Source organism: Chiloscyllium punctatum, chromosome 8 (genome assembly GCF_047496795.1).
Source record: "Chiloscyllium punctatum isolate Juve2018m chromosome 8, sChiPun1.3, whole genome shotgun sequence".
In the NCBI taxonomy this organism is placed as follows: Eukaryota; Metazoa; Chordata; class Chondrichthyes; order Orectolobiformes; family Hemiscylliidae; genus Chiloscyllium; species Chiloscyllium punctatum.
The window spans coordinates 106,126,461-106,341,137 of record NC_092746.1 but is presented as its reverse complement, the minus strand read 5'-3'; the positions used below and the strand labels follow the sequence as shown (position 1 = coordinate 106,341,137).

Sequence of the window (214,677 nt, the reverse complement as noted above, 5' to 3'; positions counted from 1 at the left end):
GAGGGAACATCTTATGAGAGGAGGTTGAGTAGGATGGGTCTGGACTCATTCAGAGCTTAGAAGAAGGAGAGGCAATCTTATTGAAACACGCAAGATTCTTAGCCTGTTGCTTAGACCACACAAGCAGACCTGACAGAATAGATCCAGAAAGGTTGAAAGGTTGCTTCCTCTTCTCAGAAAGTCAAGGACTAGAAGGCATAACTTTAGAGCAATGGGATGCTCATGTATGACAGAGATGAGTAGGATTTTTTTCTCTCAGACGGATGTGAATCTTGGATTCTGTACTGCAGAGAGCTATCATGGCTGCATTATTAAAGATATTCAAGGCTGAGATAGACAGATTTCTAATTAGTAAGGAAATCAATGGTTATGGGAATAAGGCAGGAAAGTGGAGTTCAAGATTATGCCCAACTTCTAATCCTACATTTTATGGTCTTAAAACTGGAGGTGAAATAATTCAAAATGCTGCGTGATTGGGATCTGTACTGTTTCAATTGAGTTCTTCAAAACAGTTAGCTACATCTCAAAATATTGAATGTATGCACACTAATAAACCATTACTTCCTTCAATTAATCACACCATAATTTTGGTTATCATATACAAGTTGTAACATTTTATCAATAGAGATAAAAGCAGAACATATTTTTCTTTACATTAATCGACTAGTCTTAATGAAAGTATTGACACACTACCACAGCTAAGCCTGATCTTACCTCCCTAATACCTGAACACACATTTCCATTGGAGTGAACTACTAAATTATATAATGTTGCAATTTGTTTTTTCCCCTTTATAGCTCACTTGGGTTAAATCAAATATAGAAGAAATGCATTAGCTGACACTAAATAGATCACCATAAACTAGAGTTCAAATTGTGAACTTGACTCAGTAAGCCATTATTGTTTCTTGAAAAGATTAAAAATAAATTGAATCATAGTGAAGAACATTGTCTCATTCAGATGGCATCTGCCCAAAGGCAATTACATAATGAATGTTGTAACAGTGGATATTTTAGTAAAGGAATTATATTTTACAATATTCTTGCTAAAATTATAAACTTCCTAATCAATGTTCTCAAGTTACAAAAAAACCTCTGCATGTGGTTCTGTTCATATTTATACAATCATAATTGAAGGACTTGATTCATTTAACAACTAGGCTGACAAAACAAAAAAATAATTGGCGCAGTTATGCACACCTTACTGTGAAATGTAATCAGAAAAAGCTCCTTTCAGATAAAAGGGGATACCAACCAGCTATCCAAACCAAATACATCTGTCATGACAATTTAAAGATCAACTGACAAGTTTCCCTCTTAGATGGTAGAAGTGTTTCCCGCATGTACATCTGATCTACAAACACTGTAAAATGTAACAAAAAGCTACAAAACTCATGGATTCTTTCAACTCTACCATAGCTTGATTTCAATCAAGAAACCCTGCTGAGGGTGTTTTTGGTTTGGGGCATGTAAAGTTACCTTTCTGCATCCTCACGCCACTGTTACTCATAATACAGAGGGAAAGGTGCATGCTTGCCTGCATATCCTTCAAACGACTGAGGCCCTTAAGCCAATTAATGGCCACTTAAAGACTTCAATCTACCTCCATTGCCATAATACACTGGTAGTGAACACTTTTGCTGAAAACTGCATAGCGTTCATTTCCTTTTGAACATCTTCTCAAGTAATGGTCATGCCTCAATGCAGCAAGACCTAAACAACATTCAGCCTTGTGTTGATAAATAGTAATTACATTTAAGCCACATACATGTCAGATAATGACCATTATCAACAGCATCTAAATACCTCCATGACTTCAGTAAGATCAACATCACTGAGACCATTATGAAAAATATCCCAGAAGTCACTACCGACCAGAAAACTAACTTCGGCTACAAGTGCAAATCAGAAATTGAGAATTCTATAGCAAGTAACCCATTTCCTGTGTGCTCATCACCTTTAAGGTGCAAGTCAGTGGGGTGATGAAATTCTCTCCACTTGCCTGGATGAGTGTAACCTTTAAAACATTTGACAAACTCAACATCATCCAGGATAAAGCATCCTGCTTGTTTAGAACCCCATTCACATTTACTCCGTTCACCATTGGTGCACAATGGAAGCAGTAAGTACAAGATGCGGAGGCTTTTTAAACAGCATTTTACAAACCCACTAGCTTTATAATCTAGAACAAGGGTAACAAGTGCATGGAAATACCAGTACCTGCATCATGCTGCACACCAAATTCAAAATATATTGCTACTCCTTCATCGCATGTCGACATTCTTGAACTCCTCAATAACACTGTGGATGTATTTCATCTACTGACTGCGGGGGGACAAAGAAGGGGACTAGGATCTGGCAGCACCTAGGAGATTTTTGATTTATTAGCTGGGCTACCAAACAACCTTCTGTCATTGTCAAAGGTCATAGCAAACTCTTGCTTCAACTTAGCAGAGGACATCACACAGAGTATACCATTTATACTCCATCTCCTTGAAGCACTGCAATTGCATCCTCAATAGCAACAAGCCTTTGTGTGGACAAGTCACCTAACACCTGGCTTCCCTGTGAGGATGTAACAAAACTTGATGTCAAATCCAAAACCTCACGCCTTCAAAAATATACTTTCAGACATTTTGCAATAGAAGCATTTCTCAAAGTTCACCTTATCCACAGGTTATAATCTGATCCCTTTAATAATGTTAGTGCTACATCAGTTTGGCAGCTATACACTTGATCTTTGATTGGTATTTATTAAAGAAATTTGCATGGTCAGAATTAGAAATTGAATGTTACAACATCAATTGGGATAACGCAGAGTCAGCTGCTTCTGGTGCATGTGGAGAATGATTATCTGAGTACATTTCTCAGCATAGGGTGATGTTCCAGAAATGGTTGGCAGCACAACACACATCCCAAGCAGGTAACCAGCGTCTGTGGACGCACTGCAGATATCAATTTTCCATTCAAGCACTGAAGGGTACAATGTCTAACTAAATTCAGCCTAATGTTACTCAGTACATATCAATTGCTTGGTTCAAGAATCTTTTAAACTAGAAGATGCTTGCCAAGTCCCAAAAGTATTTTGTGTAAATGCTTCATGATTTCCATAGGTTTTTGAACATTCCACCAATTATCCATTTCATATATCTCTTCAACTCAGTTCCATCTGTCTGCCTTCCAAAGGAAGACGATTGCTTTCTGTTCCTTGCAACAGCAAATGATTAAACTATTGATGCTGATTTCTGTGTGCTATTGTGATTGATAACTGCATAACTGAGTGAAAAGTAAAAATTGTATAATTGTATCATGCACAATTTTCTGCATTAGCTCTGTAGATGATTATTTACAGGTCAATAGACAATAGGTACAGGAGTCGGCCATTCTGCCCATTTGAGCCTGCACCACCATTCATTATGATCATGGCTGATCATCCTCAATCAGTATCCTGTTCCTGCCTTATCTTCATAACCCTTGATTCCACTATCCTTGAGAGCTCTATCCAACTCTTTCTTAAACAAATCCAGAGACTGGGCCTCCACTGCCTTCTGGGGCAGAGCATTCCACACACCCACCACTCTCTGGGTGAAGAAGTTTCTCCTCATCTCTGTCCTAAATGGCCTACCCCTTATTTTTAAGCTGTGTCCTCTGGTTCGAGACTCACCCATCAGTGGAAACATGTTTCCTGCCTCCAGAGTGTCTAATCCTTTAATAATCTTATATGTCTCAATCAGATCCCCTCTCAGTCTTCTAAACTCAAGGGTATACAAGCCCAGTTGCTCCAATCTTTTAACATAAGATAGTCCTGCCATTCCAGGAATTGACCTCGTGAACCTACGCTGCACTCCCTCAAGTTTGGAGGAGGAGTGCAAGATGGGTTTTTCAGGCAGAGGGTGGTGAGTGCCTGAGGTGTGCTGCAGGAGGGGGTGGTGGAGGCAGACACAACGGCAGCATTTGACAAGCACCTGGACGATAACATGAATAGCAATGGAATAGCATATAGAACAGAGAACAATACAGCGTAGAACAGGCCCTTCGGCCCTCGATGTTGCACCGACCTGTGAACTATTCTCAGCTCGTCCCCCTACACTATCCAAAATCATCCATGTGCTTATCTAAGGATTGTTTAAATCTCCCTAATGTGGCTGAGTTGACTACATTAGCAGGTAGGGCATTCCACGCCTTTACCACTCTCTTTACCGTAAAGAAATAGAAGGATACAGATCCTGTGAGTGAAGACAGTTTTAGTATGAAAGGGCAAAAGGTGTCATTGCAGGATTGGAGGGCCGAAGGACTTGTTCCTGTGCTGCATTGTTCTTTAAAAAGTGCAGACTTAGACATATATGTGGACCTAACATATTGGTGGGGTTGGAAAATTTTCTGTGGGTAAAACTTAAAAGAATCCAAGGCACACTGAGGAAATAAATATTCTTGCAGACTTTGTAAAGAAAGAGACGCATTTTGATTTGCATTGTTTACATCTTTGGCCATGCCTCAGAGTTCGATATGTGAAAAAGTTATTTTTATTAAATGGATTGGTTGACCAATTATTCCGCAATCAAACCAGATTAAAACATTCTGTGGGAAATGGAATTTAGTTTTCTATTCCAACGGCATCAACCTGTCTCGGGAAACTAAGATCTGTGTTCCGGGCATATGTCACTTCTGATTATAACCACTGAGACAGTGTATAAAGGCTGAGTTAGCAGTTGCCATTGATGAATAGCAGTAGACTGAGACTGATTGATCCTTTTTGTTTCTGGAACATTCTCTGTTCTGCTCATTGGTCATTTCTTTGTTCATCTGCTTTTACCATGACCTTCCTGACTATTCTCCAAGGACCATGAATTAACTTCAATCCCAGTCAACTTTAGGCCTTAACTTGCTTCAAATAATTCACCTTCTAACACAGAGTCATACAGTTATACAGCACAGAAACAGACCCTTCGGTCAATCTCATCTGCACCGATCAGACAATGAAATCTAACCTAGTCCCATTTGCCAGCATTTGGTCGATATCCCTCTAAACCCTTTCTATTCATATACAAATCTAGATGCCTTTTAAATGTTGTAATTGTACCAGCCTCCACCACTGCCTTTGGTATCTCATTCCATACAGACACCATTCTCTGTGTGATAACGTTACCCCTCAGCTCCCTTTTAAATCTTTCCCCTCTCACCTCTATTGCCCTCTAGTTTACACACCAGGCACCCTCACCATCTGTTCCCCTTGCTCTCATTTCCCCTCTGTCTACAACATAAAAATCAGCATTTTCCAGCCCCTTTCAATTCTGAACAAGAATTAGATCAGATTCCAGACATTAACTGTTTCTATCTCCATACAACTTTCCTGATCTTCTGACTTCCTCCAGCATACACTGGATGGACTACATTACACATCCTACCTTTCGAGTCCTGCACTTGTGCAGTGAGGGCTAGCAGCTTTGAGTCAGACAGGTTTGGTCTTCACAGACCTTATAGGACAATGCGCACTTGCTCTGCGGCGGGTGATGGCGAACAGCCAAGAGTTTGAATGTGAGCATGCAGGAGCCACTTAACAGTGGTCACGAGGTGCAGTTGGAATTGGGGGCATGCACCTGTAAATATCAAGCTCGTGAGGAGGAGGCTGGGTTTATAGACCAATAGACCCATCAATTGAGTAGTATAGATGGTATATACTACTGCTAATGTGCTTCAGTGATAAACAACCTGAATAATGTTTATGTACATGATGCCAATCAAGCAATATGCCTTGTTCAGGATAGTGTCATGTTTCTTGAGTATTTTTGGAGCTGCACTCATCCAGGCAAATAGAGAGTCAAGAGAGTTACTTGCTGCAAAATTCCTAGCCTCTGACCTGCTCTTGTAGCCACAGTATTTACATGCCTAGTCTTAGCGAATTTTGAGAAGATTTGTAGCTCAGGTTGAGGTTTTGGATGTAGGTTTGCTCACTGAGCTGGAAGGTTCATTTCCAGACGTTTCATTACCCTACTAGGTAACATCTTCAGTGGGCCTCAGGTGAAGCAATGCTGAAAATTCCTGCTTTCTATTTATATGTTTGGGGTTCTTTGGGTTGGTGATGCCATTTCTTGTGGTGATGTTATTTCCTGTGGTGAAATCACTTCCTGTTCCTTTTTTCAGGGGGTGGTAGATGGGGTCTAACTTGATGTGTTTGTTGATAGAGTTCCGGTTAGAATGCCATGCTTCTAGGAATTCTCATGCGTGGCTTTGTTTGTCTTGTCTGAGGATGGATGTGTTGTCCCAGTTGAAGTGGTGTCCTTCCTCATCCATACGTGAGGATACTAGTGAGAGTGGGTCATGTCTTTTTGTGGCTAGTTGGTGTTCATGTATCCTGGTGGCTAGTTTTCTGAACTAGCCTCATTCCTAATGAAGGGCATTTGCCCGAAACGTCAATTCTCCAGCTCCTCGAAAGCTGCCTGATCTGCTGTGCTTTTCCAGCACCACACTTTTGACTCTGATCTCCAGCATCTGCAGTCCTCACTTTTACCTAGTTCAGTTTTTGGTCAATGCTAGCCTCCAGGATATACGTAGAGGGGGAATTCAGTGATGGCAGTGCTTTTGATTACCAAGGGTTGGTTAGATTTTCTCTTGTTGGGATGGTCATTACCTGCCACTTGTGTAGCACAAATGTTACTTGCCACTTAACGGCCAAGCCTAGACATTGTTAAGCCTAGACATTGCTTTTGGGCGTGGACTGTTTCAGTTTTTGATGAGTCACAAATAGTGCTAAACATTGTGCAACCATCAGCACACATCCTCACCTCTGACCTTCTGGTGGAGGGAGGTTCATTAATGAAGCTACTGAAGATGTTGGATCTAGGACACTCCATGAGAAACTCCTGCAGCGATGTCCTAGAGATGAAATTACTAACCACCACCGACCACAGGTATAACTGCAACCAGTGAGGAGATTTTCCTGACTCCCATTGACTGAGTGTGGCAAAACTACAGTTAAGTGTCACTTTGGTGTCAACGGATTTTGAAATGCAGTTTGAGAAGATACCACACATTAGGCTACTTAATAAGAGCCACTGATGTTGGAAGTAGTATATTAGCATGACTAGAGCATTGACTCATGAAAAGAAGACAGGTAGATAGGATAAGTGGGTGGGGTGAGCATTTTCATGGTGGCCAACTGTAACTAGTGGTGTGCCACAGGGATCAGTGCAATTATTTGACTTGGATAAGAAAAGTGAATGTACTGTAGCCATGTTGACAAAACAATAGGTGGGAAGGCAAGTGGTGAAGAGTCTGCCAAGGGATATATAAGGGAATGCAGTATAAAAGGGTGATCACTAGTCAGACCAAAGCTGGAATATTGTGAACAGTTTATGCCCTTAGCTAAAGAAAATATATTGGCATGAGAGAGTCCAGAGAGGTTCACTAGGCTGGCATCGGGGATGGAGGGACTGTCTTATGTGGAGAGGCTGAGGTGATTATTTGTTTGAATTTTAAAAAATGAGAAGCGACCTCATAGAAATAAAGGTGATTTTGAAGACTTGACAGGATAGATGCAGAAAGGTTGTTTCCTCTTGTGGAAGAGTCTCGGACCAGAGATCATAATCTCAGAATAAGGGGTCACAAGTTTAAGACACAGATGAGGAGGAATTTCTTCTCTCAACGGATTGTGAACCTGTGGAATTCTTTATTATGGAGGCTGTTGAGGCTGAGTCATTAAGCATATTCAAGGCAGATTCTTAAATCAGTGAGGGAATCAAGGGTCATGGGAAAAAAGCAGGAAAGTGGAGTTGAGGTTTATAAGATCAGCTGTGATTTCATTGAATGACGGACCAGACTTGATGAATTGAAAGGTCTACTCTGGTCCTTTGTCTTATGGTCTGTTAATGGCCTCAAGAGTGAGATTGTCAATGTTGATGGACTTTAAAATGCACAGGGAGCATGTACGTAAAACTAAATTTGAAAACTTTTGATGGAAGAATCCACCAGAGGGCACCAAATATAAGATAATCTTATCCCATAAAAAATTAAATAGAAAACTTTAAATTTTTATGTCAGAATTTTCTTTTTAACATCCAGCTACCAATCCCTGTTTTATCTAGGATCAACCCATCTGTGTAATTGCAATGTTCTGATCTTAATATAACACCCCAAGAGAATGTTGACGATGCCAAACAAGTAACATTGGATGAGCTTTTCCTTTTGTTCAAAGGTTCCTGTCCTCAGCAAGGACATGAAATGCATCCTTTCATACAACTTTGAAACTTTTTGATAGTATTATATAAATGTAATTTAATGTAAAGTCACCACAGACCCAGGGCTGTTCTCTCATTAGAGCTATGACTGGTGGTGGCTTAACCTGAGGGTCTTTGTGCCTCAGGAGAGAGGCAAGATTGAGAAGGTGGAACCTTTATGGTGATCTCAGTCAATGCGAGAAATGAAGTCACGCTGTTGGTGTCATTCTGCATCACTAACTAGTTGTCCAAGCAACTGAGCTAACCAATGGTCAAAGGTAAAGTTGCCATAGTTGCAGAGGACCAGACAACTGCTCTCTCATTACAGAGAGAGAGGACTGGGGGATCCAAGATGGCGGCGATCTGAGAGAGTCACGTTGCAGAGCTCTGCAGCACAGCACAAGTGGGACGAACTTTTAACCTGCCCATCCCGGACCATCACGATATCCTGGGACTCTAGAAAGAATGTGGAGTCCCAGGAAACTGTGAAAAATTAACTTACCTGTGTTTCTTGCTGTCAAGAGGTGCCAAAGAAGAGAGGAGGAGCGTCCGAGGCCGGGCCCACGGCCCAGCCTGCAGGATCCTTGGACACAATTACTTCTCAGTTCCTGGTGAACGAACGCGCGAAATCTCACAAGATGCTGGGTAAACAGATAAGGGAGAAGTTGGCCCAAATTTCTATCATGCTGCAGTAGCCTGGAAAAGAGGACCGATGAGGTTGAGCATAGAGTCACAGTGGTGGAAGCTAATGCCAGCTCCTCTAAGGATAGGATCCAAGCCCTGGAGACGCAGGTCCATACTCTGCGCGATCAAGTGGATGATCTTGAGAACAGGGGCAGAAGAAAAAATATTTGGATCATTGGTCTGCCTAAGGGTAAGGAAGGTGAGCGGCCTGCACAACTTATTGAGGACTGGCTGCCAAAATTCCTCAGCTTGGAGGCTGGCATGAGAGGCTTGAAGATCGAGAGGGCACACCGGGTCACGGTCCGGAGATCAGGTTTGGGTCAATGTCTTTGTCCTCTCCTGGTGCGGTTTCATCACTATAGAGATAAGGAGAGAATTGTGGAAGCTTCCAGAATCCAAGGGAAGGATCCAAAGGCCCTAATTTACAAGGCCTCTAAGATCATGTTTTTCCAGGGCTTCTCAGCAGCGATGATCCAGAAAAGAAAATCTTATGATGGCGTCAAGAGAAGACTGAGAGCGCTTGGGATCCAGTACTCTCTGAGGTATCCGGTGGTGCTTTAGATCACCTTAGATGGATCCGTACATCTCTTTGACATGTCGGAGAAGGCAAGAGACTGTGGACAAATTAACCGAATCTGAACAATAGTATGTATAAATAGTAGTGCTGTTTCGATATGTCTTTGTTGCTTTTAAAAAAAAGAGAAAGTCCAGTTGGAGCTTTCTTTTCCTTTTTTTTGTATTGGTAATAATTTGGTTTAAACTATGTTTGGTGGCGGTTGAGATGTGTACTTTCAATTTCTAAATTAGGTTAAACCAAAGGATGGGTGGGGTATTTATCCCTTCTATTTCTTTTCGTTTCTATATTCATATTGCCATTTTATGGTGCATTTACTTTCTTTTCTGCTTGTGTTTGAGGTGCAGCTCTAGCTAGGAGGAGGTTAAATGGTTGGGATGGCTAGATGCCTACCTATGGGCAGTTTGGGATGGGTAGTTGCCCTCTTTGGGCAGGGGGTAAGTTCCCCTATTCAGCACCATTGGCGCTTTATGTGTTGGTTTGTTTTTTTGGTTTTTGTTGTTTTTTAATCTTTGATAATTTTATAGGTTTGTTAAATGTAGTGGTTTTAGTTTATGTAGTCTTTATGTATGATGGAGTAATGCTGGAAAAGCACAGCAGGTCAGGCAGCATCCAAGGAGCAGGAAAATTGACGTTTCGGGCAAAAGAATTCCTGATGAAGGACTTTTGCCCGAAACATCGATTTTCCTGCTCCGCGGACGCTGCCTGACCTGCTGTGCTTTTCCAGCACTACTCCATCAAACATAAAGATTACTTAAACTAAAACCACTACATTTAACAAACCTACAAAACTATCAAAGATTAAAAAGAACAGAAACCAAAAAAAAAACAACAAATAAAGGCTTTTGTCTGAAACATCAATTTTACTGCTCCTTGGATGCTGCCTGACCTGCTGTGCTTTTCCAGTACTATTCTAATCTTGACTCTAATCTCCAGCATCTGCAGTACCCACTTTTTGCCTTTATAGTTGATGGATCATGTGACATTAAGGCTCAGTGATTTGTGGTTCAAGTTCCTCCTCTATGGAATTTGAATGGCAATGCAGAAGGTTATGGTGAATAATTTGATTAAATGGCGTACCTGGAATATCAAGGGAAGTCACTCACCGATTAAGAGGAAGAAGCTACTTTTGAGTCTTAGAAAGGAGGTGGATATTGCTTTGTTACAGGAGACACACTTGGATGATAGGGAGCATTTGAAACTACAGCAGAATGGCTTTGATTGGGTTTACTTTTCCTCAATCAATACCAGAAATAGGGGAGTGGCTATATTGGTGAGGAGTTATCTCCCATTTAAGTTACTAGAGTGTGTTAATGACACACACGGGAGGTTTGTAATTCTTAAAGCCTTGATAAATGGGGAAGAGTATGGTGTTTTAAATGTTTATTGCTCTGCAGCTCATCCCTCAAATGTTTGGTACATGCGTTTTCTAAACTGATCAGTCTCGAGTCACGGCATATCATTATAAGGAGACATTTCAACTGTCTCATGGATCCCACAGTAGACAGCTTGCCCAAAGGCCCCTCAATACACTTTACACAAACTAAGCAACTAGTGGATCTGTGTGGAGTTAGGGTTGGTGGACGTCTGGAGCCATCTCCATCCTATAGGCAGGGATTTTACATTTTTTCCAATCCACAAATATATCGCACCAGGATTGATTTTTTTCTGACCCCTGTGACAACACTGAGACTTGGTGGCATCTTGTGTGATTGGTAATATTACAATCTCTGATCACACTCTAGTGTACCTGTTGGTTAAGATTAAGGATGTTACAGGGGTTCGAGGCACTGGTGAATGGATCCCTTTATCCTCAAGGATAACAAGTTTGTGGAATAATTTTCCAGAGAATTTCAGGCATTCCTAGACATTAACTTAGGCTTGGTTAGTAGTCCAGCTGTCCTTTGGGAAACTGCTAAAGCCTATGCTGGGGGTTAATTATTTCTTACTCTGTCAGAAGGAAGTGGCAGAAGGGTGAGCAGCAACGTCTCCTCAAGGCACGGTGGAAGGCAGCCGAGAAGGCTACTGTGACAGGCCCTCGTTGGTCAAACAACAGAGGATCACAGCGTTGCGAGCTGCACTGAATTCCGTGCTCACGCAGATGGCAAAGAAGGAGCTTACCTTTACAAAGCAAAGATTATATGGTTAAAAATCACACAACACCAGGTTATAACCAGGTGTGATTTTTAACTTTGTACACCCCAGTCCAATACCGGCATCTCCAAATCATAAAGATTATATGAGCATGGTGACAGGCCAGGCAAATAGTTAGCATATCTCACCAGGAAAAGGAGCTCCCCACAAGCCATTACCGAAATTAGGAAAGGGTCTGGGAACTTAACATGTGACTCCGAAAAGATTAATGTGGCATTCCAGATATTTTACTCTAAGTTATACCAATCTGAAGGTTGTGAGGAGGGACGGGCCAAAATGGAGTCTTTTTTTAAAGACATGGAGCTCCCGGACATGACCCCCGAACAAGAGTCCTTTTTCAATGCCCCCTTATCAGAGCAAGAGGTGAAGAAGCTGTGTGCAGCTTCAGAGTGGAAAGGCACCCAATCCTGATGGACATCCCAGCGAATTCTATAAGAAATTTAGAAGCATACTGTCAGGCTCGAAGTTCAATACATTTACTGACTCATACAGCCATGATTGTCTCCTGCCATCTCTGAGAGAGGCCAATATTTCACTTATTCTTAAAAAAGGGAAGGTCCCGGAGGACTGTGCTTTGTACAGGCCCATTTCACTTCTAAATGAGGACTTTAAAATCCTCTCTAAGACTCTTGTGTTAAGGCTAGAGACTATGTTACCCACTATTGTTAAAGAGGATCAGATAAGCTTCATAAAGGACTGCAGATCCTCCAATAATGTTAAGAGACTGCTTAATTTAATTCAAGCATGTCATCTTTTAGATTTTTTAGATTAGATTTTTTTTTAGATTACTTACAGTGTGGAAACAGGCCCTTCGGCCCAACAAGTCCACACCGCCCCGCCGAAGCGTAACCCACCTATACCCCTACATCTACATTTACCCCTTACCTAACACTATGGGCAATTTAGCATGGCCAATTCACCTGGCCTGCACATCTTTTGGACTGTGGGAGGAAACCGGAGCACCCGGAGGAAACCCACGCAGACACGGGGAGAACGTGCAAACTCCACACAGTCAGTCGCCTGAGGCGGGAATTGAACCCGGGTCTCAGGCGCTGTGAGGCAGCAGTGCTAACCACTGTGCCACCGTGCCGCCCACAATCTAATCGAATCTAATCGAATCTAATGTCAACAACAGTCAATATAGGGATTGATGATTTCTCTAGATGCAGAGAAGGCATTTGACTGAGTTGAGTGGCTGTACCTTTACTATACTCTGGTGCAGTTTGGTTTGCGTGAAATCTTTATAAGATAGGTAAAGGTTATCTACGGTGGCCCTCTCACTGCGGCCAATGGGGTACAATCAAGTAATTTTAACATTTTTAGGGGTAGCCGGCAGGGCTGTCCCCTTTTGCTATTGCTTTTTACATTGGTGATTGAACATTGGTGGAGGCCATTTGTAGAGATCCTAATAGATCAGCTCCAGAAGTGCGGTCAAAATTACATAAGATTTCGTTGTATGCGGACGATGTCCTAATGTTTTTAATCAAATCCAGCTGTTTCAGTGCCTCATCTGATAAAATGCATCTGCACATTTGGCACCTTTTTCGGGGTATAAGAGTAATTTTGCTAAATCAAAGGCTATGCCTATGGGTGGTCTTACGAAAAGTCTTGAGGGCGAATATCGATTCCCATTTAAGTGGTCACAGGCGGGTTTTGTGTATTTGGGCATATTCATTACTCCAGTTTTGAATCGGCTGTTCAAAGCTAATGTTGTTCAATTATTTGACAAAATCAAACAAGGCCTTCAAAGATGGGAGGCGCTTCCGGTCTAGTGGTTGGAGCAGATAGTGCTTATTAAGTTGAATATTCTCCCCTGGTTGCTATACCCTATTCGGATGTTCCTCCTGATTTTTAATAAGCAAATATTCAGGAGACAGAGTGGCTTGTTCAGCTCCTTTATTTGGCATCATAAGCAGCCCCTCATTAAATTAGCTAAACTGCAACTACCTCACAGATTGGGGGAGTGAACCTCCAGAAATTAAAAGCTACCAACTAAGCTCGCTTTTATCCTATGTGGGTGATTGGCTTTGTGGGGACTCTCTCTCAATATGGTTAGATATTTAAGCCTCCGAGGCAGGGTGTCCCCATACTAGCTTACTGTTTTTGGACAAAACGAGGACAGTTAGGAAATATTGCCATAACCCAATCGTTATCAATACTGTTAAAGCATGGAGGGCAATTTGGCAGAGGGAAGGCAATATTGGCAAAACATTCTCTTTTACACCTTTAGTGGGTACGCTGGGTTTTCAACCAGGGATGACAGATTCAGGATTCATACATTGGGCAGCTAGGGGTGTGTCTTGCATGGGTGATCTATTTGAGGGGAGCCACAATGATGTCCTTTCATCAGTTAGCACAGAAATACGAGTTATCTAACAGGGACTTATTTCGTTATTTTCAAGTTAGGTATTTTATTCAAATAAAGACTACACTTTTGACTGATCCCTACAAATCCAGCATAGAAAGGAGGGTGCTCAGTGATAAGAGTACATTTTCTGTCAGCACTTCATATCATCAACCAGGGGGTGCCCGCTCAGAAGAGTTCGATTGACTCTGAAGGGTGTGGGAGAGAGAGCTAGGTGTTGAAGTCTCCTCAGAGACATGGGAAGATATTTGGGAAAACGCAAGAAAGCAGCCATCTTGTGTGTCCGTGTGCCTAGTGTCACCCTGCCCCGTGCCATCTCCCACTTCAACTGTTTATCTCCAGTTGCCCAGAGGGCAGTTAAGAGTCAACGATATTACTGTGGGTCTGCAGTCACATGCAGTCTAGAGCAGGAGTAAGGATGACAGATTTTGTTCCCTAAAGGACATTAGTGAACTAGACAGATTTTTTCAACAACTGACAATGGTTTCATTGTCATCATTAGATCCTTAATTCCAGATTCTTCACTGAATTCTCTGAGTAAAGAAACTACTGCTGACATCTGTCCTATATCTATCACTCCTCAATTTAAAGCTATGTCCCCTTGTGCTAGTCATCGCCATCCGAGGAAAAAGGCTCTCACTGTCCAACCTATCTAACCCTCTGATTATCTTATATGTCTCAATTAAATCACCTCTCAACCTTCTTCTGACAATAACAGCCTCAAGTCCCTCAGCCTTTCCTCGTAAGACCTTCCCTCTATATCAGGCAACATCCTAGTAAATCTCCTCTGACCTCTTTCCAAAGCTTCCAAATCCTTCCTATAATGCAGTGACCAGAACTGTACTCAATATTCCAAATGTGGCTGCATCAGAGTTTTGGACAGCTGCAGCATGACCTCATGGTTCCGAAACTCAATCCCTCTACCAATAAAAGCTAACACACTGTATGCCTTCTTAACAACCCTATCAACCTGGGTGCCAACTTCCAAGGATCTATATACCTAGACACCAAGATCTCCCTGCTCAACCACACTACAAAGGATCTTACCATTAGCCCAGTGATCTGCATTTCTGTTACTCCTTCCAAAGTGAATCACCTCACACTTTTCCACATTAAACTTCATTTGCCACCTCTCAGCCCAGCTTATTTATATCCCTCTGTAACCTACAACATCCTTCGTCACTATCCACAATCCTACCAACCTCAGTATCATCCACAAATTTACTAACCCATCCTTCTACGCCCTCATCCAGGTCATTCATAGAAATGATAAATAACAGTTGACCCAAAACAGATCCTTGTGGTACACCACTAGTAACTGAACTCCAGAATGAACATTTCCCATCAACCACCACCCTCTGTCTTCTTTCAGCTAGTCAATTTCTGATCCAAGCCACTAAATCGCCCTCAATCCCACGCCTCTGTATTTTGTGCAATAGCCTACCGTAGGAAAACTTATTAAATGCTTTACTGAAATCCATATACACCACATCAACCGCTTTATCCTTATTCACCTGTTTGGTCACCTTCTCAAAGAACTCAATAAGGTTTGTGAAGCATGACATACCGTCCACAAAACCGTGTTGACTCGAATCAACTTAATCCCTAACCCTATCTCTTATAACCCTTTCCAACACTTGTCCCACAACTGAAGTAAGGTTCACAGATCTACAATTTCCAGGGTTGTCTCTACCCCCCTCTCGAACAAGGGAACAACATTTGCTATCCTCCCGTCTTCTGGCACTATTCCTGTCTTTGATATTAATGGTCCATGACAATATCACTAGGCCATCAAATCCCATTGTCTCCCCATTTAACCATTTTTTTAGTTATCCCCTTCCTAGAATCCTTCTTCCTCACTGGGATATGTCTTTGCTGTGATCCATAAACTAGTTTTACTAAATGTATGCCATTATTCCTCAACTGTCAACTCTGCCTCTGAAACAGGCTGTGTGTAATGCACAGTAGGTTCCCCCTTGCGCCTGGAGCATCTTAGAAGAAATTCATTCTCTTTAGGCTGCAAAGGCATCAAGGTGGCGATATCTGCCATATCCATGTCAGATTCTGAGGTATCTTCAAAGCTTGATTGACAAGGAGAACCCAGGGGTTCCAGACAGTTGGAAAGTAATTGAGGAGCCAGCCATGTTTTGCTCCTGCACTATTTGCAGCTTTCATACAATCCATGTGCTTATTCAGGACGATTACACCTACTCGATTTTCATCATTACTAAATCTAATCATGTCTCTTACCCATTCAGGGCCATTCCCATGGTTCCTATACCAAGCCTTGTCCCCTGAAGTAAACAGTCTCTCTTGCTTAATGGAGCCTTGTGTCTGGCACTGGTATACCTGACGCCATTTCACCCTCCTCCCCAGGTCCGAAAGATCAGATTTAACCTGGTACTGAGTCTTCTCCCCATTAGCAACTCTGCTGGAACTATCCCTGTAGTTGCATGAGGGGTGGACCTTTCATCAAATAGGAATTGGAACAGCTTGGCATCTAGTGAAGCTTTAGGCTGTTTCTTTTAACTAAAACAGAAACATTCTGATGAAGAGTCACTGGTCCCAAAACTTTACCTCTGATTTAAGTCCACAGATGCTGCTAAACATGCTGAGCTTTTGCAGCAATTTCTGTTTTTGTTTCTGATTTCTAGCATCTGCAGTTTTTTTGTCTGTTTCTTTAAGCCTGCCTTCAAAGTTTGTATTGCTCTTTCTGCTAGACCATTGAATGATGCATGGTATGGAGCTGTCTTTAAATGGTGAATACCATTTGACTTTACAAAATACTCAGATTCCTTTCTGGTAAATGATGGCCCATTATCTGTGACCAACATTCCCTGAGTCTGTGTATTGCAAAAAATGCATGCATTTTCTGTCATTGTCCCTGTGTTTGATGAATGAACTCTATACATGTCTAGGCACTTTAAGTAGGCATCTACACTGAATAAGAACATTGAGCACATGAAAGGACCTGCAGAGTTGACGTGTACCCCGTGTCCAGGGTTTACTTGGCCATTGCCACAAATGTGGGGGAGCTGCTGGTGGTAATTTTTGTCTTTGGTGGCACTCTGGGCACTGCCCTAGCAATGCAGCTATGTCTGCATTCAATCCTGGCCACCAAACATACCGTCTCACCAACGTGTTCACTTGGAAACCCCTGGATGACTCATTGGAGTTCAGCCAGTATCTGGCGATGACCTTTGCTTGGAACAATCACATTTGCTAACCATCACTACCAGTTATTTTAGTTTTGCCAGGACCAGATCTTTCTGCATCCAAAGTCTGATAATGTCAATTATGACTAGAAGCATGTGCAGAAAATTTAAAACCATTATGGGCTCTTCCAATGGTGGTACCACCAGCAGTGTAACTGTCAGTGTGAGGCGGCTCAATGTATCTGCATTTGCAACTTGACCTCCCGGATGGTGTTCCAACTTGTAATTATTGCAATTACTTGTAATTATTATTAGAGCCCACAGCTGAATTTGGCTTGAAGCTGTGGGTGGCACTGCCTTGTCCTTTTTAAGTAAACCTAGCAAGAGTTTGTGATCCTTTATTATCACAAATTTATGTCCCTAAAGATAATGGTGGAACATCCTGACTCCAGATATGAGCAGCAAACCTTCCCTCTCTCTCCCAGGGCGTATTTACACTCTGCATTAGCCAAAGAATGCATATACTATTGGGCATTCCTCTCCATTGGGCTACCTATGAGATAATACTAACCCGATGCTGTATAGGGAGGCATCGCATGTCAATTCCTGATCTCGCTTGGGATCATAGTGTGTCAGCACCTTAAAGGATGATAGCTGTTTCTTCACCTCCCTGAAAGCTATGGCTTGGCTACACAACCATTTCCAATACTGACCCTTTTTTAAGAGTTGATGCAAAGATGCCAGGATGGAGGTCAGGTTATGTATGAACTTTCTATAATAATCCATCAGCTCAAGGAAAGACCTAAGCTCTGGTACTGATAGAGAGCTGGGGCAACTTTGATCGCCCTCATTTTATCTTCCAATGGCTGTAACCCAGTTTTGTCGACTCTGTAACCCGAGCAAGTCACATGGAGTGCCTGAAACACACATTTTTCCCTTCTAAGGTGTACGCCTGCCTGGGAGAAACATGGACTATATCAAAGTTCTCTTAGCATTTCTTATTGGTCCTCCCTGTGATTAACATGTCATCTAGTTAAAGGGTGACCTGGGGCAGTACTTGGAAAATGTTTTCCATTGTCCGCTGAAAAAGTGCACAGGCTGATGACATTCCAAATGAACATAGAACACTACAGCGCAGTACAGGCCCTTGGCCTTCGATATTGTGCCAACCTGCGAAATTAATCTGATGCCCATCTAACCAACACCGTTCCATTATTATCAATATGTATGTCCAAAGCCTATTTAAATGCCCTTAATGTTGGCGGGTCTACTACTGTTGCAGGCAGGGTGTTCCACGCCGATACTACTGTGAGTAAAGAAAGTACCCCTGATATCTGTCCTAAATCTATCACCCCTCAATTTAAAGTTATGGCCCCTTGTGTTAGCCTTCACCATCCAAGGAAAAAGGCTCTCACTGTCCACCCTATCTAACCCTCTGATTATCTTACATGTCTTGATTAAGTCACCTCCCAACCTTCTTCAACAAAAACAACCTCAGTTCCCTCAGCCTTTCCTCGTAAGACCTTCCTTCCATACCAGGCAACATCCCAGTAAATCTCCTCTGAACCCTTTCCAAAGCTTCCACATCCTTCCTATAACGTGGTGACTAGAACTGCATGCAATACTCCACGTGAGGCCTTACCAGTGTCTTGTATGACCTCGTGGCTCTGAAATGCAATTCCCCTACCAATAAACGCCAACACACCATATGCCTTCTTGATAACCCTATCAATCTGGGTGGTAGCTTTCAGGGATTTATGCACCTGGACACAGAGATCTCTCCGCTAATCTACACGGCCAAAAATTTTACCATTAGCCCAGTACTCTGCATTCCTCTTACTTCTTCCAAAGTGAACTACTTCACACTTTTCTGCATTAAGTTCTATTTGCCACTTCTCAGCCCAGCACTGCATTTCATCCACGTCCCTCTGTAACCCACAACATCCTTCAGCACTATCCACAACTCTGCCTACCTCAGTGTCATCTGCAAATTTACTAACTGATCCTTCTACACCCACCTCCAGATCATTTATAAAAATGACAAACAGCAATGGCTCCAAAACAGATCCTTGTGGCACACCATTGGTAACTGAGCTCCAGGATGAACATTTGCCATCAACCATCACCCTCTGTCTTCTTTCAGCTCGCCAATTTCTGACCCAAACCGCTAAATCACCTTCAATCCCAAAACTCCTTATTTGTTGCAATAGCCTATCGTGTGGAACCTTATCAAACACCTTACTGAAGTCCATATACACACATCAACCACCTTACCTTCATCCACCTGTTTTGTTACCTTCTCGAAGAACTCAATAAGGTTAGTGTTGACTATCCCTAATAAATTATTCCTTTCCAGATGATTATAATTCCTATCTCTTCTAACCTTTTCCAACATCCTACTCACAGCTGAAGTAAGGCTCACTGGCCTCTAACTACTAAGGTTATCCCGACTCCCCTTCTTAAACAAGGGAACAACATTTGCTATCCTCTAGTCTTCTGGCACTAATCCTGTCGACAATGATGACATAAAGATAGAAGCCAAAGGCTCTGGAATCTCCTCCCTGCTTCCCAAAGAATCTGAGGATAAATCCCATCCCGCCCAGGGATCTTATCTATTTTCTTTGTCAACCTCAATCCCATCTAATCTTGCAGTATATATCTCTGTGTTCTCACTGACATTGCCCTTTTCCAATATGAATACTGAAGCAAAGTATTCATTAAACGCTTCCCCTATGTCCTCAGATTCCACACACAACTTTCCTCTACTATCTTTGATTGCTTTTAACCTTACATTCGTCATCCTTTTATTCCTGATATACCTACAGAAGGCCTTAAGGTTTTCCTTGATCCTATCCACTAACAGCTTCTCATGTCCCCTCTTGGCTTTTCTTACCCCTCTCTTTAGGTCTTTTTAGCCAACTTATAACTCTCAAGCCCCCTAACTGAGCCTTCATGCCTCATCCTCACATAAGCCTCTTGATAAGAACTTCTTTAGTAATCCATGCATCCCTCTCTTGATAACTACCTCCCTTCCTGATAGGTATACTTATCAAGGATCTACTGTAGCTGTTCCTTGAATAAGCTTTACATTTCAAGAGTGTCCATCCCCTGCAGTTTCCTTCCCCATCCTCTGCATCCTAAATCTGGCCCAATCGCATCATAGTTGCATTTCTCCCAGTTATACCTCTTTCCCTGCGATATATACCTATCCCTGCCCATTGCTATTGTAAACATAACCAAATTATGCTCACTATCGCTAAAGTGCTCACCTATCCCCAAATCTAACACCTGGATTAGTTCATTCCCGAGCACCAAATCCAATATGACATCGCCCCTTGTTGGCCTGTCTACATACTGTGTCAGAAAACCCTCCTGCACACATTGAACAAAACCTGACCCATCTAAACTACTTTAACTTCCCCAATATTGACTGGGAATACAAGTTAAAGTCTCCCATAACAACTACCCTGTTACTCTCGCTCCTTTCAAGAATCATCTTCGCTATCCTTTTCTCTATATCTTTGGACCAATTCGGAGGCCTATAGAAAACTCCCAACAGGCTGACCTCTCCTTTCCTGTTTCTAACCTCAGCCCAAACTACCTCAGTGGATTAGTCCTCACATGTCAGCTTAGCTGCTATAATACTACCCTTGATTAACAATGCCACACCCCCACCTCTTTTACCATCTTCTCTGTTCTTGCTGAAACAACCAGAATCTGCAACGACCATTCCTGTCCCTCCTCTAACCATGTCTCTGAAATGGCCACAACATTGAAATCCCAGGTACCAAACCCATGCTGCAAGTTCACCCACCTTATTCCAGATGCTCCTGGCATTGAAGTACACACATTTCAAACCAACATCCTGGTTGCCAGTGCCCTCTTGTAAACCTATCCTTGACCTCACTACCCTCAACCTCCTGTACACTGGAACTACAAGTCAGGTTCCCATCCTCCAACTGCATTAGTTTAAACATTCCCCCCGCCACCCGAAGATTATTAGCAAACATCCCCCCCAGGATATTGATACCCCTTTGGTTCAGGTGAAGACCATCCTGTTTGTAGAGGTCTCACCTTCCCCAGAAAGAGCTCTAATTATTCAAGAATCCAAAACCCTCCCTCCTGCACCATCCCTACAGCCACATGTTCAGCTTTGCTCTCTCCCTGTTCCTCACCACTAGCACGCGGCTCGGGCAACAAACCAGAGCTAACAACTCTGTTTGTTCTAGCTCTAAGCTTCTAACCTAGCTCCCTAAATTTCTGCCTTAGATCCCACCTTTCTTCCTATCTATGTCGTTGGTGCCTATGTGGACCACGACTTGGGGATGCTCCCCCTCTCCCCTCAAGGATCCCGAAAACACGATCAGAGACATCATGAACCCTGGCATCTGGGAGCAACACACCAATCGTGATTCTCTCTTGTTCCCACAAAACTTCCTATCTGTCCCCCTAACTATGCAGTCTCCAATGACTAAAGATCTGCTCCTCTTCCCCCTTCCCCTCTGAGCAACAGGAACAAACTCTTTGCCAGAGATCTGTGCCCCATTGCTTACCCCTGTTTCCCCAGCCCCCCCAACAAAATCCAAAATGGTATTCTTGTTGTTAAGGGGAACCACCACAGGAGATCCCTGCCCTACCTGACAGTAAACCATCTAGCTTCTTCATGTGGATGTGGAGTAACTACCTCCCTGAAGCCCCTCTCAATAACCCCATCCGCCTCCTGAATGATCTGAAGTTCATCCAGCTCCAGTTCCCTAACATGGTTCTTGAGGAGCTGAAGTTCCCACAAATGAAGTCAGCAATGACACTATAGGTGATCTTGACCTCCCATATATTGCAGGAGGAATACTGCCCTAACCTCCATTCCAGCTATTCTAAATTCCCAAATAGACGGCGGAAAAAAAAAGAAACACAAAGAAAACACTTGTCACCTTACCAAACAACACACAGAACTTTGTTTTTTTGGTTAGAGGAGGATGGGTGGGAGACACTACCAGAGTAGTGTTTCAGGTATAGCAACTGTCCAAATATGTGACCTTGTGACCTCTCTGACTGCATCCAGGACCTAAGAAAAACTGGAACTAAAAGAAATTTAAACCGTATACTCACATATCCCGACAGGCTCTCCTGTTCCCTGGAGACCTTGTGACCTCTCCAACTGCATCCAGAAACTGAAGAAAAACCAGACTAAAAGAAGTTCAAACCGTATACTCACATATCCCGATAGGCTCCGCTGGTCCCTGGAGACCTCGTGACCTCTCCGACTGCATCCAGGAACTGAAGAAATACCAGAACCAAAAATTTAAACCGTATACTAACATATCCTGACAGGCTCCACTGCTACCTGGACACCTCGTGACCTCTGCGACTGCATCTAGGAACTGAAGAAAAACCGAAACTAAAAGAATTTAAATCGTATACTCACGTATCCGAATAGGCTCTGCTGCTCCCTGGAGATCTCATGACCTGACTGCATCCAGGAAATGGCAGTCTTGTATATTGGTACAAACTGTTATGGGCATTAATTGTAGCATACCTCTGGAAATCCTCATCTAACTGCAATTACAAGTAGTCACGGTTCATGTTCAACTGTGTAAAGCTTTGCATATATATCCTTTATGCGAGGGACTGGGTACTTATCTGGAACTGAAGTTGTACCCTTTATCCAAAGATGTGCAGGTCAGGTGAATTGGCCATGCTAAATTGCCCGTAGTGTTAGGTAAAAAGGGGTACATGTAGGGGTATGGGTGGGTTGCGCTTCGGCGGGTTGGTGTGGACTTGTTGGGCCGAAGGGCCTGTTTCCACACTGTAAGTGATCTAATCTGTAAAAGTTCCCTGCTGTAGGTTCTCAATCTAGCAAAGATCTTGCACAAACTTAAGAGTTAGAGATCAGAATGTATGTTAAAGATTAATTCTGAGATCACTGAAATGGTCACACTTGTATCGACCTCCATTAGAACTGGATGACCATTTAGCCTGATGTTCATTTTGATTTGTTCCGATTTGATGCTACTAAATGATTTAACTGTTTCAAACCACATGTAGGTGGATTCTCCAGGGTGTACACTCTCTTGGATACTGGGCTATGAGTTGACTTATTCCATTATGGTCTAGTGAGACTCTTTCGCTGTCTTGAGTCTGCATACTGGCAGCACCTTGGCAGCTTATACTGGCAGCTTATAGGTCCAGATCCTGGAGAAAATTTTAATCATTTGGTCAAAGTTTGGCTTTGTTTTGCAGTTTTGTTGTGGGCTGACCTAGAGTCCCTCAATTCGGGATATGTCCTGACTGAGGCTATGCAATTGCCTTCACTCAAGTGGTGTTCCCCAAGCTCAGTTGGACTGGCAAGGGTGTCTACTTCCATTGGAATATACTGCAACTTATATGGTCCACTTGCCACGTTTTCCAATGGTAAAGCCAGTTGTAGTGCCTGTTTGAAGTCCAGTTGGACTTCAGCTAGGAAGGACTTTTGCACTATCACATCATTAATCCCGCATACCAAATGGTCTCTCTGCATTTCATTAAATGTTAAACCAAAGTCACATGCCTCTGGTAGTCATCTTAACCTAGTCAAAACTCCTGATACAGATTCCCCTGGTTCTCAAATTGCTGAGTAAAACTGATAGCATCTCAGAATTAGAGAAGGCTTGGGGTTATAGCATTCCTTAACTAAATGTGTCAACTCTTAAAAGGTTGCTACCTTTGGGAAAGTTCGGCTCCTATTAACTGAAAAAGCTGCAGGTCCACAAGCTGTCAGAACTGCTCGTTGCTTTTCATCTGCCGTGATGTAATTTGCCAGGAAAAAATTTTCCCACAAACTGGGCCCAGTCTTCGAGAGCAAGGTCGAACGTGTCAAACTTTCCAAATAAGAGCATAATGCCAGAATTGTCAAAGACGACTGTTGTAACTGAATTTCTTCATGTGCTTTTCTCTCATTGCCACTGAAATAACTCCACAGAAGCCAGCATCCCCTCACCAAGTCTCCCTTTATTTGCACATGAAAACAGTTGTTATGGGTATGTTTGCTGAGCTGGGAATTTGGTTCGCAGCTGTTTTGGCCCCTTTCTAGGTGACATCGTCAGTGCTGTGAGGCCTTCTGTGAAGCGCTGCCAGACTATGTCAGTTGGAATTTATTTGGTTTTGCTCCCACTGCTTCCAGTTGTTCGTTACATGCCAAGACCCAACACACTAGCCACTCTACTTTATAAAAAAGACGTCTCGGAACTGACAGCCAGACTCCTCCAGTCACTTGGATTTATGGCAGCACATAAACTGACAGCCACGCTCAGACAACAACTCACCAGAACAAAACACCCAATACCCATCATGTGCAGGTCAAACGTGGTGTACAAGATTCCATGCAGAGATTGAATGAAATGTTATAGATAAACAGGCATACAATTAGCGATCCGCATCCATTTACGTCAATTAACCATTAAATACCACGTCCAGCTTTCCTTCGTATCTATATACTTAGAGGACAAGAACCACAAATTTGACTGGGGCAACACAACAATAACAGGACAAGCCAAACAGAGAACAGCCAGAGAATTCCTAGAAGCTTGGCACTCATTCACAGACTCCATCAATAAACACATTAAGTTAGACCCAATACACCGCCCAGTGCAACGCACAACTGGAATCGCAACCGGAAACAGCAGGAATGAAACCAAATAAATTCCAACCGACACAGTACAGCAGCTCTTCACAGCAGACTCCATAACACTGAGGATGTCACCTAGAAATGGATGAAATGTCTGCAAACCAAATTCCCAGCTCGGCAAACATACCCACAACAACTGCAACTGGCACCCGAGTCACAAATCTTCAGACAAACCTTACACATGGAAAAGTCCTTGACAGTGATCCACCTCCCTCAGAGCCAGCTCTCAGAGTGGACCGAACCTCTGACATTCTTGTTTATATCTGTCAGCCAGGAGTTCCTGATTAACAACCCCAATCAGGGAACTCATATTCTTCACCTGACGAAGGAGCAGCACTCCAAAAGCTTGCGATTTCAAATAAACCTGTTGGACTATAACCTGGTTCCTAAGACGTCTGACTTTGTCCACCCCAGTCCAACACCAGCACCTCCACATCATGCCAAACAGTGGAAGCAGCATACAAAAGATTTAACTAAGTGATCCCGTAACTAACAAATGAGACCTAAGTTTTACAGTAATCCCATGTCCTGTCATTGGCCAATCAGTTAAGAAGAGGTGGTTCCACAAATAGATCCATTCATGGAGAAGCCCGGTGCATTTGGACAAGAGACAAGACAGAAGCATTTGCACCCACCTTTCATCAGAAACACCAAGTGAATTATACACGTTAGTCTTCTCCTGGGACACCCAACATTACATTCAGTCTTCAGACAATTTGGTTCACTTAACATGTTAACAAAAAACATGTGAAGGCACTGGATACTCCAAATGTAATAAGCCTTGATACTGGCCTCTTGTGGTGTAGTGGTAGTGTTCCTACCCCTGGACTGAGAGGCCTGAATTCAAGTCCCACCTGCTCCAGGGGTGCATAATAACATTTCTGAACAGTTTGATTAGAAAACAGGTTAAAATCAATGAGCCCTGACAACATTCCATCAATAGTAATAAAGATTTGGGTCCAGAATTAGCTATACTCCTAACCAAGCTTGTACAGCTACAAAACTGAGATTTACCCAGCAGGATAGCTGTGGTTCTTGGAAGTCAGTTATGTCATTCTCAGGACATTACTACATGAGTTCCTCAGGGTAGAATGCAATTGGTCAGTTGCTTTATCAATGACTTTCCCTCCTGCATAAAGTCAGAAGTGGAGTTGCTTGCTGATGATTGCACAATATTCAGTATCATTTGCAACTCCTTAGATATGACAGGAGTCAGTGTTCATATGCACATAGACCTGGGTATTATCTCGATTTTGGGTGATAACTGAAAAGTAACATGCACAGGCAATGGCCATCTCCAACAAGAAAGAATCTTATCAGTGCTTCTTGACATTCAGTGGGATTACTATCACTGATTTCTCCAATATCAACATCTTGAGACTTATAATTGACCAGAAACCAATCCGAATCAGTTACATTAATATTCTGGCTACAAAAACAGGTCAGATTCTTACAATTCTGCAGCAAGTGATTCACCTCCTAACTTTCCAAATCCAATCTATCACATACAACGTATAAGTCAGGAGTGTGATGAAGTGCTTCCCACGTGCCTGGATGAGTACAGCTCCACAACACTCAAGAAGCTTAACACCACCCAGGACAAAGTAATCTGTTGGTATGATACCAATCCACCACCTTGGCACAGTGGTAGCAACATGTGCCATTTGCAAGATGTGCAGCAGTAACTTACACGACTCCCTCAACAGCATCTTCTAAACTGGTGATCTCCAATATCTAGAAGGACAAGTCAACAGATATACAAAAGTGTCATTACCCAAATGTTTCGTTCAAAGCTACACACCATCATAACTTGGAACTATAATTGCTGGTCCTTTACTACCATTAGATCAAAATCTAAGAAGTGGCATTCTGCTGGTACCTTAAGGTCAACATCAGTTCAAGGAAGGGGCTCACCACCATCTTCTCAAGGGTAACTAGGAATGAACAATAAAATACTGGTCAAGTAAACAAGACCTACATCCCACGACTGAGTATAAAATATTTGACAAAAAGTTGGGAATTTCAACTCAGAGGAGATTTACCAGTTGCCTGGACTGGTGGGCATGTCTTACGAAGAAAGGTTGAGGGAGCAAGGTCTTTTCTCATTGGAGCGAAGAAGGGTGAGAGGTGATTTGACAGATGTGTACAAGGTGTTTAGAGGAGTAGATAGAGTGGATAACCAGAGACTCTTTCCCGTGGCGGAAATGTTGTCAGAAGGGGGCGTAATTTTAAGGTAATTGGAGGAAGGTTTACAGGAAATGAGGCAGGTTCTTTACACAGAGAGTATTGGGTGTGTGGAATGCTCTGCTGGCAGTGGTAGTAGAGTCAGATACATTAGGGACATTTAAGTGACTCTTGCATAGGCACATGGCAGATAGTACAATGAAGGGTATGTAGGTTTCATCTGCAACCCTTTCATCTGCAAATTACTGACCCAGATCTACAGTGAATACAACATACTCCAAGAGGAATATACTTCCCTCTTTGAAGGAATAAAATGGATTAAAAATCAATGCAGTCATTTGCAGAGCAAGAATGAAACATAATATAGATAAGTGAAATCTACAGTGCAGTTGTAGAATGGTTACAGAACAGAAGTAACTTATTTAGCTTGTCATGTTTGCACCACCTCTTGGAGAAAGTGAGGACTGCAGATGCTGGAGATCAGAGTCGAGAGTGTGGTGCTGGAAAAGCACAGCAGATCAGGTAGCATCTGAGGAGCAGGAGAATTGACGTTTTGGGCATAAGCCCTTCATCAGAAAATGCATCACCTCTTTTCAGGAGCAATTCATGGAGTGCCACTCCTCAGCCTTCAAGATGTGGCCCTGCACAACTTTCCTTTTCAATAATAACCCAACTGATTTTTGAATGCCATTAGCAAACTCTCAGGGAGTGCATTTAAATCCTGACCCTTTGTTGCGTGCACATTTCCCACCTCCATCACTTTTTCTTCGTTTCTCAAATACCTTTAAAAGGTCTGCCTTCATAAGCTTAGAACATAGAACACAGAACAATACAGCACAGTACAGGCCCTTTGACCCTCGATGTTATGCCGGCCTTTTATCCTACTCTAAGATCGAACTAACCTACATACGCTTCATTGTACTATCTTCCATGTGCCTATGCAAGAGTCGCTTAAATGTCTCTAATGTATCTGACTCTACTACCACTGCCAGCAGAGCATTCCACACACCCACCACTCTCTGTGTAAATAACCTGCCTCATTTCCTCTAAACTTTCCTCCAATTACCTTAAAATTATGTCCCCTTGTGATAAACATTTCCGCCAGGGAAAGTGTCTCTGGCTATCCATTCTATCTACTCCTCTAAACATCTTGTACACATCTATCAAATCACCTCTCATCCTTCTTCGCTCCAATGAGAAAAGACCTTGCTCCCTCAACCTTTCTTCGTAAGACATGCCCACCATTCCAGGTAACAACCTGGTAAATCTCCTCTGCAACCTCTCTGAAGGTTCCACATCTTTCCTATAATGGGGTGACCAGAAGTGAACACAATATTCCAAGTATGGTCTAAACAGGGCTCTATACAGCTGCAGCATAACCTCGCGGCTCTTAAACTCAATCCCTCTGCTAATGAAACACACCACATGCCTTCTTAATAACCCTATCAAATTGGGTGGCAACTTTGAGGGGATCTATGGACATGGACCCCAACATCCCTCTGTTCCTCCACACTGGCAAGAATCCTGCCGTTAACTCTGTATTCTACATTCAAATTCAACTTTGCAATGTGAATGACTTCTCACTTTTTCAGGTTGAACTCCATCTGCTACTTATTGGCTAAGGGATTGGTGTGGGAAAGAGAGATTCCACTTCATGGGGCATTGGCATCAGTTTTGGAACAGGGGGGATCTGTACCGTTGGGACGGTCTCCACCTGAACCGATCAGGTACCAATGTTCTAGCGAAGAGGATAAGTAGGGTGGTCAGTAGGACTTTAAACTTCTGAGTTGGGGGGAAGGGAAAGTGAAAGCGACAGGGAGTATGGCGTTAAATGGAAAGATAAGCAGCAGGATAGCATGTGTCCAAGCGGATTTAAAATTGAGGCAGACTGGGAATGCAGAAAAAAGCAAGGATAACTTAGGACATCATATGACTTCCAATATCTCTAATGATAAAGTTAGCATTAAGGCACTTTACCTGAATGCTCGTAGCATTCATAACAAAGCAGATGAACTAATGGCACAGATCATAGTGAATGATTATGATGTGGTAGGCATCACAGAGACTTGGTTACAGGGGGGTCAGGACTGGCAGTTAAACCTCCAAGGATTTTCAACTTATCAAAAAGACAGGGAGGTCGGCAGAGGGGGTGGGATTGCCTTGTTAGTTAAGGACAAAATTAAATCTATGGCACTGAATGACATAGCGTCAGATGATGTGGAGTCTGTGTGGGTGGAATTGAGGAACCACAAAGGCAAAAAAACCATAATTGAAGTTGTGTACAGACCTCCTAACAGTGGTCAGGACCAGGCATGTACCAGGAAATAGAGAAGGCATGTCAGAAAGGCAAGGTCACAGTGATCATGGGAGACTTCAATATGCAGGTGGACTGGGTAAATAATGTTGCCAGTGGATCCAAAGAAAGGGAATTCATGGAATGCTTACAGGATGGCTTTTTGGAACAGCTTGTCATGGAGCCCACAAGGGAGCAGGCTATTCTGGACCTAGTGCTTTGCAATGAACCAGACTTTATAAAAGATCTTAAAGTAAGGGAACCCTTAGGAAGCAGCAATCATAATATGGTACAGTTCAGTCTGGAATTTGAAAGAGAGAAGGCAAAATCGGATGTAATGGTGTTACAGTTAAATAAAGGTAATTATGAGGGCATGAGAGAGGAACTGACAAAAATAGACTGGAAGCAGAGGCTTGCGGGGAAGACAGTAGAGCAAAAATGGCAGGGGTTTGTGGGTATAATTGAGGACACTGTACAGAGGTTCATCCCCAAGAAAAGAAAAATTATCCAGGGAGGGATTAGACAGCCATGGCTGACAAAGGAAGTCAGGAAATGTATTCAAGAAAAAGAGAGATCCTATGAAGTGGCCAAGAGCAGTGGGAAATCAGAAGATTGGGAAGGCTACAAAAACAAACAGAGGATAACAAAGAGAATAATAAGAAAGTAGAGGATCAAATATGAAGGTAGGCTAGCCAGTAATACTAGAAATGATAGTAAAAGTTTCTTTCAATACATAAGAAACAAACGACAGGCAAAAGTAGACATTGGGCCACTTCAAACTGATACTAGAAGCCTCGTGATGGGAGATAAAGAAATAGCAGGAGAACTTAACAAGTACTTTGCATCAGTTTTCACAGTGGAAGATATGAGTAATATCCCAACAATTAAAGGGAGTCAGGGGGCTGAGTTGAGTATGGTTGCCATTACAAAAGAGATAGTGCTAGAAAAGCTAAAAAGTCTTAAAATTGATAAATCTCCTGGCCCCGATGGGATACATCCTAGAGTTCTGAGAGAGGTGGCTGAGGAAATAGCGGAGGCATTGGTTGAAATCTTTCAAGAGTCACTGGAGTCAGGGAAAGTCCCGGATGATTGGAAGATCGCTGTTGTAACCCCATTGTTCAAGAAAGGATCAAGACAAAAGATGGAAAATTATAGGCCAATTAGCCTAACCTCGGTTGTTGGTAAAATTGTAGAATCCATCATTAAGGATGAGGTTTCTAAATTCTTAGAGCAGAGTCTGATTAGAACTAGTCAACATGGATTTAGTAAGGGGAGGTCATGCCTGACAAACTGTTGGTATTCTTTGAAGAGGTGACAAGTAGGTTAGACCAGGGAAACCCAGTGAACGTGGTCTATCTAGACTTCCAAAAGGCCTTTGATAAGATGCCCCATGGGAGTTTGTTGAGCAAGGTGAGGGCCCATGGTGTTTGAGGTGAGCTACTGGGATGGATTGAGGATTGGCTGTCTGACAGAAGGCAGAGAGTTGGGATAAAATGTTCTTTTTCAGAATGGCAGCCGGTGACGAGCGGTGTCCCGCAGGGTTCAGTGTTGGAGCCACAGCTGTTCGCATTATATATTAATGATCTGGATGAAGGGACTGGGGGCATTCTAGCGAAGTTTGCAGATGATACGAAGTTAGGTGGACAGGCAGGTAGTACTGAGGAAGTGGGGAGGCTGCAGTTTGGGAGAGTGGTCCAGGAAATGGCTGATGGAATTCAACGTGAACAAATGCGAGGTCTTGCACTTTGGCAAAAAGAATAAAAGCACAGACTACTTTCTAAATGGTGAGGAAATTCGTAAAGCCAAAGTACAAAGGGATCTGGGAGTGCTAGTCGAGGATTCTCTAACGGTCAACATGCAGGTTGAGTCTGTGATTAAGAAAGCGAATGCAATATTGTCACTTATCTCAAGAGGGTTGGAATATAAAAGCACTGTTGTGCTATTGAGACTTTATAAAGCTCTGGTTAGGCCCCATTTGGAGTACTGTGTCTAGTTTTGGTCCCCACACCTCAGGAAGGACATACTGGCACTGGAGCATGTCCAGCGGAGATTCACACGGATGATCCCTGGAATGGTAGGTCTAACATATGAGGAACGGCTGAGGATCCTAGGATTGTATTCATTGGAGTTTAGAAGATTAAGGGGAGACTTAATAGAGACGTACAAGATAATACATGGCTTGGAAAGGGTGGACGCTAGGAAATTGTTTCCGTTAGGTGAGGAGACTAGGACCCGTGGACACAGCCTTAGAATTAGAGGGGGTAAATTCAGAACAGAAATGCAGAGACATTTCTTCAGCCAGAGAGTGGTGGGCCTGTGGAATTTATTTCCGCAGAGTGCAGTGGAGGTCGGGACGCTAAATGTCTTCAAGGCAGAGATTGATAGATTCTTGTTGTCTCGAGGAATTAAGGGCTATGGGGAGAATGCGGGTAAGTGGAGTTGAAATGCCCATCAGCCATGATTGAATGGGCTCAATGGGCCGAATGGCCTTACTTCCACTCCTATGTCTTATGGTTTTATGGTCTTATTGGCCAGGTTCTGCATCCTGTGAATGTCCCGATGCAACCTACAACAGCACCCCACATGACCCACAACTACCAACCTTCGTGTCACTGGCAAATGTACTAATCTACCCTTCCACTTTCTCATCTAAATCATTTATAAAAATCACAAATAGCAGAGATCCCAGAACCAATCCCTGCTGAACACACTGGTCACCGAACTCCAGGCTGAATACTTTCTGCTTACAATCACCTTCTATGGGCCAGAAAATTCCATATCCAGACAGCCAGATTTCACTGTATCCTATGCTTCCTCACTTTCTGAATGAGCCTACCATGGAGAACCTTATCAAATGCCTTGCTAAAATCCACATACAGTACATTTACTACTCGTCCTTCATCAACATATTTTGTCACATCCTCCAAGAATTCAATAAGTTTGGTGAGGCATGACCTGCCCCTCACAAAGCTTTGCTGACTATCTCTAATCAAACTATGGTTTCCAAGTAATCATAAATCCGGTCTCCCAGAATCCTCTCCAATACTAACTCACTAACCTTATTGAGTTCTTCGAGAAGGTGACAAAATAGATGGATGAAGGTAAAGCAGTTGGTGTGGTATATATGGATTTCAGCAAGACGTTTGATAAGGTTCCACATATGACAATAGACAATAGATGCAGGAGTAGGCCATTCAGCCCTTCGAGCCTGCACCGCCATTCAATATGATCATGGCTGATCATTCCCAATCAGTATCCTGTTCCAGCCTTATCTCCATAACCCTTGATTCCACTATCTTTAAGAGCTCTATCCAATTCTTTCTTAAATGAATCCAGAGACTGGGCCACCACTGCCCTCTGGGGCAGAGCATTCCACACAGCCACCACTCTCTGGGTGAAGTAGTTTCTCCTCATCTCTGTCCTAAATGGTCTACCCCATACTTTTAAGTTGTGTCCTCTGGTTCGGCACTCCCCCATCAGCGGAAATATGTTTCCTCCTGCCAGAGTGTCCAATCCTTTCATAATCCTATACGTTTCAATCAGATCCCCTCTCAGTCTTCTAAACTCAAGGGTATACATGCCCAGTCGCTTCAGTCTTTCCGTGTAAGGCAATCCTGCCATTCCAGGAATTGACCTCGTGAACCTACGCTGCACTCCCTCAATAGCCAGAATGTCTTTCCTCAAATTTGGAGACCAGAACTGTACACAGTACTCCAGGTGTGGTCTCACCAGGGCCCTGTACAGCTGCAGAAGCACCTCTTTGCTTCTATACTCAATTCCTCTTGTTATGAAGGCCAGCATGCTATTAACCTTCTTCACGACCTGCTGTACCTGCATTGCTTGCCTTCATTGACTGGTGGACAAGAACACCCAGATCTCTCTGAACAGCCCCTTTACCTAATTTGATACCATTGAGGTAGTAATCTGCCTTCCTGTTCTTGCCACCAAAGTGGATAACCAGACATTTATCCACATTAAACTGCATCTGCCATGCATCTGCCCACTCACTTAACTTGTCCAGGTCACCCTGTAATCTCCTAACATCCTCATCACATTTCACCCTACCACCCAGCTTTGTATCATCAGCAAATTTGCTAATGTTATTGCTGATACCATCTTCTATATCATTTACATATATTGTAAAAAGCTGCGGTCCCAGCACGGATCCCTGCGGTACCCCACTGGTCACTGCCTGCCATTCCGAAATGGAGCCGTTAATCACTACCCTTTGTTTCCTATTAGCCAACGAATTCTCTATCCAATCTAGTACTTTGCCCCCAATACCGTGCGCCCTAATTTTACTCACTAACCTCTTGTGTGGGACTTTATCAAAAGCTTTCTGAAAGTCCAGGTACACTACATCCACTGGATCTCCCTCGTCCATCTTCCGAGTTACATCCTCAAAAAATTCAAGAAGATTAGTCAAGCATGATTTCCCCTTCATAAATCCATGCTGACTCTGTCCTATCCTGTTACTATTATCCAGATGTGTCGTAATTTCATCCTTTATAATAGACTCCAGCATCTTTCCCACCACTGAGGTCAGACTAACTGGTCTATAATTTCCTGCTTTCTCCCGCCCACCCTTCTTAAAAAGTGGCACAACATTAGCCGCCCTCCAATCCTCAGGAACCGACCCCGATTCTATTGAACTCTGGAAAATAATCACCAGCGCATCCACGATTTCCCGAGCCACCTCCTTCAGTACCCTGGGATGCAGGCCATCAGGTCTCGGAGACTTATCAACCTTCAGACCTAACAGTCTCTCCAACACCAAATCCTGGCAACTATAAATTCCCTTAAGTTCAGGTCCTTCAGCCACTGTTACCTCAGGGAGATTGCTTGTGTCTTCCCCAGTGAACACAGATCTGAAGTACCCATTTAATTCCTCTACCATTTCTTTGTTCCCAGTAATATATTCCCCTGTTTCTGTCTTCAAGGGCCCAATTTTTGTCCTAACCATTTTTTTGCCTTGGACATACCTAAAAAAGCTTTTACTATCCTCCTTTATATTCTTGGCCAGTTTACCTTCGTACCTCATTTTTTCTCTGCATATTTCCTTCTTACTAATCCTCTGTTGTTCTTTAAAAGCTTCCTAGTCCTCAGTTTTCCCACTTATCTTTGCTAAGTTATACTTTTTCTCTTTTAACTTTATATGTTTATAGAACAATAGAACAATAGAACAATACAGCACAGAACAGGCCCTTCGGCCCACGATGTTGTGCCGAACTTCTATCCTAGATTAAGCACCCATCCATGTACCTATCCAAATGCCGCTTAAAGGTCGCCAATGAATCTGACTCTACCACTCCCACGGGCAGCGCATTCCATGCCCCCACCACTCTCTGGGTGAAGAACCCACCCCTGACATCTCCCCTATACCTTCCACCCTTCACCTTAAATTTATGTCCCCTTGTAACACTCTGTTGTACCCGGGGAAAAAGTTTCTGACTGTCTACTCTATCTATTCCTCTGATCATCTTATAAACCTCTATCAAGTCACCCCTCATCCTTCGCCGTTCCAACGAGAAAAGGCCGAGAACTCTCAACCTATCCTCGTACGACCTACACTCCATTCCAGGCAACATTCTGGTAAATCTTCTCTGCACCCTCTCCAAAGCTTCCACATCTTTCCTAAAGTGAGGCGACCAGAACTGCACACAGTACTCCAAATGTGGCCTAACCAAAGTCCTGTACAGCTGCAACATCACCTCACGACTCTTGAATTCAATCCCTCTGCTAATGAACGATAATACTCCATAGGCCTTCTTACAAACTCTATCCACCTGAGTGGCAACCTTCAAAGATCTATGTACATAGACCCCAAGATCCCTCTGTTCCTCCACCTGACCAAGAACCCTACCATTAACCCTGTATTCCGCATTCTTATTTGTTCTTCCAAAATGGACAACTTCACACTTGGCAGGGTTGAACTCCATCTGCCACTCCTCAGCCCAGCTCTGCATCATATCTAAGTCCCTCTGCAGCCGACAACAGCCCTCCTCACTGTCCACAACTCCACCTATCTTCGTATCATCTGCAAATTTACTGACCCACCCTTCGACTCCCTCATCTAAGTCATTAATAAAAATTACAAACAGCAGAGGACCCAGAACTGATCCCTGCGGAACTCCACTTGTAACTGGACTCCATGCTGAATATTTACCATCTACTACCACTCTCTGACTTCGACCGGTTAGCCAGTTTTCTATCCAATTGGCCAAATTTCCCTCTATCCCATGCCTCCTGACTTTCCGCATAAGCCTACCATGGGGAACCTTATCAAATGCCTTACTAAAATCCATGTACACTACATCCACTGCTCTACCCTCATCCACATGCTTGGTCACCTCCTCGAAGAATTCAATAAGACTTGTAAGGCAAGACCTACCCTTCACAAATCCGTGCTGGCTGTCCCTAATCAAGCAGTGCCGTTCCAGATACTCGTAAATCCTATCCCTCAGTACCCTTTCCATTACTTTGCCTACCACAGAAGTAAGACTAACTGGCCTGTAATTCCCGGGGTTATCCCTATTCCCTTTTTTGAACAGGGGCACAACATTCGCTACTCTCCAGTCCCCTGGTACCACCCCCGTTGCCAGTGAAGACGAGAAGATCATTGCCAACGGTACTGCAATTTCCTCTCTTGCTTCCCACATAATCCTAGGATATATCCCGTCAGGCCCGGGGGACTTGTCTATCCTCAAGTTGTTCAAAATGTCCAACACATCTTCCTTCCTAACAGATATCTCTTCTAGCTTATCAGTCCGTTTCACACTCTCCTCTTCAACAATACAGTCCCTCTCGTTCGTAAATACTGAAGAGAAGTACTTGTTCAAGACCTCTCCTATCTCTTCCGACTCAATACACAGTCTCCCACCACTGTCCTTGATCGGACCTACCCTCGTTCTCGTCATTCTCAGGTTTCTCACATACGCATAGAATGCCTTGGGGTTATCCTTGATCCTATCCGCCAGGGATTTTTCATGCCCTCTCTTAGCTCTCCTAATCCCTTTCTTCAGGTCCCTTCTGGCTATCCTGTATCCCTCCACTGCTCTGTCTGAACCTTGTTTCCTCAACCTTATGTAAGCCTCCTTCTTCCTCTTTACTAGACATTCAACCTCCCTCGTCAACCAAGGCTCCCTCACACGACCATTTCTTTCCTGCCTGATCGGTACATACATATCAAGGACACGTCGTATCTGCTCCTTGAAAAAGTCCCACATTTCCACCACATCCTTCCCTGACAGCCTATGCTCCCAACGTATGCTCCTCAAATCCTGTCTTACAGCATCGTAATTTCCCTTCCCCCAATTGTAAAAACTTCCTTGTTGTGTGCACCTATCTCTCTCCATAACCAAGGTGAAAGTCCAGAATTGTGGTCGCCATCACCAAAATGTTCACCCACTAACAAGCCCACCACTTGTCCCGGTTCGTTACCGAGTACCAAATCCAATATGGCCTCCCCTCTGGTTGGACAATCTACATACTGCGTTAGAAAAGCTTCCTGGACACACTGCACAAACACCGCCCCATCCAATCTACTTGATCTAAAGAGCTTCCAATCAATATTTGGGAAGTTGAAGTCGCCCATGACTACGACCCTGTGGCTTCTGCACCTTTCCAAAATCTGTTTCCCAATCTGTTTCTCCACATCTCTGCTGCTATTGGGGGGCCTATAATAAACACCCAACAAGGTGACTGCACCTTTCCTATTTCTGACTTCAGCCCATACTACCTCCAGAGGCAGATCTCCCTCAAACTTCCTTTCTGCAGCCGTTATACCATTTCTAATTAGCAATGCCACCCCCCCTCCTTTTTTACCACCCTCCCTAATCTTACTGAAACATCTGTACCCAGGAACCTCCAACAGCCATTCCTGTCCCTCATCTATCCATGTTTCCGTGATGGCTACAACATCGTAGTCCCAGGTACCGATCCATGCCTTAAGTTCACCCACCTTATTTCTGATACTCCTTGCATTGAAGTATACGCACTTGAGCCCATCTCTGTGTCCGTAAGTAGTCCCGGTCAGTGCTACCTTCTCCACAGCCTCCCTACAGTCTTGGACTTCCTGACACACAGCTAGCTTACTTGCTGGACTACAAGTCCGGATCCCATCCCCCTGCCAAATTAGTTTAAACCCCCCCGAAGAGTGCTAGCAAACCTACCCCCCAGGATATTGGTGCCCTTCTGGTTCAGGTGCAACCCGTCCTGTTTATACAGGTCCCACCTTCCCCAGAATGCAGTCCAATTGTCCAAATATCTGAAGCCCTCCCTCCTACACCATCCTTGCAGCCACGTGTTCAACTGCACTCTCTCCCTATTCTTTGCCTCTCTGTCACGTGGCACCGGCAACAACCCAGAGATGACGACTCTGTCTGTCCTAGCTTTTAGCTTCCAGCCTAACTCCTTGAGCTCTTGAATGACCTCCCCACCCCTCTTCCTACCTATGTCGTTGGTGCCAATGTGTACCACGACTTCTGGCTGCACACCCTCCCCCTTAAGGATTCTGAAGACACGGTCCGAGACGTCTCGGACCCTAGCACCCGGGAGGCAACAAACCATCCGAGAGTCTCGCCCATGTCCACAGAACCGCCTGTCCGTCCCTCTAACTAGAGAGTCCCCTATAACTAGCGCTCTCTTCTTCTCCCCCTTTCCCTTCTGAATCTCAGAGCCACAGACCCCTTCACTGCAGCTTACACCTGCAAGGCTGTCCCCCCCAACAGTTTCCAAAGCTGCATACTTATTTTTTAGGGGAACGACTACAGGGGAACCCTGCACTGCCTGCTTCTTCCCCTTCCCACCTCTAACTGTTACCCAGCTACCTCTGTTCTCTGGCGTAACTATGTCCCTGTAGCTTCTATCGATCACCCTCTCAGCCTCTCGAATAATCCTCAGCTCATCCAGTTCCAGTTCCAGTTCCCTAACTCGTTCGGTGAGGATCAGGATCTGACTGCATTTCCTGCACACGAAGTCGGCAGGAGTATCGGTGGTCACCCCTAGCTCAAACATCCTGCAGGAGGAACATTCCACCGCCTGCGCTGCCATGACTGTACACTGTCTCCAAAAACAAGAACACTGAGTCACTTACCTGTGGACTTTAAAGTTAGGTTAGAGGAGGAGGGTGGGAGGGAGGCCCTACAAAAGTAGGACCTGGGGTTTAGAACACACCCACTCAAATACTAATCACTTACCTTCCCGCCCAGCTATGCGCTCCAACCTCACTTCCGCTGCCCGCTACAGGTAAGTAATTTTGAAACAAACTGTCTTACCTTAGCTGTAGTCTCCCGGGTTCGTTTTTCCTCGGCCGCTGCTCCCACTCAAATGACCCTCCCACTCAAATGACCCTCTTTACTTCCCTCGTCAGCCACGGCCGCCCATGTCTCCTCCTGGGATCTTTCTTCCTTTTAGGAATGAACTGATCCTGCAACTTCTGCATTATACATAGAAATATCCGCCATTGTTCCTCCACGGTCTTCCCTGTTAAGGTATTGCACCATTGAACTTTGGCCAGTTGCTCCCTCATAGCTCCATATTTCCCTTTATTCAACTGAAATATTGTCACTTCCGATTGTACCCACTCCCTCTCAAATTGCAGATTGAAGCTTATTGTATTATGGTTACTACTTCCCAATGGCTCCTTCACTTCGAGGTCACTGACCAATTCTGGTTTGTTACACAATACCAGATCCAGAATCGCCTTATCCCTGGTCGGCTCCAGCACCAGCTGCTCTAAAAATCCATCTCTGAGGCACTCCACAAAGTCTCTTTCTTGAGGCCCGATACCGTCCTGATTCTCCCAGTCTACCTGCATGTTAAAATCCCCCATAACAACTGTAGTAACATCTTTGCGACAAGCCAATTTCAGCTCCCGATTCAACTTACATCCGACATCCAGACTACTGTTTGGGGGCCTGTAGATGACTCCCATGAGGGTCTTTTTACCCTTAGTGTTTCGAAGCTCTATCCACACTGACTCTACATCCCCTGACTCTAGGTCCCCCCGCGCAAGGGACTGAATATCCTCCTTTACCAACAAGGCCACCCCACCCCCCCTGTCAGTCTGTCCTTACGATAGCACGTGTAGCCTTGAATATTCATTTCCCAGGCCCTGGTAGGCTATTGCACAAAATACAATTTTGGGATTGAAGGTGATTTTGTGGATTGGATCAGAAGTTGGCTAACTGAAAGACAGAAGATGGTGGTTGATGGGAAATGTTCATCCAGGAGCTCAGTTACCAGCAGTGTGCCGCGAGGATCTGTTTTGGAACCACTGCAGTTGTCATTTGTATAAATGATCTGGATGTGGATGTAGAAGGATGGGTTAGTAAATTGCAGATGACACTAAGTAGGCAGAGTTATGGATAGTGTTGAAGGATATTGTGGGTTACAGAGGGACATAGATAAGATGCAGAGCTAGACTGAGAAGTGGCAAATGGAGTTTAATGCAGAAAAGAGTGAGGTATTTCACTTCGGAAGAAACAAAGTACTGGTCTAATGATAAACTTCTTGGCAGTGTAGATAAACAGAGAGATCTCGGTGTCCAGATGCATAAATCCCTTAAAGTTACCATCCAGGTTGATAGGGTTGTCAAGAAGGCATATGGTGTGTTGGCATTTATTGGTAGGTGGATTGAGTTTTGGAGCCACAAGGTCATGCTTCAGCTGGACAAGACATTAATACATCCTCCTTCCTAACATCAACCTGTTCTAGCATATCAGTCTGTTCCATGCTGTCATCAGAAACATCAAGGTCCCTCTCAGTAATGAATGCTGAAGCAAAGTATTCATTCAAGACCTCCCTTTCTTCCTCCGATCTTAGGCGCAAGTTCCCTCCACTATCCCTGATCGGCTCTAACCTCACTCTGGCCATCCTCTTGTTCATCACATAAGATTAGACTAGATTAGATTCCCTATAGCATGGAAACAGGCCCATTGGCCCAACAAGTCCACACCAACCCTCCGAAAAGTAACCCACTCAGTCCCATTTCCCTCTGACTAATGCACCTAATACTACGGGCAATTCAGCATGGCCAATTCACCTGACTGGCACATCTTAGGACTGTGGGAGGAAACCGGAGCACCTGAAGGAAACCCACGCAGACACAGGGAGAATGTGCAAACTTCACACAGACAGTCACCCAAGGCTGGAATTGAACCTGAGACCGTGGTGCTGTGAGGCAGCAGAGCTAACCACTGAGCCATCGTGCCGCTCATTTAGTTTAGAATGCCAGAGGGTTTTCCTTAATCCTATATGCAAAAGCTTTTTCATGTCCCCTTCTAGCTTCCTAAGTCCATTCTTCAGTTCCTCCCTGGCTACCTTGTAACCCTCTAAAGCCCTGTCTGATCCTTGCCTCCTCAACCTTAAGTAAGCTTCCTTCTTCCTCTTGACTAGATGTTCTACATCCCTTGTCACCCAAAGTTCTTTCAACCTACCATCCCTTCCTTGCCTCAATGGGACAAACCTGTCCAGCACTATCAGAAAGTGCTTCCTAAACAATCTTTGCATATCTGACATGCTTTTCCCTGAGAACATCTGTTCCCAATTTAGATGTCCCAGTTCCTGCCTAATAGCATTGTAATTCCCCCCCTCCGATTAAATACTCTCCCATACCATTTGCTCCTCTCCCTCTCCATGAGTATAGTAATGGTCAGAGAGTTATGATCACTATTACCGAAATGCTCTAACAATTAGAAATCTGACAGCCAGCATGGCTTGTTGCCAAGCACCAAATCCAATATGGCCTCCCTTCCAGTCGGCTTGTCTACGTATTGCATTAGGAACCCTTCCTGGAACACACCTGACAAAAAGTACTCCATCCAAACTATTTGAACTAAGTAGGTTCCAATCAATATTAGGGAAGTTAAAGTCACCCATGACAACCCGATTACCTCAGCACCTTTGCAAAATCTGACTCCCAAACTCTCTTCTGTGTCTCTTGCTGTTAGGGGGCCTGTAGAAAACTCTCAATAAAGTGATTCCTTATTTATTATTTCTGACTTCCACTCATACTGACTCTGTAGACAAACTCTCCTCAATGACCCCCCTTTCTGCAGTTGTTACACTATTAGTAATGCCACTGCCCACCTCTTTTATCTACGTGCTCCCCCCGCCCCCCCCCCGCTAATTCCTTTTGAGACATCTAAATTCTGGAATATCCAACAACCATTCCTACTCCTTTGATATCCAAGTCTCTGTAATGGCCACATCATACTTCCAAATAGTCATGCATGGCCTGATTTTGTCACCCTTATTCCTGATACTTCTTACTCCACAACCACCTGATGAAGGAGCAGCGCTCCGAAAGCTAGTGCTTCCAATTAAACCTGTTCGACTATAACCTGGTGTTGTGTGATTTTTAACTTAGCATTAAAATAGATACACTTCAAGCCATCAAACTGGCTGCACGTTTACCCTGCCAAGGACTTATCTCACCTCACAGACTCTCTGCACACTTTATCTAGCTTTTCACTATCTATTCCATCATCTGATCTGTAGCTCAAGTTTCAAACACCCGTCAATCTAGTTTAAACCCTCCCAAAGAACTCTAGCAAACCTCCGGCCCAGGATATTGGTACCCCTGCCAGCCCCCCCAGTTCAGGTGCAACCCATTCTTCTTGTACAGGTCCCACTTTTCCCAAAAGGTATCCCAATGATCTGTGTAACTGAAGCCCTCCCTCCTACACCAGCCCAGCAGTCACATGTTCATCTGCACTCTCTCTCTATTCCTAGCCTCACTAGCACGTGGCAACTATAGTAATCCTGAGACTACTACTCTGCTTGTCCTGCCTTCTAGCTTCCAACCTAACTCCCTATATTGTCTTTTCAGGTCCTCCTCCCTGTCCCTAACTATGTCATTGGTACCGATGTGTACCATGACTTCTGGCTGCTCTCCCTCCCCCTTAAGAATCCTGTCTTCTTCCTAAATAATGTGTAAGGTTGCTCCTTTTGACAAAGCTACTTGTTTTGCCCTAATGGAGGAGCGGCACCCTGAAAGCTAGTGCTCCAAATAAACCTGTTGGACAATAGCCTGGTGTTGTGTGATTTTTTTTATAGGTGTATATTTATTGAAAAAAGAAAATTTTAAAACATTTTTTACAAAGTTTGGGAGAAGATTTGTAGCTCGGGTGCTCGTTGTTGTGGTTCTGTTTGCCGAGCTGGGAATTTGTCTTGCAAACGTTTTGTCCCCTGTCTAGGTGACATCCTCAGTGCTTGGGAGCCTCCTGTGAAGCGCTTCTGTGCTGTTTCCTTCGACATTTATAGTGGCCTGTCTCTGCCGCTTCCGGTTGTCAGTTCCAGCTGTGCGCTGTAGTGGCCGGTATATTGGGTCCAGGTCGATGTGTTTGTTGATAGAGTCTGTGGATGAGTGCCATGCCTCTAGGAATTCCTTGGCTGTTCTCTGTTTGGCTTGCCCTATAATGGTAGTGTTGTCCCAGTCGAATTCATGTTGCTTGTCATCTGTGTGTGTGGCTACTAAGGATAGCTGGTCGTGTCGTTTCGTGGCTAGTTGGTGTTCATGGATACGGATCGTTAGCTGGACATGCCGCAACCCAAAGGACTAGCCACACTACCATACATCAGGAGCACTTCCAAACTGACAGCCAGACTACTGCGACCACTAGGACTCATAACAGCACACAAACCAACAGGCACTCTCAGACAACAACTCACCAGGACGAAGGACCTGATACCCAGCATGAGCAAAACCAATGTGGTGTACAAAATCCCATGCAAGGACTGCACAAAACACTACATAGGACAAACAGGAAGACAGCTAACGATCCGTATCCATGAACACCAACTAGCCACGAAACGACACGACCAGCTAGCCTTAGTAGCCACACACACAGATGACAAGCAACATGAATTCGACTGGGACAACACTACCATTATAGGGCAAGCCAAACAGAGAACAGCCAAGGAATTCCTAGAGGCATGGCACTCATCCACAGACTCTATCAACAAACACATCGACCTGGACCCAATATACCGGCCACTACAGCGCACAGCTGGAACTGACAACCGGAAGCGGCAGAGACAGGCCACTATAAATGCCGGAGGAAACAGCACAGAAGCGCTTCACAGGAGGCTCCCAAGCACTGAGGATGTCACCTAGACAGGGGACAAAACGTTTGCAAGACAAATTCCCAGCTCAGCGAACAGAACCACAACATTTTTTTACAAAATTACACAAGTAAAACAAACAAGTATAAACACCAATATAATATTAAATAAATAAGAAAAGAAATAAATAATAACCGAAACATAAACGAAAGAAAAAACCCAACTAACTACTCATCTATCCTACAAACAACCAAACATAAAATAGGATATCATACATTATAGCCATAATCAACAGAATAATTAAATAACTAAGTACATGCTCAAAATATATTTACATCAAGTCATAATAAAACCCGAATATATATGGGATTCCTCCTCCCAGGGGTCCCCGGACCAGACAGAGCCATTACCACAGCTGGACAAAAGCCCTGGACAATATGGCCGAAATATCTGTGTTGATATAGTTCAAAAAGGGCCACCATATTTTATAGAGTAATTCAGTATTTTGGTGCACCATATTTGTGAGGAAGTCAAGAGGAATATATTCCATGATTAACCTGTACCAGTTCGAAAGTCCTGAAGGGCCTTCAGCTGTCCAATTTACTAAAATATTTTTCCTTGCACAAAAGAAGAGAATGGAAAATAGTTTCCTCCCGTGCACGTCCAGGGAGGGAAATTCTGAAAAGCCCAAGAATAGAGACACTGGATCCAATCTAATCTCCATACCCAAGATCTCTGTCAAGGCATTTGCTATTCTGTCCCAATACCTGTAGATCTTATAGCATATCCATAGACAATGTGTAAGAGTGCCAACTTGTATTTTGCATTTAGGACACACTGGGGATGCGCCTACCTTAAATTTTGCGAGTCGTTCAGGTGCTATATGAGCCATGTGGAGTATCTTTAATTGAATAGCTTGAGTTCTATTACAAATAGAAATCTTTCTGGCATTTTCCCAAATGTTCTTCCACATTTCTGAAGAGATTTCTAAACCCAATTCTTGGTTCCATGTTTTAAATAATTGTTCCACGTCTTTCGATACCTCATTATATAATGGGTGATAAAGGGTACTGACCGAGGGCGGCCCCATCGGCCATAATACTCTTCTCTCCATACCTGACTTGAAAGGATTGCCTATCAGTGTGGTCTTCTTCTGTATATAATCTCGTACTTGGAAATACTGAAAAAGGCCCCTGTTAGGCAGTCCAAACTTCTGGTGCAACTGCTCAAAAGACATCATAACCTCCCCATTGAACAGGTCGCCCAAGCAAGAGATACGTCTGGACTTCCAAGTTTTAAATGTAGCATCCGTCAGTCCTGGCTGAAATGCCGATGCTCCCACTATAGGAGTATAAGGGAGGTTTTTTGCAGGTTACCCTCATCTTGTTGCATTATCCTCCAGGCTTTAATTGTATTTAATACAATAGGGTTTTTGCAATAGTCCATAATAGTTTTCATCTTATCCATAAATAAAAGATTGATGAGGGGACACTTTGCTTGGGAGGATCTCAATATCTAACCAAATAGATTGTGGGTCACAAGAGACCCAATCAGCTACATAAGATAATAAAGAGCTCAACTGATACCTCCTAAAGACTGGAAAGTCCAGTCCTCCAAACCATCATCTCCCAGACCATCCATAACCTCATCACCTCAGGGGATCTCCCATCCACCGCCTCCAACCTCATAGTCCCACAACCCCGCACCGCCCGTTTCTACCTCCTGCCCAAAATCCACAAACCTGACTGCCCCGGCCAACCCATTGTCTCAGCCTGCTCCTGCCCCACCGAACTCATCTCTGCATACCTCGACATGGTCCTGTCCCCCTTACTCCAAGAACTCCCCACCTACGTTCGGGACACCACCCACACCCTCCACCTCCTCCATGATTTTCGCTTCCCCGGTCCCCAACGCCTTATCATCACCATGGACATCCAGTCCCTGTACGCCTCCATCCCCCATCATGAAGGACTCAAAGCCCTCCGCTTCTTCCTGTCCCGCTGTACCAATCAGTACCCTTCAACTGACACCCTCCTTCGACTGACTGAACTGGTCCTCACCCTGAACAACTTCTCTTTCCAATCCTCCCACTTCCTCCAAACCAAAGGAGTAGCCATGGGCACCCGCATGGGCCCCAGCTATGCCTGCCTCTTCGTAGGACATGTGGAACAGTCCATCTTCCGTAGCTACACTGGCACCACCCCCCACTTTTTCCTCCGCTACATCGATGACTGTATCGGTGCTGCCTCGTGCTCCCACGAGAAGGTTGAACAGTTCATCTACTTTACCAACACCTTCCACCCCGACCTCAAATTCACCTGGACCGTCTCAGACTCCTCCCTCCTCTTCCTAGACCTTTCCATTTCTATCTCGGGCGACCGAATCAACACGGACATTTACTATAAACCAACTGACTCCCACAGCTACCTAGACTACACCTCCTCCCACCCTTCCCCTGTAAAAACACGGTTCCAATACTGTACAACCCAGATGGCCTCCTTCTTCAAAGACTGTAATTTCCCCCCAGACGTGGTCGACGATGCCCTCCACCGCATCTCCTCCACTTCCCGCTCCTCCAGCCTTGAGCCCCGCCCCTCCAGCCGCCACCAGGACAGAACCCTACTGGTCCTCACCTACCACCCCACCAACCTCCATGTACAGCGTATCATCCGCCGTCATTTCCGCCACCTCCAAACGGACCCCACCACCAGGGATATATTTCCCTCCCCTCCCCTATCAGTGTTCCGAAAAGACCACTCCCTCCGTGACTCCCTCGTCAGGTCCACACCACCCACCAACCCAACCTCCACTCCCGGCACCTTCCCCTGCAACCGTAAGAAATGCAAACCTTGCACCCACACCTCCCCCCTTACTTCCCTCCAAGGCCCCAAGAGATACTTCCATATCCGCCACAAATTCACCTGCACCTCCACACACATCATTTATTGCATCCGCTGCACCCAATGTGGCCTCCTCTATATTGGGGAGACAGGCTGCCTACTTGCGGAATGTTTCAGAGAACATCTCTGGGACACCTGGACCAACCAACCCAACCACCCCGTGGCTCAACACTTCAATTCCCCCTCCCACTCCACCAAGGACATACAGGTCCTTGGACTCCTCCATCGCCAGACCATAGCAACACGACGGTTGGAGGAAGAGCGCCTCATCTTCCGCCTAGGAACCCTCCAACCACAAGGCATATCCTCAGATTTCTCCAGTTTCCTCATTTCCCGTCCCCCCACCTTGTCTCAGTCAAATCCCTCGAACTCAGCACCGCCTTCCTAACCTGCAATCTTCTTCCTGACCGCCCCCACCCCACTCTGGTCTATCACCCTCACCTTGACCTCCTTCCACCTATCGCATTTCCAATGCCCCTCCCCCAAGTACCTCCTCCCTACCTTTTATCTTAGCCTGCTGGACACACTTTCCTCATTCCTGAAGAAGGCTTATGCCCAAAACATCGATTCTCCTGTTCCTTGGATGCTGGCTGACCTGCTGTGCTTTTCCAGCAACACATTTTCAGCTCTGATCTCCAGCATCTGCAGTCCTCACTTTCTCCTCAAAGTCCAGTCCTCCCCTTGCCTGTGGAAGCTGCAGCTTTTCTAATTTGATAAGGGACTGTCTATGATTCCAGATAAAGGAACCAAGCCAGCCGTGGAGCTTACGCAACGCCAGTCTTGGCAACATCAGAGGGAGCATTCTCATAGGATATAGAAGACGAGGTAGAATATTCATTTTAACTAGGGCTACTCTGCCTAACCAGGATATTGGGAGATCTCCCCAGTGTTGAAGGTCCTGCCTTATTTTCTCTAATAGGTGCACAAAGTTGACTTTATACAGCTGACCAAATATTGGGGTGATAAAAATACCTAAGTATAGAAAACCTTCCAGTGACCACCGAAAAGGAAAGCAAGATCCGTCCGGTAAGTTGGATATACTGGCGAGACCACCCATGGCCTCAGATTTCATAAAATTTATTTTATAGCCTGAGAACGTACTAAATAGATTGACCACTTGAATTAGGTGGGGCACGGATAGCGAATGATCACTTAAGAAGAGGACATCATCTGCATAGACAGTAATTTTATGTTTACCCGAACCAACCCTCGGAGCCGCTATGTTAGGGTCAGTTACTATAGCTTCCGCTAGTGGTTCGATTACTGGCGCGAATAATAATGGTGAGAGAGGACATCCCTGACGACAGTCCCTACCAACACTGAAGCTATCTGAACCTAAACCATTGGTGATCACAGCTGCTTTGGGGTATTGTATAATACTGAGACCCATTTAGAAAATACCTCTCCGACACCGAACCTTTCCAGAGTTTAAAAATCATATGGCCGTTCTACCCGATCAAATGCCTTCATTGCGTCCAAGGAGACAACTAACCCCGGTATTCTTCTCTGTTGACAGGCTTGTATCATGTTTAAGACCCTTCCAATGTTATTAGTTGATCTGCTGCCCTTAATAAACCCCATCTGGTCCTCTTTTATGATGCATGGTAAGACCCTCTTCAATTTTAATGCTAACATTTTAGAAAGAATTTTAAAATCCACATTTAGCAAGGATATTGGTCTATATGATGAACAATCTTCTGGGGCCTTTGCTTTTTTATGGATGAGAGATATTTGCTTCTCTCAACGAAGGCGGGAGGCAGTCCTGACTATGTGAGTAATTATACATATTTATGAGTGGCCCAGCCAGTTCCCCTATAAATTCTTTATAAAGCTCAACCTGGAATCCGTCTGGTCCAGACGCTTTGCCACTCTTAAGCTGTCTAATTGCATTGAGTACTTCCTGGGTTGTCAGGGGGACATTCAAGATTGACACCTGCTCCGAGGTTAAGCCCGAAAAGGCCCAAGATTTTAAAGAAGTACTCCATTTTCTCAGTTCTATCCTCACAGTCCTGCGATTTATACAGTTCAAAACAGAACTTTCTAAAAGCTGTATTCATCTTTTTACGATCACAAGTCAAAGTACCAGCACTTTCTCTAATGGACGCAATAGCTTGAAGAACCTTTTTTTTCTGAGCAAGGTATGCTAGGTATCTGCCAGGCTTGTCGCTATATTCATATAATCTCTGCTTTGCAAAAAATATTTCCCTCTTTGCTGTTTGGGTAAGTGCAGTATTCAAGGCTGTCCTAAGGGCTGTGATCCTTCGTTGCTTAGTAATAGAGGGCCTATCAACAGACGCTGTCTGAGCTGCCTTCAAGCGAGCCTCGAGCAGGTGCTGTTGTTCTCCCTTTTGTCTTTTCTGGGTCGCAGAATATGAGATGACCAAACCTCGTGCATAAGCCTTAATGGTCTTCCACATCGTCGACGGGTTACTGGCCGTACCTGAAATAATTTCCAAAAAGGTTTTGAACTCCTGAGAAAAATATTTTATAAATTTGCTATCCTTCAATAAGAAAGAATCAATACACCAATGTCGGGGGGCCTATCCCATCATCCCTAGTCTTGACTTCCATATATATTGCGGCATGATCAGGAATAGCTATATTACCTATTTTACAAGACAATATGGAATTCAAAAGGGTCGAGGGAGCAAAGAACATATCAATTCTGGTATGGCACTTGTGTGGGTTCGAGTAGAAAGTAAAGTCTCTACCCTGTGGGTGAAGGCACCTCCACACATCTACTAGCCCTAGCTCCTTATTCAGATCTGCCAGTTGTCTAGATCTAAGAGATATACCCATAGTCCTCTTAGGTATCCTATCTGTCTCTGGATCCATAATACAGTTAAAATCTCCTCCTATCACTGTATGGCGGACCCCAAAAGCCATCAACTTAGAGAATGCTTCCGTTACAAATTTAAAGGGGTGCGCCGGAGGGCAATAAAGATTCAAAATTTCATCTTCCTCTCCATATATTAGGGCTTTGATCAGTATAAACCATCCAGACTCATCTTTTATCTGGCTTAACATTTGGAAAGGAAGATTCTTCCGAATGCAAATGACTACTCTCCTACTTTTTGAACTAAAAGATGAGAAAAAAGCCTGATCAAACCCACCCTGTTGTAGCTTTAAGTGCCCTTTGTCAAGTAGATGTGTCTTCTGTAAGAGAGCTATGACAACCCTTTCTTTTTTGAGACTTGATAATACCTTTTTCCATCCAGGTGCACCACCTAAGTGAATGGCTAGCCATGATCATCCAGGCAAGCCCAAAACCCCCCAGGAGGAAGAACCCCACCCAAAATACATTGAATAAAGACCATAGAAAATTCACAAATGAAAAAATTCTTTAAAACATTTACACCAACACAATTAAAAAGATTCCTAAGTAATAAAAAATGCAAAACATATTTGAAGGGAGACTTTCCCCCTTGCTCCCAGGGGTCATGACTACCTGTCAATAACCCTAACATGACCTCTCCTAACTAGGTCCCTGTCCTCGGCCCAGTCATTATAAATGGAGTAGACAAATTCAAGTATTCTATAAAACCAAACTTAAAAGTGAGTGACCCACACCAACACCTAGGTGTGTTTAGCAAGCATAATGCAAAATATAAATATAAAAAACTACGAAGTTACAATCCCAGCAAGTACTTGGTAACTAAGTAAAATGACAAAAGAAGAAAACCCCGCTCTAATGAAAGGTAAAACAAAAGAACCCCCCCCCCCCCCCCCCACACACAAATCGAATAAGCCACACAATGTGTAAAAAAGAAACCAAAGAGAGAGTAAAGAACAAGCGCCCCCCCCCCCCAGGGAAAGATAATGGAAAAGAGGTGAAGAAGGAAAAAGGGTAAACGTGGGGAGGCAAAATAAAATCATTATTCATACGGTTTAAGTCCCACAGACTATTTAAGAGAGTACAAGAATTCTTTTGCTTTTTCTGGTGATCCAAAGTTATATACGGAACCTTTGTGGCTGAAGCGCAGCATTGCCGGGTAATGCATGGAGTATTGAATATTTAGGTCTCTTAGATGCTTCTTCGCCTCATCGAATGCCTTCCTGTTGCTGACCAGGCTGCAGAGAAGTCCTGAAATAACATTATCCTGGAACCCTTGTGCATCATGGCCTGGGGATCTTTCCCCAGGACTCTGGAAGCTTCCAGGGACATTTCTTTTCTCTATAATGTTGGAGTCGGAATAGAACCTGGCGGGGGCGCTGGTCCGACCCAGGCCTGCATACAGCAACCCAGTGGGCCCACTCCACCCTCACCTGGCTTGATCCCGAGTCCAACTTTAATATTTGTGGGAGCCATCACTCCAGCAAGTCTACAAGCTGGCCTTCCTCTTCCCATTCGGCCCAGTAACCGAATATTTTTTCGACGGCCCCGATTGTCGAGGCCGTTGATGTGCTCCTCCAAGGTCCGGATTCACTGCTCAAGAGCCCGGACCTGACCCACGGATGACTCGGCAGCAGTGTCCGAGGCCACGGCCCATTGCTCCACCCCTCTGACGCGCTGTTCGAGTTTTTCGATTTCTCGGTCATGCTTCTGCAGCATGACTGAGAACGACTCCCACCTGGACCTGGACTCCTCAATAAAGGCGTCAATCTTCTCTTGAAGTTTGTTGATGCAGGACATCAGACTCCCCTCTGCAGGTAAGTCCCCCGAAGTGGCCACAGGCGTCTCTGCTGCTGCAGGAGGGATCCCTGCCTGTTGTGAACTGTGAGAACTTTTGCCCTTAGTCATTTTAAAACAACACCAAACTGTCCAAGTTTGATGTAAAATGACTAACTATGCTGGGAAAAAGCTATCTTAAATGATTTAAAGGGTGTGGTGAAGGCAGGTGCCCCACTTTGCCAGTCTTAGGCAGAGCACTACAGACTCAGATTTGCTGGGTTGCTGCCATCTTGAATCTCCCATTATGTGATTTTTAATTTTGTTTTATCATATCTCAACAATACTCAAATCAAGAACACAAGAACAAGGAGTAGCCATTTGCACATTTTTTTGCTGTCTGATAAGATTAAGCTGATGTGACTGTGGGGCTCAATTCCACTCTCCTTAGTGCCCAATCCCCATTAACCATTTCATCCCTCCTATCAAATACTCATCTAACTCTGTCTTGAACAAATTCAGCAACCACTGATTCTGGGGGAAGTAGACTCCACAGCTTATTGTCTCAGTTTTAAATGGGTCATCTCATATTTTTAAACCAAGGTCTGCACCATTCAAGATTGCTCTTGGAGGAAACATCCTCTCAGCATCCACTGTGTCAAGTACTGTCAGTCTTATAAGTTTCATTCTTCTAAATTCTATTAAGTATTTGCTTAACATTTCCTCATCTCCAACAAAAATGGGATTATTGTGAAAAGTAAGGCTGATTGTGCATGATTGTGTCTAAAGAGGGTGTCACAGTGTAATGTCCCACTTCTGGACCAGACAGCCCAGGTGCGAATTCGAGCAGTATCAAAGGTGTAAAAAATAAAAGCTTTGACAAATGGTCAATTAGACTCAAAACATCAGCTCTTTTCTCTCTTTACAGATGCTGCCAGACCTGCTGACATTTTGCAGCATTTTCTCTTTTAGTATCAAAGGTGAGTTCTAACCTGTACTATCATAAGACCTTAAGTCTTAGGAACAGGAGTTCCTCAAGCCTGTTCCACCATTCAATATAAGCATGGCTGGTCAGACATTCTTCATGTTCACTTTCCTGCCTTGTCCGCACAACCCTTAATTCCATGATTAACTAAGAATATTACTTTAGCCTTAAATGTACACATGGACTCTGCCCCCACAAGTCTCTGAGGCAAAGAGTCCACAACCCTCATATCAGTCTTAAATTGGGGTCCCTCTAACCTGAAGCTATGCTCTTCGTTCCTAAACCCTCCCATGAGGGGGAACAACCTCTCAGCATACAACCCTGTCAAGTTCCTCAAGAGTCCCATATGTTTCATTGAGATCACCTCTCACTCTTCAAAACTCCACTGTTTGGGTATTCCCTACTTGTGTTATTTACGAGTAGGTCAGCTTCTTATCACCACGTGATGCCTGGCCACTGGTCACTCGCTATTTTCCAGAAATTTCTGATGTGACGTCACAGGACAGCTGCCGCGCGACGTCACAGTGACGTAATAACTGTCAGACGGAAGTGACGAAACGGCGTTTTTTCTTCCCCCGTCTCATTCGGCGGCCGGTGGATGTTTCTAGACCAGGAGTTGGCGGTGAGTGGGTAAGGCCGGGCTGCAGTTGACTGGAGCGGGCACACGGATCCGGGAGGTGAGAAGGAAGGCGGCGGCGTGACCTCCCACCGCATAACCGGTTGCGGGTGTCGTCGACTCGCATTCATGGTGGACGAGGGCAAAGCGGCCGATCTGAGGCGACGGAGGGGAAGGAACAAAGTTGGGGGGAGGAAGAGGGAGAAAACAAAATGGGGGAAGCGCCACCACTGTGTTTCGGTTTATGTAAATGCAGCGAACGAGGGCCTGTCAGCAGTGGTGGAGTAAAGCTAATTTCATTTGAGGAATCGGGTTGTGAGGGAGACAGGGTACTGACCGATTAAAGACAGCTTTTATTCATCCCTAACACCCCCCCCCCCCCCCCAACTCTCCTGCGCGAATTCTCCCAACCCATTCCCCCCAACGTCGTCGCTTCCCCCCCGCTCCCGCTGCTTTCTCCCTCCCCCCACTCCAGTCATCCTCCCCGTCACCCGCTGCCAGTCCTTTGTAAACATCGCTGTGCTCCGGTCGCGGTAACCTGAAGGTCTTTAGCCCCAAGCGATCTGAAATTTATTAGTGCGACAAAATCGGCCTCATTCGGAGAGCGATATGACCGTTCGGGACCCCTCGCTCTAATGTAGTAGACTTGGTGGCATTCCGGTCTCCAGTCTTTCCCATACTGTGATTGCCGACGGTATTCCAGCGTTTGCTGCTGTTTCGATACGTTTTATTTAAATTAGGTGTTTGCTACTGTCGAAACATTTCCTGGCTACCTTTGTGCTCGCTGCAGATCATCGAATAACTCTTCGCTGTTCGTTGCTCTTTCCTACCCCGAAATGCGAAATTTATCGAGTGGAACTGATTAATTCTCTCTCCCTCCGTCGTGTCGAGGTTTCATCAGGGACATCCTGTCCACTTTGATAATGCGTTAATTTTATGGTGTCGAGTGAGTGTGTTGCAGTTCCTGGCAGTTGGGCTAGGAAATGAGCTTTTAACAATAAATTTCCCATCCGAAGGTGCTTTGTAAGAGTCTCGAGCAACTTTTGACAATGAATCATGAGTTATCAGGGCAGGTGACCAAAAGGTGAGATTTTATCGATCATCTTAGAGGGGGGAAAAAGTAGGTGCTGCAAATAAATTAGCATTTGGAGCTTCAGATTCTGGAACTTCATGATACTGAATAATTTGGAAATCATAGGTTTGTTTGAGTAGCTTTATTAATAATTCACAGATTGGCAGTGAAAATGTTAACTTATGCACTGAAACTTATTTTTACTTGTACATGATCAATTTATTCAACTTAAGTAGGGAACCTGAATCATAAAATTCCCTACAGTGTGGAAATGGGCTATTCACCCTATTGAGTCCACACTGACGCTCCGGAGTGCATCCCGTCCAGACCCACCCCCTGGTGTGTAAGATCTAGTAGTTTAATACTAGATCTTAGAATTTCTTCCTTTTTTTTTATTTTTCTCAAGACTTCTTGTTTTGAAGCAAAAGTCAATGGAATGTTGGCCTTTATTTAAGGGGTGGTGTATAAAAATTCTGCTAAAAAGGTACAGGCCCCAAGTCAGACCACACTTGGAATACTGTGAACAGTTTAGATTCCCTCATTTAATGAACTTGCATTGAAGGCAGTCTAGAGAAGATTCACTGGTCTGATTCTGGGGGTGGAGGGGTAATATTTCAAAAGGTGGAGTTTGTATTCCTGGAGTTTGGAAGATTGATAAATGGTTTTGTTGAAACATACAAGATAAGGTAGTTGTGAAAAGGTTTTTCTTCCCTGATGGAGATTTCAAACCAAAGGGCATAATGTCAGAATAAGGGATCATACACTAGCACAGAAACTCCTCTTCTGTCTTCTGAGGGTAGTGAATCTGTGGAGCTCTTTATTGCAGAGGGCTGTAGAGACTGGGCCATAAGTATATTTGAGTGAACTTTTAAAGGAATCCAGTAAAAGAATAGAGGGGTGTTGGGGGGAATACAGGAAAGTGGACTTGAGGGTTATCTGGGTAAAAACAATGACTGCAGATGCTGAAAACCAAATACTGGATTAGTGGTGCTGGAAGAGCACAGCAGTTCAGGCAGCATCCAACGAGCAGCGAAATTGACATTTCGGGCACCTGATGAAGGGCTTTTGCCCGAATCGTCGATTTCGCTGCTCGTTGGATGCTGCCTGAACTGCTGTGCTTTTCTAGTACCACTAATCCAGTTGAGGGTTATCTGGTCAGCAATGATCTAATTGGTGGTATAGACTCTAATACCTAGTGTTTGTGCGTTATGCTCTTGTCTGTTCAATATATGGTTAGTGGTATGTCTGGAGTTGCCTTTATGTAAAGGTCTGTTCATTTTAATAAAAGCAAATGTGCTGGAAGCACTTATCTGGCAGTGTACATGGACAGAAGTTAATGTTTCAGGTCTGTGACCTTTCATCAGGGCATCCTGTTCACTTTGTTCAATGGTGTTTAATTTTTTCCTGACACCGTTTCAAGTTCTTAACTTAAGTGTTATCTTTTGAGAGTGGAGAGGAACAGATTTGAAAACCTAGGCAGTTTGTAGTTGCGGGAGGTTGGGAAGGCAGCTAATCCATTGAATTATTTTTTGACTGCTTTTGAAATTGCGTTTGGTCTCGGAGGTCAACTTAATCATGATTAAGCCTACCTACCTTGTTGTACAAATGTGATCCCTGCTTTAGTGAGTTGGCCTTCATCGCACACACTACTGGAGTGTCCCATAAGGCCATTGTCTGGCAAATGAGTTACCTCTGTGATTTTTGGACAAGATTTGTCGCTTGGATTGTGGGTCAGGTTGTAAGTTTGCTTGCTGAGCTGGTAGATTTGTTCTCTGCTTCATTGGAAGCTCATTGATGTTACCTAGTGTGATGATGAAACGTCTGAACAAATCTACCAGCTCAGCCAGTAAACTTGCAACCTGATTTACCTCTATACATTCAGCCTAGCCCCAGACAATGTTGTGATTTTGTCTATGCAAGCAGAATCTATATTGGGGAGAGATTTATGTTTAGGATCTAAGTTGAAAGGTAATTTGATAAACAACGTGGAATAGAAGAACTAGGAGTGGGAGTAGGCAATTCAGCCCCTTGAGCCGACTGTGCCATTTAATGATTATGACTGATCTCATTTTGGCTTCAGCCCCTCTTTCCTGTCTGCACTCCATATTCATTTAAGACATTAGTAATTAATAATCCACTCTGGTAGCGAACTCCACAAATTCACAACCTTTGTGGAAGTAATTCTACATCATTTTTGGTTCAAATCTGCCTGTTAGCATATACAACCAAAGTGAATAGAAGAAGAATAGGCTCTTCAGCCCTTAAGCTTGTTATGCCATTCAATAGGATTAAATAACTGATTCTAACCTTTCTCTGGTTCCCTTTATTCCCCTACTGATTCTGAACCTGGAACTCTGATCCCCACAGCTCTCTGTGGTAAGGAATGCCAAAGACACCCAGCCCTCATTTCAGTCTTAAATTGATGACTTTTTGTGGTCCTAGACTCCCTCAAAAGGAAGTATCCTGTTAACATTTATACTATCAAGCCCCTTAAGAATCTTTTATTTCAACAAGACCACCTCATTCTTTTAATCTCTTGTGAGTAGAGCCCCAACCTGTTGAGCTTTTGCTCAGAAGACAGTCTCTTCATACTGAGGGTCAATCTTGTGAACCCTTTCTCAACTGTCTCCAATAAAATGATACCTTTCTTAAATAAAGGGATCAAAAAACTTCTCCAGTACTCTAGATGTACTCCCCAGCACCTTGCACAGAAACTGTAACACTACTCCCCGCATCTGATCCCTTTGAAATAAAGGCCAACTTCCATTGCCATTTCCGATTCCCTGGTGTGCTACCCCTCTTTTGTGCATAAATACCCCCCCCCGAGCGTTTTCCCACATTGTACTCCATCTTTCTGAAAACTTACATGGAGAATGAAGACCTGTTTTTCCACTTATTTATGTTTTGTCTGCAAATTTGACTATAGTAAATTCACTTTTTTCTCCAAGTCTTTCATATATATTGTAAAAATCGTCAGTGTCTCTTCCCCCTCCATGTGTTGCATCTGAAAGGCTAAGAGCATTGTGGAAGACCCTGCACACCCCTCACCAAACTCTATTCCCTCCTGCCATCTGGCAAAAGATACTGGAGCATTTGGTTTGTCATGGCCAGATTGTGCAACAGTTTCTTCCCCCAAGCCTGGATTAGTGGTGCTGGAAGAGCACAGCAGTTCAGGCAGCATCCAAGGAGCTTCGAAATTGACGTTTCGGGCAAAAGCCCTTCAGGAATAAAGGCAGTGAGCCTGAAGCGTGGAGAGATAAGCTAGAGGAGGGTTGGGGTGGGGTGAAAGTAGCACAGAGTACAATGGGTGAGTGAGGAAGGGGATGAAGATGATAGGTCAGGGTGGAGTGGATAGGTGGAAAAGGAGATAGGCAGGTAGGACAAGTCATGGGGACAGTGCTGAGCTGGAAGTGTGGAACTAGGGTGAGGTGGGGGAAGGGGAAATGAGGAAACTGTTGAAATCCACATTGATGCCCTGGGGTTGAAGTGTTCCGAGGCGGAAGATGAGGCGTTCTTCCTCCAGGCATCTGGTGGTGAGGGAGCGGAGGTGAAGGAGGCCCACGACCTCCATGTCCTCGGCAGAGTGGGAGGGGAAGTTGAAATGTTGGGCCACGGGGCGGTGTGGTTGATTGGTGTGGGTGTCCCGGAGATGTTCCCTAAAGCGCTCTGCTAGGAGGCGCCCAGTCTCCTCAATGTAGAGGAGACCGCATCGGGAGCAACGGATACAATAAAAATTATTAGTGGATGTGCAAGTAAAACTTTGGATGTGGAAGGCTCCTTTAGGGCCTTGGATAGATGTGAGGGAGGAGGTGTGGGCGCAGGTTTTACAGTTCCTGCGGTGGCAGGGGAAAGTGCCAGGAGACTGTGTGATTGGACTCTTTTTTTTCATCTGAAATTTTTTGCACGACTTTGAATTCCTGCTAGAATAATGTCTAATTATCATTTTTATTAGAGTGTAGTTTGCATATATTGCACTTCTGTGCAGTTTATGAAGCCTTTTGTATGAATGTGCTGTCCAAGTCACATCTAGTTCCTCTAGGAACGCTGTCTCATTTTTTACTTTATCATTTGTATATGGTAGAAAAGACTAAAAATCTATTCTGCTAGGACCGCAACAGTTTAGAGTACTGATTCCTATGGAGTCCAACTGGTCACAGGTTGCCAACTTGAAAAAGAATCCCTTGTCCCCACTCAACCACCAGTAGTAAATTGGAACTGAATGTGATATTGTTAAGCACTAACCGAATCCTGTACACTTATAATTGGTAAGTTTTATCTTGCAAATTCTTCTACATGAACAACCCATTTGCTCTAGATACTGCTTTATGGCATAGCTTGTGAATCTATAGGGGAATGTGTACTTGTATATGCAATCTTATTTGTGAATAAATATAAATGTTGAATAGTATAATAATATGAAACATTCTTCATTCTCCATGTACTTAAATGTTATTTGCTCGTCGCAAGTCCAGTACCAGTGCTTCTAGATTTGTCTAGTGTGCTTTACCAATATTGACAGTCTTCACAATATATTGGCATCATCTGCAATTTCTCCAAACACCCATATCTAGATCATTTCAGAACATTTAGTGCGTACTTGTTCTTAAACAAGCATAAGTGAAAAATTTTCAAGAGCATCTCATCTACCGCCAGATGCAAGTAGAAGTTTAATTCCACTTTTGCAGCACCACTGTCCCCATTCTATTTTCCACAGTCTGAGACGAGAATGTGACATTCTCCAAACCACAGAATTTGAATCTCCTGCTTTTGAGTGTCTCAGGAGTTTTTGTTATAAACTTTTAAATTAATTAACCATGTTCCCTTAGACAAATCCAAGTGGTCAGTAAATGGGCTACGGAATTAAAATATCTTCTGAAGGGTTAATGTTGAAAGATGATAAAATACTTGCAGCTAAGTACGTCAACAGAACAAAACTCCCTTGCATCAGTTTTCAAACTCCAATTTCTGTCTCAAGGTATGCAATTTTTTCTTGCTCAACACATTATACATTGAGTAGGTATGACCCTGAAGCATTTTTTACCTTAAATAAAATGCAAAAGCTGAGTAACTTGCGAAGAAATTTCTATTATTCACTGCTGTAGTAGCTGATCAACTGTGTTCTTGGTTTTATCTCTGATTTATGCAAAATAACTGGCGGAATAGGGTGGTGAGTATGGTGAGGCCTATCTTGATGCAATCATCCTGTTTTATTTTTCATGCTTTTCACCAGTGGCCATTGAAGATCATAATCACGCACCCAGCCTTGTTCACATCAAAGCTTGCCACCGTAATATTCAGCCACTGATCTTGCCAAACAAGATTGATGTTGGGGAATGTTGCTCAAGAAATCAGTGAACACCTGACTGATTCAGCTTGTTGCATGTTCAAAAAATCTCCGTGGTGAAAACTGGGCACTAGCATCTTGTGACACTCCATGAACACTGGCTGCATGCACCATGTTTACAGATATTGTTATCCAAAGTGCCAGCCTCTAAGAATCCACATGACACATATCTGATTCACTTTCAAGTCACTTTGTCACGCACCCAGCTCATGGACGAGATGAGGCTGCATCTCTGGGTCTTTGCTTGCTGTCGTAGTACTCGGTAATATCAAAGGTTGGGTGACAGTGAGCAGAGATGTTGCAGGCAATAATGAGAATATTAGAGCCAGAGTCTTGGTGAGAGGTGTGTAGAGCAAGCTGTCTTTGCAGATGGCTGAGACTGTTTTAGCCCAAGTGGCATCTAATCTCCTCCACCTCATATATCAAAATGATCCTTCCATACCTGGGGTCAGAATAGCCAATCTTGTCTAGACTACCTCCAGTGCAAGGGCACCTTTCCTCAGGGGCCTGAAACTCTTATTATTCAGTTGTGATCTGACTGGTCTTACTTAACTTTAGCAAAACCTTTTTGCTTTTGGGAGAAGAAAAGGCCAACTTTGCTTGACTCTTGAGTGGAATTTGGAGTTGCATTGTTAGTTCCTTCCTTCATAGTATTAATTGGCTTTGCATAAAACTAATGCAAAAAGACTGTCTGAAATAAAATAATGTTATGGTGCAGCTCCTTTAACAAGGTAACATTGACATTTTTTGAGGTGGTAAAAGATAAACTCCAAGAAGTTAAAGGGTTTTAGGGCCAATTTGATTATAGCTTAACAGGTACTGCCTCAGGAAAAAGGCTTGCAAGTTTTTATAAAAATTAAGCAATAAAAGGGGAGTGGCTAGTTCTCCACTCACTTGCTCTAGTTTGGTTTGGTCTAGTTTTTCTCTGAAAGCACTCGAGACAGTAGTGTTCTGAAGCTGCTTGACCCAAAGAAGCAGGTCTATGCTGGTACTCTAACATCTCTCCTGTAAGACCCTGTGTTTTAGTTTTCTCTCTTGTGCTAAGGGATGTTGATGGGAATTGTTTCAAGTATTTTGAACAGCATAGTTAAGTTGGGATCATCTGGGTTGTGGGACAGGTTGTTATTCTGTATTCTAGTCTCTTCTGTTGCTGTTTCATTTGCTAATATTGTAAATAAATCCTGTTTTGTTTAAAAAATAAGTGGTTTGACCAGCAGCGCATCTCCTGGAATATCCATTGTATACTTTCTTAAAACAACTACCAAAGTTAGGGTCTAGGCTAATGTCTTAATATTTTGAGGGGACCTGGTCTGGTCCACAACGCTGTCCTGATAATTGAAATCACCTTCACATAAAATGGAAGAGTGAAAGAACTTTTGAATAATAACTGACCTTGTGATTGTATCGGGCAGCTAAAGCTTGCTTTTGCGTGCCAGTGTGACAACAAAAAAGTCAGTGTTTTCTTCCGTTTGTGTATCAAAATGGCATTTTGAATTTAAGGGGTATAAGGGAACAAGCTAACCAAAAGAGCTTAAAGGGGTTGGTGGAAGTTTCGACATTTTAAATGTTGAGGTTAAGGTGCACTGTTTAGTGAATAGTGTCGAAATGGCTGGTCTCATTCCATTCTTTTAGCAAATAAAGATGTACAAATGCCAGTAATAGGAAATAGTGTTTAAAATTGTCCCATTGGTTTTGATATTCAGATGAACTAAGTTAATATTTGGAAAAGATTGAAAGATGTTGTAATGATTTTAAGGTTCAGTTTGTGTATGGAGCTGCAAACGGTTGGGAATAACGACCAATGAATTGTATCACTTGTTTTGAGCAAACTGGCTTTGATATCACTTGCTGTTTTAACTGGGACTTGGGCTACTTTCCAAACCATAACCCCCAAGGAATGAAACAGGATACTGAGTCTGTGTTGAATGCATCTATAAAAAGAAATACTGTGCAGAATAAATTCAGAATGGTGCACTTGGTCAGAGCCTGTCCATCCTTTCGTTCAGTTGATTTTTGGCTTCATTTAAGAATCTTGCAAACCTAAGATTGAAACCATACTTTGACTTGGGTAAAATTTAGAGCCCTGCATCTGAGATGGTCAGTATTTGGGGTGAAGTAAAAAATTGTTCTGATTCGGGATAGTCAAAGTGGCTTTGTGCGTGGGAAATCATGTCTCTCAAACTTGAGTTTTTTGATGAAGTAACAAAGAAGATTGAGGGCAGAGCAGTAGATGTGATCTATATGGACTTCAGTAAGGCCTTTCGACAAGGTTCCCCATGGGAGACTGATTAGCATGGTTAGATCTCATGGAATACAAGGAGAACTAGCCATTTGGATGCAGAACTGGCTTAAAGGTAGAAGACAGAGGGTGGGGTGGAGGGTTGTTTTTCAGACTGGAGACCTGTGACCAGTGGAGTGCCACAAGGATCGGTGCTGGGCCCTCTACTTTTTGTTATTTACATAAATGATTTGGAAGCGAGCATAAGAGGTACAGTTAGTAAGTTTGCAGATGACACCAAAATTGGAGGTGTAGTGGGCAGCTAAGAGGGTTACCTCAGATTTCAACAGGATCTGGACCAGATGGGCCAATGGGCTGAGAAGTGGCAGATGGAGTTTAATTCAGATTAATGCAAGGTGCTGCATTTTGGAAAAGTAAATGTTAGCAGGACTTGTACATTTAATGGTAAGGTCCTAGGGAGTGTTGCTGAACAAAGAGACCTTGGAGTGCAGGTTCATAGCTCCTTGAAAGTGGAGTCGCGGGTAGATAGGATAGTGAAGAAGGCATTTGGTATGCTTTCCTTTATTGGTCAGAGTATTGAGTATAGGAGTTGGGAGATCATGTTGCAGGTGTACAGGACATTGGCTAGGCCACCATTGGAATATTGTGTGCAATTCTGGTCTCCTCCCTATCGGAAAGATGTTGTGAAACATGAAAGGGTTCAGAAAAGATTTACAAGGATGTTGCCAGGGTTGGAGGATCTGAGCTATGGGGAGAGGCTGAAAAGGCTGGGACTGCTTTCCCTGGAGCATCGAAGGCTGAGGGATGACCTTGTAGAGGTTTACAAAATTGAGGGGCATGGATGGAATAAATAGGCAAAGTCTTTTCCCTGGGGTTGGGGAGTCCAGAACTAGAGGGCAAAGGTTTAGGGTGAGGGGGGAAATATGAGAGACCTATGGGGCGACTTTTCCACGCAGAGGGTGGTACATGTATGGAATTAGCTGCCAGAGGATGTGGTGGAGGCTGGTACAGTTGCAACACTTGAGGCATTTGGATGGGTATATGAATAGGAAGAGTTTGGAGGGATATGGGCCGGGTGCTGGCAGGTGGGACTAGATTGGGTTGGGATATCTGGTCGGCATGGACGGGTTTGACCGAAGGGTCTGTTCCCATGCTGTACGTCCCAATGACTCTATTTAAGTTTGTGATATTTCTTAATTTATCATGTTCAAGTTTAGTTTCATACTTTAAAAATGTGAGCCACTTAAAATTTCTGTATCAGAATGATTTAAAATTGGAGTCTTTTGCCTTTAAGATGCAGGAGCAGGGCGGCACGGTGGCACAGTGGTTAGCACTGCTGCCTCACAGCGCCAGAGACCTGGGTTCAATTCCCACCTCAGGCGACTGTCTGTGTGGAGTTTGCACATTCTCCCCGTGTCTGCGTGGGTTTCCTCCGGGTGCTCCGGTTTCCTCCCACAGTCCAAAGATGTGCAGGTCAGGTGAATTGGCCAATCTAAATTGCCCGTAGTGTTACGTAAGGGGTAAATGTAGGGGTATGGGTGGGTTGTGCTTCGGCGGGGCGGTGTGGACTTGTTGGGCCGAAGGGCCTGTTTCCACACTGTAAGTAATCTAATCTAATCTAATCTAATCTAAACCAAATGTTTGGGAGCCAGCTATCTGATGATTTTTTTCTTTGAATTTGGTCTTCAGATATTTCTTCCTTCAACATCCTTGTTGACTTGTCTGGTTTTCTTTCTGTGAAACCAATGGTATTCTGATTGTTATTCGGGCACAATAGTTTCTATTTTCTTTTCCCTTTTACAACTGCCACCTCACCAATAGCTTAGCTCAGGCTTTAATATATTAGTTGAGATCAAGTTGGAGCACCAAACAAGGTAAATCTGAAACCTTGTGATTTGATATAGCATTAAATCCCAGGCAATCTATTTACATTATCATTAGGAAGTTCTTCTGACAAATTGTCTCATTCATGCATTTTAATAATTGACTTTGCAACTTAAAATTCATTTACCTCCATTGTTTCAGTAGAAAGTCTTCATAAAGCTGGGCTGATGCAATTGGTAAACATTTTCCTCAATCAAGTTTCATTGTTTTATAGCTTCATTTTGTTTGAGTCAACTGGAATTTTTTTTTACCCAAAGTACAAATGGTTTGGTACTGGTGTGCATGCTTAAATAAAATATCTTGTCATCCTGGATTAACTTTAGCAGCAAAACCTTCCTTCCCCTTTCTGCTTATTTAGGTTTGCCTTAAATACTTCTGTATCAATTTCAACAACTTCACCACTTTTTTGCTTTAAGTTTCTTCTGAGTTCTCTTGGATTTATTGATCATCTCAAAGGCTTCCAGTGTGCTTGTTTATGTGGATGTATTCTGTCAAAACGTTCATAATTTTAAAGGTACCTATTAGGATATCTTCACTTTGCATTCAGCAAGAAAGCAACCCAACCTGTTCAATATTTGATTGCTGGAATCTTGTAGTTTTGGCATGATCTTTATAAATAATTTTTACACTTTTTCTTTACCTTTATAATCTTTTTTAATATGTTTGTAATAACTGCACAATACATCTACCCAGTGTTTCATTCTAGTAGGTACAGAACTAATGGGAACTGCTAGCAAATGCTTTTTCAAAATTCTAGTTGCAAAATTGGGGTTACATTTGTTTCAATCTCATTTTGTTTTAATCTAAATGCAAATGAAATAACACTAGTCAGTTGCACAACCTGTGGGACCTTGGTATGTTACAAACATCAAGATTAATATTTCATTTTGTGCTAAAGGTCACGTCCTCAGATTTGTATTGTGCCATTGACTTGTGATGAATTTACTTTTCCTAACCCTAATTTATTGGCACAATGCAAGTCTGGAAGACCTTGCTGACAAAATAATGCTGCACTTCGGTTTTAAATCTGTAAACTATCAAGTTTGACATTTGAAAGATGTGTAGAGAATGTTCTCCATATTTCAGATGATTGATTGCAAATTAGTAATCAGTCTGTGAACAAGGATGTTGCAGAAGAGCATTGAGTTTCTGGCTCTTAAAAATAAATAGAAACCGCATTTACAATGTGTGTACAACCTGTTGCAAAGCAGTTTGTTTCTATTCAGTAAAATTTGTACTTGAACTCTCCACTCCGTGCCTTCGTTATTTTGTTTACTGCAGATGCCGGTCAGTGAAAACCACACCCCTCAGCTACAGAATTCCAAGATTTATACCCTCAAGGAAAGCTTTCTTTGAATACTAAAATGGCTAACCCCTTATCCTGAGATCAAGCCCTAGTTCCCCACATTTTGATGTGCAAAGGGATCTGGTTGTCATTGTACACCAGTCAAGGGATTCCTGATGAAGGGTTTATGCCCGAAATGTTGATTTCTCCTGCTCCTCAGATGCTGCCTGACCTTTTATGCTTTTCCAGCACCACACTCTTGACAGTCAATGATAGACAGGCAGGTGCAACAAGTAATTTGGATGGTAGATGGTAAATGGTACATCAGCCTTCAGTGCAAAAAGTATTGAGTTCAGAAGTAATGTCTTTCTGTAGTTATACAGTGTCTTAGTGAGACCACACCTGAAATTTTGCTTTCAGTTTTGGTCTCTACGTAAGAAAGGATATGCTTGCCATCGTTGAAATACAATAGAGGTTCTGGGGATAGCAGGGCAATTGTGTGAGGACAGATTGATTTGACTATTCATCTAGTGTTTAAGAATGAAAGGGAATCTGTTTGAAACATGTTTTCCCTGTTCTGGATTAGTGGTGCTGGAAGAGCACAGCAGTTCAGGCAGCATCCAAGGAGCTTCGAAATCGACGTTTTGGGCAAAAGCCCTTCATTTTATCTCATGTCTTCCCTGTTACCCACTGAACTTGTTTGCTAGGTTGTTGTCAGGATTGGAAAACTGCCAGTGTAATACTTTTAATTTTTAAAAAACGAAAAACTGATTAAGACAGTGAGACCTTTAATCTTTGTCTGTTCTGTCTGAAATACACAAGCAGAATTAGCATGGCTTCACAAGGGGGAAATAATGCCTGATGAATTTTGTAGAATTCTTTGAGGGAGTAATGAGTAGGATTGATAGTACAGTGGATATGATATGCTTGGACTTTTGTAAGGTATTTGGTAAAGTACCAAGCATTAGGCTACATAAGAGCCCATGGTGTTGGAGATGGATGTTAGCCTGCATAGAGGATTGCTTAGCCAATTGACATTTGGGATAAAGGAGGTGTATTTCCAGGATTGCAACCTGCTGCCAGTGAAGTGGCAAAGGTATTTGCAACTTATTAATGACTTTTTGAGGACAGTGAATGTACTGTATCCATACTTATGGATGATTCAATCACACAAGTGAGAGGTGAAGATGACAGTCTACAGGGATATACACAGTTTGAGCAAAAACCTTGCAGATGGCATATAACGTAGGAAAATATGCATTGGAGCACTTTGGCAGGAAGGACATCAGAGTTGAATAGTATTGAAATAGTGAAATATTTTAGAAAGCTGAAGCACTGGACTTGGGAGACCTTGTGCATAAATGTCAAAGCTCATATAAAGTTCAGGTAGTAGGGAAGACTATTGGAACATTGACCTTTATTTCAAAGGGAATGGAATATGTGGGTGGCACGGTGGCACAGTGGTTAGCAGTGGTTCAATTCCCGCCTCAGGCGACTGACTGACTGTGTGGAGTTTGCACGTTCTCCCCGTGTCTGCGTGGGTTTCCTCCGGGTGCTCCGGTTTCCTCCCACAGTCCAAAGATGTGCAGGCCAAGTGAATTGGCCATGCTAAATTGCCCATAGTGTGAGGTAAGGGGTAAATGTAGATGTAGGGGTATGGGTGGGTTACGCTTCGGCGGGGCGGTGTGGACTTGTTGGGCCGAAGGGCCTGTTTCCACGCTGTAAGTAATCTAATCTAATCTAATGTGAATAAGAACATCTTATGAGAGGCTACCTTAGGAGAGACTAGACTTGTACTCATTGGAGTTCAGAAATGAGAGGTAACCTTATTGAAACATACCAGCTTCTGAGGTGACTTGATGGGGTAGATTTGTGCCTAGTCAGACTCCAAATCCATGGTGATGTGATTGCTACTGCAGAGCGTAGTTGAATCGATTAAGAATGGACAATAAATTCTGACCTCAATGGTGATGTGTGCATCAGTTGAAAAATAATTGAAGTAGCTACTTTATTTTTCCTTTCAGTCCCTTCCGTCTATGATGTACAAATCTCTGAACACTTTTGATCAAGCTTTAATTTCACCTTTCGTTACATCGCATCTGTTTCTTTTATTTTTTGAAAAGCGGTTTTATATTTTTAGATTAAAATATTTTCATAAGTAATTTACATATCCGTTATAAACCAGTCTGGCTGACTTTTTTTGAGCCATTCTGTGTTTTTAAATGACTGGTATAAGTGAAATCGTGAGCCCACGGGAAAACAAAGTTCCAAGGATCTCATTGAACTGTAGAATTCAGTATTTGAAAGAACCATGCATGGATCTATACTAAGCCTGGTTTAGATGCTGTGTAGCTCAATACAAAAAAAACTCTAAATATGTAATTTTGTTCTGATCCATTTCTGATGGACTCTTTCAGTGCAGCTTTCTTTAAATGTTTTAGAATTGGCACAAACAGTGCAAAAGAATGTATGGTGAAGTTACACCTAGGTTTGAAGAACAGTATTATTGCTAAATTTTTAGTGTGAACTGTAGTTTTTAAATGTGAACTTAATTTGAATAACTTTATATTTTCTTTGTAATGCTCCAGGTTGCTGTACAGTGGGCTTGAGCCTAAGAAAAATACACTGGAAAGTTGATTGAGCATCTGGTTCAGAGGTAGGGTTTTAGAAAATAATATGGACCTGAAGAGTGCCCATTCAATACTATCAGTGCCAGTTCTACCAATTCTCCCTTATCCTTGAAAATACTCGATCTCTAATTTTCCTTCCAATCCAAATTACTTGAGCATGTGATTATGACTTTATTTATGCAAGTGATTATAGAAACCATCTACTGTACTATCATTGTGGCATTTATGGTTTTATTCAAATGCCATCCTTCACTGTCCTTCACTTGCACTCAAACAATCTGCTTCCTGGTCCATCTTTTGTTTCCTCTCCCTCTTCATGATCACTGGTCTTGATTCCCACTCCTTTAATATCTCCAATTTGACATTGTTCAAATGTCTTTTATAGCTGCCTCATTTCTCTCTCATCTCTAGCAGCTCTCCAATTATCCATGGAAATTTTGTTTATTCTGCCTTTGCTTTCTTGTGTGTATTCCTTTGTCCTAATGATTGTAATTGTGCTTTTGCCATGTAGATTTTTGTTTCTAAAGCAAACCAGTGATTTAAAAATCTGGATTGTCCTGGTCTGCATTTTCTAACATGTTGATCAGCACCTCATTATTGACCGAAGAGCTTTTTGTGGGGGGATAAAAGTCTGAAAAATCTATTGATACGTGAGACAGAAGTTTGATATTTCTACATCATAAATAAAGTGTATGTACTGAATTTAGATATTAATAGAAGAATGTCAAAGTTGCCCTAATTTGAGTATTGTTTAATGAAATATGCTGTGTTGAAACATTTCATCCTACATTCACCTGGACGGATGCAAGGTTGCCATGTTTTACTAGGAGCAACAATTTCTACTGTACTAGAAAGGATGCAGATTGGCAAGTTGACTACCAAATGTATTGCCATGTTGATGTTCTAGACATCTATTTCATCCAGTGCAGGAAGGGTGCAGTGTCTGGACATGTTCTTTTTCCTATTAAAAATAGCCTTTGTGTTTGAAGCGACCAGGTTGAGTGTGGCATCTTCTTTTTATTTACCTCACATCTCCAAAGTGGGACCTTGTCAAATCCATATAATCTGCATCAACTGCACTAACTTCATTTACACATTTGGTCGTTTCTTTGAAAGATTCAGTCAAATTTAAGTATGACCTCCCTCTAGCAAAGCTATGCTGACCATCCTTGATCAGACCTTGCTCTCATTTTTTTTCATGCACCTCTTCTAATTGTTCTGAGTTTCCCTCTTGCTATACTCTGAGGCTGCCTCCCACCACCACCACCACTGATTTGCATCTTCCGTAGCTGTATGACACCTCTATATTCCTTATCTAGTCCTGAATATTCTTAGACATCCAGAGTTTCTAGCTTTTGCTCCTCTATATTTCACCCTAATGGGAGCATGCTGGACCTGTACTCTCCACAATTCCTGTTTGAATGCTTCCCACCATTCTGCTGTAGTCTACTTTGGCAAGATCCTGCCTTGGATTAATAAAATCTACCTTCTCCCAGTCCAGAACATTCTTAAACTATCTTTTTTCATAGCAAGTTTAAAACCTGTATCACTAAAATGATCTAAAATCACTCACTAAACACTCCTGATCAGCCATAATGACTTGTCTTCATTGGTGTCTGTATGTTAACAAAGTACCTGGCTCATTTTAATGTAGTTCCAATTTAAATTGATTAGGCTTTGCTGTTGAAAGCCTAGAATCTTTCATAACTTGAAGTTCCTTTGTGGTACTTTGCAGAAAAATATTTAAATTTCAACCAAAGATTTACTTTCTTTCTGCAGACTTATTTGTACATATTTGCAGAAAAACTGTCCATTTGAATAATGCATATGCATCTGCGCAAACAATAAGTGCATCTTTGGATTTGGAAGATGCTTTTAAAAGATACCTGGCAAAATGCTGCTTGCTGTACATCATACAGTTCATACTGTCACTGCAACATTGATGGTCAGTGGGTCTTGGTCTTGGATTGTGTTTTTGAGTGTTGGAGCTAAGCTCATCTTGACAAATGAATATTCTATCACAGTCCTAACTTAGCCTTTTAGGGAGTTAGCATTTTTAGCAGAGTTGAACTTCCAGCTAGTTCTGGTAGCTGAAATATCTTTGGCTGGTCAGTTCATTTACTAGTCGGTTAATATCCAGGATGTTTGTTCAGAGGGGTTCAGTGATTGATTAGATGTCATTTCTTGACATTGGTTTGGCAAAATGTTGCTTACCACTTAGCTGAAGCCTAGTTGATCTGGTCTATGGATGTTGATTGCTTCAGTATCTGAGGAGCCACAAATTGTCCAATAATTGACCATCCCACTGATCTTATGCAGGGAAGGCCATTGAAGCTCCTAAAGATGGTGGGCACAGGGCATTACCCTCAGGAATTCTTGGAGCGATGTCCTAAGTATGAAATGATTGACCTTCTAATAACTTTTTTTAAAAATCTTCAGTGCTACGTATGGACCTCTAATTTGGAGAGTTTTTACTGATTCCCATTGACTCTTGCTCTGGCTTTGCTTGGGCTCCTTGATTTCATTTTCTCTCCAATGCTATCGTCAAGAATAGCCTTTCTACCTCCCCTCTAGAATTCAGCTCTCTACTTCATATTTGACTGAAGCCTGTAAATGAGCTGAGTAGTCCTGGTGGGACAGACTACGCTTCAATGAGCAGGTTATTGCTGAACAAAGTCAGTTAAAAGGATAGATGACAACCTCTTCCACCACTTTACTGATTGAGAGTAGGCAGATGGAGTTGTAAATGGCTGGATTTATTGTGTTTTCTAATGGCTGGTTTGCCACATTGGGCAGGTGCTATTGTAGCTTAACTGGAGCAATTTGGTTAGGTAAACAGTGAATTCTGGAGTGTCTTTCATACTACTGCTTGAATGTTGTCAGCTCCCATAGCTGAGATGATACATTCGCATGCTACTCCTGATGATGATTACAAATATTTCAGCCTTGTCTTTTGCACTGAAAGGCTAATCAGAAATGGAAAATTTGTGAAGCCTAATTTTGTTTAATTGTCCACTGCCATTCATTGCTGGATTGCTGATTAATTAGTTGTGGGGCCATTTAACTCTGGAGAAAACTACTTCCACTATTTGGCATGGAAGTAGTCCTAAATTCAAACTTCAGTTTGATTTCTCATTCTTAGATATGTTGGACACTGTTCATTGGTATACTAATGACTACCATCTTTGAGAGCATAGAGGCAGTGATGCAGTAGACTTGATTATAGTGAATTTTTTTATTGCAAGTTTTAAACCTAACTCACTTCCTCTGCACTGAAAACTAGAATCCAAATTTAAATTCGACATGATGTTTCACCATAGTCTTGTGGTGTATTGTGGAGGTACACCAAATCCTCCCCCTCTGCAGTCGGGGACTGGAGTGCAAGGGGGTAACAGCTGACTTCCTGCAGATAACAAAATGTGTGGGAAATCATATCTCTCAAACTTGAGTTTTTTTTGAAGAAGCAACAAAGAAGATTGAGGGCAGATTGGTAGATGTGATCTAAATGGACTTCAGTAAGGCATTTGACAAGGTTCCCCATGGGAGACTGATTAGCATGGTTAGATCTCATGGACTACAGGGAGAACGAGCCATTTGGATATAGAACTGGCTCAAAGGTAGAGGGTGGTGGTGAAGGATTGTTTTTCAGACTGGATGCCTGTGATCAGTGGAGTACCACAAGGATTAGTGCTGGGCCCTCTACTTTTGTCATTTACATAAATGATTTGGATGCAAGCATAAGAGGTACAGTTAGTAAGTTTGCAGATGACCTCAAAATTGGAGGTGTAGTGGACAGTGAAGAGGGTTACCGCAGATTACAACAGGGTCTGGGCCAGTGGGCTGAGAAGTGGCAGATGGAGTTTAATTCAGATAAACGTGAGGTGCTGCATTTTAGGAAAGCAAATCTTAGCAGGACTTGTACACTTAATGGTAAAGTCCTAGGGAGTGTTGTTGAACAAAGAGACCTTGGAGTGCAGGTTCATACTTCCTTGAAAGTGGAAGCAGGTAGATAGGATAGTGAAGAAGGCGTTTGGTGTGCTTTCCTTTATTGGTCAGAGTATTGAGTACAGGAGTTGTGGGGTCATGTTGTGGCTGTACAGGACATTGGTTCGGCCACTATTGGAATATTGCATGCAATTCTGGTCTCCTTCCTATCAGAAAGATGTTGTGAAACTTGAAAGGGTTCAGAAAAGATTTACAAGGATGTTGCCAGGGTTGGAGGATCTGAGCTACAGGGAGAGGCTGAACAGGCTGGGGCTGTTTTCCCTGGAGCATCGGAGGCTGAGGGGTGACCTGATAGAGGTTTACAAAATTGAGGGGCGTGGATAGGATAAATAGGCAGTCTTTTCCCTGGGGTCAGGGAGTCCAGAACTAGAGGACAAAGGTTTAGGGTGAGAGACCTAAGGGGCAACTTTTTCACGTGGAGGGTGGTAAGTGTATGGAATGAGCTGCCAGAGGATGTGGTGGAGGCTGGTACAGTTGCAACACTTGAGGCATTTGGGTGGGTATATGAAGAGGAAGGGTTTGGAGGGATATGGGCCAAGTGCTGGCAGGTGGGACTAGATTGGGTTGGGATATCTGGTCAGCATGGACGGGTTTGACTGAAGGGTCTGTTTCCATGCTGTTCATCTCAATGACTCTGACTCTAAAATGCCAATACTATTAACTTGTAACTCTACCTACCATGAAGGACTGTGCAATGAGGGGGGATAAAAGGTGTCTGCCCCCAACCTCTTAATGTAAATCCAAACGTAGTGAATTGTAATAGCTAGAAGATGGAGTAGGTAATTCAGCCCCATTAGCTTGCTCTACAGCATAATTATGGCTGATCTTATCTTGACCTCCATTCTCTTTTCCTAATTGGCTTCCATAATCCATTACTAATCAAAATTTGAATGCAAAGTAAGGGAGTGTATTTCAGACAAAAATGACAGCTTTATTTCTGAAAATTATTAGGGAGGTCGTAAAGCCTACATAACTCAGTATGGTTCTCAATGTGTCATGGTGCTCTTCAGCTTTGTATCTATTAAAAATTGAATGGTACCTCCAAAATCCAAAGAGGGAAGCTATGTCAAGTGTTATGAAGGTCTGCAGGTGTACTGTATCTTTTTAAGTGAGGAAGTGAGCTAGGACTAACGATGCACAGTCCTGAACAGTGTAACAATTTAACAGTTGGTCGAAACAAAAAGCAGCAGCTGGGTTGCCATGAAACAAAAACAAAAATTAGAATTTGGCCAATCTGTTTAAATTATGCTCCAAGTTACCAAAATCCAATGAAATTTGAATTTATTATTTTGATAATATTAAAGCCAGTGAAGCAATCTGATGTTTTGGGTTATAAAGATAGGCATTTTGAACAGTTAAGGGGAGAACAGCCAAAGACCACCAAATGTAGACTGCTTGCTGAAGAGCTGTCTGTGGGGAGTCTGCACAGCAGAACATAGAGGCCAACTTGGAGAGAATCTGCAAAGCTGACTGGCTTTGCAAGGTTTTTTTGTAAATCTTAATCAGGATTTTCCTTATCTGACTAGTATTATAGCCAGGGAGGTTTAAAAGAAAGGAGTTGTAAATAGTTGTTTTTTAATATTCTCTGTTGGATTTAAAGAATAAAATTGTTAACTTTTACTTTAGTAACCCCTGGGATAGTTGTTTACTTTAAATTTTAACAGGTTATGGTATGAGGTGAGCTTTTTCTGTGTAGCTAGTTTAAATTGTTGTAACACAAATGAATGTGTCCAACTGTCTTTGCTTTTGGAAGCTGAGAAATTGAAAGTAAAGCGTGAGTTGCTAACCAAACACAGGCTTGAGAAAATGCATTCTGTCTACAGTGGATTTGTTGCTGCTCCACTTGTGGGAACTTGGGAGAAAAACTTTTTCATGTACCTTTTATTTTTTTTCGCCTGCGAGTTTGTTTCCTTATAGATCAGACAGTTCCTGTCAGCATTGAAGGGTTGACTGATTCATCATTTTTTTTATCCTAGTTGATCAATAAATAATTTGTGCTTTTCTGTTTTGTAGATAGCAGATTTAAACACTAGTATAATACAATGTTAGATAATCGTCATTGCAACTAACTGCTTTTTAGTTGCAATGTCCACTACTTGCAGTATAGGACTGTTGCATCTTTGTGAAGAAAGTTATCTCCAGAACTTCTCCTAGTTTATAAATTTTACGGTGCAAATGTGACTTAAAATGACATTCTGGGTTTGTCTTTATGATTAGGTGTTTCTGACAGGATTTGTTGCTCATCCTAATTGCCTTGAATTGTGTGGCTTTCAGACTACTTGAAGGCACTGGAAAGTCGTCATGTTAGTGTGGGTCTGGTGTTAGATGCAAACTACATAGGTGTGTGTGTGTAGCACTCATAATTGTCTTGGTCTCCATTTGGTTCTAACCCTCATACCCCTCTTTATTTCATACCATGTTCACCAAAATTTCTTTCATCTTTTTAAGATTGTCAATGGATTGTCTAGATGTAAGCCCTGACTGGAGCTGACTTTTTTAATAAAGTTTGGCAAGAATTGTTTTCTCTTGTGACTAAACCAGTGGTTGGGTATTTGTAAATATGCAGTTAAATCCATGCACTTAACAGATTCTGCACATTGTGCAAAATAAATAACAACTGCAGTTGCTTTGAAATATAACAAAGCTTTGCAATCTTTTTTCTAGCATCATTTTTTGCATTGTCTGACCTAAAGTTAGAAACCTCGCAGTGGTCTGTTTGAACAGTGTATTGCAGTCCTGAGGCCAGCTATTTCAATATAATTAATTTGCTCTGCTTATTAAATGTTTGCACTTCAAGGATTTTTACTTTTTTTTCATCTGTTTCTTGACATTTGAATGTACCAAAATGCTTGAATTAAATTTTTGACTTGTGTAACTTTTTAGGGTTTTCATCCAGAAGAACTAGGTCGCTAAAAATGGTGGACTACTACCAGGTATTGGGAGTACATAAAAATGCTTCTCAGGAAGAAATAAAAAAATCGTAAGTATTTTATGCTGAACCAGTGATAGAATATTCTAGCATTAATCTTATTTTAATGCTTACTGATTCTGTGAAATCATTGGAGATGAGTTGGGTGGGAATCTGTATTTCAAATTTTATAAATGAAGCTGATCTATTGTATAACTTTTGAATATTTTAGTTTTTGTCTGTCAGTTCTTTTAATTAAACTTGTTCCAGTTCCTGACGACTTGTTTTCTATACTTGATTTTGCAACTGATTTTTGGTTCTAATTCCCATCTTGTAAATTTAATTGACACTTCATCCTAATTCAGTGCAGTCCCTATAGCCATCAAGCCTGCTGTACTGTTCAGTAGGATCATACTAATCACTCTTTGATGTTAGTTTCCCATTTAATCCCTTGATTTCTGTAGCATGTATAATTGTTCTAACCTCTAGTATTCAATATGCTCATTGACGCAATATCCATAACTGAGAGGGGGTTGCAAAGATTCTGCTTGCCATAGTTCCAGCTAAATAACCTTATCCCCTCATTTCTCCAGCTATAGGAAACCGTCTCCTACATCTACCTGTCTAGTCCCCCAGGTTTTTTAAAATTGAGGTTAGTGTTCCTAAACTAGAGCAAATGTAGGCCTATGATTAGACATTTTTTTTCAAGGAGCACCCTCATCAGAAATTAATCCACTGAGCCTTATTTCTTAGGGCGGCAAACTATTCGTTGTACTTGGTAATCTCACCAAAGCTGTCATAGAATTGTAGCAAAACCTCCTTTTAATGTTGCTTTTCAAGATCTGCCATACAAGTTATTGCCTCTGAAATACTACATCATATGCAATTAATGTGATTAATGTATGAAGATTTCAATACCAATATGTGCTAGTTTTTCCACTTAAACACTGCTCTGCTATTGTTCCAAGCAAAATGAATAACTTTACCATTGTGCTCCATTAACCAACTTGATGAGCCTTTATCCATTTTGCGGTCTGCATCCTTGTGACTTGCAGTCATTCCTAGTTTAATCAGTGAATGTTGATGAAGGTGGCTGAGAGCCAAGCATTGATTCTTGTTGATACTCTACTGATTACACCTTGCGATTTTAAAAAATAGTTCACTCTTGACCTCTTTGGTATACTATCTAGTTCTAACCCCATGCTCTTGTATCTTGGAAGTTATGAACTGACCTCTGGTGTAGCACTTTTCAATTTTTCCAATGGCATTTGATAATGTGTTGCATTCTCTGGCTTCCCTCCATGTTCTGCTCATTATCATTCCAAAATAACATGACTTTGATTTCATAACTTTACTCTGCTGTATCTTCATTGTCAAGCCCTAATAGGCTCTAAGCATTTCCCTGTAATTGATATCAAACTGAAAAAATGAAGAGTTTGAAATAATTGGCTCAAGAGGAGCACTGCTTATTCCTTGCTCACATCTTAAGTTTCCTGGTTTTCTTATTGTGTGGTCATCGAAGCCTACTTTGAGCAGCTTGTTTCTTAGAATTATCCTTGCGTATTTGAATTTTAACTGGCAAATGTTCAGTTGCCTGCTATAACAAATTGACCTTTTTTTACTTGTGAAATGCTCTGATGACATCTAGTGACAGAAAGAAGATACTGCTTGTATTTAACCCTAAACCAGAGACTGACTTTTAATTATTCCTTGTCTGCGTTTTGTTTAGAATTGGTTTTCGCCTTAAGTGGTTGTAAATGAAATTTTGGATAAGTGCTATTGCACAGACTGCTTTAGTTCTTTATTACACAAGTCCAGTTATAAGTTAAATAAGGCTTCTGTCACTAATAGCATGTGAAAATAATCAGGATTGTCTAATGTCAGTACATATCTATGCTTGTTTATTCCTGAAGGAATCATTAATTGATAAACAGGAAAACTACAGTATTTTTTTGTATGACAGAGGCTAACAGCAGTACTTTTTAATGTTTCCTGTTTCTGACCATTTTTGAAATTACTCATAGAAACTATTAGCAAGTTCTTCTATTCATCTTTGCAACATCGTTCTAGAATGTGCTTTATTGATTTTGATTTGGTTACGAGAGTTCCTAGAGAGCATAAATCATCTGGCTACAGACAGTTTACTTTTGCGAGCATTGTCTTGGCTTGACAGGATGATGAATACTTAAGCTTTGCTAAACAGGTTTGAGCGTATCCCAGACTGGATGTATTCTGTCATGAAATAATAGAAACTTACACCAAAGGACCAGTTGGTCTTTTTGTGTTTAAAATAAAACCAAAACTTAATTCTAGATCTAAAGTACAGGAGTTGGGCGGATTGGACCGAAGGGTCTGTTTCCATGCTGTAATCTCTATCACTCTACAGTGAAAGGTGTACAATATTGCCATTGCTGGTGCCATTTTGGGTGCAAAGGAACTAGATGTAAAACCTTGGGTACAAAAATAGAAAAATACAAAAATACTTTAAAAGTTTAACACTACAGATGTTAGTATAAAGTGAAGTTAAACCTTAGCCTTGGCCCTGCAGATGCTACATGCCAGGCTTTTCCTTCAAGGGCTCGCTCTACCCCACACTAGGCTAAGTCCTGCCAGGCTTGCTAGCCACCATGTTGCCAACTGCCACTTCATATGCCAGCTGCTTTGACTGCCATCTGGGCTCACCAGGCTTTGCCGCTGATCACTGCTTCACCACTGCCATCTGGGCAATGCTCAACTGCTTATCTTGTCAGGCCAAGACAATGCTTGTAAAGGCAAGCTGCCTGCAGCCAGGTCTGTTGGAACCTTTGCAACAAAATCAAAATAAAACTCTGGCTTTCTGAAAATGAGGTTGTGCACCTCTGCTTTACTGTAATTGTGTAATTTCCTCATTGAGTACTTGTGTGACCTATTTTAAAGTTACTTCAGGAATCTGCTTTTCAGGTGGAGGTTCTGATAGAGTCATAGAGATGTACAGCGCCGAAACAGATCCTTCGGTCCAACCTGTCCATGCCAACCAGATATCCCAACGCAATCTAGTCCCACCTGCCAGCACCCAGCCCATATCCCTCCAAACCCTTCCTATTCATATACCCATCCAAATGCCTCTTAAATGTTGCAATTGTACCAGCCTCCACCACATCCTCTGGCAGCTCATTCCATGCACTTGGCACCCTCCGCGTGAAAATGTTGCCCTTTGGGTTTCTTTTATATCTTTCCCCTCTCACCCTAAACCTATGCCCTCTAGTTGATAATTGTGGAAGAAATGCTCCAAACAATTTCAGTCTTATCAGTAGCTTTGATTATTGTAACCTTGTTATTTAAACACTTGCCAGAGATTATGTTTTCGCTATCAACTATCAGAACCCTTCGTCTTGTAAATCTCTGGATGCACTTTTTTTTTTGTCTCAAGGCAAACAGTCCTCTAATGTTTCTGACCATATATAATCTCATCCATGGTATCATATGAGTAAAGGATCTCTATCTGTCTTCAAACAACAAAAACCAAAGAATAGTACAGCCCTTTGGCCCACCAAGAATATGACACCTTTTTAAATTTACAAAACTTTCTACCTCTGTGGTCCACATCCTTCTCTTACTTTCCTATTCAGGTATCTATCAAGATGCCTCTTAAACATTGCTATTGTATCTTCCTCCCACCTCTGGCAGCACATGCCATTATTGGCAGTCTTGCAGATGAGAGGCGAGAATCATCTTCTGCATAGGTGGCTGTACAGTCTAATTTGGCTTCAGATTCTGCTAAACTTGGGGTAGAAGGTGTTGGAAGGGGTGGGTGGAGTGTTGGTGTGGCAACACGCTCCTTGTGCTTTTTTTGTTTGGCTTCTGCTATTTCCTAATAGCAAATCTTGAGGTGCTTCACGCTGTCCCAGGTGCTGCTACTGTACTTTGGATTGTCTTGGGCCAGTGATTTCCCAGGTTTTGGTGGGGATAATGCACTTCACCACCAGTGAGGCCTTGACGGTATCAATGAGTGTTTCCTCTGCCTGCTTGGGGGCTTGCTTGCTGTTTTGGAGCTGGGAGTAGAGCACTTGGAATCTTGTGTGGGTCATGTGGATGACATGTCCAGCCTGTTGCAGCTGATCAAGGGTGGTCAGTGCCTTGATGTTGGGGATATTGACCCGGTTGACGTTGCAGGTGTTGGTGTCTGTCTCATTCCAGTGGATTCGCAGGAGTGTGTGCCGGCAGAGTTTGCTGGTACAGCTCCAGCACCTTCTGTTTGCTGTAGGCACATTCCAGGCATTTACCTCTTTTTTTTTGTAAAAATAAAATTTGACACTCTCATTGTTTAAACTACTCAATCTTTCCTTGAGCCCTTATCCCTTAGACATTGACATTTCTACCCTCGGAGAAAAAAGACTGACAATCTGTTCTATTCATGCCCCCCAATGTTGTAAACTACTTAGGTTGCCCCTCAACCTTCAACTTTCAGATGAAAATATTCCAAGTTTGTCCAGTCACTCTTCATAACTAATACCACACTTTTTCCCCCCCCCCCAAAAAAAAACAGGCGTCATCCTGGTAAACAGTTTCAGATCCCTCAAGCCTCCTGTCCTCTTTTGTAAGGTTGTGACCTTAACTGCACACAATATTACAGATGTGGTTTAACTAAAGTTCTGTACAGCTGCAATATGACTTGACAATTTTTATATTTTATACCTGTCCTTATCCATCTGTGCTGCAACTTTCAAGGAACTGTGGACCTGGATGCCTAGATCCCTCTGCTACTAAGGGTTTGCCATTTACAGGATACTTCCCTCCTGAAATGGTCTTCAAAGTACATCACCTTTTCATTTGTCTGGATTAAACCCCATCTGCCATTTCTCTGCCCAAGTCTCCAGCTTATTTATATCCTACGATATCCTCTGACAAGTCTTCACACTATCCACAACTCCACAAATGTATTGATCAGACCACTACATTCTCCTATATACATCAAAACAAGCAGGGGACCCAACACAGTTCTCTTTGGAGCGTTACTGGTCCTGGGTATCCAGTCAGAAAAACACCCTTACACCACTACTGTCTTCTATGACAAACGCAGTTCTGTATTCATCTTATTGGCTCATCATGCATCCCACAAGACTTCACCTTTTAATTAGCTTACCATAGGGGGCTTGTAAAAGTCTTGCTAAAAACTGAGCAGTCAGTATCCACTGCCTTGCCCACATCAATCATCTTTGTCACTTCAGGTCTCCTGCACAAAACCATGATTGCTATGGCTAATAGGTCCATGTTTTTCAAATTACTTACTATTTTAGCTGAAGCATAACTGGTAGTGGATGTAAGTTTGCTAACTGAGCTGCAAGGTTTGTTTTCAGACGCTTTGTCACCATACTAGGTAATGTCATGAAATGTTATATAAAAAAATATAAAAACAAATCAACTTTTTGGAACTCTCATCAACTTCCTCTGTCACCATTAATATTGTGTATGTGAACAAGGTCTGTTGTTCATACTGTATTTATTATTATCTTTGTCTTTGCACAATGCATCATCTAACGGTTGCATTGAACTGTTATGCTTCATAGAATCAATACAGGACAGACTCTTTGGCCTGTTGAGTCTGTACCACCAGAAGTACACTAGCTGCACTAAGCTCATAACATAGAACAATACAGCACAGAACAGGCCCTTCGGCCCACGATGTTGTGCCGAACTTCTATCCTAGATTAAGCACCCATCCATGTACCTATCCAAATGCCGCTTAAAGGTCGCCAATGATTCTGACGAATAACCTTGAATGTTTCAAGCACTCATCCAAGTACTTTTAAGATTGAGGTTTCCCACCTCCAATATCATCCATGAAGTGCATTCCAGACTCTCTCCATCCTCTTGATAAAAAGAAATCTTTCCTCAAATCCCCTCTTAATCTGCGTTTCACTTTAAAATTATGCATCCTTGTTCTTGCACCTTTTTTACTAAAGGGAACAGCTGTTTTGTTTCTTTTTGTTCACCCTGTCCATTTCATCCTGTTGGTCCTCTTGAAACCTGTAGTTTTCCTCATCTATTGACTTTGTTTTATATTTAAATTTTATAATGCTTCTCTCTACACCTGCTCAGTTTAAAACCAGCCAAAAACTGACCCTTTAACACCCACAGAAATGGTTTTCCAGTCTGAAAACATTCATCTGTCAAAGATCCACACAAAGGAAAAGGCCTGGGCCACTAAGTCTCTGCCAGTCAAGTACAATTCCTTGATTATTCTAATCACATTTTCTAGTATTTGGCCCATCGACTTGTATGTACTTGAATTTCTGTCTTAGTCAGTTTTTCTATTCATACTGCTATTTTCATCTTGGGTCTTTTGAGTGGCACTTTGAAATTCCAGAATGCATCTAACAATGGTCTTCACAGGTCTTCACTGTGATCAATTTGTTCTACATTAAAGAATTCCTGCATTTCAGTCTGTCCCAAATTTGCCTTTTGTAAATGTATGATGACTCTTTGATTAACTTTTTGACTTTCCAAGATATGCCCCAGAAATGGTTTCCAGTAACTCCACTGATCTTGGGCTCACTGGCTTGTAATTTTCTGAATAACTATTTCCCCTTTCTTGAATGGTGCTGAGATCATCAGCCGAACTATCTTTTGCCACTACTGAACTCAGGATTGAAAGCTTGTCACCTGTGCCTTGGCTATTTCTGTTCTTTAGGACATATCCTAGATTACTGGATAGTAATCAGGAGTAGATCATTAACCAACTTCAATAAGTCTTTTAGAATGTCTTTTGTTTCAAATATCTTGTTGCTATAAGCTCCAGCTTACCCCCCATACCTCCACTCCAATAATTCACCTTTCATATATCCTCTGTGTTTGAAGGTAAACGCAATGACTGGTATTGCCATGTCCTCTTCTCTGAAGGTTTATTTCTATTTGGGTTCTTAATTCCAATTCTTTTCCTACCATACTTTTTACTTATTTCATTTTTGTTTGACTCTGTTTCACCCTTAATCTTAACATGTTTCCTGTACCATATTAATTGTGTTGCCTCTATGCTTTGATTTCACTTGTACACTCCTACATTTATTGCAAGCTTCCAATTTTGTTTTAACTACTTTTGTCATTTGAAGCACTTCAACTGTGGATGTTATGGTAACTCTCCCTTCATTGCAGCATGCCTAGATTTGCCCTGAAGTATCTTTTCTGAATATTGCCTCCTACTCCATTGCTGCTTTACCCTGCAATCTACCTGTGGTCAATTAAATTTCTTCAGTTGAGCATTTTAGCTGATTTTGGTCTCTTTTTTTTTCCCCCCCCTTTTTTTTTGAACTTGAGCTATATTAATTAACTACTTTGCATACTTCAGGAACTATTTGTCTTTCCTATTTTACTGCCTTCAGTATATAGGAAGACCTTGCCCTCATTTTGATGTACTTTTTGAAATTTACTAACAAATTTTGATTTTGGCTTGAAGTTTTAAGTTTCATTAACTACTATACTGAAAGTATAGCATTTATTCTTTGCCTTCATTCTCCATTTACTAGATTACCTTCCTGCCTGGTGCTGCTTGGATCTACATTTGTCTCTTGCTTTTGTACTCAGTTCTATTACTGGGCTTTTTTTTTAAAGAAAGTGGCACTCCCAAAGTCTTGCATGTTGCATTTAGTCAAGGTGGAGGTATATTGCTCAGCTGTTAAGTGGTCAGTTTTTTCTTCAAGCTGTTGCTTCCAATTTGGGTGAATGTCTTAAATGTATCCATTCATATGAATAATAGGTAATGTAATATTTGAATATTTCTACCTGTTTCAGCCACGGTTTTAGCACTACCAGAAGACTAAATTATCCAGTGTTTGAACTGTAATTAGAAACAATATCTCCATTATGCACTTAATTCTTCATAACCTGAGTTAACATAGAATTCCAGCTTTATTTGCTAGAAACAATGACCTGAAGGTGGATAAATCACCTGGACCAGATGGACTCCACTCCAGAGTTCTAAGGGAGATAGCTGACAAGATAGATCACCACTAAAGCCTTCACTTTCATGGAGGGTCCCATAGGACTAGAAAATGACTAATGTGACACCCTATTTAAAAAGGGAGCAGAGCAAAAGATGGAAAATTACTGACCAATTAGCGAAACCTTGGTCGTGGGTATGATCTTGGAATTCATGGTGAAGGATGAGATTTGAGTACAGGGAAGTATATAGCGAAAGGAGTAAAGCCAGCATGGTTTCATCAATGGAAGGTCATGCTGAAAAAAAAAATTCAAAGAATTCTTTTGAGGAAAAAATGAGCAGGTTACACCAAGGAGAGCCAATGGATTCTATCTACCTGGACTTCAAGAAGGCCTTTGACAAGGTGTCGCACAGAGGGCTGGGTAAGGTAAGGCCCCATGGTGTAAGAAGCAAGGTGGTAGCATGGGTTGAAGATTGGTTGTCTGGCAGAAAGCAGAGTGGGGATAAAGGGTCTTTCTCAGGATGGCAGCTGGTGACAAGCGGTGTTCCACAAGGCTGTGTTAGACCACAACTTTTCACTTTACCTATCTTTGTATCATCTGCAAACTTAGCCAGAATGCCCTCCGTTCCTTCATTGAAATTGTTAGAGGGACAGGTAGCACTGAGGAGGCAAGGTGACTGCAGGAGGATTTGGACAGGTTAGGAGAATGGGTCAAAGTGTGAGGTTGTCTTTTGGTAGGAAGATTAAAGGCATGGACTGTTTTCTAAATGGGTAGAAAGTTCTGAAATGTAAAGTCTTAGGAGTTCTAGTCCAGGATTCTATAATGTAAATTTGCAGGTTGAGTCAGTAGTTAGGAAGGCAAATGCAATGATGGCATTTATTTTGAGGACTTGAATATAAAAGCAGCAATGTACTTCTGAGGCTTTGTAAGACTCTGGTGAGACCACATTTGGAGTATTGTGTGCAGTTTTGTGCTCCATATCTTGGGAAGGGTGTACTGGCTCTGGAGTGTGTTCAGCAAAGTTCATGAGAATGGTGCCAAGAATGAAAAGCTTAACATAAATGGAACGTTTGAGGACTCTGGGTATATACATGAGAGTTTAGAAGGATGAGGGAAGATCTAATTGAAACATACAGAATACTGAATGGTCTGGACAGAGTAAATGTTGGGAAGATGTTTCTATTGGTAGGAGAGATTAGGACTCTAGAGCCTAGTCTTAGAATAAAGGGAAGACCTTTTAGAACTGAGATGAGGAGAAACTACTTCAGCCAGAAAGTGGTGAATCTATGGAATTTGTTGCCACAGAAGGCTGTGGAGGCCAGGTCATTGAGTATATTTCAGATTAAAGTAGGTTCTTGAGTATCACTGGTTACGGAGAGAAAGTGAGAGAATGGAGTTGAGAAACATCAGCCATGATTGAATGGTAGAGCAGACTAGATGGGCTGACTGGCTTAACTTCTGCTTCATTGTCTTATTTTGTTTGAACCTAAATCCTTTTTAAGCACTATAATCGATCCTCATCCTCTGTATTGTGGTAGTGATTCATAGCTCCACTTTGCCCAAATAACCACCTTGCAAGTACAGGCAGTCCAAGGCTGAGATTTGTCTTTTTTTTTCTCTCCAAGGCTGCTACTTTAATTAGTCTCCATTACTGCCTGGCTGAAATAGATTAGAAATTTATTCTAGGATGTTGGACCAAAGAATTGTTCTGATACTTAATTCCTGATGTACCAAAGGCAAACTGCTATTGTTTCTTATTTTACCCCAATTTTCTCAAAATACCAATCGCCTAACTTTTCTTACTGTTTGAATATATCAGAGTCAGTGACATTATAATTCATCATTCTGGAGACCGTATCATCATTTTAACTTGTTCGAACTTCACATTTTCAAAGTTTTAAAACTGTGTACCAGAGTACTGTTTTTATTGGCTGAAATTGCGTGCTGATGTTTCTGTGGCATGTTGAGTTTGTAATTCTACTGAATTACAATAAGCTGGGCTGTCTGGCAATGAAGTATGTATTCTTGGTCACTGTTTTGGGGTAAAACCATGACGTTATTCTTGTTAGGATATCCTAATTAAAGGTTGCTATGGGAGTAGCAAATGCATGTTGCACTGTACAAGCTACTTTGGTTGCTGTAAGTATAACAATTTTTAACCATCCCTTGAAATCTACTTGGACAACTTCGTAGAGCAATCTGAAATTTATAATTCCTCAGTGCGTTCTGAAATCTTTTGTAACAATGCTGGCAAAATGGCTGCATGGCTGGGAAATCTGATTTAGGATGTAAAATTTGCATGTAATTGGTTTCTTTGAACAATCATTAAATGAATAAAGTTACACACAAATGGTACCATTGGCTGAGAGAGGTACAATTCTGGATTAGTGGTGCTGGAAGAGCACAGCAGTTCAGGCAGCATCCAAGTAGCTTCGAAATCGACGTTTCGGGCAAAAGCCCTTCATCAGGAATAAAGGCAGTGAGCCTGAAGTGTGAAGAGATAAGCTAGAGGAGGGTGGGGGTGGGGAGAAAGTAGCACAGAGTACAATGGGTGAGTGGGGGAGGGGATGAAGGTGATAGGTCAGGGAGGAAAGGGTGGAGTGGATAGGTGGAAAAGGAGATAGGCAGGTAGGACAAGTCCGGGCAAGTCAAGAGGACAGTTACTGAGCTGGAAGTTTAGAACTAGGGTGAGGTGGGGGAAGGGGAAATGAGGAAACTGTTGAAGTCCACATTGATGCCTTGGGGTTGAAGTGTTCCGAGGCGGAAGATGAGGCGTTCGGTGGTGAGGGAGCGGCGGTGAAGGAGGCCCACGACCTCCATGTCCTCGGCAGAGTGGGAGGGGGAGTTGAAATGTTGGGCCACGGGGCAGTGTCGTTGATTGGTGCGGGTGTCCCGGAGATGTTCCCTAAAGCGCTCTGCTAGGAGGCGCCCAGTCTCCCCAATGTAGAGGAGACCGCATCGGGAGCAACGGATACAATAAATGATATTAGTGGATGTGCAAGTAAAACTTTGATGGATGTGGAAGGCTCCTTTAGGGCCTTGGATAGAGGTGAGGGCGCAGGTTTTACAAAACTGTTAAACAGATGCGGTCTAACAAGCAAAGTTATAAATTGATGGTTGTATTTTTCAAAGATATCGCAAGCTGGCACTGAAGTGGCACCCTGATAAGAATCCTGATAACAAGGACGAGGCAGAGTCTAAATTTAAACAACTTGCAGAAGCTTATGAAGTTCTTTCTGATGGTAAGCATTATTGGATGTGAATATTTGATCTGAGTGCATAGTTCTGACAGTTGTGAATTGTGTTGTCAATTTTCTGGTACATTTAAAGGCACAAGATCAAATTGCAAAAACCCAGAGAATGGGTTTCTGTTGGATGGAGATTGGCTTGGTGGTGTTGTATGTTGCCCTCTTCAATTAAGTTGACCTCTTTTATCACTTTTGAAAATTATATTAAACTAGCTAAAATTTACCACGTTAAAATTTGAGATTCCTAATATCAGACATTCTTAGTGTAGACATATTTGCAGGCCTTCAATTTGTGGCTTCAATTTTCTACGTTGCAACAGAAATGTTCTGCAACAAGCAGCCAACAACCCTTGTCCACCATCATAAATGCTCAAATATAAACAGGTACAGCAAATGCGTACAAAAGCAAACTGAATGATGCATATTGCTAGGGGAGACAGTATAAAAGTTGAAACTTCTTTGCTCCAGTTGTATATGATCTTTAGAACATAGAAAAATACAGTGCAGTACAGGCCCTTTGGCCCTCGATGTTGCGCCGATCCAAGCCCACCTAACCTACACTAGCCCACTATCCTCCATATGCCTATCCAATGCCTGTTTAAATGCCCATAAAGAGGGAGAGTCCACCACTGCTAGTAGTAGCAGTGAGATTGCATTTGAAGTTTCACCTTTTTGTTCTACTAAAGATAATTACTTTAGAAGATCTTGTGAAGGTTCACCTGACTACTGCCACAAGGGGGTTCCCTTGTGAGAAAATATTGTGGGTTTGGGCCTATACAATTGGGTCCAGAAGAATGAAGTGATTTTATTAAGTGTAAATCATGAACTTGGCAAGGTTTGTTCTGAGTGTATTGTCCTACCTGGCCCCTCCCCTATCCCTGTTGACCTGCATTTACTACAGCTAATCCACCTGTCCTCCACATTCCTGCACACTATATTCAATGTAGCATGGCTGTTCTAAGTAACCCATACATCCCTGGCCTGTGGAAGGAAGCCAGAGCACCCAGTAGCAACCCAAGTAGAGAAACTCTGCACAGTTACCTGAGACTGGAATTAAACCCAGGTCCCTGTCACAGGCAGTAGTACTAGCCACCATGCCACCCTGTGAATATGTGATTCATAATTTACATGCATATATTCTAATATATGCATAGATGATAATTGCATATGTGTAATGAGACTGAGTGAAAATGCAGTTTAAATGTGGGTGTTGCTAGTTTGGCCAGCATTTAGTGGAGTAGAGATTGCCGGCATTGATGTCTGGAGTTAAATGCCCAAACCAGGAAAGGACCAGGTTTTCTTCCTCAAATGACAGAACCAGTTGGGTTTTTATGCCATCTGATAGTAGTTACCTGGCTACCATAATGCTAGCTTTTTGTTTCAGATGGCAGTCTGACAGGTGGACTTTAAACTCCTATCCCCAGACTATTAACCTGGAACTCCGGGTTTAATAAAGCTACCAGTGCACCATCACCTCCACTCTAATTCCTACCTTGTTTTGTAGATGACAGATAGGCGTTGGCAGATCTGAAAGGAGTCTGTAATTCCCAAGCTGTGACCTAGTCTAAGCTATGTTACAGATGTGGGAGATTCAGTGATGGTAAAACCATTGAAGTTTGGGGGAGATGGCTAATTCTTTTGATAGTTGTTTGACACTTGTGATGTGGATGTTACATGTGCATTGCTTAAATAAAACTCATTAGGTAATTCACAGAAATATTAATATAGAGGAAAAACTACATTGTGACCACTTATTGGCAGGAAGCTTCTGAGGATTATCATAAAGGATGCAACAGTTGCTTGTCACTTAGCTGGCCAAGTCTGTTTCCCAAGTCATGTTGCATGTTAGAATGAATAGCTTTAATATTGGATGTGTGATGAAGAGTAGCGAGTACTAATTATCTGCCAGTCTGCCCACACCTGATTTTGAGGATGGAGTAATCAGTGAAGTAGTTGGAGATGGTTCAAACTTGGATTGTAAATCTCACGAACTGCAGTGATTTCCTACAATTGAGTTAATTTGCCTTCAACACCCCAACCATTTTCCTTGGGTATAACTCCAAAACCAGCAGTGATCTTGGACTGCTTCTCGTTAACTTCAAAATTAAGACTCCTTAATGCCACAGAGGTTTATTTTCTTTGTCAGTGTTTGGACAAAGGCTGTAAGTAGTAACTCTTGAATGAGTAAGTGCTGCTTTAATAATTAGTCTCTACTGCTTTGAGTAGACTTTTCGGTTGGTATTTCGTGTGATCAGATGTTTTTGGAACAGGTAGGCTTGGAGCGTGCTAGTTTTGGACTCATTGTCTCAGCTGTAGTACTGACCTATTGTCAGGGCCTTAGAGTCCTGACAACATCTAGTGCTTTCAGCCATTTTCTTGCTGTTGCATGGAATGAATAGAATTGGATTACATTTGACACTTGGGATGCAAAGCACCTTGGGAGGTTAAGACAAATCATCCAATTGGTACCTACCTGAGGATGGTTGCTTATACTTCAGCCTTTTCTTGGTGTGATGTCTTGGGTGTCCCCCACTGTTGTAAATAGGGATATTTATGGAACTGCTTCCTCTTGTTTAATTGTCCAGCAGCCTGAAGGAGGGCTTATGCTTGAAATGTCGATTTTCCTGCTCCTTTGATACTGCCTGACCTGTTGCGCTTTTCCAGCAACACATTTTTCAGTATTCATGACTGGATAAGGCAAAACTGTTGAACCTTCACTTGACCCATTGATTGTGGGATTGTTTAGCACTGTCAACTAAATTTAAGCTTGGCTCCACAGCAGAAAGGGCTTAACGTTCTGTGCTTGAGTTTTTTAAAGTAAACCGATCAGCTTTTATAAAATTATATATTTACCCAATGAAGCTGACCTGCGGTTCCACTGAGTCATTTCTAAATCTGAGTTTAGAGAACTGTTTGGCTTGTAATAGCAGCTTTTTCACTAATGTGCTATCCAGTGTTTAGATATGAAGAACATATTATCTAAAGCAATTACAGTTTACAGCTAAAATAATTTGCAGTGTTTTACAGCCCTGATACTAATTATCTTCTGAATGACCTTTTCCAACACAGCTTCAAAACGCAATATCTATGACCGATATGGGAAAGAAGGCTTGACTAATGCTGGTGGAGGTAAGTAAACAGCCTGAATTTTAAGGTTCAAAATGAGATCAAATTAATACTGTTGTCATTTGATTGAACCTTGCTGCTAAGATACTTGTGATTTAGAGTGCTGTAATTATTTTGAAGCTCATCTGGAAAACTTTAGTTTGGTTATTTTAAATGTAGTGTTACAGTCTGTTTGAGGGGTGAACCTCTGCATTAGTCACAAAATTTGAACTTTGAAATGAAGTTGATTTTTACCAGTTTTGTATCACACTGTACATAGCTTAGTAATCAGAGGTCATCCAGGCTCCTTTAGAATAATTTTAAAAATCAGTTCTTGCAAGCAAACCTTAAGCCAAAGTGTACATTTACAAACTATATGCAAATATATATCTATAACTGCCTCTTAAAGTAATGCACCTCAATTGTTCAATGTTATTGCAGTATTTTGACCAAACAATTAAATTCAGATGAAGAATTTCTTGCAAATGGCCCAATTGTTGATCTGTGGCGATCATGTGGTTGGCATTTAGGTATTTTCCTGGATTATTCCTAGACAGCTGAATTTGCTGCTGTGGAGATTGATGTTAGTTTTTTGGGCATCCTGCACATTCATGAAGTTTTCCTGTGGGTTTGATGTGTATTGAGATGGATTTGAGTGCAAAGCTTGTTTCTGTCAAGTTCAGATTCTTCACTTATTACACAGTGGGTCACATAGCATCTCTGAAAATAGTGCACACTGATTCCAGTTGAGCAGCTTGTGTTGCAAATCCATCACTTCCCTCCTGCAGTCAGTCATCTTTGCCTTCCAAAGAGTCCATGGTATGTCGAGAAAACTGCTATTCCAAACTGATATTTCAGATACCATCATAACCACAGTCTAACCTGCACCTGAAAGTGATTTTTTTAAATTGCTGTGACTTTGTAATGTTTCCTTTTTTCATTTCGCCCAAGTTGGCTTTTTTCCACAACCCACAAAAGTAAATTGTCCAGAGTAATTTTAAAATTCTCTTCACTTATTCCACTGTACGATTTAATGGGCGCCATAAAGTTTTCAGCTGTGATCATTTATTATGATATTGTACACTGTATTTAAAGGACTTGAGTAAACTGTTAAAAACCAAATTGCTTTAAGGTAATTCTTCAGTTTGGAATATATCAAAGGAAGCCAACTTCTCCTCCCCATGATTCTACCATTGGTTAGCATTTGCAGATTACGTTGCAATTTGAAGCACTTTCAAGCAATGGTCAGAATTGAGACTGATCTGTCAACTAATAAGAGCAACCTGCTTAAAGAAAGTTGCTTCCAATTCTGACTACTTGACTGGTGTTAACTCTAAATTCTTTTAAACCATTTTCTGCACTTTTATCCGTAATTAGTTTAATGTGTTCTTCACTCCCATTCTAGGATGAAATGCAAGCAAAATTGAATTGCATTTCTCTTCCCACTCAAATTATTTAATATTCTAATAACCAATGTTGACAATTCATTGAGTTTGAGTCCAAGTTTCTCTGCTCATGATATAGTGCATTGAATCTTAATTGCCAAACTCCTTCAAACCATATTTGAAAGGAAATTCATTTAGTATGATTTGATATTCACTGAAATTCTTAAGCATCAAAAGTTTAATTTAAAACTGGAAGATGTTTGAAATTGAAATCCAAACTCTGGAACAACTGGTGTTTTAATGTAAATAATTTATCACAACTTTTGTGCCATATCCCATTAGGTGGTCAATTTGGAGAAGGCTTCGACTTTGGCTTCACGTTTCGTAATCCTGAAGATGTTTTCAGGGAGTTCTTTGGAGGCAGGGATCCTTTTGCTGACTTCTTCAGTAAGTCATTTTATTGCTGAATATTTTAAAATGTGGGTATCCTTTATAAATGTTACTGAGAATAAAGAGCAATGGATAGAATAGCACAAGTTCCCCATTTCTAGCTTCACAGAAACTAGGAATAGGACACCTTTGCCATTCTATCCTTTGCTGTCAGACTGAAACTGGGTGTCTTGGTGCAGTATGAGCATTCCATTGTCTTGGTTAATTGGTCAACTTTTTACTGTATTGGTCCCATACAGTACTATCCATTATTTTTTGTACCCACCTTTTTTATTTTACCATGTAATGGTAAAATTGTGGAAATAATCTGATGCCCATCTAACCTACACAGTTGCATTATTATCCATATGTATGTCCAATGCCCTTAACTTCGGCAAGTGTACTGCTGTTGCAAGCAGACCCTACTACTGAGTAAAGAAACTACCCCTAATATCTGTCCTTAATCTATCACCCCTCAATTTAAACCTATGTCCCCTCACGTTAGCCTTTGCCATCCGAGGAAAAGGCTTTCACTGTCCACACTATCGAACCCTCTAATTACCTTTATACATCTCAATTAAGTCACCTCTCAACCGCCAACAAAAATCATCTCCGTTCCCTCAGCCTTTCCTTGTACAACATTTCTTCCATACCTGGCAACATCCTTGTAAATCTCTGAACACTTCCCAAAGCTTTCACATCCTTCCTATAATGTGGTGACTAGAACTGCATGCAATACTCCAAGTGCGGCCTCACCAGTGTTTTGTACAGCTGAAGCACGACCTTGTGGCTCCGAAACTCAATCCGCCCTATCATTAACACCAATGCACCATAGGCCTCCTTAACAACCCTATCAACCTGGGTGGCAACTTTTGAGGGATTTATGCACTGAGACACTCGTCTCTCTGTTCATCTACACTGCCAAGACTTTTACCATTAGCCCAGTACTCTGCATTCTTGTTACTACTTCTGAAGTGACTACCTCCCACTTTTCCACATTAAACTCCATTTCCCACTTCTCTGCCCAGCTGTGCATCTTATCCCGCTGTAACCTGCAACATTCTTTGGCAGTATCTGCAACTGTGCCTACCATAGTGTCTTCCACAAATTTACAAACCCATCCTTCTATGCCCGCAACCAGATCACTTACAAAAATAACAAAAAGCAGTGGCCCCAAAACAGATGCTCATGTCACCACTGGGTAACTGAACTCCAGGATGAACATTTCCCATCAACTCGATTGTCTTTCAGCTAGCCAATTTCTGATCCAAACTGTTAAATCAACTTAAATCCCAGAACTCCTTATTTTGTGCAATAGCCTACCGTGTGGAACCTTAACAAATGCTTTACCTAAGTCCATATACACCACATCAACCGACTTACCTTTATCCACCTGTTTTGTCACCTTCTTGAAGAACTGTATAAGGTCAGTGGGGCACGACTTAACCTTCACACAACCATGTTGACTATCCCTAATCAAATTATTCCTTTCCAGATGATAAATCCTATGTCTTCGAATCCTTTCCCAACACCTTACCCGCAGCCGAAGTAAGGCTCACTGGCCTATAATTACCAGGGTTATCCCAACTCTCCTTCTTAAACAAGGGAACAACATTCGCTATCCTTCAGTCTTCTGGCACCACTACTGTTGGCAATGATGACATAAAGATTGAAGCCAGAGGCTCTGCAATATCCTCCCTGGCCTCCAAGACATCTCAGAATAAATCCCATCTGGTCCCAGGGTCTTATCTATTTTCAGATCTTCCAAAATTGCTATAACCAGCTTTGTCAACTTCAATCACATCTAATTTTGTAGCCTGTAACTCCATATTGTCACTAACATTGCCCTTTTCCAATGTGAATACTGACGAAAAGTATTTAAGTGCTTCCCCTATGTCCTTATATTCCAGACACCGTGTTCCAGTACAATCTTTGACCCTAATCTAACTCTAAACATTCTTTTATTCCTGATATACCTATAGAAGGCCTTAGGGTTTTCCTTGATCCTATCCACCAACAATGTCTCTTGTCCCCTTCTGGCTGTTCTTCGCTCTCTCTAGATCTTTTCTGGCTAACGTATAGCTCTCCAGTCCTCTAATTGAGCCATCACACCTCATCCTCACAAGCTGCCTTCCTCTTGTCAAGAGCTTCAACTTCTTTAGTCAACCATGGCTCTCCCTCTCTACAACTACCTCCCCACAGTAGCTGTTTCTTGAATGAGCTCCATGTTTCGAGAGTCCATTCCCTACAATTTCTTTCACCATCCTATGCATCCTAAATCTTGTCTAATTGCATAATTGCCTTTCCCTCAGTTATACCTCTTTCCTTGCGGTATATACCTATCCCTGCCCATTGCTATTGTGAACATAACCAACTTATGTTCACTATCGCTAAAGTGCTCACCTACCTCCAAATCTAACACCTGCCCGGGTTCATTCCCCAGGACTAAATCCAATATGACATCACCTCTTGTGAGCCTGTCTACATACTGTTGTGGTTCTGTCCGCCGAGCTGGGAATTTGTCTTGCAAACGTTTCGTCCCCTGTCTAGGTGACAGGAGGCTCCCAAGCACTGAGGATGTCACCTAGACGGGACGAAACGTTTGCAAGACAAATTCCCAGCTTGGCGGACAGAACCACAACAACGAGCACCCGAGCTACAAATCTTCTACCAAACTTTGAACTGTCTACACACTATCAGAAAACCCCACACGTTAAAACCTGACCCATCTAAACTACAACATCCCCAATATTGACTGGGAATATAATAAAGTACCCCATAACAACTACCCTGTTACACTCGCTCCTATTGAGAATCCTCTTCGCTATACTTTCCTCTACATTCCTGGAACAATTCGAAGGCATATAGAAAACTCCCAACAGGCTGACCTCCTTTCCTATTTCTAACCTCAGCCCAAAACTACCTCAGAACGTTTGAGGGCTCATCCCCAATGCTGCTGTGATACTATCCTGGATTAATGATGCCACCCCGCCCACCATCTATTACTGCTAAAACATCTAAATCCCAGAATCTGCAACAACCATTCCTGTCCACCCTCTAGCCATGTCTGAAATGGCCACAACATTGAAATCCAAAGTAACAACCCATGCTGCAAGTTCACCCACCTTATTCCATATTCTCCTGGCATTGACGTATACACATTTCAAACCAACCTCCTGATTGCCGGTGCCCCCTTGTGACCTTGTTAACCTATCCCTGACCTCACTACCCTCAACTTTCTGTACACTGGAACTACAAATCAGGTTCCCATCCCCCTGCTGCATTAGTTTAAATCTTCCTGAAGAGCATCAGCAAACATTAAACCCCCCACCCCTGTTCAGATGAAGGCCATTCTTTTTAAAGAGGTCCCATCTTCCCCAGAAAGAGCTCCAATTATCCAAGAAACCAAAACCCACCATCCCTGCAGCCATTTGTTCAGCTCTGCTGTATCCCTGTTCCTTGCTTCACCTAACACGTGGCATAGGCAACAAACCAGAGATAACTGCTTGTTCTAGCTCAAAGTTTCCACCCTAGCTCCCTGAATTTCTGCCTTAGATCCCCACCTATGACCCGCCTAAGCCACACCTTTCTTTGGATTGCGGAAGAAAACAGGAACACTCTGACATGGGATGGTAAGTGCAAACTCCACACAGACCATCGCCTGAGGCTGGAATCAAACCTTGGTCCCTAGTGCTGAGAGGCAGCATATTAACCACTGTGCTACCCCTACATTTTTGGGAGCTATGACTTGCCCCTAGATCTCTCTATATATCAGTGCTCCTAAGGATCCTGCCATTTACTGTATACTTCCTCTTGCACTTGACTACTTAACCTGCATTGCCTCACTTGTCCAGATTAAACTTTGCCAGTTCTCTGCCCAATTTAACAACTGACAGTCTTTTGACAACCTTTATCACTGTCCACAATTCTGGCAATTTTTGTCATCTGCATACTCACTAACCAGGCCACCTACATTTTCATGCAAATGAATTTTATGCATATTTCAAATGAGGTCTCAGCACTGATCCTTGCGGATTACCACTGGTAGCAGGCCTCTAGTCATAATAGAACTGCAAATACCCTCTGCCTTTTATGACCTAAGTTTATTTTGTATCCAGTTTGTCGACTTTCCATGAATTCCTTGTGCCTTATGACCATTGGGAGGAGTTTAGAGGGGAGCAGTTGTGCTTTAAGAAGTGGGGACCGATGGAATTTCAAACACATTTGTAAAAATTTAAGCAAGTAAAAAAATTCTTGAAACAATGTTAGAACAAAGAACAGCCAGTGTTGTTTGTTGAAGGGTAATGGGGATAATCCAGGAAACAAGCTGGTGAGCCTTACCAGTCATGGGGAAATTATTGGAGAACATTCTTAATTTAATTGCATTTGGAAAATAATGGATTCATTAGGGATGGTCAACATGGCTCGGTCTTGTCTTAAACTTGATGGTGTTTTTTTTCTCTTGAGGAAATGATCAGATGATTGAGGGTCAGGCAGTGGACATTGTCTACATGGACTTTAGTGAAAGATTTAACAAGGTCCTTCATAGTATGCTGATCCAGATTATAATTATGGTTCCCAAAATATTCTCCCATTGAAACTTTGATCACCTGGAAGGCTCATTCTCCACTATAAGGTCCCCTTCCCTAGTTGACCTAGCTACATATTGTTTCAAGAAACTGTGGTAGTCTTTAATTTCTCTGCTTGCAAAATTTCAAGAAATGTTTGCAGTTCCATCTGTCCCCATTTGATCTTGAAGCACAACTGTGACCCTTTACACTGAGACTCGCGTGCTTCAGCTTCAGCTAAGAGCTCTGCATTGCCAACAGATGTAAATTATCTTTATGCCATAAGCTAACATGTTGCAATGATTTCCTAAACTTTGCTACCATTCTTGAGTAAAATTGAGTTGAACCTTTTGTGGCTGCACATGGTTTAGACTGTCAAAGCTCTGTTTGCTGTTGAGTAATGCAAAAGTGATTTGCCTTTAATCAGTCTTTTCTGCACAGAGAATAGTTGTGGGACACAAGTGAATTTTTTTTTGTTATTAGTGGTTCCTGTCTCAGATGGAGCACCACAAGGGAATCTAGCCGATCTCTGCAATAGGATAAACTTTTTGATTGAGACAATTTCAATATTTGCAGGAATGTAAACCCTTGCCAGAATTGCCCCCCATAAGGTCTGTTGGTAGCAACTAAAACCTGCAAGTTGTTTGTGTCCTTTTGAGTTATGTTGCAGAGTCATTGTGCTGTTACTTATTGTATCATGCCAAGTGTATAGATCATATCTCCCAGATGACAAAGTGCATTCTGCAAGAAGTGTGAAGTTTTGTTGTTTAAGTGCAAATGGCTAGTTGAATTAAACATGGCCAAATAACATGAGAAAATGTTAAACCTGAAAACTGATTTTAGACCAGAGCTGCAGGTTAGCTTGGTTGACAGCTGGTTGCAATGCATTATGATAACAAACAGCATGGGCTCAGTTTCCATGCTGGCTGAAGCTACCATGGAGGACCCTCCTTTTCAACCTGCAGTATGATGACCCTTGGACTAAACTACCCTAGCTGTCTATGCCGAATGAGGGCAGCCTATGGCCCAGTAGAATGTGGTGACTTTACTGTTCCCTTGTTAACCCTTGTTGATTGCAGGCCAGTTGGATCTGGTTTGGCAAAGATTGATATACTTTGAGCAAAACCTTTCCTGCTGACAGCCCCACTTCTAGCAATTACTTTTTTTAGTCTTTTGTTTTTATTTGGCTGCCTCCAAGCTACTTGATTGGCAGTCTTTGGTTGTTGAAGTGTATGGTAACATGTTCTGACAGTTGTCAGCATTTTTCTGCAGTGAATTTAAACAATGTATTTTGACATTTACAAGAGCTTTTAACGTGAACGGCGTTTTGACTGGATTTGTAATTAGTTGACTTCAGTTCATCTGAAGAGTGATGAAGTGTCTTTAACATCTTGCTACAGGATTATTGGCAAACGTGAGAGTTGAAGTTTATTGGGTGTAGGTGGAAATGTGTAGATAAGGCCACAGTCAGATTTGCCCTGATGCTATTGAATAACCCATGGTGTAGCTGTGATATTCTAACAAATTTCTTTCACATTCATATGATTGTTTCTATATTTGGGTAATGTTAATTAAGACATCTAGTGAGATGTGTAACATACAGCACAAACAGGTCGTTTGGTTCAACTATAGAAATTTTCTACTTTATCTTGTTAGTGGGAAATTGGCAAAATTTGGAAGGCTCAGTAATATTGTCCCACTTCCTATTGGCATCCTCTTGTCTCCTCTGCGCCCTTCTCCCAAACAAAATCTGTTTGCTAACTTTTGATAATCTCCAAGCTCTCTGCAAGGTCTGTTTTGAGGATAATTGAAAGCTAAAATTATCGATGTCTCTGCATCAAATAATGCAGATCACATTCAAACTTTTGCACGTATTCTCCTGAGCTATTCTTAGATTGCAAGTGGAAGAAATTAATTCTATAGTTCACAAGTCCCACTTGAAATTAAATTTTCATCTGATTTTTGTTTCTTTAACTCGAATGACCAGATACTGCCCCCACTGAACTATTGCTAGCATCTAATTGTCAATATCAAAGGTGTTGTATATGCTGGATGATCACATTTTTGTTCTATTGCTCATCTATTTTTGTCAAGCCACTTGCAGCAACATTTCTCCTAATTATTATATGTGGATCCTTCCATTTGGTCTTTGACTCCATTTGCCTCATTTGAAGGAACTAGTTTGGCTTCAGTAGCAATTGTCTGAATTGGAAGGTTGTGAATTCAAGCTCTAATCTTGTATTTGGACATGGATTCTATGTACAGTACAAAATGGGGGGAGTTGTGCATTGTCAGAATCTATCATGGAGACACTTTAAACCAAGAGGGCTTGCCCACTGTGGAAGATGTTCAGCTGGCATTATTTGCTCAACAAACAAGTAAAATATTAATGGTTCCATCTTGATTGTAGGATTTTTGTGTGCACTGCTTTATTTACTGTTACTGTATACTTCCAAGAACTTCAATGGCTGTGAAGCAATGTGGTGCAAAATTGTAAGTTTTTGTTAATGCACCTTTCACATGATGATGATCCAAAAGTATGTGGAGTCAGTGCCCAGATCTACCTTCATGCTTCCTCACGTTCTTCCATTCACTCTGTATTGTCAATGTGCTTGGGCGAGTTCTACATTGAGTTTGTTTCCTCAAGTTAAATATTGTGGGCAATAAAAAAAATGTTAGATAACCTGAAGGTGGGAATGTGTCTAGAGCATGCCCTAAATCTTTACACTATATAGTTATGTAAATGTGCTTTACTTTATATTGGCTGAATATGTTAAATGTTAATATTTGTTACAGGCTTGATATTTCATGTTCTATTTTGAGGAGCTAAGTCTTTTTCTGGGATTATTTTGAATTTATTTTATAATTTTGGTTAAAAACTGCTTTCTGCGTATTTTGAAGACTTTCAAAGCTTAAATTCAAAAACAATCAAATCTTCTCATAGTATAAACTTTGGAGGGAGATAAACTCAAAATAATCAGACTTTGAAAAGATTGCTAAACCTGAGGGTAGTGCAGCTGATGTGGTTTAGTTGAGCTCCATTAAGGTATTTGACAAGGTCCCACATGGAAGACTGGTCCAAAAGGTAAGAGCCAATGGGATCCAACACAAAAGGTGATGGAGGGTTGTCTTTGTGATTGGAAATCTCTTACTAGCCATGTACCATAAGGATCAGTGGGACTCTTGCTGGCTGTTATGTACATTAATGACTTGGGTGTGAATGTAGATGTTGTAATTAGTAAGTTTGCAGATGATATGGAAATTGGTGTTGATAGTGAGGAGGGTGGACGCAGCTATATTCTGATCAGTTAGTAAGTTGGGTAGAGCAGTGGTAGTTGGAATTTTTAATCCTGGTAAGTATGAGGTGATATGTTTTGGGAGGTCTAATAAGAGAAGGATACACACATTGTATGGTAGGTCCCTATGAAGTACTGAGGAACAAAGGGACAATGTGAACAAGTCTACAGATCCTTGAAGCTGTCATAGGTAGACAGTAGTGGACAAGGCATATGGGATGCTTGTCTTCTTTAGCTGGGATGTGAAATATAGGAGTGAGAAGTCTTATTGTGACTTAAGAGCTTGGGTTAGGCCCCAGGTGGGATACAAATGTGCAGTTCTGGTGCCACACTCTGGAAAAGATTGCTTTTGAGAGATGCAGTGGAGATTTGCCTGGGAGGGGAAATCTGTTACAGGAAGAGATTTGGATTAACTGGATTTCCTTACCCCAGAGTAAAGGAGACTGAGGGCATATAAAAATGACGCTCAGTGCATATGGGGAATCTTTTCCCTATGGCAGGCATGCCTAAGATGGAAGCGCATGAGTTTAAGGTAGGTAGTAAGTGGTTTAGAGGAGATCTGAGGAAAATTTCACCTTTTTAAGTTGATTGGGATGTGCTGCCTGAGGGGTTGGTGGAGGCAGGTACACTACATGTAAGAAGCATCTGGATAAGCATTTAAGATGCATTGTTGTCTGTGGGCCTAGCGCATGGAAACGGGGTTAATTTACTTCAGTGTTTGTGGGTTGGCATGGACATGGTGGACTAAAATGTCTGTTTCTCTCCTGTATAACTCTGACTCTGATTTAATTTGCTATTTTTGGAACAGTGGATGATCCCTTCGATGACTTCTTTGGAAATCGACGAGGTAGGCGAGGGGTTGAAAGAAGCAGGGGTGGTGGAGGATCTTTCTTTTCTTCCTTTGGGGGATTTCCTGCATTTGATTCTGGTAAGTAATCACCATTTAATAAGTATATGGTAGAATATAAATTTCTTTATAATATGAACAAGTTGCAGCAAAGTTGTTAAAACCAAAATATATCGAACTGTTCTCGTGCTTAAGACTACTGACTTTTAACATGAAAGCCCCATCTTATTTTAAAATGTGAAGCACTGCAGTCCTGGAAATTTGAAATAAAAATTCCTGAGCTAGCTGCCATCAAACAATGATGGAGAAACTGTTTTTCGCTACTGAGATGTTGCCAGACCAAAGTTTGAAGTCTGAGACTGTTCAGTTATACTAATCTATCAAATTTGATAGTTCTCAATATTTTGTTCAAGAATGGAAATTCTACTGGTTTAGTAGGGTTATTGACTGCTAAACCAAATTTAGTCGATCAAAAGTAATTGAACTCTTGGTCATTTTACTGTTGTCATCTCATTGTTTTGGGCTAGGTAGTTCAGTTGGTGCCCTCTTTAAAATTAACCTGTAGAGGTTCCTGTTTGGAGAACCAACAGTGAAAGTAATTTTTTTTGGATTTAGGACAAACTGCACAATTTATACCTCTCCTAGTTTTGAAAGAAATACTTTTGCTTTCCACCAAAAGCTGAATTAAAGTATATTAATCTACTGCATAGTATGTGATTTGTGCAAACACTTGAGGATATTTTAGTACAGAAATAATTGAGATTCTTAATTTGTATTAACTTAAAATTACATGTTTTTGTTTTCAGTATGTTAATGGCTTGATTATCGAGCCATTTCAGCTTTACATGTTTAAATGACTGGCTCAATTGGATTTATTTTCTTGGATCAGAATTTGCAAGCGTTTGTATCCAAACAATTTCTTGATTTTTGACATTCTATTGAGTAAAACGAATGTCACTGTTTCCCTTTGTCAGAAAAATAGTTCTGTACAATTGCTGGTCTTGATGAAAGCAACCACAGCCTTGATGTTCATCAAGGATATGCTCTGAAGTAGATTAGCAAAGAGATCTGTGTCCTTGTACATAATCCCTGAAAGTTGTCACTTATTTGAAGACATGTATTGTTTGAAACTAATTGAACTGTCTTGTGACTCTGTTTTTAATTTGATCCAATTTTTGCCTTTGAAACAAATTCCCTTGTAGTTTTTTGATAAGATCCAGTTTATTTGAAAATGAAAGTGTTTGAGTTTTTGAGGAGGTAGTGCATGCTGTCAGAGGTGAACTGATAGATGTACTGTGGTTGAATTTCTAGAAGGTATTTGACGGTGCAATATTTCACACTGGAAAAAGACAGTTGTCGAGGAGAATATTGAGATACAGGCCACTAGACTAGATGGGATTGAGGCTCGCAAGGAGGTGGTGTTAACAATTGTAGAAAGTGTGAAAATAGGTAGGTTTCCTGGGCTAAATGGGATTTATCCTTGGATTCTCTGGGAAGCCAGAGGGGAGATTGCTGAGCCTTTGATCTTTGTCGTCATTGTCTGCAGGAATAGTGCCAGAAGATTGTTCAAGAAGGAGTAGAGACAACCCTGGTAATTATAGACCAGGTGAGCCTGCCTTCAGTTGTGGGTAAAGTGGATAAAGTGTTAGGATTATAAATCCCCTCTCATCCTCTAGAAAGGAATAAGTTGATAGTCAACTCCATTTTGTGAAGGTTAGGTCATGCTTCACAAACCTTAGAGTTCGTTTGAGAAGGTGACCAAACAGGTGGATGAGGGTAAAGCAGTTGCTGTGGTGTATATGGATTTCAGGTAAGGCGTTTAAGGTTCCTGATGGTAGACTATTGCAGAAAATATGGAGGTGTGGGATTGAGTGTTTTGACGGTTTGGATCAGAAGTTGGCTAGCTGAAAGAAGAAGATGGTGGTTATTGAGAAATGTTCATCCTGGAGTTCACTTACTAGTGATGTACTGCAAGGATCTCTTTTAGGAACCATTGTTTGTCATTTTTAAATATATAAATGACCTGGATGAGGGTGTAGAAGGATGTGTTCGTAAATTTGCAGATGACCGTAAGCCTGATGGAGTTGTGGATAGTGCTGAAGGATGTTGTAGAGGGGCATAGATAAGCTGCAGAGCTGGGCCGAGAGGTAACAAATGGAGTTTAATGTGTGAAGTGAGGTGTTTCACTTTTTGGAAGAAGCAACAGGAATACAGAGTACTGGGCTAATGATAAGATTCTGGGTAATGTAGATGAGCAAAGAGATCTGTGTCCTTGTACATAATTCCTGAAAGTTGCCACCCAGGTTGATAGGGTTGTTAAGGCGGCGTACGGTGTGTTAGTTTTTAATTGGTAGAGGGATTGAGTTTAGGAGCCTTGAGGCCATGTTACAGCTGTGCAAAACTGTGGCTGGGCTTGAGTATTGTGTACAGTTCTGGTTACTGCATTATAGGAAGGACGTGGAAGCTTTGGCAAAGATTAGGAGATTTGCTATGATGTTGCCTGGTATGGAGAGAAGGCCTTGAGGAAAGGCTGAGGGACTTGAGGCTGTTTTTTGTTAGGGAGAAGAAGGTTGACCGGTGACTTAATTGAGACATAAGATAATCAGGATTATAGGTTGGACAGTGAAAGCTCTTTTTCTCTGGCTTGCACAAGGGGACATATCTATCACCCCTCAGTTTGAAGCTATAGGACAGATGTCCGAGGTAGTTTCTTTATTCAGTAGTGGCATGGAGTGTCCTGCCTGCAACAGTAGTAAACTCACCAACTTTAAGGGTATTTAAATAGTCATTGGATAAACATATGGATGAAAATGGAATTGTGTAGGTTAGATGGGCTTCACATTGACTTCACAGGTTGGTGCAAGATAGAGGGCCGAAGGACCTGTACTATGCTGTAATGTTCTATATTCTAATATTGGGATTTATTGTGAAATTTAAAAGCCCATGATGTATTTGGTGCCATATTGGCATGGGAGTAAGCTTGGCTAGCAGGAAAGGTCTAAATAGTCTGCCAACTTGGCAGGATTAACAAATGGTGTAGAGATTGGTGCTGAGACCTTAACTGTGTGATAAGTTTCTATGAATGTGACTTGGATGAAAGGACACAATATAGTTGTGAAGTATTCTGAAACAGTTAGGCAATTAAGTTGTAAAGATGTGAGACACTAGAGATTTGGATAGCCTAAGAAAGTGAACAGCGATCTGGCAGATGAAGTATTATGTGGGAAAATGTGGTTGACAACTTTGACAGCAAAAATAATAAAGCCTCAAGGCTCCGAAACCCCTCCCTCTGCCATTTTAAACAGATTAGACCAACATTAAGAGTTGAGTGTCTTCAAAAGCCATTTCCTGAAAAGGTGATTGAAAGAGTCATTAGACATGTACAGCACAGAAACAGACCCTTCCACCCAACTCATCCATGCTGACCAGATGTCCTGACCCAATCTCGTCCCACCTGCCAGCACCCAACCCATATCCCTTCAAACCCTTTCCTATTCATACACCCATCCAGATGCCTTTTAAATGTTGCAATTGTACTTAGCCTCCACCACTTCCTTTGGCAGCTCATTCCATACATGCACCACCCCCTGCTTGAAAACGTTGCCCCTTATGTCTTTTTTATATCTTTCCTTTAGTTCTGTACTCTCCCACCCAGGGAAGAGACTTTATCTATTTATTCTCTCCATGCTGCTCATGATTTTACAAACCTCTATAAGGTCACCCCTCGGCCTCTGATGCTCCAGGGAATACACCCCCAACCTATTTAGCCTGTCCCTATAGCTGAAATCCTTCAACCTTGGCAACATCCTTGTAAAGCTTTTCTGAAACCTTTCAAATTTCACAACATCCTTCTGATGGGAAGGAGGCAAGAATTGCACGCAATGTTCCAAAAGTGGCCCAACCAATGTCTTCTACAACCTCAACATAACCTCCCAACTCCTGTACTCTTACTCTTTCCAATAAAGGAAAGCATACAAAACGCCACCTTCACGATCCTATCTACCTGCAACTTCACTTTTGAAGAGCTATGAACCTGTACTCCAAGGTCTGTTAAGCATCACATCCCTAGGACCTTACTATTGTGTGTAAGACTTGCTAAGACCAGCTCTTCTTCTAAAATGCAGCACCTTGCATTTATCTAAATAAAACTCAATCTGCCACTTCTCAGCCTGTTTGCCCATCTGATCAAGATCCCGCTGTAATCCGAGGTGACCTTATTTGCCGTCCACCACACCTCCAATTTTGGTGTCATCTGCAAGCTTACTAACTATACCTCTTGTGCTCACATCCAAATCATTTATATAAAATGACGAAAAGTAGTGCACCCAGCACCAATCCTTGTGGCACTCTGCTGGTCACAGGCTTCCAGTCTGAAAAATAACCTTCCATCACCCTCTCTTCTACTTTTTGTGCCAGTTCTGTATCCAAATGGCTAGTTCTCCCTGTATTCATGAGATCTAATTTTGCTTACCAGTCTCCCATGAGAAAATCTAGTTGTGCTTTACTGAAGTCCATGTAGATTACATCCACTTCTCTGCCCTACTCATTCCTCTTTGTTACTTCAAAAAACTCAATCCAGTTTGAGACATGATTTCCCATGCACAAAGCCATGTTGATTATATCTCATCTGTCCTTGCCTTTCCAAATACATGTACATCCTGTCTCTCAGGATTTCCTCCAACAACTTGCCTACCACTGATGTTAGGCTCACTGGTCTGTAGTTCCCTTGCTTGACTGTATCACCCTTGTTAAACAGTGGCACCACATTAGCCAACCTTCAGTCTTCCAGCATCTCACCTGACTATCAATGATACGAATATCTCAGCAAAGGACTCAGCGATCACTTTCCTAGCTTCCCATAAATTTCTAGGGTACACCTACCACGTCCTGGGGATTTATCCACTTATGTTTCAAGGCATCCAGCACTTCCTCCTCTATAATACAGATATTTTTCTAGATGTCACCATCTATTTCCCTACATTTTATACCTTCCAAATCTTTTTCCACAGGAAACACTGATGCACAGTACTTGTTTAGTATTTCCCCATCTATTGTGCTTCCACACAAAGGTTGCCTTGCTGATATTTGAGGGGCCCCAATTCTCTCCCTAGTTACCTGAATATTTTTAAGGCAGTGGTGCATTGATCTATAAGGTGGTGAAAGGTTATTGGTAGTAAAAGATTATTAGTGGTTGGCAGAAATGGACATTGAGGTTAGTCAGATCAGCCCTGATCTTATTGAATGGTGGAACAGGCTCAAGGGAATGAATCCCCTACACTTGGTCCGTGTTTATACAATTATGCAAGTTCAAATCCCATTTGTGGAACAAAAAGCCAAATAATGGTGACCATGTAATCACCATTTGATTTTTGTAAAATCTATCTGGTTTACTAAGTGCTTAGTTACCATCCTTGCCTGATCTGACCTACAAGTGACTGCAGAGCCAAAGCAATGTGGTTCACTCTATTATCTTCTGGGCAATTGAGGATGAAAGATAAACATTGGACTAGCCAGTGATTGTGTCATGCTATGAATGTATTGAAAAAAAGCTGTGGTCACCATGTTGTTCTAGTGGTCTCTCCTGTGTTGAAAATCAACAGTCACGTGACTGAGTTACTATCAACCTTTTAAAATATTGTATTGTTTCTGTCTGCAAAAAGGGCTGAATATCTTTCTTGAATAAGTATGACTTGTTTGCATTTTCAATGTGGATTTGAGTTGAATTTTCTATTGGGTGAACCTGGTAGATAATGACAAAACCTGCATGAAATGCAATTTTTATTATGCTTATTTTAAAAATTATATAAACATCTTTTCTGCAGGTTTTACTTCATTCAGTTCATTTGGTAATCTTGGAACAGCATCATTCTCATCCTCTTCGTTTGGAGGTGGTGGAATGGGTAACTTTCGATCTGTATCAACATCTACCAAGTTTGTTAATGGCAGGAAAATCACCACTAAGAGGTATTTCAGAAATTAATTTTAAGATTCACAATTGACTTTTCTGTCAACTAGCTAAATACAGCTACTGAACTTGGTTTTTGATTAACAAACTTATGAAAGCTATTGTGAACTTGTTGCTTTTTATGCCCAAAGTCAAAGCTGAAGTTGAGTTGCTAGCCTTTTATCAGGTGAAGCAAACTTTGCATGAACTCTTATACTCCATAAATCAGCAAACATTTTCTCAAATATTATGAACTTTGCTATATTATTCTGTTCAATTACCATAGTTTTAAAATTTATTTGCCTCCATGTCAAATTGTTCAATCGAATGGCCTCATGAAATATTGACAGTTAATATAATTTCAAGTCAATTTCTCATTCAATACTGCAATCTAACAATGTCGGTTGCTGAGGGTGCGAGTGAGAAGGCTCTCTGGTAAGTTTTATTTAAGGCAAAGTTGTATTATTTGTAATTTATACTATAAATAAAGTATAACAGTGACATGTATATCCCCTGCATTACATTCCTATTGCTTTGTTTTTATACCGATAATGTGCACCTCTTGATTATCTAGAATATTTGATCACCTGACCTTGTTCCATAAATGCCAGTTAATAAAGTTTGCTGTAATTAGAATAATTCTATCACTTCTTGTTAATATCCTATTTTGAAAAAGTCAAAGTTGTGGTTTTCTCTTTCAGGTAGAGTCATAGAGATGTACAGCACAGAAACAGACCCTTCGGTCCATCCCGTCCATGCTGGCGAGATATCCCAACCCAATTTAGTCCCACCTGCCAGCACCTGGCCTATATCCCTCCAAACCCTTCCTATTCATATACCCATCCAAATGCCTCTTAAATATTGCAATTGTACCAGCCTCTGGCAGCTCATTCCATACATGTACCACCCTCTGCATGAAAAAGTTGCCCTGTAGGTCTCTTTTTATATCTTTCCCCTCTCACCCTTTGCCCTCTAGTTCTGGGCTCCCTGACCCCAGGGAAAAGGCTTCGTCTATTTATCCTATCCATGCCCCTCATAATTTTGTAAACCTCCTAAGGTCACCCCTCAGCCTTCACTCCAGGGAAAACAGCCCCAGCCTGTTCAGCCTCTCTCTCTAGCTCAAATTCTCCAACCCCAGCAACATCCTTGAAAGGGTTCAGAAAAGATTTACAAGTTTCACAGCATCTTTCCAATAGGAAGGAGACCAGAATTGCACGCAATATTCCAACAGTGGTCTAACCAATGTCCTGTACAGCTGCACACTTTAATGTATCTATATATTTCAAATGCAATTTTGTGGCTTAACCAAATATAATCTTTCTAAATTTCAGGATTGTAGAAAATGGCCAAGAAAGAGTGGAAGTAGAGGAAGATGGTCAATTAAAATCTTTAACAATAAATGGTAAGGAGCAGCTACTACGATTGGATAACAAGTAAATATTCCCTCATATTTAAGAAATGAAAATGGATGAGCATTCATGGGTGAAAAGATTTGAGTATCCTGGAAGGAACTTTGCATTATGCGTTACGTTGTTTAAGTCAAATTAGTTTTGCTGCTTGTTATGGCACCAGTAATCTAATGATGTTTATGCCATACTTGGAGTTTACTTTGACGGGACCACAGATTAGGACCATCTGGTATTGATTTGAGTTTTTGTATTATGAGTTTATTGATGCACTTTCCTGTGTAACCATTTCCATTGACCATTTATTTACCTTTTTGAACCTAGAGCAATTCCACTCTAATCCAAATTTTTCTAGTTAAATAAATGCAAATTAGCTTTAACTTACAGGAGGATTTGAAGTGTTAAAATTTTTCTAACTCTTTTGTACTTGCTAGTAAATATAATTAAGACTATTTAATAATATAGTTTGCATTTCTTTTTGCTTGAAATTGCATCTTTTTGTGGTTAGTTTTGCATGTATGCCACTTCGGTGATATTTTGGGAACTGTTTGTCTTTATGCTGTTTATAACCTGATCACTCCACGTAACATGATGCTGGCAGAATTAAACATTCATTGTTAACAAATGACATGAAAAGAAATGTTTGTGGCACAACCATTAAAAGGGCATGGAAAAATATATTGCGTCTGTGGTGTTTTGAAGTTTGTTTGCAATTGTGCACACTTTCCTTTGTAGCAGTCTTACTAGCATTAAATGCTTGCTTATCACCTTAATGCGATGGAAAACTTGATTGCCATGCTGAATATATTTCCTGTTTTCTTAAATTACACAAGTCCAAAATTAGACTCTCGTTTCTCCAAAGACTCAGGCTTTCACTTCGGTCAGACATTCATTAGAATGGAGAAATGTACCTTGTATTTTCATTCAATCATTCAATGTTAAACTATCCTACTAAGTTTAATGTGAAGTGAGCATAATTCTTGATGACTTTCCATGGGAAATATTTACATAATTTTAAAAGCAAGAATCCAAATATATCTGGGGTAGTTAATTTTCATGTAATTTGTATATGGCCAATATTAATCAAAGAATTCTTATCATTTGAATGCTAAGATTACCAATTTTGAGACCAGATTTAAGTGTGCACTTGGGTCTTGTGCTCCAAGGTGTCATATTTCTGTTGAGTCACTATTTTTATAACTATGGCTAATATAGATTCAGTGCTTCTCGACAGTGCAAATATAGCAGCAAAAAAGGCCCAAGTGGTCCATAAAGTCTCTTCCTTTCAGTCATGTTGCAACTATGCAATGTTACCTTCAATACATTTTCCTAAACAGTAATAAAGCAAGCTGTTTTTGGAAGGGTTGGTGTCTACAGTGTGGGGAGAGATGTTTTCAAAATGTCTGAAGACAAATATTACATTTAGCAAATTAATATTACTGGCCTACATTACCCAGTAATCTAGCTATCTTTTTGTAACCTTTTGAAAAGTCAGGCAAATTGCCACAGGAGAAATATCAGTGTGGTAACACTGCATCCACTAAATTACTAACTTATTCCACTTGACAGTTCTCAAGTGTAAAATATCTTGATGTCTAAGTTTGTTTAGTTTTGAATATCTTTTTTTAACCTTGAGCTAATTCTAATTGATCTCGTTCAACCATCTTAGGTAATTATTTATCAAATACATTAACAGGTTTCCCAGAATTTTGCTGTTCTACTTTAGAAATAGTATGCCAGTTGATCTTTCAAGTCTGTTCAGGAATGGTTAAAAGTGCAGCTCAGCCAAACTCTCTCTGTTCACTCAGTTCTGTAAGCCTTAAGCTTACCAAACAAAAATCTCAATTTCCAGTTGGCTAACCATAGCATGGTCTCTGATGATTAACAACTTGGTTGGAAGTGGATTTTAAGACCTGTTTTACAGAAGGACAGTAGAATAAAGATGTAGGGTGGTTATTTCAGAATTTATAGTGGAGTGACCAAAGTTTGGATGCTAAAGGCCAGAATTAAAGGAGCGCATTTTGGAAGATTGTGGATCTGTAGGAGATTAATTACTGGGATGGGAAGATGTGGAGAGATTTGAAAACTTGGTACTGCTGGCCAAGCAGCTATTGCAAATGAGTCATGGGTGAAAGGTGACTGGAGTTTAATGTGATTTTGTGGCCAACTGTGTTTCCAGATGCTTAAAATTGTAGATCAGTGCATATTTTGAAGATTAGTGCTGCTGTTCCCCTGCTATCTATTTTAATTAATCCTTTCAAAGATGGCAGTCAACTTTTTATTCGATCTAGGACCTGCCCTCCAAACACCATTTTTGTTTGTATAACAAGGAGCTGAGAGAATCCCTTAAGATTTTTGGAGGTCCAAATATGTGCAATGTTGACCATGATGCCTTCTCCCATGAACCTGACTGACTTGATCAGATTGGTTTAGCAAGACTGTCTCTTTTGAATGTTCAAGTTGCATGTTACGAATAACTTAATGCAATACATGTTTAGAGAGATGCCGGATCACCACATCAGTTCTGGGTAATTCAAGATGGAGGGCTGTTAAGATTTCTGGCTGTAACGCTGCTCCTTTGAGGTATTTTAGGTGTTGGAGGTGATTTTCCTTGAATTCTAGGAGCAGCAATTACTGTTATAAGCTATGCATTATTTTGGAACTTTGGAGGAAAAAGTTGAAACAATGGCACTTTTAAAAGGGAGAGGAACAGAAAAAAGCAGCACATGGCCAGGTCAGTACGAGAGAGAGAAAGGAATCCACAGTAAGTCTCTCAGCAGTGAATCTGTGCAATTACTGCCATTGCTGTTTAATTAATGACATTGGAGTGCACCTTGGAAAAGTAGCAAAGTAAAATTCACAACTGATCTTGAAGGCCTGTTTGGGAGAGGTCACAGCACAAACAGGTGAATAGTTTTAAGTGTGGCCTTGCTGTAAGTCTGCAGTAGTGTGTAGAGTGTGTTCTTTATTAATTTTGTTTTATTGAGATGCCGTAAGTGTTCAGTTATCCTGGAGCAGTGTTTTGTAGAGGAATAAGATGGTGTGACAGATTGGAAGAAGCAAAAATGGCTGTTAAGAGTATTTATGCTCTTGTCGGATGTGGGAGCTTAGGGAGCATTTAAGTGTTACTGAAGATTATATCTGCAATAAATCTCGGTTGGTTGCAAATCCTATCACATCAAATGGTAGTATGATGGATGGCAGTTACAGGAAGGGATAAAAGTTGCAGATACAGTCACATGGATGGGTTAACTCCAGGAAGGTTAAGAGTTGGCAGGTAGTGCACGGGTCTTCTGTGGCCATCCCCATTTCAAACATGTATGCGGTTTTTGAAAACGTAGTGGATGATGGATTCTTGGCTACATTTCCCCCCAAGATTCTAGTATCAAGACTGACTTGCTCTAATGCAATGTCGGGTTCCAAGAGATCAGTTTATTAGGGGACTTTCTAATCCAAGGCACAGATGGATTGTTCTGTTCCCAGCAGTGAAAAATCAGAATGGTGTTGCCTCCCTGATGCCAGGCTCAAGGATGTCGGAGGGTGCACAATGTTCTCAAAGTGGAGAGGGCCCAGCAGGAGGTAATTGTACACTTTGGAAATCATGACAAAGGAAGGGAGAAGGAATATAGTGTTAGGCCGGAATTTAAAACGGAGGTCATAAAGTAGTAATATCTGGATTACTCTTGCTACGCGCTAGTGAGGGTAGAGCAGATGAATGCATAGCTGAGGAGCTGGTATATGGCAGAAGGATTCCCATTTTTGGGTCATTGGAATCTCTTCTAGGGTTGGCATGACCTGTACAAGAAGGACGGATTGTACCTGATTTGGAAGGGGACTAATACACTGGCAGGGATATTTGATAGAGCTGCTCAGGAGGATTTAAACTAGTAAGGTGTTTTGGGGGTGGGATGGGGAGAAAAGAGGGAGAAGGTGCAGTGGGACTCTGGGTGATAGTGAAGAAAGAGATCAACCAGAATAGTACAGTTGAGAAAAGAAGTGAGACAAACAGTCAGGGCAGGCAGGGACAAAGCAGAGAACAAGGTAGGACTGCATTTATTTCAATGTAAGAAGCCTAATAGGGAAGGCAGATGAACTCTGGGCGCGGGTAGCAACATGGGACTGGGATGATATAACAATTACGGAAACATGGCTCAGGGATAGACAGGACTGGGAGCTTCATGTTCCAGGATACAAATGCTTTGGGAAGGATAGAAAGGGAGGCAGGAGAGGAAGGGAAGTGACCCTTTTGGATAAGGGATGGTATTACAGCTTTACTGAGGGAGGATATGCCCAGAAATACATACAGGGAAATTATTTGGGTGGAATGAAAAAAGGAATGATCACCTTATTGGGGTTGTATTATAGGCCCCATAATAGTCGGGGAAATTGAGAAGCAAACTTGTAAGGAGATCTCCACTATCTGTAAGAATGGTAATGGTTATGGTAGGGAATTTTAACTTTCCAAACAAGACTGGGACTGCCATAGTCTCTAGGGTTTAGATGGAGAGGAATTTAGGTGTGTACAAAGACATTAAGTCAGTATGTGGATGTACCTACTAGAGAGTGCAAAACTTGACCTACTCTTGGGAAATAAGGCAGGGCAGGTGACTGAGGTGTCAGTGGGGGAGCACTTTGGGGCCAGTGAACATAATTCTATTAAATTTAAAATAGTGATGGAAAAGGATAGACAGGATCTAAAAGTTGAAGTTCTAAATTGGAGAAAGGCCAATTTTAATGGTATGAGGCAAGAACTTTCAAAAGCTGATTGGGGGCAGATGTTTGCAGGTAAAGGTACGGCTGGAAAATGGGAAGCCTTCAGAAATGAGATAACAAGAATCCAGGGAAAGTATATTCCTGTCCGGGTGAAAGGGAAGGCTGGTAGGTATAGGGAATGCTGGATGACTAAAGAAATTGAGGGTTTGATTAAGAAAAAGGAAGCATATGTCAGGTAGATTGAGTGAATCCTTAGAGTACAAAGGCAATAGGAGTATACTTAAGAGGGAAATCAGGAGGGGAGAAAAGGGGACATGTGCTAGCTTTGGCAAATAGGGTTAGGGAGAATCCCAAGAGTTTTTACAAATACATAAAGGACAAAAGGGTAACTAGGGAGAGAATAGGGCCCCTCAAAGATCATCAGTTTGTATGGAGCTGTAAGGGATGGGGGAGATAATAAACAAGTATTTTGCATCAGTGTTTACTGTGAAAAAGGACATGGAAGATATCGAATGAGTGGAAATAGATGGTGGTATCTTAAAAAATGTCCATGTTACGTAGGAGGAAGTGCTGAATGTCTTGAAACACAAGTGGGTAAATCCCCAGGACCTGATCAGATGTACCCTAGAACTCTGGGCTGCTTGCTGAGATAATTGTATCAATGATAGTAACAGGTGAGGTGCTGGAAAACTGGAGGTTGGCAAATGTGGTGCTATTTATTGGTCAGAGTATTGTGTACAGGAGTTGGGAGATCATGTTGCAGATATTGGTTAGGTCATTTTTGGAATGTTGCATGCAATTCTGGTCACCCTCCTATCGGAAGGATGTTTTGAAACTTGAAAGGGTTCAGAAAGGATTTAACAAGGATGTTGCCAGGGTTGGAGGATTTGAGCTATAGGGAGAAGTTGAGTAGGCTGGGGCTGTTTTCTCTGGAGTGATGAAGGCTGTGAGGTGACCTCAGAGGCTTTTAAAATCATGAGGGGCATGGATAGGATATATAAACAAGGTCTCTTCCCTGGGGTGGGGAGTCCAGAACTAAAGGCCATAGGTTTAGGGTGAGAGGGGAAGTATAAAAGAGACCGAAGGTGCAATGTTTTCAGGCAGAGGATGGTACATGTTTGGAATGAGCTGCCAGTGGAAGTGGTGGAGGCTAAGTACAATTGCAATATTTAAAAGGCATCTGGATGGGGTATATGAATAGGAAGTGTTTGGAGGGATATGGGTTGAGTGCTGGCAGGTGGGACTAGATTGGGTTGGGATATCTGGTCGGCATGGATGAGTTGGACCGAAGGATCTGTTTACGTGCTGTAGATCTCCATGACTTGATCTAATAATTAAAATTTTGTTGTCTTTCCTTTCTTGTAAGGTTGGTGCTTTATTGGACCCCACTGGGTATCTGGAATAATCTAATTGACTAAATAATTGTAGTTCTCGGTAGTCTGTCTTGTTCCTAAATGAGACACTGCATTGGTAAACTGTCATCCATGACATACCTTTTTTGATTATACCATCTCTATTCTAAAGTTATCAATACAATGTTTGAGTTTTCTTGGAAAATATTTCTGGTCCAATCTAATTAAGATTTGGAAACTGTGTTCGTAACATTGGTATGATTTTTCTCGTTAACTTTGAGAAATATGGTTCTTGAAGTGAATGGTTTCAAGTATTTTTCATTTCTATGTAGGACTGATCAATAATTTCAATTAACTTTTCCAGTTGTACAAATTGATTCAAATGGTCTTGTGGTGTAGTGATAGTGAGCCTTCCTCTGAGACCGAAGATCCGTGTTCAGATTCAATGTGCCTCAGGCATGCCATAGCATGTCTGAACAAGTTGATTAAAATAGCTACAAATGGATTTGTTTCTGGAATCCTTTGGAATTTGAATTTTTGTACACTGGTCCAGACCTGTATAGTTAACAGGCCCTGGAGAGTGTTGCTGAAGAAAGACTTTGGTGCAGGTGAGTAGTTCCTTGAAAATGGAGTTCCAGGTTGCCAAGGTGGTAAAGGTATTTGACATACTGCCTTCATTGGTCATAATGAGTATCGGAGGTAGGACAGCTGGATCTCACTGCTTTCCTAGACATCCTACAGCATGTGATAAACCCACCTCTTCCTATAAACTGCCAAATGTTTGCCCCCACAATTACAAATCCTTTTGCAGACTCTACATCCTCCTGCTTTCCAATCTATTTGCATATCAGCAGATTTGGCTTGACAGGGATTGCTGGGAGAATATTCCCCTCAGGAGATTCTTGGACCAGAGGGCAGAGCTGTGTGGGCTGTGTGGGCAACAACCTTGTGTATGTGTTAAGGCTGAGATTTTTGATTAGTAGTTGAATCCAGGATTACAGAGAAAATGCAGGAGAGTGGATATGAAGAATGTCTGATCAGGCATTCTGAAAAACTGAAGGCTGTGGGTCAACTCCAGTTCCAATTTCTTGTGGTCTTATTGCTCCACTAATTACAGTTTGTCAGCAGATTCACCATCTGAAGGGCAGCTAGGGATGGGAATAAGTGCTGGCTCAGCCAATGACTTGCAACCATGAATTGAAAAAGGTAGATAGCAATAAAAGTTAAATTGCTTCAAATGGAAATTTAACTTGAATTCAGCTGCAATTAAGATAAAATAAAGTTGGTGTCGATTTAATTTGTAAACAGCATGAGGGAGAGGAGACCGCATACAACATTTTTGTTGTGGTATCAAACCATGTAAGGAAATCTAAACCAAGGCTGAGAAGCTGATAAGGTTTGTAGAGAGGGATCACCAAAGTCTTTGGAAATGTAAAGAATGCTTTACAGTTTTGCTTGTATGTCAGGAGAGCATGTTTGACCTACTTATAAAATGTCAGTTGGAAATGGTGTCTGAAGATAAAATATTTACTGCAGTTCCTGACCATTATTTTTTTCTTCCCTTTTTCACATTCATAAAAGGAATGAGGGCAAAAGTGGCAACTTGGGGTGCTGTTTAAAAAATAAAACAATATTAAATCATAATTAAAGCTTATAGTTGATAAGGCACACATCTCTAACATTTTTCATTTGTGTCCAGAAGGCATTAGCTCAAACAATTGTGTATTCTCATGAATGCTGTTCAGAACTGTGGACTTGGGTCAACTTCCAGAGCTTTGTGCATGTGACTCTCTTCAAACTGGAGAAAAGTCATGAGGTACTGAATTGTAGACTTGATGGCCATACTTCTGCAATTGGGGAAAGTGTTTCATAGTACTGAGGGGTAATACTCTGAGCACCTTGAGCTAATGTGAGGCGATTGGTGTGGTTATGCAACTTTGGCAGGGAAGGGGCCGAGGGTGTATGTAGGTAAGCTTCAAAGACTTATTTTGAGATTGCAGAGTTAGTAGATAGGAAAGTGTCCTGGATTCCAGCAAGGTCTTTTGCTTATGTCCCACAAATTAGGAGGTGTGATGTGAACTATGCTGGGACTTCAGTTATAGTACAGGAAAAATGATTTTGAGGTTTTAATAAACAGGTCATGAAAACCAGCAGTACAGCATTCCTTTGACAGGTGCTAGCCCTGTAGTGTCCAAAGCAGAGAGCATATTTTTAAAACTATTGAGATTGCATTTGCAGCACCTGTTACTGGCTGGGGAATGAAAGTAAAGTTTTAATTAAATGTTACTAACTTTAGATGTTCTTGAATAACTAGATTCCAGTGTGATTATTATTTGTATTAGATTTTCCATTTTATAGCTGTGTAATTTATTTTTCCGCTTAATGTATTACTAATTTGTCAAATTAGCAAATTGTCTCAATTTTGTTACAACTGAAATGAACCCTACTGTTGTACTCAAGTAGGAAAGCATATAGTCTAAAGAGAAATCAAAGTTATTAAAATATCTGGGATGTTCGCAGTATAGAACCATAGAACAATACAGAGCAAAACAGGCCCTTCGGCCCTCAATGTTGTGCTGACCTGTGAACTATTCTAAGCTCGTCCCCCTACACTATCCCATCGTCCATGTGCTTATCCAAGGATTGTTTAAATCTCCCTAATGTGGCTGAGTTAACTACACTGGCAGGTAGGGCATTCCACACCCATACCACTGAGTAAAGAACCTGCCTCTGACATCTGTCTTAAATCTATCACCCCTCAATTTGTAGCTATATCCCCTCATACGAGCTGACTTCATCATCGTGGGAGGAAGGCTTTCACAGTCTATCCTGTCTAATTCTTGTGTGTCTCTATCAAATCCCCTCTTAGCCGCCGCCTTTGTAACGAGAACAGACCCAAGTGTCTCAGCCTTTCCTCATAAGATCTTCCCTCCAGACCAGGCAACATCCTGGTAAATCTCCTCTGCACCTTTTTTCCAATGCTTCCACATGCTGCTTGAAATATGACAACCGGAACTGTACACAATATTCCAAGTGTGGCCACACTAGTGTTTTGTATAGTTACAGCATGACATTGCAGCTCTGGAACTCAATCCCTCTACCAATGAAACTGAACACTGTATGCTGTCTTAACAGCACTATCAACCTGGGTGACAACTTTAAGGGATCTATGTACATGGAAACCAAGATCCCTCTGCATATCCACACAACCAAGAATCTTTCCATTGACCCAGTACTCTGCTGTTATTCTGCCCATAGTGAATCACCTCATTTAGCTGCATTGAACTCCATTTGCCACCTCTCAGCCCAATTCTGCAGTTTATCCAAGTCCACCTGCAACATTCTTCCACACTGTCCACATTCAACGGACTTTAGTGTCATCTGCAAACTTACTAACCCATCCAGCTATGCCTGCATCTAAGTCACTTATAGATATGACAAACGGCAGTGGTTCCAAAACATATCCTTGTGGCACAACACAAGTAACTGGACTCCCAGGCTGAATATTTTCCATATAGATACAGCTTCCTAACATTAGAGAAGAAGGTAACATTCTTGGGTAATGATTTGGAGATGCTGGTGTTGGACTGGGGTGTACAAAATTAAAAATATCGCACCAGGTTATAGTCCAACAGATTTAATTGGAAGCACACTAGCTTTCGGAGTGACGCTGCTTCATCAGGTGATAGTGGAGGGCTCATTCCTAACAGATTTTATAGCAAAAATTTAGTGTGATATAACTGAAATTATACAATGAAAAATTGATTGTCTGTTAAACCTTTCACCTGTTAGTGAAACTATCACTATTCTTTCATGTGTAAATCACAATTTTTTTTAAAAGTTGCATTCTCTGGTTAGCTGTTAACAATGGTGATAGCTAGACAATATGTTGAAGGTGTTGGCCTCTTGTTCTGTCTATGCCATCATGTTTGATTCTAATCTAAAAAGTGAGATAATGGAGTTTTACATAAATTCATGCAGTGTTTGAGTAAAGTACAATGTAACCCTGCAAGTACAAATTCACCCCACAAAGTGGGTCTGTGGGTCTTGCCTGTAATGTGACATGAACCCTAGGTCCCAGTTGAGGCCCTCCCTATGGGTGCCAAACTTAGCTATCAGCCTTTGCTCGGCCACTTTCCCCTGCTGCCTGTCCCGAAGTCCTCCCGAAGGTCAGAGGCTGAATGTTCTGGACCACTGAAGTGTTCCCCAACTGGGAGGGAACCCTCCTGTCTGTTGATTGTTATGCGGTGCCTATTCATCCGTTGTTGTAGCCTTTGCTTGGTTTCCTCAATGTACCATGCCTCTGGGCATCCTTGCCTGCAACGTATAAGATAGACAACCTGCCATGTACAAGGTAGGAGATGTCCCCACACGTAATGGTGGTTTCCATGTCCACACTGACAAGTCTTGCAGCATCTACCATGACAGTTGTATGGAGTTGTCCTGAGAGCCTGGCAGCTTGCTACGATCAACGATCTGTTTGAGGTTTGGCGGTTGCTTAAAGGCAAGTAGTGGAGGTGTGGGGAAGGTCTTGGTGAGGTGCTCATCTGCATTGATAATGTGTTGCAGGTCATGAAGAACATTGCGTAATTTTTCAGCTCCTGGGAAAAACTTGCAGGGTTACATTGCACTTTGCTCAAAAACTGCATGAATTCATGCAGAACTGAGCTCAAAAACTGCATGAATTCATGCAGAACTGAGCTCAAAAACTGCATGAATTTATGTAAAACTGTTATCTCACTTTTTAGATTAGAATCAATCTAAACATTAGATTACTTAGTGTGGAAACAGGCCCTTCGGCCCAACAAGTCCACACCGCCCCGCCGAAGCGCAACCCACCCATACCCCTACATCTGCCCCTTATCTAACGCTACGGACAATTTAGCATGGCCAATTCACCTGCCCTGCACATCTTTGGACTGTGGGAGGAAACCGGAGCACCCGGAGGAAACCCACGCAGACACGGGGAGAATGTGCACACTCCACACAGTCAGTCGCCTGAGGCGGGAATTGAACTCTGGTCTCTGGCGCTGTGAGGCAGCAGTGCTAACCACATCATGGCATAGAGAATACAGGGGGCCAACACCTTCAACATATTGTCTAGCTATCACTATTGTTAACAGCTAATCCGAGAATGCAACCTTTTTTTAAAAAAGGTTTTGTGATTTACACATGAAAGTGAAACTATCACTGTATTCTAACAGATGAATGTCTGTTAAGCCTATCAATTTTTCAATGTATAATTTCAGTTACATCACACTGCAAACTTTTGCTATAAATTCTGTTACGATCGAGCCCTCCACTATCACCTGATGAAGAAGCGTTGCTCCGAAAGCAAGTGTGCTTCCAATTAAACCTGTTGGACTATAACCTGGTGTTGTGATTTTTAACTTCATTCTTGGGTAAGGTCTGTTGTATGGGATTGAACTAACTTGAGCTCTGTACTTAGTGATTGGGCAAATACTCCTTATCTAAATTAGCTCTGAATAAGAATTAAGCTATTTATCACTTCACTTATCACTTTACCTTGTTTTAAAAGAATTCTGCTTTGGAGTCAGTACAAAGGGCTTCACAATTGGTCTCAAAACTCCAAATGCAGATACCTGCATGTTTTAAGATGTCAGCTTACCTATCACCATCTTAATGGCAGTTGAGGATGTGAGGGACACTCTGGTCTTATCTGTTGACCCTCAGGGCTGTGAATGGCATCTCAGTGGCTTGGCTAGGTGCGGAATGCTTTCGATCTGCAGAGGGAACTGCTGATCGTTGGCAGCTTTGGTAGGCAATCTGGAGCCTGATGGTGGGCTCTCCCTGATGCAGACCTCCAGCTGCAGCGCACCTTATGATATGAAAGACTGAAAGTCAGATTGCTGGGAACAGCCTCCTGTCTAAGGGAGGGAGAGATCAGGTCAGCATTTTGCTAATCACTCCAGACACTTCAGTAACCAACCTTTAAGACAAATTTCATGACACAGATTTCAGGCCTCAAAGTAATAATGTTAAAATGAACCAAAATTTAAATGTGCTAAGTACAACCCAAAACGATATTGCAGGGATTTGTTCAGAAATGAGGAACTTGTGGACGACAGGTATGTTTCTATTACTCAGTCATATTTGGTTGAAAGTAAAGTTTTACTTGTATGTTACTGATTTTAGATATTCTTGAATAATTAGAATCCAATGTGATATTTGTATTAGAATTTCCATTTTATAATTTTTTGGCTAGGCAATTTACTTACCTGTTTAATGTATTACTAATTTGTCAAATTAGCTTGTCTTAATTTTGTTACAACTGAAATGAATCCTACTGTTATACTCAAGTGGGAAAGCGTACAGTCCAAAGATGAATCCTGGCTATTAAGATTAGATTACTTCCAGTGTGGAAACAGGCCCTTCGGCCCAACAAGTCCACATCGCCCCGCCGAAGCGCAACCCACCCATACCCCTACATCTTCCCCTTACCTACACTACAGTCAATTTAGGATGGCCAATTCACCTGACCTGCACATCTTTGGACTGTGGGAGGAAACCAGAGCACCCGGAGGAAACCCACGCAGACACGGGGAGAACGTGCAAACTCCACACAGTCAGTCGCCTGAGGTGGGAATTGAACCTGGGTCTCTGGCGCTGAGGCAGCAGTGCTAACCACTGTGCCACCGTGCCGCCCACTATTAAAATGAGATGTTTACAATATAGATACAGCTTTCTAACATTAAGGAAGAAGGTAACATTCTTGGGTAAGGTCTGTCGTATGGGAATTGCAATAATGCAATAAGCCTCATTGATTACACAATACTCGACACTTCTAGTTAGATCACAACAGTGGATATCATAATCCATATTATGTCACTTCGAGTTTGAAGGAATGCACAAACATGTGTAGCATTGTTGACATCCAAGTTCATCACGTAAAAGGCCAGGCAAATGTAATGGTGTTTACTTCAAAGGGAATGGAGTAGAAAAGTAGGTAGTATTTGCCAAAACCATACAAGGCACTGTTCAGACCACAGCTGGAATATTGTGAACAGTTTTAGGTCCCTTTTATTGAAGGAGGTATATCCTGGCATTGGAAGCAATCCAGGGAAGGTTCTTTCTACTGATAACTGGATTATCGATCAGCCAAAATCTCATTGACGGAGCAGACTCTGTGGCCAATTTCTGCACCTAACCTTGTGCTCTTAGAAGCAATACCATCATGTACTTTTATTGCAAACTTGTCATAATCAGTTTCTTAAATTTTTTTGCCTAATTTTTGAGCAACTTGTATAATTGCTGGTGAAAGAATACCTTTTGCTTTAATAGTTTTTGAACTAGTTGATTCTAGCCAATTTATTAATTACTTTCAAGTATAACTTTCAAGTCCATACTTTTCTCTCCCCCTAAGTCTGCAATTACAGAATCCTGTTGTAATGTGTTAAAGTAATTCAAAGATTTTATTTTAGTTAACTAGTGTATTTATTACCGTTTTTCCAACTCTTAGATTTCATTACTTTGTGAAGCCTTTTATTTAACTAATTAATCTATTTGTTTCTATTCAGGTGGCCAATAAAAAGGTTTACTGTCACTTTTTTCCATTCTGTTTTTCAACATCTATGATGGCAGTTCTTTAGCGGATCTAAAGTGCTGCAATTTTCAATTTGATCAAGTGAGGCATTTCCATTTTACAAAGAATTGTTAAAGGTTTTACTCCAATCAGTGTATTAATTTAAATTTCTTGCAGGAGGCTTCTTGACCTAAGATTTCATTCTTTAACAACTAAATTACTGCACAGTAGGTTGCCATTCAATCTCAGGTCTGGGCTAGTGTTTTGCTGGTGCAAGTCAGAACTAATCCTCCTGCCACACATTTTCCTCAAACCTGCAATTTATTTTGAATAAAGTTCAGCATTTTGAGGAGAGGGTGATGTAGTTGTAATGTACAAGAGTATTAATTCATAAGCAAAAAAAAATTGCTGAAAAAGCTCAGCAGGTCTGGCAGCATCTGTGGTTTCCCCCTGCAGTGATTTGGGGAGTCTAGCATATCAGATGTAGCAAGAGAGTCGTTGCTATACATTCATCTACAGCCAGAAGTGTTTGGTGGATGATGCAGTTTATCCTCAGGAGGAGGTTTCCAGCATTGTATGCCAGTCTTCAAGTTAGATTCCACTGATTTGTAATCATCTCCAACATGCAATAAAATGGTTGTCTCAATTGAAGAGCATTGCTGTAGGAGTACCTCAGTTGTGTCCTCTGCATAACTGCCTTTATCTGCTTCATTCAAACTGACATGGAGTAATATTTGCACCTGCTTTGAACAGCATCCAGGCTTGAGCTGATAGATAAGTAACATTTGCACTCTGAAAGTGGCAGGCAAATTAATGTAACAAATTAGAATTGTACTGTTACCTCTTGATGTTCAATGACACTAATATTGCCAAATCCCCTACAATGAGCTATCTGGTAGTTATAGTTGACCTGTAATTGAATTTCAACTGGCTGTATAAATACTGGGCGAACGCAGCAAGCCAGGCAGTATTAGAAGCTGGAGGAAAAAAATATTTCCGTTGACTTTGGCACCTGCTTGTCTACCTTGGATTCCAGAATCTGAACTCTTTTTTTTTTTTCCCTCTAAGTTCTGAGGCTGGAAGAGCCTAAAGCAAAGTTAAAGCAGTATGTGCTGTTTACAAGATGTACAGACCTCCCCACTCTCCCCTCCTCCCCTCCACCCCACACCCCCACCACTACCACCCATTCCTCCAAACAGTACCTTCCTTCGCTGTCTCAGGGTCAACATCCTGATATTCATCTTTTTGAGTATTGTGGGTGGCCCTGAACCCAAAGACTGTAGTGTTTCATGAAGGCAACTCACCACCCTCTTCTCTAGGGCTTTTGGAGGTTGGCAATAAATATTGGCACAGCCAATATCCACATTCAAAGAATAATTGAAAAAAAAATGTTTGGTCAGGTTTTACTTTGACTGAAGTATCGCAACTTGAAGAGGAAGCTGTATAAAACCTAATGATCTTTTCTCCAACTAAGTACCATGAAGAATGCGAATCAACAGTCCTTTAAAAGAATGTTAACAGCTCTTATTGCCTAAATCCAACAGTTTGAGCTGGAAGTAGAAAATTACTTTGACCCTCTAAGAAGCAATTTCCCTGTGAAGAATGAAGTGATGCTGGCAAGGTACAGTGTTCTCACTGACACCTGGGAATCACTGGCCCAAGACTGCCCAAAGTGGAAGAGGAGCATCCAGGAAGGAGTCAAACACTTTGAGATTTACTACTGGTGGATAAAGTGGAAGCCAGGTGAAAACAACGTAAGGAGCATGCTGTCACAGCCTGCGGAACCCTAGTCAGTCTGTGTGGGCACCTACGGGCTCATTCTGTGGGTGGAAGGGAGTCCTCATTTGTGAGCAACCACCAGTGATGCTCATTTGAGCCCTCAGCTAACGTTCAAAGCCTGTCCATGACAAATAGTGTAATATGAACTCAGTAAAAAATGGATTTTTCAACAATGCCAATTGCCTTGTCTCCCTGTGCGACCTTAATGGTATTATTTCTGTCTTTTCCTATAATTCTGAATATTGTTTTTATCTAAATAAACACCCAATGGGTTGTCATAAAACCCATCAAATTCACTGATGTCCTTCATGGAATCCAATCCTTACTTGGTCTGTGACGTTATTTGTGATTCTGGACCCACAGCAAAGTGGTTGACTGAACTTTGGTCTGGACAATTAGGAATGGACAATAAGTGCCAGTTAGCCAGTGACACCCAGGTCACATGAATTGAATTAAAAGCTAAACTTAATATAGCATACAGTGTCCTAGGCTTTATTAATAGACACACGGCCCAGAAACAAGGATTTTCTGCTGAACTTGTATCAGGCATTTGTTAAACCTTAGTTGGAGGGTACAGTTGTGGGTGCCACACTTTTTAGAAAGGATGTGACTGTGCTGCAGGGAGTGCAGAAGAGATTGGAAACTGAAGTGATGAAGATACATTTGTGGAGAAATTGTGACTGATTCTCTTGCAGAGAATAAGGCAGAGGAGATTTGGTAGAACTTTGCAAAATCACGAGTGGTCTGGGCAGAGTAAATGGGAGAAAATGTTCCCTCTCATAAAAGAATAAAAAACAAGACGGCATAGATTAAATAAATTTGCATGATAAGTAAATGTGATGTGAGAAAGTGACTTTTTCACACAGCAAGTACCTAAGGTCTGGAATGAAAAAAGAACCTTACAGCACTGGAACAGGCCATTCAGCCTTCAAGCCTATGCTGATTCAGGTTCTCTATCTAAACTTGCTGCCTATTTTCTAAGGATCTGTATCCCTTTGCTCCCTGCCCATTCATGTATCTGTCTAGATATAGCTTAAATGACGCTATTGTTCCAGCCCCATCACCCGCTGGCAACGTGTTACAGGCACCCACCACTCTCTGCGTGAAGGAACTTTCCATGCATGTCTCCCCTAAACTTTTTCCCTCTTCCTTTGAACTTGTGACACCTAGCACACAGGAACCTCGATTATTCAAATATCGATTATCTGAAGAAGATCTTAAGGTCCTGATAGAAGCATTACATCAAAGGGGTATTTCCAACACTGATTGCACCTTTTGTTTACAATGATTAAAAATGAATTTGGCTTACCGAAATGCTGCTGAGAACAGTCCTGGACATCGCTGGGAACCCAGGCACTGTCTCCAAATGACTCATCCTCTCCTTCTCCCTCTTTCCCCTCCTTTCCCTGGAGTTCTATACAGAGGTGTACCCTAAACCGTGCCCCCCCCCCTTTCTCCAGATAATCTCTCCAACAATGTCCTGTACAAGGCAAAGATGGAACTTGTCAGAAGGTTGGTGGAAAAAGGTGTGTGTGTGCGCGCCTGCGTGCGCTATTTTGAGACTTGCCCCCAAAGGCATCAGTAGTCTTGCTGTTGGTGTCCAGTTGGGCTGATGGGGGTGGGGGGGGTTGCATGCGATGTGCTGCTGCCTAGTCTCCGGAATCGGGAGCAGACTTAGCAAGTGCTCGCTGTGTCATTCCCATTGAATTGATGGGGGTAGGGTGGGGGGGAGCTGGCGGCTTCAGCAATGCTGTAGGTCCCTTATACACAAGTATCTGTCTGCTTAGAAACCAAACTGAGACAAAGAGAGGGAGCAAGGCAGGCAGAGGAAGGAAAAAGGAAACTTCAGAAAGCTCCGAACCCCAGAGGAGAGGCATTGAAACAATTAACCGAATAATCAATTCTCCGAACGAAATGCTGTCCACCCATCTCGTTTGAATAATTGAGTTCCTCTGTAACTGAGTCCTCCAATCTGGGAAAAAGTTTCTTGCTATCCACCCTGCCTACACTTCTCATAATTTTATAGGCCTCAGTTTCCTCCCTCACCCTCCTCCTTTCCAATGAAAATAATTCTAATTTACTCAATCTCTCCTCATAGCAAGCACCCTCCATACCAGTCAACATCCTGGTGAAATCTCCTCTGCATCCTCTCCAAAGCATCCACATCCTTTTGGTAATGGGGTGACCAGATCTGTACACAGTGTTCCAAATATGGCCAAACCAAAGTCATATACAATTGTAACATGACCTGCCAACTTTTGTACTCCATACCCAGTCTGATGAAGAAAAGCATACTGTATGCCTTCTTCACCACTCTACTGACCTCTGTTGCTACCTTCAGGGAACAATGGACCTCTGTTTACATCAACTTTTCCCAGGACTCTTCCATTTACTGTATAGTTTGCTCTTGAATTGCATTTTCTCCTGAGGCTCCCAACCTCATTCCTGATGAAGGGCTTTTGCCCAAAACATTGATTTTCCTGCTCCTCTAATGCTGCCTGACCTGCTGTGCTTTTTCAGCACCACTCTAATCTTGACTGTTCCAAAATGCATCACCTCGCATTTGTCTGGCTTGAATTCTATCTGCCATTTCTCTGCCCAGCTGTCCAATCTATCTATATTCTGCTGTATTCTCTGACAGTTCCCTTTACTATCTGCTACTCCACCAATCTTGGTGTCATCTGCAAACTTGCTCATGAGGCAAACTACACCTTCCTCCTATTCATTTATGTATATCACAAACAACAATGGTCACAGCATGGATCCTTGTGGGACACCACTGGTCACAGGTCTCCATTTTGAGAAACTTCCTTCCATTACTACTCTCTGTCTCCTGTTGCCCAGCCAGTTCTCTATCCATCTAGCTAGAGCACCCTGGACCGCATGCAACTTCACCTTCTTCATCAGCCTACTATGAGGAACTTTATCAAAAGCCTTACTAAAGTCCATGTATACGACATCTACATCCCTTCCCTCATCAATTAAATTTGTCACCTCTTCAAAGAATTCTGCTAGGTTTGTAAGATATGACCTTCCCTGCACAAGACCATGCTGCCTATCACCGATAAGCTCATTTTCTTCCAGATAGGTATATGTCCTATCCTTTAGTAGCTTCTCCAGGAACTTCCCAACCATTGACATCAAGCTCACAGGTCTGTAATTATCTGGATTATCCCTGCTACCCTTCTTAAACAAGGGGACAATATTAGCAATTCTCCAGTCCTCTGGGACTTCCCCTATGTTCAGTAATGCTGCAAAGATATCTGTTAAAGCCCCAGTTATTTTCTCTCTTGCTTCCCTCAGTAATCTGGGATAGGTCCCAGGTTAGTTGTCCACCTTAATGCCTTTTAGAATACACAATACTTAGTACCTCTTTATGCTGACTTGACCAAGAGTAATTAAAGATCTATCCCTAACTTCAGCATCCGCCATGTGTCTCTCCTCGGTGAGTACCGATGCAAAGTACTCATTAAGAACACCTGTTTTCTCTGTCTCCATGCTTATCTTTCCTCCTTTGTCCTGGAATGGGCCAACCCTTTCCCTAGTTACCCTCTTGCTCATTATATATAAATAAAAGGCTTTGGGGTTTCCTTAACTCTGCTTGTTAAGGATATCTAATTACCCCCTTTTAGCCTTCTTCATGCATTGGAAGTGTGGTGAAAGCATGTTCAATTCAGCCATTCAAGAGGGCATTGGGTGTTTACTTAACTTGGAATATTGTTTCTATTTAAGGCAGGAGAATGGTACTGAGTTACAATGCTCACTCAGACAGTGCAGACATAATGGGCTGTAGTTATTCTGTGATTTATATACAGTGTTTCCTTCATGGTTGATCTCTTAATAAAGAGTGTCATAGGGCTTCGAGCAGATCAGCTCAGCTGTCAGGCCAGTGTTAGCTCCGTCTGTCAGACACGTTTGCCACTGGAAGAAATCCATATCAAACAATTTTAGAAGCTAAGAATTGGTCGAATATTGATCAGACTAGGACTTGTTACTACTCGAAAAAATTCCAGATGATCTCTACCATCTAAAAGGGCTCGTGTAGCAGATGCATATCTGCACAGTTTCTATCACGCTTCACACAATTCTGACTTTGAATTATATCACCACACTTTCACTATCACTGGATCAAAATACTGGGACTTTCTAATTGGTCTGTGGGTGTACATGCACCACACGGACTGAAGTGATTCAAGAAAACAGTTCAGTGCCGCTTAATGGAAATTAAGGATGGTTAACAAATACTCGAACAACCAGGAATATCCATATCCCTTGAAAACATTACAGAAGTTTACTATTTGTTGATGATGGGGGAGTCTTCTTGGTGCACTCAACCATGTCCTTCCTTCAACCAAATCCAGGAAAACAGATTAACCAACTGTTTGTGGACAGCAAAAAGCACAAACTAGCTGCACATTTGCTGAAACTAAACTGTGAAAAGTACTCCAGTACTGTGAAGTTGCATTCCTGTTTTTGTTACTTCCTTTCTTTCATACTGCTGCTTTTGTGTGTCCCATATGTATGTTTTTAGCAATGGGGCTTGTAAAACAGGCAGACCACCACCTTCCCTCTCATCCTATAGTACAGAAATTGGTAACCCACGCATCATATATAAATAAATATGTAAGGCTCAACTGAACGTGTTAGAAGTTTTTTTTTGGAATATTGGGAACTATACAGAGATGTCCTTCAGCATTAGAATTGCAGCTTATTGGAACGCAAGGCCAATGATCACATGACAGCAGGTTATAGTCCAACAGGTTTAATTGGAAAAAAAAACAAGCTTTAGGAGCATCGTTCCTTCTTCAGGTGCAAGGTTGGATTGTAACCAAGTGTTGTAATTTTTGACCTTGTCCAACCCAGTCCAGCACTGACACCTCCACTTTATTGTAATATATTCAAGTGACCTGGCCAAGGGATTTGCACAATAAAAAGATTACAGACAAACTTCAGGAGGACAGAGAAAAATAGTATCTACATTTGGAACATCCATATTGAATAAAATGAGTCTACCAAAAGGATTTCAGCTATTCTGCAGAAATGAAAACTAGTGATAGAGAAAGATATACCTCTCCCTTATTGGAGATAGTCATTGCATGGTACTTGTGTGGTGTGAATGTTACTTGTCACTTTTCAGCCCACGCTATTGTACAAATCTTGCTGCAGTTGGATATCGACTGCTTCAGTATCTGAGGAGTTGCAAATCGTGCAGTCATAAGCAATTGTCTTCAAGTCTGATATGACAGAGAGATGGTCATTGATGGAGCAGCTAAGATGGTCGGGTCTAGGACATTGCCTTGACGTAGTGAGATGACTGACTTCCAACAAACCGCAACCATCTAGGTATGACACCAATCACTGGAGAGTTTTCCTCTGATTCCCATTGACTCGAATTTTGCTAGGACTCCTTGATGCCATACTTGGTCAAATATGGCCTTGATGTCAAGGGCAGTCACTCTCACCTCACCTCTGGAATTCAGCTCGAACCATACTTAAACCAGGGCTGTAATGAAGTCAGGAGCTGGCAGAATTTGAGTTGAGTGTCAACACATAGATTATTACTGTGCAAGTGCTGCATGATAGCACTGTTGATAAATCTTCTACCATTTTGTTGATGATTGAAAGTGTACTCATAGGGTGATAAGTGGTGAAGTTGGATTTATTCTGCTATACCTGGCCCTGTTGTGCAGCTGCCATCATTGTCGCAGTATTAGAATAGCTAGGTTAAGTATATGCTAAGTTTTGAAGCACAGGTCTTCAGTGCATTTGCCGGAATATTGTCAGGGCCTGTAGCCTTTGCAGTATCCAGTGCTTCTAGCCGTTTGTTGACATGGAGTAAATCAAATCTTCTGAAAACAGACACCTATGGTGCTGGGGGCATCCAGAAGAGCCTGAGATGGATCATCTATTCGGCCCTTCCAGGTCAATATTGATAACGAGCAGGACATTTCCTGGCCCAGATTTGAGCTGATGCTGTGAGACTTCATTTTGCTTGCTAACCCTCCAAAGACGTTTTATTAAAGGTATTTATGAACACAAAATGTTTGTGAAGCTGCATATAAATGCAAGTTGTGTACAATGCAAGCAGAGATTTTTAAGCACGTAACCTTTACAGAGGCCTTAAATAGGCACATCTGTTTCCATCTGTAAATATCGTAAGATATAGGAGCAGAATTAGGCCATTCAGCCCATCGAGCCTGCTCTGCTATTCATTTATTAGGAGGCTGCTAAATAAGATAAGAGCCAATGGTGTTAGTGGCACGGATAGAGGATTGGCTGACAAGCAGAAGCCAGAAAGTAGTGATAAAGGGGTCTTTTTCAGGATGGCAGCTGGTGACTAGTTGAGTTTTGCAGTGGTCAGTGTTAAGACCACAACTTTATTTACTGTATATTAATGATCTGGACAAAGGAACTGAGGGCATTGTTACTAATCTGCAGATGACACACAAATGTGGAACAGGTAGTGTTGAGAAAGCAGGGAGGCTGCCAAAGAACTTGGTCAGGTTAGGTGAGTGGGCAAAGAAATGGCAGGTGCAATACAATGTAGGAAGGTGAGGTTATATGCTTTGTTGGGAAGAATAGAGGCATAGACTGTTTTCTAAATGAAGAAAGGCTTTGGAATTTTGAAGCACAAAGGGACCTGGAAGTCCTAGTTCAGGGTTCTCTTAACATTAACATGCAGGTTCAATTGACAGGTAGGAAGGCAAATCAATGTTAGCATTCATTTCAAGAGGGCTAGAATATAAGAGCAGAGATGTACTGATAGGCTGTACAAGGCTGTGGTCAGATTGTATTTGAATTATGAGCAAATTTGGGCCTCATACCTGAGAAAGGATATGCTGCCATTGGAAAGCGGCGGGGTCTCTAGAGGAGATTTACAAAAATGACTCTGGGGATGAAGAGTTTGTCATATGAGGAGTGGTTGAGGATTCTGGATCTGTACATGTTGAGTTTAGAAGGATGAGGAGGGATCTCATGGAGAGACCTGCATAGAGTGCAGGTGAAGAAGGATGTTTCATCTGGAGAGAGATACCAGGATATGAAAGCACAGCCTCGGAGTGAAGGGATGATTCTTCAGAACTGCGATGAGGAGGAATTTCTTCAACCAGAGGGTGGTGATTCTGTGAAACTTGTTGCAGCAGCGGACTGGGAAGGCCAAGTCATTGAGTGCATTTACGACAGAGATAAATAACTTCTTCCTTGATCCCCATACCAATGGTTATGGGCAGAAGGCAAAGAAAACAGGTTGGAGAAACATATCAGCAATTCACACATTGTTTCCAATTGAGCGATTCACTTGCTGCTTCTCTTGTGTTTTCAATCAACTGATCAGTCTGGTCACATAAGAGCAATGAATCTATGTGATTTTTATTATAATACAGATAGATGGTTGAAGGTAGGGAAGTAAAATTTGAGTGTTAGATTTTGGGGTTCACTATTATTGTAAGACCTGAGACAATTACAGTTGGCAGAGCCAATCTAAAATGTCTGCTAGTCCTGATTAATTGCCAGTACCAATTCCAGGTACAAATATGTTTTCACAAGTTTCACAGAATCATCAAAAGAAGTGCAAAAGAAATGATATTCAGTAAAAAAAAACATTGGTTTTCAGACGATTGACTTCAGGACAGCAGCTCATATTTCTGGCTGACTGGACACATGTGGTGATGTTCTGTCGACTACAGTTGTCTTCCTGAGTTGAGTTTTCTCTCTATACTGAACTACAAGAATTGTTACTTATTAACCCTTGCTAGTCACTACTCACTTTCTGTGTGATTAGAGATATCTGAACTCTAATGGCTTTCCAATGGATGAATAGTATGCAATTAATCTCAGGTTGACTAAACTGCATATGCCCAATTCCTTGTTGGTACCTTTGAAAGTGTTGGTCATCTTACTGATACCACTTCCTGTAACCTCCTGATTTTCCTCTGTAATGTCAATTACATCTCATTTTTATCAACCTGTCCCTCTTAGTTTACTAACTTACTAGAACTTTATTAAGTTAGTGTATAATAATTTGTGCATCTCTGTCTGAGTATTTACTTAATTACCATCTCAAATGTCTCAAGTGGTACATACAAGTATTCTGAAAAATTCCAACCTCTATCAATACCCTTTAACTACAAGAACTATGTGTGACTCCAAAATAGCTGTTGATGCTTGAAGCAAATTCACTGACGTTAATTTCGAAAGACCATGTAGACTTCTTTTGTTCTCCAAATAGTCCTGTTACATACATTAAATTACAAAATAAAAACATTTTAAAACATAGATATCTATGTCTTTGAAATAAAAGACTTTTACTCAAACTCTTTTCACATTTGTTAACTTAAGTTTAACTTAGTTCGGGCCACAAAAACAGATAAAACTGCAAACTCATTTCCTTACTTTTGACTGGAGCCATATGCCTATCCTTCTGTACAGAAAGTATTTTACAATTAACGCTGATTAAAGAGACTGTCACTTAATTCCTCACTTGCTTAATCAGATCAAAAATATTGAAAAACAATTTAACCCTGCTTGAAAAATGAAAATTTCCTAGATCATGTATGCAATAGAGTATGCATAATGCAGTACAGTCAATCTTCTAGAATGTGATGGTTGTGTTCTTGTACAACCCTGCGTTATTGAAAAATCACGCTTCAGAAACAAGCACTTAGTGTTGGGTTGTAATTGCCAACGTACATTTTAAATGTTCGCGCTGTAGAAACAGCACCCCAATTTGTCAATCACATTACAGTAACTTTGTATTTATGAAACACGTGTTATGATAGCATGACCTTTACATACTAATGGACCTGCGATGCTATCAAGGAGTCACCAGGTGTCTGTCATTACATGTTGAGAACTGCCATCATCTAGTTTCAACATGCAGAGCAGGAGAATGAGAAACTGAATATCATTAATGAAAAATGACATAATGAGGATGTTGATGTATATTAATGTAGACAAATAGGCCCCTTCCTGCTCACTAGTGACACTCCTGTCTCACCATTCAACATTTGATTGGGAAATGGGAGATTTTGCTCTCTATGGCAGGAAGTTCCTCACTGGCCATCTCATGCAATTCTCCCAACTTCCTTGTCATTCAGGGGCTAGGAAGATTTCACACTATATCTTTTCCATTGTTCTTAGACCAGCCTTAAAATGTATTAAAATTTAAACCAACCCTTTTCGGTCATCACATCATTTGTCAGATTATGCTCCAATGAAATATCTTGAACTGTTTGCTACATTAAAACTAAAGTCTAATGTAAGGAATATATATATGCTGCTTTTAAGAGTTTTAGGCTGAATGTCACAGGGTATTCAAGAGACACGGAGTGTGATGGTTAGTAGATTTAGGGAGGTGGTTCCACATCAGGAGAGTCAGATAGACAGAGGTCAGTCGGGAAAGGGAAGAAGGTACCTCAGAAGTGTCCGGTGGTTACTCCACTCTAAAACAGATATTCCGTTTTGGGTACCACTGAAAGGGATAGTCTCTGAGAGGAAAATAGAAGTGGCAGTCAAATCTTGAGCAGTAAGAGTAGAATCTTCTGTTAAGTGGGGTTTATCAGATTTAAAAGAATAATTGTTGGAGCACTGGAAAGAGATTCTGTGGTTGTGAGTGTGAATCTAGGATAGTATGTGGCTTTCCTGGTGCCAGGTCAAGGATGGATGTAGCATATTGTCAAAGGGAAGAGAGAGAAGGCAGAAGTTGTACATGTTGATAGGAATGATGTAGTTAAGGAAAGCATTAAGACTTCACAGAGTAAAGAGGACAAGTAGAAGGCTAAAGAGCAGAACCCTCAAAGGTCATAATCTCTGGTTTGCTCCCAGTGCATCAATGGAACGAGAATAGGAATAAAAAGGTAGTGCTATCCTAAGGACAGACTGATGGGCAGATGGGCTCGGGTGGCCATTTTGGTAAGGGATGATATTCAGTCCCTTGCATGGGGGGGACCTATATCAGGGGATGTAGAATCAGTATGGATAGAGCTGAGAAATTCAAAGTGTAAAAAGACCCTGGGAGTTATCTACAGGCCCCCAAACAGTAGTCTGGATGTCGGATGTAAGTTGAATCAGGAGCTGAAATTGGCCTGTCGCAAAGATGTTACTACAGTTTCTATGGGTGATTTCAACATGCAGGTAGACTGGGAGAATCAGGATGGTATTGGACCTCAAGAAAGAGACTTTGTGGAGTGCTACCGAGATGTATTTTTAGGACAGCTGGTGCTGGACCCTACCAGAGAGAAGGCAATTCTGGATCTGCAACGAACCAGAATTGATCAGGGACCTCGAAGTGAAGGAGCCATTGGGAAGTAGTAACCATAATACAATAAGCTTCAATCTGCATTTTGAGAGAGAGAGGGTACAATCGGAAGTGACAATATTTCTGTTGAATAAAGGGAACTATGGAGCTATGGGGAGGAGCTGGCCAAAGTTCAATGGTGCAATACCTTAGCAGGGATGATAGTGGATGAACAATGGCAGATATTTCTGTGTATAATGCAGAAGATGCAGGATCAGTTCATTCCAAAAATGAAGAAAGATTCTAGGAGGAGGCATGGGTGGCCGTGGCTGACGAGGGAAATTAAGAAACGTATAAAGTTAAAAGAGAAAAAGTATAACATAGCAAAGATAAGTGGGAAAACGGAGGACTGGGAAGCTTTTAAAGAACAACAGAGGATTACTAAGAAGGAAATACGCAGAGAAATAAATGAGGTACGAAGGTAAACTGGCCAAAAACATAAAGGAGGATAGTAAAAGCTTTTTTAGGTATGTGAAAGGCAAAAAAATGGTTAAGACTAAAATCGGGCCCTTGAAGACAGAAACAGGGGAATATATTACGGGGAACAAAGAAATGGCAGAAGAATTGAATTGGTACTTCAGATCTGTGTTCACTGGGGAAGACACAAGCAATCTCCCTGAGGTAACAGTGGCTGAAGGACCTGAACTGAAGGGAATTTATATTTGCCAGGAATTGGTGTTGGAGAGATTGTTAGGTCTGATGGTTGATAAGTCCCTGGGGCCTGATGGTCTACACCCTAGGGTACTGAAGAAGGTGGCTCAAGAAATCGTGGATGCGTTGGTGATTATTTTCCAGAGTTCGATAGATTCGGGATCAGTTCCTGCGGATTGGAGGGTGGCTAATGTTGTCCCACTTTTTAACAAAGTTGGGAGAGAGAAAGCAGGAAATTATAGACCAGTTAGTCTGACCTCTGTGGTGGGAAAGATGCTGGAGTCTATTATAAAGGATGAAATTACGACACATCTGGATAGTAGTAACAGGATAGGTCAGAATCAGCATGGATTTACGAAGGGGAAATCATGCCTGACTAATCTTCTGGAATTTTTTGAGGATGTAACTCTGAAGATGGACAAGGGAGATCCAGTAGATGTAGTGTACCTGGACTTTCAGAAAGCTTTTGATAAAGTCCCACATAGGAGGTTAGTGAGCAAAATTAGGACACATGGTATTGGGGGCAAAGTACTAACTTGGATTGAAAGTTGGTTGGCTGACAGGAAACAAAGAGTAGTGATAAACGGCTCCCTTTCGGAATGACAAACAGTGACTAGTGTGGTACCGCAGGGATCAGTGTTGGGACCGCAGCTTTTTACAATGTATGCTAATGATATAGAAGATGGTATTAGTAATAACATTAGCAAATTTGCTGATGATACTAAGCTGGGTGGCAGGGTGAAATGTGAGGAGGATGTTAGGTGAAAACAGGGTGACCTGGACAGGTTAGGTGAGTGGTCAGATGCATGGCAGTTGCAGTTTAATGTGGATAAATGTATTGTTATCCACTTTGGTGGCAAGAACAGGAAGGCAAGATTACTACCTAAATGGAATCAATTTAGGTAAAGGGGCAGTACAAAGCGATCTGGGTGTTCTTGTACACCAATCAATGAAGGTAAGCATGCAGGTACAGCAGGAAGTGAAGAAGGCTAATAGCATGTTGGCCTTCATAACAAGAGGGATTGAGTATAGAAGCAAGGAGGTTCTTCTGAAGCTGTACAGGGCCCTGGTGAGACCACACCTGGAGTATTGTGTCCAGTTCTGGTCTCCAAATTTGAGGAAAGACATTCTGGCTATTGAGGGAGTGCAGCGTAGGTTCACGAGGTCAATTCCTGAAATGGTGGGACTACCTTATGCTGAAAGACTGGAGCGACTGGACTTGTATACCCTTGAGTTTAGAAGACTGAGAGGGGATCTGATTGAGACATATAAGATTATTAAAGGATTGGACACTCTGGAGGCAGGAAACATGTTTCCGCTGATGGGTGAGTGCCGAACCAGAGGACACAGCTTAAAAATAAGGGGTAGAGCATTTAGGACAGATGAGGAGAAACTTCTTCACCCAGAGAGTGGTGGGTGTGTGGAATGCTCTGCCCCAGAGGGCAGTGGAGGCCCAGTCTCTGGATTCATTTAAGAAAGAGTTGGATAGCGCTCTCAAGGATAGTGGAATCAAGGGTTATGGAGATAAGGCAGGAACAGGATACTGATTAAGGATGATCAGCCATGATCATATTGAATGGTGGTGCAGGCTCAAAGGGCAGAATGGCCTACTCCTGCACTTATTGTCTATTGTCAGTGTCTGAAGAGATGGTGCAATGAACAAAAATTCAGATTTTTGGATCATTGGGATCTATTCTGGGCCAGAAAAGACCTGTTCAAAAGGGATGGGTTTCAGCTGAATTGGAAAGGGACTAATATCCTAGTGGGGAGATTTAATAGTTCTATTTCGGGAGCCTTTAAACTCGTAGAATAGAATAGAATAGCAATTTATTGTCACGTGTATTTTTACAAAAGAAAATGCGATGAAAAGTTTTAGAAATCTGTGCACCAGAGTGCCTGATTAATGACAGAAGTCATAAATAAGAAGATTAAAAGTAAATCACAATTCAATTAATGGCTCCTGGGTTTGGGGTAAGCTTGAAAACCAGGTTGAAGCTGCCACGCAGGGTTGAGTTGAGGCCCTCATGCAAGACAAGACCTCCACCTTGGGATTAGACCTCCACACTGGGCCATTGGAAGACATGGAAGCCGCCTCCAAAGTAAGAACGAGACTTTTGCACCGGAACTAGGCCTCCATGCTGGCCATGCTGAATGCTGTAATACCAGAAGCAAGCAAAGAAGACCTTTATGGCAGGGCAAGAATGCCACTGCAGACAAAGACCATCCTTTCTGGACAAGACCCCCATACTAGGAGACTGCCAGACCAGATGTCAGTCAATACTACCATTCTGGGGCTCTTGGGAAGCTGGGCCTGAACTGAGAGAAGATGCCTTCTGCCAAAGTCATTTAAAGAAGGTAAAGTCCAATAAAAAAAGGAAACGTTAAAAAGAAACATTGAAAGGAAGAAAAAGTACAGTGAATGGAGTAGATAAGTTCCAGGCTTCTGGTTGAGGAGCCTGCACATTGTGCTGCCACTCCGTCACCACCTTGAGGGGGGAGAAACAATAGTTGGTGGTTGGGGGAAGCAGTTCCTAAGAACTAGTAACATTGGAAAGACAGGGGAGGATGGTCCTGAATCAGTAAAGAGTGATTTAATGTGAAAAAGCAGAGAAAGTCAGAGAATGAGATAACTGAAGAATTCAACTGCATTTATTTCAATACAAGGGGCAGGTGAACCCAGGGCATGTATGGGAACATAGGATTGGGGGATAATAGCTATTACAGAAAATTTACTGAGGGAAGGACAGGACTGGCAGCTCAATGTTCCAGGGTTTAGACGCTATAGGAAGGATAGAAAGGGAGGCAAGAGAGAGTGGTGTTTTTGATTCAGGAAACCATTAAAACTGTAATTGAAGAAGGATTGTCCAGTAAAACTATGGGTAGAAATAAGAAAAGGGACGATCACCTTGATGGGATTGTACTGTAGGCCCTCCCAATATTCAGAGGGAAATTGAAGAGCAAATATGTAGAGAGATCTCAGAATAATAAGGTGGTAATAATATTAAATGTTTATTTTTCAAGCATTAACTGGAACTGCCATAATATTAAAGGCCTGGATGGTAAGGAATTTGTTAATGTGTTCAAGAAAATGTTCTTAATCAATATCTAAATGTACCTACAAGAGAAAGAGCAAATCTTGACCTTCTCTTTGGAAATAAGGCAGGGCAAGTGTTTGGGATCAGTAATCATAATTCTATTTGTTTTAAAATAGCTATAAAAAATGATAAGCGTTCCATAAAAGTTTTGTTCTTAATTGGAGTAAACCTAATTTTAATGGTATGAGATAAGATATTTCAAAAATTGATTGGAGTAGACTGTTCATTGGAAAGGGACGACTGAAAAGTGGGAGGTGCTGAAAAGTGTGATAACGAGAGTTCAGAGGCATTATGTTCCTGTTAGAGTAAAGGGTAAGGCTAGTAAAAGTAGTGAACATTGGATGAATTAAGATCGAGGTTCCAGTCATGAATAAGAAAGAATCATGTATTAGTTATGAACAACCGGGATCAAACGAAACTCTAGAAGAGTACAAAGAGTGTTGGGGCATTCTTAAGAGGGAAATCAGGAGAGCAAAGAGGGGATATGAGATAGCCGTAGCAGGGATAGTGTATCGTCAATAGCCATGGGTGAGGTACTGGAGGACTAGACAGTGGCTAATGGTGTGTCTTTATTTAAGACAGGCTGTAAAGAGATGCCTAGGAACTATAAACCTGTGATCCTGACATCGGTGGTAGATACATTGTTAGAGGTGATTCCAAACAATAGGATTTATGTGACTTTGGAGAGGGAACGACTGATTAGGGATAGTCAGCATAGTTTTGTGTGAGGGAAATCATGTCTCACAAACTTGGTTGAATTTTTTAAGGAAGAAACCAAAAAGATTGATGAGGACAGAGTGGTAGACGTTTGTATGGACTTTAGTAAAGCTTTTGACAAGGTTCAGTTTGGTAGACTAATTAGTAAAGTTAGATCACATGGGATTCCAGGTGAGCTTGTCAATTGGAGATAACATTAGTTTTGATGGTAGGAGAGACAGAAGGTGGTGGTAGATGGTCGTTATTTGGACTGGTGGCCTGCAACCAGCAATGTTCCACAGGGATCAGTGCTGGGTCTGCTTTTGTTTGTCACATTTATAAACGATTGGGATGAAAATATAGGAGGCATGATAAGTAAGCTTATGGATGACACCAAAATTGGTGGTATGGCAGACAGTGAAGAAGGTTACCTAAGATTACAGAGGGGCAGTACGGTAGCTCAGTGGTTAGCACTGCTGCCTCACAGTGCCAGGGACCCGGGTTCAATTCAAGCCTCGGGTGACTGTCTGTGTGGAGTTTGCACATTCTCCCCATGTCTGTGTGGGTTTCCTCCGGGTGCTCTGGTTTCCTCCCACAGCCTAAAGATGTGCAGGTTAGGTGAATTGATCATGCTAAATTGCCCGTAGAGTTAAGTGCATTAGTTAGGGGGAATGGGTCTGAGGGTTGGTGTGGACTAGTTGGGTTGAAGGGCCTGTTTCCACACTGTAGGGAATCTAATCTAATCTAATAAATTGAGATCTTGATCAATTGGGTCAGTGGGTTGAGGAATGGCAGATGGAGTTTAATTTGAATAAATGCGACGTATTGAACTTTGGTAAAACAAAGGTAGATCCGTAGGTAGCGTTGTAGAACAGTTCAGGTGCATTCATTTTTTTGAAATTTGCTTCCCAGGTAGGGTTAAGAAGGCGTTTTGCATGCTTGCCTTCATTGCTCAGACCTTTTGAGTATAACAGTTGGGACATCATGTTGAGGTGGTGCAGGGCATTGGTGAGCTCTGTTCTGGAGTACTGTATGCAGTTCTGGTCACCCTGCTAGTGGAAGAATATATTATTAAATTGGAGAGGGTTCAGGAAAGGTTTACCAGGATATTGCTGAGAACGGAAAGAGTGAGTAATAAGGAAAGGCTTGATAGGCTACAACTTCTTTCACTGGAGCATAGGAGGTTGAGGGGTGATCTCATAGAGGTTTATAAAATCATGAGGGGCATAGATAAGGTGAATAGCAAGGGTCTCTTCCCTAAGGTGAGCAAATTCAAAACTAGAGGGGCAAAGTTTTAAGGTGAGAGGAGAAAGTTTTTGAAAGGACACGAGAGGCAACCTTTTCATACAGAGTGTGTTTCATGTGTGGAATAGTGTCATAGAGACGTACAGCACAGAAACAGACCCTTTAGTCCAACTCGTCCATGCCGACCAGATATCCCAACATAATCTAGTTGCACTTGCAAGCACCTGGCCCCTATCCCTCCAAACCCTTCCTATTCATATACCCATCCAGATGCCTTTTAAGTATTGCAATTATACCAGCGTCCACCACTTCCTCAGGCAACTCATTCCATGCACGTACCACCCTCTGAGTGAAAACATTCCCCCTTAGATCTCTTTTATATCTTTCCCCTCTCACCCTAAACCTATGCCCTCTAGTTCTGGACTTCCCCACCCCAGGGAAAAGACTTTGTCTATTTATCCTATCTATGGCCCTCATGATTTTATAAACCTCTATAAGGTCACCTCTCAGCCTCCGACGCTCCAGGGAAAACAGCCCTAGCCTATTCAACCTCTCCCTATAGCTCAAATCCTCCAACCTTGGCAACATCCTTGTAAATCTTTTCTGAACCCTTTCAAGTTTCACAACATCATACCGATAGGAAGGTGACCGGAATTGCACGCAATATTCCAAAAGTGGCTTAACCAATGTCCTGTACAGCTGCAACATGTCCTCCCAACGCCTGTACTCAATACTCTGACCAATAAGGGAAAGTATACCAAACGCCTTCTTCACTGTTCTATCTACCTGTGACTCTGCTATCAAGGGGCTATGAACCTGCATTCTAAGGTCTCTGTTCAGCAACGCTCCCTGAATTAAAAGTAAATTATCTAAATTAAACTCCATCTGCCACTCTTGAGCCCATTGGCCCATCTGATCAAGATCCCGTTGTAATTTGAGGTAACCTTCTTTGCTGTCCACTACACCTCCAATTTGGTGTCATCTGCAAACTTAGTAACTGTACCTCCTATGTTCACATCCAAATAATTTATATAAATGACAGAATGTAGTGGACCCAGCACCGGTCTTTGTGGCACTCCACTGGTCACAGGGCTCAGTCTGAAAAACAACCCTCCACCACCACCCTCTGTCTTCTACCTTTGAGCCAGTTCTGTATCCAAATGGCTAGCTCTCCCTGTATTCCATGAGATCGAACCTTGCTAATCAATCTCCCGTGGGGAACCTTGTCAAACGTCTTTCTGAAGTCCATATAGATCACGTCCACTGCTCTGCCTTCATCAATCCTCTTTGTTATTTCTTCCGAAAACCCAATCAAGTTCATGAGACATAATTTCCCATGCACAAAGCAGTGTTGACTATCCCTAATAAGTCCTTGACTTTCCAAATATGTGTGAACTGCCAGAGGACGTGGTGGATGCAGGTACAATTACAACATGTAAAAACCATTTGGATAATTACATGAATAGGAAAGTTTTGGAGGGATATGGGTCAAATGCAAGCAAATGGGACTAGTTTAGTGTGGGAACATGGTCAGCATGGACTGGTTGGACCAAAGGATCTGTTTCCATGCTGTATGACTCCATGACTTAAGGCTCTATATAAAAACTAGGCGTTCTTCATTTATCACCTGTACTTTTATGCTAACACCTAGTCAGGCAATTCATTGATTCTATAGTTCTCATCCTTGTTTTCAAATCTCTAGTAGCCTCACCTCTACTTATCACTGCAATGTCCCCTACCTCCACAACCCTCTGAAATCTGTCCTGTTCTAATTCTGTCTTTTCAAGGAACTCAGATTTCAGTCATTCTGTTATTGGTAGCTGTGCTTTCAGCTGCCAAGGCTCTTAACTCTGGAATTCCATCCTATACTTCTTGAAGTCACTCCTTCAAATTTACCTCTGTTCCGTTTAGATCAACTGTTCCCATATCCTTGTGTGGCTCATTTTGTTTTTTTTTATTGTGGTCCTGTGAAATGGTCATGGGCATTTTACACATATGCTTTATAGAAACCTTACTATTAGCCTGCATGAGCAATATATATTATAAAATGTGCAGTGCTTACCACTTGTGCATTATCATAGGTTTTATAGTCCAAAAATCATGAGTGTGAGATTGAAACATGCTTCAGGAGAGAACTTGAGATCAGGAATCTTGTTATTCATAAGTGGTGGCTTTCTCAGCTTCCTGTACAGTCCATAATGCAAGAAATCATTTTCTATAAAATTTCATTCACTTGCTTGACATAAAGCTTTGAAAATTCAATCTAAGAAAACACACTCCCAAATCTATACAAAATAGTGAACACACCCTTCATTCCTTCCATTTCTACTAATACACCAAAGACATTCCTACAAGTTGCGCAAGCTCAGCATATACCAACTGATCTAACTCTCTTACTTGAGGCAAAAGTATTTAGTGAAAATCCAACCTCAGTGAGTGTTTGAAGCAGCAGATTTATTCAGAATAGTAAAAGATATGAAAAGAGATTTCAAAGTATAAATTTAATCATTTTTAAAAAAATTAATTCATGGATGTTGGTGTTGCTGTCTAGGTGAGCACTTTTAGGTACTCATGGGATGTGAAAGTCACTAGATAGGTCAGAATTTATGGCCCATCCCTAATAGCCCAGAGGGCAGTTAAGAGTCAGTCACATTGCTGTGTGTCTGAAGTCACATGTAGGCCAGACCAGGTAATGACTGCAGTTTCCTTCCCTAGAAGATGTTAGTGAACCAAATCTGTTTTTTCTGACCATTAACAGTGGTTTTGTTGTCATTATTAAGACCTTGTTTCCAGATTCTTGTTTTTACTGAATTCAACTTCCACTATCTGCAATGGCAGGATTCATACCCAAGTTCCTAGAAATTATCTAGGTGTCTGAATTATTAATCTAGTGATAATACAATTTGGCCATCACCTTCCCATTATTGTTGTTATTGCTATTATATATATTTATTTTGAATATATATGTATGATTTCTAAGAACCTTGTTTCTGAGAATAAATGCTGTTAAAAAAATGCTTTTTGAACACATTTTCAGAAACCATCTCATTGACTTTATTTTTTTGTTGACAAACTATGATGACAAAAGAAATTGTTGCATCTTTAGAATATTATGTTTGCTATTTAAAAACATCTGTTTAACATGGTCAACCATTTATAGGTAACTTTTGGGTAGTAAAATCTTTTTCATGCAGTGAGTGGTTTCGGTTTAGAATGCGTTGCCCGAGTGTGGAGGAGGCAGGTTCAATTAAGGCATTCAAAAGGGTATTTTCAAAAAGAAGAATGTGCAGGTGTATGGGCAGAAGGTAGGCAATTGGCACCAGATGAGATGTTTGTTTGAAGAGCCAGTGCATACACAGTGGGCTGAATAGCCTCTTTCAGTGCTGCAACAAATCTCTGATTTTTTCACCAATATGCATAATCAGTGCAACTTTAGAAGTGATTTACTAAGTTTTGAAGGATTGACAGAGCAGAGTAGCTCTGTGAAGATGTAGTGGGGGTAAAATAGAAGAACTCTGCAAATGATTATTGTTGCCTTTTGTCAAGATCCCTATAGACTAATGTATATTTAGAAAATGAATTTCCCAATGAAAAGTAGAAGTAAACAGAAAGACAAGATTTCACTTTTTAAGACATTCACTGCAACAATAAATTCAACATGTATCAAAGATAATTAACATGAAACTAATAATTCAAACTAAAGGGAAGTAACGATAATTACCACAACCAAAGTGTGCTTCACAAAATTGTTTACTGTGTGCCATATGTCCTGCAGATATTGAATGAAAGGAGCTAACCCACAATGATTCCTAGTTCACTAAGGGAAATAATTTCTCCTTTCCTTGCCTTGCCAGGACCAAACTTGCAAGGTCCTTCACAATTTTTCTGCTCGAAATGAGTTTCTAGGACACAGTAGTCCCCAGGAAGGCAAACCTTCGATAACACCCTGTCCTTTAAATATTCCTGAGCCTCATTTATTGTCTTGTTCTTTTTTCAGATGGAAATTGAGAAGCATTTTGCATAATCACTGACTGAAAGTTCTACCTTCTTTTACAAAGCAGTAGATTCTTTGTTCCTGTGGCTCAGCTACCCCTGGCCTTTTTCTGTGAGATACCTTGAAAAGTATTGAAACCATCACTTAACATTTCAATGAGTGTCTATTTTCATTTCTCATCAGACAAACTGGATTACATGGACATTTCACTGAACTGAGATATTTATCAGGAATTCACCGTCTCTGCTTTATTGAGAGTACTACTTGAATTAACAGGGGACATTTTTAACCTAATCAGTTTGTAAAGATTGGTGTTTGTGATACTTTGAAGTTTTGTCAGTAGTTTTCTCAACACATGTTCGTGATGGTCTGTTTCAGTGATTGTTCTATGGGTGAATGTTACCTTTCAGTCTCTTGAGGAAATACCAAGACAGTAAGATATCAGACACTTCTCAACACAGCTAGTGTCATACTCAAGCCACTCTTTTCTGAAATTATTTTAAGGGTGTTGCAAGCAGCCATCGTTAATTAATGTTTAGCTTGACAACCCTGGAATTGAGTGATTCTCCCTAATTGAATCCATGAAATTTAATGGTAGGAATATCTGCTACTCAGCTCAGATTAACAAATGCAGTAAAGGTTTGGAATTAGACCGTTGGCCTCCTGTGTTTGCATGACTTGGTTACTAACTTCCTCAAGCAGATGACCGACTGGGGAGCTGGCATGATCCAGTTTTACATGATTAGCCATTTTAATGTCAATGTAATTAATGTAGGATTTGTGGTTTGATGAGTGACAGCAGTGCTGTCTTTAAAATTGATTTTTTTGGTATTTCTGAGAGCAGTTGTTGCCTGGAGGTTGCATGAGTCATAAACACCTATAGATTATGAGCAACTATGTGTTCTGCAGTGATTTTTGATGAGTTTGTAAATTATCATTCTGGTTTTGATTCCAAACCAACAGTGTTCTTTTCCAGTGCGCTTAAGAGTTGGTCACCTTTAAATATCTTAACACAATAAAAATCTCAAAGTACCATGGATACCTGTGTTAGAAACATAATGTATTGAGTGCTGTGGTTTAATATTATTTGAGTTTATAGATTAGTTTACTTACAGTGTGGAAACAGGCCCTTCGGCCCAACAAGTCCACACCGCCCCCCCGAAGCGCAACCTACCCATACCACTTACCCCTTACCTAACACTATGGGCAATTTAGCATGGCCAATTCACCTAACCTGCACATCTTTGGACTGTGGGAGGAAACCAGAGCACCCGGAGGAAACCCACGCAGACACGGGGAGAACGTGCAAACTCCACACGGTCAGTCGCCTGAGGCGGGAATTGAACCCGGGTCTCTGGTGCTGTGAGGCAGCAGTGCTAACCACTGTGCCGCCCAAAATTGACAGGCCAACAATATACAATTAAAACCTATTTTGAAAGTCAAATTCTTACATAGTGCCAACTATCCTCCCACATTATCAGACTATCAGTATGGGTACCAAAGCCTACGGATAATTGTAGCAATCAATTTGTTTCATTATATTGGCAGACTGGCGTCAACAGCAAGATATATAACGCACAGTCTTTATGGTTGATTGTGAGTATATGGCTCTTGTTTTACACATTTTGCCCTATTTGTGGCAGATCAAGCTGTTGTACTTCTCTGTCAAACAAGGTAGATACATATGGGAAATACAATTCAACTTATCCTGGTTCATCCACCTTGAAAGAATTTGCTATTTACCTATTTTAGCATCAAATTGTTTTCACCATCTTTTGTAATTGCTATCCTTATGTGGTCTGGCCCATGAGTTAATTTAAAAAAAACTTTTATGGAATTTTGCCTCCATAACCCTACATAAGATGGGGCGGCATGGTGGCTCAGTGGTTAGTACTGCTGCCTCACAGTGCTGGGATCCGGGGTTTGATTCCCACCTCAGGCCACTGTCTGTGTGGGTTTCCTCCGGGTGCTCTGGTATCCTCCCACATTCCAAAAACATGTGCAGGTTAGATGAATTGGTCATGTGAAATTGCCTATAGCGTTAGGTGCATTAGTCGGGGTGAATGAAAGGAAAATGAGTCTGGGTGGGTTACTGTTCAGAGAGTCAGGATGGACGTGTTGGACTGAAGGGTGTGTTTCCACACTGTAGGGGCTCAATTCTATTTATTAGCATTCTGTGAGAAGAACTTCCCAATATCTGTTTTTTTTTGAGAAGAACTTCCCAATATCTGTTTTTTTAAAATTTCTTATTGTCACCTTGTTACAGCTTAGTTTGAAGAAATCCTTTGGATTTACCTTTTTCTATCTCTTCATTGCCACTGGGCCGAATTCCTAACAGCATTTTGGCAGCACCTTTAACTGCAGCAGTTGCGGAGAACAGTCCACATTACCACTTCACGGTAACAGGCATTATGTAAGAAATGCCTTGCCAGTGATGTCCCTATCCCAAATGTGACTAAATATTTTTACAATAAGAATGCCTCTGTCTGTTCTTATGAATTCTAGTTTCTGTAACCATCTCTGAACTCATTTATCTACAGCTTGTAGTTTTTCTTTACATCAACTCCAGAGGTTAATGCCTTTCTTCTTAATTGGTGACCAGTGTGCAGTTGTACCCAAGTAAGTATGTTACAGTTTCAGTGAAAAATACTAGAATGCTTAATCGAGAGAGTTAAAAATAGAAAACAGGAGAAAGCTGTAAATTAGGAAATGGAGGCGAAGGAAGAATTCAAGAAAATTAGAATTGCCAAAAAAGTGGAATTGAGCAACTTCTTGAATGTGTAGGCGTTAAGTCCCTAGGTTCTGATGGACTTCATTCACAAGCCTTCAGAGAAATAACTAGTGAGATAGTTGAGCATTCAATCTAATATTCCAAAATTCCTTAAATTCAGGTAAGGTTCCACCAGATTTGAAAATCTCAAATGTAACTTCTTTATTCAAAAAGGAGACAGAAGATGTGAAACAAAAGCTGGTTAGCTTAATATCTATCAGAGGGATGATGTTAGAAGCTATTATTAAAGACATTATAGCAGGGTCCTTCGAACTATTCAAGGTAATCTGGCAGAGTCAAAAATTTGTGAAAAGGAAATTCTGCTTAATCAACTTATTGGAATTGTAGTATTGATAATTGGCTAGCTAATAGATTGCTAGTAACTGGTCAGCAAGAGTGGTTATGTAAATGACTTAGATGAAGAGACCAAAAATATGGCTACTAAATTTGCTGATGACACAAAGTAAGATTTGAAGAAGATATAAGAATACTGCAAAAGGATATAGATACTTAAGTTGAATGGGTAAAGATCTGGCCAGTGGAATATAATATTGAAAAATGTGACATTGTCCATTTTAGCAAGAAGAATAAAAAAGGTATCTTTGCCAAATATTTAGAGATTGCAAAGCTCCAAAATGCAGAGAGAGCTGAGTGTTCTGGTAAACGAATCACAGAAGGTTAATATGCAGGTACAGCAAATATTTAGGCAGGTTAATAGAATGTTATTACAAGGTGATTTGTATACAAAAGTATACAAAAGTATGGAGGTTATGCTTCAGATATATAGGGCAAAGTAACATCTAGATACTTAGATTAGGCGGCACGGTGGCACAGTGGTTAGCACTGCTGCCTCACAGCGCCAGAGACCTGGGTTCAATTCCCACCTCAGGTAACTGACTGTGTGGAGTTTGCACATTCTCCCCGTGTCTGCGTGGGTTTCCTCCGGGTGCTCCGGTTTCTTCCCACAGTCCAAAGATGTGCAGGTCAGGTGAATTGGCCATGCTAAATTGCCCGTAGTGTTAGGTAAGGGGTAGAGGTAGATGCAGGGGTAGGGGTGGGTTGCGCTTCGGCGGGGCGGTGTGGACTTGTTGGGCCGAAGGGCCTGTTTCCACACTGTAAGTAATCTAATCTAATCTAGATACTATATACAGTATTGGTCTCCCTGCTTTTTTGGTCTCCTTATTTAAGCAAGAATATAAATGTGATGGAAGCAGTTCAGGGAAGGTTTACAAGACTCCAACCTGGAGTGGGCAGGTTGGTTTTATAAGGAAGGGTTGGACAGACTGGAGTTTAGAAGAGTAAGAAATAGGAGGTATGGTTAGTAAGTTTGCAGATGTCGCCAAAATTGGAGGTAGAGTGGACAGTGAAGGAGGTTACCTCAGTACAGCGAGATCTTGATCAGGTGGGCCACTGGGCCTAGGAGCGGCAGATGGAATTTAATTTAGATAAATGTGAGTTGCTGCATTTTGGAAAGGCACTTAGAGAAGGGCTTATACACTTAATGGCAAGATCCAGGGGAATGTTGCTGAACAAAGAGATGTTGGAGGGCAGGTTTGTCATTCTTGAAAGTGAAGTAGCAGGTAGATAGGATACTGAAAAAGTTGTTTGATATGCTTGCCTTTATTGGTCAGTGCATTACATATAGGAGTTGGGAGGTCATGTTGCAGCTGTACAGGATATTGGTTAGGCTGCTTTTGGAATACAGTGTGCAATTCTGGTCTCCCTGCTATTGAAAGAATGTTGTGAAACTTGAAAGGGTTCAGAAAAGATTTAGAAGGATGTTGCCAGGGTTGGAGGATTTGAGCTGCAGAGAGAGGTTGAACAGACTGGGGCTGTTTTCCCTAGAGTGTCGGAGGCTGAGGGGTGGCCTTAAAGAGGTTTATAAAATCATGAGGGGCATGGATAGGTTAAATAGACAAGGTAAAAACAATGACTGCAGATGTGGGAAACCAGATTTTGGAATAGTGGTGCTGGAAGAGCACAGCAGTTCGGGCAGCATCCGAGGAGCAGCAAAATTGACGTTTCGGGCAAAAGCCCTTCATCAGGAAGGACTTTTTCTGAGGTGGAGGTGTTCAAAACTTAAGGTGAGTAGAGAAAGGTTTAAAAGGGACCTAAGGAGTAACTTTTTCATGCAGAGGTTGGTGCATGTATAGAATGAGCTGCTAGAGGAAGTGGAGGAGGCTGGTACAATTGCAAGATTTAAAAGGCATCTGGATGGGTATATGAATAGGAATGGTGTAGAGGTATGTAGGGCAAATGCTGGCAAATGGTACTAGATTTATTTACAATATCTGGTCGGCCTGAATGAGTAGGACGGAAGAGTCGGTTTCCATGCTATACATCTCTATGACTCATAAGAGGTGACTTGATTGAAGTATAAGATCCTGATAAGTTTCTTGCGGAAATAATTGTTTTTTTCACTGAGGGTTGTTCATTTTTGGAACTCTTCCTCAAAATGCAATGTTAGCAGAGTATTTGAATCCTTTAAAGGCCGAGATTGTTAGTTTCTTGACAGGTAAAGGGGTGAAAGGCTATTGTTAGGAAGAAATGTGGCGTAATCAGGTCATTCAAGGTCCTGCTCAGTTCAGGTGTTCTGTGTTTATTTGATTAATATCTGGGTGGTTGACCAGTTAAGGGGTCCTTCTGTTTTTAGGGGATCATTTTTTATTGAGTTAGCGAGCTGAAACCTGAGCGCCTGGGCACACCTCCCTGACACCAGGCCACTGCAGTATCAGGTGCAGAGGAAAGTGCTAGTGCTGGACTGACAGCAGCCCAGTCTGTGTTTGTACCTACTCCTTCCTGTCTCACACAAACAAAAAGAGGAACTCACCTTCTTGACAATCATTTTCTGATTGGAATTTGTGCAGTTCAAATATTACAATCAGCACGGCTGCTGATTTTGAGCTGCTATTTCGAGACACCATCAAACTGCTGATGGCCTCTTACCATGACAAGGACTTCACTTTGGGATAAAATTCATCCACAGTGGGAGTGCTAACGAGGCAATAATGCTCAGCAACACAGTCGTACTGTGAAGAATAGATTGAAGTCAGTTGACAAGATAACCAGGTCATGTGAAGAGCGGTCAACTAATTCGGTACCATTTATTTTGTGCTATCTTGCAAAGTGAATTTTATTACTTTTGCCATCAAAATTTGAGAATGTATTTCAGGAGATTGAAATCATAAAACATTTGGGCTAGTAGTCCTGTACATTTTATGTTTGTAAATATGGTTCACCAAATTTTGTTATCTTATCTGCAGACATTAGAATGGGTGTGGATTTATTAATATTTTTGGCATTTTCCTAATATTCTGTATCTGGTAGCTCACATCACAGATGATAATTAAGGGAATATTGCTTTAATATATTTGTTTATTTTTATTTATCTAATTTTCACTTGTTACTAACTTAATTCAGTTTTAGCTTACCTGATTTTGTCCTTTCACTGTGAATAAATTTGTTGGCACAGCCAGCCTCTATCATTTTGGCTACTTAATTAGCAACCATTCATTTATTCGTGAAAATTCTGCAAATTTAATCGATTATCATGATTTGGAGATAGCGGTGTTGGACGGGGTGTACAAAGTTAAAAATCACAAAACACCAGGTTATAGTCCAACAGGTTTAGATTAGATTCCCTACAGTGTGGAAACAGGCCCTTCGGCCCAACAAGTCCACACCGCCCCGCCGAAGCACAACCCACCCATACCCCTACATCTACCCCTTACCTAATGCTACGGACAATTTAGCATGGCCAATTCACCTGCCCTGCACATCTTTGGACTGTGGGAGGAAACCAGAGCACCCGGAGGAAACCCACGCAGACACGGGGAGAATGTGCAAAATCCACACAGTCAGTCACCTGAGGCGGGAATTGAACCCAGGTCTCTGGCGCTGTGAGGCAGCAGTGCTAACCACTGTGCCAGTTTGGAAGCACTAGCGTTCGGAGCGCAGCTCCTTCATCAGGTGGTTGTGGAGTACACAATTGTAAGACACAGAATTTGTAGCAAAGGTTTACAGTGTGATGTAACTGAAATTATATATTGAAAAAGACCTGAATTGTTTGTTAAGTCTCTCATGTTTTAGAATGGGCATGTTGGTTTCAGTCCTTTCATATGTAAATTCCAGGACTTTCTTAAAGTGAATTTCAACAACAGGTGCCATGTTGGCCCAGATAATGCATTGAAGGTGTGAGATTATTTGCGCCCCAATGTTCAGATTGATTCTAATCTAAAAAAGGGAAAACTTACAGGAGCTGGGATACAGTCTTGACTGGATCAAGATTGATGAAGTTGATGTCCTACAAATTTTGGAAAACATTAAGATTGATAAGTCCCTTGGGCCAGACCAGATTTATCCTAGGCTCCTCCGGGAAGCGAGAAAGGAGGTTGCTAAGCCACTGGCTATGATGTTTGCCTGCTCACTCTCCACAGGAGTCATACCGGAGGATTGGAAGGAGGCGAATGTTGTTCCTCTTTTCAGGAAGGGTAATAAGGAAATCCCTGGCAATTACAGGCCAGTCAGTCTTATGTCTGTGGTCAGCAAAGTTTTGGAAAGAATTCTGAGGGATAGGATTTATGACTATTTGGCAAAGCATAGTGTGATTAAAGGCAGTCAGCATGGCTTTGTGAGGGGCAAGTCATGCCTCACAAATCTTATTGAGGTCTTGAGGAGGTGTCAAGACTGGTCAACGACGGTCGAGCAGTGGATGTGGTGTATATGGACTTGAGCAAGGCATTTGCTATGGTAGGCTTATTCATAAAGTCAGGATGTATGGGATACAGGGAGATTTGGCTATCTGGATTCAGAATTGGTTGGCTGACAGAAGGGAGAGAGTGGTTGTAGATGGAAAGTATTCTGCCTGGAAGTCAGTGCTGAGTGGGGTCCCGCAGGGCTCTGTTCTTGGGTCTCTGCTCTTTGTAGTTTTTATAAATGACTTGGATGATGAGGTTGAGGGGTGGGTTAGTAAATTTGCAGATGACACAAAGGTTGAAGGTATCGCTGATAGTATAGAGGACAACTACAGGCTGCAGCGTGACAAAAAGAGGATGCAGAGCTGGGCTGAGAAATGGCAGATGGAGTTCAACCTGGATAAATGCGAAGTGATGCATTTTGGAAGGTCGAACTCGAATGCTGAATATAGGATTAAAGACAGGATTCTTGGCAGTGTGGAGGAACAGAGGGATCTGGATGTGCAAGTACATAGATCCCTCAAAATTGCCACCTAAGTGGATAGGGTTTTTAAGAAAGCATATGGTGTTTTGGCTTTCATCAACAGGGGATCGAGTTTAAGAGCCGTGAGGTTTTAATTGCAGCTCTACAAGTCCCTAGTGAGACCACACTTGGAATATTGTGTCCAGTTCTGGTCGCCCTCCTATAAGAAAGATACAGAGGCTTTGGAGAGGGTGCAAAGAAGGTTTATTAGGATGCTGCCTGAACTGGAGGGCTTGCCTTATGAAGAAAGGTTGAATAAGCTTGGACCTTTCTCTTGGGAGAGAAGGAGGAAGAGAGGAGACCTGATCGAGGTGCACAAAATAATGAGTGGAATAGATAGAATCAATAGCCAGAGGCAGGTCAGGATTGACTGGTACGAGAAGTCATAGTTTGAAGATATTAGGAGGAAGGTTTAAAGGAGACATCAGAGGTAGGTTCGTTACACAGAGAGTTGTGAATGCGTGGAATGCATTGCCAGCTGTGGTGGTGGAAGCAGAGTCATTGGGGACATTTAAGCGACTACTAGACATGCACATGGATAGCAGTGAGTTGAGGGGTGCGTAGGTTGTTACTATATTTTACATTAGGATTAACCCTTGGCACAACATCGTGGGCCAAGGGGCCTGCTCTGTGCTGTACTTTTCTATGTTCTATGTTGTATGACACCTCACCCCTTCAATGCATTATCTGGGCCAACATGGCACCTATTGTTGAAGTTCACTCGAAAATGTAACTTTAGTGAAGTTTTGGAATTTACATATGAAAGAACTGAAACAAACATGCAAAATTCTAAAAGATGAGAGACTTAACAAATAATCCAGGTCTTTTTCAATATATAATTTAAGTTACATCACACTGTAAACCTTTGCTATAAATTCTGTGTCCTACAATCTTATACTCCACCTGATGAAGGAGCAGTGCTCCGAAAGCTAGTGCTTCCAAATAAACCTGTTGGACTATAACCTGGTGTTGTGTGATTTTTAACTTTGTATATCCCAGTCCAATACCAGCACCTCCGAATCAATCTTTTTCATGCAAGCGTTCTAGTGGGTTTTATAGGAAAATCAAAACATTAATCGCTGAAGTTAAATAGTTAAAATTGAATACATTTGGAGATCTGGATTTCACATGGAATGTTTTGATTGAGGTGAGAATGCGTCTTTGATGTCAACATTGGGTAATGATTTGGACTGAAACTCATGCAAGTAACTTTAGTGAAGGACAAAATGTTGTGTAAGCTGTTGTTAAACAGAAACAGCTTCATGATGCACTGATTGGTTTAGACAATAGGTGCAGGAGTAGGCCATTCTGCCCTTCGAGCCAGCACCACCATTCATTATGATCATGGCTGATCATCCTCAATCAGTATCATGTTCCTGCCTTTTCTCCATAACCCTTGATTCCACTATCCTTAAGACCTCTATCCAACTCTTTCTTGAAAGTATCCAGCGACTTGGCCGCCACAGCCTTCTGGGGCAGAGCATTCCACACACCCACTACTCTCTGGGTGAAGAAGTTTCTCCTCAACTCTGTTCTAAATGGCCTACCCCTTATTTTTAAACAGTGTCCTCTGGTTCGGGATTCACCCATCAGTGGAAACATGCTTCCTGCCTCCAGAATGTCCAATCCTTTAATAATCTTATACGTCTCAATCAGATCCCCTCTCAGCCTTCTAAATTCAATTTTATACAAGCCCAGTCGCACCAATCTTTCAGCGTAAGATAGTCCCACCATTCCAGGAATTGACCTCGTGAACCTACGCTGCACTCCCTCAATAGCCACAATGTATTTCCTCAAATTTGGAGACCAAAACTGCGCACAATATTCCAGGTGCAGTCTCACCAGGTCCCTGTACAGCTGCAGACGGACCTCTTTGCTTCTATACTCACTTCCTCTTGTTATGAAGGCGAGCATGCTATTAGCTTTCTTGGCTTGTCGGTGATCCTTCAAATGGCTCTGCTTCAGTTCGGCATTGCCTGCTGTTAAGCCAAGAGTGCTGGGGTGATGCATTTGTCACCCTGACAGAAGGTTTTTATGTATACTTCAACTTTGCCTGTTGCACTCAATGTGTTCATTGAACTTCCACCCACCATTATTTGCCTGGTTGCTCATTAACATTCGTCCTTGCATATTTAATGGGCTGAAGGCCCTTTTTCTGTGCTGTAGATCTCTATGTCTCTTCTGACTGTGATCTTACCAAAGTTCGGTAAACAGAGCTGGATGCAGAACTTCAGCTGCATCTTATTGAGCAGCTTACTTTTCTGTTTCTGTACTCAATACCTCTATTTACAAAGCTCAAGATCTTACATGTTTTGCTTCGATAAATTTTCTACCTTTCTGTCTGAGTGATCCCCTGTCCCTGTACAGTATTTGGAAATGTGCCATTAAATGATAGAATCCCTACTGTGTGGAAGCAGGCCATTCAGCCCATTGAGTTCACACTGACCCACCGAAGAGCATTCCACCCCTTTCTCTATGCCCCTGCATTTCCCATGGCTAATCCACCTAACCTTCACATTTTTGGACTGTGAGCAGAAACCAGAGCACTTGGAGTAAACCCATGCAGACACAGAGAATGTGCAAACTCCACACAGTCACCGGAGGCTGGAATTGAATCTGGCTCCTGAGCACTGTGAAGCAGCAGTGCTAACCACTGAGCCACTGTGCAGCCCTTTTCTTAGCCCTACCTAAATAATTGGTATCCATGTTGGAATATTACATGCAATTTTGGTCTCCTTCCTATTGGAAAGATGTTATAAAACTTGAAAGGGTTCAGAAAAGATTTACAAGGATGTTGCCAAGGTTGGAGGATTTTAGCTATAGGGAGAGGTTGAACAGGCTGGGGCTGTTTTCCCTGGAGCGTCGGATGCTGAGAGGTGACCTTATAGGTATAAGCATGAGGGACCATGGATAGGATAAATAGACAAAGTCTTTTCCCTGGGATTGGGGGGTCCAGAACTAGAGGGTATAGGTTTAGGGTGAGAGCGGAAAGATATAAAAGAGACCTAAGGGGCAATGTTTTCACACAGAGGGTGGTACGTGTGTGGAATGAGCTGCCAGGGGAAGTGGTAGAGGCAAGTACAATTGCAACATTTAAAAGGCATCTGGATGGGTATATGAATAGGAAGGGTTTGGAGGGATATGGGCTGGGTGCTGGCAGGTGGGACTAGATTGGGTTGGGATATCTGGTTGGCATGGACAAGTTGGACTGAAGGGTCTGTTCCTGTGCTGTACATCTCCATGACTGTATGTAGACCATGGCAGTCGAATCCTACCCTCACCATATTTCCTGGTTCTTGGTCCCATTAACATTCACCCATCATTTTTCACTTCTCTGTATTAAATACCATTGGCCACTTGTCAGTCCATTCTGCTAGCCTATTTACAACCTGTTGCAATTGTTTAGTATTATCCTCACTCAGACATGTTTCCAGGTTTGGTATGACCTGCCAGTTTTGGAATATGATTGTGTATTCCATATTTAAGTCCTTTATAGATATCTAAGAGAGCAGTGCTTCTAGATTGGCACTTGGGCAACACAGCTGTTTGCCATTCTCTAGTATGAAAAATAATAATTTACTATGCCTTGCTGTTTTACACCCTTGAGATAATTTTAGTGGCTCCAAGTTTAAGATTTTTATCATGAAGTTTAAATTGCACAGTAACATTGACAACAATACAAAAAATTCAGGATTTAAGTAAATCTTACAATTGTTTCACACGTAATTGTACCTGTGTGTCATCCCAAATACTGAATGGATTACCCTTGAAATGCTGTTACTGATATCATGATGGCAAATGCAGTAATCAGTTAGTGACTTTTATTAAATGCAAAATACCGCAGATGCTAGAAATCTGAAACAAACAGAAATAATGCTGGAGAAACACAGCAGTTTTGCCAACATCTGTGGAGACAAAAAACATCTGTGTAGAGTTAACGTTTTCAGTCTGGTATAACTTCAAAATGTTCTGAAGAAGTCTTACTAGACTCTAAATGTTAATTCTATTTCTTTCCACAGATGCTACCAGACCGACTGAGTTTCTTCAGCATTCTCTGAGTTAGTGGCTTTTCTTCACATGGATCACAGTAAGGTAAGAAAGAAAGACTTGCATTTATACAACACATTTCACAACCACAGGATGTCTTAAAGCACTTAACAACAATCAATTAAATACTTATTTCCATATGTAGTTACTTATAATGTTACGTGGAGAGCAGCTCTTTACATTCAGTTAATGAGATTTATGATGAAACAACTTTTTCTGCTCTTGATTGAGGGATAAATGTTCGAAAGGACTCAAGGGCAAAACTGCTCTATTTTAAAATATTGCCTCAAGATCTACAAGGATAAATCAATCTTTGCTTATTCAAAAGATGGCACCTCTTACAATCTAATACTCCCTTTGTACTGCACTACTTTTTGTACGCATGTCTCTAGAGTGAAGTTAAACCTATAGCCTTTCTGACTTAGAGGCAAAGGAGCTACCCACTGAGTTTTTCAGCTACAGTTTATTTGATTCCTTAGCACAGTATTTATTTGATAGGAAGGCTTCAGGCTGGCAAATAATTCTCTTGGGGGCACAGTATTACTTCTCTGAAGCATTTATATATTTATTAGCATACCCTCTATTGATGTCAGCATCTTCTTGCTGACACAGTGACATCATTAATTTAAGTTTTTATTAGGAAGCCTTATCATTCTGAATAAAAAGACTTGTACACAGTGAGCAGAATGAAGTGTTGTTAGCAGTGCTATAAGGTTTCAGAGAATTGTGATAGTGGTAGAGCTGGTTCTGTTCTAATTTCCACTTTGAATTTAAATAAGTTTAGACTATTTAATCATGGGATATGAGTGTCATTAACAAAACAAGCATGTATTGCCCATTCCTAATAATACTAGCAAAGATGGTGATGAATTGCAGTCTTGAACCACTGCAGTCCATGTGATGCAAGTATATCCTCAGTGCTGTTAGGAAGGGAGTTCGAGGATTTTGACCTTGCGACAATGAAGGAAATAGCAGCATCATTCCAAGTCAGAATGCAAAATGTCACCTCTGCTTCATTTTGCACTGTATGACCCTATCTAGCTTGCCAATATTTATGGAAAGAATAGGAATTCTGTTAATTTGGCACCTTAGAAAGCATATGCAGAAATGTCTTATTCTGCTTTTCATAGTTAATTAGTTACAAATGCCAGATTGCGTACAATTGCAGTTTCCATATGGCAAGATCTCACAACACTGGTGAGATGACTCTATTTTCAGTGAATTGGTTGAGGGAGGGTGCCAAGAAAAGTTACTTTTCTTTTTTGTCACAGTCCCACAGGGTCTTTAATGGCAGACAGAAGTTCGTCATTACTACAAATCATTTAATATTGTGCTTGCAGAGGTGTTTCTTACATATAAGATAAATATGTACATTTCTATATCAATTGTTGAGACAGTTACAGTGTTGAATTTTATCCAGATGACAATGCCTTATAACTGTGCTAAATTATTTCCATATACACAATCAACTATTGAATTGAGTTGCACCACAAATTTGACCCTTAACTTAGGTTTCTTGATATCTGAGTTCTAATAGGACTTCTTAAAAATGTATTTATGTGATGTGACTGTTGCTGGCAAGGCCAAGTTTTATTACCTATCCATATATGGCTGCTACATAAAGTAAGATAAAATAACATGTTGGTTCATTTAAAAGCTGTTGTGTGGAACTTAGCTGCTGTGATTACCTTTTTCACTCTGACTATTTTCAAAGTTAATTCAGAAGGCATTCTGAACTTCTTGTGAATGTGAAACATACCACATAAATTCATGATTATTCTTTTCCTTCTTATATTTATGGCAAGTTCAAGAGATATAAAGAATGAATGAATTAATATTAGATTTTTTTTTCCTTTTTGCTCTCCATTAAGGTGTATCACAGAAGGTTAATTTGTGTGAAATTAAAACGCAATTTGTTTGGAAATACTGAACAGGCCTGACAGCATTTGAGAAGGTGGAACTGAAATATTAATCCTGTATTCCTTTTGCAGATGCTGCCAGACCTTCTGAATACCTTCAGTAATTTTTTGCTAATTATCACTATCTACAGTATTTTCTATTTTTGTTGATTTTATACTCCTAACAATATCTGATACCTTTTCCCAATGTGAGCAGCACTGAGGCTTTGTCAGTTATCTAAATATGATCTGGCTATCTTCAAATGATTTCAGTATCTTTATGCAGAGAGAAAGAAGCTGCAATTTTGTAGTGTGGTCTTTTCACTCTCTCAGACATTTCCTATAGTATTCACACACAATGTCTCACCTTGAATTACAGTTATTGCTATATAAGGGCATTGGTAAGGCCACTTTTGTAATACTGCATTTCAATTCCAGTCTCTATGGTAGACGAAAGATGTTGTTAAACTTGAATGGGTTCAGGAAAGATTTACAAGGATGTGGACTGCATGATGACCACAACAAGCTTCCTGGATTTGTGTATGTGCTAAATGGTAAGACAAGACAGCATTACTGAGAGTCTGATATCTCTGGCTGAGATGGGAAACCACAAAACGACAAGGCAGGGATACTGTGAGGCTCAGTGTGAGTGAGCCCTTTAACAACAAATAAAGAAACCGGAGATGCAGCCTGGTCCATCCATGAGTGTGATGCATGTCCCTGAGTACAGTATCCTTGTTGCAGCATTACAGTGATAGTTGACCTCACAGCTTGAAGTACAGCATTGAGGTGCAGAGGCATTCTCTAACTAGATCAGAGATGTGCCCTGGGGGTTCATAGAAGCTGGCACATGCTTGATGCCCGTGTCTGTGATGAAGGGAGCATGTGGCTGCTGTCCAAGGAGCATGCCCTCAGATGTTAGTGCTCAGTGTCTAACATGGAGGTCCTTCAAAACAAGCAATGAGTTGAAGTCTCCAGGTTACTGGTGTTACGTACATGTCAAGATTTGATGTCCAGCTTGTTCAGTGTTCTTGATATGATGCAAGTTGAATATTAATGGGGTGAGATGTGCCACTAATTTTCCAAAGGCTCCAAAGAATTGATTGTCCCTTTGTTTTCTGTATTGATCTGTTTGCTTGAAACAATTGAATGAGAGCAAAGAAGACCATTCATCTCATTAAAGCTATGTCAGTTCTTTGGCAGAACTATTCAATTCAACACGGACCTCTTCTCATTCCCACAACCAAGTAAACTTTCTGTTATTGAATACACATTCATCTCGCTTTTGAAAGTTAATATTGAACCTTTTTCGATCACCTTTTTAAACAGCACATTGCAGAACATTGTAGTTTCCCTGTGTAAATTAAAGTTTCTTCATCTCCCCTCTGGTTCTTTTCCCAATTATTATCACTACAGCAAAGTTGGCTCAATTGTCATCTAACACACCATTTTTGGACATGCAATTCCTTCAACATTCCTTGTACTAATTGTCTCTGTCCGCATTTAGCTTCACCAGTAGTTCTTATTGGTGGTTCTCTAGTATTTTTTATTGCTTTGAAACATTTGAAAAAGAACTGAGGTTGCTACTAGATCTATAACAATATAGCTTCATCAATAGTTGATATGGGTGGTTCAATAGTTTTGTTAATTGAGTTGAAACATTTGAAAAATAACTGATAGTTACTTTTAGATCAGTGTCTGTGCCCCAATAGTTTGTGTACATGATCCCTGAATTTTAACCTGTCCTCAACTTGAACTAGATGCTAAAACAAGCAGAGTAACTGATGGCCATTCTTAATTTGAGATCATTTAACAAACAGCTCTGTAAGAGCAAATTTTGCATGACTCATCTGGCCTTCAGCATCGAGACTACGGAAATAGAGTTTGGTCATCACTTCTACAATTACCTCTCCTAGTCATCTCAAGTGGAAAAGCTATCAACTAACTGGTGCTTCACTTGCCGTTATGATCTGTTCCCTGTCTGACATTTTGCCATTATCACATCTGTTGGGTGCTTCAGTGAGATTGACTGGTGATTGATTTTCAGTTTCTATGGATACATAACAACAGGATTATCTTCTGGCACAATCCCAAATTTCTGCCCAAGGTCACCCTCACTTCGTCAATCCATAACCTTACAGAATTTCTATCTGTTATTCTGTACCTTACTTGGTTGAGTGCATTTCCTGAATTAAGTTTAAATAGTAATAAATTCTCAAAACCTTTGATTCCAATGTATACCTACCAAGAAGTTCAAATCTATTCCTAAATTGTAGCTTTTTAAATAGAGTTTAGCAACGTTATGAAAAAAAAAGTATTCTCACTGGCCTGCACTGTTTTCTGGTAAACCGACAGCTATGATATTCATCTTGTACTTTTTTTTCCAAAGGTAAGGGAAAATTTCTTTTGGATAGTACCTGATTTTGTTCAGCAGACTTAAATGATATGTAAAATGTCATTTTACATTTCATGCTTGCTTTGAAATTTCACCACAGGCAAAGATTTAACTTCAAAATTTACATCAGTTGTAGAACTTTTTGCCTCTTTAACAGGCCAGTCAATGATTATGAACCACAACTTTACAAATAATTAGGACATGGAACAGTTCTCTTGAACATACAAGGAAACAGGATAATCTTGGTTACGTGTGGATATTCCTAGGTTGGTTGCCAAGTTATTACATCAGATCATGTTTCTGACTAAATGCAATATCTGTTAAGCACAAAATCACAAACCATCAACTCCCTGCTTCCCACTCCAGGCCCAGGAGATATTCTAACATTAGATTTCTCCATTGGTAGGATAACCTTGGCTAAAGTTGATGCCATGGAAATTGGAGCAACTGCAAGTGGCTGACTAACAGCATCCAGCCCTGTCTATTGGAGCACGTTCTCATTATAAGGACATGAGCATATGTGTTTTGTGTGCTGGTAACTTGTAGAGGGATCACAATATCAGACAGCCTTTTGTGCTGATTTGATATGTGTTCTGCCAGTTTGGACTATGCAAGTCCACTTGGATTTAACCATTCCCAGCTGAACTTGCATTTAGCTGCACAAGAGATACCATCTTTTTTTTAACTTAAAACAGCAACTTTCAGATGCAGTCATTTGATCTTTCCTCTTTTAAAGTTTGTAGAAGTGCGGTGGTGTGTTCTTAGACATTTGAGGACTTGTTGGATTTTGAATGAGGTGTTGCTGCAGCCAGATAGGGTGCTGCTCAGATGTTTTCTGCCCTGTCAACAGAAACACTACGAGGCTTATGGGAGCTTGAGTTGCAGTTTCACTTGGGGGGATGTTAGCATGCAAGGAGAATGGTTAGCAAGTTTTGAGGTTCTGCATGAAGCTCTGAATGTAGGTTTGCTCACTGAGCTGAAAGGTTCGTTTTTAAACGTTTCGTCACCATACTGGGTAATATCATCAGTGAGCCTCTGGCTGAAGCACTGGTGGCATGGCCCGCTTTCTATGTATGTGTTTAGGTTTCCTTGGGTTGGTATTGTCATTCCCTGTTCTTTTTCTCAGGGGATGGTAAAGGGAATCCAAGTCAATGTGTTTGCTCATAGAGTTCTGGTTGGAATGCCATACTTCGAGAAAATCTTGTGTGTGTCTCTGTTTGGCTTGTCCTAGGATGGATGTGTTGTACCAGTTGAGGTGTCTTTCCTTATTTGTATGTAAAGATACTAGTGAGAATCGTTGTCAACACAAGGCTTTGGAATCAAAGGATTTCATGTGACATTTCCGCTACTTCCATTTCAGCCAGGGGCAATATGTGAGATGTTTTCAATTCTCTGTGGAGATGATTACTAAACCATGCCAACTCCTTCGACAGCTTCACACTAGGGCGAGGATTGCATTATAATTGTCTACCAAGGTCACCATTACCTTCAATTTCTACACAAATGAGCTTTCTGGATGGCAGCAAGTGATGGAAAATTTCTTAGGAAAATATAAGCAAACTACTGCAGATGCAGGAAATCTGAAATGAAAGCAAAGAACTGGAAATACTGACTAGGTCTGGTAGTGTCTGTGGAAAGAGAAACAGAGCTAATGTTTCAAGTCAAATACAACGCTGGGCACAGGGTAATTGTGAATAGTCACACCTGAAAACATGAATAATCAAACTTTTAACCCTTCATAGACTAAACATTGCATGAAAGTCCAATACCGGCAATTTTACATTTTTAAAGGTTATAGCTGTGCACTTTGTGAACCCAAGAGTATAGATTTACCTGTGGAGTATCAAATCTCTTACTGAAAACTGAATGCAAATAGCCATTACGTCAAGTCATAGTACTCCTGACAGTAAGTCTGTGTGACAATGTAAGAAACAGCATCATATTGAAGTTAAGACTATAAAAGAAACTTGTGTTGATAATAACCCTTTTAGTGCTGCTCTTAAAAAGAACCTCATAGTTTCAGAATATACTTGCTGAAGCTGCTTTGGGTCTAGTTTCCATTCACATTTCTTAACTGAGATGCTTTGACCTATGTGATATTGTTGATGCATGTGTAAATGGCTGTTTTTGATATGATATACTTTGAGTGTGAAGTGCCAAAGTCTGTGGTTGAGTTCTGAAAATAGCATTGAGAAGTTTTCTGAACGAAAATAGAGAGTCATACCTGATGATTTATGGATCCTTCGTTTGAAGTGTTTCTGTGCTACAGTTGCCTTGTATTTTTGGAGTGGAGGCTTTCTAGAATCAAAAAAACCAATCTCTTTATGGATCAGAATGAGGTCTCCCAGGTCCCTGAAGAGCGATCCAGTTAATCCCTTTCCACAGCTTTATAGCGTAGCCTTATAGGTTTCTTTCCTTAAGTGCCCCTCCAATTTACTTTTGAAATCATCAATTGTTTCTGCTTCTGTCACCCTCACAGGCAGCAAGTTCTTCTTGCTGTGAGCAAAGGTTCTTGGCCATATGCTTTGCTAGCTACTCTCTCAATAAGTCCTGCCATTTTCAAAGATGTAAGGACATGAACTTTGAAGGAGTTTTTTGAAGATGTTTTTTATTGAATTCTTTGAGAAGGTGACTAAGGAGGTAGATGAGGGGAAAGCGGTAGATGTGGTATATATGGATTTTAGTAAGGCGTTTGATAAGGTCCCCCATGGTAGGCTACTGCAGAAAATACAGAGATATGGCATTGAGGGTGAGTTGGAGGTTTGGATTAGGAATTGGCTCTCTGGAAGAAGACAGAGGGTAGTAGTTGATGGCAAAGGTTCATCTTGGAGTGCCGTCACTAGCGGTGTTCCGCAAGGATCTGTTTTGGGACCATTGCTGTTTGTCATTTTTATAAATGACCTGGAGGAAGGGTTAGAAGGTTGGGTGAGCAAGTTTGCGGATGATACGAAAGTCGGAGGAGTTGTAGACAGTGAGGAAGGATATGGCAGGTTACAGCGGGATATAGAGAAGCTGCAGAGCTGGGCAGAAAGGTGGCAAATGGAGTTCAATGTAGCTAAGTGTGAAGTGATTCACTTTGGTAAGAGTAATAAAAAGATGGATTACTGGGCTAATGGTAGACTACTTGGTAGTGTGGAAGAGCAGAGGGATCTTGGTGTCCATGTACACAGATCTCTGAAAGTTGCCACCCAGGTAAATAGTGCAGTGAAGAAGGCATATGGCATACTGGCTTTTATTGGTAGAGGAATTGAGTTCCGGAGTCCTGAGGTTATGCTGCAGTTGTATAAGACTCTGGTGCGGCCGCATCTGGAATATTGTGTGCAGTTTTGGTCGCCATACTATAGGAAGGATGTGGAGGCACTGGAACGGGTGCAGAGGAAGTTTACTAGGATGTTGCCTGGTATGGTAGGAAAATCCTATGAGGAAAGGCTGAGGCACTTGGGGTTGTTTTCATTGGAGAAAAGAAGGTTTAGGGGTGATTTGATAGAGGTGTACAAGATGATTAGGGGGTTAGATCGGGTTGACAGTGAGAACCTTTTTCCACGTATGGAGTCAGCTATTACAAGGGGGCATAGCTTTAAATTAAGGGGGGGTAGATATAGGACTGATGTTAGGGGTAGGTTCTTCACTCAGCGAGTCGTAAGTTCATGGAATGCCCTGCCAGTAGCAGTAGTGGACTCTCCCTCTTTATGGGTATTTAAGCGGGCATTGGATAGGTATATGGAGGATAGTGGGTTAGTGTAGGTTAGGTGGGCTTTGATCGGCGCAACATCGAGGGCTGAAGGGCCTGTACTGCGCTGTATTCTTCTATGTTCTATGTTCTATGTTCTATGTTAACAATAGAATAAATAAGGAAAAACTGGTAGATGGATTTTCAGAAGGTCCCTCATAAGAGGTTTGTGGACAGAGTTAAAACATGTGGAAAGGGGGGTAACGTACTCATATGCACTGAGTTAAAAATCACGTAACACCTGGCTATCGTCCAACAGGTTTATCTGGAAACACTAGCTTTCAAAGCGATGCTTCTTCATTAGGTAGTGCTACATCGCCACCTGATGAAGAAGCAGCAGTTGGAAAGCTGGTGCTTCCAAATAAACCTGTTGGACTATAACTTAGTGTTGTGTGATTTTTAACTTTGTCCACCCCAGTCCAACACTGGCACCTCCAAATCATGAAATGCATTGAGAATTGCTTGCTCAATAGGAAACAAAGTGGGAATAAATGGGTCTTTTCTGAGTGATAGGCAATGATTATTGGAGTACTTACAAGAATCAGTTCTTGGGCCCCAACTGTTCATGATACATATAAGTGACCTGAATGAGGAAACCAAAAGTGACATTTCCAAGTTTGTTGATGACACAAACTGGGCAGGATTATGAGTTGTGAGGAGGAAGCAAAGAGACTTTAAGGTGATTTAGACAAGTTGAGCATGTGGGCAAACGTGTGCAGTACAGTGTGGCTTAATGTGAAATTATACTTTATACTTTATTACGAAAAACAAAAGGGTGGAGTATTATCTAAGTGGTTATACTGGAAAGTGTTGATATACAAAGGGATCTGAATGTTCTTGTGCACCGATTGATGGAAGTAAACAGGCAGGTGCATCAAGCAACTAAGAAGGTAAATGATATGTTGGTCTGGGTTGCAAGTAGATTCGAGGTTCAAAAGTAAGGAAGATTAGATTACATTACAGTGTGAAAACAGGCCCTTCAGCCCAACAAGTCCACACCAACCCGCCGAAGCACAACCCACCCATACCCTACATTTATCCCTCACCTAACACTATGGGCAATTTAGCATGGCTAAATTCACCTGACCTGCACATCTTTGTGACTGGGAGGAAACCGGAGCACCCGGAGGAAACCCATGCAGACACAGGGAGAACGTGCAAACTCCACACAGTCAGTCGCCTGAGGTGGGAATTGAACCTGGGTCTCTGGCGCTGTGAGGCAGCAGTGCGAACCACTGTGCCACCGTGCCGCCCACTAAGGCTTACTGCAGTTGTACAGGGCCGTGGTGAATCCATACTGGGATCTTGCAGTTTTGGTAGCCATACTCAAGAAAGGATGTACTTAGCAAAGAGGGACTGTAACGAAGTTTCAGGGTGGTATCAGGAATGGCAGTGCTGTCATGTGAGTAGAGGTTGCTTCGACTGAGCCTAGATACACTCGAGGTTAGAAGAATGAGAAGGAATCTGATTGAAATATATAAAATTCTAACAGGGCTAAACAGATTAGATACAAGGAGGATGCAATCCCCTAGTTAGGGAGTCTAGAACTAGGGGTTACAGTCAGGATACAGGATAGACCATTTAGGAGTGCGATGAGAAAAAATGTCTTCACTCAAAGGTAAGGAACCTGTGGAATCTTCTACCACAAAAGGCTGTGGCAGCTCAGTCACTGAATATATTCAAGAAAGAGATAGATATATATTTTACATGGTAAAGTCTTCAGAGAGTAAAGGGAGAAAGTGGGAATATGACATTGAGATACAGGATCAGCCATCATCATACTGAAATGGAGAGTAGTCTTAAAGGGTCAAATGACCCACTCCTGATCATAATCTGTATGTTTGGATACGGTGCCATTTCATATGTTTTGCTTCTTCTCCCAATTCTGTCAAACTGCATCACCTTACACTTTGGATATTAAATTCCACTGTTACTTGTCTGTCTGTCCTGCTCACATATGTTACGACACAGCAGTGAACCCCTGTGTTAATTAAACCAAACACCCAGAAAAGCTCACCTTGCCTCATAATCTGTTAAAGTATGAGTGACAGAGAACTCCTAAGTTTCACTATTTAAAGAAAATGACATCAATTTATTTTTTAACTCTAAAAGTCAACACTAAACAACTATTCACAACTCTTAAGTCTTCCTTTCTCTTAATTGCTTATTATCTGCCTCCAACTCTATAACAATATGCTGTTGCAATAAGACACTTGTTAAAATTACTTAACTTAATTTCAAAACCACACAGCCACTGTTGTCTTCCATGTCCTCCTTCTTCCAGCTGAGGATCTCCCTTGGTTGTCTTCTTTCTTTTTACTGCGGGTATGTTTCATATGAAAAGGTACCTTTTGTAGAGAGTGTTTCCTAATTTCTTGGAGAACAAAATGTTAGTTTTCCATGTGTTTCTGTCTTGACTGCAGTTGCTCTCTGACCAGTTTACAAAATGTCTGCATTTTATACCCCCAACATTGGATTTTCTCATTGGTTTGATGTTGGCAAAACAATAAATTCAAACTCAATTGGGTTTTAGTATGCTGGGGCATAATTTAAACCGATTGGTTAAATTTGAATTGTTGTCAAAACAGAAACCATAACTCAGGTATCCATTTTATAGCCAAATGTTAGAAATTTTCAATTTTCCAGTACACTCTGGGACAGACAGCTAGTCATATACACAGGTGCTTGTAATCTCTCTGTTCAGAACAGGATTCACTCTCTCTTAAAGGAACATTGCATGCCTTCAACTTCATAATACATACCTGTTAGGAACGTGTCCTGTTGCAGTTGATTAATATCACCTTAACAATTTGTCACATCTCCAAGTTTGGGATCATTGGCCAATACAACATTTTTCGTATTAAAAAAATAGGTGTAGTATTTCCCCTTGGGGAATAGCACTGTCTACTATAATGTCATTTGAAAAACACCCATTTATCAACCATTTTCCTGGGCCAGGATCAAGCCAGGATGATATACACACATATTTATGCTATCACCTGCCACAATGAAGTTTTCAATGACTTCTATCTTGCATTATTTCCCACTTCATAAGGTTCACAAATTCTCCTCATCCCGTCCTTGAAGGCAATGAGGTTTTTGCATTCAATTCTGGTCTCCCTGCTGGAGGAAAGATGTTGTGTAACTTGAAATGGTTCAGAAAAGATTTACGAGGATGTTGCCAGGTTTGGACAGTTTGAGCTATGAGGGAGAGGCTGAAGGGGCTGTTTTCTCTGGAGCAGAGGCTGAGGGGTGACCTTATAAAAGTTCATAAATCATGAGGAGTATAGATAGGGTAAGTAGCTGAAAATGTGTTGCTGGAAAAGCGCAGCAGGTCAGGCAGCATCCAAGGAACAGGAGAATCGACGTTTCGGGCATCAGCCCTTCTTCAGGAATAATAGGATAAGTAGCCAATATCTTTTCCCCAGGATAAGGGAGTCCAAAACTAGAGGGCATAGCTTTAAGGTGAGAGGGAAAAGATTTAAAAGGGACCAAATGGGCAACTTTTTCACACAGAGGGTGGTTCATGTATGGAATGAGCTGTCAGAGGAAGTGGTGGAGGCTGGTACAATTACAACATTTAAAAGGCATCTGGATGGTTATATAATTAGCAAGGATTTAGAGGGATATGGGCCAAATGCTGGCAAATGGGACTAGCTTAATTTATCTGGTCGGCATGGATGAGCTGGACTGAAGGATCTGCTTCTGTGCTGTTCATCTCTATGACTCTGTATAAATTGATTAGATCTGATACTTTGGCAATTTATCCTCTTCTTGTCAAATATAACTTTTCACAGTCTGACAGGGAAATAAGCATCTACTAATACTTTTAAAATTGTATTATATGTTTTGTACAATACAATATTGGACTCACAAGAAGTTAAAGTTTGAGTTGTATAATTCTATTGTATTTTAGGATTACTGAAAGAGGGCTATGGACTAACGTGGAAATACCATGAACTGGCAGCTCAGCATTTGCTAGAGTGTGAAGTGAAGGTGCTGGAGCTGAATGAATTCAGAACATCTTGCTTCATTGGTCTGATCATTTTCTCCTCCTCAACTCAGGCCCGAGCAGTTGTCAGGGCCTTGGTCTGACATTCCCTGCACATTGCTTTTACACCATCCAGTATGTGTTCTGAGTAGTTAGGAATGATATCCAACAGAGCATGTCCACACCTGCTCAGTGAACCGGATGACTTGGGGAGTATAACAAATAGGCTGCTCAGCACAGGAGCTGCAAGCAAACGTCAAGTGATTTTATCAAAGCTCAAAAAGTATATTTAGCCAAAGTTGTCAATCCTATTCTGTGTAGTATCTGAGACCAGGTGTGAGTATTGTTGAAAATTCCCCAAAAGTTATGAGGTCAAAGTTCTTGATCCTATAGGTGATCGCCACCTTTACAAGTACAGTAATGATATTTGAAAAACATTGCAAACAATCAAGTCTCCTTATCCTTTGTGGCTGTGAGCTGCTCTGAATTTCCTGAACACTGTCAGCACAGACACTTCCAATGCACTTTCACATGGGGCAATCTATCCCGATCTTGCTATCAGACCATCCCCAGGATTAGTAACAGACTTGCACCCTTCCCATGTTCATGCACTGAAATTCCCCTATTCTGTCAACTATTGGAGGATCATTTATCTCAGAAGCTGAATCTCCAACTAGGGTAGAGTGAACATTGATGGGCCTATTGGCCTTTCTTCCCTTGTATTTTCAAGGAATGGCAACATTGAGGGTGACCTGATAGTGGATTTGAAAATTTGGAAGGATTTGACACGGTAAATGTGCCGACGGTCCTTTTGTGGTGAGACTAGAATCAATATAAGATGTCAGATAGTCACTAAAATATCCAATACAAATTCAGGGAAACCTCTTCCAATAGAGAATGGTTAGAATGTGCAGCTTGCTATCGCAAGGCATTGTTGAGATGGCTGACACAGATGCATTCATGAAGAATTGAGATAAACACATGAGGGAGAGTGAAATTGGAGGATACTTGATGACTTTAGGAAAAAAAAGAGGTTGACAGGCAACTCATGTGAAAGATAAACAATGGCATGAACTTGTTGGGCTGAATGGCCTGCTTCTGTATTGCAAGTACTATGTACTGAGTACTAATAGTCTGGCAAAGCTGCCCTTAAATTTGCTGCAACCATTTTGTAGGGATCCCACTTTCTGAAGTAGGTTACTTTGGCACACTCCTATTATGTACAGTGGATCCATGAAGAAGAGAGAGTATATGCCTGTTGGGTCATCTTCATTCTTTAAAGATATAGATCCTAATAAATGTATAATAGATGTATAAATCGCTAATCTATGAATGCATCCATTTTTGATGAAAATACAAAGCAGAAGAAATGCTGATTGACTGTCATCCATTTTACACTATTGCACAGCATTATCCAAAATTTTTTTTTGGGGAGGGGTGGGGTTGTATTTAAAAGATTTGATGACACACAGTAATGTTCTGCATATTTTGTTAATTTCTGCTGCAGAGACTGTTGAAATGCATCCTTCAGACATTTCTGTTGTAACCATAACAGGTTTGAGGCAAATGTCTTTCAAGGGTCAATTTTGACCTCAGTCTTTGTGTTTTACTTTTGCTAATTTCTTTTAGATTGCTTCCTTGATAAGAGATCTAAAACAGAAAGAAAATGAAAAATGCCATTGGAGGAATGTAATGATATTATGAGGCACTTAGAAGGTCAATGATCTTATTCATGATTTAAGATTGTATATTTTATAACAAAAGTAACATCCAAAGTCTCAGTAAAGAAGAAAACCTATTTAATTTTATCTGATACAAATAGAAATATTATTCTTGATTTCTGAATAAATTTTCAACAGCTTTTTTTAACCAAGTTCTGCATAGTTTTTCCAGTTGCAGCTTACATATGATGTTAGGATGTCAACAGTATGCTGTCTGATCCTTAGTTGTCTTCAGGCATTGTAAGTTAACTATGGCAGCACTAGAGTCATGTGCGGGTTAAATGGGTTCCAGACGTTATTGAACCAGCTAAGTTTGACAGATTGTCAGTGCACAAATGACTGGATTTTAAATGCATGAATTCATGTGACAGTGGACTAGAGTAGAATGTTGATCCAGATCCACATTAACCCGGTTATTGTTACATGTTGCTTATAAAAATGAGGGCAGGAAGATTATGGTATTATTGGACTTGTAATCCAGTGGCCTAGTCTAATGATCGGGGAACTGATTCAAATCCCACCATGGTAAAAGTTTAAACTCAAATTTAATAAAAAGTTAATGATTATGTGGCCACTGTCAATTTGTGTAAGGACTGCCCGTTAGGGAAGGAAATCTTACCTAGCCAGGCCTACATGTGTCTGTAGACCCACAGCAATGTGGTTGACTCTTAACAGTCCTCTTCCAATTAGGGATGGACATTAAGTGCTGGCTTAGTTAGCAATGTCCACAACCCATGAAATAATTAAGAAACGTGGACCTCTACATGATAACTTGTGTATTTTTTTATTGTACTCTTTCCTAGCACACTGGCAAGGAGATTTACTGCATTAGTGATTGATAATTTATCACTTTTCATTTTATGTTGTTATACTGAGAAATAATCTTTCCCAGACCACATACATTTGTTCCTGCAGTTGGGTGAAGAGTGATGTTTGCAAAGGCCTAGAAAAGCATTCCTGCCCCAGCTCAAACAAGTTGTTGTGGGGAAGCTACAAGAAGGAATCATTGCAGGCCATAGTCATTTTTGACCTTAATAAAAGCTAATTAAAGTTATCAATGGATTTTTGTAACTTCCTTTCTCCTATGCGATCATTTCCACACCTTTGTATTTATTTCATGATTTTGCTTTAATAACAGCGAACTATTAGCTTGCTCTTCTTGTTGCATATTTTCACTGGCAAATAGTGTCAGTAAACAAAGATTTTGCTACCATTCCTATTTCATTAATTAATAGTGGAATCTTATGTGTGTTAGCTGAATATTAATGAGGCGAGTTGGGCCATCAACAAGGCACCAAACAAGTAATATTCCAGCAGAATTGGCATCCCACGGAACTGCCTAGAAACGGTAAGATGGTGAGAGATGCTTCTGACAACAAGATAGGCTTTGCCATAGCCCAAGTCACTCAGAACTCCATAAGATTCAATCTAATGAGTTTCATGTTGCTGTGAAATATGTTGAACGCTTGCAGGTCAAGCAACTTCATTAAGTAAATAATAGAGACTACTCCAAATTACGCTCTTTCATTCATATAAAGTTTTCCTGGAGATTACCATTGTAGACTATAAGATGTTAAAATATGGCAGCAAAATTAGGCCATTGAGCCTGCTCTGCTATTCGATCATGGCTGATATGTTTCACAACTGCATTCTCCCCATTACCTTTGAATCCCTTGCTAATCAAAAACCTATCCCTGTTTTAAGCACAATCAATGACTTACCCTCCTTAACCTTCTGCAGCAACGAGTTCTACTATTAGGCTGAAGAATTTCCTCCTCATCTCAGTTCTAAAGGGTTGTCCTTCACTCTGACGCTGTGTCCTTATGTTCTCATGTCTCCTACTAGTGGAAACATCTCCATGTTTACTGTATTGTGGCCTCTTAGTATTCTGTATGTTTCAATTGGATCCCCCGTCATCCTTCTAAACTCCCATTGAATACAGACCCAGAGTCCTCAACATCTCATCACATGGCAAACCCTTCATCCCTGGGACCATTCTTGTAAACCTCCTCTGGTTCCTCTCCAACACTGGCACATCCTTCTTTAGATACATGGTCTAAAATTACTCGCAATGTTCCTAATGTGCACTGACCAGAGCCTTATTCAGCCTTATTCAGTACAACTCTGCTCTGTATTCTAGCCCTCTTGAAATGCATGCTAACATTGCATTTGCCTTCCTAATTGTCAAGTGAACCCACCTATAAATGTTCAGATAATCTTGAACTAAGTCTTCTAAGCTCTTTTGTGCTTCAGATTTCTGAAGCCTTCTCCATTTAGAAAATATTCTTCTTATCTCTATTCTTCTTACCAAAGTGTATAACCTCATACTTTCCCACATTATATTCCATCACCCACTTCTTTGCCCATCCTCGCATCTGTCCAAGTCCTTCTGTAGCCTCCCCACTTACTCAAACTATCTGTCCCTTCATCTATCTTTATGTCATCTGCAAACATAGCAAGACTGCCCTCAGTTCCTTCATCCGAATTATTAATATATAACGTGAATAGTTGTGGTCCAAACACTGAACCTTGCAGAACTTCACTAGTCATCGGCTGCCATCCTGCCACCCTCTAGCCCACTGTCTGACTTTTGCCAGTCAACCAATCCTTTATCCATGTGAACACCTTGCCTCTAACGTCATGGGCTCTTACCTTATTTAGCAGCCTACTGTGCGGCAACTTGTCAAAGGCCTTCTGGAAATCCAAATATATCTTGTCTCTCCTTTGTCTAACTTGCTTGTTACCTCCCTTAAGAATTCTAATAGATTTGTCAGATATGACCTTCCCTTGATGAGGCTGTGCTGCTTCAGCTCTATTTTACCATGTACCTCCAAGCACTCTGCAATTCCATCCTTAGTAATGGACTGTAAAAACTAATTTTGGATTAGTGGTGCTGGAAGAGCACAGCAGTTCAGGCAGCATCCAAGTAGCTTCGAAATCGACGTTTCGGGCAAAAGCCTTTCAGGGTAACAGGTCTATAGTTTCATGTCTTCTGTCTCCCTCACTGCTGAAACAGGATTATTACATTAGCCATTTTCCAGTCCCTTGGGGCCCTCCCTGACTCAGTGATTCCTGAAAGATCACCACCAATGCCTTGTAATCTCTCAGCTATCTCCTTTGGAACTCTGGAGCGGTAGTTCCTGTGGTCTGGGTAATTTATCTACCTTCAGATCTTTCAGCTTTCGAAGCACCTTCTCCTTCAAGATGGCCATTACAGTCCCCTCTGCCCCCTGACTCTTTTGAATATCTGGTATGTTGCTGGTGTCTTCTACCATGAAGACTGATGCAAAGTGTATGTTGGCAGTCTGACATCCTTCACTCTGAGTGCTGCCAGCCAGCCACTGTCTAAAGGAATTGGACAATGGAATTTCAATTAACCACAAAACCAAGAATCTTGAAATCAACTGTTTAACTACTGACATCATTTCTACTAGTAATGGCTGCAATGTTCTAATATCTACTCTTTACAAGTGACTCAGAGACAGGTCTGTATATATTCTGAAAACAAAATACTTCAGATGCTGGAGGTTTGAAACAAAGGTTTCTTTAGAATTTTCTGGGTTTTTAAATTCTTTATATCGTTCAGCTTTTTTGGACTAATAATGAAGATTGACAAAAAAAGGAGTGTTAAAACTTTATGATGTTTCTTTCTATTATGGGTGCTGCCTTGTGGCTGGACCAATAGTCTTGGGAATAGACACAGGCCTTCAAGCCTGTCAGCTGAAGCATTCTCATATCTTAAGAGCACCTCAGGCCTCTGTTTCAGAAGGCAGCAGTCTCAACTCCAGTGAGCCTGACACTCTTGTGTGTGGGTTCCTTCAGAACTCAGGGGTGTGACATCAGAAAATGGCCTGAGTTGTGATTCCCAAGTCAAATGTCAATTCCCAGGTAAAAATCTGGACCTCATGTCAATTAGTCAAAGGTCCTTCGGACAAATAGCTGTCGACTGTCACAGTCTCAGACCCTCCATGATGAATGCACCTTTATGGGAATGATAATGGTCCTTTTTGATCGGGGAATAGAACCCAAATAGTAACATGTGCCTTCTGAAGAGGAAAGGAATGAATAGGAAAAGTTAGAAAATGTACAAACTAAAAATGTACAAAATTTACAGAACCGAGAACAATGCAGTAAATTACATTTTTTATAAAATGTATTATTTTGAGTTGTAAGTAGGAATGTGGCTAAGCAGAGTGCATTACGATAAAGCTCACGGAAAGTAATTAAATTCCAATTTTTAGGTCCCATTGTCCTTGTAATCTGAAATCTATGTATATCGTACTCCCTCGTGTTTCATTTGAAACTGGATTGGAATAGCTCCAAAATAATTATTTGTGTTTATAATAGTCTTCCTCACCTTTCAAAATTGCCTTGAAATCTCTGTGTGCTCTATATTTTAATTTAAATGTCACATGACATAAGCTAAGCCACTATTGTTTTGCTAAGAATACAAGTGCTATTTTAATAGACAACAGAATTAATACTTGCCTTGAAATTTCGCGGTAATATGAAATTTTATCTCATTAGTATGCTGTCTTAATGCAGCGTCTCTAAGGTTAATTATAATAGTACATTGCTATGCAAAGGTTGCGTGGAAATGTATTCATAATGTAGTCAATCCTACTTAATTGTATATCTGACAATTTCACATCTTATTTGCATATATTTCAATGCACCAAAGCAACATCTAGTCATTATTATGTATAATTTTTTCTAGTGCATCAGCATATGATGTGCCTGAATCACGTACAAAATATCTGAATATATTTACTTTGCCCTCTGATTTTATTAAAAAAGTATTACCTTTTATAAAGTGTAAGAAATTTTAATTGTTGATTTTCAAAATGGAGGCTTTATTTTAAAGGTTTGCTGCATTGTTATTGTCTTGTTAAATGCGACATATACCTAGTGTAAGCAGGTCATTAACCCATTAGGTTTGACAAACAATTATAATTCTCCCTTTCATTGTGTCATAAAACCATTTGACAATCCTAGCATAAATTCTCTCTTTCACCTGCATTGTGGAGGGGCTAGGGAATCATCTGGTGGATCACATAGTGATTTTCAGTCTTGGAGTATTAGCAGTTTGCAACATATCTGGGGGAATATTGCCAAACCTGATTCCATCCGCAGCCAAACACCCCCTGACCTTATCTTCACTTATCCATCAAAGCTGTTCTCATTTCCTCCCAAAATAAGCACGCTCAGTGTTAAAATTGTCAGATTAGTGTTAGGCAAAGGTATAAAAATTCTATATCGAATAGAATAGAATCCCCACAATTTAGAAACAGGCCATTCAGCCCAACAAGTCCACACCAATCCTCCAAAGAGCATCCCACTCAGGCCCATCCCCCAAACCTATCTTTGTAGCATTTCCCATGGCTAAACGCGGCTAACACAGCTAACCTGCACATCCCAGAACATTATGGGTAACTTGCATCTTTGGACTATTGAACCCTGGTGGAATTAACATTAGGGCAACAAGATCTAAACGAATGGTGGAACAGGTACAAGGGACTAACTGGCTGATTCCTATTCCCTCATTCCTAAACTGAGACCAATGATAGTTTGCTCCTTTTGAAAAGTTAACTCAGCATGAACTATCTTGTAAAGAAAGGTTTGAAATAATGGGAAAGCTTAAAGATCATTCTGAACAATTTAGTTATCTGCTGGTTCAATTATTCTGTACAGGTATCTCCATTCATATAAAGTAAAATTTGGGGGAAAAAATTCAAAGCTATGCAACATAATTTTATTTCTATCATATCAATGTATCAAGTTTTGATACTAGTATTTGAGTCAGAGTTATACAACACAGAAATAAACCCTTTGATCCAACTTGTCCATGCCAACCAGATATCCTAAACTGATCTAGTCCCATTTGCCAACATTTGGCTCATATTCCTGTAAACCCTTCCTACACATACTCATCCAGATGCTTTTTCTTTAAAATTCATTCATGGGATGTGAACATCTCTGGCTAAACAAGCATCTCTGGCTAAACCCATCCCTAATGCTCAGAGGGCAGTTGAGAGTCAACCACATTACTGTGGCTCTGGAGTCACATGTAGACCAGATAACAGATTTTCTTCCCCAGAACATTACCTGGATCTCTGGACTAACAGTCTAGCGATTGTATCACTACACCATCGTAATTGTACCTGCGTCCACCACCTACTCTGACAGCTTCTTCCATACATGCACCATCCCCTGTCTGGAAAACGTTGCCCATCAAGTCCTTTTTAAATCTTTTCCCTCTCATCTTAAACCTATGCTCTCTATATTTATGGTTTATAAAAAGATCAGCTGTTATGGATGGGGTAGACAGTGTATCTGTCATTGTTGTGATTGTTCTGTGAGCAAATGGGTCTGTGGATACAATGACTGTTGCAGAATAAGTGGTGAACATAACTACAATCAAAGTACCTTGACTATAAAAACACAAAATTGGTTAGGAATTCCAATTTGTATATTCATGGCGTACTGAACAACAATAAGGTCATCATAAAGTAAACCTTCCCAAAGCAATTTTTGAGGACAATAGTGAGTGAAAATGGACTCTAAGCCACTTAACAATGTTAGGACAGATAAACAAGAGTCTGCTCAAAGAGATTGGTTTTAAGGAGCATCTTACAGGAGGAAAGAGAGGCAACAAGATTTAGGGAGAGGATTCCAGAGCTTGGGTCCCAGACAACTGAAGCCATGGCTGCCAATGGTGGAGCAATTAAAATCAGGGATATGCAAGAGACTGGAATTGGGAAAATACCGATGTTTTAGAAGTTTGAAACAAAAACAGAAAATGTTGAGATACTCAGCATGTCTGACAGCATCTGTGAAACAGAGTTAACATTTTTAATCTGATATAGATTCTTCAGAAGTTTGTAGGGCTGGAGGATGCCGCAGGTGCCAAGTTCTGGAAGCACTTGAAAATAATGGTATGAATTTTAAGAATGAGACAAAATTGGACTGGAAACCAGTGTGGGATGCCTTGATATTTCTATGCGTTATAGTGCCTTTAAACAGCAAAATGAATTACATTATAGTTTCATGTCTTTTCCTTTTGATATTAGAGAAAGCACTGGCTACACCCACTCGTATGCAACTTGATAAACTAAGCACACATCGCACACTATCAGCATTACTTGCCTTAGTTTCTTGTCCAATGCAAGGTTTATATTAGCACAGTTGATTCTGATACATGGGTCTTGTAGTTACCTGAAAACTAAACCTGCTGAGAATTAGGACTGACATCTGGAAAAGACAATTCTTTTATTAAAATAGTTCTTTGTGTTCATTAGAAACACTGTTCTGTCAATTGATTATGGTAATTCAAAGATTGTTATAATGTTTACTATTTAAACAGTGCATTAAAAACTTACAGCTGATACAAGCACGGCTTATCTAACAAGGGTGGCTACTACTATAATAACATGTGGATTGATGTATTAATGGATATGTGACAAAGGGAATTCATGTTTCTGCCAGTACTCAAGTCTGATATAAAGTTGTATGTTTGCCATTCAAAATTACTGTACAGCAAAAAACTATTGTTTCACAGATACGTTATGATGTCAAAATGCACCTCACTCGCACATAGTATAGTGGCTCAGTGGTTAGCACTGCTGCCTCATAGTGCCTGGGACTCAGGTTCAATTCCTGCCTTGGGTGACTGTCTGTGTGGAGATAGCATGTTCTCCCTGTGTCTGTATGGGTCTCCTCTGGGTGCTCTGGTTTCCTCTCACAGTCCGAACACATGCAGGCTAGGTGGATTGGCCAGGCAAAATTGCCCATGGTGTCCAGGGAAGTATGGGCTAGTCATGGGATATGCAGGGTTACATGGATAGGGTGGTCTGGGTGGGATACTCTTCAGAGAGTCATTATGGACTCGTTGGGCTGGTCCACACTGTGGGAGTTCTATTAGGGCGGCACGGCGGCTTAGTGGTTAGCACTGCTGCCTCACAGCGCCAGGGACCCGGATTCAATTCCTGCCTTGGGCAACTGTCTGTGTGGAGTTTGCACATTCTCCCTGTGTCTACGTGGGTTTCCTTTGGGTGCCCCGGTTTCCTCCCACAGTCCAAAGATGTGCAGGTTAGGTGAATTGGCCATGCTAAATTGACTGCAGTGATAGGTGCACTAGTCAGGTGGGTTGCTGTTCAGAGGGTCGGTGTGGACTTGTTGGGCCGAAGGGCCTGTTCCCACACTGTAGGGAATGTAATCTTATAGCTTTCAAACAGTAGGGAGATATTCAAATTTCACACATACCTTCCGAATGATATCGAAACATCCCAATTTCACACGTTCCTTCCAAACTGTAATTAAGCATCCCAATTTCACAATTGTTAAAACAATTTCCTTTCTTCAAAAAAAAATGCTTTGCTATGTTCATCCTACACTATCCATTTTCATACTGAGTGATTTTATTTTCTTCCAACCCTGAATGGCATTCAGTGTTGCAGCTGTTGGCTACCCTCTTGCTGAAAAACATTTCTCAATGGGCGGTAATGCAGGGGACCTGCCTGGAACATAGAAATTGCTAGACAAGTAAAGACTAAGGTCTTTCCAGTTTCCTTTTTACAATCCTGGCTGTCATCATTGCAATCAATTAGGCTGCAATAGACCTACAAAGGAGGTAAGGCAAACTCCAGTGACTGAAAACTATAGGAAGTATAAGCTCAAAGTTCCTTCCAATAATGCTTACTTACTCCATGTCAAATTCCTCCTTTGGATCCCAAAATCTTACCCTTGAAATAAATGTTGCAGAGTGTAAATTAGCCCTAATAGGAAAACGAGGATTGGCGCTCATAAGTTCCACTAATAACCTTCATGGGTCACAAAGTGTGGTGCTGGAAAAGCACAGCCAGTCAGGCAGCAGCCGAGGAGCAGGAGAATCGATATTGAGCATAAGCACTTCATCAGGAATGACACAGGTTAGGTAAATTGGCCTTGCAAATTGCCCATAGGGATATATAATTGGGTGCGTTAATCAGGACAAATGTAAGGTAGGGGAATGGGTCTGGATGGTTATTGGAATGGGTCTCGGAGGGTGAGTGTGGACTCGTTGGGCTGAAGAGCCTGTTTCTACATTGTAGGGATTCTAATGTTGTCTTCCAACTTAGATTTGAATGAATAAATATTATCTATTTCTAACATGTCCTCAAGGTGTTCCATAGATTTACCATTGAAATCATGACTTTCAGCTTAACTCCTTACAAATTCAAGCTGTATTGTTTAATACTATGGTTTCATAGAATCATACAGAATGGAAGAGGCCCTTTGGCCTGTCAAGCTCATACTGCCAATAATATACTACTTACACTAGTCTCACTTTCCTACACTAGGCCCCATAGTCTTGAATGTTTTGACACTTAAGGTGCTCATCCAAGTTCTTTTTAAAGATTCCTGACTCAACTATCATCCCATGCAGTGCATTCTCAACCCCCACCACCCTCTGGGTGAAAAGGTTTTCCTCAAATTCCCTCTAACCATGCTGACTTATTGAAACTGTGACTATGGGGAACCACTACTTTCTTTTCACTCTGCCAAGACAAACAAAAGTGATGTCCTTTTACTCTGTTACTTATCTAGTGTGGCAAAAGTGTGTACTGCAGATGCTGGAGATTAGAGTCAAGATTAGAGTAATGCTGGAAAAGCACAGCAGGTCAGGCAGCATCCAAGGAGCAGGAGAGTCGACACTTCGGGCAAAAGCCCCCGGATGCTGCCTGACCTGCTGTGCTTTTCCAGCACTATTCTAATCCTCACATTTGCGAAGACCATACAGGGCTTGCGTGTTGATAGCCCATGCAGTGTTCATGTGATTATTTGATATTATCAGCATATTCACCAAGGCACCACTCATGGAATCCATAGACATTTGAACTGCAGCACCATAGCATTGTCTTTGAGACCTGCCACCATTTGTGAATCAACACTCACTGAAATTATGAACTGAACAACTCACAATTATGTTCAGTTTTAATAACACCACTTATATCCAAGTGGATGGTGTTGTCATGGGATTCCTGCTAGATCTCACAGATACCTTTGTTTAATTCCATGAGAAATGTGTCTTTAACGTAATGGCACCTGACCTTCTACCCCTTGCATATTTCTATTGATATGGAGGTTTTAATTTTACTGCAGCTGCGTGTGAGAACTTCCTTGCATGGACTCCATGCTGCACTCAAATGTACCATTGCCTTTTCTTGAGGTCCAGGTTGATAAATTGGCTGGGCGTTCTCTGCTATTAAACACTGCAAGCCTACCTTCTCTGGTAAATATAGGCTAGGATTCCTATCGTTTCACAGGCAATTGGCTACCTTGTAACAAACAACCAGAACTGGCAACCAGAAGCAACCGTAATGAAACCAAATAAATTCCAGAAGATAGTACCAGTAGCACATCACAGGAGGCTCCAAAGCATTGAAGATGTCACTTAGAAAGGGGATGAAATGTCTGTAAATCAACTTAAGGCTTGGCAAACACACGCCAACCAGTATCTGAGCTACAAATCTTTACACAAACCTTGAACCTTGTAAATAAGGCCTGGTCCACTTGTTCACTGGGCAAGCTAGATGCTGAAAAATGATATATCAGAGCCATCCTGTGGGATATTGCTACATTGATCAGGTCATTTCTCATTGTTTATCGCACAAAGTCATGAATGGGCTGTAGAGCTTTCACTTTGTTCCTAAAAAGTGTCCAGTCTATCCCAGATTACCTTGGAGGTATCTCAAGCGGTTGAATAACACTGCTAACCAGGTTTTGGTGTCAAGCTAAAAAGACTTTCTCTCTATCACACAAATGAGCTAAGTGGTACGTGAACATTAATGCTGGTGTGCTGTTAGATATGTAAGCTGTACATCCCAATGACTGGTAGATCATAGCAGACAACATCTCCTTTCAGTTGTTTGTAACTATTGTTCACAAGATATTGGTTGTGTACAACCAGCCTGTGCTTGTAAAATCCAGTGTCCAACTTTAGATGTGATTCTGTAAATGGCCAACGCTTGTTGAACAATATTGAGTGTGCAAAGGATTATGGTGACAGTCAAGTTAAGATTTGTCAGGCTCGCTGTGTGGCACATTTTAATATGCCGGGCACTGTTCTTTGCAGACGGAATGAAAATGTGCACACACTGCACCTGTTTCAACTCAACAAAGTAGGTGAAAAACATTTGAAAGTTCATTTCTCAATGTAATGCATTGTACAGTTGGAGTCAATCATCATCTAACTGGTATATTCTCCATGACTATGCCTTTACCGATCACAGTCTACTTGCCAACCAATCAGCACTCTTCTCTCATACAGTTTAACAAGATTGTTTGCACTTTACATTAGCATTTCTTATGAATTGCCCTAATGAGGTCAAGACAAAAAGCTTTGATAAAGTATCATTTTTCATCAATACTCAAGTTCTGTATTGCAAAATAACTCTAGTCATTGTCATTATTAACTTTGCAATATAAAATCCGAATTTCTGTCCATATTTAAGCTTTACCATTTAGTCATTCCTGGATTTGAGAAGCACTTTGCATTACTCTGCATTGCATTTCACCATTCACTCGCCTACCCAAAAGGCTCAGATACGTTCAGATCCTTCTCTGTCAGTTCTTGTTCCATTTTATGTGCATCACCTTCATTAGCTTTGTATTCATATTGTGCCTGTGACTCAGAGCCAGAATCTTCTGCTCCTAGAAATGGCAAAGTTGAGGATGGGAAGAGTATTTAATTAAATGGGGGTAATGGCACACCTTTACTTGGTTTGACTTACATGTGACTCCAGACCCACAGCACTGTGGTTCAGGCTTAACTGCCCCCTGGGCAATTTGGGATAAGCAATCAGTACTGGCTTAGCCAGTGGCACCCACACCATTTGAACAAATAAAAAAGGCTTCCAGTTCACTAGTTCCCTTTAGGGAACAAATTCTGCCTTATTCACCCAGCTTGGCCTCAGCAATGTGACTTTTAACTGCCTTCAGAAATGACCCAGCAAGCCGTTTAATTCATGGAAATTAGGGATGGGCAACAAGCTTGTCAGTAATGTCCACACCTCATGCAACAATAAAAAAGTCATGTGCTTTTTGTATTTCAGTGTATTTTTGTACATTAATTAAGCATGGCTGAATAATTAATGTAATAATGCAAATGTAATTTGCAGAAAGTATATCAGAATCAAATGGTGCTGTAAAATTGATTATACTCAAGTTTAAAAACTATTGAGTACTTAAGAATTCTTGGCAACAATGATAGGGGTGCTTGACACTTACTTTTTATGGTGCTATTCAAAAATTGAATTGATCTGTTTGAAATGTAATAATTGTCAGATTTATTCCATACTACGAGATCAGTCAATCCCGTTGAATGCTGTAATTCCTGATCTATTTCTTACAAGTTTGTTGTAAATTCATTACTAAGGTAGATATTTGAATTGAAATGGCTACAGCAATACAAGAAATGTAGCATTCAATTTGCATGCAGTGAGGTTCCACAAACAGCAAAGGGGCAATAAACAGATAATCTATTATGTTACTTATGTTGTTTGAAGGTAAATATTGACCAGGACTTTGGGAGAGCTCTACTGTCCTTCAAGTAGTGCTAGTCCCTTTTTTTCACATTTGCTTGAGAAAATAGTTTAGTTTACATACTCCTCTGAAAGTTGGCTCCTCCAGCAGTGCAATACTTCTTCAGTGCCTCAACTGAAACATTAGCCTAGATTTTGTGTTCAGTTGCTGAAATGACATATCAATTCGCCATCTTCTGACTCTGTGGAGAGGATAATGGGGAAGTGCCACATGATTCAGTTTTAATTTTCATCTTGGAGATTCTGCACGAACTGAATATAATTTGCACTGTATACTATCATTCTGTTTCAGGTGTTGAAGATGAACATGCCTTAGCAACAGAGCTTAGGCAGCGAGGACAGCAGGCCCTACCTGGACACGCGGCTTACACCCGTTCTTCACGGCAGCATTCCACATCCTACCCGAGATATGATTACCAGTATAATGTTGATGAGGAAGAGGAAGTCGGATCGCCAGCAATGGTCTACAGTGTTCCTGAGGAGGGAACCATTCCCAATCTAGCAGGTACAAATCCAAGACAAGAAATGGGAACAAGAAAATCTGAGCCATAGGGCATTGGTCAAAATAGGAAAAGCGGTTAGATAAGGTTGCTCAACTGTTCTAACGTTGATCTGGGAGAAGCTGGCTCTCGGCTTCCTTGGTTAGTCGTAAGGAGGTTGTCAATTTTAGGACAATGCTAAGTGAGGATAAGAGAAATGCTATGCATTAACTAATTTAGCACAGACTTGCAAAAATTTGTATTAATGTTCCATTTGACAACCTTGGAAAGATGTTTGGTGCTTTAATGCTTCCAAGAGTGTGGGACTTGGGACATTGTTCTTTTGAAGAGCCAGCACAGACATCATGGAACAAATGGCCTCCTTCTGTGCTATAAGTTTCTCTAATCCTATGAAATGTTCTCTTGATTAAAATACACTCATTCAAGTACTGTTTATAGAAAAAGCCATTAAATCTCAGCTAAATTCCTTAAAATTACATGCACATTCTTGAGTTACTATTCAGTTGGGTTCATTCCCCTCTGACATCTCTGCAGCATTCCTAATCAGTGACCTGGCTGTTCTCATTCTAAAATCGTCTACATGCTGATCTTTGGGAAGCTGGAACAGAATAATAACTCTTCAGGTGAAACTCTTGTTAGTCTTGTGCAGGAGTTCCTATAAGGAATTGATCAAAACGTGGACTGTAATAAAGAGCTTTGTAAATAGTTAAATGTTTCAAGCACTGAAATTGTGACATGGACGTTAGAAATTCCCCAACAGCTCAATTGAGCAAGTTAAATTCTAGAACATGAAAATTGGCATATAAAAGGTCTTAATGTTCACAGCTTTCCTTTAAATACAATTTGACGGTTGCATTTTTGAGGTCCATTATTGTATTCCTTGTCTTGTACTTAATTATAATGCATATTAGCATCAACTGTAGGATAGCACAGCAGGAAAGCGAAGGCACCATGAGCATCAGACATACTGAGACTAAGAATATGTGGGTGAATTTGAGAGCCAGAACCTATTGATCAATTTTTAAAAAATTAAATTAAAACAGAACAGCATAGCTGAGGCCCCAGAGAGACCATATCAATGATAACAATGATGGTTCAGGCATTTAGCGTATCCCCAAGAAAATGAGCCATCTTTAATTGCCACATTTCACAAACAATGTGAGCTCTTGTACAAGGATATACTTGAACATGCCATGGGAGCATTTGCTGTTCTCTTCACCTACTTCTTAAATACTACAGTAACAAATCTACAACTCTCTGTAACCATATTGAAAATGTGTGGATAGACTATTATTAATTGTTTCACTGCCTTCTTATCACAGGCCATTTTATGAGTTAATGATTTCTAAACTCGATTAGTTTCTCAATATCCCTGATATAGCATTGTTAGGCAGGATGAAATCATTACTTCTGGGCCAGAAGGTCGGAGTTCAATTCCCACCTATGCAGAGGTGTGTCGTAACATGTCTGAACAGGTTGATTTTGAAAAAAAGTTTGAGTAGGAGATAAAAGAATGTGGGTCATGGGAGCATTCACAGTTAAGAAATTGATTATAGCTGTTAGACAGGATGATATATTAAATGAATCATCAAATGAGCCTTTCTAGTTTGAGCTCAGAAATAAAGAAAGAGGCAGCTCCACTAATTCAGATTCCCAAACGTGGGAGTGAGATAGAAGGCAAATATGTCAGCAGATTTCTGAGGGTAAAAACTACAGGGTAATAACTGAGGACTTCAAATACCCTAATATCTACTGAAATAAAAATAATACAAAAGGAGTAGATGACACAAAATTCTTGAACTGCATACATAATATCATAACGTCGTATAACATAGGAGCAGAATTAGGCCATTCAGCCCATTGAGTCTGCTCCGTCCTCGATCATGGTTGTTATGTTTCTCAACACAATTCCCCTGCCTTCTCCCTGTAACCTTTGATTCCCTTACTATTAAAGAACTTGTCTTTCTCTGTCATAAATACACTCAGTGTGAAGTCACACGATACCAGGTTATAGTCTAACAGGTTTATTTGAAATCACACAAGCTTTTGAAGTGCTATTCCTTTGTCATGTGCAATGACTGAAATTCCACCTCATCACAGTTCTAAAGGGTCATCCCTTCACTATGAGCCTGTGCTCTCAGGTCCTAGTTGTCCTACTAGTGGTAACACCCTCTCCATGTCCACTCTGCCAAGTCTTCTCTGTACTTTACGTTTCAGTGAGATTCCTGCCTTATTTTTCTAAATACATCAAGTACAGACTCAGAGTCCTCAACTGCTCCTCGTATGACCAGTCCTTCATCCCCAAAATCATTCTTGTAAACCTCCTCTAGGTCCCATTTAAGGCCAGCATGTCTTTCCTTAGATATGGGGTCTAATCTGCACACAATAGTTCAAATGTGGTCTGACCAGAGCCTTATACAGTCTCAGCAGTACATCCTGCACTTGTTTCCTAGCCTTCTTGAAATGAATGCTCACATTATGTTTGCCTTCCTAACTACCAACTGAACTTGCAGGTTAACCTTAAGAAAATCCTGAATTGGGACTCCTAAGTCCCATTGTGTTTCAGATTTACGAAGTCTTTCACCATTTAGAAAATATTCCTGATGAAGGGCTTATGCCTGAAACATTAATTTTCCAGCTCCTCGGATGCTACCTGACCTGCTGTGCTTTTCCAGCACGACACTCTCAACTCTGATCTGAGCATCTGCAGTCCTCACTTTCTCCTCGTTGATTTTAACCATTTAGGAAAGTTTACAATTCAATTCTTATCACCGAAGTGCATAACCTCCCACTTTCCCAAATTATATTCCATGTGCTACTTCTTTGCTCAGTGACCTTGTCTATCAAAATCCTTCTGTAGCATCCCTACTTTTTCAATACTACTTGTCCCTCCACCAATCTTTGTGTTATCTTCAAACTTAGCAAAAGTACCCTCAGTTCCTTTTCCCAGATTGTTAATGTATAACATGAACAGTTTTGGTCCCAACACTGACCATTTTGGAACTCTACAAGTCATCCTGGAAAAGACCCCTTTAACTCCACTCTCTGCCCTATGTCAGTCAGCCAGTCCTCTATTCATGCCAGCACCTTGCCCCTAGCACCATGGGCTCATTTCTTATTTAGCAGCTTCCATGTCAAAGGCCTTCTGGAAATCCAAAAGGAATACACCGACTGGTTACCTTTTGTCTAACTTGCTTGTTACACCCTCAAAGAATTCCATCAGATTTGTCATGCTCGAAGCCATGCTGACTCAGCCCTATTTTACCATGTACTTCCAAGTACTCCACAACCTCATCCTTTATAATGGACTATAAGATTTTCCTGAAGAAGAGCTTATCAACTCTCCTGCTTCTCGGTTGCTACCTGACCTGCTGTGCTTTTCCAGCACCCACACTTTTCAACTCAGATCTCCAGCATCTGCAGTCCTCACTTTCTCCTGTAAGATCTTAGTGACGGCTGAGGTCAGGTTAACCAGGCTATAATTTTCCCATCTTTTGCTTTGCTCCTTTCTTAAATCAAGGTGTTACGTTAGCTATTTCTCAGTCCTCTGGGACCCTCCCTGACTCAAGAGCTTCATGAAAGATCATCCCAATGACTCCACAATCTCCTCAGCTATCTCCTTCAGAACTCTGAGGTCTGGTCCATCCAGTACAGGTGACTTATTCACTTTGTGACCTTTCAGCTTTCTCAGTGCAGTGATTGTAATGAGGTCAGCCAGGTGGACCTCATAGAATATGAGTTCCCTGATTGGGGCTATTAATCTGGTCCAATCAGGGAGGCCTGGCTGACAGATAAGATCAGGCGTGTCGGACATCCTATTCACTCTGAGAGCTGGCTCTAAGGGAGCTGGATCAGTGTCAAAGACTCTCCGTGTGTAAATAAAGGGTAACTTAGTGATGGGATAACGGCCTCTGTGGAGTTATTTCACCCAGCACCCTGTGATAGCCTGTACACTGCCTCTGCCTCCTGACTCACTTTAAGTTCTGGTATGCTACTGCTGAAGACTAAAGGAAACTGAGCCTGAAAACGTGTGAGGGCCAGTTGAAAGCAGAGCAAAGGAGAGTGGATGGATGGTCCAGAGCACAGTAATGGCTAAGTACGGTCCTTTAAGCAGATCACAGTGATTCAATCAAACTTTCTCCTTCTTCCCAGTCACCAGTCAGTATCTCATATTTCAAGTCACATATTACTAAGCATAAAGAGTAAGTCTACATTTTGAAGTCAACGTGCTGAATTTACAAACTATGTAGTCATAGAGTCATAGAGATGTACAGCATGGAAACAGACCCTTCGGTCCAACCCGTCCACGCCGACCAGATTTCCCAACCCAATCTAGTCCCCCCTGCCAGCCCCCGGCCCATATCCATCCAAACCCTTCCTATTCATATACCCAGCCAAATGCCTTTTAAATGTTGCAATTGTACCAACCTCCACTACTTCCTCTGGCAGCTCATTCCATACACGTACCACCCTCTGTGTGAAAAAAGTTGCCCCTTAGGTCTCTTTTCTATCTTTCCCCTCTCACCCTAAACCTATGCCCTCTAGTTCTAGACTCCCTGACCCCAGGGAAAAGACTTTGCCTATTTACCCGATCCATGCGCCTCATAATTTTGTAAACCTCTATAAGGTCACCCCTCAACCTCCGACGCCCCAGGCAAAACAGCCCCAGCCTGTTCAGCCTCTCCCTATAGTTCAAATCCTTTAACCCTGGCAACATTCTTGTTAATCTTTTCTGAACCCTTTCAAGTTTCACAACATCTTTCTGAAAAGAAGGAGACCAGAATTGCATGCAATCTCCCAACAGTGGCCTCACCAATGTCCTGTACAGCTGCAATATGACCTCCAGACTCCTGTACTCAATACTCTGACCACTAAAAGAAAGCATACCAAACACCTTCTTCACTATCCTATCTACCTGCGACTCCACTTTCAAGGAGCTATAAATCTTCACTCCAAGGTCTCTTTGTTCAGAAACACTCCCTCGGACCTTACCATTAAGTGTACAAGTCCTGCTAAGATTTGCTTTCCCAAAATGCAGCACCTCACATTTATCTGAATTAAACTCCATCTGCCACTTCTCAGCCCATTGGCCCATCTAGTCTTGTAATCTGAGGTAACCCTCTTTGCTGTCCACTACACCTCCAATTTTGGTGTCATCTGCAAACTTGCTAATTATACCTCTTATGCTCACATCCAAATCATTTATATAAATGATGAAAAATAGTGAACCCAGCACCGATCCTTGTGGCACTCCACTGGTCACAGGCCTCCAGTCTGAAAAACAACCCTCCACCACCACCCTCTGTCTTCTACCTTTGAGCCAGTTCTGAATCCAAATGGCAAGTTCTCCCTGTATTCCGTGAAATCTAAAGTTGCTAACCAATGTCCCATGGGCAATCTTGTCGAACACTTTATTGAGATCCATATAGATCACATCTACTGCTCTGCCCTCATCAATCTTCTTTGTTACTTCTTCAAAAAACTCAATCAACTTTGTGAGACATGATTTCCCACACACAAAGCCATGTTGACTATCCCTAATCAGTCCTTGCCTTTCCAAATACATGTACATCTTGTCCCTCAGGATTCCCTCCAACAACTTGCCCACCACTGAGGTCAGGGTCACTGGTCTCTAGTTTCCTGGCTTGTCCTTTACTCTCTTCTTAAACAGTGGCCTCCAGTCTTCTGGCACCTCACCTGTGATTACCAATGATGCAAATATCTCAGCAAGAGGCCCTGCAATCATTTTTCTCACTTCCCACAGAGTTCTCGGGTACACCTGGTCAGGTCATGGGGATTTATCCACCTTTATGCATTTCAAGACATCCAGCACTTCCTCCTCAGTAAAATGGGCATTTTGCAAGGTGTCACCATCTATTTCCCTACAGTCTATATCTTCCATATCCTTTTCCACAGTAAATACTGGTGCAAAAAACTTGTTTAGTATCTTCCCCCATTTTCTGCGGCTCCACACAAAGGCCGCCTTGCTGATCTTTGAGGGGCCCTATTCTCTCCCTAGTTACCCTTTTGTCCTTAATGTATTTGTAAAAACCCTTTGGATTCTCCTTAATTCTATTTGCCAAAGCTATCTCATGTCCCCTTTTTGCCCTCCTGATTTCCCTCTTAAGTATACTCCTACTGCATTATACTCTTCTAAGGATTCACTTGATCTATTCTGTCTATAACTTACATATGCTTCCTTCTTTTTCTTAACCAAACTCTCAATTTCTTTTGTCATCCAGCATTCCCTATACCTACCAGCCTTTTCTTTCACCCTAACAGGAATGTACTTTCTCTGGATTCTTGTTATCTCATTTCTGAAGGCTTCCCATTTTCCAGCCATCCCTTTACTTGCGAACATCTGCCCCCAATCTGCTTTCAAAAGTTCTTGCCTAATACCATCAAAATTGGTCTTTCTCCAATTTAGAACTTCAACTTTTAGATCTGGTCTATCCTTTTCCATCACTATTTTAAATCTAATAGAATTATGGTCACTGGCCCCAAAGTACTCCCCCACTGACACCTCAGTCACCTGCCCTGCATTATTTCCCAAGAGTAGGTCAAGTTTTGCACCTTCTCTGCTAGGTACATCCACATACCGAATCAGAAAATTGTCTTGTACACACTTAACAAATTCCTCTCCATCTAAACCCTTAACACTATGGCAGTCCCAGTCTATGTTTGGAAAGTTAAAATCCCCTACCATAACTACCCTATTATTCTTACAGATAGCTGAGATCTCCTTACAAGTTTGTTTCTCAATTTCCCTCTGTCTATTATGGGGTCTATAATACAATACCAATAAGGTGATCATCCCTTTCTTATTTCTCAGTTCCACCCAAATAACTTCCCTGGATATATTTCCGGGAATATCCTCCCTCAGCACAGCTGTAATCTATCCCCGTCCTCTCTTGCCTCCCTTTCTATCCTTCCTGTAGCATTTGTATCCTGGAACCTTAAGCTGCCAGTCCTGCCCATCCCTGAGCCATGTTTCTGTAATTGCCATGATATCCCAGTCTCATGTTCCTAACCATGCCCTGAGTTCATCTGCCTTCCCTGTTAGGCCTCTTGTATTGAAATAAATGCAGTTTAATTTATTTGTCCTACCTTGTCACTGCCTGCCCTGACTGTTTGACTCACTTCTGTTCTCAACTGTACCAGTCTCAGATTGATCTCTTTCCTCACTATTTCCCTGGGTCCCACCACCCCCCCCCACGTTACTAGTTTAAATGCTCCCGAGCAGGTCTAGCAAATTACTACTCTCGAGAACCTCCTTTTTAAATATCTACCTAACTCTCTGTAATCTCCTTTCAGAATCTCAACTTTTTCCCTTCCTATGTCATTGGTTCCAATGTGGACAATGACCTCTTGCTGGCCCTCTCCCCGTGAGAACATTCTGCACCCTCTCTGAGACATCCTTGATCCTGGCACCAGGGAAGTAACACGCCATTCTGCTTTTTCGCTGTTGCCACAGAAACCTCTGTCTGTACCTCGGATTAGAGAATCCCCTCACACAATTGATCTCTTGGAATCTGACGTACCCCTCGTTGCATTGGAGCCTGTCTCAATACCAGAAACTTGGCTGTTCATGCTACGTTCCCCTGAGAATCCATCACCCCCTACATTTTCCGAAACAGCATACCTGCTTGAAATGGATATATCCACAAAAGACTCCTGCACTAGCTGCCTACTTCCCTTACCTTTCCTGGAGCTAACAGTCTATGTGACTGTATCTGAGATTATTCCCCCCTTCCCATAACTGCCATCCATCACATACTGTTGCTGTTGCAAATTCCTCATTGCGTCTAACTGTCTCTCCAACCGATCCATTTGATCTGATAAGATTTGCAACCAATAGCATTTATGGCAGATATAATTCGCAGTCACCCTTAAACTCTCTTTAAACTCCCACATCTGACAAGACACACATATCCCTCTACTAAAGGCCATTTTTGCTCCTTCACAATCTACAGACTCAGACAATAACACTGCCTTATTCCTCTACAAACACTGCCCCAGGTTAAATGAATAGTTATGGCTTATATTTTAAGTTTAATCAAGAGACAAAACTCCAAAAACATATAATCAAGAAAGAACCCACTCTACTCACTACTGCAGACTTTCTGTAGGCCACACTTAAAACAGTAATTCACTTATCTGATTCTGTGCTGTGAACCTCTCCCAAACAGGTTCCTCCAAGATCAGTTGTGAATTTCACTGTTTGTTAATTTTCCCAGACGCACTCCGATGTCCAGCGATACATGAATTCAAACAGCAAAGGCAGTGTCAGTTTCTTTCTCTCTCTCTCTCCTGCACTGACCTCACCATGTGCTTCCTTTGTCTGTTCTTCTCCCTTTTAAAAACTGCTGTTGTTTTGACTTGTTTTTCCAAAGTTCCAAAACATGCAACAGCATATAAAACAAAACTTGCTGCTCCTGGAATTCGAGGAAATCACCTCCAGCACTTAAAATACCTCAAAAACGGAGCAGCTGTTACAGCCAGAAATTTTTCCTGTTGACCATCTTGGATTACCCAGATGTATCTTGAAGCCTCACTGACGTGCATTGTTTAAGTTGGAATAAGAATATTTAAGTCAAACTAAGCTTTACTTAAAACCATTTCTTTTCCTGATGGGCACCAAGCAAATGTACTTCAACTGCCATGGTTTTGGAAGCCAATGGAAATGTCTCTGTGGAAGGCCACGGTACCCTTGCTTGCAAAATGAGAAGTTATCTCCCACTCTTAAAGCATCAGGTGGTATCTTATAACTGAATGAATGAATTGAATGAATGAATGAATTGAATTTTTGTCACATGTACCGAGGCACAGTGAAAAGCTTTGTCTTGCGAGCAATACAGGCAGATCACGTAGTTAAGTAGCATAGATAGTAAATAATAGGTAAACAGCGACAAAAACAAAAAGACAGGTACAGGAGAATGTTAGGAGTTTGTGAGTCCATTCAGTATTCTAACAACAGTAGGGTAGAAACTGTTACAAACCCGGCTGGTACGTGTGTTCAGGCTTCTGTACCTTCTCCCTGATGGTAGAGATTGTAGAAAAACATTACCAGTGTGGGATGGATCTTTAAGACTGCTGGCTTTCCTTGACAGCCGGCCTGGTAGTTGGGTTCTATAGATGGGAGGCTGGCCTTTGTGATTGTCCAGGCAGAGTTCACCACTCTCTGTAACCGTCTCCGATCTTGAATTGTACAGTTGCCATACCAGGTGGTGATACCACCAGACAGAATGCTCTCCCTGGCGCACCTATAAAAGTTGGCAAGGGTATTCACTATCATGCCAAATTTATTCAGCTGCCTGAGGAAGAAAAGACATTGTTGGGCCTTTGTAACCAGTGTGTCCGCATGAGGAGTCCAAGAAAGCTTGTTCTGGATGACCACTCCCAGGAGCTTGACACTCCACGTATTCCGCCTCTGTGCTGTTAATGTGTAGTGGGGCATGAGTAACATCCTGCCGAAAGTCAATAATGAGTTCCTTGGTTTTGCTGGCATTGAGAGCTAGGTTGTTCTCAGTTCACCATTTTTCCAGGTCTTCCACCTCCCATCTGTAATCTGTTTCGTCGCCATCTGAGATTCGACCGACTATGATGGTGTCATCAGCGAACTTGTAAATGGCATTAGTCTGGTATTTGGCAATGCAGTCATGGGTATACAGTGAGAACAGTAGGGGGCTCACTACAGTGTTGACTGTTAGTGAGGATGAAATATATTTCCCAATCTTCACTGATTGTGGCCTGTGGATAGGAAACTGAGGATCCAGTTGCAGAGAGTGGAGCTTACTCCGAGATCACTAAGTTTAGTGATCACTCTGTAGTGGAAATAGTGTTGAAGACTGAACTGTAGTCAATGAGTAGGATTCTTACATAGCTGTTCTTGGTGTCAAGATGTTCTAGGGAGGAATGAAGGACAAGTGATATGGCAACTGGCATGGATCTATTGGTCTTATAGGAAAATTGGAATGGGTCAAGAGTAGTGGGGAGGCTGGAGTTGATTAATGCCATTACCAGCCTTTCAAAGCACTTCATGACCATTGAGGTTAGGGCTACTGGGCAGTAGTCATTGAGACATGCTGCATGAGCCTTCTTAGGCACAGGGATGATGTTGGCCCTCTTGAAACAGGCAGGGACAGTGGCCTGCTGCAGCGAGAGGTTGAAGATGTCCGGCAAGACCTTTACCAGTTGGTCTGCGCATGCTCTGAGTGCGTGACCTGGTACTCTGTCTGGTCCCATCGCTTCCCTTGGACCAGACACAAAGGAAACTGACCTGACCTCTGATGCAGTGGAGTAGTTTCGGAGTACCTTTGTAAGGAGATAGCGTCCAAAGAAATAGTTTCCCTCCTAAAAGACAACCTCTTATGAAGTCTCAGTTTAACTATTCATATTTGAATCATCCAGCTATTGATTGAAGGATGTGTTATTTTATGAATAACAGAAATGCGTTTGCTGCTATTGAAAATAGTTATTTTAAAATCACAGCTGAGTGCTGGATTTGAATTTACTATTTCTATTTGATATCTAGTTTCACATTTGAATCCCTACTAATCTGAATTTCCTTTGCTGCTCTCAAAATGTTTTTTTAACTTCACTGGGGACTTCAAAAGCAATGCAATTCCTTAGTGTAAAATCTACTTTCACCCTGCAGGATCAACAGTCATTTTTAATGTACGTTCTGAGATGATAGAGGATCTCTGCCAACTATTATTCATGGAATCTCTTACAGTAAAACAAAATGATCAGTTCTTTCTTGTTAATGCAAGAAAGCACAAAAAGGCCTGTTTGGACATTTGACCATTACCAGAGAGGTATTTTATTTATAAAAATGTAGACATGTATTTCTTTTCATTGCATTTTACTAACTAAAATCTGCAATGACATATTTTAGACCAACGTAGCCTTTTGGGAGAAAAGCAAGCAACACAACTATCCACTGCAGTGATCAGCCCTCACACTGCAAGGTTTAAGTGATGGACACATTGGCTTGCAATTCCTGTCCAGCATGAAGGAAAGCCTTGTTTGCACCACTGCGATGATTGACAGTGTACTACCAGGGGAACAATTGTTTAACCCAGTTAGCTGCAAGTGATTTTGTGTAAAAACTGAAAAGCTGGCACATTATAATCTTCAGGCACACTTTCCCCTTGGCTTTTAGTTGACAACTGATTGACTTAAATGAATGGAAAATGAAATTTTCTTAACTAACCAGTTGTGTGCAGGCAGGTTGTTCTTGCAGTACCTCTGCTGATATCCATGCACATTTAGAACTGGCTATGGAAACAAGTGCTGTGATGTCAGTGCATGAACTGAGGGATAATTCACCAATTCAGTTTGCGGTACCCAACCCATTGTCCTTTTGCTCATGGTTTACTGACACATTTTGGCATAGACAGGGTTCTTCCTGGCTAATAGGCCCTGCGGTTCACATTTTCTAGGAGAATTTCTGTATCTTTAGGTAATTATTTGAGCCACAGCTACGATTAAAAATGAAGCAATGCTTATTGGCATCAAGATTCCACTTTTTTGATATGTTTTGCCCTGGCTGAAAATAATTTTAGGATGCCTTTTTGAGCTGTATTTCAAACCAAGCCCCTGTTGGTGAGATAACTTTTTTTAAAATTAATTGCCTGTGAGATATAGTTAACACTGTCAGGGCCACATGTACTACCTATCTGTAGTTTCCTCATAAATCTGGTGGTGGCCATTCCTCTTCAACCACTGCACAATCCACTTAAATTGAAAATAAAATATTTTAGCAGAGAAATGGTATTGGAGTTCTCAAAGGATTAATGTATGAATGAATCATCTAGCTAGTTAAGTATTTCTGTGCTGGCAAAACAATATCTTAGATGACCACAAGGATAACTCTACCATATAGTGTATTGTGCGTCTGAATCCCACCTTGCGAATTGAGGAAATCATTTTCAATCATTTTGATCATTAGTGAACTAGTATTATAAAAGTAACTGTTGAAGTTGCTGGATGTTTCTTTGGTAAGTGACTAACTGGATCACCAATGTCCTCCAAAAAATAGATCTGCTCATTCTAGCTTGCCTGCCCTACCTGTGACTCCAGTCCAGAAAGCGGGATTTCCTTTAACTGCTTAGTGAGGTAGCATTGAAAGTGACTCAGCATTTACAGGTATAGCAGCTGATAAGGCAGAAAAGAAAGTCCACTAGCATCTTCTCAGGGTGAAGGACACTTAATGTAGGCTTTTCAATGTTACCCAGGCCCATATATACATAACTGGTTTGCACCAATCTGAGTTGTGAGATCACTTATTCTGGGTTGGAGGAGTCCAGAACTAGAGGGTGAGAGGTTAAGATTTAAAAGGGACATAAGGGGCAACCTTTTCACACAGAGGGTCTGCGTGGATGGAATGAGTTGCCAGAGGAAGTGATGTAGGCTGGTACAATTACAACATTTAAAAGTCATCTGGGTAGGTATATGAATAGGAAGGGTTTAGAGGGATATGGGCCAATGCTAGCAAGTGGGACTAGATTAATTTAGGATACCTGGTCATTATGGACGTAATGGACCAAAGGGTCTGTTTCCATGCTGTACATCTCTCTGGCTGTCTACTCGCTGTATGACAGTGTAGCTCAGACTTTCCTTTACAACAAAAATATATGCAGTTAAAAGAGACAAACAGAATTGTCACAAAAAGCACAGGCTGCAAAACAGCATTCCTTCAACTCTCTTCTTCAAGTTCCTTTCCTATTTTGTAAATCTTTCTAACCTCTTGCTCCCACTTTTCTCTCTCCATTTCTCTTTTTGTAGCTTGGCTGTGAGGCTTGCCTATGTTTTTCTCATGCACTGAGATGATTGCTCCCAGCATTCTGAATTGGTTGTAAGATTCTTCTGCTAGGACTTTACGGTGTGTTTTAATACAAGTCATGTGTCATTGTTGTCAGTGCTGGGCTAGTCTTTGTTCATTTTCTGCTAAAAATGCAAGTAAAATGTTAGATTTTATTGACGTGGTGAAAATGTTTGGGAGATGGGAAATTATCAATCTAAGGGAATTGGTGACTTGATATTACTACAGACACAGAGTCATAGAGTTGTACAGCAGGGAAAGACCCATTGGCCCAACTTGTCCATGCTGACCAGATATTTTACATTAATAGAGTCATAGAGATGTACGGCACAGAAACAGACTCTTTGGTCCAACTCGTCCTTGCCGACCAGATATCCCAATCCAATCTAGTCCCACCTGTCAGCACCCGGCCATAACTCTCCATACCCTTCTTATTCACAACCCATCCAGGTGCCTTTTAAATGTTGCAATCATACTAGCCTCCACCACTTCCTCCTAGAGTTGTACAGACCCTTTGATCCAACTTGTCCATGCCGACCAGAAATCCTAAACTGATCTCATCGCATTTGCCAGCATTTGGCCCATATCCCTCTAAAACGCTTCCTATTCATGTACCCATCCAAATGCCTTTTAAATGTTGTGATTGTACCAGCCTATACCACTTCCTCTGGCAACTCATTCCATACATGCACCACCCTCTACGTGAAAAAGGTGCCCCTTAGATTCATTTTAAAGCTTTACCCTCCCATCTTAAACTATGCCCTCTAGTTTTGGAATCACCTACCCTGGGGAAAAGACCTTGACTACTTACCTTATCCATGTTTCTCATGATTTTATAAACCTCTATAAGGTCACCCCTCAGCCTCTGATGCTCCAGTGAAAATGGCTTCATCCTCTCCCTATAGCTCAAACTCTGAACCCTGGCAATATCCTTGTAAATCCTTTCTGAACCCTTTCAAGTTCCACGACATCTTTCCTATAGAAGGGAGACCAGAATTGAATGCAATATTCCAAAAGTGGCTTCACCAATGACCTGTACTGCTGCAATAAATTAGTAAATTTAGTAAATTAGATGTGGAGGTGCCGGTGTTGGACTGGATTACGCAAAGTTAAAAATCACACAACACCAAGTTATATCCCAGCAGGTTTGTATAGCTAACTTTCTGATAAAGGAGCAGCTCTCCGAAAGCTTGTATTCCAATAAACCTGTTAGACTATAACGTGGCATTGTGTGATTTTTAAGTAAATTAGAAACAGCCATTGACAAGTGAAAATGTAAGAAAAAAATGGGATGCCTTTAAAAGGAGATGTTTTGGGTACTATCGCAGTATATTCCCATGGGAAGGAATAGTGGGACAAACAAAGACATAAGAGTGAATCTTATGCATTTATGGCTAAGTGTGAGTTGGATTATGTTTTATGGAGAGCTTCACCCTGTAAGGCTTTACAAGGTTTCTCATCATATATTTACCAAACTTGCCTCATTATCGAGCTCTCCCATCTGATTCCATCCCCATTTTAACATGCATAATACCTGAAACAACTTGCTTGTGGCTGGATATCTGCTGAAAAACCTGCATCCCTTGCGCCTGTGAAAGGCTGCTGTGTTTCCTGATAAATGGTGGCAACCTTACTGTCCCTCAGAGAACAACTTAATAGCTGTGCTCAAATCACACAGCATGGCTGACAGTCGCTCATACATTCAAGGCCAGCCTCTCACCCGAATCACTGATTAACAACTAGGCTACACACTTTACTGTCCTCAGATGCTTTCTATCTAAACATCCTCTTTAAACACTATAATCTAGGCGTGCAGCGCTCTACACAATTGGGGCTCACAAATAGATGTTGTGCTGGATGCCGAGAACACTTGGTGGGGCGTAGCTGTCCTTGTGCATAGCAAAGTTCAGCTGCATCAGGCACTCCATGCCAAACAGGACCTCATTGACACCCAGTTCCAGGAGATGAGATATGAGTGCAGCAGACCGTCAGGAATCTCTCTTAGTTATTGGTCATAATGTCAGCATTTGGTTAGTGCAGAGGGGCGAATTGCAGCCTCAGTTGATTTCATTTGTGTTGATTTAGCTCACTGTAGCTTTGCATTTTGAAAATGTCTCATTGCTTGCCTGTATGTGATAGTTCCCTACTGGACAATAACCAACTGTCGGTCTCCAGTGGGCTTTGGGGACTAAGTGTAATATTTCCAAGTTTGTTGATAATGTCAAGCTGGCTGGGAACTAATCTTGTCCCATTTCCCAGTATTTGGCCCATATCTCTTCAAACCCTTCCTATTCATATACCCATCCTGGTGACTTTTAAATGTTGTAATTGTACCTGCCTCAACCACTTCCTCTGGCAGCTCATTCCATGCATGCACCACCTCATGTGTGAAAATGTTGCCTCTTTAGTCCCTCATTAATCTTTCCCCTCTCATCTTAAACCTATGCCCTCTATTTTTGGACTCTGCTACTATTCATCCTATCCATGCCCCTCATTTTTTATGAACCGCTATAATGCCACCCCTCATTCTCCTACACTCCAGGGAAAACAGCCCCAACCTATTCAGCCTCTCCCTATAGCTCAAACCCTCCAACTTGGCAACATCATTGTAAATCTCTACTATTTCAAGTTTTACAACATCTTTCCTAAAGCAGGGAGACCAGAATTGAATGTAGCATTCCAAAAGTGGCCTAACAAATGTCCTGTACAGTTGCAACATGATCTCCCAACTCCTATACTCAATGCACATCAACAAAGGCAAACATACGAAATGCCTTCATCACTATCCTGTCTACCTGGAACTCTGCTGTCAAGGAACTTTGAACCTGCACCCAAGGTCTCTTAGTTCAGCAACACTCCCCAGGACCTTACCATTAAGTTTATTTGTTCTGCTCTGTTTTGTCTTTCCAAAATGTTGCACGTCACATTTATCTAAATTAAACTCTGTATGCCACTCCTTGGCCCATTTCCCCATCTGATCAAGGTTCCGTTGTATTCTGAGGTAACCTTCTTCACCGTTTACTCCACCACCATTTTTGGTGTCATCTGCAATAACACTGTAATCCTGAATCTGTGCTGTTATAACAGGAGTCAGTTTTCCACTCACCTTTTTAAGAAGTTAAAATCTCAAGTTTAATAAGGATATTTAAGGGTTGTTGTCTGCTCTAGAACTGTTTGCAGGTAGGAAGGAGGGGAAAAGAACATTGGGGAAAAATAATTAACCTGAAGTAAATGTTAAAATCATCTAATTTAGGAACAGCTATGAACAACTGTAAATAAAACTATCCCTTGAGTTTTGCACTAAAATGGGAGATCTCATACTTTTTGCTTATGCTTTATTGTCTCTTGATTCAATTTACAACTTGCTGAGTCATGTAGCTCCACAATAGTAGATTCATGGCAAACTGCACTGCACTGTCTATTACAATTTCACTGTTTGATAAAGTACTTTAATGTTTTCTCAGGTCAAAAAGAAGGAGGAAAACGGAGGAAACAACGGCACAGGGAAGAACTGAAGAAGAAAAAGACAGCAAAAATGAAGCACTAATTGTAAGATGCAATGGGTGATCTTTGAACTCCAGCAGTATACAGTTATTTTTCATGTTAATTGGTATAGCTTTATAGAATGTGAATTAAACATGACACAGCATGTGAGTGTTTTCTATTTTGGCGAATTATTTTTAATTGCTTCACAAAGTAACAGATTGATGAGAAAGAATAGATTATGTCATGTAGTACTTGATGCTGGTGAAGCTAGATCATGGAATCACTTCTCTAATAACCAAAATTCTGTTATGTCTTAGTCGAGGCAAATCTGTTTTGTGGTAATTTAACTTAGTAACATTTCCATTTGCATTTAGTACAAGCATCAGCAATTTGCATTTATATGGCACCCTAACCTTAGGAGTGCCTCCCTAAGGCTTCACAACAGTGCAAGGCAAAATAACTGTGAAATGAAAAAGAAAAGATTAAGGTGGGCAAGCTGGATGAAAATCTTGCACCTGGACTCTGGCACTAATTCAAAATTTATATATTCTTTCGTGAGACCCCACCTCTCACCCCACCTCCCCTAAACCCCTCACAGTCTCCCATTTCTGCCTGTCGCCCCAGGTTCCATCCATTTTAGGACAAGGTAACGAAGCAGTGGCAGAAGGCGACAAAGATGGAATTCCACAAAATAAGACCGTAGTAGCTGAAGGCATAGATGCCATATATAGCTGAAGGGGAGGAGCATTTGGAGTAGGCCCATCAGAAGATGGAAATTTAAGCCCTGAATTTTGTTCCCAGGCCTGTTGTACCAAGGTGGGTTACATCCTGGGTCCATGCACCCAGTCTTTAAAGTGAGTTACGCACACTCCCCATGTTCAGTCCAGGACTGGGTTAGATGTTGTGCCAGGCAACCTGTGAAGAGCTGTGGTAGAAAACAGGTACTTGATGCACAAATAGAAGGTTAAGAACTTTCCAGCGTGCAACTGTAACCATTCTGAACAGCGCATGAAACCAATGCAAAGGAAACCTTACAACAATCTGCCCAGCTCCAGTTTAATCCAGAGGTAGGCAGCATCAGAAAGGGCTTATGCCTAAAACATCAATTCTCCTGCTCCTGGGACGCTGCCTGACCTGCTGTGCTTTTCCAGCATCACACTCTCAACTCTGATCTCCAGTATCTGCACTCCTCACTTCCAGTTGAATCCAGTTTGATATCCTTTATCTAAAATTACAATTCTTGCTGTACATCATCTATAAGAAGATACCAAAGCATTTTTAAAACCTTAAAAGAAGACTGCTACAAGTTGTATCTGATGTTCCTGAAAAGAAGCTAAGCCTTGGAATGACCTGGTCTTCTTCCTCAAAAGACATCAACCACATCCTGAGTCAAAGCAATATCTCCAGTAGCTGAACAATTAAGCATTCAGCATAACCATAACCTGATAAAGTTGGAATACAAGGTGGTGGGCAAGTGTTGGAGGGAATCCTGAGGGACAGGATATACATGTATTTGGAAAGGCAAGGGCTGATTAGGGATAGTCAACATGTCTTTGTGCATGGAAATTCATGTCTCACAAACTTGATTGAGTTTTTCCAAGAAGTAACAAGAGGATTGATCAGGGCAGAGCGGTAGATGTGATCTATATGGACTTCAGTAAGACATTCGTCAAGGTTCCCCATGGGAGACTGGTTAGCAAGGTTAGATCTCACATAATACAGGGAGAACTAGCCATTTGGATACAGAACTGGCTCAAAGGTAGAAGATGTGGTGGTGGTGGAGGGTTGTTTTTCAGACTGGAAGCCTGTGACCAGTGGAGTGCCACAAGAATTGGTGCTGGGTCCACTACATTTTGTCATTTACATAAATGATTTAGATGTAAGCATAAGAGGTATAATTAGTAAGTTTGCAGATGACACCAAAATTGGAGTTGTAGTGGACAGCAAAGAAGGTTACCTCAGATTACAACAGGATCTTGACCAGATGAGCCAATGGGCTGAGAAGTGGCAGATGGAGTTTAATTCAGATAAATGCGAGGTGCTGCATTTTGGGAAAGCAAGTCTTAGCAGGACTTATACACTTAATGGTAAGGTCCTAGCTCCTTGAAAGTGGCATCGAAGGTAGACAGGATAGTGAAGAAGGCATTTGGTATGCTTCTTTTATTGGTCAGAGTATTGAGTACAGGAGTTGGGAGGTCATATTGCGACTGTACAGGACATTGGTTAGGCCACTGTTGGAAGATTGCATGCAATTCTGGTCTCTTTCCTATCGGAAAGATGTTGTGAAACTTGAAAGGGTTTAGAAAAGATTTACAAGGATGTTGCCACGGTTGGAGGATTTGAGCTATGGGGAAAGGCTGAACAGGCTGGGGCTGTTTTCCTTGGAGCATCAGAGGTTGAGGAGTGACCTTACAGAGGTTTACAAAATCATGAGGGGCATGGATAGGATAAATAGACAAAGTCTTTTCCCTGTGGTGGGGGAAGTCCAGAACGAGAGGGCATAGGTTAAGGGTGAGTGGGGAAAGACATAAAAGAGACCTAAGGGGCAACTTTTTCACACAGAGGGTGGTTCGTGTATGGAATGAATTGCCAGAGGGAGTGGTGGAGGCTAGTACAATTGCAACATTTAAAATGCATCTGGATGGGTATATGAATAGGAAGGGTTTGGGGGATATGGGCCGGGTGCTGGCAGGTGGGTCTAGATTGGGTTGGGATATCTGATCGGCATGGACAGGTTGGACCGAAGGGTCTGTTTCCATGCTGTACATCTCTATGACGACAATTCACCAATCAGAAGGAAAATCAGTAAAGTTTGTGAATGATGCATACTGGTTGCGTATACTCAGAACAGTGCTGCAGTATGACCAGTTAGGTTCACCTCCAGGTACCACGGTTTATTTGTTGGTTTTTCCCCCAGGGAACACTTCGACCTACTGGAAAAAGGTTGTACAGGTAGGATCAGGTGGAAAAAGGTTCCAGTTTAATTCAACCACAATGCTTCCTGAAGAAGGGCTTATGCCCGAAACGTCAATTCTCCTGCTCCTCGGATGCTGCCTGGCCTGCTGTGTTTTTCCACCACCACATTTTTCAACACAATGCTTGTGTGTTGGGCTCAGTTAATGACATTCACAGTTCCTCACAGGCAGGTTTCCAGGTACTGGAGGTGAAAAGGGGAGGTCTTAAAAATCTCTGGGTCAGCTTCCTGCTGCCTTGTTAACTGTCCTTAGCTGAGTTGAAACCTGATGTGTGTGGATAATGCCCCAGTTAAGGCCCTTAGGTAGGCAATTATTGGCCGTTTAACTGACCTTTCTAAAAGTTCCTGGGAAATGTTTATCCTTCCACTACTCACTAGAGATGGTATTCATCTAGTCATTATCCCAGCGATGTTTATGCCACCATGCTGTATACAAATTATCTTTCCCATCTGCAGTACAATAGTGGCTACACATCAGAAGTACTTCATTGACCACAAAGCAAGATGGGATGATCTTATGAAAGACATTATATGAATGCAATTTATTTCTTTCATGCTTGAGTAACCCTGACACCGGGATATTACACAATAAAGGATGCCTGCTTTGAAGATATATTGGGAGACATTATGAAGGAACTGTATGCATCTCAGCATACGTCACCCCTTTCTTGATAAGGAATTGCAGAAGATAATCAGAAATAAATTAGAACTGAGCCTTTGTCTCAACATTAGTTTAGCACTCTAGAATAGTTTGAACTTGGACCCTAGACTTCATTCATTTTTTTATACCATCTCCCAAGATTAAAGCTCTGATTGGATGGATTGCAATTTTGTGCTACTATAAAACATCTCATGTTGTGATAAGGTTCAAGAAAACAATAGCAAGTCATGTGGCAATTACCCAATTTAGTGCGATCTGTAATGTGGGCCCAGGGATGAATTCCAAATTGAAAAAGTGCAAAGGAAATTAATGACTCAGCCCAGAATTCCAAGTATGTTGCATTAAGTTCCCATTTAAGGTGTAAAAAAAACCCAAGTGTTCTCCACTCATTTGTTTAGCATACTTTGAAATATTGAGCCATGATTGCAGCACCAGATCTTATGGTAATGTGACATGCTGCATATAAAACATTCAACAGTACAGTACAGGAGTGGATTCTTTGGCCCACCATGTCTACAATGATCATTTGTGCCATTCTGAACTAATCCCATCTGCCTACATATGATCCTCATCCCTCAATTCCCTACCTGTTCATAGATCTGTCTTAATGTCTCTTAAATGTTGCTATTGTATCTACATTTATCATGTCTTATGACAGCATGTTCCAGACACCTTCTATCCTCTCTCTTAAAAAGCTAGCCTCTCACACCTCCATTAAACTTTCCCCCTTTCACCTTAAACTTATGCCTCCTGGTATTTGATATTTCAATCCTGGGAAAGAGACTCCGACTATCCACCATATCTGTGGCCCTCGTAATTTTATGTACTTCTTTCAGGTTGTCTCTGAACCTCCGATGCTCTAGCAAAAACAGTCCAAGTTTGGCCAACCTCTCCTTCTTGCTAATGCACGCCAATCCGGGCAATATCCTGGCAAACCTCTTTTCCCCCCTCTCTAAAGCCTCCACATCCTTCCTATTGTGTGGCAACCTGAAATGCACACAACATTCCAGATGTGGCCTAACTAAAGTTTATTTGGTTGAAATACAACTTGCCAACCTTTATACTCAATGCCCCAACCAGTGAAGGATTTCTTCAGTCTTCTGTGAACAGGACATACTTGAGTAATTTTCCACGTTGTAAGGTTGATGCATATTTTTCACCCCTCAATGTTTAATTTTCACAATAGCAAGTTAGCATGTCTGTTCAAAATCTGTTTTGTGCAATTTGAATTATCTTCATTGCCATTTTAGTAAAGAGTAGCCTTTTACTGAAAAGTCTTACAAGAATAAGCTAAACAATGCACTAACTCTCTCCATGTTACATCCCAATCTGCCACGTAATTCGCTATTAATTTTCCTTCTTAGCCAGTCTCTTGAGGCTAAGGATGACTACCAATATGTGAACTGTGTTAAATTTGGAGTTTTCTGGCCAGTGCTATCTAGCTGTTTGTTTTAATATCAGAAATCAGTTTTATGCCATGGATATGCATCAAGTTCCTTTTGTAAGTCTTACCCTGTTTTAAGTGTTGTTGGGGAAAATATCACAACAGCAACCAGGATGGCAGGATGACAGTGACTCAGTAGCCTGTACAAGGTAGGCACATTTTTCTATGTATTTTCAGGGGAAGACCTTAACCTCCTGTAATAAGGTAAATCCACACGTTCTATCTAATATGTAAAGGCACCAAAATGTCCCACCTCAGATATTTAGGTAGATATTTTCTGATATAATGACAGTGAGTAACTGTGCTTCAAACAGAAGGTAGTAATATATCCACAGATGTGAATATCTGATGAAGTGAAAAAGAAAAATAATGTGCTTCAACTCAGTAAACCAAAGTAGACAAGTAATAGGCTGGAAGAACACAGCAAGCCAGATAGCATCAGGAGGGTGGAAAAGACGACGTTTCGGGTATAACCCTTCTCCACCTCCTGATGTTGCCTGGCTTGCTGTGTTCTTCCAGCCTCCTGCTTTTGTATACTTTGGTTTAATGCATTCCAGCATCTGCAGTTTTTTTTGTCTTGACTTTATAACAGACAGCAATAGCTACATTTAATTGTAGCTTCTTGGATTTCCCAATTTTTATTGCCCATTATTAGTCACAGTAACTTGAGTTGTCCAGAATGTAATCTCTGAAATTCCCTCCTTAAACCTCTCTGCCTCTGTACTGGGCTGTCCTTTAAGGCACTCCTTAAAACCTATCTCTTTCAGCAAGATTTTGGTCATGTGTTTTAATACCTCCTTAAATAGTTTGGTGTATAATTTTGTTTGATAATATTCCCACGAAGCACCTTAACATTGTTCACTAGATTAAAAGTGCTGTATATCTGCAAGTTGTTTACTATTTCCGTGTCAACTGTAGTGTGTAAACAGTTTGATTTCACATTTACACTACAGTTGAGGTGTAAATTGCATCTGAATCCTGAGTATGTTTTGTTTCAAACTCAGTTTAGACCTTCACATTGTCTTCTTGTATACATAAAACAAAACTGCTTCACACCAACCCTAAATTGCGCTTGAATGAACCCTAAGGCTAGTGTCATTAACACATACACAGACAAAATAACCAGCCCACAGAAGGTCAGAGGAAATAAATGCATGAAAAGTAATTTAAAGCAGCAGAATTTTAGAGAAATGTTTTGCACAGGGCATTATCACAGTTGGTGTTTTAAAAAAAAATTTTGTTCAGATCATAGCATCCTTGAGATGAACTGTAATGTGGTGGAACTCTCACCAGCGAAACAGGAGCCTCTCCTAAAACTTTCAGAGGAAAGTGTATGATTCATAAGTAACTTCACCTGATGATGGGCAGTGCTTCAAAAGCTTGTGACTTCAAATAAACCCGTTGGACTATAACCTGGTCTCATGCGAATTCTGACTTTGTCCACCCCAGTCCAACACCGACACCTTCACATCGTGCATAATAATGAATCTTGATTTTCTGTACAGTTCTGATGTAACTTTGTGTAATTATCCAAGTTATGGTCATTACAGTTTTTGTCTGAAATGATTGTATCCGAAATGTAAAGAAATTGAAATAAATTCCAGTCACAATAGATCGGATGTGCAACAGAACACGCTCACTGCACAATTCTGTGTGTGCTATTTTTATGCAATTGTTAAGCCATTTAATAGAAAGAGTGAACATTTTAAAAAATTCCAGCCTGGGATGTGAACATCACTGGCAAGACTGTTGTTTATTCCTCAGGCCTAGTTACCCTTTTGAATTTGGTGGTAAGTTGTCATCTTCACCTGCTGGAATCCATATGGTGAAGGTGGTCCTGCAATGTTGTTTGTGTGAGAGTTACCAGATTCTGACCCAGAGGAAATGGAATAGTACTGTTCATCACCTCATGGTGTCAGCAAGCATGTATTACTGATGAGTTACCCTTTTGAAGCTCAATTATTGTTATACAGACCAACACAGCAGCCAATGTACGCAGAAAGTCCTACAAGCAACAGTTGAATCAGTAACCAGAAATCTTATCTGAGGATGTTTGTACAGAGAGGTAAGTTGTCCTTTGACCTCCGCTGTTTCTGTTCAGATCTGCATTTTTCTTTTAGTCTGTTTAAATATTTAGATAGGCCTTCAATGTAATATCAGTTGAAAGACAGCACCTCATACAGGAGTGCAACATTGCCTGTTTTTTTTAACTACAGTGACTGAAATCCTAAAATGGAGTTCAATTTCTGATGCTTTGACAGACTGTCAGAATGTTCGCTAAGCATGGGTCATCTGTTCTAATGTGTGTTACTGACTCTATAGCCTAAGTGCTACCAGTAAAATAAAAATATTGCACACTTGAATCCGTACAGTGTGCTGGTTGCTTTGGACAGTAGAGATTCCATCTTGGAATTGTTACCCTAATCTCATGCTGTAACATTGCTTCCTATTCGCATACGGTGATAAAAAAAAATTGTTAATTTGTGGTAACATTAATTATTTCATGACAGTTAACTTATAATGAATTTTTGTTCTGACATTTTGTTTTCCTAAACGTTCTCTAATTGATTTGTCTAAAGGCAATCAGTGCCACAAGTAATTCGATACACTTCAGGCCTGCTCAAAATTAAGATTTCATTGTTTCTGGAGCTTCTTTGACAAAAGATCCAATCCTTTGTTAGTGTCTAATTCTATATGTGGTTGAAAATATTTTTTGTAGATCTTCACACAAAAATGTCACTATGTAATAAAAATTATCCAAAGTATCAAATTACTGAAGGGCTACAGTATTGGGCTTGCATTATTTCCTCATTTATATGTGTCTTCTACAATGCACCTTCTGTTTATCAATACAAAGTCTGTACTGAACGTAAATACCCACTGAGTTTGATCAAGATGTTATGGTGAAAGGAGTCCACCCTATTCTCATAAAACTAAAGTGTTGCAGATGGTTCTGTCATGCTTATTAACAAAAATACCTTGGTGCAAAATTCATTTTTAATTTTTAAATTTAATTTTAATTTAAGCTTGCTGCAGGGTGGCATGTTGGCTCAGTGGTTAGCATCCTCACAATGCCAGGGACCCAGGTTCGATTCCAACCTCAGGCAACTGTCGATGTGGAGTTTGCATACTCTCCCTGTGTCTGCATGGGTTTCCCCTGGGTGCTCAAGTTTCCTCTCACAGTCCAAAGCTGTGCAGTTAGGTGAAATGGCCATGCTAAATTGCCCATAGGGTGCATTAGTCAGGGGTAATTTTGGGTAGGTGGAATGAGTCTGGGTGGGTTTCTCTTCGGAGGGTTGGTGTCGACTTGTTGGGCTGAAGCGCATGTTTCCACACTGTAGGGATTCTAGATTCTATTCTACGATTCTATGATTCAATTTGGCCCTGAAGGAAGGGTGTAGTTCACAGTATTGGACATAGAGACGTAGAAACATAGCAAAGATAGAGCTTCTGTGTAGAAGATGACTGGAGTGTAAAGCTGTGTCTGAACCGTATACTTGAATAGTATGAGATGGCATAGGATCTTTGCTAACATCTATTGATGGGTAAAACAAACAGGAACAACTGAATGAACAAACGCTTTCTTAAATTGTGAACCCTGTAGGATCTATACAAGGGGTGATTGTTTACCATAATGTCCATTTTAAAAATCTATTAAATCTGTGTGTATTTTTACTTTTTCTGTCATCTCATTGAACAGCCCTGCAATAATTTCCTCAACTGCAGTTTTTAGTGTTTGTTTCTTTCAGCTTTGCTTTTAGGGGTCCACAAACCTTTCTCCTCAGTCTCCAGTCAGCTGTCATTGCCACCGAATAATGGCCTTTAGTGTTCAAAACCAACTTGCTTCTGGGATCAAGGTCTGGGACCACCAGGGCAATTGATATGGTTACTTTTCCCTTGCAAAAGACCACAAAATACCCTAGAGATCTGCTGTTTTTGGACAGGCAATCAGAAGACGCCAAATCCAAAAACTATTGCACTGGTCCTGGAGGACTTTTTGGCTTGTACAGTGATTAAGGCTCCTGCTCTGCTTCTGGCAATGGATCCTTTACCAAAGAGTGTTTCAATGAAGACTCGGCCATTACTAGAAATGACCAGTGGGTTCAAATCAGCCCAGCTCAGCTTCCCCCGACTTGCCCACAATAGAAAGGCAGCAGAAAGCTTACCTATAATTTTCTCAGTGCATATGTCAGTGGGGTGGAACAGTGGCTTGGTGGTTAGTGCTGCTGCCTCACAGTGCCAGGAATCTGAGTTTAAATCCACTCTCTGGTAGTCTGTGAGGAGTTTGTACATTCTCCTGATGTCTGCATGGGTTTCCTCTGGGTGATGTGGTTTCCTCCCACAGTCCAAAGATATGCAGATTAGCTGGATTGGCCATGCTAAATTGCTCTGTAGTGTCTAGTGATGTGCATGCTGAATGGATTAGTCATGGGAGGTGCAGGGTTACAGGGATTGGGTGGGATGCACTTTGGAGGTTTGGTGTGACTCAATGGGCTGAATGGCCTGCTTCCAAACTGTAGGGATTCTATGATTTAGTTTGTTTTTACCTTGCTATTAAAAATTCAAAGCTTTTATTAGAACCTTGTGGATAAATGAACAATTTGAGATAAGGGTAATTGAGATCCAGAAGTAAATTTCCCTTTGTGTTTTGGAGAGAACTTTTTTCTTGTTCAGCAGAATTATGTAGATAGAGCTTGCATCACAGAAACTTGTTAACCCTCTTACTCAGTTGCTGAGATTTATACTCTATCTGATACTGTTCCCCTCTGATGCTGATGGTCAATGATATTGGTGAACTGTATCAAAACCCCACCCCTGCTGTAGGCCCTTGCTGTATCTGTAGAACATTGCCTGAAAACTCAACCTCATTGTAAAAAAAATGGAAACCATTTCAGAAAAGTCTGTGGTAGAGATCAAATATTTTGTTTCAGGCCCAGTTGCTACTAGCAATCCTTTTCACTCAAGTGCAAATTGGTATTTTATGTAGCGAGTTGCACTGTTAGTCAGTTGTCACTTTTTTGGTTTGCTTTTGCTTCAGACTCCTTTTCACATTCAACCTTCCATTTTGTTACAAAAGCACCTACTAATAGGGCAGCTGTAGGAGGTGGGGGATGGGAGTCATCCTGCTACTTCCTTTTTTCTTATTTTTGATCTTGAAAGCACGGAATAACACCGTAGAATTTTAATGGGACTAAACAGTGTGAAGACCCTACACAAACATCAGTAAAATGCTGCCTGATCTTTTAAGAATCTGGCTGTTCCTGCTTTGTGTGTTGGTTTAGCACACCCACACTGTCTGGCTCAATACTAATCCACCATTCCTCCAATGATATCTGAATACTTCATACTTCAATAATCCAAATCTTGTCAAGGACAATTGGATGGCAAAGAATATTATAGTTTCTCTAAATCATTTCTAGTACATTAGTTTGCTTAGGCAGTACTGATGCTTTGCTTTTGTATTTTCATTGCTAATTTCCCTTCGCCTTTCCATAGCTTTAACTCACCGCTGTGATACAATTGCAGGACTGGAAATGGTCTCACACCTCATCTTTTAATACTGATTATTTTTTGAGTGAGCAGAAACATCAATAGTTGAGTGGCAATCAGTCCATTTAAATTGCCCTCCCCCTCCCCAGTCATCCCAGTTGTTCTTGTTTCCATAATGTTTTATGAGGATGCACAGGTGAAATCCAGCTCCGTGTACTTATGCACACGCACAAACTAACAATGACTTGTATAGTGTTATTAATGTAAAATGCAGCAGCATGGTCACTCTCATTTATTGTAAATGGAAAAAAAAGGAAACTACAAAGAAGAAAATTGATTGATCCTTGATGCAGGATACAACAAAAAGACTGCCTGTTTCAGCAGGAAAGGCATCCTCCATGAAAAAAAAATGCCCTCCATTTTCAAGACTCTTTCAAACCACTTACTGTTGGGCTGAATAGGCTGCGGCTGTTTTCCTGGAGTGTTGAGGGGTGACCTTATAGAGGTTTATACAATTATAAGGACATAGATAAGGGAAATAGACAAGTTCTTTTCCTTGGGGAGGGGGAGTCTAGAACTGGAGGGCATAGGTTTAGGGTGAGAGGAGAAAGATTTAAAAGGGACATATGGGGCAATGTTTTCACAGAGGGTGGTGCCTGTGTGGAATAAGCTGCCAGAGCAAATGGTGGAGGCTGGTACAATTACAATATTTAAACGGCATCTGGATGAGTAAATGAATCAGAAGGGTTTAGAGGGATATGGACCAAGTGCTGGCAAATGGGGCTAGATTAATTTAGGATGTCTGCTTGGCATGGATAAATTGGACCAAAGTCTCTGTTTCCATGTTGTACATCTCTTATGACTTTATGTTCAATAGACCTGCCAATTTTCAAGCTGAATTTATGAAGTTAGAAGTTTGGAAAAAACATGGGATAGTGGTAAATGTAATTATATACAAAAATATATATGGATAATGGGAAGAAACCTTTGGTGAAGGTGCATTGTAAGGTGCAAGGGTCTGAATTGGTAATCATGAAGAGTGCCTTAAGCATCACCCACTATGATGATGTGATATAAACGTGGGAAGAACAGCTTATGATCTCAAATGTAAGACCTACCTTTTGGGTCTGTAACAATATCTGTTGTTTTATCTGTTATAATTTGTATATAGTTGCTGTCATGCAACAAACTGCAAGTCAAGAACCTCCTCTCGTTGCACCACCATGTGGATTTCCTCTACCAGTCTTAAATCAAGCAGGTTGTGTATACCCCTACCAGGAAAGAGGTTGGTGGTAACGATCTACCAGATAGTTCACGCTGTATAATAAGCAGTGGTGAGGATTCATTTTACAACACACTTCAACAATGCATAGCATACACTGTGATGCCCTATGACTAAAAGAATTTCAACTTACGTACAGCTATTATTGCTTATTTTAAAACTGTACACATATTGTTGCATTCACAATGAAAGAGAATAATTCTGTCTGTATGTGTGCGGATATCGCACCCACACTCGCAACCTGATGAAATCCAGGAGATGTACCTACTTTATTCCTACCCTGATCTGGTCAAATGCTGTTTGAAATTCAAGTAGGAAGGCCATCCTCCCAAGGTGGTACTATCTTCTTTAGTGTGTGGAAGTCATTGTGACCTAATCTGCAATTTTGCCTTGAGACTCAGGCAACTATCATGGCTTTCTCAATATGGCAAGCTGGGGTCCAAGTGGTATGGAACTTCTATAATAAAGTATTAATGTAGATTGAAAGTTGTGTATTTTCTTCATCCTCTTGACCATCAAAAGGAGCAGGAGTCCAACCAAGAAACTTTAGGTTTGCCCTCCCCAGGGCATCTCCTTTTGTACCCCTGCCACCAACAGGATTCATGTGTGCTGGGGAATGTAGCTCCGAATCCCTGGCAGCAACTTCTTGTTGGGAGAACAAAGCAAGCAGTGGTTTTGCACACTGCCATTTTCGCTCGAGTTTGCAAGCTAATGAGACTGGCCTGGTTCCAGAAAAAGGGCACTGCTCACTTTCCTGTGATCCTGACCAGAAGTTAAAATCAAATCATTGAGGTCAGTGGCTTTACACCTACTCTTTCAATACAAAGAATTGATCAGAGGAGACCTTGAAAATATTTGAGTGGCTCCAGCACCAAAAATCATTTGGCATTGGTAGCCTACCTTAACAACGGTCCTACCACAGTGAAGATTCCCCCAAAGCAAAACACCTAGTTCAGGATGGATACAATTATGCACCCAGCAACTGAGCTATGATAAACTGCGAAAATTCAGTATACAAAGACCTGGTGTCCACAGCCCTCATTAAAGTTGAATGCTGGATGTAATGAATTAGATTATTGATCATTTGCAAAGGTAGCCATGCAAGCTATCAGCCAAACACAGTAATAACTAAGTATTTTGGAGGGAAAAGTTGCTCCAGCTATTTCTTTGTGCAGACAGCTTTCAGGGCAATCAGCATCCCTGACCCTAATATGCTTTGCGGCAGGAGCTCATTGATAATACATTAATGAGCTGACCCTAATATGCTGTGTACTAGGATCTGTTTGATAAGATGTTAATGAGATGAACTTGCATTATGGCATGGGGCCAGCTCAGTGCACAACAGGAAAGCACAATGTCAGAGCTGAATTATCAAACCAACTGATCCAGGAGGATTACAGAAGAAGGTTAGTCAACATTTCAATGTGAAGGAAAAAGAGCACTTTCCAAAGTGTAAAGCAAGGTATACAGCAGATTGAGATGAAACAATTAGACACTGATGTGGATTAAAAAACAACTTAGGTGAAATAACAATGTAAATAAAATATCCATCCAGATCCTACAGAGAAAAAGGGCTTGCTAGCCTAAATATTAACAAAGCAGTAGCATCAGGGTAATGTCATTAGTATAGTAATCTAGATCCCCAGGCTGATGTTCTGGAGATGGTGGCATTTGGGTTCAATAGACTCTAAATTAATGATGACAATGTACCCATTGTCTATTGTTGTATTAACCCTTCTGATTCACTGCTGTCCTTTTGGAAAGTAAAACTGGTGTCCTCACCTGTACTGCCCTACATGTGACTCCAGACCCACAGCAATATGGCTGACTCTTGACTATCCCATGAAACAGCCTTGAGATCCAGTCAGTTTAAGAGCAATTCATGATAGGTGACAAAAGCCAGCCTCGTGTCTTTGTCATATCCAAGATAAAAAAAAGGCTAAAGCAGAGAGAAGCTAGAAGGATGGTTACAGGGGTTAAGCAAGAACTAGGATAAACTACTGATGCAGAGGCTATTCACCTCATTTTATGGATGAAATAGGAATGTTCAGTCAGGAGAGTTTCCAACTTGATTGATCCATTGCCTTTACAAAGCCCCCCCTACCAACAACTCCAGTCACTATATTTGCACTGAATGAAGATGGAGGTGGGATAGAGTCTGGCCCACTGCCTCCAAAGGGCAGTCTCAAGGTTGCAATGGAGATGGGCAATTTGCAGAATCAAAGAGCCACAATGCCTTTCTCCCTTTACTGAGACTTTGACCCAATTTTAATCTAGAATGTGAGTTTTAATCAGGAATGTCAGGCACTTAAAGCCTCCAATCCATCTCATATGACCCCATGCTATCTCATATTGCCCCATGTGCCCTCCATTCTCTTCATATACCCCACAACTCCTCATGCCACCTGTGTTTCTTCCAGAACCAATCACTAAGTATCTACAATGAAGAGAGCTCAGGAGCCATGGTTTTGGAATAGATATTAAAAGAACTTCTCAAAAACCGATAGAACTGTAATTTAAAGACAATCATACTTGGAAGAACATCTTTAAAAAAAAACATTTCAGAGAATGTTAAAAAGCCCTCAGCTGGTCAATCTGTTGTACAATTTTTTAGTTTTTTGTAACTCAGCCAAGCATTCATGAAAGAATCAGCTTGTGATGACAAACTATGACAGTTCACATGTATCATAGACATTTATATCTCTCAAAACTGCCAGAATAAAATAGCGTTTTTTAATAAGCTGCACCATAGACTGTCAATTATTGCACACTAAAAGCTTTTTGTATTCCCAAACAGTACTTTGGTCATTTTTGATTGTGTAGTAGTAGTTTAATGTGTCTGAACTCTTACACAATGCAGGTGAATGTAATGGTCAATTTATCTTTGCAGGACAAAATCCTACAATTAATCACAGCAGGAAACACAAAACCTTATGCTACAGCATCTAAACTATAAGAACAGCTTTTTAAAATGTTTCTCAAAGCTATAGCTTGTAAGAATTTCAGGAGCAGTTTGAGAACTAGGGCTTCACCTTTGTTTATGCCCCCTCTGAAAGGTAGTGATCTACATATTCTTACCAAAGGAGCTTGACTCCAAGAATTTGGTGTAGTGTGTTGGACTGCAATGGAATCAGGAAGGGCAGATTTGGGAAATCCCAAATTATGCTTGAACTGAGAGACTTGTTCACTTATTTCAGAGGGCAGTTAAGAGTCAATCACATGTAGACCAGCCCAGGTAAAGATAACAATATAACTTTTCTAAAGCTCAGTAGTGAATTAGATGGGGTTACTACTGCAATCAACAATGGATATGTGGGTCACCATTAATTCCACACTTTTTTGAATTGAAATGTAACAATCTGCTAAGATTGAGCAAGATCCCAGATAGCACTGACATTGAGTGACACTTTGCAAGTTCTGTGTAGCAGATATTATTCTCACATTTCTTATAACCGTTCTCACTTTGCACCTCCTATGCAGTTGTAACCTTGTATGCCTTGCTCTGTCTAAGCACCCTATGATCTGTATGTCCTTGTTTGCTACGATCCACCTGTACAGCTTGCAAAACAAAGCTTTTCACTGTACTTGGGTACACATGGTGGGATTCAAATTTGTGTTTCCAGAAAATTAGTCTGGGCGCTGGATTACTAATCCATTGACATTACCATGATGTCACTAGCTTGCCTACATTTAAGCTTGCAAACTCATTCTTTTCACAGGATTTGGAGAGATTGTTTATTTACATATTTATTTCACTTAAGATTTTTTCTAACCCATTTCAGATCACAATTGTTTCATTTCAGACTGAAGTCTTGAATGTCCAGTGCTACATTTTTAAAGGTGACATCTTTTTCCTGTTGAAATGCTGACTGATATTCTCCTGTAATCCCCCTGTCTCAGCGGTTGCAATAGATTTCCTTCGCTAAAGGACATTGGTGAACCAGATGGGCTTTTGGAACAGTGTCAGTTTTAATGGTTTCCTGTGTTGGTGCTAGTTAATTTTTTTAATGTAAAAGGCAGAGAAAAGGTGTAGACATTAAAATTGATCTGAAACTGACAATGAACATAAGATAGCAGGTATTGTGACAGTGCTTCCTTTAAATATTTGCTGAACATCAGCCCATCCCAAAATAAGGATACCAAAACCGTCCATGCCTTTGCAAGTCCTAGACAAACTGAATTAATTAAGAAGAAAATATATCTCCAGAGGTATATCCTAAATTATTACTGGTTACCAGCAGGGAAATTTGTGAGGAATAGCATGGTGGCTCAGTGGTTAGCACTGCTGCCTCATAGCCCCAGGGATCTGGTTTTGATTCCAGTTTTGGGTGCCTGTCTGTGGAGTTTGCACATTTCACCATGTCTGTATGGGTTTCCTCCCACAGCCTAAAGGTGTGCAGGTTAGGTGGATTGGCCATAGGAAACACAGCCCTGCAGGGGTAGTGGGGGTGAGTCTAGGTGGGATGCTTTTCAGAGGGTTGGTGTGGACCTGATGGGCTGAATGGTCTGCTTCCACCCTGTAGGGATTCTATGATTAAGCATTATGAGAAGTCACTGGACATTTGGGTGGGACCAGTCAATTGTTAGTGCCTATGTTTTCAAAGGAGGAAATACTAGCCTAGGCAATGAAAACTGCATGAATTCCATGGAAAATAATATCAACAAATAATCACAAATAAATTCAAGGATTATCTGTATCGCATTCACCCAGCAAACATCAGTCAACATGGCTTGATATGGAGCCTGAATAGACATCTGAGGAAATGATAACCTCAATATAATTAACTTTCATAAGGCATTTGATGAATGTTGCACAAACAATGTTATTCACTCAAAAGCTGTGGGGATTTAGGGCAACCTTTGTGTGTGGTGATGAATCCTTTTTGTAAGCATTCATTGTGCTGGGAAGCCAACATTCTATGGGAATGTAACAATCAGGGCACATTCAGAGTTTTTGACTCCAGTTCAGCAGAAGTGAAGAGTTATAATTCCCTATGAAGGTTAATGAAATTTGATGACCTACTGTGTCATTAATTTGTGCGAATTGCTGAGAGATCCATGGAATCTGTCTTGATCATTTTTACTATTTGATGTGCACAATGGGTGGTGCATCGCAATTTATTGCCCGTATTTACCACATATTAATACTGTATGTTGGAATATAAGGTGTACATGTATTCTAGATAGTATTACTTTTCTAACACTGTATAGTAAAGTTTATAGTAGTCTGTTCAAATATTATGACTTTATTCACCAGATATAAGACCCCAGATTTTACACTTTGTCTACTTTACAATGACAACTGCTGGCCTCGAGTCAGGCTGTGATATAACATTGGTGGGATGGTCCAGAATCATAATAGTATGTGTTATGGAATAGACCAGGCCCCCTCAATGCGTTTTAAGAAGGTAGCCTAGACCCTCCTTCCTCGGGCAACTGTCTGTGTGGAGTTTGCACGTTCTCCCATGTCTGCATGGGTTTCCTCCGGGTGCTCCGGTGTCCTCCCACATCCAAAGATGTGCAGGTTAGGTGAATTGGCCATGCTAAATTGCCTGTAGTGTTAGGTGCATTAGTCAGGGGTAAATGTAGGGGAATGGATCTGGGTGGGTTACTCTTCGGAGGGTTGGTGTGGACTTGTTGGGCCAAAGGGCCTGTTTCCACACTGTAGGGAATCTAATCTAATCTAATAACCTCAGCACAAGGTTTTTTCTAAAACAGCTCCTTTTTACAGGCAGCACGGTGGCTCTGTGGTTAGCACGACTGCCTCACAGCACCAAGGTCCCAGATTCAATTCCAGCTTCGGGTGACTGTCTGAGTGGAGTTTGCATGTTCTCCCCGTGTCTACATGGGTTTCCTCCAGGTGCTCTGGTTTCCTCCCACAGTCCAAAGATGGGCAGGTCAGGTGAATTGGCCATGCTAACTTGCCCATAGTGTTAGGTACATTAGTCAGAGTGAAATGGGTCTGGGTGGGTTACTCTTTGGCAGGTCGGTGTGGACTTATTGGGCCGAAGGGCCTGTTTCCTCACTGTAGGGAATCTAATCTAACTTTTTCTTATTTTGAAGGTAGATGTGAAGTACCATGGTCCAGATGTCTTGTGATTGATCAAACTACTCAGTGTTAAGCAAAACACTATTTATTTAAACAATGTAATTAAACTACAAACAAAAGAAAGATGAATTTAGAATAACTTAACTATTGGAAAACTTACCTGAATAATAGATTCCATATCTATTACTAATTAACTATTCCAATATAGTAACATCCCATAAACACATCTCTTGGCAAAAAGACAAATTCAGACACAGATTCTCACATGCAGTTCTCCAAT

General features: G+C 41.4%; 1 protein-coding gene across 6 annotated transcripts; it reads left to right on the top strand.

The window, feature by feature from the left end:
• Positions 1–52,374: 52,374 nt before the first annotated feature.
• dnajb6b (DnaJ heat shock protein family (Hsp40) member B6b) lies at positions 52,375–203,207 on the top strand. Of its 6 annotated transcripts, none has more exons than XM_072576207.1 (11): positions 52,375–52,467; positions 66,874–66,941; positions 73,804–73,900; positions 84,878–84,987; positions 88,063–88,122; positions 89,826–89,930; positions 98,585–98,704; positions 104,446–104,587; positions 105,899–105,969; positions 179,978–180,190; positions 196,476–203,207. In XM_072576207.1, exons 3-11 carry the CDS (start codon positions 73,836–73,838, stop codon positions 196,556–196,558), a joined length of 969 nt encoding a protein of 322 aa, XP_072432308.1. In that variant the 5' UTR covers positions 52,375–52,467; positions 66,874–66,941; positions 73,804–73,835; the 3' UTR covers positions 196,559–203,207. The 6 variants fall into 6 exon arrangements, with proteins under 6 accessions (XP_072432308.1, XP_072432310.1, XP_072432309.1 ...); XM_072576208.1 differs by having other exon boundaries at positions 52,387–52,475; XM_072576206.1 differs by having other exon boundaries at positions 52,407–52,522.
• Positions 203,208–214,677: the final 11,470 nt, after the last annotated feature.

Excerpts from the sequence above, each read along its gene's own strand:
- dnajb6b (XM_072576207.1), top strand. The coding sequence starts at position 73,836 with ATGGTGGACTACTACCAGGTATTGGGAGTACATAAAAATGCTTCTCAG. Across the intron at positions 73,901-84,877 it reads CAGGAAGAAATAAAAAAATC|ATATCGCAAGCTGGCACTGA; the intron begins GTAAGTATTTTA and ends TATTTTTCAAAG. Across the intron at positions 88,123-89,825 it reads CTTGACTAATGCTGGTGGAG|GTGGTCAATTTGGAGAAGGC; the intron begins GTAAGTAAACAG and ends ATATCCCATTAG.